Below are 288,358 nucleotides of genomic sequence, written 5' to 3' on the forward strand. Positions count from 1 at the left end.
GATTTGAGAATGGTTTGACAACTTACCTGGAGTTTGCAGTGCGCTGGTTGTGAGTTGTAGTGGTCATGGTTGTTGGAGTGTTCCCTTCCCTGGATATATGTTGGATGTGAAATAGCAAAACTAAATAAATAATTGACTTAGCAATTTTTTTCTAAATTAGCAATTTTGGCATCAGTTGTGAAAGTCCCATTTCAGTGAACAACGTACCAAATCTACAATTTTTCCTTCCAGTGTAGAGAAGGTTTTAGAATTTCTTATGTTTCAAATTTAATATAGATGGAGATAAAGTGTGAGTGTGAACAGTCCAATGCTATGTACAAAGCCCAGCTGGCTATTTAGAGAAAGAGCAGATGGGGTGAGTAATTGTGTTTCGATCCTTCATAAATACCTCTGGTTTTGTAATACAAGACTGAGTTGAAGGCATCTATGTGGGTTACTTACTGCTATTTGAAAATATAAAATTAACCTGAGTGGGTGGAGGGTGTGTACAATTGTCATCTCCTACATATCATTTTCTCATAACTAGAGACCACTCCACCACCCACAGTATCGTCTGATTTTATGGTCCTCCCCACCCTGAATGCTATCTTTCTTTTCTAATTTTCACCCCCTTTCTGGAGCAGACTTTTGTATTAAATTTCAAACACAATCGGTGTTAATCTGTAAAAGTAGTGTCAATGCAATGCAAACTAAGGCATGAATTCTGTTTTTAGAAAGGTGGAGGATCTAATGAAATGCTTGATACATTTTGGTTTTGAAAAAACATTTGCTCAGTGAAGTCTGCGAAAATTAATTCTAGGCTGGAAACAACCCTCATTTGAATGCGTTGTATAGATAATGCAACTAAAAGTACGTATTTCAACGTTCCTGTTGCCGTTTGCCTTTTGCCTTTGTGTTGTGATGCCCCTTCCAAGAGTGTCATAGGCTTTCTTGTAGTCAATCCAGGCCATACACAGATTGGTCTGTCTGGTCTTAGAATCCCTTGTGAGTGCTTGGTCTACCAGTAGTTGGTGTTGTGACCCTCTGGTGTTGTTTCCAATCCCCTGAGTATTGCTCATATATTGACTCATATGCCCTTGGATCTCAGAGGCTATGATGCCTGATCGGAGTTTCCATGTTGTGGGGAGGCAGGTTATTGGTCGGTAGTTGGATGGTGCTGTTCCCTTGTGAGGGTCCTTCATGACCAGTATTGTTCTGCCTTGTGTTAGCTAGTCAGGGTGGGAGCCTGTTGCTAGTAGCTGGTTCATTTGTGCTGCTAGGCGTTCATGCAGTGCTGTTAACTTCTTTATCCAGTTGTTGTAAATCATGTCAGGTCCTGGGGCTCACCAGCTCTTCATGTGTGCTGCTCTCTGTTGGATATCTTCGACTGTGATGATGACTGGTTCCTGTTCTGGCAGCATGCAGTGGTCTGCCTTCAGGTCTAGTAGCCAGTAGCAGCTAGACCTGAATATATATATATATATATATCGAATGGACAAAAAGTGGTTGGATCAGCGCTTAGTGGCGAGTTTAGAAGCTTAAAATAAATTAAGGGTAGACCGCAACCTAAGAGTATGATGTTCCCTCACAGACCATCAAAGAGAATAGAGTACAAAAAATAAAAGATCAAAGGTATACTTAGATATAAAAAGTTATAAATGGGAAATAGAATAGTCCTGGGTAAAATACATATAGTTAAAAAGTCCAACTTGACTGAGGAACTTGGGTGGGATATGGATCTAATTGTCGTGAAGATACTGAGGTAGTCAGATATTCAGGTTCCGTTGGAACATGCAAATGAGAAGAAAATCCAATAGTGTAATCTGTATCAAGTAGTAAAACGGAGGAGCTTAACAACAGTGGTGATAATCCTACTCACATTTTAGAGAGCTAGTACAAGCTCAGGTGTAATTGGCAATCAGTGGCGTTGATCCCTCACTGGTGGGATATAGGTAGTGGTGGGTGGTTTGGAGTGAAGGTCCTCGGTATGGGAAGAGAAATAAAACAGAATAGTGCTCTCTGTATATAGTGATAAAAGATTTGTATATAAAAGGTATAGTACTCACATTTAAGTGAGCAGGATATACTGCTCACTATGATAGCGTGGGTGGTATAATCCCCACCTAGAATTCTTGGGTGAGTAAGTACGCCAATGTTCTTGATAACCAGGTTAATAAAATTAAATAAATAAATAAAATAATATGTAAAAAAAGGTAAATGGCACATACAAGATTAAGGGGCCAACACTCCTTTAAGTGTACATATAAAAAAAGTATTAAAAACAGCCAAAACGCGATTCGCCAACACAGGGCTTCATCAACTGGCAATAAAAACATTAACCTGGTGAATGAGAGTTTATATAGAATAGATTCAATCAATTATTAAAATTTTGGCACCAAAATGACATCATAGTTATCGGGCATATAAAATACAAAACAAGTTCATAGTGATGCTAAAATAACAAGTAGGTTATACAAAGTTTGAAAATGTGTTTTATTAAAGGGAATCTCCAGTGCCAGGAAAACGATCCGTTTTCCTGGCACTGGAGGGTCCCTCTCCCTCCCACCCCTCAATCACCGGTTACTGAAGGGGTGAAAACCCCTTCAGTCACTTACCTGAGGCAGCGGCGATGTCCCTCGCCGCTATCTCCTCCTCCGCGCCGCTCCTCCTCTGCATTGCGTTGGCCGGTGGGCGAGACTGACCCGCCCACCGGCCGAGGAGACCTAATGCGCATTACGTCTCCCCGTAGGAAAGCATCTTGTGTTTCTCTTAACTTCCATATGCCTTTTTTTGTTTCTGATGTTACTTTGTGTTACTTTGATTTTTTTTTACCTTGTTTAGTGTATCTTGTTTACAATTTTCTCCTTTTTGTCTCTTACCGCCACCCTTGTAATTCTCTTTTAGCTCCCATTGTGTATTTTTTTACTTCATCCCAGCCCCTGTGTGTCTTTTTTTTTTTTTTTAAATTCTTTATTTTTGAATGCAGAATTAGTTACAGGCGTAAGCAGTGATATGTTCAGAGTTACATAGCATTTTAAACATTGGGTACATGTAAGCAATAGGTACTGCACTTTTTTTTTTAAAAAACAAAACAAGACAAGACCAGTAGTTAGGTAGTTTATGGCTAGATGTCGGTGTACGTATTTCAAACAGTTAACTTTCATTCTATGCTGGTTTATTCAGGTTCTAACCGCTGTATTTGCACTATGCTATAAGAAGCTGTCTATTACAGAAAGTCCTGCTGTGGCTGACTAGTTGTCTTCAGTATTAACGCTTAAATGGTTTCTGCTGCTTATAACAAAGAAGGATTTATTGCTATAATGGTTCACCAGCTTGTCAGGTGTATTGGATCTTTTTGTTAAATAACATATAAAAGCATAACATGAGGTATAGGGGGTTTATGTGGTGGTAGTGCATGGTACATTTCAGGTGATATAAGTTTCCAAGGGTGGTCATGCTGCTCCGTGGAGCAGATGGCTGTTCAGTACCTATGCAATACATGCCTTTTCCCACCTCGTCTATGTCTTTAGTGATTCGGTCATTTGAGCATTTAGTGTCACTGTTTTTAGGGCTCACTTTTGTGTGGCCTCTGTTCCCTAAGATGGGTCGTTTATTGCATGCTTGATCGGTCACTAGGTTTGGGGGGGAAGGGAGAGGGGGGTTAAAACGAAAAATAGTAGTAGGTCAAGTGGGGTGGGGGGGGGAGGTAGGAAGGGCCAGGGAGGGATCGACACCGTTCCATGGGGGTTTGCCGCAGGTAGGTAGAGTGTTTGACTGTGTGTGTCCTATCCGGTAAAGCTCGAGCCCCTATGTGGTGTTCATGGGTCTCAGCGGTTCGTGTAGTCTTCCCATGGCTCCCATGTTTTTATGAATAGCGGGTAGGTGTCCCTGACTTGTGCCGTGAGCCTATCCATGAGATGGGCTTCCTTTATGTTCTGTGTTACTCTGTCTATGTGGGGCATATCTGTGTGCAGCCATGTCTGTGCCATGGCTCTCCTGGCTGCTAGGGTGATTTTATTGAGGAGTTTTTGTTCTCTGTGTGTGAGTTCGTCTAATGGTTTTGCTATGAGGAATGTCCCTGGCTCAGCGTGTATAGGTTTGTGTAGCACTGCTGCTAGTAGTGTGGCGATGTTTTCCCAGAAGCTTTTCGCTTTAGGGCAGTCCCACCACATGTGGAAGTAGGTTCCCTTCCCCCCACACCCCCTCCAGCATGTGTCTGTTGTTGTTTTCCCCATTCTGTATTGTTTGACTGGCGTGGTGTACCACCTCATGAGTGTTTTATAGCATTGCTCCTGGTGTAGGACGCAGATGGAAGACTTCGCCGCCGCCTCCCATATGTCTTGCCAGTCCCCGCTTTCCGGTGGGTTTTGCAGTTCAGCTTCCCACTGTGCCACGTATGTGGGTGTCTGTGTGTCGGCTGTTGGTGCACTGAGTTGGGTGTACAATTGCGTTATGAGGCCGGCCCGTGGTGCTTCCCTGGCGCACAATGTTTCGAAGAAGGTCATCTTGGCCATAGCTGCCTTGCGGATGTGTGGTTTTCTTGCGAAGTCTCTAAGTTGGATGTACCTAAAATAGTCTCTGGTGCCTAAGGGGGCCAGCGTTTTTAGGTTGTCAAAGGATCGGAGTGTGCCCTCTTGGTATAGCTGATGGTACCTCTGAATACCCGTATCCTCTATGTTTCGGAAGTCCCTAGCCGTGAGGCCGGGTGGAAAAGCTTTGTTTCTGAGGTATGGGGTGAGGGGTGATGTTGGGTGGGATAGATCATATTTATGTGTCGTGGCATCCCATATCCTGGTGGAGTTCAGGATAGCTGGGCAGGTTGTGCTTAGTGCAGGTCTGTCTGTACGGGGCACCCATATCCAGTATTGTGGGAGGTCGGTATTCATGAGCCCGGTTTCTAGGTCTACCCATCTGTGTGTGTCAGGCGGTGAGTGCCATTCTATGACTTGCGCTAACTGGGCGGAGAGGTGATAAAGATAGAGGTTGGGCAGGCCTAGGCCGCCCTTGCTTTTGGGGGTGTATAGCGTCTGTCTTGCTATTCTGTGCCGTTTGCGTGCCCAGATGAAGTCGTCTATCGCCGTTTGCAACGGTTTTAGGTCCCCCTTAGTTACCTTGATCGGGAGTGCTTGGAAGATGAATAGTAGTCGGGGGAGGAGGTTCATTTTGACACAGTGTAATCTGCCAATCCACGAGATGGGTTTTTCGTGCCATCTATCGAGATCTCTCATGAGGGTGTTTATGAGTCTTTGGTGGTTCTCTTTATATAGGTCATTGGGGTTGGCGGTTAGTGTAACCCCTAGGTATTTAACTGGTTTGGGGCATATGTTTAGGTTCGTCACTTGTTGGAGTCTTGTAATATCCGTCGCTGTCATCCCTACCGGCATGCCGACCGATTTGTCGAGGTTTATCTTATATCCCGATACCTGGCTGAAGTCGTCCAGTAGTGTGAGGAGGTGTGCGGTCGAGCTGGCTGGGTTAGTGAGGGTGAGGAGTACGTCATCCGCGTACGCAGATACCTTGAACTCCTCCGTGGCTATTTTGATGCCCGTTATCTGCTGGTTTGACCTTATGAGGTGTAGCAAAGGTTCCAGGGCCAGTATGAAGAGGAGCGGGGAGAGGGGGCATCCCTGACGTGTGCCATTTGTAAGCTTGAATAGTCTCGGTGTTGCGTTTGGTATCATGGTCTGTGCCCTCGGGTTAGTGTATAGGGCTTTTACAGCTGTTATATAGAATTCAGGCATCTGCAACCTTCGCAGGAGCGCAAACATGTAGTGCCATTGGATTCGATCGAACGCCTTCTCCGTGTCCAGGGAAAGGACCAGAGAAGGCGTCCGATTCTCCCCCGCCCACCAGATAAGATCCGTAGCTCGTCTCGTGTTTTCGTATAGCTGCCTAGTGGGTACAAAGCCCACTTGGTCTGCGTGAATACATTTGGTTAGTATGGGATTTAGTCTGTTTGCAAGTATTTTAGCATAGACCTTTATGTCGAAATTGATGAGTGAAATTGGACGGTAGTTGGCTACCTGTGTGTCGTCTCTGCCCGGTTTGGGGATTAGTACGATATTTGCCGTTGCTAAGTCTTGGTTGGGCGCGTCTCCCTCCGTCCACCGCGTGTACATATTGGCTAGATGGGGTACTAAGTCTTCCTTGTATGTTTTGTAGTACGCCCCATCATAGCCGTTGGGACCTGGGGCCTTGTTTCCCTTCAGGCCTGTGATCGCTCTTTCAATTTCCTCTTCGTGGATGGGGTCCTGTAGCGGTGCTGTTATGTCTGCCGATAGGCGTGGGAGCTGGGCTCGGTCTAGGAATGTGTCTACAATGGTAGTGTAGTGTTCGTTATGCGCTGTCAGCGTGGGAGAGTGGTTATATACCGCCGTGAAGAAGTTCGTGAATTCGTCGTTTATGTCTTTGGGGGTAGTGAGTAGTTTGCCCTGTTTGTCTTTCAGAGCGGTGATCATGGTGGTTGCAGTCTTAGGCCTGAGGGCTCGAGCTAGGAGTGTGTCCATTTTGTTGGACTTTTCGTAGAAAAGTCGTTTGGTTTTGGTGAGTTCTTTACTGACATCGTCAAGCATCAGTTCCCTAATCAGGTGTCTAGTGTCTTTCAGTTCTTTGGTTGTGGCGTGGGTGACTGTCTGTTTGTGACGCAGTTCTATTTTGCGCAATTGTGTTTGGAGGTCTGCTAGTCGTTTACTTCGTTCCCTTTTTAGTCGGGTGGCGATTTTTATGAGGAGTCCGCGGATTACGGTCTTGTGAGCTGCCCATAGAGTCGTCGGGGAGACGTCTGGGGTAGCGTTGGTCTGAAAGTATTGTGTAATTTCTTTTTGGATTTCGTCCTTGACCTGTGGGTTTCTGAGTAGAGATGCATTCAGTCTCCATCTCCACGGCGTGTGGGTGCCTGGGGTTTTGAGTGTAAGAGCTATATCTGCGTGGTCTGACCACGATATGGGGTTGATCGTCGTCGATTGAGTCCAATGCATGCCTGTTTGGTTTGTGAGGAAGAAATCTATTCTGGAGTAGGTGGTGTGTGCCGCCGAGTAGAATGTATAGTCCTGTTCCCCTGGGTGCTGGAGCCTCCAGGGGTCCAGCAGCCCGTTGTGTCGTATGAAGTTATGTAGGAGTTTGTCCTGTCCCCCCCTGTTCTGTGATCTTGGGAGGCGGGGTCCTCCGCTTCTGTCGGAGGCTGGGCAGGGTGTGGCGTTCCAGTCCCCCCCCAGGATGAGTATCCCCCTCGGGAGCTTCCTAATCAGTGTTTCGAGATCTGTCCAGAACTGCGGGGAAGGGGTGTTCGGAGCGTATATATTTATGAGGTGGTAGACATTAGCGTGCATTGTTCCTGAAAGCACCACGTACCGGCCCTCCACGTCCGTTTGTACCTCATGGATTTGCATGGGACAGCGTTTGTGTATGAGTGTTTCGACCCCGTTTTTTTTGTATGGTGCCCTGGATGCGTAGGCCTTAGTATATATGTGATTTGTTAGTTGTATCTTCGAAGCGCGTGGTATGTGCGTTTCTTGGATGAAGGTGATGTCAGCGCGTTGCCTGTTAATTTCTCTTAAAAGGAGCCTGCGCTTGTTAGGGGCGTTCAGCCCGTTAACATTCAAGGATGTTAGTTTGAGTTCCATGTTTGGTTAGTGTGGGGTGCGATGTGCGGCTTACTCGTCTCTTGGTGAGGCAGTTGTGGTTCAGTGGCGTGTGTTTTATAGTTCCGCCAACTGTCTGTCCCCAGCGAGTGTCGATCCCTCCGCTGGCTGGCGGGGAAGGGAGGGGGTGGGGGGGATTGGGTACGGAAGGTGTCCGAGATATGCAGGGACGGCAGTGGCCTGCAGTCAGTCCACTATCCGATAAAGGAAAAGAGAAGAAAAAATAACTATATACAAAGTAGTACTCTGCAGGTACTTAGTACTGCAAATTTATCAAAAATTTGATAATGCTAGATAGCAAGTCCGGGTCTTACCTATCGCCAGGAGCCAGTGGGGTGTGCTCCCACCGCGCTGAGGTGTGTTCCTCTCGCGGGGTGGAGGCTCAGCTGCCTAGCACCCTGGCGAGACCCATATGTATATGTTACAACCAATGCTGTTCTATCCGATCGGTCAGCCTCCTGGCGGGGGTGGGGGTGGTGGGGTGTCATAGTCTCTTCTTTGTGTGTCATGCCTCATCGTCCCGGGGTAGGGTGTCAGCCTGTGCAAGGGGGGTCTAGTGGTGGGACGTTAATTCATAGAGCGGGTCAGCCTCCTTACTGTCCCCTGTCTTCGTCCCCAGCTGAGCTCTTGCCCATCTGCCCCACATGTCAGCGGGGCCCCAACCTCCCGGGCATGTCCCTTTTATATTATTTTTATCGTCTTTTGTTTGTTTGTTTGTATTATTTTTGTGTCTTTTTTTTTTTTTATTTATTTATTTTTTCCCTCCCTGGGGGGGTTGGTTTGTGTCCTGTCTGCCTTTCTTTCTGACAGTGTTTTCTCATGGGGTGTTTATGTTTCAGTGTCCGGTATGCTCCCTGTCTGTCCAGTCCTCTGCAGGGAGCCCAGAAGCCTGTGTGGTAGTTACATCGCGCGGTTTGAGCGCTGGGTCGCCCCCGCTGTATATGGGAGTCTACATAGCTTGTGTGGATGTCTGGTGTAGCCTGATATCAGGGTTGTGGGCCAGTTAAGAGCCTCAGAGGTGTGCCAGCTACCTGGTCTATTGCCGCCTCAGTTCGTGTGCTCCCCTACGTGGTCGTGCCCTCCCGCCTTTTCCCCCCTTCAAACGGCCCATGGCGGGTTTCGCTATCTGCTTGCTGGGTGTTTTAGCCATATTTCTGGTGCTCTGTGTCAGCTCACCAGTGTCTCCAGTAACAACATGTCCCCCGAGCCTCCTCCCCCCTCCCCCATCGTGTCCCTCTCCCCTGTGAGGCAAATTCGGTCTCCGCTCCCATTCACAGTAGTAATTAATTATTTTCTATGCTAGCTGAAACAGGTATAACATGCAAACTGTGCACTTAAGAGATTTGAGATAAACAACAACAGAAAAAAAGAAAACACGTTAAAAATCAATATGGTTAGCTTGCGTGCATATGAGTCCCCTGGAGTGTCCATCTCCCGCCGCCACGGGATCAATTGGAACTGTTGCTCTGCTCTTCCCAGGATGCGGGCAGTAGGGCTATGTCGTCTGCGCCATGTATGGGCATCTGCAGGTCATCTGGAGCTTCAATGTTAAGGTCTCTTAAGAATGCCCTCGCGTCTGCTGTCGGCAGTAGGACCGTCGGTCTGGGGCCGTTGAACGCGATGATCTTGAAGGGGTAGCCCCAGGCGAAGCGAACCCCTTTCTCTCTCAGCAAGTCGGTGATCGGCTTCCATTCCTTCCGGCGCTGCAGCGTGGACGGGGCGACATCCTGATACAGTTGGAGTGTCGTACCTTCCCACGTGTAAGGCTGTTGCCTGCTCTGTTTCAGGATCGCCTCTTTCGTTTTGAAATGGTGCCACTTCATTATGACGTCCCTGGGTGGGCTGTTGCTGGGTCCCTTGGCTCTCAGGGCACGATGTGTTCTTTCTACTTGCCAGAGCTGGTCAGGGATGTTGGGCAGTCCCTGGCGGAGGCATGCCACCAAGATGGTTTCCAGGTCTGCATCCTCCACCGTTTCAGGCAGGCCCTTGATCCGTAGGTTGTTGCGCCTGGCCCTGTTTGAAAGGTCTTCCAGCTCCAGTTCTAGGTCTGCAATCCGGTGCTGCATGGCGTTGGTAAGTTTCGTTGCTCCATTGTAGGCAGTGGTTACTTGGGCCATGCGCTTCTCCATGGCCGAGGTGCGGGCCCCAATGGCGGCAATCTCCGCTTTCACTTCCGCCGTGGAGCGGGCTATTTCTGCCGCCAAAAACCCCTTGGTTTCTGCCAGCGATTTCAGTATCGCTGTGCCGGAGGCATCTCCGACAGTATTGGGCATTGTTGCAGGGCTGTCCGCCTCCGTGGGAAGTGTGCTGGCTTGCGAGCCGCGTGCAGCAGGCCTGTGAGTGGATAGCATGTCCGCTATAGATATTGCCTCCTTCTGGCCCTTCTTTGTCGATTTGCGGTTGGACATCCGTGTATTGGGAACGGGTCCGGTTCTGCCGTGTGCGGAGTCGCTGTTTTGGGTCACCAGCCTTGGTTGTAGCGGGTTGCAGTGCGTTTTTATGGGTCTCGGGTGCGGAGCTCTGAGTCTAGGCGGCCATCTCGGTCGGCAGTCAAAACCACGCCCCCCCCCTGTGTGTCTTTTTACCCTTCTCCAGTCTCTGTATGTCTCTTTCCCCCAGCCCCTTTTGTGTATGACTTAGCCCCAGCCACTTTGTCTCTTTCTCCCCTTTCAAATCCCCTGTGTGTGTATTTTTCTAACTTCAGACTCTGTGTGCCTCTTTCTCTTCTCCCAGCCACTCATTGTCTCTTTTCCCCCAGCTTTGCCCCCCACAAACCTTGTGTGTCACTTTGTTCTCCTTACCTTCTGTATCACTCTCTCTGTCCCCCCAACAAACCTCCCCTCCCCCTGTGTCTCTCTCTTCCCCCTCTTTCTCCCCCTCCCCCTGTGTCTCTCACTTCCCCCTCTGTCTCTTTCTCCCCCAGCCCCTGTGTCTCTCTCTTACCCCTCTGTCTCTTTGTCCCCCTTCCCCCTGTTTCTCTCTCTTCCCCCTCTGTCTCTTTGTCCCCCTCCCCCAGTGTCTCTCTCTTACCCCTCTGTCTCTTTGTCCCGTTTCCCCCTGTGTCTAGGTCTACCCTTCACCACCCCCTGATGCTGACCTTGTCATCTGACAGTCTGTCAGAAAGCACAGGAGGACTGAGGGAGGGGGCAGAGCTCACTATCATGCTCCCTTAGCGGTTCCCATAATTCCCAGCACAGCCACATCACTACTCTATGATGTGGCTGTGCTGGGAATTGTGGGAACCACGAGGGAGCATGATAGTCTGCTCTGCCCCCTCCCTCAGTCCTCCTGTGCTGTCTGACAGACTGCTGTCCGTATCAGTGAGTTCTGCCGGACCAGCTAAGCAGCCACCCGCCCGGCGTCACCACCACCATACACTACATGAGATGGGGCTGCCGGCTGTAAGGTAACTATCTAACGTGGCCAGCCTCCAGCTCACTCAGAAGTGTGCCATCCGGCAGCACCTACATGCGGCCGGTGGCCACGATATTATGGAAAACGGCTGCAGGGCTCCCTCTTAGAGTTGCACAGCCCCCAGGTGCAGCAGCCCACCGGGAAATTTCCCGATATTCTGGTGTGCCAGTTCGGCCCTGGGAGGGGGCAGTGTATTAGAGTGGAGGGGGGGGGGGGCAGTGTATCAGATTTGTGGGCAGTGTATTAGAATGGGGAGGGGGCAGTGTATTGGATTTGTGGGCAGTGTATTAGAATAAGGGGAGAGGGCAGTGTATTGGATTTGTGGGCAGTGTATTAGAATGGGGGAGGAGGCAGTTTATTAGATTGGGTCTGCATGGAGACGATGAACGCTGGCCCTGGGATGGGGCAGTGTATTAGAGTGGAGGGAGGGGGGGCAGTGTATCAGATTTGTGAGCAATGTATTGGATTTGTGGGCCGTGTATTAGAATAGGGGAGGGGGCAGTGTATTGGATTTGTGGGCAGTGTATTAGAATGGGGGAGGGGGCAGTGTATTGGATTTGTGGGCAGTGTATTAGAATAAGGGGAGAGGGCAGTGTATTAGATTGGGTCTGCATGGAGACGATGAACGCTCCCCATCGAGATGCTGATTGGCCACGCAGCTTTTTTCCACACATGTACAATAGCCTCCCAATGCTTTCCTATGGCAAGTTTGATGATCTCAGCCAAAGTGAAGAACACAATAAATTTGCTCTTTTGTTTACTTTGAAGCTCTACAAGCGTGAGGATGTCCAGCAGGGCCGGACTGGGAAAAGAATTTGGCCTGGGCATTTTTTAATCACAGTGGCCCACTAAGATGGGGGCTGGGCAGAGAGGGTGTGTTTTGTCATCACCAATGACAAGCACTCCCCCTCTCAAAGTGAGCATGTTGGTTCAATGCTCTTCCAGGGCAGACCATGCACAGAGCTCTGCTGAAGAGCTCTAGCATGAGAAAAAGGCCCTGTATTTGTTCTTCACAGTGCAAGCAAATTTAATAACATGCTTGCGCTGTGTTTCCTTGCAACTTGTCTCTGGTGTCTCTATAAATGGATACCAGGAGACAAAATGCCAGGAAAGAGTATTGTGCATGTGTTTGGAGTCTGCTTGTGGGGTTGTGTGTGTGTAGAGTGAGCTGATTGTGGTGTGGTATTGTGTAATAAGGTCGGTTTTAGTCGTGTTGTGTTTGTGGTGTAATGAAATGCATGTGTGACTAGGGGCTGTAGAGTGTGTGTGTATAGGGGATGTAGTATTTGTGTGAGGGGTGCAGTGTTTGTGTGAGGGGTACTGTAGTATATATATATATATATATATATATGTTTGGGCTCTGTGTTTATGTGTGAGGGGTGCAGTATGTGTGTATGTGAGGAGTGCAGTGTGTGTGTGTGTGAGGGGTGCAGTATGTGTGTGAGGGGTAAAGTGTGTGTGAGAGAGAGGGGTGCCATGTGTGTGTGTGGGGGGGGGGGTGCTGTGAGTGTGATGGGTAAAGTGTGTATGTGTGAGGGTGCTGTGTGTGTGTAGGTAATATGTGTATATGAGAGGGAGCTGTGTGTATGTAAGGGTAATGTGTCTGTGTGTGTGTGTGAGGGAGCTATGTGTGTGAGAGGGAGCTATGTGTGTGAGAGAGAGCTGTGTGTGTGTATGAGGGTGATGTATGTGAGAGTGTTGTGTGTGAGGGTGATGTGTGTGAGGGTGATGTGTGTGAGGCACTTTATCCCCCCTCCCTTCTTACCTTTAGCCTGGGAGGGGGACCATGCTGCAACACTCGCGAGAGGAAGCCGGAGGAGCTGCAAGATAGATCTCCGCCGGGTCCTCCTCTCCCTCCCCAGCCGCATGTCTGTGCAAGTGGGCTGGTGGGGGAGATCTTTGATGAAATGGAATACTACAGGGCCTGTGCTCAGATAGCGCAGGCCCTGCATGGACCAGCCGGGAGGTGACCACCCCTGCCGGCCTCGGCCCATGGCCATCTCGGCCCACCGGGGTGCCCGATGGCCAGTCCGGGCCTGAGGTTCAGTGTCAGTTAGGCAACTTTTTTATATTGTACTTTTCTAAATAAACCTATGTTTACTAAAGTTTTTGTTTTTTTGCGACCCACATCAATTTAAACCTAGTTTGTTTGGCCCGTGTTAGCCTTTGTGTTTGACATGCTTGCTTTACAGCACCCTTGCACAGAGCAGATTACACATCATAGTGAGTTTGCATAAGACTGTAGTTATAGACTGTACTGTATACAGTTTGTGCTATTGAAAGAATAGAGTGTGTGCATTTTTAAAGCCTGTAATTTTAACATATTTATACAGTGCTTAGTGGGAAGGCCAGCAAGTTAAGTAGAAGTTATTTATAGCTACATTACCTGTCTATTAGCATCTGGAGTCGATATTCATACTCCTTTATGTCAGCAGAAGTTTAAACATAATATACAAAATTAAGTCCTGCGCTCAAACTCCCACTACTCCTGGACGGCAGCAATGACTATAGAACACATCAGCCGCAATACATACACACTATCCAAAATCCCTATGCATATTTAAATGACTGGTGACTTTTTAGTATCACTGTAATGGCAATTAATGTGTAAGCCCACCTGCCACGTCAAGGCAACCCTCCTAGGTGGGTCCTACACTAACAAATAACTTGGCTTCTTCCAGCTTCAGGTAAAAAAATCTCTAATGAGACAGAGAGGGGTATTTTTCAAAACCCCTACATTCTTATTAACCCTTATTAGGGAACACATGGGGTGGGCGGCAGCATTGTAAAGTCCAGGGCCGGATTAACATAGGGGCTGATGGAGCTGCAGCTCCAGGCCCAGGCCCATGGAATAGGCCCATTGGTTTTAAAAAAAAAAAAAAAAAAAAAATTTTACTTTTTTTTTTTTTACACACTACTCTTAGGGTTGCCAGGTATTTCTCATGTATTTCTTAGGGTTGCCAGGTATTTCTCAGAAGTATTTCTCAGAATTTGATAGGTATTTGAGGCTGCCTAGCCGGTGCCGGTATTGCAGTAATACCAGCAATACAAATGTCTGTCTCAGTATAAACATAGATTATTCTGCAATACCAGCGCCGGCCAGTAGGGGTCGCTGTTTGTGTGGAGAGAGGCAGTGATAAGAAGTTATGGCATCTCCCTCCCTGCCTCTCTCTACTCACTGATCCGCAGGGGAGCAGCTCTGCACAGAGAGTCCAGACAGCAGCTCCGAGACATGGGGACGCTGAGACATTGGGACACTGGGGAACATGGGGACCTTGAGCATGGACGTCCGCAGGATTTTTTCCGGGGGGGGGGGGGGGGGCATAATTGTAATGACATCCATGCTTGGCCCCTTTTTGACAGTGTCATGAAAGGGAAGGAGCATAGTCATTTTCACATAAAGCAAGGATGAATAGCGTTTTCACAACTATGGTGTCAGGAATATATGTTTGTATTCCTGACACTATAGTGTTCCTTTCATCAAATTACAGGAACATTCTGGTCACCATAACAACTTTATCTAAATGAAAATGCTGTGATGCAAGGAGGCCCCTGGGTGCTCTTTCTTTGAAGGGGTGAAACCGCTCTCAAATGGTTTACCCCCAAAGGCTTCCTTCAGCTCCAGATCTCCAGGTCACTCAGTGGTATTCGACTTCTGAAACAGAGTGTCAGGAAGTGCAGATTGACGTTGGGCATGGGTGCCGCTGATTGGCTAGAGTGGTCAGCTGACACTCTAAGCCAATCGCTAGTTCCCGATTCATAAAAATGTTTTACGTTTTTAAGAACGGGGAGCTACTGATTGGCTTAGAGTGCTAGCTGACCCATCTAGCCAATCATCGGCACCCCTACCCAGCAGCCCTCTGTGTTTCCTGACACTCAGTAAATAAAAGTGAACACATTAACACTGATATTGTTTGTTTTTACCTGGGGAGATGAGAAGGTCCAAAGTTTCCCTTCTGATTCTTCCTGCCCCTTCCTGCTCCTTGCTGCCCCTTCCTGCTCCTTGCAGACCCTTCCTGCTCCTTGCAGACCCTTCCTGCTTTTTACAGACCCTTCCTACTCCTTTCTGCCCCTTCTTTCTCCTTGCTGCCCCTTCTTTCTCCTTGCTGCCCCTTCCTACTCCTAGCAGACCCTTACTACTCCTTGCTGACCCCTCCTTCCCCTTGCAGACCCTTTCTACTCCTTGCTGACCCCTCCTGCCCCTTGCAGACCCTTTCTACTCCTTGCTGACCCCTCCTGCTCCTTGCTGCCTCTTCCTACTCCATGCTGCCCCTTCCTACTCCTTGCAGACCCTTCCTGCTCCTTGCAGAACCTTCCTGCTCCCTCTTCCTACTCCTTGCTGCCTCTTCCTACTCCTTGCTGCCTCTTCCTACTCCTTGCTGCCTCGTCCTACTCCTTGCTGCCTCGTCCTACTCCTTGCTGCCCCTTCCTGCTCCTTGCTGCCCCTTCCTGCTCCATTCTGCCTCTTCCTACTCCTTGCTGCCTCTTCCTACTCCTTGCTGACCCATCTTGCTCCTTGCAGACCCTTCCTACTCCTTGGTGACCCCTCCTGCTCCTTGCAGACCGTCCCTACCCCTTCCTGCTGCCCATTCCTATTCCTTGCTGACCCCTCCTGCCTCTTGCAGACCCTTTCTACTCCATGCTGACCCCTCCTGCTTCTTGCTGACCCCTCCTGCTCCTTGCTGCTCCTTCTACTTTACCTCCCCATCCCTCACTTACCTGCTGCCTCTGTGCTGCTCCCCTGCGGTTTCAGTCATGAGAGAGAGGCAGGGATAAGCTGTAGCTTCCTGCCTTTCTCCATTCACAGCGCCACCTACTGGCCAGCGCTGGTATTGCACTGTATTCTCACACTAAAATGAAAAAAAGCAGCACAAGCTGAAAAATCGGGGGGGGGGGGGAGGGGGAGGGGAAGGGGGGAGGAAGTACCCCCCGTTACCCCCCTTGACCCCTCCCATTCGGACGCCCATGACCCTGAGACACTAGGGACACAGTGGCCCCATGTCTCCCAGTGGCCCCTAATCTGTGTCCCCATGTCTCCCAGCCACTGTCCCTAGTGTCTCAGTGGCCCCATGTCTCCCAGTGTCCCCATGTCTCTAAGTGTCCCCTAGTGTCCTAGTGACATCAGGACACTGGGAGACATGATGACACAGACTCCAAGGGACACTGGGAGACATGGGGATACAAACACTAGGGGACACTGGGCGACATGGGGACACTGAGAGGCATGGAGACACAGGGAGACATGGGGACACTGGGCGACTTTGAGACATAGGAGACATAGCAGTGTCCCCATGTCTCCCAGCCAGTGTCCCTAGTATCTCAGTATCCCCATGTGTCCCTGGTGTCTCTCAGTGTCTGTAGTGTGCCAGTGTCCCTAGTGTCTCAGTGTTCCTTAGACTCCCAAAGTCCCCTAGTCTCCCAATGTCTCTGTGTCCCCATGTCCCCTAGTGTCTCAGTGTCCCCTAGTATAAAAGAAAAAACCTCAGGCACTCACTGTGATAGATTTAGGCAGGTTTATTGGACACCGCAACGTTTCGACCTGTACCCAGGTCTTTATCAAGTCTCCAATGTCCCCTATATATCAGTGTCCCCTATGTATCAGTGTCTCAGTGCCCCATGTCTCTCAGTGCCCATAATGTCTCTGTGCCTGTAGTGTCTCTGTGCCCGTAGTGTCTCAGTGTCCCCTAGCATAAAAGAATAAAATCTCAGGCACTCACTGTGATAGCTTTAAGCAGGTTTATTGGACACCGCAACATTTTGACCTGTACCCAGGTTTTTATCAAGTCTCCAGTGTCCCCTATATATCACAGTATCTCAGTGCCCCATGTCTCCCCGTGTCCCCTCGTGTCTGTCACCCAGTGTCCCCAAGAGTCTCAGATTTCCTAGGTCTCCCAGTGTTCCCTAGTATCTGTGTCCCCATGTCTCCCAGTGTCCCAATGTCTCTCAATGTCCCAATGTCTCCCAATGTCCCCTAGTGACATGGGGACACTGGGAGACATGAGGACACAAACACTAAGGGACTAGGAGACATAGGGACACAGACATTCCCCCTTTTTGTGTATGTTCGCCCTTTCGGCCGTTCTGGTTATGAGATTTGTGTCAGTAGCCCACCCTTTTACCGCATCCATAGACTTCCTGCTTTACTGGACACTGCTGTTAGGGGGTATGGGTTTACTTGAAAGATGAAAGCATGAGATTAGCAAAGGGTATGTGTTTTCTCATAGTTGCATCCTATGAGTTTCCCTACAGCATCATCTCCATCAGATACATGACGCTTAGGAGGTAGGACTGTTTTAGTGTTTTTGGTCAATAAGATTTTGTAATTAGGCCCATCATAATTATCAGCACCAGGCCCACTGGGCTCTTAATCCGGCCCTGCCTGTGGTTACTTTAACCCCTTAAGGACACATGACGTGTGACATGTCATGATTCCCTTTTATTCCAGAAGTTTGGTCCTTATTAAAGGTATTCAGGAAACCCGCCCAGAATAGGTATCAGCACTGTAGGCCGAGGAATGATTGAAGTGATATCCTTTGATGCTGATATCTTTACAGATCTATATTTCTGAGTACAATTCTGATAGCACAATTTCTAGATGAGCTGCAATTCTCTCCAATTCAGCACCAAGCTGTTTTACATGTGACAGCTGAACCGCTGCCCTATAAATGGAGGAGCGGACGTACATCCATTGCAGAAAGGGGGGTTTCATTTCCAGGATTTCATGGTATTATAGGTTGGTATTGATATTTGTAATAAACTAACCCAGAGAAACAACAGAAAAAGAAATGTTTGGTTTTCTTTACATTAAAAATGACGGGCAAATAATGTGCGATACACTCTTGCATGCATTAGCTGGTTTTCAGCCTTCCTATTGGTGAGTGACGTTAATATTACTTTTATTTTATTGAATTTGTAATAGTTTACTACTACTCTGTATTCTGCTGCTTTAGATTTAGTCCACATGTAACATTGGCCTTTGATATTGGAGGAAGAGGATAATTGAAAGTATACTGTAGGTATTTTTCACTGTACACATGGGCTAAGTGCTTTGTCTGCGCCCCTTTTTTGTGTGTTTTTAGTTTACGCTTTAATCTTTTGGGAGAAATACTGCGGTCGCTACTTTTTTTCACTACAGTATTTAGTTTTTTTCTCGATATTCTGTCCCAATCATTGCATTGAGAGCTATCTATCTATCTATATATCTATCTATCTGTCTATCTATCTGTCTATCTAATCTATCTATCTAATCTATCTAATCTATCCATCTAATCTATCTATCTATCTAATCTATCTATCTATCTATCTAACTGTCTATCTATCTGTCTATCTAATCTATCTATCTAATCTATCTAATCTATCCATCTAATCTATCTATCTATCTATCTATCTAATCTATCTATCTGTCTATCTATCTGTCTATCTAATCTATCAATGTATCTATCTAATCTATCTAATCTATCTATCTATCTATCTAATCTATCTATCTATCTATCTATCTAATCTATCTATCTATCTAACTGTCTATCTATCTGTCTATCTAATCTATCTATCTAATCTATCTAATCTATCTATCTATCTATCTATCTAATCTATCTATCTGTCTATCTATCTGTCTATCTAATCTATCAATGTATCTATCTAATCTATCTATCTATCTATTCTATCTATCTATCTATCTATCTATCTATCTATCTATCTATCTATCTAATCTATCTATCTATCTATCTATCTATCTATCTATCTATCTATCTATCTATCTAATCTATCTATCTATCTATCTAATCTATCTATCTATCTATCTATCTATTCTATCTGTCTATTCTATCTATCTAATCTATCTATATATCTATCTATCTAATCTATCTATCTATCTATCTAATCTATCTATCTATCTATCTATCTATTCTATCTGTCTATTCTATCTATCTAATCTATCTATATATCTATCTATCTAATCTATCTAATCTATCTATCTAATCTATCTATCTAATCTATATATCTATCTAACTGTCTGTCTGTCTGTCTGATCTATCTTGCCTATCTATCATGAACTGTAGCAATATCCCTTTATATTACTAGCGACTGCATGCACATGCACATAAATATTACAAATTTCAATAAACTAAATAGAAAATGGTTTCCAGATTGCAACTTACTGTATCGATTTAAGAGAAATGTAATTTTCCCCCAGCTGTATTTTGTTATACTGAATACTGAGCCCTGTTCAAGTGCCAAACACGTGGATAGTTTTCTGCTATACATGCAAATGTTTCTGGATTAACAACATTTGCCTGTGTTGCTTGTTTATAGGTGATACTGTCTCCGAGCCGTGACTTACAATCTACAAGTTTGACAGAACTCCCAATTCTGCAAATGAAAATGGAAAAGAGCCTGAAAGCCACCTTAAGTAACCAGCGCGCAGGACAATCGGGCTATTGTACTTAGTTTCCATTGTCATCTAACCCTTCTGAACTGCGTGTGATTTATGTGACAGAAACGTTAAAACTGCCAACAAAACTTCACAAAAGTGTTTTTCATTTTTTTTCCCCGCAACTCCTATGAATTTGGCAGGAAGAGCTGATGAAAATATTGCTTTAGATGAGAATGTGTGAACAATAGAACATATAACAGCGTAATATGTGGTTTGGGGCCAATGGGAGGTTAAAGGTTCACCAATCCTGGATTACATCCATCCATGCATAATATTTCTTAACTGTTTTAACATAAATATAAAGACCAGATACAAGTAAAGATCACGGTGCTTGTTGAAAAAGGACATGCTGCTTATTGATAAATGATGTGAGTACGGGCCAAAACTTTTAGGGTAACTCTCCACACAGGTCTAGTTACATTAATCACAAACTCGTTTTTAATACTTGCATGTTGTTCTATATTTGTGCACAATGAAAATAAATAGGTTTGTCAGAATAAAGGATATGGAATTCTCTGCCTGAAGAGGTGGTTTTGTCAGATTCTATACAGATGTTTAAACAGCAATTGGATAAATACTTCCAAAAACATAACATACAGGGATATCATTTCTAATTAGTGGGGTAATAGCTGCTTGATCTAAGGAGACATCTGACTGCCATTTTGGGGTCAAGAAGGATTTTTTTCCTAGTTTTTTGCAAAATTGGAAACGCTTCAGACTGGGTTTTTTGCCTTCTTTTGGAACAACAGCAAAAATATATGTGAGGCAGTGGCGGATCCAGAGCCTGATCTCGGGAGGGGCACTTGTAGATTATTTAAAAAAAATAATCCTAGCACAATAACCACTACAGCTCAGTGTAGTAGTTATGGTGCCAGTAGTGCCAGGATCCCACCCCGGAGTAAGTAGTCATACCGTTTAAGAACAGTTTGACAACTTACCTGGGGTCTGCTGGGATATAGGGCATAGGAGAAGTGGTGTGTGTTAGGGGTGAAGTGTGTGTGAAAGGTGCAGTGTGTGTGTGAGCGGTGAAGTGAGTGTGAGTGCGTAAGGGTGGCAGTGTGTGTGTTAGGGGGCAGTGTGTGTATGGGGGCACTGTATGTCTGTGTGGGGCAGTGTGTGTATGGGGGGCACTGTATGTATGTGTGGGGCAGTGTGTGTATGGGGGGCACTGTGTGTATGGGGGGGTCGTGTGTGTGTGTTTGGGGCAATGTGTGTATGGGGGCAGCAGGGTGTGTAGGGCACTGTGTGTGTATAGGTGTGCAGTGTGTGCGGGGCAGTATGTGTGTGGGGCAGTGTGTATGGGGACAGTGTTTGTGGGACAGTGTTGTATGGGGACAGTGTTTGTGGGACAGTGTTGTATGGGGACAGTGTTTGTGGGGCAGTGTGTGTATGGAGGCAGTGTTTGTGGGGCAGTGTGTGTATGGGGGCAGTGTGTGTATGGGGTAAGTGTGTGTAGTGTTTGTATGTGGGGCAGTGTTTGTGGGTCAGTGTGTGTAAGGGGGAAGTGTGTGTATGGGGCAGTGTTTGTGGGGCAGTGTGTGTGTGGGGCAGTGTGTGTATGGGGACAGTGTGTGTATGGGGACAGTGTGTATATGGGGACAGTGTGTATATGGGGCAGTGTTTGTGTGTATGGGGGCAGTGTTTGTGTGTATGGGGGCAGTGTTTGTGTGTATGGGGGCAGTGTGTGTGTGTGTGTGGGGTCAGTGTGTGTAGTGTGTGTATGGGGTCAGTGTGTGTATGGGGTCAGTGTGTGTAGTGTGTGTATGGGGTCAGTGTGTGTATGGGGTCAGTGTGTGTAGTGTGTGTATGGGGTCAGTGTGTGTATGGGGTCAGTGTGTGTAGTGTGTGTATGGGGTCAGTGTGTGTATGGGGTCAGTGTGTGTAGTGTGTGTATGGGGTCAGTGTGTGCATGGGGTCAGTGTGTGCATGGGGTCAGTGTGTGTAGTGTGTGTATGGGGTCAGTGTGTGTATGGGGTCAGTGTGTGTAGTGTGTGTATGGGGTCAGTGTGTGTATGGGGTCAGTGTGTGTAGTGTGTGTATGGGGTCAGTGTGTGCATGGGGTCAGTGTGTGTATGGGGTCAGTGTGTGTAGTGTGTGTATGGGGTCAGTGTGTGTAGTGTGTGTATGGGGTCAGTGTGTGTATGGGGGCAGTGTATGTTGGGCAGTGTGTATGGGGGCAGTGTGTATGTGGGGCAGTGTATGTGGGGCAGTGTGTATGGGGCCAGTGTGTATGGGGGGAGGGGAGGAGGGAAGGGAGGCTTTTTAATTAAAAAAAAATAAAAAAAAAATGTATTTAATAAAATATATTTATGTCCCCCCTCCCTTCTTACCTTTATTGAGGAGGAGGGGGGACATTTCTGGATACCTGGTGGTCCCAGTGGGGAATCCCTGGTGGTCCAGTGGTTCCAGTGAACTCTAGCCCGCGCTCCAGGGCTAGAGTTCACTCTCGCGAGATTTGGAGCGTTGCCGTGGTAACCGCGGCAACGCTCCAAATCTCGCGAGAGGAGGACCCGGAGGAGCTGCTGGTAACAGCTCCCGGGTCCTCTCTCCCTCCCCTTCCGGTCGGCTGTCAGTAATGTGCCTGCGGACCGGGGAGGGAGATCACTGATCACTGATCTCCCTCCCGGTCCGCAGGCACATTGCAGGGCTGGCGCTTGGGCAATGCCAGCCCTGCACTAGCCGGCAGGGGAGAATCTCGGGGGGGGCAATTGCCCCGTTGCCCCCCCCCCTGGATCCGCCAATGATGTGAGGAAGGCTGAACTTGATGGATGCAAGTCTCTTTTCAGCTATGTAACTATGTAACTACACTGAACAAAATATAGAGTGGCCTTTTATTGTGGCCAGCCTAAGGCACACCTGTGCAATAATCATGCTGTCTAATCAGCATCTTGATATGCCACACCTGTGAGGTGGATGGATTATCTAGGCAAAGGAGCAGTGCTCACTAACACAGATTTAGACAGATTTGTGAAAAATATTTGAGAGGCCTTTTGTGTACATAGAAAAAGTCTTAGATCTTAGATTGAGTCCAGCTCATGAAAAATGGGGGCAAAAACAAAAGTGTTGCGTTTAGAATTAAAAACTCATCTGGGGGGAAAAAACATTTCAGGTGATTCGGGTTTCATCCATGTTGCGTTACAGTTTGTATGGATTTCATCCATATGGTAGTTTTAGGAAAAAATGATTGCAAAAATGGCGCAAAAATTGGCTAATTAGTGCACATGATATATATATAATATAATATCTATTTTTTTAGAACATTTTTTGCTGCTCCTTCTTTTTGGCCTCTTTTGGTCACTTTTCACTTGATCTGTGAATAGAATCAAAAAAATTTCCATCAATCATCATTTTTTATTTTTTGCCACCATTGACGGAACTCTGAATTACAAAACAAACAAAACGGTTAGTTTGTTTCATGATATGTCCATTAATCGTTTCAGAGTTTGTGATTTTAGACAAATAGCAGATCACACAAAATCTGGACAAATCACGATTTGTTTGAAGCTGAATGCACAAGGCTACTATTTGTTTGTGATTTGTTTGTATTCTTAAAGGACCACTCTAGGCACCCAGACCACTTCAGCTTAATGAAGTGATCTGGGTGCCTGGTCCCTCTAGGATTAACCCTTTTTTTTTTTATAAACATAGCATTTTCAGAGAAACAGCCATGTTTATACTGAGGGTTAATCCAGCCTCCAGAGCCTCTAGTGGCTGTCTCATTGACAGCCGCTAGAGGCGCTTGCGTGATTCTCACTGTGAAAATCACAGTGAGAAGACGCCAGCATCCATAGGAAAGCATTGTAAATGCTTTCCTATGCGACCGGCTGAATGCGCGCGCGGCTCCTGCCGCGCATGTGCATTCAGCCGATGACGTCGTGAGGAAGGAGGAAAGGAGGAGGAAAGCTCCCTACCCGGCGCTGGAGAAAGGTAAGTGTTTAACCCCTTCCTCTCTCCAGAGCCCGGCGGGTGGGGGTCCCTGAGGGTGGGAGCACCCTCAGGGCACTCTAGTGCCAGGAAAACGAGTTTGTTTTCCTGGCACTATAGTGGTCCTTTAATGCTTTAGCTTTGATACATTTTAATTGGTTATAAATTACAGACACGTTTCTGAATTGTAGGGGGTGTTTTTAGTTTTTTTTTTTTTTACTTTGAATATGTTACACTTTGCTGACTTGTCCTGTGGTGGTTACATGTTTATTAGTATGAATGTTCGTCATCATATTATATCAAAGACTGTGGAATGTTATGTACTGTAGATGGTAATTTTATTGTCTGCTCTATATAATAATGGAATATGCATTTTAGTGGAGTTCATAAAGATTAATAGGAAACCGCTTTGAATCAGCTGATTGCTGCGTAAAGTAGTCAAGAGGCCAATGAACCCACATTTAAAGTGCATTTAGCGGTGGAAGCAATTAAGTGACTTTAATAAAAAATTATATTTATTTCTATTGTGGTGAGGAGTACTGCTGTAATGTCACAAGAGGGACTCTTTCCATATTATATATATTCAAATAGAAAAGTTTCATTTTGGATTGATACATAGAGCACAATTGCTAGACTATGTTTGGTCCAAGTATGTGTTTAAATTGCTGTGAAAAAAATGTCGTAAGGGGACAATCCAAACCCCTAAATGACTTTAGCTTGCTTGAAGTGCTTTATGTGTGAACAGTGTGTCCTTTTTTCATTTTATAAAAAGTGCAGATATCAATAGAAATTGGTACTTTTCTAAACTTATTACACCCTTAAGTCTCTTATGTAACAACAGGTAATGTTACTTCCTGGTTTCTTTAGCTCAGTGGACCTAAACTTAAGAGGCAGCAATTGGCCAGAGCACCTGCCTTGCAAACACTTCTCGTTGAGCTGCATTGGGAAGCATATGTGATTGGACAGACACAGACAGTCTGGGAGGGGCTAGAAGGGGAGGATGTGCAAAGCCTGCAGACAAAATATCGGCAGCATTGCAAGCTGTTTTTAGGTATACCCACATTGAAAAGAACGCATAACTAAATACATACATGTTTTCATTTTAGGTGTATCTACTAAATATTTACTTTGTAATATTTATGTATTTGAGCAGACGAGTGTCCTTCATCGGTTAAAGGATGATCCTTTTTAAGAGATGTAATTAGTGGGAAAACAGGGGTTTACCCAAAATGTTTATGTGACTTCATGACCTACTAATAGCGATACATTTAACTGTGAGGGGTAGTAAGTTAAATACGTAGAGGAGGTGAATATCAAAGCTTACCCTCTTCAGCCCAAACACTATGCATAACATATAAAGCAGGTGACTGTAGTATTATGTTGGGAAACTATGTAAGTAGATGCCCAATCCCATTACATTAATTAGTGCCAATGCCCTCCCACTGCCAATAGTGCTAGGGGCGCTGTTTATAATGTACCAGCCTTCCTCTTATATGCCCTATATCTATGTAGATGAAATGCAGGAAGCGAGTACACATTTTTGTATTCACAATGCAGTTTATTTTGAGGGCAGTATGCAATAACAAGCTTTTATTTTGTTAGTTTATTTGTTATGCTCAATGTTTGGAGTTATGTGGTATTTTTTTTACCATCCACTCAATATATTTCATGAATGCATACAATTGTAGGCTCTTTTAGTTTCCATTTTCTTCTTCTTATAAAGGTGATACTCGAAAAATTAGAATATCGTGCAAGAGTTCATTTATTTCAGTAATGCAACGTAAAAGGGGAAACTAATATATGAGATAGACGCATTGCATGCAAAGCAACATAGTTCAAGCCGTGATTTGTCATAAGTGCGATGATTATGGCTTACAGCTCATTAAAACCCCATATCACGATATTCTAATTTTTCAAGTATCACCTGTAGTTCTATGACCACAAGTAGTGTTTGGTGTTCTCTGCCTACAACAATGGCAAATGGTAATGTTTGAAATTATGTCCTGTGATACATTTAATTTATTTCATAGACTCCTCTACAGTTGCAACTACTACGCCTTTTGAAATAATTGAAAAATAAATAAAAATCAAATCTTTAAACCATTATTGCCTCCATAATAAATTAGATGAAACAATCACTAAAAAATGAATTTGCGTAACAATACAGGAATTGTAAAAGAGCATAATATAACACTATAACTAACCGTGCTTGTGGATGTCAGTATATGGATTAACGTGTGAATTTATGTGTAGTTGTTAGCTGGTCAGTAAAAAGTAAATAAAAAATAAAACAACAATATAATAAATCACACATTTGTTTGCAAGATGGCTAACAAAACATAGAAATGAACTAATGCCTTTACAAAGTGTTACAGTGGGATCTTTTTATCACAGACATCCATCATCTGTGACTGTAATGGTTAAACCCCATGGCCAGTCTAGAATTGCATAATATATAATCACCGACGTATTGTATGTAAATAGTACTTGGTTTATTCATTGAAGCTCAGAGTCCTATTAGTTTCCCAGCAACTGAAAACGACAAACTGCTCTGCTCTGCTTGTGTTTGGCTTATTGTTGCTGGGGAGTGGCAAAGGCAAAGTGGCCGGTAAAAGGCTTTAACTGTGTCTAACTTACTACAAAACTTTGTCAGTGGGATCTCTTACACAGTAACACGAAGCTGAACGTGGAGGAGATGAGCAATCAAGAGGTAGTCACAGTAAATGTTGGAGGTACGAAGTTCACCACATTTCCCTCAACGTTGATGAGATTTCCAGAGTCCAGGCTGGCGCACATGTTGGATGGCAGTGATCGTGAGTTTAGGATAGTGAATGGTCAAGTCTTTGTAGACAGAGATGGGACTTTGTTTAGCTATATTCTTGATTTCTTGAGGACGTCCCAGCTCTCCCTACCTCCTGACTTCTCAGATTACGAGAGACTGCAAAGAGAAGCAGAATTTTACCAACTTCAAAACCTGGCAGATTTGCTTGGCCATGAAAGCTTTTATCGGCCTAGACTGGAGATCCTGGAAGTGCGATTTCTTGTCCAGGAAACACACTCTTATTTCCGCATCTTTTGCTCATGTAGTAGCACTATTGAAATGCTGGCAGACCGGGTTATAATGTATGTGGAGCAACCGATCGGAGGACAGAGCTGGACCTTTCCATTCTCGGCACAAAAACCACTGGCACCGGCGCCTCTACAAAGACCCTCACACCATGACCTCATATTCCAGTGTGGAACAGACTATGCCACTGGAGATCAGTTTGGAGCCAGGTGATTACCATCCATAATATGTCATTAAGCAGAGTTGTGAGTGATTTAATAGTGTTTAACGGGGTGAATAAAGGAAAAGAGGAATCCTCACCAACAAACAGGTCCCTGAATTTTATTGAAATCTTTTTAATGGATAATATTTATTTGTGTATAGTTCATATGTTACACGAGTAGAAAAATACCACCAGATCTCCAACTGTAACTCCCCCAAAAATATTACCAGCCACTTATAATTTTGGCAGTGAGTGGAATATGAGAGCATATGTTACCATAGGACTGGTAACAACTGAAAGCCCGACATTTTATTAAGGAATAGATTTATATATATATATATATATATATATTTTAGTAATGGATGTAGGCATACTGTAAGACACTTGATAATTGAATCTATCTATCTATCCATCTAGCTTTACAAAAGTAAAATATGTTGTTTTATAGTCGGTGCAGAAATTGTTTAAAAAATTAATTTATTTAGAAGTATGGATACTAATTGCAATGCAGAGGTAGGACGAAATACCAATATATTTAAGAGGAACTGCCACTTACTCTGTTTTTTTTTTTAATACGACGTTTGCTCATCCGTATATTTGTACTTATATGTATTTGTGAGGTGTAAAAAATGTAATAAAATGTAGGAACCACACCTCTTTATCCTACAATTACGTGCCTCCATCTTAGCTCCCTGTCAATCATTGTTGCAAGCTCTGCTGGAAGTCAGCATAGAGAAATCATACAGGTAACAGATGAAATAACACTATTTCTAATTCTACTCCTCTTATTTGTCATGGTTTTGCCTTGTCTAGACTGGATTATAAATGTGAATGAAAACAGTGCATCTTATGAAGAAAAATGGTTAACATGAGTAATGGAGTAACTCTTATTGTTCACTAGTGTAAATTTGAAAGGAAAAAAATAAATAAAAAAAACAGTTGCCCTTTAATATGAATATTAAAGAAACCTAATCATCTAAAAATAAAGGTTTCATTCAAATTAAATTAGAGGCTTTACTGCAAAATACAAAGATTGGTAAATTCTGAGAATAATGTCTGGATTGTTCAGTCCAATGCCACCCGTAACGGTATTTAATATGGGTTATTAGAAGGGGCAACATAATCAGTTCATTTCAAATATTCTCAAGTATGTTCACCAACCCTCTTATACTCTGTTACACTAACTCTGTGTGGCTTCCTGAATAAGAATATCAAACTCCCCCAGCAGAATCTAGCTCATAGAATAGATTACACTTACCTTCCTCTTCTAGAGATGTAGGACTATATTCACTACACAGGGCATTGTGGGGATTCTGAATAATTAAAGGTACGTTCCAAACACCTAAAGCCCTTCTTTTTTTTATTTTACAACAGGTGCTATCAGACAACTGGTCCTATCACTTTGTGATTGTTTAGCTCAGTGGAGTTAAAGGACCACTCCAAACGAATTATTAATTTTAAAATAAAATTAATTATTTAGTAGATATACTGATCTGTGGTCTGTGAAGGAGCTGAAGTGAGGTGTGAAGATGCTGCTGTGAGATCTGTGCGTCTGTCTAGGGGAGCTAATGCAAGGAGGCCATAAACCTACCTGGCTGTTTGATTGACAGTCAGACTGGTGTTTCATGATTTATTTCTAAAAGTGCAGATTTCTCATAGAAAAGGGCACTTTTATAAAATGGGGTTAAAATAGGTACCCCCTTAACTGAAGCACTTTATCGGTGGGGACTGGTCCTTTAAACTTAAGAGGCAGACGATTACTTAGAGCGCCTGCATTGCAAAGACTTCTTACTGAGCTGCATTGAGGACAGCCACAGAAAGTCTGAGCTGGGTTAGAAGGGGTAAGAGTTTGCACAGGCAGCAGACCAGCGGTTTGTAAGGTATACCACAATGAAAACGCAATGCATATTTAATTCTTATTTTATTTATTTGGGCAGTTAAGTGTCCCTTTTGGGAATTGAGATGTTTTGCCCAAAATGGCTGTTCTAGAAATAAATAATCTTTTATTATTTTCCAACATTGGCTATATTAGGCGTGTATCTTCCTATCAGCTATTGTGACCTGCATGTTGCAATTATCTTGTTAATTGCCTGGTAAATATTTTCTATGACATATGGCAAGAGCTTCACTAATTGTGCATTTCTCGTTGGATAGGTATATCTCCATAAAACCTGATCAAAGGAAACTGTTAAATGGGACCAATGTCCTCGGACTCTTGCTGGATATTTTACTAAAGGAGGGCTTCAGTCTGATTAGCACTAGGTCTGTAGCATCTGAAGAGAAGGTGGAGTGCTATACATTTCAGAGGAAGAAAAGAGCAGAAGTGTTCACAGTTAATGAAACTCCTAAACCGGAAAACAATGTACATATACAAGGGAAGCAAGGCAAGTCGAACAAAAAGAGATGAAGCTTGCCCGGTCATGAACATATAAAGAAGTCTTGTTATCCAGCAACCATTTCATCAATACCATTTTACCATTCTATCACATCATTTTAGGTATACTGATGAGGTGTTACTTTATAGACAATGCAATGTCATCCAAGGGTGACCTTGTATGGACATGTTATGTCCGGACTATAATACTGCTAATACAGTTAGTTGATAGCTATGATGGACTTTGCACAAGGAAGCAGGTTATCAGCTCTTTGCCCCAACATGATTTCGTCTACACTATGCTAGCAAAACTATAGATTGATTTTTAGAATATTATTTGCTATCGTGCCATTATCATAGAGTTTAGAATTTTAGTTACGCTGATCAGAAATGTGTGCACCTGCAGCAAATCCCACAATGCACATGTCCAGAATGCTATATGAGCAGCTGAAATCAGGAACTGAGTCGTGTGCCATGTGGGATCCACCCTTTGTCAGTCAGTGATGGTGGAAGCCACCTCCTTTAACCCCTTAAGGACACATGACATGTGTGACATGTCATGATTCCCTTTTATTCCAGAAGTTTGGTCCTTAAGGGGTTAATCTGCACATCTTACTGAACAGAGCAAGTGCCAAGCTTTGAGTATGTAAACTATTATATTTGTTGCAGATTTCAATAGCACACTGTAAACATGATAATATTTGTAATAATAATTATTATTATTACTGGTATTTATATAGCGCCAGCATATTCCGTAGCGCTTTACAATATTATCAAAGGGAGAGATTTAACAATAAGTGAGACTTACAGGAACAATAGGTTGAAGAGGGCCCTGCTCAAACGAGCTTACAGTCAATCACTTGAAGTGCTTACTTACGTACAGGAAAATATTTAATAATGAAAGATTCTTTACCTTAGAGACAAAATATGTTACACGAATTCACACAAATGGTTCATAAGATTTTAATAAAAGTATTTTTCTATATTTCAAGTTTAGATGATATTTAAAGGGAAGGACAATATAATGGAAACGGTGAATAATATACCAATACAAAACGTTAATTAAGTAAAGCTTCGATCCTTCTAGGGATGTGGTAAACGGAGTCCCAATCTGTATGTAATGTGATATGTCACCATTTTTACAATCATTGCCATTAACATTTTTGGACAAAGCAAATTGGTGCCTGAACAAATTGCAAATGATCTAAACTATAAAATAATGAAATCTGATCAAATTATTTGGACAAACTAAATTTTTATCCTGTTTTCGAGTCTACATTAAAGGGACACTATAGTCACCAGAACAACTACAGCTTATTGAATTTGTTCTGGTGAGTAGAATCATTACCTTAAAGGAAAACTCCAGTGCCAGGAAAACAATCCATTTTCCTGGCACTGGAGGTACCCTCTCCCTCCCAACCCCTTCAGTCATTTACCTGAGGCAGCGACCATGTCCCTCGTCGCTGTCTCCTCCTCCGCGCTGCTCCTCCTACTGTCTCCGTCGGACGGTGGGCGAGACTGATCCCGTCCACCGGCCTAGGAGACCTAATGCGCATGCGCGGCAATGCCGCACATGCGCATTAGCGCTCCCCATAGGAAAGCATTGAGAAAGATTTTCAATGCTTTCTTATGAGGAAATGAGCGACGCTGGAGGTCCTCACACAGCGTGAGGACGTCCAGCGACGCTCTAGCAAACAAAATCTTTGCTATAAATCAGGAAGTAGACAGCCACTGGAGGTGGAGTTAACCCTGCAATGTAATTATTGCAGTTTATAAAAAAAACTGCAATAATTACACTTGCAGGGTTAAGAGTAGTGGGAGCATTGAATTAAACAGTCATTCTGGAGGAGCCAAGGAGGTGATCTCGGGAGCACCGGGGGAGATTCGACTCTGGAGAGCAGCTAAATAACTCAGGGATTGCCTGAACCAAGTAGGCACATTAATACAGATTATGTACTGCCAACGCTAGTGTTCCTTAAAAGTGATTCTATACACAGTATTTCGATATTGAATCCATAATTTGCACAAAGCCTACATGCAACATTGTTTTTCAATGTCCAACAGTAAAGATTTTTGTTACTTTGCAAATTAAGTCACCTTCCCTTTCCATATTTTCTTGGTTGTACATCACTGAATGAAAGTTTTGTTTTTAACAAACACTTTGAAGGTGCAATATATTTTGTGACACAAATGTCTATGGTGTAAGTGCTGTTACCAAGTAGCCTAAAAACCCTAAGAAAATATAACTCACAGATCATACTTTTCTATTTGTGTGCCTTCAGTAAGTTTCATTCTATTCCTAATTATGTGTTATTCATTGCTGCATCAATCTGGTACATGTGATCATAAATGCTTTTTTATCTGTCCTTCTGATAAGTGTACACTACAGTGAGATCAAGGTAATAAGATGGGGAGGAATTTGCTACTAAATATATTTTTAGGTTTATTAAAATATATAATGTAGACAAGTGATTCTCAGCCCAGTTCCTGAATGATACTAATAACCCAGATATAGTTAATTCCCGGCTCTGTGTATATCAGTAAATTTTGGGGGCCAAGGATCAGTTTCACGCCGGGGCCCCATGGATTGTGTGTGCGGCTGCATGGTACTAATATATATAAATATACACACACACACACACACACTTTTTCCCCTCAAGGTTTCTGGTAAGTGTCATAAAACACCATTCATTTAGAAGATTTACATTAAATAGCAAATACATCTCATCATAAAACCAGAGGTAAATGGATCATATTTCTCAGGAACATTTCTGTAGAGTGCCTTTAATGCTTCACTGTATAATAAATAAAAAACTTCACACGCCCTTCCTTATTAAAGAAATCTAGTTTACAAACGGAAGATTAAAGGATTACTCCTAAAAACTAAAAAGCAATAAACTGGATGGGGTAAGCCTTGCTGGCATGCTCCATCATCAGTGGTGTATCCTGGTTTTGTGCTGCCCTAAGCACTGGGCATTTGGGGGCGGCTTTATTTGCCACCCCCTGGAAAACGCTGCCCAAGGCAAATGCCTTGTTTGCCTTGCGGCTAAAACGTCCCTGTCCATCATGTTTTCCACACTCTGCAGGTTTCCAGTGCCAGAGGATGCAAAGCAGCCCCAGAGCATCACAAGACACCAACATGCTTAAAGGGACTCTCCAATGCCAGGAAAGCACTGCAAATTACTGCAGTGCCCCCTTCCCTCCCACCCCATGTTGCTGAATGGGTTAAAACCCCTCCAGTGACTTCCCTAAATCCATCACCGATGTCCATTGGCACTGGGTCAGGCTCCACCCACAGCCGCACGTGCAAGCATTAAACCTCCCCATAGGAAAGCATTATTCAATGCTTTCCTATGGGGATTCCGGCAACGCTGGAGGTCCTCATGCATAGTGTGAGGACATCCAGCTTAGTTTAAAACACTTTTCTAGACAGCCACTAGAGGAGGACTTAACTCTGCAAGGTAATTATTGCAGTCTATAAAAACTGCAATAATTACACTTGCAGGGTTAAGGGTGATGGGAGTTGGACCTCAGACCACCCCAATGGGTAGAAGTGGTCGGGGTCCCTCTAACTGTAGGCAGGGTGTTCTTTTCAGCAAATGCTTCATTCTTCTTCATCCAGACATACCGCTGATCCATTGGGCTGAAAAGTTAATTGGTTTTATCGCTCCACAAAACACCTGTGGCTTATTTATAAGATTTTGAGCATGTCGGAGCAAACTTTTCTTGTTCTTTTTGGTCAGTAGTGGTTTACATCTTCAGTTCTGGCTTGGAAATCTTCTGCGTTTAATATGTGTCTTACTGTGCTAACAAACATCCGTGCCTGTTGCCACCAAGTCTTGCTGCAGGTCTATTGCAGTCACTAGAAGGTTTTTCACAATATGCCTTCTTCGAAATCTGGTTCCAACCATCCATAGCTTCCTTTATCTGCCCCATCCAGGTAGTCTGACCACTTTTCCTTTAACTTTGAAGTTGCAAAATAGGCTTCCAATTATGGCTCTAGGAACATTTAGTGCCTTCGATGGAGGGGGAAACATACAGACTCCAAGCACCAGGACTACTTCAAAACACTGAAGTGGTCATGTCACTCATAGTAACCCTTTAAGAGCTGAAAGATTTCACTTGAGTGTTTCGAGATGATCATGTGGATCAGATTTGTCAGCCTAGACGACTGAAGATTAAGACACAAACTCAGCCACACAGAACCCATTATAGCATCAAAAGTCAAGTGTCCCCCAACTAAATTTAGGCTGCACTAACACAATGTTTTACAGTAAACATATAAAGCATTTATCCGTTCCACCCTGCCCAATAATTTATACATTTCATACCCAGTGAGCTTTCAAGTATAGAGTCATTTTCCATTTATGACTAGTCCAAAGCATACAATTGTTGGCACACAACCTTTACCTTACATAACTGGATACAAATTGGAAATGGAGTTCGTGTGAAAGCCTGAATACTTCCAATGGAGCTTGTGGGGAAAAATGCCACCTAGCTGCAATTCAGGCTGATTTGCCCAATAACCACTTCCTGTGCCAGCATAAAGAATCTTTCCCAGAGATCAGGCATTTGACTAGTCAACTGGAGGATGCCAGCTGTTACGCGTGACCCCATGTCCAATATATTCATCACTCTCCCCTGGCTCGTAATCTTTGCCTGTCCCGACCCACTGCATCTAACTGCCAAATCGACTTCACTTGGCCATGCAGAGTCCTAATAGAGCCCAGCTACTCTGCAAAGACCATTCAAAAGGACAGATCGGATAATCAGAGGAATGCTAGTAAGTGCTTTATTCACACCACCTTCACTGCAGTGTTTCAGCTCTAAAGATCGTGATGAAGGCTCAGCAGAGCTGGATGCTGTGACAGTGGTGTGAAAATATACAGAATTTAAATTTGCAGCCAAGGTACTCAACTCATTCTTCCATTCTCTCGCTGAAATGTGTTTGCCATGCTCAAAATGGACACTTTCATAAAATAAGCAACTGCTTTGGTGAAATGGGTATGAATATATATCCAGCTCTCGTGTGTTGTGCCAACAAAGCCAATGTTAAATATTTCACATTTCCGGTTGACCCTCGCTATACTGTCTGATAAAGCTTCATCAATGTATTATACCTGACAAATTTTAGTTATGTTTTACCTGTGGTTCATTGTTATATAGAGAGGAAAACAAATAAAAATGAATGCTTCATGTACACTCCTGATACTGTATCTAGCACATATACCTATGCTGTATTTAACATTGACAATAAAAATGTTTTTTTTAAATTTACATTTTAAATATTTGTATTGTCTAAGTTTTCATGTACATCATTTTCCTTTTCTCCACACAGATGTTCTAACCTGAAATATCTTTAGCAAAAGAGTGGGGATCATTTAGGAAAGTGTTTCAAAAAGTAGGACAAAGTTGTTAAAGTGACCCCTGCCCACCCCAACATGCCATGGTGTTTCTATTAGGGAATTAAATTTGACTAGACCAACATCCTGCAGGGGGCAGCAAGATCCTTGGTTTAAAAATGTACAATAGTTTAATTTGTGAATAATGATACAGTTACCCTAAGCAACAGTTTAAGCAACGCTATTTCTTAAAGGAGCAATGCATTTGCACCACTCAATGTGCAGCAAAGGTGAATTTGTGCCAGAATCATATAATTCAGGGGTATGTAAGCTTCGGCACTCCAGATTTTGTGGAGTGCGACTCCCATAATGCTATTACAGCAAAACTGGCAGAGCATCCCCATTGCTGCCCATTCTGCGTTAAGTCAAATTATTGCCATGAAGGGGTTTAGCAAGTCCAACTTGGTGTCCCTAGGGGCAGTGTTTGCATTAAAATGCCTGAAGACAATTACTCACCAGAACTAGGTTAAGCTATAGTTCTGGCGACTACAATGTCCCTTTAAGCTTTACATTTTCTTGCTTTTGAAAAAGAAAGTGAAATGACTAAAATTTGAATTGTAAAATGCCTCTTTAAGAAGGGCTCTGCTCAAGGTTCATTACATTTTTTACTGTATGGTTGCATTTTTTGCCCAATAGAATCCAGTTTGTCTTTTTTTGTGGTCTTAAGTTAGTTGAAACATCACCAATGCTTCAAAATACTCTATGCAAGTCACATGCACCACTTTGGTTTGACACATTTATGTATCTGAAAGAAAATACAGATCTGTTCAAACACACTTGGGCCATGAATGCCATTGCAACTCTTCCATTAGTGAAATTATATCCATTTCTTTTACAGTGGAAAGAGACCCCCACGTTCAAGATATCCGCTATCTAGTGCAGTAATAATAGGAGACCTGGACAAATCTAAAGTTAAAATAAGTTTATTGGGGAAATATCCACAAACCTTTAATATTACTTTTTCTACAACTGCATAAGGCAATCTCATTATTAGTAAAAAGAAGTTACAAATGGTAAAGTCTAGTACACTATTTAAAAAGTTCATTTTATAACTAGGTTCGATTACAGGCCAACTTTGCTCTAGCAGCACGGTTAATATTGGAAAGATTTGATAGTAAACTCCAATATTTACGTGCTGCTAAAACACGGCTGACAATATCACAGGAATCCAGAGAGTTTGTATTTTGGTAGGTAGAATGCCTTGTGTTTTGGCGGCAGCACAATATGGCCTGCACCTCTGTGTATCCCACAAACCATTATGTGCTGCTACTGCACTCCAAGGGAATCATGTATTCACTGAAAACCTTAAAAAGAAGAAAAGTGTTAGTTAAAATGAGATTTTATGTACAATCACAAGAATGGCAAATGTTGAACAAATGGATGCTTTAGAGTTTGTTCGTTCAAAGTTTATCATTCTTATTTAGGTTTGTTTGTAAATGAAGTGGATTTTGAGTATTTGCTCAACAATGGCTAGGAATCTTGAAATCAATTTTAACAAAAAACTATTTTTTTTATTTTTTTTTAAATTTCAGCATGTCTAAAGATTGTTACATTTCAAAAACCAAGAAGCAAGAGCAGCACATTATTGAGAGGTCCTTGCAAGTCAGCAGTGTGGTGGTGATTTGGGAAGGAAAGACATACTTTACCTGAGGCTCTACCTCCTGAAAGCCTTCATGGTGCCTTTCAGTTTCTGTTCAATTAAACAGGCAGGAAAGCTGTCATCGCTATGGATTTATACTTTGAGGGCAAGCTTTGTAGGTAATCTGTAATTTTATGTATTAGAAGTTAGTAGTCATCACACCTGCTGATTCACAGCCAGATCAGTTTTGGGAACGGACCAGTCCGTGATAGTCTCAGGTCATTCATGTATGCAACAGTGGTTTGTGTTCTCCAGAGAAAATTAAAGTCAGCTCTGTCATCTATCAAAAAAGTGACTACTTATCATCCAGATTAGTGGCTAGGGGTAACCAGGAAAGGTAGTTTTTAAACTTGCCTGAACTGGTTGTGCTCTGCCCCCATCTTACCAAATGTCATCTTATGCTCCTGGCACTTTGTCTGCCAGGAGCAGACGTTTGCTCTGTCACAACACTGACTATGGAGAATCTAAGCCACATTTTCCCATTCGCCATCACTACTAGTACCCATTTTGTCTCATCTTTGACTGGTTTGGAATTTCCCAGAAATACCAACACATTCTTTATCATTTCATGAAGATACAAGATTTTAAAAGCTGCATGTTCAATCCATTACACAGGCACAGCGAGTGGAGGGTTGACAAAGGGCAATATAAAATTCTAGCTTTGACATCAGACAACCAAGGGTTAGTCAAAGCACCAGTGCATTGGTTGTAAGCCTTTCATGTATGGGTTTGTTGCCCTTTTGCTGGGCATGCGTTTCTGTAAACAAAAAAATTTAGTTAAGTGTACATCTGAAAATATGCATTGAAAAGCTAGGAAGAAAACACATGTTTGTGGACAGTGGTCTTGTTCTGAAGTGGTTTTAGTTCCAAGACTATCCTAATGTACCATCGTAAGCTATCAAACTTCTTACCAGGCATCTGCTGGGTGCAGCTCCATGCTCAATACTTGTGACAGGTAGCCAAGGGGAAGTGCTGAGCCAAGCCCTGCACGACTTCGCTTATTGGCCAAGACTGTCAGCTACTTAGATGCTTTGGCTCAGTCGGCAGTAGTAAGAGGAGAGTGGTGCCCGGCAGACCCCAGGTATGCAATCAAACTGTTCTAAAATGGTTTAACTACTCATACTTGCAGGCCATAGTGTGCTGTAGTGGTATACCATTTAGAATGTTCCTTACAGGAATTAAGAAATTCCACCTGCACAAAGACACTCCACAAAAACTCTTGGGACATCTTTACATTTTGGTTTTACATTCACACTACCTTCTGTGGTTGAAGTTTAAAATGGACTTTTTTTGAAAACCACTGAAAAAATAAATAAATAGCAGGACTTTAAAAAAAAAAAAAAAAAAAAAAAAAGAAACAAACCTATAATGTTTTCTTCAGATAATTTTCTAGTTCAAACAAGGCATGACCGAGCAAACCCTGAAAAAAACAAAAAATATAGAAGTTATGTATGCATTCTCTAGGTTGACTTTCAGCTGCAAACCGTTTATAGTGATGATTGACAGGATGTCAAGATGGAGGTGTCCGGTTACATAAGAAAGCACAGATTAAGATACACATTTATTTTTTTTTCACTCCCTGCGAAGAGAGTTTTCCTTTAAAAACTGTCACTTTACAGCACATTATGTAAAACTTGTGAATTAAACAAGATAAGGTATGTTTCACAATGCATTATGGAAGGAGTCTGGGTTCCATGGATGTACAACAAGAGCAATGCAAAAATGTGGCCTTATTGCTAAAACACTGCTACAAGCTTTACTTTTATTCTTGACACTTTTTTTTTTAAACTGAAGCAACATCTCAAACAGTAAGCAAACTAAATACAGGAAAGACAATAAAAGAATTGCAAAAGGAGGCTAGGTCCCCACAACCACCTTCAAACTTGAAAGGATTTTGTTTACATAATGCAAGAATTTCTTAATCTAGGCAGCATTAGGTAGGGTAGGAACCAACCATTTCTAAAATACATAAAGACCCAAACATCTTAGCCCTCATAGTTACACAGGTTGAAAAAACAAACAAAAACAAACAAAAAAAAACAAAAAAAAAAAACGACATGTCCATCAAGTTCAGCCTTCCTCGCATTTGTTTTTTGCCGTTGATCAAACCCCCCCCCCCCCCCCCAAAAAAAAAAGTTTAACCCATTAAAGACAACTTCTGGAATAAAATGGAATCATGGGAATATTTCCATCATGTGTCCTTAAGGGGTTAAAGCACTTCCAATTTAGGGTAAAAAACAAAAACCCACACACTGGGGAAAAAAATTCCCTCTTGACCCCAGAATGGCAGTCAGGTTTATCCTTGGATCAAGAAGCCATTATCCTATAGTTAAAATTATATAATTCAATATTCTGTTTTTACAAGTATGCATCTAGTCTGAACATCTGTACGGCCTGATAAAGCCACTTCAGGCAGAGAATTCCACATCCTTATTCTATTCTTATGGTAAATGAAAAGTCAATTTGTATTAACGGAAAAATTAAAGCACATCTAACTCTGAAGTCAAAGGAGGAATTCGTAGTCTTACATTATACAGTTTACATAATTAAAGTTTCTAAAAATGTACAAAACAAAAACACAGCTAGAAGTTTCAGGATTGCTACCTAAACACCCAAAATAGGCTGCAGTTGATTACGCTCTAAATAATTAATATGCAATGTGCTAGCCCCCTCACTCCCAACTAGATTTAAATGTAAGAACCCGTAAGTATTCTATTAATATATAGATCTTACATCAGAAAATAACATTTCTAACAAGAGAAAAAAAAAAATTCAAACACACTAGCTGCATAAAAAGCTAGTCAGAACTCAATATTTATACTAATAATTAAGTGTGCATGCAGGGGTGGTGTCGTGAAAGATCAGAAGGCATGCAGGCCAACAGTACCATTTCAAGTAACTGATTAATTGCTTGCATACCAAAATAAGGCAATTCTTCTACCCCCAGCAGTGAAAAGATTACCAACGGCAACAAACGCAGTGCATCCACATGATGCTGTATATTTCCAGGGAAAACACAGCTCTATTACTTGAGTGACCCATCTTTAAACAGAACTTAAGTTTGCTTCTTTCTCAAGACCATTGTTTAGTGAAACTTAATTCTGAGTCAGAGTGAGCAATTTGTAAAACATTGAACAACTACATCTAAATATATGACAGTTTTATTAACCAGTCTTCACACAAGATACATATAAAAAAAAATAAAAAAAATTGAGTGATTTATTAACTTTTCACCAAGTGTTTCAAAGAGTTAAATTGCTCCAGTAGGAATTGGGAACAGACACCATTTGCTTCTGTACAGCTTGCCATTTACTGAAATGACACCGTGTAACAACCCTATTCTCTGGTTAGAAAGGGGTTAACAGACTGCTCAAATATCCATCTTAAGAGCGTTTCCTGCTTCACCACAAACTACACATTTTCTAAGGTTAGTTTTCCCTAAGTCACATGCAAAGGAGTCCAAGTACCACCAAAATAAACAAACAATAAAGCACGTGACTGCAGTGTTTATTGATTTCTGCAGGCAGATGAAATGGCTTATATAGGTCATAAGGGGGGGCAGGCAGTAGACTAAATGCAAGGAGGAGTAAAGATTTACATTGCATCACAAATGTAAGCATCTGCATTAATTGAAACAGATTCAAAGTTACATTTAAAGAGTATCAGGTCCCAGGTTTATGGTAATGTTTGTATTCCTATATTTGACAAAGGTGAAGTGAAAAAATAGTTAAAACACACCGAGCACTATTTATAATGCAGTGACTCCCTCCGGATACTGTAAAAGATGCAGTAAAGGGCATAGCTCACTGGTCGAGAGCTCTCTGCTGACTCAATGAGCCAGCCCTACACACTGCAGGATGTAGCTCAGATGAGCCAATGAAAGCACTCCTGTTAGACTACTTGCCCTGTGATGACACCAGGAAACACGACAGCCAGTAAAGCATATTGCAGTAGTTATGGTACTTGGAGCATTTCTTGAAAATTAAAAATTCCCCACTTTAACCTGAAACTAGGCACCTCATGTGTATGGGTCACCATTATTTTGCCTTGTCTGAACTGGATTACAATGTAATTTTCTAACCAAATCTGTCCGATTGGCTTTAGAAAACCACATACAATACATCTACCAAGTACACGTCAGCACGTAAGGTCTACAATACAACCCCCCCCCCCACCCCTATCCTGGGCATGTACCATAGTGGGAGGTGGACAACACAAAAATAAAAAAACAGAAGAAAAAAAACAAAAAAAACACATACATGAGGGAGCACAAGCATTAGCAATAGGTCAGGAAAACCTTTATTTTTCCAGTGTTTCTACAGACCTAAATGAAAGCACTGCTTTAACTTACAAATACATCAAATGGAAAAAGACTGCTCAGCAATGTGAAGTTAAAATTCGTTTAGATTTACTTATTTCATAGAGAGATTAAAAAGCTATGTGCAAAACTTTACAAAAGAAACAAATGTAAAAGATTAAGTGGCCTTCCCGGTCAAAGTGCATCAGATTTTATGGATTGCTTTTTGGTATTACATTTCTGTTTTACCTCCAAACTTTGATTCCTACATTATCTTACACGCTGAGAGAGGGGAACAGGAAGAACTCCCAGAATGATAAACATATGCCTAAAGAGTCAGCCTACTATATGTGGCTCTGAAGATAGCAAGTTGACAATATATTATATGCACTCACAGTATTATGCAATGGAATCAGTTTTATCTTTTTAGGTTCATTTAATATTTAGGTTCATTTAATATATATCAAGGATCAAGAGTTACACAAAAAATTGTATGTGGCTGCGAGGACCCTGTGTTTTCTATTCAAGTTGGTAACTAATTAGCACAATGGTTTTGATGAGTATTATCCAAAGCATAAAGTATTCTCTTACCATATACACGGAATGCAAGATGTTAAGATGCTTGTTTTCCTTCCCAGCACAATTAAGGATTAACTAATCCCTCCATTCCACATCCAAGGACATGAATATATCCTGAAAATGCATGCCAGCTCACCATTATTAAAAACAAGGTCAAAATTTCTCCTGCCTCTCACCCCCCCCCCGCCCCACTTAACTTACCAGTGTGTAGAGGCAAATGAGCCAAGATTTACAAAACACCCCATATACAAATCTGTCTGCTAGCTACTTATACTACCAACAAGGAGTTTTAAGTTAATGCAGTTTTACAGAAAATGCAAAAATAAAAAAGGCAGTAGTCACAGGCCAAATTTAAAAAAAAAATTGTATATATATATATATATATATATATATATATATATATATATATATATATATATATATATATATATCTCTATCTTGATAGGAATACAAGTCAGTCCCAAGTTATATGTAGCGTACCACCCCCCTTAATGCTAAAACAAAAGTTCTACTTGCCTCGCCTCCTGCACCACCCATCAAGGAGGCATGGCCTCCAGCAATTGTACAAGGAGCAGCACTGGGGACCTGAGTGTCATCTACACATTCATCATGTGATCTAGTTTAGCTCTGCCAGCAGAAGCACCTCTAGTGGCTGAAAAGTTGGATTTAACCCCAAACCATATCCCAAAATGATAGTTTGATACACAGGATACAGGGCAAGGTCTACATAAGAAGGAAGGGGAGTGGTTTAAAAAAAATAAAAATATCCAGAAGGGTGCTTTAAGTCATATACGTATAAACACACACAGTGCTGGTGATATGTGTGCCTAATTAGAGCATCTTAAAGGGATTCTCCAGTGCTGGGCAAACAAACCTGTTTTTCCTGGCGTCTCCCATCCTTCATGCCCCGCACGTCGCTGAAGGGGTTAAGACACTTACCTGAATTTAGCGCTGGGTCAGCCTCCACCCACGCTCCTCACCCGCCAGCTGGGGAGAACTAATTCACGGCAATGGCTGCACGCATTAGACCTCCCCATAGGAAAGCATTATTCAATGCAGTCCTTTGGGATTCCATCAACACTGGAGGTCTTCATGCATAGTGTGATGATGTTGAGCGTCGCTTAGATGAAAGTCGTCCAAGAAGCCGGAAGTCCCTCTGTCTGGTAGACAGCCACTAGAGGCTGTAACACTGCAAGGTAATTATTGCAGTTTATAAAAACTGCAATAATTACACTTGCAGGGTTAAGGGTGATCGGAGTTGGACACCAGACCACTTCAATGGGCTGAAGTGGTCTGGATGCCTACAGTATGCATTTAAGAAAGGCAATTCAAAATAAATTTTTTACAGAATACATAATATACTTATATTTATCAATACAGCAGTAGACATAAGAGACCTTACCATTTCAGTTTTTACTGTTCGATTTTTTAATATATAGATTTAATTGGCCTATACTGCATTTTGGGGCATTACAGCGGTTTGATAGTTTAAATCACCTCATACACACATTTTCAAATTTTATGACTTTTCCCTTTTTTACATGCAAGTTGGAATTTAGCAGTTCATTATAGTAACAGGTCAGGTTTACAAAGTAAACACTAAATTGTGCTCCGCTATATCTCCCAATTACAAGGGTATCCAAAGAAGGTCATTCTGTAAAGTTTTTCTGAAAATACAGATTAATTTATAACCTTCCCATTGCAAGAGGGGGTGGGATGAAGTTAGTTTTTTTAAAGTCTGATGCATTTTATTAGCTCACTCCATAAATACATACCACTTGCAAAAGTTGCTACAATGGGACTCAAGATCCCCAAAAAACACTTTTCCAAACATTGTGGTATTTATGCTGTATAATCTCGTATCCCATTATTATAAAGTTATTTTAACCCCTTAAGGACTGAGCCAGATGTACACGTTGTGATCAAAACAAAACCTGAAATTTGACTGTCTGTTCAACCACCTCTTTCATATTAAGTGCACCCACACTTATATATCATTTTATTCAGGGGAAACAGGGCTTTCATTTAACAAATATTTACCTATGAAACAAATTTAATATGACTACAAAAAAAAAAAAAAGGAAAATAAGAGTTATTTTTTTTAGTTCTACATGACATTTTAGCTGTGAAGGTCATAATACAGTTTGCTTTTACTGCAATAAAATACAGTTGTATTCAGTGATTTCTCACGTGTAAACAGTGAAGTTACAGGGTCAAATATAGCATGTTAAATTTTTCAGTTTTCACACTGAAATTCGCCAGACCGTATGTAGCCCAGGAATGTGAATTATCCCCATGATGGCATACCATTTGCAATAGACAACCCAAGGTATTGTCCAGTCTTTTTTAGTAGCCACTTCGTCAAACACACTGGCCAAAGTAAGTGTTAATATTGGTTTGTGAGGGAAAAATTCAAAAAACAAACCAAAAAAACCCCACACAAGTTGAACGCAAATTTTGGCCAGTGTTTGTGACTGCCTTCTAAAAAAGACTGAACATACCCCATTTGCAATACCTTGGGTTGTCTACTATTGCAAATGGTATGCCATCATGGGTAATTCTTATTCCTGGCCTACCATACGGTCTCAAAGGCAACGTAACCAATCTGGCAAATTTCAATGTGAAAAAACTGAAACGCAAGTCTTATATTCGACTAACTTTTGAAAACCCCATATAACCTGTACATGAGGGGTACTGTTACTCAGAAGACTTTGCTGAACACAAATATTAATTTTTCAAAACAGTAAAATGCATCAATTATATAGTCAGTGTGAGAAAAATAATTTTTACTGTTTTGAAACACTAATATTGGTGTTAAATCCAAGTCTTTATATCTTACATTAAAATGCCATTGGGGCATAGAGGTAGACCATCCAGGGTCTGTTCAGAGCATGGGGTCTCCGTCACCAGATCCATTGAGCTGCATGCCTCTTGCCTGTCTGAGTATAGTGGAGCCCCAGGTATCTATTGACATCTGTGTTTCTGATGTGAGCTGGGACTTAACCCAGTGCTCACTTTGAACTTTGCAAACAGAGCATTGTTTAGTCTGGAGCCACTAAATATTGCCCCAACTGAAGGTTATTACCTTCGCTGGTACTTTTACTGCATGACTGTTCATGCAATCACTGGGCATTAAAAGCCTGCACGACGGCATACTATCATGTAGCGTATAAGTGGTTAAGTCACTTATTTTGGTTCATGTAGCTACACCGTTCCTGGCTTTGTTTGACACAGCATGCATTTAAAAAGATAATTCAGTCAGATGTTAACCTGCTTTAGAAGTTTATCTCCAGTTCTGTAAACTGAACTTTAATCATGCACAGGAAACGCTCCTGCGGGGTCTAGACTACTATTCGACCAGGAGATTAATTCTTAGACAAAGCAGAGGAAGTTTAAACATTAGATCTCTTTATAGGAAGTGTTAAGGAAGGCTGTGTAACATGAATATGTTGCTAGGGCTATATAAACAAGAGTGATTTAGAGGAACAAACTTTTATTCCATGCAGAGCATGGAGATGCTGAACATCAGTGCTGCAAATTGTGCAGCACCGCTAGTGGTCATCTTAGTGACCACCAAAACACGTGTTCCTAGGCAGGAAACACTGCAGTTTCAGACAAAAGGCAGTGTATTTGAAAGTCTGCAGGAGCATACTGTAAACACTAGGACAACTACATTATTTTCCCCCTGGTTGGGTTCCGCCAACTGATTCTCCTAGTGCTTACAGAGGGCTCCAAGCACTCCACTAGACACCATACCCCCACGAACCGGCGCAGCTTGGTTATGGTCTTCCCACCCACTCTGGACCCAAGACCAGGATCCAGTAGGAAGACCTCTCAAATCCAGAGGGCAGGAACAAGCTCTTACAAGAGCTTAGGGATTATACTCTGGGAAGTATAGTGATTATATCAATCCCCAGAAGGGTAGAACAAGTCTGAGGTTTTATTGGTACAGGTTTGCGCATACACACCCACCCCTCAAGCCAGAGGCACACCCCCTGGACCTGATGGAACACAGGCAGACAGAGGACACAAACCAATCAGAATACAACAATGTCCGACACTCCCACATACAGCACACAACAACTCCTCTGCCTGTGAGGCAATTAAGACAATGGGCTAACAATTCACTCTAAACAAAAAAATAAATGAATACAACACATCCCCTGATAGACCGGATCTGGGTGAACAACATATCCAAAAATCAGATCGGTTCAGGAATTTCCTGGAAGTCTTATATTTGCCCCACCGTGCACATGGTCCCATGCCCAAAACAGTTCCATACACACAACAAAACCCTGCTGTACAATTTAAGATGGCCGCCACATGTTTTAATCTTTTCCAGTTAAAAGTCCAAGGGGCAGAAATAGTACTTTTGAACATGGATTATCACGGGGCCCATAGTCCCAGGGTAAAAGGCTGGCAAAAGGGTAAAAAGGTAAAAGGCTGGCAAACAGACTCCTCCAAAAAAACAGTGGCGAAGTGGATTTCGTCACAGCAGGTAAATCTAGTCTAATGCACAGAATTCATTCAAGCATTGACAGACTTCGATTTATGAAGATCACAATTTACACTTCCTAACTGCAGAAGATTGATATCAGAACTTGGTGACAATCTGCAAGTAAGAACAAACATTAACACTAACCTTCATATTTAAGCGAGAACCAGAGTTAAAAAAAAAAAAAAAAAAATTATATATTTAAACTGCTTTGGAAAGCCAACAGTGCAACTGCACAAATATAGCTTGGGAGAAAACCCCCCCCCAAAAAAATTTTGCCAAAAAATAAAAATTATTGTTTATGGTTGTTACAACAATATGTTTATCTGCATATCGCTAGACTTTTAAGTACCTTCAGACATAGATACAGCAAAAATATTCTGATCTAGGAGTCAAGCCCAAAACCGTTGCAAGGTTAATTACTACAGTGAAAAATAAATTCTGAATGTCAAAGTTAAGGACAAAAAGGCAAAAAAATAAAATAAAAAAATAAAAGCATATCTGCGAATTTTCCAATTTAGCCATGTTGGCGATTTGTCAGAAAACAGTCTCTGCATCAGTGTGGAAAAACTTATTTGCCTTCAATGTTTACAAGTTGGATCAGATAGCCCCATACTGGATGCCTATTGTTACACAGTGCTGCAACAGTATACTATGCAAAATGTCCAGTCATACAAACAGTGGGCAGAAAGATTCTCTAATGTACAGTAAACCAGAGGCCCCCCTTAACAAAAAAGCATTCCAGAAATTTTCACTTCTAGGCAGGTCCTAATAAGAGTAGTATAGTCTCCACATGGGAACCTATTTCTCTCCAAATAGGAAATTATGCACTTCATGCTCCAAACATAGTTTATGTAAGTAGGCGGTGTATATTCTGAAGTATCGTTTGAGGTAGCAGTGGGGATGCATTTATTCACCAAAACATCCTGCTTACCAGGATTTTTCATAAAAAAAAAAATATATATATATATATATATAAAAAAAAAAATCACATTCTATGGCAGCTAAATTTAAAGTAAGCTAGTCAAGTCATGTGTACAATGTGCTAAACATGTAATTAGAAAAAAAAAAAAAAAATTTAAAAAACAAAGCACAATCTAAAATACAAGCATACGAATCAGTAGAGTGTCTCAGCGAAGTGCAAATTGCCAGAAACCAAAAGACTCAAATTCAAGGCCAAAATAGTCAAACTAAAAACCAAACTGAATGAACGAATATTTTCTAGTATGGCCATTTTGGTTTCAAAATTCACTGCAATTGTCACTGTAGTGAATAAGCCCCAAAGTAGTGTTAAATATTACATTGTAGTGGCTTCAGCCAAAATTTTATAATTCCAGGTATATATATTTTACAGGTCTTATGCCAAGAGAGACACATCCAATGAAGAAAAAAAATAGTTGAAAATTCTATTAATGGTTGCTTCTTGGTGTACATGTTGCCTACCACACCAGGACTAATAAGTTCTATGCTACTAGACATGCCTTAACCCCTTAAGGACACATGACATGTGTGACACGTCATGATAACCTTTTATTCCAGAAGTTTGGTCCTTAAGGGGTTAAAGGTTACTTGCCACTGCAAGTCTGAAAGGTCCATGGCACACTTGTTCACTCCAGGTGAATTGTACGGTCAGGGTTATTCAATAATGCGACAATTCAAAGTGAAAGCACAGCTGACTTTCCAGTTTGGTTATTTAACCCTTAAATTTTTAACTTCAGTTTGGCTACTCTGGGCTTAAATTCTCACTACGATAAATAAGTACTTTTGTACAAACAAAAGGCAATAATTCCCCCCACAGAGTAGCTAAAACTCTGAACATTAAGGTGAATGTTTATTATAACATTAGGAAGGCGAAAAGGAGAAAAGAAAACCAAACAACCCACAAAAGCAGGCAAAGAGGCAAGAATGGGTATCTTTAATCTATTAAGAGGCATATTTTGGTGTGATGGCCAAGGAACATGAGAACAAACTTGCAAAAGACATCCACAACATGTTCACTCAAAAGTCTGGATGAAGTGACTCTTGTACAAGTAAGCTTCTGATTTGGCAATTTTGGTGGAAACAGAAAAAAAAAAAAAAACCCTCATTCTTAGGATGTAACAGGCATTTGGCAAACATTTCATGCTTAGTTTTGGGTCTGTAGTTCACACTATCAGACTGAAATAAACCTGAAAAAGTATTTTACCAACTGGATATGGGCACATTAAAATATCAGCAAGTCAGGATTACAAAAAAAACCCACCATATGTGGCATACTACTGCAAAATTACCAGTTGCAAATCTACAGACAAAGCCAATCATGGCATTTTATAGGTGATGCATGTTGGAGAAAAAAAAATTAAACAAAAATAAAAAACAAAACAAAAAAAAACCATTCATCTACTGCTTGCACAGGGCTGTTTTAGTCAAGAAAATAAGCAAGTAAATGAACATGCATCCAACAGCATAAACTCACTTGTTAACCACCATGTGGCAGAAATATCTTTGTAAATCCCATAATGCATGTCCCACACGACTTGCCACTAGGAAAATAAAAATAAAAAAATTGGCAAATATTAGTCTTAATATAGTAAATGCATACATATTGGAGATCTGTCAGTAACACCAACGTATACACTAACAGGGTATGCATGTAGCTTGAGCACTGAACATCAGCTCAGCACTGCAAGAGCCTTTTTAACCACAGCAGTAAGCTCCCCCTCCTCAAACCCAACCTGCTTTAGATATTCAAAGGTCAAATCATGCAATAAAAGTGCCATGTAGAATTGCATGATGTCACTTTTTGAAAAGCAGTCTCTCTTTAACACATGTCATATGCACATTATGCATATAGTAGAAAATGTAAAGTGTGCTTACCAACTGCTACACTTTGGTTATCATACTCCAGAAATTAACATGAAAAAAAAACCACACTATACATATAGTTTTTATACAATGTAGCGAGTCACTGACCAAAGGAATGGTTATGGAGCCATGAAATGCATCCCATGTTCCTATAAAAAAAGGGTTTTCTTCTTTACTTTATTAAATTAGAATAGTCATAAAACTAAAATACAGCTGTAAACATGTACTACTTGCAATTGCATAATCTTCGAGAGATAATATAGAAAAAATTAAATAAGTGTGTAATCAATTCTTAGCTTAATATAGTTAACAAAATAAGCATTCCATGAGTATAAGAAAAAATAAAACCTTTATATATCGTTTGGAAATAAGTCACAATAGAAAGTTGCAGATAAAGGGGGATTTAACAAAAAAAAAAAAAAAAATTTATATATACACCCCACAGTATATAAATATTATACACACACACTAGTGGGTGCAAGTCCACTTTGTTGCCCTTGAACGGTTTCACAAAGCCAACTTGAAAGCAATCAGGATAAGGCTGGGACATGGAGACATTAACAGGCCGAACAAAGGTTAAAAGTAGAAGTTTTTATGTAGTGGACTAAAGGATCACCATGCTAGGAGATTTATGCCAGTCATAAGGCTTAAAAAAAAAAATAAAAAAATTTATATATATATATATATAATTTTTTTTTTAATAAACCTACATACCACTTAATATTTTTTTTTTTAACAGCTGTTTTTTTTTTTTTTTTTTTTAATTATGACAATGAAATAAGCATCCAGAGACTTCACCACTTTACACAAAATCCTGTACTTAAAGTAATTTAACTGGACTAAAATGTATTGCTGAGACAAAACCAAAGTTACCAACGGACTAAAATGTATTGCTGAGACAAAACCAAAGTTACCAATCATAAATCAGATACCATTTAGAATTTTATTACATAAATATCCACATCTAATCAATGAATGGTACAAAAAAAAAAAAAACCGTTAGATGTACTCTTTAAATTACTGTTTTGTTATACAAGTTATAAATTGTATGCACTGTGTACAATAATTGTATTGTACAAGTGTCAGTTATTATACTACACACAAAACTATTGCGGACTAATTACATCAAAACCAGGTTTTCAATTTTTGTGTACAAATTAAAAGAGAAAATAAAGTATACACCCTATACAAACTTTTGAGAAGGTCCCTCTTCACCTAGCACCTTCACCTTCACCTAGCACTTCCTATGTTAATAAACAGGAAAAATAAAATTAAAAAAAATTGTAAATTGCTGCATCATATGTGGGCACTAATTGTTTTAAGAATATACATTTAGAGCAGGTTTTTTTTGTGTTTTTTTTTTTTAAATATGGACACACGTTAATTGCACAAACTTTGCATTTTATTGTAAGCACTTGCTCCTCATGAGAAGATAAGTGTTTGTTCTTAAAGTGGGGGAAAATACACACCACACTGCCAGTCGCAATGATATAGATATACGAGCCAACTATTGTAGAAGTTGTAGGTTAACCCACCTAGAATATACATTTGTAATAACTGAATAAGATTGTTATTTATGTTGAGAGAATACTCACAAACTACTTGTACTTTAGAAAAGAAGTCTCAAATGAGTGGAATAATACAGTAAATAGGACAACTGCTACAAAGATTTCCTATAGGCATTTTGAGGCGTAGTTACAAATAGAGATGTAAATATATACACATAATATGTGTATTACTACTCACAATTAAAGTTTAAATAGCCTACCAAATTGCATTTGTGTGCAAACAACTACATTTGGACAGGCTGCGGCTGACAGCCAACCTATGATGAACTATATGGGGCCTATGCCATCAGAAATATTAGCAAGTCATCACTCCTTGCTTTCTACATCTTCCCTGTCCCTCAGTGTCCCCATACAATACTACCAACAGAAATGGCAAAATAACCATTTAACACCCAAATACGGTGCGTAATAAAGAGGAAGGAGTTACACACACGCACTCAAATAGTTCATTAAAACTGTTATATTTACTTTGGCAGTCGAGATATGCTAAAGTGTGTGGGAGAAGGGTGTCAATTGGAACAGTAAGATAGGAAAAAAAAAAATCCAAAATGCTACGCTGGCTTAAATTTGGATGTCCCTTTAGTGAATACGAGTCACTAGGCACTGCACAGGTTAAACATCCAAATTAATTCTGAATCTGGTTCACATGTAATAAAAAAATAAAATAAAAAAATAATAGACAAGACAGGCAGTGGGATTTGAAAAGCAAAGGAAAAAAAAAAAAACCTAGCAAGAAAGGCACTCCAAGTCTCCAAGGTTTAGGCACAAAATAAGAATACACAGATTGATTAAAAAAATAAATTATATAGCTACATTTTACAATACAAAGATAAAAACGCCAGAGACCATCTTGCATGAAAACTAAGAAGTTTCATAAGTGTAGAATTGTTGGACGGAGGCAACGTGACACTGAACATACTAACTTTAAATTGCTTTTTTTCCCCACTACATTGTGAAACTACAAGGAGCTGCCTGATTAATACAATTCGAATAAAGTAAAAATAATTAGTTCTGTCTAAACATGTATCAGTTACCATGCAAGACATCCAAAGCCAATAAATACATGGCATTACAACTGCCTGGACAGGTGTAAATAGGTACAGACTCGATATATATTAAAATATGCATTGCTAGATAAGGTATAGATAAAATGTGAATAAAAACAAAAACAGGGTTAAGAAGATCAGCTGTGTTTAACATACTAAAACAACGGGTATATTAATCCCTTGCAGTGAGTTTCCTTGTCCAGAGAGAATATATACACTTTTTAAGCACAGCTTGCCGTTAATATGGTGCGTGCTCTAAAATATACACACACACAAATAATAGATAGATTACTGTAAAAATGAAACTACATCGCAAAAAAAGCCAAGAGCCCCTATACCATTTGCCCATCACACAAACCTAGATCGATGTCTAGATTTATATATAATATGTGCCTACAGAAACCACCACCTCCGCCCCTTCCAGTCAATAATAAAAATAATAATCTGACAGATTGCAGGATACAAGGCTGGAGTGCCAAATACACATTAATTGCACCCCCTACTCACAAAATAAAGATTCTTTCACCCAGAGAGAAATAAAAAAAATGACCCTGTAGTGTCTGAATTGAGGGGAGCCCAAAAAGTAACCCCCTGTCGTTTAAAAACAAAGACTAATGGCTGAGAGAGCTTCATGGGTGTTGTAGTCCTACAGAGGGGTGGGGGGATATAACTACCCTCTGGACACCCCAGGCCTAAAGCATAAAACTCACAGATAGTCCCCGAAAGACTGGAAATAAAATACAAGTTTTTGGTGACCGTTTTAATAAATCTATGAATTAAAAACCTAGTGACCTGAACGGGTTAACCGGCCCCCTCCCCCCAGGAGGGTCAGGGATGGGGTTTTAGATATTGGGGTCCCCCTGGTAGCCCCATTCCCTGGTTGCTAGCCCCCCAGTCCTGTCTATTCCATCAGATGGCAGTGACAGATCCCCTCCCCCTCCATAACCTCGGGTCCCGCTCAAATCGCCAGATTCAAACCCTGACCCCCCCACACCCCGGCCGGCACCCCGGGGGGCTCAGGGGGGTTCCTGGGATTTTTTAATAATTTTTTGTGATTTTTCGCTCCTTCCCTGACAGGTGTGGAGGCAGCGCCCCCCTATCCCCCCCAGCTGGAGATACGTCATCCCACCCATGTGCACAGTGTGTACACACAGCCCTCCCAGACACTGCCAGCGGCGGACTGCCACTCCCACACACTCACAGCCAGCCAGGACCCCCCCCGGCGGGAAGAGCAGCGACCTAACTCCGGGCTGAGCGAGCTGCCATGTCCGAGCCGCCCTCCTGCCATCCGCTCACCTCCAGTCACCGCACTGACAGCCGGCTCCGCTCAAACAGCTCCCCGGGAAACACACGGCGCCCGCCCGCCCTAACTCCGGCAGCCCCGCACTCCCCTCCTCCTTCCTCTCTCGCCGCTATCCAGTCAGGACTCGAAAATGGCGCCGAAAGCGCAAAACTCCTCATTCAAATTCGCTGAGCCGCGGGGCACGCCGGGAACGGCTCTGGCTGTCAAGAGGACCCGCCTTTAACCGCCCCGCCGAGCCACACCCACTTCGAACGTTATGGCAGTGGGCACGCCTCCTTTCCCTCAGCCTAGCTGTCCGGCTGCCCTTAACGTCATTCCCCGAGCTGGCGGGCACGCAGCGCACACTGTATACATACACTATCTGCATACACTGTATACAGCCTGTCAGCTCCCTCAGGCACAGCCAGAGACTGGCACAGGGGCTGCCAATGCCGCTCTGCACGTAGACCATTCCCTCCACCTCCCTGCTGTGGGCATGTTGTCAGAGCCACCATGTTTTCATGGCTACATAATAAGAATATGAACATATATATATATAGGGTTATTCACTAACGTGAGAATTCAAAGTGAATTTCGAATTTAAGGCCAAAATAGCTGAATTTTTAAAATTCTCTAAGTCAGATATGCTTTCATTTTGGCTACTTTGGCCTTAAACTTGAAATTCACCTTGAATTCTCACTTTAGAGAATGACCTTACTCCGATAATTGTGTAAATTAATTGAAGGTCAAAGGGGAATTTCCATTTTTAACCCAAAAATACACGAACTGGAAACACCTCGCTAGTCAACTGTTTTTAGTTTGGTCTAAATTATAAATTCACTTAGAATGCCTGGTAACGCATACTTTATAACACAACCCTATGTACTGAGCATATCGCTTGTCCCTGCAATATATAAAAACTGTCCTGCATTATGTATATTTGATACAATCACATTCCTCAGGGAACCCTTTAATAACACTATAATCACTACACCTTATTGTAGTGGTTATGGTGCTAGGACACGCTTAAGTGTATATAATCCTTATAACTTTGTTTAGGTCCTGTAGTCGGCACCCAAAGCTCATCCCTTCTGCTTGGGATGTGGTAATAAGTGAATTCTACAGTAGCCATAATCCACAAGTTCATTTAAAGAAATCAATACATTAATCACTATTGAAATTATTTTCATCTGTGATTAGTTAATTGATTTTCTTCTGCAAGTAATACATACAGTACTGATAAGCTTTACTTTACACGTGCAATATCCAATTGTACATTTGACTATGTTGCCAGAACTACCTAGATATTCATGCAAATATAACAGCGTTTTGACTATTAGTGTATAGAAAGTATTTTGAAAATTTTTAAGTTAGGAATGCTGGAACATCTAGAGGCACAGTACCGTTGGTAATTGAAATTCTCAACACTAAGCATTTTGCACCAAAATTGGTCCAGTGTGGCCTTAATAAATATGGCTATTTTTTTTTTTTTTTACAAATCTACAATTTTATATACACAAATAAAATCTGCAAACATTTAAACCAATGAATCGTACTTTTCTGATCAATATTTGCACTTCGGCTTTAAATTTGCAACAGTTCTCCTGTCTTTGACTAGAACCACGTGTGACACAAATCAAAAGATATATTTACTAAGGAGTTTCATTATGAATTTCTGTTTAAGTTAGCAACTATATTTCATTGTGACACACACTTTCTCTTTTTCTCATCTGATGGATTTAAAGGGACACTATAGTCACCAAAACAATGACAGCTTAATGCAGTTGTTCTGGTGAGTATTATAGTTCCCTTCAGGCTTTTTTCATGCAAACAATGCCTATTCAGAAAAAAAAAAAGTGTTTACATTGCCTCTAGGGACACCTCCAAGTGGCCACTCCTTAGATGGCCACTGGAGGTGCTTCCTGGGTCAGTGCTGCCGAAAAAGCAGCCCTGACGATCAGCGTCCCCACGCTCTGCATGGAGACGCTGAACTTTCCTCATAGAGATGCATTGATTCAATGCATCTCTATGAGGAGGTCCTGATTGGCCAAAACTGCATTTAGCCCCACCCTGTGCCAATGGGAAAGCATTGGATTGTCTAAAAATTGGCCATTTGATGATGTCACAGAGGGGGCAGAGCCAGCGCACCCGCGTGGTGCTGGAAATAAGGTGAGGTTTAAACTTTTATAGGAATGCTAAGGGGGGGCAAGCCACCTAAATGGTGGGTTAAACACTATAGGGTCAGGAATACATGTTTGTGTTCCTGACCCTACAGTGTTCCTTTAACAGACCTTATGCTATTTAAACTGTAAAGATCCCAGATTGTCATTTTTCTTTAAATTCAAATGAGAGGTATGTCATTATTTTGATCTCAGCTTGCTTTCCAGTTACATGCTGTAAGAAGTGACACTGTCTGAGTCAACATGCTGACCAGTTTCAAACATTGGTTTAGTGCCAGTTTTTATCATTATACATCTTAAAGGACCATTATAGCGTCAGGAATACAAACATGTATTCCTGACACAATAGTGCTAGTGTGGCTGTTTGGATTTAGGTATTCACCAGTGTTAATTCTTTTAGTTTTAGACATAGTCTTTTGACTAAAAAGCCATTTTAGTTTTAGTTGTATTTTAGCCACCTGCATTGTTTCAGTTTTATTTGACTAAATCTCCAGTAGATTTTAGTTGACACAACTAGAATCTAACAGGTTTAGTTAAAGCCTCTATCTGTCTCTTTTGCCCCCTTTCCCAGCCCCTCTTTGTGTTCTCCCAGCACCTCTAGCAGTCTTTCTCCCAAGCCCTGGTCTGTCTCCTTTGCCCCTTCCACAGCCCCTCTGTGCAGTGTTAATTTTGGCTGCAAATTTCCAGTTTTAGTTATATTTTAGTCATCTGAATGGTTTTAGTTTTAGTTAAGTTTTAGTCGACTAAATCTCAAAACTTTGAGTCGACTAAAATAGACTAAAATTGTTAGTCGACAAAATTAACACTGATGTTCATGCTGAAAAAGTGATTTGACTCACCTTTTTGTGCTCACCGCGCCAGTCTCCCCACGGCTGGCCCCGATTGACTCCGCCTCCATAGCTCTACTTATCAGTCTTGATTATCTCAGCCAATCCAATGCTTTTCCACAGGAAAGCATTTGTACACTATTGTACATGTGCTGCAAAACCCCATGCTGTGCCAATCAGCATCACCTTATAGAGATACAAAGAATAAATGTAACTCTATGGGGAAAAGGCAGTGTTTACATTGTAAAGCCTACAGGGACAGGCTATACACACCAGAACCACTATGTTAAGCTGTAGCTGTTCTGGTTACTATAGTGTCTCTTTAATTTACATCATAGCTCATCTAAATTAAACAAGCACTCCACACATAAAGCACTTGAGCATACAAGTGCTTTAGGTGTGTGAACGGTGTGTCCTCTTTTTCATTTTAGAAAAAGCTTAGATTTCAATAGAAATTGGTACTTTTATAAATAAACATTGTAACACCCCACTTGGCTGTCAATCTGACAACTGATCATGTTACTTCCTGCTTTTTTTTAGCTCAATGGAACTAAACTCCAGAGGCAGGTAATTGCTCAGAGCTCCTGTCTTGTTAATACTTTTCATTGGGCTGCATTGTAGTCTGTGATTGGACAGCCACAGCAAGTCTGGGCACGGTTAGAAGGGAAGGGCTTGCAAAGACTGCAGACAAGAGATTTTCAGTGGGGGTATGTCTATTACATAGTACTTTTTATTATTTGAGCAGTGGAGAGTTCTTTTAATTTGCTATGTTAATATTTCTCTTCACAATTTAATATTACTGAATAAACCCACCTAAAAGCTAAAGGTTAGCCATCAATGAATAGCATACACAGGCAGAAAGATTATACATTCAAAGACTCAGACACTCACATTTACAGGAAGAACACTTTCTGGGTTTTCACCAACTCAGGAATTGTTTTTTTAAGGCCAAAATAGATGATTTGACAATTAGCTGAGTTTGAGATTTTGTTTCCAGCTCAGCTACTTTGGCCTAAACTTGGATTCCTAAAAATTCACAGTTTACTAAGTAACCATTGTGACCTTATTCTTTCTTAACTATGTTTTATAAATGATGAAGCACTACAAACCCCACAACTTTTACCCACACACACACACGAATCTGTCAATATCTTATATAACAGTTGTTCATTTTTAGTCATTTTTAACTCTCTAGAGGACCCCTAAAGTCACCGAGGACACTTCATCTTAATGAAGTGGTCTGGGTTAGGTGGTCCTGTTCTATTAACCTGCAATGTAAAACAAACCTGTTTTCCCAAAGCTATTGTGCCCTAATCCCTATTTAGATTCTATAATTAGTTTAAAAAAATGTAACCTAAAGGAACATGTTTGTATTCCTGACCCTATAGTGTTAAAAACATTATTTAGGCCCACTTAGATATGTAGTACTTTGCTTTCCTTCATTCCAGCACAGCGTGGGTCTTCCAGCACTGGCTTTGCCCCTGATCCGCCTCCTTGGTCGACATAATTAGAATTTATGTCAGCCAAACCAATGCTTTCTCTCATAGGAAAACATTGGCTTGGCTGAGATTGTCAATTCTGATGATCTCAGCCAAGGAGGTTGAGCAGGGGCGAAACCAAACATCACCCTGGCCAATCAGACGCTCCTCATAGAGATGCATTAAATCAATGCATCTCCATGGGGAAAGTTCAGTGTCTCCATGCAGACTGTTGTGCAGCACTGACCCAGGAAGCAACTCTAGTGGATGCCTGAGGGATGTCCACTGGATGTGTCCCCCAAAAAAGGCCTGCAGGAACTGACTATACTCACCAGAACAAATAAAATAAGCTATAGTTGTTCTGGTGACTATAGCATCCCTTTACCTTTTTTTGCAGACTCCCCTGGTGCTCTCACCTGCACCGACTCTCACAAAGTCATTGTGGAGGCGGCACTTCCGCGATGGATGTCCAGTCCAATTCTCCTCATAGAGGAGCACTGGGGACTGGGCACAGGGAGCACTGCACATCCAATTAAATGTTTTTCATTGGGAAGCTTTTAATTCAATGCTTTCCTACAACCTGCATTTGGTCACATGACAGCGTTTCATTTGGTTGCTGCCACTGAAATGCCTGCAGTGGCTGTTTGGAAGACAGTCAGTAAATGGGTGTTTTACACCCTGCATTATAAACATTGTAGATCTACAAAAGTGGTCTGGGTGCATTTAGTGGTCTTTTAAATACTGTTCTTCTGCGAAAAGCTGCCTGATCATGGCAGTTTCTAAAAAACTTTTTAAATGGCTATAGTTATGGAGGACAGCACTCACTCCTAAGTGCATTTAGAGGTGGAGGATAGGTGGACCATATCTTGGTCCATTGACTTAAAGAGGAGAGTTCCACGCGATAAAAACTATTCTGTTTTAATGATAAATGTTGGGAGCACTGTGGACTACCTCACTCCTGGTACCCTTATGTTTTTTCAGACAAGCATATGAATGCATGGGTATTTGAGATTTCACATTAATTTATCAGGGCTCCCAATAGTTCCCCTTTCGGCTGGACAGTCCATACTTTGGGGTACAGTGTTGATTTAGTACACTGTTGTCTAAATCCCAAATGTGTAAAGAAATGGTTTAATGAAACATAGAGCTAATGGCAAACACCAAGCGCTGTTATTTATATTACCTCCCAAAGTATTAATATTTTCTCTCAGTTTACTCCTAGCATGCATTTAGCCTGATTTTACACAGGGATTAGTCTGAGCACAGAGTAAGTGAATCCTTCATAGAATACAGTGACTGAGTCTTGGTGTTAGTTTTAATTGCCCACAGTAAATTCACCCCCTATCTCTAATAACAAATCTGATGTTTTAACGGCTTTAAAAAACGGTTTATCAAAAATTGATCTGCAGTCTATATTCCTGTAAAATATCTTAAAGCTGCAATTCCAACTTTGAATATGTTTGGTTTAAGCTTTTGTTAAAACCTCGTTGGAAAAAATCCAGAATTTTTGGAACTGTAAGCTTTCGAGGATTTTTTTTTTTTTGGCAAGTCAAGTTCAAGCAATTTTCCAGATTGTATCAGATATTTCTGATGTTAAAGCTGTTTAATGTTTCTTCCAGCATACTTTACACAGTACCATTTGGCAACAGGAAAATTAAAAAAAAAAAAATGTAAAGAACTACCCAAAAAGAACCGCATTTCCCACTCTCTCTGTTGATAACGTAAAACATTTCGAGTTTTAAGACAAAAATAAATTGTACAAATATGTAAAAGAATTTTTACCTAAGATTACTTATTATTTCTTACTTCTTCCTTTACTCCTTTCTTCCAGAAGTTCTAGATCACTGGGATTACCAGTGACCAGCATGGCTGACAGACGTGTGTGATGAGCTCCTCACACAAACTAAGCTAAGACGGGCACAAACCGAGATGCTACCCCTAAAACAGCGACAAACGAGATTGCACACTGTAAATAACCGCTGGGAAGCACTATTAACTGACTCCGGAGACTCGCCCGCCGTTCTGAAGCCAAACTCCACATTTGAGGCCTACTCACATGGAGGGAACCACGGGGGGGGAGGAAAGGGCCGTTCCTCCAACCTGGGACCACGGGGCAAACGCAAGCGAGCCGTTCCACCCACCCTCTGGACCGGTGGGGGTAATCCCGGTCCCTGCTGGGGAAAAGACAACCGAGAGCTTCCCATCAACGTATGCCGCCGCTTCCCGCTCATGGGCCGCAACCAACATGGCCGACGGAGTAGGGGAGTACATTGAACCGACATGGGAAACCAAGTTTAATGCTGCCTTTGACGAGATATGTGCAACGTTCTGGAGCCGGATTGCAGCCCAGGCAGAGCAAACGCAGCCACTTATCACCCACACCGCACAACTCCAGACGGAAGCTTTATCAGCGACCAGCTCCACTGAACTCACAAGCCCAGCTATGCACATGGACAACACTGCAGTCTCCGCCACATGCCCTTCTTCTGGGCTGGGTACTCACATGGAGGTACCTCTCCAACGCCAGCCATACACCCGGGGAGACACCGGAGAACCGGAAGCACCCTGGGCCCACGACCCACAAAACGGGATCGATGGCACGACGGCGCGAGTTCCCTTCAAGGCTTCAGGCCGAAGACAGGTGGCACGCAGACTCCGCAAGCCCATGGGCAGCTGGATACAACCCACGCCCTGGCCTGCCAAAAGACCTCCTGCCAAGGAAGAGCTAGTTAGAGAAGCACGGCTGAACCCTACTCGTGAGTGGAATGGACAGGGCCCCCAACCACAGCCTGATGACCTGGCCTGCCAAGACCACCACGCTATCCCACCATGCGGAGTGGGTTGAAGACACTCACCAACGCTCTCGTCTAGACCTGCACAGAGACACGCACTGTACCCAACAACCTGCTCAGACCTGGTGACTTTACTCGCAGCATGTATCTTAACATAGCACTGTAAAGCCTTTAATTCATACCCTAAAAGCGCCTTCACTACTACCCAGGCACTATAGTCATAGAGAAACTAGATAAGCTTTGCATGTATGAGATACCCATCCATCGCGCTATTTAATCCACTGTTTTCCCTTACCCATCAGTCTGCCCGATGGCTCTTAAATGTAAAAGCGAAGCGGTATGCACCAAAGCCTAATCTCTAAACCCAGCAGATCTTTCACTCTGCATATATATGTATCACAATCTAAGTCATGTTTAAGCCTGATAACCACTAAATACTGTATATGTTTACCATCTAGCACACAGGGTAGAATAGAATCTTATGATAAGCCTGATTTATATCTTGACATGTTAACCTTGTTAACTACCTTACTCAACATACTTACCTACCTAACCTGTGACCTATTTCTCTAGCCTGTAATTTTTCAAGATTTCCAGTTTCTTTAACCCATAAAAAAGTGCAATTATACCTCATGTCATGACACTGTATGCAAATGTTTGACCACATTAAGCTTGTTGATGCTGTCGTGGCTATGCAAGCCTGTATGTTATTCCTTTGTTGCACACCAAAATGAAGATTTAAAAAAAAAAAAAAATTCCACAGGGGACTGTGAAAGTTACCAGTTTGGGCACCTTTTTAGGCCTTCACATAATGACGGTGAATTGTGCCAAGAATATTCATGATTCTGGGTACCCCCAATTAAACCCTGAGCCCTAGTGAACCACCTACGGTGCCCTTATGGTTAATCTTGTTTTGATAAAAATTAAAACAAATTGGAACTGCTCATACAAATCAATGAGATCCACTGTCAACATAACATCAGGAGTGGACTGGCCTTCAAGTGTCAAGACAGATTCACTTTAAAATAAGTTAGCCACAAATGCATTGAGTACATCACATATCACAGAGATACATGATGTATTCAATGTGAAATTGTGAGATAAACTCACCTCCGATCCAGCGCCACCACGTCCTCAACTTCGTGGTTGCTACTTTTCTGTAACATCCACCTCTGGTCCACTTTAGCCCCTCCTGTCGTCTTCGATTGGCCCTCAAGACACTTCCTCAAGCAGGGAAAAGCTCCTCTGTGACACCGACACATTGGCTTTGACATCAGCGATTCCATTCCTATACTCCCTAGTCAGCGTTAGCAGCGTAAGCTAGGGAGTTACCATAGCAACCACAGTGCATGCTCTGAGGGTGGTATGTGTGGACCTACTGTTGGAAGTCTCTTTTTTCTTTCTCTAATCAGTCCATTCTTCAGCATAGAGTCTATACCGAAAAATGGACTCCTAGGTGAGAGAAGACCTCTTTTCAAATAGACTTTTCTTGTGATCTATACATTTGCTAGCAAATCTGCTAACACAACATATACATAAAATGTTATGCTCTCTCAAAAGCACATAAGTTGTAGGTACCATGACAGGTGCCATTTTGCACAGTAAGACAAACACATTTGATATCCACTGCGTAATAATATCAAGGCACACTAGAACTCAAAAGAAGATCTAAAGCCCATAGCTGGAGCATATTAAAGAAAAAAAAAGGAAATACTACTTTAAATGTAACAACTCCCTGGGGTTTGGAATTGCAAATATTAACATGCCTTAGAAAGGGGCATTCTCCCCAATTGCCAACCCATATGTGCCTAACAGTGAATGGTGGTAAAGTTAGAAACAAACAAAATAAAAAGTATTGCTGGAGGAAAAGTGAGCACAGAGACTTTTTTGGACTCTATTGGACTTTTAGCCAAATAAGTGTCTAGCTATATATACTTTTTAATATATTTTTTTATTGTTGAATAAATTTTAAATATAGTCAATAAATGATATATTTTGATACACTTATGGCTTTTTTTCCTGCTAATATAAAGAAGGAATGTGGTCCTTAACCACATATGCGCATTGAAGTGAGCCTGTATATCGGCTCTGGGTTTGTGAGTACCGAATTCATTATTTTACATATATTATTTATAGTACAGACTATACTGCACTATATACCCCCTTCTGTACCTATATAGGATTGGACTGCAGAAATAAGAAGAAGGTAGAGGGTCGCCTACACTGACCCTAAGGCGCTTAAATCTGAGCTAGATTCTATAGCTCAGAAAAGTGTGAGTTGCCGATTGGCATTTATTTACAAATGTATTTACTTTAAATATACAGTTTGCACTATGTTGTGTATCTCTTTTTGTTTTATTTGAAGGTAACAAGAACCCATTGACAACGTAAAAAAAAGGAAAATTGTGGGGTAAAAGGTTTACATTCCCTCATATTTATTCCATTTTATATATAAGTGCTTCACCGGCACTCCTTTCTAAAATAAAAAGTATGCTTGCAGTTAATGATGGAGGTGGGCCCTGTGGCTAGCTGAAATGCTGGTAGACATGGCATTAATTGTCACCCAACGATTTTACATTTTGGGCCACTGAGTAAAATTCTAAACCAGAAGCCGGAGGGCAAGCATGTTCAGCCAGAGAAGCATCTCTGAGATTTCCTGAGTATTTTGACTTTCGTTCTTGTAGGGCCTTTCTGCAGTGTCTGTCCTTTTTTAGCCAGTGTTGCTATGAGAGTATGAAATTGGAAACTTGTTTCTGATAAAAGTGCCAACATGCAATGATAATGAAAAAAACACACATACATGGAGCGATAAAGTGATAATTTAAAATCTAGAGCAGCTGCAATACACATATATATTCCCGGTCACTTCATCATTCTATGTTAAGATTTGATTTCTTATTCACTTATTGGCGCAATTATAGTTTATCTGAAAATCTATCTCCCACAACCAGCTGAGCATGTACGAGCAGAGTTTATTCTGTGAATAAAAAATATACAAATAGCAAGATTGTCCAACAAAGGACTAAAAGTTCACAATATATAATTTATCTTCTATATGTAGGCAGATTAGGTGGCATCTCTTATCTACCTATAACTTGTAATAAATGGAAATATTACAATGAATCCCAGTAATATTCTACCCCTGTTCCTGTACTGGTCCTTACTTGGCTGAAAAATACGTTTTTCAACAAGAGCTTTAGTCAGTACATATGCTTTATACTGAGGAAAAATAGTTGATGTAACTACTTCATTGATATGGTGGTCAGTATGTCCAGGGTCCTGAACAGCTTCTAGTGGGGAGAGAAGTTATAGTGGTGTCTTGGCACATACTATATGCAGGGGTGTTGCTAGGTTCCAAAAGTACCTGAAGACTGATAATAACAATCTCCCCTTTGACTGGTGTCATGGATATTTATGACCAAAAATGCATACATTAATTAAAACAAACAAATCTAAACAGAAAAAAAAAGCCTTAGAGTGGCCACACTAAACGCTAATCAAAATAGTACAAGACTAGCTGAGATCAGGATAACAGAAATCCGAACAAACAAGAGAATAGCCAAAGGCCAAGGACAATAACATGTAGAATAGTTGAGGTTAAGCCAAGGTCATATAAGCCAGAGATAATCAAAGAAGAAACATGCTCTCGGATTAACCAAAGAATTGGAAACCATGAGAGGGCACAATCCAAATTCAACTTTCAGTTTAAATAGCCCTAGGAGGACAAGGATTGGTCAAAATTGACCTTCTGATGCTGTGACTCTTGTGTCACTAGCTTCCTGCTCAGGGGTGTGTTTCTTTAAATGAGGCACAATGTAGCGGCCAGCGCCCTTCCGAACGCCATACTGGTCGGGAGGTGTGAAGAGAGCAGACAGGATAGAAATCCGCTGCGAGGTAAGTAATTTAGGAGGGCTTCTCCTAGCGTAACCTCGCCGATCAGACACAGTGATGTGGCCGTGCCTAACCGGCACCGCAAAAACTGGACATTTGGTTTTCCAAATAGAAGACTATCATTTTATATCTCAAGCTTGATCTTGAATCTGGCCTGTCACTTGGGGGTTACTATAAAGATCCCTCCAGGTAGCATATCTATGGCACCAGGAGGGATCTTTTTAGAGATCCTACAATAGTGAGAGAGAAGGGGTAGACCTCATTTGATAGCACCATCTGAGGAAGGAGGGATAAACTACTCACCTGAAATTCTCCCTCCTCAACATTGGGGCCTTCTGGTTTCAATTCGTGGTAAATGAGGTTTTCAGGAGCATTGTATATTCGTGTGGTTGTACAGATAATCCCACTAGACTGTAAGATCCTACACAAATCATCTTTCACAAGTGCAACAAGATTTTATAGGCAGATACATTTAAAGGATCACTCTCAGCACCCTACAGCCTTTTATATTAAGAAATGTCTCATTCCAGAGATATGCATACATCTTTTTGTGTGCAGTGTGCAGCGCCACCTTCCTAAACTGTCAATTAGCCAGCTGGAATAATCTTTTCCTGATTAGCAATATCAGTTTTGTGCAACTTTTGCATCTGGTGTTAGCAAACAAAGCAGGCTAAAATAGCCATCCTGTGACTAGTCTTTTTTTTTCAGAAAAAGATCCTTAAGAGTCTGCACCAACAGCACCTGAGATGTGTCACTTCCAACATCTTACACACCATCTGTGTTAAAAAAAAATGATTGTGCACAATTCTGGAATAGTTTGTGCACAGTTCTGGAATAGTTTGCCAGAAGATATCAAACCTCAGAGTCTATATTTACTTAAAAAGATCCTCCCTTCTCCAATCTTAGTAAATCAATAAAAACCGCTAATAGGCATCTAATTCGATATGCTAAACACTTAACCTTGTCATAAGAATGCTGTGCTAACCGTCCCAGGTCATACTTGAAAGACTTATTCACCAGTGTGAATCAGTATTGGGAATTCACAGTGAATTTCATATTTTAAACAAACAGCCGAACTGAAAACATAGTTGACTAGAACATTTTTTTCCACTTTGGCTACTTCGGACAAAAATAAAATAAAATACTGTCATGGTTATTTAGAAAACTATAAAGCAGGGTTGCCCAAAAGGTAGATCCCCACATGTTGTAAAACTACAACTCACATGATGCTTTGCATGCCTTTGCATGCATTTGACAATGCATCATGGGAGTTGTAGTTTTAAAACAACTGGGGATCTACCTTTTGGGCACACCTGCAATAAAGTTTACAAATTCTAATCCAGATAGAAATATTAACCCATTAAGGACCAAACTTCTGGAATAAAAGGGAATCATGACATGTCACACATGTCATGTGTCCTTAAGGGGTTAAGGCAAAAATGGTTGTTTTGGGAGTGCAATTCCATCTTTACTATAGTCACGTGATTTTGAAATTTTAGCATTCATGTTGGAAATATTTTCTGTATGATTTGGAGTTTAGTGAATAATCCTGTTTAAAATTGCAACAATTCATGCTTTAATTAATAATCATGTGTAAAAAAAATATTAAAGGACCACTATTGGCACCCAGACCACTTCAGCTCTATGAAGTGGTCTGGGTGCCAGGTCCCCCTAGTTTTAATCCTGCAGCTGAAAACATAGCAGCTTCAGAGAAACTTCTATGTTTACACTGCAGGGTTAATCCAGCCTCTAGTGGCTGTCTCACTGACAGCCACTAGAGGCGCTTTTGCGATTTACACAGAGTAAATCACACCTATTTGACACTGGACGTCCTCACAGAGTCCAGCGTCAAAAAGATCCCCATAGGAAAGCATTGAGTAATGATTTCCTATGGGCGGGTTTTTCGCTGCGCATGAGCATTCGGCTCCACTGGGGAGCTGACGTCGATGGAGGAGGAGTGGTCACCAGTGCAGAGGGAGCCCGGCGCTGGATTAAAGGGACACTATAGTCACCAGAACAACTACAGCTTAATGTAGATGTTCTGGTGAGTATAATCATTGCCTTCAGAAATTTAAATGCAAACACTGCCATTTCAGAGAAAAGGCAGTGTTTACATTGTCCCCTAGGGACATCTCCAAAAGGCCACTCCTCAGATGGCCACTGGAGGTGCTTCCTGGGGCAGTGCTGCACAGTAGGCAGCACTGCCGTTCAGCGTCTCCACGCTCTGCATGGGGACGCTGAATTTTCCTGATAGAGATGCATTAATTCAATTAATCTCTATGATGAGATGCTGATTGGCTAAAATGTCGCCTGGCCCGCCCCATCCCGCCTCCTTGACGATTTCAGCCAATCCAATGCTCTCCCTATGGGAAAGTATTGGATTGGCTAAAAATCATCACTTCTGAGGATGTCACCAAGGAGCTGGATCTGGGGCGGGGCCAGCGTCGGCGGACCCGTGCAGCGCTGGAAGTAAGGTGAGTTTTCATCTTTTCTAAGGGATATAAGGGGGAGGGGGGCAAAGTCACCTAAATTGTGGGTTTAACACTATAGGATCAGGAATACATGTTTGTGTTCCTGACTCTATAGTGTTCCTTTAAAGTAAGCAAATAAATGGTTAATTAACCATTTATTCGCTGCGGAACATGCCCCTAATCACGTAAACGGTAACTAAGGCTCTATATTTGTATTGCTAACACTATAGTGTTCCTTTAATGATTATATTTCTAAATAATAAGGATTTCTTAAAAAATTATTCACTGCAAAAGTTGCCTGACAGCAAATCAGCAGGTAACTAGCTGCTTTAAATTTCTCTATTAGAAAACATACTATCTAACTTTGAATTCTAAATGTATCAATACTGCAATTTAATACATGGCTTACTGTCCCTTTCAATTAGCAAACAGGAAATCCACTTCTTAATTAATGCTAATTGTCTCTATGAACATTATGTTCTTTGTTGACAACAATAAACATTAAATGGAAACAAAATTCACCAATGAGATCCTTCCACTGGATACACACTGTTCTACTAACGTGTCTAGCTTCTGCCTCTCCAAAATACATTTTGTCACTCACTTCTATGTTTGTACATTCCCTTTCAAATCCAAAGCTATAGTACACGATTGCTGCTGTTGTGACTGTAAAAAGATAAAACAAATCATAAAATGGTATTAATTGCAGACTGTTTGCTAGAAAGGTATTGTCTCTCACTAATAATACTGTTTATTACATGACAATTAAACTATTAAAGTGACACTGCAGGTTTGTGTATTACTCAAAAGAAATTTATTTTTCCAGTGAATGAGATGCTTGTTGTGATTGTGATGCAAATACACAAGCTGCCATTTAACCCCTTAAGGACAGACACAATTGTACAAGTTCTGACCAAAACAAAACCTAGAATTTAAACTACATGTCTGATGAAGCATAATTTACTTATTTCATATTAAGTGCACCCACACATACATATATATATATATATATACATATGTATATATATACATACATATATTTTATTTCACATCAAATATTTATAAACGGAACATAAATTAATATGAATCAACCCCTTAAGGATGGTGGGTGTTCTATGCCGTCCTTGGGGACCCGGCTCTAAATGCCGGTGGGTGGCATAGAACACCCAAGCCATCTTATGTACTTACCCGGTCGCCGGCGATCCCACGCCGGCGATCATGGTGTGGGGACTCCCTTAGCAGCCCAGGGAGTCCCCTTCCTACCTTTTCGGCCACCCCTTGCGAGGACCTCGCGATCACATGTACGGCATAGCCGTCCATAGCAATGCCAGCAGGGGGAGTGCCTGGGACAGGTACTCCCCCTGCTGTCTGTAAATAGTAAAATAAATGTTAAAGTTACAGTTTAAAATAAAATATATACTTAGATCATAAATATATTTATTATTATTTATTATATATATGATCTAAGTATATATTATATATATATATATATATACATATATATACATACATACACTGTCTAAGTGTATTTTAATATTAATATATATATATATATATATACACATATATATATATATATATTAATATCAAAATACATGTAGAATTATATTGATTAAATATATATATAATCATGATTATATATATTTATATATATATAATAAATATGTAAATACGTTAAAAAATTAAATAAAATAAATAATAATCAAAAAATATATATGTGTAAATTTGTTCTAACTGTATTTTAAGATTAATATATATATTGATATCAAAATACATGTAGAATGAAATAATATATATATATATATATATATATATACATACCTATATATAAATAAAAAAAATTAAAAAAATTATATACATGTATATATATATATATAATAATAATTCTACGTTTATATTTATGTAATAATTTTACATAATTAGGTCATTTTATTAATTACAATTTGCGGGACCTGCCTGGCAACCCAGACCAAAAGTCCAGGGAATTTAATTTTCTAGCACTATATTTAACCCTATAACTTTCCAAGACACAATAAAACCTGTACATGGGGGGTATTGTTTTACTCGGAAGACTCAGAAGACTTCGCTGAACACTGTTTCAAAACAGTAAAATGTATTACAACGATGATATCATCAGTGAAAGTGACTTTTTTGCATTTTTCACACACAAATGGCACTTACACGGACGATATAATTGTTGTGATACATTTTACTTTTTTGAAACACTAATATTTGTGTTCAGCGAAGTCTCCCGAGTATAACAGTACCCCTCATGTACAGGTTTTATGTTGTTTTCAAAAGTTACAGAGTCAAATATAAGGCTTGCGTTTAATTTTTTTCACATTAAAATTCGCAAGATTGGTTACGTTGCCTTTGAGACCCTATGGTAGCCCAAGAATGAAAATTACCTCTATGATGATATACCATTTGCAATAGTAGACAATGTTGTACTCGGGAGACTTCGCTGAACACAAATATTTGTGTTTCAATATTAATAGTTTTATTTATATATAGGTATATATATATATATATATAGTGATATATACGTATATATTTATGTATATAGATATATATATTATTTCGTTCTACGTGTATTTTGATATAAATATATATATATATTAATATCACAATACAGTTAGAACGAAATAACACACATCTATATGTTTTTTAATTATTTTTTTAAATTATTTTTTTAATTTTTTTATTTTACGTATTTACATATGTTTTTATATTATATATAAATATATATATATATATATATAACAATAATTATATATATATTTAATCAGTATCCGTCTACGTGTAATTTGATATCAATATATATATATATATATATATATATATATATAATTATATATATATTAATAGTAAAATACACCTAGACAGTGTATGTGTGTGTATATATATATATATATATATATATATATATATATATATATATATACTTAGATCATAAGTATATGATTTACACTTATTTCATTTATTTGATTTTATTTCCAGCCAGCAGGGGGACTAACTGTCATTACAGGCAGTCCCCCTGCTGGCAATGCAGCAGGCAGCTAACCTGGCCATGTGATTGTGAGGTCCTCGCAAGGACCTCACTCTCACATGGCCGGGGGGGGGGGGCTTTAGGATGTCGGATGTGCCGCGGGGGGCTCTGCCGGGTAAGTTAAAAAAAACGGAGGGCGTACTATTACGCCCTGCGGCGTTTAGAGCCGCTTAGAATAGGGCGTAATAGTACTCGCTCCGGTTTTAAGGGATTAAGGGGTTAAATCTAAAAAAGTGCGTGGAATTAAGAAACGCTGTTTTCCAAGTTCGCCATGGGATTTTAACTGTGAATGCCATATTACTGTTATTTTGTACTGCAATAAAATACACATATTTGTGTACATTGATGCACTTGATGGGCCTATGTTGCCTTTGAGACCATATGGCAGTATAGGAATGAAAATAAACCCCATCACGGCATACCATTTGCAAAACTAGGCAACCATGGTTATTCAAAACAGGGTATGTCCAGTCTTTTTTAGAAGCCACCCTGACCCATGTTAGTGCCTGTACCCCAAATGTACAGGTTTTATGGGGTTTGGAAAGTTACACGGTCAAATAAATTGACCCAAATTAAATTCTCTGGACTTTCTACCTGGGTTGTCAGGCAGGTCCCCAATATATAATTCACATAATTATGTAAAAATTACATCATAAAATCACATATTTATGTAACAATATTACATGTATGTATATATATATATATATATATATATATATATATATATATATATATATATTTAAAAACACTGTTAGAGTGCATGATAGAGTGCACTCACTGGACTTGTATTTGTTTCAATCACTGTTGCTTTATTTGTGCAGTATATACAAAAATCTAAGTCAGCATTTCAGTCCTGACCGGATTTTCTCAATTAGAATTTCATTCTCAGTGTATTTTGATATTAAAATATATTATTTAATTCTAAGTGTATATTTATGTTTTATTTTATTAATTTCATGTTGGGGGACCTGCCTGACAACCCAGGCAGTTCCCCTGCAGCCAATCATGCCGATCCGAGTCATGTGATTGAGGTATCATCGCAATCACATGACTCGGCTGAGTGGATTTGGCCCCTGTGGGGAGGGCCAGATCATTAGGGCGTGCTATGCCGCACTAACAGCATTAAAGCCCTCCTTTTGTAGGACGGCAAAGTGCGCCCTAACATCAGGAAAGAGTTAAGCTAATAAATATAACGAATGGCCAAACAGAGACTAGTCTGGGTCTACTGCTCTTGTGAAATAAAGAAAACAAATAAAATAGGATGGAGGCCAGACATCCATAAAGTATGTTTCTATCTAGTACAGATAGCAAGACTTCCAGTTTCATAATGTCACAAATCCTTTCAGTCCCTTATCTGTGCAAATACAGACAGAAGATAAACAATTATTAACTTACAATTACAGTTGTACCATGTATGCAATGAAAATAGCAATGAAAGGCCTCAAACAACTGGTTTAAAAGCGGATTATTTTTAGGAAGTACCCTTATATTTAACTCCTTAATGACAAGGCACGTACAGTATATAGTGCTGTGAAAAAGTCAGTCTCACTGATCTCAGAAGTGAGAGGGTAAAAAAACAGCAGGTGGGAGGTTTCTACAGGCATGAGATTACCAGGATAGCCTGCCCCATCGCATGCCTCTGACTGGCAGTCATGGCAAGCATCCACTGCAACTGTCTCAATCGCAACATGTAATTGTCTGCTGATACTCGACGGCAGTAGTGCATGGCATGCCAAGATCACATGTTAGCAGTGATGCCGACCAGTATTAATGATTGCCCTCTAGGCTGTCTGATCAGCCTAGGAGACAAGCGCAGTGGGGACAAACCTTCACTGTCAATGCCTTTCACAGAAATCACTGAGCCTGGGGGGTGGGAAGGGGAATCTATTAAACAGTGCATTATTAGGGATTGTTAGCATTAGGGCTAGGGAGAGTTGGGTTATATTTGCTTATGGTTAGTTCGTTTAGAATTAGCTATGGTTAGAAAAAGGAAATATAACCAACAAATTTGTCAGAGGTTGATGATGGTTAAATGGTTAAATAAAAAGTGTCAAACTGCTCCTAGTTAAATACTCAGGGAGTGCATGCTTTTAAATATATGCAGTTTTGGATTATATGACTTATTGAAGTTATAGTCTTGGTAAACCAAATTTTGCAAAGGTTTAGTTTGAAAACTGCAATTTAATTAATGCAATTAATGCAATATTATAACTACCAAGAATGAATTTAAGGGACACTATAGTCACCAGAACAACTACAGCTTTTTGGATTTGTTCTGGTGAGTAGAATCAGTACCGTCAGGCTTTTTGCTGTAAACACTGTCTTTTCAGAGAAAATGCAGTGTTTACATTACAGCCTACCCTAGTGATAACGGCACTCCTCAGATAGCTGTTAGAGATCCTTCCTGGGTCATGGCTGCCTAAAATGCATCCAAACATTCAGTGTCTCCTCCCTCTGTATGCAGACACTGAACTTTCCTCATATAGATTCATTAATTCAATTCATCTTTCTGAGCAAATGCTGATTGGCCAGGGCTGTGTTTGAATCATGCTGGCTCTGCCCCTGATCTGCCTCCTTGTCAGTCTCAGCCAATCCTATGGGGAAGCATTGTGATTGGATTAGGCTACCACTTCTGCTGATGTCAGCAGGCAGTGGGCAGGTCTAAAGGAAACAGAGCCAGAGCTAGCAGCTCCAAACTTGAAAACAAGTAAGATTTTGCTATTTTTAGGGAGGCAAGAGGGGCCAGGGGGGGCTAGATGGTGATTTTAACCCTATAGGGTCAGGAATACATGTTTCTGGGGCCCAGGGGTCTTTCTTCGCCATGGCATGTTTTAGCTAGTATTACTTCTATTCCTACTGTCTTGAGATTTTTGACATGCTGTTTTTCTGTTCAACGTGGTTTTAAATTATTTTTAAAAATGTGCAGCATTAATGACACACTGCTGATTTCTGATGTCAATGTTACTGAAAATAATGTGATTTTACCACCTTGTATTCTGATATTTTTGAACCTTTGACCCTAAATTAGAGGGGCAAAGGTTTAAAAATAATATCAGGAAGTATTACTTTGCTGAGAGGGTAGTGGATGCATGGAATAGCCTTACAGCTGAAGTGGTAGATGTTAACACAGTAAAAGGATTTTAAGCATGCATGGGATAGGCATAAGCTATCCTAACTATAAGATAAGGCCGGGGACTAATGAAAGTATTTAGAAAATTGGGCAGACTAGATGGGCCGAATGGTTCGTATCTGCCGTCACATTATATGTTTCTTTGTTTCATGCCTGCACTACAAAAATAAAGAATTTAATTTAAAAAAAAAATGTGTTTGGGTCATATGCCATAGAAAGTTTGCAGATCTCATCTGACATAATGCAACTGTATTTTGGCATATACTCTAACATGGGTATTTTATTGGGGTATTTATTTAATTTAAAAAATGACCAATTTAAGAAAACCACTAACTTATATTTTTATGGGGGAGAGAACATTGGTTTGGTAGCTCTAGGCTGAGGGCTCTAGGCTGAGGGCACACCGTCTGTACTTTCAAACATGATGTTTTTATCATATAATATGTCAAATTATTATTAAAGTCCAATTTATTTTTTCGATTCAAAAGTCAAGAAAGGAAAACATTTTATATTGATGTGCTAGCAGACATTCATACAGTTCATACAGGCATGTGAGAGTTTTATTCACATATTTTCCCTGCCCGACAATAAAATCCTGTAGATATTTCAAAAGTGGGGTTGTAACATGAAATATATCAATATAAGAGTACAATGCTTTTCATGGCACAATGGGTGCAGTCCAGTTTAGTTATGCTTAATAAGTGTAACTTGATCACTTGCTTTATTTGCCAATTGTAAAAGTTAGTTGGAACCTTTTAGGTGTTTTGACATGAATATTTGGAAATTGTGTTCTCTACTGGAACAGCCACCGGTAACAATAACAAAAAGTTAACGTCTCATGGGGTCCAAGTGTTGAATGATTAGAAAGGGTTAGGTGCAAGGGTAGCCAATCAAAAGCTCTTTCCAGCTTTTATTGAACTACAACGATCTGGCCAAACATTGATAGTTGCAACAACAGCTGAAGTTCTACAAGTCAGCTACCGTGGGTAAAATTAACTTTCCAGAGTTTGTTTAATGTAGCATAAATGGTCTTAGATAGTGAATATCACATTGGAGTACACACTACAAAACAATGTAAAAAAACACTAAAGGGACACTATAGTCACCAAAACATAATTAGCTTAGTGAAGCAGTTTTACTATAGACCAAGCTCCTGCAGTCTCTCTGCCATTTAGGAGTTAAATCGCTTTGTTTATCCAACCCTAAGCACACCTCCCTGCATGTTAATTACACAGCCTTCCTAAAAACTTCCTGTAAAGAGTCATCTAATGTTTACACCACCTCTATTGCAAATGCTGTTTAATGTAGAACCATGTATCTCCAGCTCCGTTAATAGCTCGCTAGACCCTGCAGGAGCCTAGGTAATTAAAGTTCTAGTTACAGAGCAGGAGATACAAGCTTTTAAAGTTAGTTACATGTGATTAAAAATGAAACCATGTTGTTTTCATGCAAGCTGTGTCAGTCACAGCCAGGGGAACAAAAACAAAACTGATTTAACTCCTAAATAGCAGTGGATTGAACAGTGAGACTGAATGGGCATGATCTATACACCAATACTGCTTAATTAAGCTAAAGTTGTGTTGGTGACTGTAGTGTCCCTTTAAATTAAAACTTGTCGGATGCCTTGGTTACATTGATAAGGACTCTATAGACACCCAGACCACTTGATCTCAAGGAAGTGGTCTGGGTGTCATGTTCCCCTCGTTTTAACCCTGCAAAGTAAAAAGTTTTTATGTATGAACATACAGTGATAAGGAGGAATTAAACCACGTTTCTATTTCTCCTCCTCATTGGCAGTGTCTGCTCTGGCTGTGACTAGACTGTGCCTAGTTTGTGATATAATCTGTACATACACACAATTTATATATACTAATATATATATATACACACACACAACATACGCATACACAATGTCATATACTACATGATTTGCTCAATATTACAACAGTCAGACCACGTACTGCATAGTGTCTCACATCATCATTACAGTGCAGGGATCTCTAATTTCTAGGCAGCGTTGGAACATGCATGTCCCTGTGTGCCCAATATTAGTGGAGGTTACACTCCCAGGCAGCAGCGGATATTTGCAGGTGTTATAATTGAAATTTAGTCCTCTCCCATTAGTTAAATGTAGGTACAGAGAGAAGATGAGGAGACAGAGACAGAGTTAATCATGACATATCATTATCAGGAGAGGGTGTGAATAATAGTGGAAGCTTCAAATAGCCACTGCTGCCTAGAAGTGTAACTCCCACCAATCTAGAACATACCGAAGTGTTACTCCTACCAGTTTAGTACATACTAAAGTGTAACTCCCACCAATCTAGAACAGATCAAGACATCTATCTGTCTATCTATCTAGCCATCTGCCAGTTTGTTGGACTGGCTATCCATCCATCCATCCATCCATCCAAATATCTATAGATAGATTTTCTATCTATCTATCTATCTATCTATCTATCTATCTATCTATCTATAGATATTTGGATGGATGGATGGATGGATGGATAGCCAATCCAACAAACTGGCAGATGGATAGATAGATAGATAGATAGATAGATAGATAGATAGATGGATAGATTGAAAATCTATCTATATATATTTGGATGGATGGATGGATAGCCAGTCCAACAAACTGGCAGATGGATAGATAGATAGATAGATAGATAGAAAATCAATCTATCTATCCTTAACAGAATAACATGTTTTAATTATGCTGAGTGTGAGAGGGATGTGCAATCCACTACCAATCAATAAAGGGTTTATTGTATGGTTGTGTTTTGTAGCCAAGTGTTACAATGACATTTATTGGCTTTGTGAATGTTTTATGGAGTGTAGGAAGGAGTGTTACAAATATGGCTTTTCAACCATATACAGATGACACATCCATGTACTATATAGCTGCATTTAGTGTTCTATGAGTCAGAAGACCATAAGTTCCACAGACTGATGTCATTATACCCATTAGAATCGTAAATTAATTCCAGAGACACGGACTTGTCAGTGACAGCACCTCATACTATTTATTTTTTTCATAGCAATTCTGCTGTGAGTTTATCACAATAAATAAGAATATAATTTGCATTAAACTAAAACTACAGTTATTTTAACTGTAACCACTTTAAGAACTGAAAGTGTTTCAGTATGGAGGTGGCCATCTTGAAACTGTGTAACAAGTTTCAAACACCCAATGAAGGCTGTAGGGAGCTGGGCTGTCATCAGTTATTCAGAGATTTGGATGGGCTCTTGTGGAAATTCATGCCTGTATCAGATGAGCAGCATGAGAGGGGCATTGTAAGGGCAATGAGAGCCCTCATGTTTTTGAAACAATTTTAAAATGGTTTAAAACAAACTGGCCCAAAATAGTTATTTTGGGACAGAAGAGGATTGACAGACAAAATAAAGTCAGTATAATAATTGGGGGTTTATTCCTCTCAATAGCCCCAGATATGGCAGGACATTGCCAAATTGATTCATCATCTTGGTTTGCCCTCTTGGGTCCTGCTTTTAGGGACAGTAATCGCTGTTCCATGCTTTTGGGGACCCCCATTAACCCAAGCAACAGGGCATCATCAGACATGCTTGCACTGTGTAAACTAGATTCAGGGATTTTGGCTCAAAGGAGAGCATTTCACAAATTAAAATCAATAGAGGGCTGCTCTGGCAATTAAAGAATCAGGTCAAATCAGGAACAGGTAGTTTAATATAGAAACATGAATTCTCAGCATTGTTAGATGACCTGACTGCAGGTGGATCTCCAGAGAGGGAAACACCACCTTCTGACCAGAGACATGATTCATCTAATGAGAAACCCAGAGGTAAGATGTCAGAGGTACACTAAAGCTGTCAAGAAGACCGTAGATTTCCTCCAAACGATACAGGCATCTGAAAATGTGTGGCAGGATTATATATCCACTCATATAAGTTTGACCCTCTATGTAGTAAAGCTAAGCTTTCAAAAGAGCCATCCAAAGATGTGTTAAAATATATACAATAAATAGATTCAATCACATCTGGAAATCTAAAGATTATTGTATTGTTTATACACTATAATGTCCACAGCAGCAAACAGTTAAAGGGGCAGTATAAACACCATAACCACTACAGAATGTAGGCTATTAGCCCTGTCAAGTGTTTGAGTAAAATTGCGGGTCCTCCAGGAACCCAGAGACCATTCCCTTCACCTGCCGAATTGCTAAAGTGGAATTTACCCTGTTTTATTACCAATATAAATGTTGTACCTGTCTAGATAGAAGTGACAGTCAGAGCATATCGGTTGATGCTCACAGTTATCAGTACCCTCCAAATATGGTTAAAAAAAAAAAAAAAAAGAAATTGTTAAAACAGAAGTGTATTACTATATTAAGCAAGATTCTTTTTAAGAGTTTTTTTTTTTGTACAACATTTGAATAAAGAAGGAACTGTTTGTAATTTTGGTTTTGTGAGAAATTGCATACTTTAATCAAGTTTTACATTTTAAAATCCTAAATATAAAATAATCAAGAAAGACTTCAACCCTGGCACACGAACACAACCAAGCACCACTCAAAGAATCAGGCTGACTCAGACTGCCAATCAAGCAGACCGGCCCACCAAGGATGGATAAAATAAATATTTACCCTCGTATCGGTGTTAATTTTGTCGACTAACAATTTTAGTCGACAAAAGTTTTTGAGATTTAGTTGCCTAAAACTAGCCTAAAACTAAAACAATTCAGATGACTAAAATATGACTAAAATGGCTTTTTAGTAAAAAAAAAAAAAATTATGACAAACTAAATGACAAACGGGGGAAAGAGGAGAAGAATTGAGACACAAAGGGGGACTAAGAGAATAAGACACATGGAGGGATGGGGGCAAAAGAGACTCAGAGGGGCTGGGGAAGGGGCAAAAGAGACACAGAGGGACCGGGGAAGGGGCAAAAGAGACAGATAGAGGCTTTAATCAAACCCATTAGATTTTAGTCATGTCAACTAAAATCTACTGGAGCTTTAGTCGACTAAAACTAAGCTAAAATGAAAACAATTCAGATGACTAAAATACGACTAAAACTGAAATGGCTTTTTAGTCAAAGGACTATGACTAAAACCAAATTGAAATTTTCTGCCAAAATTAACACTGCCTCTTGTGTCTTCTACAGCCCAATCAGACTCCCATGATAGTTGAACTGCAGTAGTATGCATTACAATGCCGCCCTTGCTTATCCTGCAAGGTATTTCCTGTGTGAGAGGCTGTTAGCCCTCAAGGTAATCCTGCAAGGTATTTCCTGTGTGAGAGGCTGTTAGTGGGCAGATAGGAAGTGATTGATCCCTTCCACTTTCTGTCCAGCCTCACACACAGACACTGGAGGAGCTTGACAGCACTAAGTCTTACGCCCTCAATAACTGTTCCTGCAGCTCTGTTATTAAACATAGGAGACTGATTGGACTACAGAGGACACTGGCCAAGGTTCCTGGCACTTATCTCTTTCCACCAGCCCACCTCAGCTCCAAAATTGTACGTTTAAGTGCTGCAAACAGGTGCCCTCTACAGAACATGCACCGATAGGCAGGTACCTAATCTGTCCCATGGGAAAGTCTGGACTTCAGCTTTCATTAGTAGCATGTAAAGCACTAAAAGTGGAGCAATTGCCATGGAAACAAGTGGAACCACAGGCACATTCCATTGGTAACTGCACCCCTTTTAGATGACCAATTGCTATGACCAACATATTTCATAACAAGATGGACACATTGGGTGTAGATTTGCTAGAAGTTCTTCAAAGGATGTAGAGCAAAAACTGCAAATTTACTCTGCACTTCTATGTAGTAAATACTTACTAGGGATCTGGCTAATCTTGAGCATTTACTACTTTATGTCCATGTGCCATTTTTAATAACGGTTTAGCTAGATCCTTCGTATGTGCAATGCAAGACGCAATGTGAAAGCAGCTGAGGTCCTGTAGATATTGAACATGACCAGACTCCTGCTCAGTGCACAGAAAAATCAGCTGTTGTTTTGAGACCAGATTAAAAGTAATGGGAGGCTTAACTCGGTTCGGCTTTTGACAAACTAAACATATAATACATCCATAAATTCTAGATCTCAAGTGCAGCCCAAGTAGATCTGATTTCCACACAGTTTAAATTTTTTTTTAATTATTCGACTATAACTTGTTGATGGCGGCTAGAATTGGCACCTTACTCAACAAATCCTTTTTAAATTAAGTAAACTTCATATTGCCCACGTGCTTGTGAAGGACTTAGGGCAAACATAGTAAATATTGCCATAATATATATACATTGTACTCATTTTTTACCCTTGTGCATTGGTCATCAACCTGTGTTTGAATCTAGCACAGTTAATCTAACACTACAATGATTATAGTGATAAATATCCCAGAAAATATACAACTGCCAAACAACTTAATCTTTAGTAATTTTTTTTCACTTCATGTTAATTGCAAACATTTAAAGAGTTTTTTTTTTTTAATTTTCTTGACAGGAGGTAAACTGAGCATCTAACGTACGTATAAAAAGATTAAGGATGGCATGGAGCTCCATACTCAGTTAATATCCCTGGAACAGTCTGTTATTCCATGACATTCCGATCAGGAAGACAAATATCGAGATCTTATGTTCTCCGTTGTCATGATGACATAGGATGTTGGCAGTACTTTAAGTCAAGGTAGTTAAAATTAAAAAAAAAAAAAAATTTTTAAATGAGTAAAGAATATCTGAATAATACCATCTAGATCTACCAGGTTTGTGAAAAAATACAATTATAAAGCTCTTTTTTTCATTTGAATTTTATTACATGTCCTCACTAACGCTTTGTACTAGTATCAGTTTTGAAATCAGAACAGAATAAATAGCTAAATAGTACAAACTTTCTTTTTTTTTTAGTAAAGCACTGCTTTACTGATGTGGAAAAAGATTTATAAAGTAAAAACTATTGTAGCTAATTATTGAAAAATTATACATGTGTCTTCAAGAACCAGCAAGAAGAGGTATTTTAGAATGAGGGAGGTGGGACAGAGTGCTGAAATATATATAAATATGAAAAACCTAGATAAAATTAAGTTGGCAAAATATACAGGTAATTATTGATGCCAAAAAAACTGTAAAATATATAATTTTGTGTGGTATCTGGAGCTTCCTTCCTACAAGTTTTTAAAGGGTCGCTGTAAGGTCATCCAAGTATAGGTTTACCCACTGATGTTTGAAAATGAAGAAGAGTCAGATAGACCTTAACCCAGAAGATTGTCTACGATGTGACTAGTTCTGAGACTATCCAATTCTAGCTGCCACCCCAGCTATTCTTGATATTTCTTTAAATTGTAAGGACATGCTCTTTTATTGTAAATATGTTTGGATTTTTGGCTGTAGATTCATTATAAAGACATTTATACTCAAATTCACCATACACCCCGCTCTCAAGTGAGAGGGGAACAGCACTTGGCTATTGTGGATGATAGGCTGTCTGTAGAAGGGGATTGAGTATTGGAATTCATGAATCCACTTTTGCATGTGTTTATCAGTGTGCACAATAACAGTATCCTTCTGCAATATGAGAACATCACGAGGGAAGTGTTTGAACCGCACAGTGCACCTGGTCCTATAAATGCCATAATTCCTTGGCCATTATATGACCACATAGACCAATCGTCAAACTTAATGACTCCCACGAGATAGCTGACCATATCATTACAGACACCCCACCACGTTTAACAGTCGTCAATGGACATTTTGCATTGAATGCATCTGTTGGTTTTCTCCAAACATAAATCTGTCCATATGTAGAAAATAGAGTGAACGATGACTCATGAGACCATATAACTTTTTTTCCAGGGCAAAGGAATCCATTTTTTGTACTTCTTTCATTAGGTTTTGTGTTGTCATGAGCTGGCCTTGGGTATGAGCTGTTCCCAAGCTGCAGCTTAGCCATGAATTGTAGCTTCACGAAGCTCCCTATGTGTTTTTTTGAGAATGAGTCATATGGATGGTGATTTAATTATGTGTTAATACTAGAGGCTGTAATTTTGGGGCACTTGTCCTTGTATCCCAGTGAGCCTCAACTTGCACTCCCTTGTCCTCTTTAATGTAGTACGTCAATGTATACTGTAGGCTGACATAGGTTATTAGAATGTTCCTCTTGACAATTATAAAAGAAATATTTTGTAGGATTGCAGCCAGTTGACCAGGAATTGAAGCAATGAGAGTGTGGTGCTCTTTGGGCATATATATATATATATACACATACATACACATGTAAACATATTTGCCCTACTATCACACTAATACCATTTCAAAAATAGATTTGGATTTACGTTACACTGCAGAGGACACATTGCATGCAAAAACCTGATCTACAGCCAATAATCCAAACATATTTAAAATAAAAGAGCATGTAAGGTCCTTACAGTTTAAAGAAATTTCAAGAATTAATATGTTATCCTTTAAACATTTGCAGTACATCAACTCATTCATCCACAAGCACATTTTAAAATTGCTGCCTTTTGGCAAAACCTATTATTTCTGTCTCTGCACAAGTACACATACACACTATACACGTATTCTAAATCATAAATCTCTTCTTTATGCCTTTGGCCATATTCATATTTTTTTCCACCAAGTATTCTTTAGATAAATATTGCTAATTTTACCTGCACTGTATACTGAAGTTGCCAGTACTCAATAGCTTCACTCAATAGTGGCTGGTAATGGTGGGCCAAGAGGTAGAGTACAGTCAACATCTTAACAGGAGTTAAAGGAGAATTTATATTACAATGATCTAAATTGACTTTTGAGTTTACTTTATCTGTTCAGAGCTTCTAGGACAATAAGATTAAACTGTACATTTTGGTTAGGGGCCTCAGCTGTCAGAATGTTTTAGAATCCCAACACGCACATACAGAACAATACAAAGGACAGTATGGTCATTTGAGATGGCCGGGGTTAACATAATATAAAGAAATAGAAATATCATGGAACAGGCTGAAGTCGAAGGAGTACAGAATAGTGGTAATACGGGTAAGCAAGCTAAGGTCAAGATTGGCGAGATCAAAATAGTCAAAAGCAAGTCAATGTCAATATCCGAGCAATCAGAGGCCAGTACAGAACGCACTCTCAGGATATGAAAGATCTTGATAAGGCACACGTCTCCTGGTGGACTGAGGTAATATAGGGCTACTGTCTGGTGTCATCTGGTGAACAATGCCAGAGCACCATAGAAGTGTAAAGCGAGAGACACTGTCCTGGCATATAATAAATTATACGTACAGTGTTCCACATAATTCATGACACTGGAACAACGTTCTCGGTGCTCGTTCTCTCATTAATACTATGTTGGTTGGTTTGAGGACAACTTGTGTTATTTTCATTGCCAGGACGGCGCACTGTGTCATGTTTGTTGGGGCCACAGATGTCATGTAAGTGTCAAATTTTGCTAACCTTGTGATGATGGATGGAGCATCCTGCATCAAAATTGATCCTAGAATGATGCACTGTGTCACATTGAGTAGGTGAATAACACTGGCTAGAGGTGGGTACCCTGACATCAAACAACTGATTGGAAAATATAATAAAGTAGTTTTTTTCTCAATGGAATATACAAAAAAATCTTACAGAAAAGTCTTAATTATATTGTACAATGTACATGGAATTTTGGATGTGGATAAAAAAATTATGAGGTATAGGTCCCTCAAAATCAGTATCAACTAACTTTAAGGCAAATCATCTCCTTTGGACTATCATACTTAGCCAGCGAGAAACACATTTGGAGTGTCACCATTTAGTGTTGCAGCTCTTTTCTTATGTCTAAATAATTATAATAATAACAACACAAATTTTGCATTCACATTTTTGGATCTATAAGTACAAATCACAGTGAAACGTTTTACATGAGATGGGTTTTTAACTTATCAGTTTCGGAGGGATATCTTTTTTAACATATCGAACTTAAGATTTCCTTGGCTAATCAAAATAGCTTCCTCCTTTCCTTCCCATAAACTCAAACTCATCCAATTCACTGTCCTCTGTATCATTCATGACCACTTTTATCAATGACAAAATCATTTTCTGAAGAATTGTTGCTTTTTTAAAGGACAGAAAGTATTAGGCTCCTTTATTTTGTGACTATTCTCACATTCTTTCCTTTCCCACTATGTGTGAATCTCTTTCGCCCCGCATCTGGATAAGTGTTTAAATGCAACAAATCATTACGTTTTCATTTTTAGTGAATGGACAATTTTGCATCACCTTCTCAAATTTTGAGAAAACGCTTCCAGTTTCTCCTTATCTGATACTGGCCTTGATTTAATATTTTTGGATAAGCTTTTCAAATAATATAATATTTTTGGATCCATTTTGAACATTCTAATTTTTTTTCAATATATTAAGATATCACAAGATATCATATAAAAAATATTAACATAATAAAACATTTTTCAAAATATTTAATCATTTTTAGAAGTTTATAAAAAAAAAAAAACAATAATTAAATCATTTGAAAGCTTAATAAAAAATATTAAATTTAAGCCATTCTATGGATGGATATTTACACTGATCACCCACTTCGCAGGGAAAATAAGGTCGCCACTCAACACTTGGATCTAGTCCTTTTTAATAGTCTCCAAATTGGAGTCAGTGGTATGACCTATTTGTCAAGGGTTGTAAGTTATTTCTGGCTCTTACTTGCCATAATAAATCAATAATATTTAAGTGAAACTAATAATTGAGTGAAACTTATTAGTTGTAATGTAGATGCCAAATATAATTAAATCACTTGTTAACAGAAAACTGCAAAGTAAACTTGCGGGGAATAGAATTCTCCTCAAAGAAAAAAAATTGCGTACACCGTGGAAAGCCAGGAAAGCTGGCTTGAAGATTTCTGACTGGGGCAGCTTTCCCAGTTCTTACACAGCTGATAAATTCACTTCAGAGACAAAAACGCGCAATAATAAATGGGAAACTATCACTCATGCCCAGATGTTAACGGTTGGCAAATCTTGCCAACCAATATGGCCGCCTCAAGCACAAGTTGCTCTGATGACAGAACTGTAACTAACAGCTGTCTACGGAAGTCCACTTTCTCCCAACACTATATAAACTTCTAAAATGGAAAAACCGTTAGCTATAAAATAAGAAAATATATAAAGAAATGTCACTAAAATAAGCCTGAGACTAGAATAGTAAAAAGCCTAAATGTAGTGCTTACAATTCAATCTAAAGAAAAAGATCAGCACAGTTCTAAAGCAATAATAATAAATATTAAATAGCCGATATATTAAATGGAAATCAGTGTACATCTAAACCACATTAATTATAGCCTAGATTAAAACTGCTTTCAATATATAGTATAAGTATTTATGAGATAAGAAAAAGCGTATAATGCAATAATGTATAAAAATTCATGGGAGCAGTAAAAATATATTTGTTAGTTGGCTGATCTGAAATGGAATATGCTCTTATGTGATTGATTATGCTACAGTTTAATGCTTAGCATTTAATATGTACATTTTATTCCATTCAAGTTTAAATAGACTGTAAATAAAGTTACATTTGAATGAAATGAACACTCCAAGAACCAAAACCGGTACTATATGCTGTAGTGGTTATGATGTCAGGAGTGCCTTGGAACACCCCCAAATGTATGTAGCCAAACAATTTTTTTTAACAGTTAAACTTCTTAACTGGGGTCTGGTGGGAGCCTGCCCCTGTCCTTTTCCTCTGTCAGGATCGGGACAGGGATCCAACACGCAGAGTACAAACAGTAGCCAGATACGTATACCGGACCTTAGAATGGCCGGACTAACGTAAGTAGTACAGTATAGAATGGTCAAAGACAAGCCGAGGTCGAGGGTAACAGAAGACAGGTAAGCGAGAGACAAGCCGAATCAAGGGTAACAGAGATAAGCAGAGTAAGGTAAACAAGCCGGGTCAAAACCAAAAGGGATAATAGAATACACAAGCACTGAGTGACTAGAACAAGCTAGAACCACGACAGGGCAATGAGCTAATGAAAGAAGCTCTGTTAAATACCCTGTTCAGAGCAGTAACCACGCCTCCGAGGCGTCCTGATTGGTCCTGCAGCAATTGAGTGACAGGTCATTCCGGAGGAGTGTCCTGATGACAACTTCCTGCCTAGATGCTGTAAATGGCAGTCACTCCCTCGCGGCCGGCCTTGCATGACCGGATAGACCGTGGGGAAGGGAGCCATCAGGCCGTCTGGATGGAGGAACAGCTAAGTCTCTACCTCTTTCGGAGGTAGAGACCGCAGGTACCCTGACATCCTCCCGCCCAGACTTTCTGTGGCTGTCCAATCACAGACTTCCCAGTTCAATGAGAAGTCTTTGCAAAGCAGATGCTCTGGGCAATTACTGCCTCTTGAGTTTAACTTCACTGAACTACACAACCAGGAAGTAACAGGACTAGTTGTCTGATTGACAGCCAGTGGGGTGTAACAAGGTTAATTTATAAAAGTGCCAATTTCTATTGAAATCTGCCCTTTTAGTAAAATGAAAAAAAGACATCACATTCTTCGCACATAGAGCTCTCCAGCAAGCTAATGTGTATTAGATGTGTGGAATGTTCCTTTAACTTAGGCAGACAGCTTCTGGCCCTCATTGAGGTAGGCAGCAGCATCACTAAACACCAAGTAAGAAGTCAAACCATTAGAAAACAGTTTGACTACTTACATGCGGGATGCCAGGACATACCTGGCTCAGTAACCAGTGGTTTTGATGATTGGAATGTTCCTTTTAAGTTAACTATCTCTTTACAATCCTATCCTGTTATGCTGTGTGGATTCCTTGGATTCTATTTAGACAGTCTACAACCTACTCTCTGTCTATAAGGCTTCTGCCGCCAACATACACACATGCACATACACGCACACACACGCACACACACGCACACACACGCACACACACGCACATACACGCACGCACATACACGCACACACACGCACATACACGCACACACACGCACATACACGCACACACACGCACACACACGCACATACACGCACACACACGCACATACACGCACATACACGCACATACACGCACACACTATCATTATCGACTCGATGATCGATAAATAAAGCTCTTTATATTTTTTAAAAGTACTTATTTAACCATGATATGTATACTGCTTGAGACTTGTTTTGTATTGAGGCCTGCTGAAAGTAAAGAATTATAGAAAGACTTTGTTACATGTTAATTGTTACATGTTTACTACTGAAACATTTGGGAGGAATGTTGTAGAAATTCAGAATTTATGGTCAATATTTTAATTCTGCAATTTTAAATGTCGACCAAACGAAAATCACACTGTGAATTATTAAAAGCTGGCAGGTTTGCTGAGGCATGTTGAGACTTGATATTATTGCCAAATTGTAATTGGTAGGCAGGCTGCTTATACTATCAATACAAAACAAAACACTTTGCTGCTCAGTATAGTAAGAATTTCCTTTTATTTTACAAGAAATAGTAAAAAAAAAAACATAGCATTCATTTAAATATGGGTTTCCTATTTACCATTTTAAGTTGGAACTAAAAGACCATTTTCTATGATGATAAAATACAGGGATACTTAAACATAGAACTTTCACACTTACATTTACACTTTCTAACATTTCAATTTAGTGGTGGGGTAGTATTGGAAGTTTTACAAGGTAAGTTATATTGTGAAATCAGCAATATTGAATAAAACTGAGGTCAGGGTACCTAAAAAATTAATTTGTGTAAATTTATAGAATTTGTATTTTTTAAAAATGTATTTATTGTTTAGACTTTACAAAAACTAAGGCCCAGGTTGTTTATAAAAGTGAAGACGTTCTCCATTGAGCAATGTCCAAACTTTGTATGTATTAGTATGCTATAATTATTATTATTATTATTATTATTATTATTTACATAACGCCATCAGATTCAGTAGCGCAGTACAATGGGTGGACTAACAGACATGTAATTGTAACCAGACAACTGGACGTATAGGAACAGAGCGGTGGAGGGCCCTGCTCAATGAGCTTACATTCTAGAGGGAGTGGGGTATAGTGACACAAAGGGTAAAAGTAGGGGTACAAAGTAGGTTGTTAGAAAAATATTCACTGAGGACTTAGTAGGTAATTTTTGACAGTTGCAGGAGATGAGTCATGGAGGGTGGGGGATAAAAACCTGCTAACAGTTTAATTGATATGCTTTCTTGAAGAAGTGAGTTTTCAATGATTTTTTGAATGAGTGGAGACTGGGTGAAAGTCTTACAGAGAAGGGAAGGGAGTTCCACAGAAGAGGTGCAGCCCTGGAGAAATCTTGGAGTTGAGCATTAGAGGTGGAAATACTGAGAGAGGATATACGTAGGTCTTTGGCAGAGCGTAGGGGCCTCGACGGGACATAGTTGTGTATTAGGGAGGATAGGTAGGTTGGAGCAGCATTATGTAGGGACTTGTAAGCAACTTTGCTGCAAGCCTCTTCAATTCTATGTATACCTATGAACTTTGGCATTACTGTGCTGACCAGAAGCACAATGAGCATCCGATGGATACAGATAAGTGTCAAATCATTTGAAAAGAGTTTTCCTGGGATGACACCACAGAGCTCCTGGCACCATAATCACTACAGTCAACTATGCTTCCAGGTCAGCTACTTTGGACTTCTGATTGAAATTTATTTTGAATTCACTCTCCTATTGATTTGAATTGAATGTAGTTCCGGTCAGTTCACACTTTAGTGAATAATGCTATTTGATGTGATGGGGTTTAAAAATGCTTAAATGAAGCACACATTTCTGTTCCTTTATGTCTTGCGGCAACTACTTGGTTGTTATTCCATTTATTGTACAGTAAAGAGGAATAAATTGTCACTATATATAATAATAATAATAATAATAATAACATACCAGGGCACGTCTTATATGCATATGTGTTTGTTACCAGGACATTTTTTTACCCTGTATCTGATCCAACTGATTGAGAATATATGGAAGGCAATGTCTTATTTCTCAACCTGTGTCAATCACAAGGATGCTTGTGACCTGTGTCAATCCTTACAAGTACAGCCTCTTTCCATTCATCTTAAGTATGGCCGCACTGGGAGGAAGTGATGTCCGTACACTTCTTCCCAATGCTCAAAGGAAGTCATGCAGGATGCACAGCCCTCTAAGCACAGCTCGGAGGCAGATCAATTTTGGACCACAGGAAAGCAACACTGCTGACAAATGGTAGGCAAAGTGGAGGGAGGCTAAAACTTCTTAAATTTGGGTGCAATTTTTGTGCATATGTGTCTGTCGGTGTGTGTGTGCTAACCAATATGTGTGTATCTCAGGCATTTGTGAATATTTTTGTCTGTGCATGGCTGTCAGCATGTGCATGTCAGTGTGTTTGTCTGTCTGGTAGTTTGTATTGGTATCTGTGGGTGTCTGGCATTGAGTGTCCATGTGTGTATCTCTGTTTGGCAGTTCGTATCTGGGTATGTGTGTGTATCTGGTTGTCTGTAATGTATATGTGTGTATGTATGAGTGGTGTCTATGCGTCAGGGCATGTATGTGAGAATCTGCGCATGGGTGAGTGGAAGCCTAGACCCTAGGTTTGTAAGGGGCTCTAAAGGTTCTGATGGCAGAGGGGTTGACACACTCTTTCCGAAAACCCTTTTTCTCACACCCTGCCTTCACTGGGATTTGTTTCTTTTCCTCTCTCTCCCATCTTCCCCATGCACTATCTCCCTCATTCATTCACATCTCTCTCCCCTCTTCCCACCCTAAGCAAACATTACAAATTCCCATTTCTCTATTAACAGCTAGGCTAACTGTGACTCAATTCTACCCACGATACGAGATATACAAATATACTGATCATAGAATTACTAGTGCTGCCCCTTGGGACCTTTCTGAATCACATTCTCCAAAAGGGTTCGACAGTTACATTTATAGCAAACCTCCCCTGCAGCCACAGTCAAGATTTTGGTTGACAATTATTGTTATTATTGTGTTATACTTTACAGCTTCTTGTATGCATTCTTGACTTTATGCTGTACATTTTGTATTTTCATTAAATCTCTGTAGAACAATCGTAGAAGATGTTTTTATCTAGAAAAACATGGTGGATCTCACAACTCTAAACAAAACTAGACTTTATGAAAAGAGCAAAATTTATCAAAACATTTCTATGATACATTTATCATTCATCATTTATCAAATGTGCCTTATATTAAACATGTAACTTACATTTAATTAATTAATTAATACGGTACATATTTTTATCTGTGAATGAGAGCCCACATTTGCCATGACAACATTATCTGACCAACATTAATTAATCAGTGAAATCATTTTAAGTTAAGTCACCACTTAAATAAATCCAGGTACATATAATCTAGAAGCAATCTAGCAGTAGAGGCAGATCCATTTAATCTATTGCATTGTTCAGGGAAATTAGTTTAATTTGTCTAAGGGTGGTGAACATTTAAACACATTTAGGAAAATTACTATCAGGCAATTCGCAAAACATATAAAATTTGCTTGCTTGGTTGCCAAATTAACCAATGGAAAATCTCAAAAGAACTAGATAAACTATTAACTTTTTGTTGTATGGCAACAAGCATGCAGGGGTATTGTAGATGGAAACACACTGTGGATTGAAACAGGAGGCTTATGTTTTAAAACAGCATTTGGAAAATTCATTAATGAGAGTAGCATGCAGAATGTTACAGATAAAACACTTGAAAATATGTAGGACAAAATGGCTTTATCCAGATGTCTCTGTATAAAGGTGTGCTAAATGTTTAAAGGGAAACATCACTTCAATAAGAAATAAAACAGTGAAATTATATATATAATAATGTGATATCATGCTTAATTTTCTTATAAATGTATATTAAAGATTTAGCATTTATAAAGAATAAACTTACTTTCAATCCAGCACCAGGAATGGTTCTTCCACGCCCTGTCTGACATCACCCTTTCATTCTCTGTGGACCAATCAAATGCTTCTCATAGAGAAGCATTTGATTTGATAACTGATCTCAAGGCTTAGAGCGCATGCGCATGCTCTGAGCCAGGGAGGGGAGGGAGTGTGATGAGGAAAAGGGAGGGAGAAAGATATTTAAAAACAAAAAATAACTGTAAATCCATGGAGTTGGGGAGGGACTGCAGACGTAATTTTTGCACAATTAACATCATGCAACGGGCTGCCTACGTCACGTTTGCTGGGGGTGTAACAAGATAAAATGCTGCACATACAGATTGCTTCTTCCATGACCACATCTACATACAAACGTGGTCATGTAGGTTGGAGTAACCCTTTCAATATTTCCATAAATTAATGAGAACAATTTTGGAGTTGTTTTACCTAAATTCATGGTGCCCAAGGCACCTGCAGCCCAGATACATACAGCTCCAACTTTTTAGAACTGCTTAACCAATAAATTATATTAATATATGCTAATGCAAAGGTTCCGTGGCCACATTAGCAATTCTGGTGAGAATGGGAAGTGTCTCTGTGACCCTCACTTTTAGTCAAACCGCTGCAAAATGGTATGACCAAGAACCACGATACTGTGCTTTCAACCTAAAAGCACCATAACTATTTAATGAAAGATGCAGTTTTGAGTGTTGAGCTCTTGTCGATTCAAGTATGCAAACAGATCTTCCTGTTTTAAATTTGGGCTTTAATTGTAAATGGGCTTTAACAGTAAGAAGCTGTTATTGGATCATTGCACAGCAAGATTGTACATCACTGTATCCTTGAGCAGTCAATGGGTTAAGTAGACATCTGTTGTCTCTTTATTTTTAGATCAGTACAGAATGGTTTTACTACAATATAGTTAGAAACATATGTTAAATCCAGGCAGCCTTGTCCCTGCGACTGTAACAAATAAATAAATAAAAATAAAATAATAAAAAACATTTTTGCCGGTGACAATCCAGCCATTTCTACAAACAAGAATTAAAATACATTTTGAGAGGAATAAAAAAGGGATTTCACCAAGCTTACGTTGACTCATTCTAAGTGTATTGCAGATAAGGTATATATGCAAAAACAAATAAAAAATAATATAAAACAATATTCTGATTTCATGTTTCTACATTTGCTGCAAACCCTAAATTGTACAACTTCTGCAGTGAGCTCTTCCCAGGCCAGGAAGTGATCCAGCCAATCATGATGCCTCAGTTAATTGTCTATGGTACTGCTGCTGAACACATAAAAAATGATTTTTGGTTTCAGGGAGTTGTCATTAAATTGTCATCTTTCTTCTACAGAAAGCCTACAGCTGGACTGCAACCCTCAAGAACCTGTACAAATATTAATAAAACAACTAACTATAACCAACACAAAGCACCTAACTCATATGGACATACAGTACAACATCTATGCCAAATAAATACATATAGATTGAATGTGTTGTGTGTTTTATGTTTATTTAAACATGTGTATAAGTTGGTATACTGTGATTGCATTGACCCACAATGACAATAAAATAACAGGAACCAAATGTAAACATAATTTACCCTTACACAATGCAGCAATATTTAGTAATGTATAGAAATCTTAATGCGACCATCTAACCAGAAAAATTCTTCTCTTTAGTGTGGCCCTCAGATTTAGTGGGGAAGGAGCGTCTACATTTTTACAAAGACCTAATCAGCAATATGACTGTTGCAGAGAGCTTGGGCCTATCTTCTTATTGTATTCTAGTTATTAATATTAATTAATAACTAGTATTATTAATATTCTAGTATTGCATCCCCCTAAAGGCATATATAAATAAAACAACTTTCCTATATACGTCTTGTTATTATGTTACATCATACGAGCTGTTTTGGCATGAAGATTCCATCTTAATTTTTTTTTTAAAAAGAACTTCTGTTTTGGAGATATCTGTTGACCCATAGTATAGCTAATGCCAGGTGAAATTAGTTGCTTTGGTCAATAAGTGATTAAATAACGCTGCATCCTAACTTACAGTCATGTGGCAGTTTGTTATTTGGATCATGGTTGACTGATGGGTATAGCTATGTGTCTGTCAAACCTTCTGTCTATCTAGCCCTATCCAGTCAAGTCCTTGGGATTTGCATTTTCGTAATATATCTTCTGAAGCCGCTAGAACATATGATAAACTTTCAAGAATTCTTCTCAGTCTCTGTACTCTACTCTGATGACTATGATTTTGTCAAAATGACAATAATTGTTGTACCGGATGAAATTTAAAAAAATAACACTGATAGTAATGTGCCTTTAAAGGGAAACTCCAGTGCCAGGAAAACAATCCGTTTTCCTGGCACTGGAGGTACCCTCTCCCTCAAACCCCTTCAGTCACTTACTTTAGGCAGCGGCGATGTCCCTCGTCGCTGTCTCCTCCTCCGCGCCGCTCCTCCTTCTGATTCTGTCGGCCGGTGGGCGAGACTGATCCCGCCCACCGGCTGAGGAGACCTAATGCGCATGCGCGGCAATGCCGCGCATGTGCATTAGCGCTCCCCATAGGAAAGCATTAAAAAAGATTTTCAATGCTTTCCTATGGGGAAATGAGCGACGCTGGAGGTCCTCACACAGCGTGAGGACGTCCAGCGATGCTCTAGCAAAGAAAATCTTTGCTAGAAATCAGGAAGTTCCCTCTAGTGGCTGTCTAGTAGACAGCCACTAGAGGTGGAGTTAACCCTGCAAGGTAATTATTGCAGTTTATAAAAAAACTGTAATAATTACAGTTGCAGGGTTAGGAGTAGTGGGAGTTGGCACCCAGACCACTCCAATGGGCAGAAGTGGTCTGGGTGCCTGGAGTGTCCCTTTAAACTACAGTAAACACACTGATATATTAGTTTGTGTCAATAAAATACTTTGGTCTAAATTATTTTCTCAATGACATAACTGGCAAATAATATTTATTATTGACACAAATCCCAACACTGGACATTAGGAATGATATACATTGTTCCATACACACAAAGACAACCCACCCCTCTTCCCTAAAAAATAAAAGAATTGAGAAACTATTATAACTACCTTTTTTGTGACTTGGGAAATCCACGAAGAATAGGGCAAGTACAGCTAATCCAATTGCATTGGACACTGGTCGCCAACGTTTAGGTTTGATGCAGAATCTTCGTGGAACATATTGAAAGAGGTAGATGAGGTGATTTTGGAAATTTCAACGTTGAACCCGGTTCTGCAAAACATGAGATAAGGTTTAATGCACACCCTGTACGCTATATTTGAACCACACCCAATTTTGTTTGTTTCTTCCTGCAATTTTCATTTTCTACAGAATTCTAGTTATCAACATTTCTTGTAATAGAGGAAAAAATATAATAATATCTAAATAGGCATCTTTTCGCACGGCTATCTTGTTTACATTTCCATTTATATCCTATTTCACTTGTGAGTTTTGTTAATATCATTCAATCTTATTTTTGTACAATATTAGTAGATTACTAGGAATAATATATAAAATTATACAAATCAATATTTTTTTCCCTTTAGCATTTAAAGCCATTGAGAGTTTAGTTCGAAAGAAGCAATAAATAACAGAAATTCAAGATCAACATTTACAGATTATCTTCATTAGATTAAAAATGTGCAATTTCTGCAATTATTATGTTACTGAAAAAATCGCACATTTTATTGTGAATTTTTATTACTTTTTAAATGTGTAATGTTTATCTATGTGAAAATACAGCTAAACGGCATTCTTCTGAACATATGTGGCACAGAAATGTATTTGGTTTTAATAACTAGTTTATTTGCGATTATCAGATTAGTTACAGGAAATAAAAAATTCATTGGAAAAGTGCTGATAAAGACTTTTTATCTTAATTTAACATGTGCAGATGACTCGAGTCACTATTGACTTTGACAGGGTACATAGTCACTACTTATAGCATTGTGGAGCTTTCCCATCTGGGGCACTGTGTTTCCTTGTTTCAAGACTTACTATTAATCAAAGTCTTCTGTTTCCAAAGCAGGATAAAAGGAAGCTCTAATTAAAAAAATAGTTTTTGTGTATTTAATATTTTGTAGTGTCATGCTCGTCAGGGATATTAATAATTTAACTGCCAGATTTGTCCCTTGAAATAGTTTAGTGATGTGGAAGCATGGCGTGCATGGGTCTGCATCTGAGTAACAGCACTTTCCAAATATTTCAGAGGTCAGTTTACGACACATTGCTACCAATATGTTTAAAGCCTGGTAATTTAGCAGACCTGGCTTACAAATACAGATTTGCACTAATTGCAACTTGCACTGGCCAATGAGCATCAAGTTGAGTATTCTTATGGGTACACTCTGAGCACCAAAACAACTTTAGCTTAATGAAGCAGTTTTGATGTATAGATCATGCCCATGCAGTCTCACTGCTCAGTTCTCTGCCATTAGGAGTTAATGTTTGTTTATGTTTATGCAGAACTGGACATTTTATTTTTCCATTTGTTTTTTTGCTAAAGCCCAATCCTTAGAAAAAAACAAAACAGTTTAATTTCCAATGAGATCTTACAGCACAGTGTGTTTACTTCAGAAGTTATTTTCTCCTGCTCAGCCAATTGAACTTTAATCACACACAGGAGTATGATGAAGGCTCCAACAGGCCATTAACAGAACATGAGATAAGACGTTCTATATTAAACACACTGTACAACAAGGGAAGCTAAAAATTGTAGACTCTTTTTCAGGAAGAGTGTAGGAGGATGTGTAAGTCACAGTCAGAGAAGGTGTGACTAAGAATGCATAAACAAAGTGATTTAACAACAAAACACAGGAGAAAAAACACCAACAGTCAGATGTAGCGTTATATAGGCATATATTCCCAGTGACCAGAAAACTCTAAATTTAGAAGACTTGGGAACATTGCAGCAAATACATTGGGTTTGCTGCTAGAAAAGTAATACACAAGAAAACACTGACAAATGTTTACATAAAAGTATTTGTTTTCAGCAGATAGAGAACATAACAGTCAGTACTTGAAATGGTTCTGCAGTAGCTTGCAATCTATACCAGGCTGAGCAGAAGTCATTTCACATTTTAAAGTAGGTCAGTCCACTCTAAACAATGCAGTGGTGCCACAACCGATGTAAACAGACTGCTGTCTCTCCTGCTGAATGACCATCTACCAACAGATGGTTTTATTTCAGCTGTAAAGTAGAAAGTTTAGTGTTTTCAGATAATTGTAAAATCAGATACTGGTAAAATGCCTAAAAAGCAGAATCAGATAACTGATAACTTGTAGATTAGGAGGCATTGCCAAGATTCAAGTCTTTATACCAGTGCCCACAGGAGGACAGCAATTAATATACTCGTGTAATACAGTAAGCTTGACAAGAAGAACATACTTCTGGGGTAATATATTTTGTTGACCGTATACTTGAGCTTAAACTTTTACTAAACTATAACTACTTGATCCAAGGAGACATCTGACTGCTATTTTGGGGTCAAGAAATAATTTTTTCCTAGTTTGTTGCAAAATTGGAAGTGCTTTAGACTGGGTTTTTTTTTGCCTTCTTTTGGATCAACAGCAAAAACAAATGTGAGGAATGCTGAACTTGATGGGCGCAAGTCTCTTTTCAGCTATGTAACTATGTAAACTCCACCTATATCCACTGAAATATATATAGCACAGTCCAATAATGAGTACCATTTTAATTGGACAGTTTTCTTTAAAGAGGCTAGAGCCACAGGTTGTTAGGATTGACATAATCACTTTCCATCGTGTTTTAGGAGTCTTTTATTTGTTTTTTGTTTTTTTTAGTATTTTTTGTAGTGTTTTTATTAGATTTTATTTGAATTAGCAGTGGCTCTTTCGAGTAACAAAGTCACTGCCTCTGACAGATCACGGGAGCAGGATACTATAAGTCATATATATTTAAATATACATAACCATTGGCAATGAAAACATCTAAAAACCCATATACATTCTTCTAAACTTCCATAACCCAAGTTATTTTTCAAACAGCAGCATAGCATGTGATATATCCCGAATGAATGGTAATAACATAAATATGGTATAGAACAGGAGATTCGAGTATAGACTGCTTTTCAGGAAAATATACAACTTTCACATTTGGTAAATATAATCAGTTTTTCACAACTTACATTTATTCTTAAATCCTCTAAAGACAGGTTAAAAGGTTGTGTCATGTGAAACTTTTTTTAAGTTTTTCCAGAAATACATATAAACATTCATGACAAGGCCAACTTTTGAGTTTTTCTAAGGAAACTGATGGGTATTTTGTGAATGGTACATCCTATAAATACCATAATAATAAACTTTCTTTGAGCATAATGCCTTACGGTTAGTACAATTACATAAAGAATATGATTATGCCTAATCTATCTATCTGTCAGTCTGTCTGACTAAACATAATTTCATTATTTTAGCATAATGCCTTATGTTAAGTACAATTACACCAAGAATTCATATTATGACGGCTAATTAAAAGAACACTATAGGACCAGGAACACAAAAATGTATTCCTGTCCCTACAGTGTTAAAACCATTATCTAGCACTACCTCCCCCCTTGTATATAAGTCTGCGGCTGCTGCCTCTGCCCCTGCTATGCCTGCTTACAGCAGACATCATTAGAAGTGATTCTGTGAGCCAATCAATGCTTCCCCATGGGATTGGCTGAGACTGTTAAGGAGGCAGTTCAGGGGCAGAGGCAGCACAAGTCAAACACAGCTCTGGCTAATCAGCATCTCCTCATGAATCAATGCATCTCTATGAGAAAAGTTCAGGGTCTACATGCAGAGGGTGGAGACACTGTATGGCAGTACTGCACACTGTGCAGCACTGCCCCAGGAAGCACCTCTAGTAGCCTTTTGATGAGTGGCCAGTGGGGTTATCACTAAGCTGTAATGTAAACACTGCATTTTCTCTGAAAAGACAGTGTTTACTGCAAAAAGCCTGAAGGGAATGATTCTACTCACCAGAACAAATACAATAAGCTGAAGTTGCTCTGGTGACTATGGTGTCCCTTTAATCTGTCTGTGTACTATATGGTCAACTATAACATCCTGAAAACTTTTTAAAAGAGAAAGACTATGATACAAGGTACAAAACAATCCACAAGACCTTATCAGTGTTTTGGTGAATCAGTAAACTGATGGACAACCTAATCTAACAATCTCATCTGCCCAGTCACCCTGACCACAATACAACTAGTATAGTAGGAATTTTCAGAGACAAGTTCTAATGTGGTTGACAAGAGGCATTCATGCCCCTAAACAATGAAGGAGAGTCTAGCTAGTTATACGTTTGAAGGAATGGTATGCCTGAAAGTTTACTACGATAGCCTTATCCAACCTAATGTCTGTCTAATGTGATGAGTAAAAATACCTTGCATAGTGGTAAAATAACTATTTAAGTCATAGTTACATAGTTACATAGTTACATAGTTAGATAGCTGAAAAGAGACTTGCGTCCATCAAGTTCAGCCTTCCTCACACCTGTTTTTTGCTGTTGATCCAAAAGAGAAGAAAAAAAAAAAAAAAAAAACCCAGTTTGAAGCACAATTTTGCAACAAGCTAGGACAAAAAATTCCTTATTGACCCCAGAATGGCAGTCAGATTTATCCTTGAATCAAGCAGTTATTACCCTACATTGAAAGATTATATCCTTGAATATTCTGTCTTTGCAAGTATGCATCTAGTAGCTGTTTGAACATCTGTATGGACTCTGATAAAACCACTTCTTCGGGCAGAGAATTCCACATCCTGATTGTTCTTACAGTAAAAAAACCTTTCCTTTGCCTTAGACGAAATCTTCTTTCTTCCAGTCTAAACGCATGGCCTCGTGTCCTATGTAAAGTCCGGTTTGTGAATAGATTTCCACACAATGGTTTGTATTGGCCCCGAATATATTTGTATAATGTTATCATATCCCCTCTCAGGCGACGTTTTTCTAAACTGTCCCTGTCCCTGTACTCTTTACAGTAAAAACTTGATTTTACTCCCCTTTTTTCCAAGCTGCGCCGGTTTCACCGGGACTGGGCCCGCCTTACTCCACCTTTGTGGTTGAGATCATCAAACTTGGTGATCTCAGCCAATGCAATGCTTTCCCAAAGGAAAGCATTCGGAGGCTATTGCACATGCTTAGCAAAACACAGCTCTGGCCAATCAGCATTTCCTCATAGAGATGCACTGAACCAATGCATCTCTATGGGGAGTGTTTAGCATCTGGAAGCACCTCTAGTGGCCGTCTGAGTGACTGTCACGAGAGGTGTTCCTAGGCACCAATGTAAACACTGCCTTTCCTCTAAAAAGGCCATGTTTACATTAATAAGCCTACAGGAACATGCTTTAGACACCAGAAACACTACATTATGCTGTAGATGTTCTTGTGACTTTAGTATCCCTTTAATGCCTGGAGAAAATTAACTGGCATAAATTATTATGGTCATAACAAGTAATAAGATTCAAAAGTTATTGTATCATGATACATTTTGATCACCAAGTTATACGTAAGTGAAATCTTGTATCTGTGAGGAATTTATTGTGACTAAATTGGTATCGGCAAGCCGCTATATAAGTGAATGCACTTAGAACAGACCTCATCCATTGATAAAGCCGCAGGAGCGGAGAAACGCGTCTGGAGAGGTCTGACTCCCATCACTACAAGCCTTAACTCGGATTACAAAAGGACTTTTATTCAATACTTTTTCAACATCATATATTCTGACTCGGGACGCCGAGCATCTGAATAAGGTCTGGACTCTTTTTATGGCTTTTATTCAAATAGTTCGTACAGGACATTTTTCTGCATAAGCGATTGCTTTATTTTATATTGTGTTTGAAAGTGGTTGCTTTCTGTGTCCGGGCAGGACATTTTTTATGCATAAGTGATTTCTTTTATATTGAATTTTTAAAATAAATTGTGTTTTACTTTACTCTGAGTGCGCTAGTAAGGTCATTTTCTGATCAATTACTATAGAAGGGGTTATATATTTATGTTTCTGTACTGTATTTTATAGGTAGTTAGGTACCCTATTTAGTTAACCCTTTGCACATTCATTTAATCAGCACTCCACTTATTATATATTTTTCTGTATTTTTCTCAATAGCCTATTGAGTATTGATAATGCATCCCTGTCTTCTGAAATTAATCTAGCATGTCTATCACAACCACAGCCATTCACGGAAAACTTTGCTAAAACTTCAACCTGTGTTAGCTGTAAATGTGTAATAAAATTAGTCACAAGAGTCATGGCTCTTTTAATTTGTACCTTTCATACATTTTGAGCCTAATTAGGCACAGATGTATCCAACGTATGATTCAGAAGCCTGGAATATGCACTGGGATTTTAATAGCTCTCTATATATCTCAGTTACTCTGAGAATGGGTAAATATTGCAAGTAATTCTTATCTATTCAAGCTAATTGAGGACCACCACGATCACTCAATACATGACGCATGAAAGAACATGTGCTGGGGGTAGACGCTTTAACATCTCCAGCAAATATGGCAATTACAGAACACTATAACTGATATTTTTAAATCCAAAGTGCAAACAATACACATATTGCACATTTTCAAACCACCATCTGCAAATAGTTACACATTTATTATGCACAGCAATCTTTATGAAGCCGTTCAGACAATATTATGTAAGCCAGTGGAGTACATTGGCCTGTAGTCAGAAGAACTGGGTAGCATACTGCTAGACTGTCACCCAGATTTTACATACAGGCCGTTTATATGGGAAACTGGAAGGATTTTGTGTCTAGTAGCTTTTGAGGAAAACAGACAATTTCACCACTACAAAACTGTGGTGTCTCCCATGTTGAAATTAGGGAGCAGAACTCTATCAGTGAAGATTACGGAAGATAGAAGCCTCACTACTCTCCTTGTAAAACATTATCTGATTATAGTTCTCATATTTGAATTGCCCATAACAGAACCAAGTGGGGATAGACACAAGAAGAAACAAAGCGTTTGGCTTATTCTAAAGGTAGAAGAATCTCCCGTCTACCAGAGAAAAATAAACCATTCGAGCCCAGAATTTTAACAAAGCAGTCAGACATTCGTACTCATCTACTAAAAGATGGATTGAAAGTACCAAAATGACACTATGTATCTATTTAGATTCAATCACACCTTTACAATGTCGCCAATAAGTGTGCTTCAATGATTATTCTAGAAATCTGTGTTAGGACTGAAATACTATAGCGATGGCTGGCATTATTTAGACATTGCCATATATTTGTTGCATTGTCTCTGAGTACAGCTTTTTTGTTTTATCTTTTACTATATGATGTGGCACTTCATTATTGTAATAAATGTCGGCCAAGGTAAGTATAACAACCCTCGGTGCTGAGCCTAAACCTACACTATCCAAGAGTGATTGTAAAGGATAGCAGTGTATTATCGGACCTTAGAGTGGCCAGGCTTTGCCATGTCTGTAATAGGAGAAAATGGCAAGAATTAATGAAAACTAAAAGCCATGTCAAAAAGCCATGTGCAGAGATCAGGTTAGTCAGACAAGCCACAATTAGATAGCTAGAGTATCACAGAACACAAGGAATACACTATTGGGATCAAAAGGAAACCACAATGGGGGAAAAGTATTAAAGGATCACTATAGTGCCAGGAAAACACACTTGTTTTCCTGACACTATATAACCCTTAGGTTCCCCCCACCCTCATCGTCCCCCTCCCGCTGGGCTGAAGGGGTTAAAGCCCCTTCAGCCACTTACCTTTATCCAGCGCCGGGCTCCCTCAGCACTGGTGACCTCTCCTCCCCCTCCGCCGTTGGCTCACATACATACACAGACACACACTGTCACATACAGAGGCACATACCAATATACACAGTCACATACATACACAGACACACACTGTTACATACAGAGGTACATACCAATATACACAGTCACATACATGAATACCGAATTATTAACAAAAATGAGAATTGTCAGGAATTCATAGTGGATTTGAAAGTAGATGACAGAATAGTCAAACTGGAAGCATTGCATTCCCGCCAATTGTTTTAGTGAATAACCTTGTCAGGCATGAATTAACACACAACATCACAATCAGAGACACACATCATCATGGACACAGACACACCAAAACACAGTCACAGACATACACGCATTAACACAATTACTAACATTCATAAAAAAACACAGAGGCACATACATTAAAAGATGCACAATGTCCCATACATAGACACACAACACACTCAGTCACATAGTTAATTGAATAGGTGTTCAGGTGTGTTATATGACAGGGTAGGTAGGTAGTTACTCAGCAGAGTATTGCTGGTGTAACACCACCTACACTCAGCAGCTCCTTTACCAGCTACATACAGGGGGGTTTCTAGGGTTGGGAGGTTTTCAAGGCTGCATTCTAAAGCAGCCACTCACTCTCCTGAGTCCTACCGTGTTACAAGCTGTGACACTCTTCATTGCAGCGCCCCGTCATTCTAGTGCTTGGTCACAAATGCCCCCTCAAATGACACTGGTGGTTCAGTGGTATCCTATATCTGTTCCTTGGTAGTCCGGTGGTGAATTGCACTAAGCGCACATCCTGTTGGTTCAGATCATAATACCCACTCTTTCGCAGCTCTGGCTTTCAATGTCGTCAGAGCGCAGGCTGAAAATCTCTGAGCCACATAAACACTGACACACACAAACCCTGACAGACACACGCTTACTGACAGACAACCACTTACTTGACAGACGTACTCGCTGGCACACACACAAACACTGACAGACACATACACTTACACACACTTACTGACAGACACACACACACTGGCAGACACACTTACTGACACACACACACTGAAACACACACACTCGCTGACAGATACATTTACTGACAAAAACACACACTCACTGACAGACACACTCGCTGACACACACACAAACACTAACAGACACATACACACACACTCACTGACAGATACATTTACTGACAAACACACACTTACTGACAGACACACAGTGATAGACACACACACTCACTGATAGACACATACACACTTACTGATAGACACACACACACACACACACACACACTCACTGACAGACACACACACTCACTGACAGACACATACACACTTACTTTCAGACACATACACACTTACACAAATGGCCACCTTTTGGGCTCCCTGTGACAGGCCATCGCCCCCACCTCCTGGCACCTGGAGCACATAACAGTGGTTATAGTACACGCGACAGTGAGGTTCCTAGCGCTTATAAGATCCGGGTGTGGCAGCTGGTACTTTCAAAACCAGAATCTCTTCTATCTGGCAGTGACTAGGTAAAGGTCAGGAAAGGGTACAGGGAATCAGGGGCGCTGCTTCCCTGTACCCTTTTGTAACAGTGGGTATAGTGTTGACAGACATTTTTCCATATACAAATGATGTTGAATCTACTTTGTATCTTATATGAGCCTGACATGCAATGAAAAATGAAGCAAATGAACATGAAAATGTGCCATTTGTAGTAGTAAGCATTAACTGTTGGTGCATTATCCTTCTTAATTCTGAACTTTTACATACATCATACGTGAGAGTATTCTTAGTTGCCACATTTCTGTTGTGGTAAATCTGTTACGTTGATGCTTTTTTTTCTTGGTGATTGCATTGCTTATAATGCCACATGCTAACTGTGTCAAATTTACTCCATTTTTTACAGTAACAGTAGTTGCTTTAATACGCCTCCTGCACAGTATCTTTTTATAACTAACTGATTCTAAAACCCATTTCTTCAGGAAGCGAAAGAATATATTAGTTTACTTAATCTGAAGACAGCTATGCGTTGATGTATTTTCTTTTGCCTTGCCAGCAATTTTAACGGTAAAACAAAAATACAAATATGATATTCACAAGCCTGTTTGGCTACCAGAGGTAAGGATAGTGGGAAAAAAACAGTCACAAATATATGTCAAAAGTCCAATTTCACTAACAGAAAGCCAAAAAATTAAGACAGGGTAGAAATAGTATACATTTACAATAAAAATCACAAAAGCTACACTTGGCATCAAGTGTTATAAGTGTGCAAATCAATTCCTCATCTACTGAAAAAATATAACATATATGATCAGCCTCAACATTAGAACCACTTGCCTAATATTGTGTAGGTCCCCCTCGTCCTGCCAAAACAGCGCTCATGCATTGAGGCATGGATCTGTGAATGTGTCCTATGGTATCTGGCAATAAGCCATTAGCAGCAGATCCTTTAAGTTCTGCAGTTCAGATTGGAGGAATTTGGAGGCCAAGACTACACTCTTTGCATGTTCCTCGAACCATTCCTTAACAAGTTTTGGAGTGTGGCAGGGTGCATTATCCTGCTGAAAGCGTATTTCTATGGGGAACGTTCATCAGAGAAAACACCACTGCAATGAAGGCAATGAAAGTGTACATGGTCTGCAACAATCTCTGGCTAGGTGGAACATGTCAATGTAACATCCACATAAATGCCTTGACCCAAGGTTTCAGAGCAGAACATTGCCCAGAGCATAAAACTGCCTCTGCTGGCCTGCCTTATTCCCATAGTGCATCCTGCTGCCATCTATTCCCCAGGTAAATGAAGGCACACGTATCCACCCATAGACCTGATCTAAAAGACAATGCGATTCATCAGACTAGGCAACCTTCTTCAATTGCTCCATGGTCCAGTTCTGACTTTCACATTCCCATTGAAGACACTTTTGGTGGTGGACAGGGGTCATCATGTGCACTCTGACCTATCTGCACCTTTCTATCATGGGCAGTATAACATTTTTCTGTAATTGGAGCTAGAGTAGCTCTCCTGTGTGATCGGATCAGATGGGCTAGCCTTCACTCCCCATGTGCATTAATGAGTCTTAGGTGCTCATGACCATGATACCGGTTCACCGGTTGTCCTTCCTTGCACCACTTTTAGTAGGTACTAAGCACTGCATACCGGGTACACTTTTTTCGTTGGTCCATTTGTCCTGCTTCCAACACATGAAATTAAAGACCTGACTTTTCACTTGCTGCCTAATGTAACCTACCCCTTGGCAGGTGCCACTGTAACAATATTATCAATGTTATTAACGTTTCAGTGGTTTTAATGTTGTGGCTGATCAGTGTATACACAAACAATAAAAACGTAAGTCATTGCGACTGTTCAGGTTGCGGCTGCCTTGTAGGTGGCTGCAGGGACAAAAGGGGTAACCTTCTCCATGTCCCAGGTATGTGTTAGCGCTGAAGTGCCGCGTGAGCCGGGCCTGGATAAAGAGTCCCACGGGAGGCCTAGGACCTCTAGTAGAGCGGCTGCCTCCATCAGATCTCGAACCACATGGGTAACATTGCCCTGCAGGACCTGTAGCATTCGTGGGGAGCGCCATTGATATCGAGTGTCTCTGTTGCGGAGCAATGTTGTGAAGGGTTGCAGGGATTTTCTCCATTTAAGTGTGTCTCCAGAAAGGTCGGCATAGAAGGTAAGCACCATGCCTTTAAACTCATATGGTGATGTTCCCTTCAGTGCCGCCATGACAGCCGCCTTATCCCCGTTGCAGGAAAAACGTATCACGATGTTGCTTGTGGCAGATTCAGGTGCTCTCTGAGGTTTTGGGATTCGGAAGGTCCCATCGATGTTGATGCCTCTGGCCCTCTTGGGGGTCAGCAAGGCCCCGATCAGTCGCCGTGCCAGGTGTGGGAGTTCTGCCATTGGCAGGTCTTCTGGGACGCCACGGACCTTGATGTTATTGCGGCGCTGGGCATCTTCCAGGAGCACAAAGCGTTGCTCAAAAGGTAAGTTGGTGTTTTTTAAGGCATCGCATTTCGTCTTCCAGGGATGCGAGCCGTTGGGATTGTTGCGTGGATGTTGTTTCCACGATCTCTATACAGGGCCAGACTGGCCCACCGGGATACCGGGAAATTTCCCAGTGGGCCGTCGGCACCTGGGGCCGGGGAGACATTTTGACCTGCGGCCGCAGGGAGAGCTTGGATGGCGGCCGCAAGGGAAGCTCTTCTGGCGGCCGCTGGGGGAGCAGGCTGTTCTGTCTCTGCTCCCCCTCCCTCGCGTGCTAGAAAGAGACCGGGGCCGGAATATGACGTCATATTCCGGCCCCGGTCTCATTAAGCTGCGCGCAAGGGAGGGGGAGCAGAGACAGAACAGCCTGCTCCCCCAGCGGCCGCCAGAAGAGCTTCCCCTGCGGCCGCCATCCAAGCTCACCCTGCGGCCGCCAGCACACCTATCAGTCTGCCCACCCACACAGGTAGCAACAAGTATGTATGTCAGTGGGAGTGTGTGTATGTGTGTCTGTGTCATGCTGTGTGGGTGTGTGTCTGTGTCATGCTGTGTGTGTGTCTGTGTCATGCTGTGTGTGTGTCTGTCTGTGTCATGCTGCATGTCTGTGTCATGCTGTGTGTGTGTGTGTCATGCTGTGTGTGTGTGTGTCATGCTGTGTGTGTGTCTGTGTCATGCTGTGTGTGTGTGTCTGTGTCATGCTGTGTGTGTGTGTGTCATGCTGTGTGTGTGTCTGTGTCATGCTGTGTGTGTCTGTCATGCTGTGTGTGTGTGTGTGTCATGCTGTGTGTGTGTGTGTTTCTGTGTCATGCTGTGTGTGTGTGTCTGTGTCATGCTGTGTGTGTGTGTGTGTGTGTCTGTGTCATGCTGTGTGTGCGCGTCTGTGTCATGCTGTGTGTGTCTGTCTGTCATGCTGTGTGTGTGTGTCTGTCTGTGTCATGGTGTGTGTGTGTCTGTGTCATGCTGTGTGTGTGTCTGTCTGTGTCATGGTGTGTGTCTGTCATGTGTGTGTGTCTGTGTCATGTGTGTGTGTGCGTCTGTGTCACAGTGTGTCAGTATCATGGGGTGTGTGTGTGTCTGTGTCATGGTGTGTGTCTGTCTGTGTCATGGTGTGTCTGTCATGGTGTGTGTATGTCTGTCATGGTGTGTGTGTGTGTGTGTGTGTGTGTGTCAGTCGTGGTGTCTGTGTGTGTTTTTAAAAATAGTGTTTTACTCACATTTTTTTTTTCCAACATCGTGCTGGTCTCTGCCTCTATGACTGAGATCATCAAGCTTGATGATCTCAGCCAATCCGCACAGGAAGTGCATCTAGTGACCGTCTGAGTGTCTGTCACTAGAGGTGTCACTAGGAAGCAATGTAAACACTGCCTTTCCTCTGAAATGTCAGTGTTTACATTCAAAAGCCTGCAGGGACAGGCTATACACACCAGAAACACTACATTATGCTGTAGATGTTCTTGTGACTTTAGTATCCCTTTAATGCCTGGAGAAAATTAACTGGCATAAATTATTTTTCTCAATAGCCTATTGAGTATTGATAATGCATCCCTATCTTCTGAAAATAATCTAGCATGACTATCACAACCAGAACCACTACATTAAGCTGTGTGTGTGAGTGAGCTTGCTTGCATGTGTGTGTGTGCCTGCTAGTGAGTGAGCTTGTGTTTTTATGTCAATGAGCTTATGTATATTAGTGAAATTGTTTGTCTATGTGGCTGTGTATCAATAAGCTTGTGTGTCAGTGAGATTGTCTGTGTCTGCATGTGAGTATGCTTACTGTATAATTAAATGTTTTACTCTGAAAGGACCAATATTTTATATTAGAAAAAGCAATATATATATTATATATATATATATTACTCAATAATCTGGGGTGGCAAAACATAGCCTTACATATTACATGCGACAATATATAGCGCAATGACTTATGGGGCTGGCATAGATTTTTTTCCAGGGCTGCTTTGTATCCCCAGTCTGGCCCTGTCTGTATACGACCCACAAGGCCTGTGAGGTCTGAGCGGAGGGAGGCCACATCGGCCTGAATGGTTTTCTGAAGGCTGGCTAGCAGGTCCTTCAGGACAGCCGTTGTCGCTGGTTGGGAGTCATCTCCTCGAGGGGCTGCCGGAGGTGGAGGTAAAGGTAGTATAGTAGATCCCCTATCTGGCAGCATTTCCTCAGAGGAATCTGAAAAGTCGTCGTATTCGGCGGCCATCTTGGGCCCACTCACTGCGTGCGCTTGTCTCAGGAGGTCCCCGATATTCATGCTCATCCTGGGCTTGTCGGGTTTCTGCTTTTTTGTTTTGCGACCCATTATAAGTGTGGGTGCTTGTTTTTCCTGGGTTCGGGTCACTGGAGGTATTTGGAAGCTGTAAATATCGCTGTGTATAACGGAGCTCATGAAATGTGCGTCCGTCTAGCTCGGCTGCTTGGCTCCCAGCCTATTACATATTTTTTAATTTCATATAAGAAAAGTCGTTTCTTTTAAATCACTTTTAGTTCTTAAATCAAAATATTCACCTGAGTTTGTGTCTTGTCACTCGTCTGTTTACACAGTAAATACATGTCAGTGAGTACAAAACACTGTGCAGTTACATAACTTGTACATTTTGAAGGGTGTACATAGACTGATTACTGCGCTGCCTTTATTTCTTGTCAACAACTAAATTAAGACCACGCCAACCCTCTGACATACTTGTAATTAAATTATAACATTGACATTTTACCACACATGGTAAAAACAGTTATGAGTTCAGGATTTCGTTTTTTGAGCTATGGGATTTATCAAGTGAAGAGGAGTGAATTTACATTTTTATTGTAGAATTTAGGTTAGGAAAATCAGGCCAGAGTTATTAAAATTCCAATCATGTCTTCGTTGACTCTTATCCTTTTTTTCTGCACAACATGTCTGGTTCTTGGTGCTAGTTTTTTTCACCCTCCCATAGAAGCAAATGCCCAATGGCTAGTAATTTTAGCTTGTATGAAGCTTCACGCAAGGTATTCAAGCCTTGGGTTCTGGACCAATAATTAACTTTCCTGTGAAAGGTATTGCAACATTGGTGGAGAGGGAACAATCATGAATGGTGAGATACAGATGGGAATCCGAAGTGTGTTTAGATAGTACCACTCCTACTTTAGAGAGACCCATAGTTTGTTACTAATAGCACCATATTGATGAAGGGCTGTCTAATTTTTAAATGGATGAAAAAATGTAAAAGACACTCCCTAATAAATACTATATACAAATAAAATATGGGTTCTACCTCTATTTCGCACGTCTCAAAACACAGAGAAAACAAACAGATAGTAGTACAGAGAGATGTCCAACATGAACCATGAGATGTCCAACTACAAACCATCATATTTTATAATAACTAGGCATAAACAATGAGAAAATATGCTCCAAAGTAGAAATAAAAAGAAAATGGCATCAAAAGAAAAATAAAATATGCAAAAGTATATTATATACAGTACTGAAAAATAGTGAGAGGCGAACTCACCACAAAAGAGACCAACACAACGTTTTGGAGACACCAGATGCCTTCATCATATGACAAGTAGCAATGTAGCAGCACAGGGCTTGTTTTTCATTTTTTCTCACTTACAGACAGATGTAATAATAATAATAATCAATTGTGTTGTATTGTGCATTGAAACGGTTTAATAAAACACTGTTTTTGGTTGGAGTAATCCTTACCTTCGTTCCAAAACTGAATAGACTCTCAATATGCAGAGAATTTACATTAGTTGGCCTGTAACTCTCGTTCCGGGCTGGCTAATGACATCTCCAAAAGGCTTTAACCATTTATGTGAATGTATATAATATAGACTACAATGAGCTGTATCCATGCAACAGGGAATAACCCTCTCCATTATCTCATTGGATTAACATTCCAGGCTTTTAAAGACCCAGTAAACCTCCTAAAGCCTCTATCATCATACCAACGTGTCCTTTAAATATCTTTGACCAGGGCTATTGGGCTGCATAAAGCTGCCTAAGCTATTTGGCCCTTATAATATTAATGTATTGGTTGACATAACCTAATACCCTTACATATAATTAAATAGACTCCAATACTATACACAGGTTTCACAACTGGTCAATAACGCTGAGTACATTTAAAATGTAAAAGCCCAAAAATACCATCAATGTCAGTTTTATTTTATTTTTTGTGTCAAAATGTTCACAATGTGTTGCGTAAAGTTAAACAGAATATAACCATAATGAAACAAATCAGCAGAAGGTCACAACCTGCATTGTTTCTATGGGACTAGAAGTTATAGTATGGTACTTTCTGATGTGAAGTCCATTAGCCACAGTGGTGGATTTTGTGTTTGAACTGCAGCCAGGAAACATAATTTTAATTGTTCCCAATTTTAAAGTCAACCTGATGTCTACAAATCATGACAAGTTGTTATTTTGGTGGGTATCAAAATAAAGATATAGGCTATACACTGGAGGAGGGAAATCACCAGAAAATGTATACGTTTAAATTTATACTATAACATTGCATTAGGGACTGGATGAAGTGATGCACCTTCAACTGTTGGCATACAGGCTTAGCAGTTGGCACAAATGGGATTAACATAGTCAAGTCCAAGGGCAGAAGGGAGGGGGGAAGGAATTCCTCTTTTTTCGTTTTGTCTCCAGAGAGAGACCCGGTGGTTACAGGAACATCTGATAAGTCAGTCAACTGCTGGCTGTTGTCTTCTTCTTATGCTGTGCCACAAGTTTCTTGGGCCACGGTTGGTTAACAAATAGGTTTGTCCTGCAAGAACTGGGTCATGGTATACAGCGACTGATGACATGTCACAGTGTGCCTGGACAAGTCATGATAAAGAGCCATCCGAGTATCGTCAAACAAAAGTACAAGGATGCTCCTCAGTGCTACCAGCATGGTAGCAATATCAGAGTCCGTCTTAAAGGGACACTCCAGTGCCAGAAAAACAAACCGTTTTCCTGGCACTGCAGGTACCCTCTCCCTCCCATCCCCCATCCCATGTTGCTGAAGGGGTGAAAACCCCTTCAGTGACTTACCCGAGACCCCCGCCAATGTCCCTCGGCAGTGGTTTCGGATCCGCCCACGCTCCTCCCCCGCCAACGTCATCCGGCGGGGGAGACTGATCGCGCATGCGCGGCCGCCGGCGGGGAACACCTAATGCGCATAAACGGCAAAAATATTTACAGCTGCAGGGTTAAGGGTAGTGGGAGTTGGCACTCAGACCACTCCAATGGGCAGAAGTGGTCTGGGTGCCTGGAGTGTCCCTTTAAATTTGAGCAAAACATTTTAGATGGCATTTTAGCAAGCCTGAACAAACCAATTTGCAGCATTAGTTTAGCCTTTTTTGGGGGGGGAAAGGAAGAGAGAATTCTAATACAATGTAGCAAGAGTTGATCCTCTACACCATGGGTCGTCAACCTGGTCCCTACCGCGCACAAGTGGGCGTTTCAGGATTCCAGGTGGGCGGTAGGGATTTTCAATTTTTTTTTTACAGATTGGGTGATTGATTGATTGGGCAGGCGGGCGGGCGCGAGGGTACCGCCATCACCACTTGCGGCCCCGGCGCCGCATATGGAGGGGTCCATAGGGTGGCCCATGCTGTCAGGGCCACCCGATGGATGTGGATTGTGAGGGGGCCTGGTCAGCGCTGGGCGCTTTAACAGCGTGACCGGGCCCCCTGTGATGACATCATCTCTGCTGGGAGGAAGTGATTCCCTGGTCACTCCTCCCAGCATACTGAGAGCCGCGCGGGAGGAAGGAGGAGGAGGGAGTCAGAGTGGGAACTCTGACTCCCATCCACCTGAGCCACCACTGGACCCCAGGGAAAGTCACCCTCCTGCACTTTAAAAGGTAGGAAACAGGAGGGTGACTTAAATATAATGTGTGTTTGTTTGTGTATGTGTCTTTGTATGTATGTCTTGTGTGTGTCTGTATGTATGTCTTGTGTGTGTCTGTATGTGTGTCTTATGTATGTGTCTTGTGTGTGTATGTATGTATACATGTGTGTCTTGTCTCTGTATGTATGTCTTGTGTGTGTCTGTTGTATGTGTCTTGTGTGTATGTCTGTATACATGTGTGTCTTGTCTTTGTATGTATGTCTTGTGTGTGTCTGTATGTGTGTCTTATGTATGTGTCTTGTGTGTGTGTATGTCTGTATATATGTGTGTCTTGTCTTTGTATGTATGTCTTGTGTGTGTCTGTATGTGTGTCTTATGTATGTGTCTTGTGTGTATGTCTGTATATATGTGTGTCTTCTCTTTGTATGTATGTCTTGTGTGTGTCTGTATGTGTGTCTTATGTATGTGTCTTGTGTGTATGTCTGTATATATGTGTGTCTTGTCTTTGTATGTATGTCTTGTGTGTGTCTGTATGTATGTCTTGTGTGTGTCTGTATGTGTGTCTTATGTATGTGTCTTGTGTGTGTATGTCTGCATATATGTGTGTCTTGTCTTTGTATGCATGTCTTGTGTGTGTCTGTATGTGTGTCTTATGTATGTGTCTTGTGTGTATGTCTGTATACATGTGTGTCTTGTCTTTGTATGTATGTCTTGTGTGTGTCTGTATGTGTGTCTTATGTATGTGTCCTGTGTGTATGTCTGTATACATGTGTGTCTTGTCTTTGTATGTATGTCTTGTGTGTGTCTGTATGTGTGTCTTATGTATGTGTCTTGTGTGTCTTGTCTTTGTATGTCTTGTGTGTGTGTCTTTGTATGTATGTCTTGTGTGTGTCTGTATGTATGTCTTTGTATGTGTCGTGTGTGTGTCTGTCTGTATATATGTGTGTATGTATGTGTGTCTGTTTCTTGTGTCTGTCTGTATGTGTGTATGTGTCTTTGTATGTATGTCTTGTGTGTGTGTGTGCCTGTCTGTCTGTATGTATGTATGTGTGTGTATCTTGTGTGTCTGTATGTATGTGTGCCAGTCTGTTATGGTGGCATACCTAGATCAGCCTTCCTACTGGGCATTGCGATAAGGAAGGTTAAAAAAAAGGGGGAAAAAAAGGTGGGGAGGGGAATTGAGGAGGGAGAAGAGGGGAGCTGACGCACAGATGAGAAATCATATTATGCGCAAACAGAGAAGTCGTCTGAATATCACCGAAAGAGGAGACCTTCGTTTGTTCCTTAAGAAAATCGAACCAGATATCAAATATTTAGCCTTGCAGCATCAACCTCAAGGATCTCATTAATCACTAGTAAAGGTAATTTCAATTTACTTTATTGTTTTCTCATTAAACTTTATAAAGTTAAAAACATTATAAACATGCATTAATTGGAAATAAAAAGATAAATGTACGTACATTTATTTTTTTTAAAACACCCTCCTTTCGAAAAAAAATATTCTGCACTTGTGCGAAAACTGGTGGGCGGTAAGGAAATTTTTTCAACCAAAAAGATGCATTAGTGGGCGGTAGTTAGAAAAAGGTTGACTACCACAGCTCTACACAGTTGATCCTCGTAAGACAGAGAGGAGTAGATCAGTGTAGGCACATTCATTGAAGGTAGGGTCTCTTGGTTTGGCGTATTAAAATTTAGAGTATCCTAGAAGCCATGACCAGTATCATCATTATGTTTCTTAAAGCACCTTTCTATGATGGTCCATTAAGGGTTGGATGCCAAAAATCTCCAAACTGCAGCCTTTACATGTGATTTTCATTCACAAGGACCTGCTTCCCATGCTATCTACTGTTAATTTATTTGAATAGGACACAAACAAGCATGTACTTCAAGTAGGACATCATTGCTACATTGTTTTTTATTCCCTTACTAATTATTACCCAAAGTGTGTAAGAGTTAGTTATAACTAGTATTTATGAAGAAATATTTTTTGTATCTTTTGGGAACCTTCACTTTAGTGGAAGAATATTAGTCAAAAAGAGAACATTTGCACAATGTAAAAGATACTAATCTTGGCCCCTGTCAAGAGTATTTGACAGCTTAGCGTAAAATACATTCAAATGAGGAAGTTGCATTATCTAAGCAGAGACTTTGACCTTAGAATGATTGCTGGTGCCATAAGTTGTGTTTTTAGTATTTGAAAACAACCGATCTCCTATAATTTGCATGCGCTACATCCTCTAGAATTTAATATTGATATGTACAACACCCAGTGCACAGTAGTTTTGTGGTTTAGGAATGGGCAGACTACTGTAACTCAAAAAGTTACTATTTATGAAAACAAAGAATGACTACAAACTGATCACTGGACCTTAGTTGCAGAAGAAAACACTAGGTTCCAGTCTGATTTCCAAACCTGGATATGTGAAGACTGAAAAATTGTCCCCAAAATAATCTAGATGTTTGCAAAATGCAGAGAGTAGTATGAGAACCACTTGAATCCATTGATCAATACCTTAACGGTGCGGTGTTGCTGTAAGACTGCTCCTTGGCCATAAAAGTGTGAGTCCAGTGTAAAACAGTATAAACATTAAGGAGATTAGAGTTACTCATATTCTGATTTTTTAACAAAATATATGTTCTCTTACACAGCATCAATACTTATCACTCCCATCATCTCTAGCTACCAGCTAAGTAGTCTCTTCTCGGTGCATAAAGTTCTGTAGCCCGACAATTGTTACTTTCCTTTTTCCTTTGGACTTCTAATTCCAGACACAAAAGTGAATTGTGAGGTTCTTTTTTTCATAAATGTATTCCTTGTAGACCCTGAGCAGGTATTTAGTATGAAATAAATCAGGCTATTATGAGGAGCTCTTATGCAATTTAAAATGAATCCATGACAGGCTTAAACGTAAATGTCTCTTAGACACTAATAGCATTTTTTATAATTGATTTGATGGAGAGCTGATTTTTTTTTATTTTCTTTTGTGCTGTGCAAATGACTTGTACCACTTTCATTTCTGACTAGCGTACTCACAGTGCAGTCGTCATTACATATTTAGCTGACTGGTGGCAGACTTTATATGCAAGGAACAAAGACTGCATCTTTTACTCCCCATACTCACTCTAGAACAGAATATCATAGATTGGATCGGTTCTAGAAGTCATGTAGAGACTCAGAGACTTGGTCGCATCATACTCCAGTCATCTGAGGCACTCCTCTATAAAAACTGATGGAAAGGGGTACTGAACAATTCCATGTTACTATGACTGTGTCTTAAGATAGTGCTACTTTCTTCAGTTGGTATTTCAACATATCATTTCTGAGTTCAAAGTCCTGACCATGTAGGATCACACAGGAGCAACTGTGGGCCAATCTCTAAACCATTGCCTATTTAATAGACAAATCAGATTAGTGTCTATTACCCAACTTGTATCTTTTATCTAAAATTACAGTACTTGGGAAAGTACACAAACACATTATGTCTGATTACATCTAGCATTTAGCTATATTTTATGATGGTAATTGTCCTGATAAAAAAAAAAAAACTTTTTTTTTTAAATCTTTATTTTCGGTTTTGGTGCAATAATTTTACAGACAGTCGTGCACATATGTGCACTAGTGAGATCGAAGTTCTGTGTCGTTTGTGGTTTGCACCTTTTGGGTTGAGCTATAAAATTTTTAGTATAACAGTAACATGTTAAAACAAAACGTAGTTATCCATACTTAGGTGTTATATTGTTTTGTGCGTCTTTGTGTTTAAGATAGGGTATGGTGCAGTGTAGCAGGTCCCGTCAAGTATGAGTCTGGTGGTGGTGGTTCTCTATGTGGGGTTTTAGTTTTAACTTGAGTTGTGGGGCTGCGGGTTTGTGTCAGTTCCATGTGTCAGTTCCATGTGTCATGGCTAGGCTCCCTGTGTTGTGCCTGATGTTGTTGTCTGGCTGCGTTAGTGGAGGTGAGCCGTTAGTTGTTGGTGGCTTATTGGGGTTGTTACCCCTAACCGATGGGGCCGCGGGGGGAGGTAGATTTTTAGTTGCCCTGTGGTTGGTTGTGTATTGTGTTGTCTCTCCTTGTTTTGGAGCTTATGTTTCCTCTACCAGGGTCAGTGCGTCGGTGGTCCGTAGTGTTTAGGTATTTATACCGTGGAAAATAAACTTTTTAAAATGGATTTATTTTCAACTTAAACTTACAAGGTGATATAAACCATGTAATCCATATTTATAAATAACACATAAGAGCTAACATGTGGCATATTATATTTTCTTGGAATAAATCTATACGTAAAGGAGAACTGTGGCTTCCCAAAATGTTTAATAATACGTTTACTTATCCCTACAGTTAACAACAATGAATTTGTGAGGTGCTAAAAAAAGGAATTACATATAGAAATCTGCAAGTCTTTTATCCTGCAACTGGGAGCCTCCATCTTAGTCCTCTGACAGTCATTACTATAAAATGCAACTGGCAGGCAGCATGTAAAAAGCGTACTGTCACATCCTGCTCTGTTCTGCTGAGATGTCTGGCCTTGGCTTCTGGTATCCAGTACTCTTTTTACAATTCTTGTTTAGTTTTTCTTGGTTTTTCTGGTTTTCTATTCCATGTCTGGTTTTCTTTATGCTGGGTTTTCTGGGTTCATTCCTTTTTTCCGTTCCTGGAATTCACAGTCTCCTGGATTCGTTTGTTTTATGTTGTCACACCCTTTCCTTTTCCATTAATCCTTTTTTTCAGTTGGTTCCTGCAGGCAGTTGTTCCAAGTCCTCTGCCCCTTTCTTGCAGGAATAATTTTTAGTCATGCATATCTAGGCAGTCTAGGACCCACCGTAATTGGAGTACTTTGGCGCAGTGGTGGGCTGCATACATCTTGGCCATTTATGTATGTCTAAATCTCCAGTGTTTTACATATATAGTTCTTCGTTATATCTCCTCTTGTTTTGCTTTGTATCTCTTGTCTTGTTTTATTTTGTCTTGTATTCCCATGTACAGTCCTGTCCTGTCCTGTTATTGTTTTCCTCATGTCTTGTGTACATGTTCTGGGTTCTGCTTTCTGTCCTGCTCAAGTTCTGGGTTCTCCTAGTTTTGTCTTGTTTTCTTGTTTGGTGTCTATTCTAGTCTTACCTTGTTTCTGTACTGGATACACATCTGCTGCAGAGCCTCCCTATTCAGATCCTGGGAGGTCTGCTAATTGTCATCTGGCACCTAGGATCCGCAGAAGCTGCATCAGGGCCCTGGTATGTGGCCGCACAAACACTGGTGCTCAAAACCAGGGGGCGTGCGGTTACCCTGCATCAGGCACTGATAATCCATTTCCACACAGTGACTCCTACTATGAAGATCAGGCATACTGGGTCCCGGTCACCGGACCGCCACCCCTGACACGTACATAGAAAAAGAGAAATGGAATAAGGGGATTATTCTTCCTCCTTGCTATGCCCTAGCTATACTGGACGAGATTGTGAAATCATTTGCTAAATCTTTACTATAAATGAAAAAAATTAGAAAATGGAGCATCAAATAAAATGTTTTTCTAACACAAGCTATAGGTGGTTTTAAATGTTTTATTCAGTAGTAAAACTTCCTGAGAATTAACATTTTCCATTCAAAGCTGCCCTGTCACCTTCTTGGCAAAAGTAAGTTTTACCAGTAGTTGTCCTTTGCAGCTGCTTCAATGTTCATCCAGTGGGTCCTCTTCAGCTACTGGTGCTTCGTCTGTCAGGATCACATGTCAGTGTTGTACTCTTGTGCATGTGTAAGAGTCAGGCCCGGACTGGCCATCGGGCATACCGGGCAAATGCCCGGTGGGCCGCGATGGCCGTGGGGCCGAGGCCGGCAGGGGAGATCTGCCCAAGCGCCGGCCCTGCTGTGTGCCTCCATGGGCCGGTGGGAGATCAAAGATCTCCCTCACCGGCCCACAGGCAATTTGAAGCGGCCGCCAGCTGGGGAGTGAGGGAGGGAGGAGAGGACCGGCGGAGCTCTAGCCAGCAGCTCCGCCGGGTCCTCTCGCGGGATTCTGAGCGTTGCCACGGTTACCGCGGCAACACTCAGATCTCACGAGAGTGAACTCTAGCCCTGCAGGCTAGAGTTCACTCTCACCACTGGACCACCAGGGAAGGCAGCACCCTCCATGGCACCACGGCACCCCCATGGAAACCCGTCTTCCCACCCCCTCCCAGGCTAAAGGTAAGAAGGGAGGGGGGGATATAACCTTTTTTTTTTATTATTATTATTAATAAAAAAATATACATTTAGATAAAAAATAAATTCACACTCACACTAACAGCCCCCTCACACACAGCACCCCCAGACGCACACAGCACCCTCAGACGCACACAGCTCCCTCAGACGCACACAGCTCCCTCAGACGCACACAGCTCCCTCGGACAGACAGCACACACCCACACATATACAGCACACACACACACACACACACATATATATATATATATATATATATACACATACACTACAACACCCCTCACACTGCACCACTACACACATTACGCTCCAGATACACACTAGATCCCTTACCCTATATGCACTCTTAATCCTCTACACACACACACACAATCTTCTATACACACTCTGGGTCCTTTACACACTAGATCTCCTACACACACACTGCAACACCTACACACACACACTACATTCCTTGTAAGCAAACACATACAATATTCTCTAAACACACCCTCTCTACAACCCCTACACACACTACGTCACCTATACACACACACTACAGACCGTATGCACACACTCGCTACATCCCCTATAACACTATGCCCCTATACACACACTCTCTACAGCCCCTAGCCACACATATTACACCACAAACACAAATGAAATTGACCTATACACAATACCACACCACACTCTACACACTCGCAATCCCACAAGCAGGCTCCAAATACATGCACCATACACTTTCCTGGCCCTTTTGTCCTCTGGTATCCCACTTGTGGAGACACCAGAGACAATTTAAAAGCAAACACAGCGCAAGCATGTTATTAAATTTGCTTGCGCTGCGCGGAACAAATACAGGACCTTTTTTTAATGCTTGAGCTCTTCAGTGGGGCTCTGCGCATTGAACCAACATGCTCACTTTGAGAGGGGGCGTGCTTGTCATTAGTGATGACAAAACACACCCTCTCTGGCCCCGCCCCCTTCTTAAGGGGTCGCTCTGTTTGAAAAATGCCTGGGCCGAATTTTTTTCCCAGTCCGGCCCTGGTAGGAGTACACCACTGCTGTGTATAGAGGAACCCGTGAGACGGTCGTGAGTCTCCAGAGACAGAGCCTCTTTCCTCACAGCCATCGCAAATGATGGCTGGGGGAAATTACAAAGGTTGACAGTGTTAGCAACGTTTTTTGTCAAGTTTTGTCAGGCAATGAAAAGATACATAAGGCAAAGTAGTCCCTACTTTGTCTCTGTATGTCTTTTGACTGTGTTGGATTTTCAGTGAAATTCTAACACAGTCAATGTAAGTAGTTCATAAAGATTTACCTTAACAAAATATTCTTTTTTTTATTTTTTATTTTTTTGGGAGAGAGTGACAGTATCGCTTTAAATTTGGGTTGTTTGGTCATCTGGCTTTTCTGTGTTCTTATCACCAAAATCCTTTTAATTACAATCAACATTGGCTGAATAGGGGCACTTGTAATTGCGAAATGAATAGTGTAGTCACAGATACTGTAATACATTCTACAATAGGTGAATTTAATATCTACCAAATTACATACTGCTGATTATTTACACATAATGTAATGTTTTGTGCTAGATTGCAGACTATTGCACAAGATTTCGAGACAATAGAATTTTAAATTTTCCATTGCAAAGATTTTAATAAGAGTTTATAGTAGATTTACTGAAAAAGACAATGTAAAAGGCCACAAAATAAAACTAAATTTTAAACATCATATTACAAAAAAAAAAAATTTCAAATCAATGTACTAGGGCACTCTAGCTCTAGGGCACTGAGCTTTGTTTGGAAAGAAAAATTGATGACGAAGAACATCTTGTCCTGGAACTATGTGTGCTAAAAGGATCTTGACTACAGATGTTATAAAAGTCCAGCAGAAGCCATATATAGAACAGTGGCTCCTAGTACTCATGCCCCCCACTGGTCCAGGTTATATTAATTTATCTGTTGGATCAGAATTGAGAAATCCTGGAGGCGGGGCCGGATCGCCGAGCTGAGCGGTCACAAGCTTGACTAGCATGGAAACTAAGAAAATCGACCTAAATACTGACCGACAGCGAAGGGCCTCAGTGTTGTGGGGACACTGGATCCAGGGCGAGGCTGGCTCCTCGAGCTTCAGTCCCCTTGGGGGGAAGCCTTTGACAACCCGGTTGGGGCCTACTCTGGCAGTGAGGGGGGCGGACGGCCGCTGCCCCACTATCCTGCCTAACGGTGCACGGCCAGGGGCCCGGACCCAGGGGGATACGGCCCCGTTCCCCCCCCATGGACCGGCGGGGGTGATCCCGGTCCTCACCCGGAGGCTCTGCATCCAAAGCCCAGAGACACTACCATCCCGCCCGAGTGCCCGGACGCAGCACACAAAATGGCGGTAGCCATGTGCGCCGGAGCAGGTGAAAAAAACAGCCCTCTCACTGAGATTTCAGCAACCAGCGAGGTGTATAGCCAAGAGCCCAGGACCGTGGCCTACCCAACCCATACCGCAGCCCAACCGGCGATTTCATACCTGCCTAACACACGAGCTATGCCGACGGCGAACAGCGACGGAGTCCTAGCCGGACTGATTATGGCAGAAGTTATGGAGGAATGGGAGGCCGCACAGCTAGCACCCCCGCCAGCAACCATTTACTTTGCCGCCGAGCACAGCTCACTTACAGCGGAGCCGACCCTACACGCACATCCTGCAGTGCGGCGACCCACGAAGATGGAATAAAAGGCAACAAGCCATAAAGAGCGACGTACAACTACCTCTCCCGGCAGACAACAACCTCCAGAGGCACAGATGTGGCAGGCCTACCCCGACAGGGCTGCAGCACAAGGGACACCAACAAGAGGCGCAGAGACAGGCAAGGATTTACTTCGCCCGACACACGGCACTGATGGACACTCGAGCCAGACCACACCGACACTGCAGATTGGGCATTGGGTGACCCTGAGTACAACCCACCACGCGAGGCCCCGGGCCCGCCGGGCCGATGACCCCAGGAGCTTGTGGCAGATCATGAACTCTAGTTCAGCCAGGGTGATAAATTGCATGATGCTTACTGCTTAGACACAGCATGTTTTGATATTAAGCCTTATAACACAGCATAACAAAATATCCTTGTATCACACACTCTAGGCATGCACTCAGACACCTAACTTAAAATTGACGGCATAATGACACCCCTGCCTGCTTGCTAACTTACTAATCGTATTTTCACTACTTATATATATCGCTAATGTTATATCTCTCATGTGCCTTGCCTGCTTAACTCATATAATACTCTTGTAATATATTCTTCAGTTATATGCATAATTAACGTTCTCTTGGTACATCACATGTTACGTAAAGCTTAAACACATAATTATAAAAAATGTGCAACTTCTCATGCCACTGTCAATCCTATCACCATATATGCACGCTGTTGTGGCGTTTGATGCTAAACTGTAACTACCTGCACAACATAAATAAAGAATTAAAAAAAAAAAAGAATTGGGAAATCCTAAATCTTGTAGTATTAGTAGTAAATGGAGGAGACCACTGTTCTAGGAAACTAAAAGTGGCCGCTCTAAAAAGGACACGTTAAACACCAAAAATACTTCATTTTAATAATGTTATTTAGGTGCATAGACCCCGTCCCTGCATTCTGACTATGTAAAATGTGGCCATTTGAGAGAAATAGCATTGTTTATGTTTAACCGTAAACACACCTGTACTGAGAGTCAGACTACGAACCACTGGAAGCGCTTCCTCATTTAAGACCTTCACCTTTTTATGGATTTTCATGTACAGCGTCATGACATACAGCACGATGACACTAAATGCTGTGACTTCTTCCCATAGAGAAGCACTGGACTCAATGCTTCTCTAGGAGAAGCATCCGTGCCGGTAGAATGCAGTGTTTGCCATGAATTGTCCATAAGTCCCCAAAACGTCTTTATAAGAAGAACTGGATTGGATTGGCACAGTGCTTTAGGATGATTTTAGAAGACCTGGACTGGCTGCCGGGTAAAGTCTGCCCAGGCACTGGACTCCAGGTGGATTAAAAAGCTTTTTTGTTGTTTCTATTTTTAAAGGGGCGCTTGTAACTAAACTACCAGGAGAACACAATAAAAATATATTTATTTTTAACCTACCTATAAACAAACTGCATGGTTTACACAGTCAGCTGCAGGTATTCCATTACACCTATACACTTTACTACTGACATGGATAGGAAATATATACATCAAGTCTTAAGCATACTTTGTAAGTTGCACATGCTCTTTTGATGCTGAGCACATAGAGGTATGCACATCATTCGCAGCTACAAAGCAGGTTGTACAAGTGCATATCTTGTTGGAATACTGGATATTAATACATGCTAAAAATTAAACATGTCATATCAATATGTTAGGCATGTTATACTGATTAATTAGTTTCTTTCGTATAGCATTACCAGGTCATGTCTCTATGTCAGGAACAGCAGTGCAGGGTTAATTGCTTCAAGGAAGCTTGGAGCTGCACATTTGATGGGCCTAATGAGAGACGTTGAATTTATGTTTCAATCATCGTGGTAACTGCTATGTTACACATATAGCAAATCTATGTGGATGCTGCATTCCCTCTACTGTGTGACTGCAATATTATATATTTAGCTTTAAGGGTGTGCACACAACAGTACCCTCAGCCACCATGCACAGTGCAGACAGAGCACATTGCACTAACTGAGAAGCAATCAATAAACAAAACAAAAATAAAAATAAAGAGAATTCCAATACACGAGTGGTGAAAGTAACAAAAAAAAAAAAAAAAAACATACCAAAAAAAATAGCATTTCCATTATGGCTGCTTTGGGCCTCTTTCAAAGTATGGGCCTGGAGCTGCAGCTCCAATAGCCCCTTTGTTATTCTGCTCCTGGACACCAGAATAACACTACCACCCCTATATCCTGTTTAAAAGTGTTGATTACCCTGCCATCCAAAATTAAAGGGACACTATGGGCACTGTAAATGCTTCATCTCATTGTAGTGGTTATTGTGTCCCTGGGCCCCACTGTTCCATTCAGTGTTAAACCGTTTTTAATGTTTTAATGCTAAACAAGATGCTTCAGCAGCCCTCCCCCCTCAGTGTTGCTCAGCTATTGAGGAAACATTGTGGCAGAGGGCTGCTGTACTTGGCTGAGATTGTCAGCTGACTGTTTTCAGCCTATCAGTCACCCATTGCTGGGATAAATTGATATGGATAATGAATTCTATCTCTGCCTTAGCTATATCTACAGTGGGTCCGGTGCTGTGGGTGCCCAGGGACCTTCATCCAGTGTTATACTGCTTAAAAATGGTTTAACATTGAATGGAGGCTCAGCGCCAGGGTACTCCAAGAAACTATAAGAAATTCAATGAGAGGGGTGACCAAAAGGTAGATCCCCAAATGTTGCAGAACTACAACTCCCATGATGCTTTACATTCCATTAGAAAGCCTTTCGAATGACAAAGCGTTGTGGGAGCTGTAGTTTTAAAACATCTGGGGGATCTACCTTTTGGGCACCCCTAGCCTACAGTGTCCCTTTAATATCACTTGTGAATTAAACATAAGTATTGCAGTATTATTCTATCATTTTTGCTAGCATAGGCCTAGAGCGAGCTATTTCATTTCTGCCGTTTTTCACATCAGACACACTTACAGATTTGACCATGTGCCCTATTTAATAAATAAACCAAAACATATTCAAATATATTCATATAATAGGAACAAGTCTGATAATATGATCTTTTTATTGATACAGCTTGGAACTAGTTATGTATGTTTATTCTATGTTTAACTCTGTAGATGATATGCTTCGATGAGTGACCACTGCTGGAAAAGTTTTGATGGTTCACAAACCATGCTCCAAATATTGTGTGAATGCCTCAGACCTTACTAACAAAGAATAATCCCCCTTCACTTTAAAAAAAAACATCATACTCCCTCTATGTTCCAACAATAGTGGGACAAAGTGGAGGACATCGGAGTCTAGGAGGATTGGCCCATATTGCCTTTGACCTTTATGCCAATATGAGAAAACAAAGTTCTATTGGACATTTACCCCCTTACTCCAGTGGGTCAGCCATATGTACAATAATTTATTTTCATTACCTTCACACTAACCCGAACTACTCAATGTGTGATTATCAGAAATATACAGAGTGACATGCTTTTCACGCCATGCATACACCCTTTCCCTTGCCCTTTGACCTTAGTTATCCCCCCTCCCCCAGGTCTTTTTGTAAACTGTTGCAATTGTAATATCTTTCTGTATTCCGTAGAATTTTAAATTATTTACAACAAAAAATAAAATGCTATTTCCTTATCTGTTCTTATCTTCACACATCCTGGTTTAATGAACAACCCCATCTATATATGACTCTGGCTGTAAATTCACGGCACACTACTCGACAAGCAGCCATAAATGTTGAAGGACGTCAGGAACCAAAGTGAAACAAAAAATATTGGTCGGATTAAAGGTTTTAAAATTTGTTTGGACTCTAATATTTAGAATTTTTCAGACATGGTCTGAAATATCAGCACAGAAGCAGAATTACTAAATATTAGGAAAGTGTGAAAAGCCATATGATTTTATGGGTATTTCTTGGGAACTTGATGGTATTTTTGGAAAAGCACTTTACTGTGCATTGAGAAACCTGCAAAATTAGTATCGGATACATTGGTATTATATGGTCTATCCTGGCCTATAATGTTGGGAATAGGGGTAGATGAGGATAGGAGCCAATAATCTTGTTCCATAATTAGTAAATCCCTGTAGAACATTAGGCCACAACTCTTTGGCTTTACCAGGTTACCTACAAGTAAAGCAACATGATCTCCAATCAGTGTGCTAACTAACCTGTCTGAAATGAATGGCGATACCTACCCAGCCTGCCCAAGAATATGGATTTTCTTCTGGAAGTAACATATTTGAACACCAAAGTCTAGCATACACTGTCAAGGGGTCTCATGGAACAGGCAGATGAGAAGGCACAAGGAGAATTCCTGATTTGGTGTAACGGGAGAAAAGAGTGTTGTAAACGAATTACGTTTGTAAAAAGAAGCAATAATAAAATTCTTTGTATATAGTATGAAGGATACGTAACAAACAAACAAAAAATATCAGATATATTTATGGAAATAATGGGCCAAAAAATTGGGTACATTGGCGTTGTGGCAAACGTATGGAATGTATAATCATATACGGTCATTAAATCACCATTATTTTCCGCCAAGTGTTTTAAAAAAAAAAATCTATAACACAACATTTGTGGGCTTTGAGGTTGGTGGTTAGTGAGTGAGCGACTGCGCTAGATCTTGTAATCTTGTATGTTTTATATATATATATATATATATATATATATATATATATATATATATATGTATATGATACACTGACTGTGATGCGGGATTTCAGAATGAGTCGACGCACAATTGCCATTACTCATCCTGAATAAAAATCTCTGAGAAAGACACAAGAGAAAGCACAGCCTGGGAACACTTTCACCATATGTCTCGCTATGAGTGTAACAATTTATGACATATAGATAATGTGCAGTGTTTAGAGAAGGGCTTGATGGTCTCCCACGAGACTCAAGAAACAGCCTTTTTTTTGTGTGGAATAATTTCAAAATAATGGAAAAAGGTAACTCCATATGCTATGTGTACGTGATCAATGTTACAAGCACAAAATCAAGCCTCATGTAATGGGGAGTAATGGATTAAAAACAGCAATTTCTGAATAAAAAACAAACACACACACTAAAAAAAAAAAGCAACAAAAATGCAGATACCGGTACTTAATTTAACTTATTTGCTGCAAATGTGTAGCCTCTTGTTGTTAGATTGCAAAGTAGCTTTTAAAAGAATTTTTTTTTGCATAAATGAAGCTACATCCAGTTCTAATCTGCTGCTCTAATCAAAGACAAAAATAAATAAATAACACAAATACTAAGGCTACCATTGAGAACCAAAAATATTCAGTGTCTTTCAAATTACATAGAAGTCCATGTGCATGCAGATATATTTATGTATATACTATCAACACTACCCATGTTCCGGGACTCTTGATCATCAGAGCTCAGTGTCTTGTGACATAACGCGCTATAATTTGGGGGATAAACTACTAAGCCCATGAACTTCATCTGGGCTCCGGACTGGAGGGATCTTGATCATTAAGGAGGGGAATGGGAGTCTGCAGGATAATGTCACGGTATATTTATTATATTTTTTAATACACCTAAAACAGGTGTTGTTTTGACCATACTGTATACTTTTGAATGTCTACAAAGCCTTAATTAGGTTTACTAGTTTAGGGCCACTTTCAGATTCCTTCTTTTTTACACTTGAAATGTTGATAAGATCTCAGATATTTTTTTTCCTAGATGAACAACACATTCAGTTCTGAGTAACCAAAAGTTTACCACACAAACCCATGCTTACTTAAATCTGACTGAGATGAGTAAATTGTGTAATTCACAGTCACGTAAAAAAAAAAAAAAAATTGTATGAAAAGCCATCACAGCTGGTGGCGACTTTCATTAATTTGTGTGATTGGTTCTCATTTTTCTTGTTCTTTGTTGTTGAATGAGTGGTTCTCGTTCGTGGTTTAGAGATGCTGAGCTGACTTGCACATGCCTGCTACCTTGAATCAGAAACAAAAAAAGCTGCACAGATGTTTTTGAGAAAAGTACAACTGTATGTATCCTCCTAGGTTACTCTGCTCTCCTTCTGGAAATGAGTAATGAGAGTGTAGGCGGAGCTATGGTGCAAAGTTTTTTTTTAAATTCGTTCTTTTACTTTTGCAAAAATCTTCCAGTAATAATATTTAGCAAGATGCATTATTAGCTCTCTTGTCTGAAATGTCAGCTTAAAGGGGTATTTGCATATTTAACAACGTTTCCCAATGGTGACATCGCTGCTCGAGGTGAGGTGGCCTAGAGGACCAGCATGGTAAGTTATATTTACCTGATGCTGCCCACCAGGGGTGCTGTCATCTTCACTCTTCACCTCATGGAGCTTCATCCACCAGGAGCCCATGCCTATGCTGTACTCTGTTTACATGTGTGAGAGTACAGCAATGCATGTCCAGTAAGAATCCCACATGACCATGAGAGCCCTCGTAGATAAAACCTCATGATGAGCAAGTCAATGCCTTAATCCCACAGGTGTCACTTGAGACAGCTAGGAGTTATTGACAGACCATGATGGCAAAACCTCGCCTTTTGTCAAGTGAGGCTTTACCATAACACAAAGCAGTCCCTAATTTGTCTTATGAAATCATTAGGCTGTGTTGGAATTTCAATGATTGTATCATTAGGAGAAGCTCAAAAGTTGTTGTTTTTTTAGGGGGGGGAGGGTGAGGGGAGTGACAGAGTTGCTTTACAGTAGAATGTGTTTTGTTTTCTTTTTACAAAGGCCACAGAAGGTACTATGCTTATTAAAATGCTTATTAAAATGGTGGCACCCAGGAAGCGAGAAGATTGGAGAAAAACATTTATCTAAATCTTCCTGCCCAAGAATGAAAGGGCCAATTGGAACACAGGATCGTACATATATATATATATATATATATATATATATATATATACACTGATCCGTCACAATACAACACAACACAAAAACTGACAGGTGAAGTGAATAACACTGATTATATCATTATAATGGCACCTGTCAAGGGGTGGGATATATTAGGCAGCACGTGAACAAGTCAGGTCTTGAATTCCATTTGTTGGAAGGAAAATTGAGTAAGCAAAAAGATCTGAGTGACTTTGACAAGCACAAATATTGATAGCTAGATGACTGAGTTAGAGAAACTCCAAAATGGCAAGTCTTGTGGTGTGTTCCTAGTATGCAATGGTTAGTACCTACCATAAGAAGTGCAAGAAAGGGTGTATGGCTTATTGATGCATGTAGGAGCAAATGTAACTCAAATTGCAGAAAACTTTAATGCTGACCATGATAGAAAGGTGTCAGTGCACAGCACAGCACAGTTTGCTGCATATGGGGCTGCATATCCGCAGACTGGTTAGAGTGCCCATGATGACCTCTGTCAACTGCTGAGAGTGACTTCAATGAGGCTGTGAACATCAGAACTTGACCCTGAAGCACTGCAAGAAGGTTGCCTGGTCTGATGAATCGATTTTTGTGTTAGATCAAGTGATGGCCGGGTGTGTGTGCATTGTTTACCTGGGGAAAAGGTGGTAGCAGGATGCACTGTGGGAAAAATGCAGGCTGGTGGAGGCAGTGTTATGTTGGTCCTGGCATTCATGTTGATGTTACTTTGACACGTACCACCTACCTAGAGATTGTTGTAAACCACGTATGTCCCTTTATGGAAATGATGTTCCCTGGTGGAAGTGGCATCTTTTAGTAGGATAATGCACATTGCCACATTGCAAACATTGATCATAAATTATTTGAAGGAACATGACAAAAAGTCAATGTGTTGCCTTGGCCTCCAAACTCCCCAGATCTCAATCCGATTGAGTATACGTGAAATCAGAGGCATAATTAGAAATCACTGGGCCCAGGTGCGAAAATAACCCTGGCCACCCCCTCCATGCATCTCATATCCCCCCAGCTCCCCCATGCATCTCATACCCCCCAAACCCTTCAATGCATCTCATACCCCCCAGCCCCTCCATCCATCTCATCCCCCCAGCCCCTCCATGCATCTCATCCCCCAGCCCCTCCATGCATCTCAGCCCCCCAAGCCCCTCCAAGTGTGTCATTGCCTCTGGCCCAGTTCCCCCATGTCTGTCATTCCCTCTGCCCCTGTCCCCCCATGTGTGTCGTTCCCTCCATCACAGCCCCGTCCATGTGTCATTCTCTCCCCATTACTATAAAGTAAGTAGTGTCTGTTTCTGTGTGTGTAAGGGATGCATTGTGTGTGTAGGGATGCAATGTGTGTGTGTGTAGGGATGCACTGTCTGTGTGTGTAGGGATGAACACTGTGTGTGTAAGAGTGTTTGGTGGGGGCTGAAAAGGGAGCATCTTTTGTTTACATTTTGTTAATGTAATTTTTTTTTTTAAAACTGTATTAAATATATCTTCCCCTCCCTGTGTCCTACCAGCATCCAGGGAGGGGGCAGCATATTCTGTGGTCCGGTGCTGCCTAGGCTCTCTGCCTTCACCTCTGCCGGGTGAAGGCTCTTGTGTGCTCGGGAAGCCGGGACTCAGCAAAAACCCAGGAGGGAGATCAAAAGAAGTGGCTGTACCTCCCGACTGGCCCACGGTCGCAGGGATGCCACTGGAGTGACGGGCCCTGTTGCAGCTGCGACCCCTACGACCATGGTGGGTACGCCACTGTGTGGGATGTGCTTGAAAAACAAATCCGATCCATGGAGGCCCCACTTTGCAATTTGCAGGACTTTAAGCATCTGCTGCTTATGTTTTGATGCCAGATACTGTAGGACACATTCAGAGGTCATATGGAGTCCATGCTTTCACGCATCAGAGCTGTTTTGGCAGCACGAGGGGGCACCTACACAATATTAGGCAGGCGATTTCAATGTTGTGGCTGATTAGTGTATAAAAAGAGAGGTTACATACCTCTCAATGTTTCACAAGGAAAAGGAGAAATTTTAGATGACTAGTGCAATTTAGAACAAAAACAATGCATTCTATTGACACATACTGATATCTAAACACATTTATTGGGGATTAAAGACACATTACTGTGAGCTTTGTTGTTGTGGAGCTCTATTATACACTCTGACACAAAACCAAAATACTAGAAAAAATGGGCATTAGGATACAAAAGAGGTACAGAGGGATTTGGGGCAGAGGGGTAGGGAGAGTCCCTCCTAAATGGAGACACTTGGGTGGTTTGAGGATATATAACGTTGAACCACATGTTATTAAAAAAATGATGCCATCAAGGGGCTCTGGGAACCTTTAATACATTACGAGACAAAGATCTTGAGGTTTATATATGTCTACAGAACCTCGATATGACATTATTTTCCTCTAATACACACTATTCCATAACATATTTTTTTATATTGCCCAATATTTATATCTGTACATTATTAGTTATTCATTACGGGTAATAATCACACAGATGATGTCACCATCCATGCAATACGGGAATTTAAAACATGATCTGCCTGCTAAAAAAACAGAGAGCTATATACATATTGTATTCAAATGGTAAAAAAAAATGTAAACTCAATTGTCACTTCACCAGCCATATTGCAAATGTGCTCTAACAACTCATATGCTCTCCAGGAACCCTTCTGGTAAGGATTATTTTACATTGAAGGTGGTCTGCATGCACGGATGGGGAGGAAAATTTAGTATTAGGGGCTAGGGGCATGTTCTAGTAGTGCTTAGAAAATGTCCCACAAGACAATAAATATTCAGTGCTCCTCCTTTGTTAACCAAGGCAGGGATAACTATTAAAAAACTTTGCATTATGACCAAATTGATCGAGGAATTTAAGTGGCACCAGGCAAATAGGAAGGTTTTTTTTTTTTTTGCAGAAAAGGGACTTACTATTGTATTATAGTCTGAAGCGCAGTTAAAGGGATAGTCCACTGCTCCAATACGAAATAAATTTAACAAAACCACTTGTTCAATAGATATACCCCAAATGAAAACTTGCATGCATTTATTATGCATTTAAAAAAAAAAAAATTGGGGTAAATCTAATAACAGCTTGCAAAACCTGCATGTCTCTTGTCTGTTGCCTAGACATTCTGTGGCTGTCCAATCACTGACTTCCCAATACAGCTCAATGAGACATCTTTGTAAGTCAGGTGCTCTGAATAATTGCTGCCTCTTGAGTTTAGCTCCACTGAGCTAATGAAACCAGGAAGTAACATTACATGTTGCCTGCTTAAAAGCCAAGGGGGTGTAACTATGTTAATTCATAAAAGTGTTAATTTCTATTTACATCTGCACGTTTTGCAAAATGAGGACACACTATTCACACTTAAAGCTTTTCAGCAAGCTAAAGTGCTGTAAGGGTCTGCAGTGCCCCTTTAAGGGTTAGATATGGAAGGGTTAGATATGAGCTTTCCTCTAATATTTGAAAGTGAAAGTCTTTTAGTGACATATAAAAAAATGATATGATATATGTACATATAACTTCACCCAGTGGAACAGATGTTTGTTTATTTGTTGACAAATATTTTGTAACTGCTGTAAAAAAAGCTTTAAAATCCCCTACAGAACAGAGATGTTAATTGTTATTAATGCTTTTTTTTTTAAAGAGCCAATATTTCCATGGTGTAATGATCTTTTTCAAGAAGTCCCAGAGGCCGTTAGCTTACTTACGTCATATCTCCATGGATAAGTAACATAAAGCGTTTGTCCATTTCAGCCTGGAAATACAATGGCCCCATAGCATAACGCATAGAGGTTCGCTCAACCCCTAATTGGAACGCTGCCGTTGATGTACACAAATCCAAGTAAGACAAAATTTATACTTTCACTCTGATTAATGGAGAGCATTATTTTCCAGAACTCTGTGATGCACATGATGGAACACAAAAAAAGAAGACTAAATAGGGCAAAAATATTATAGCAGACGACCACGTTAAACAAAGAGGACTCTATTGACTCATTTCCAAAATGCTGACTAGGCAGCTCCTTGCGATTTTCTTTTTTTCTTTTAAATTTGGAGACAGTAGGACTCTCAAATCTGCCTTCCCCAGAATGCTTTGCACACCAGTTATAAAGTACTGACTAAAAATAAAAAGATCGTAAAAATGAAAAACGGAGGCTAAAGAGCCAGGATGCATTTCTGTTGCATATGTTAAAGTAACCCTCCTTATTTTTTCCTAATGTAGGTGTAAAATACAACAATATTAAATAGGTAAAATAGATGCATTAGAAAAAAATATCACTCTAAGAAAACTGGGTTACATAAATACAGTTAATATTGGCACCCTTGCCAAAGAAGGCTGTGACAAATTGTCTTTATTGTTTAACGGTTTCATCTTATGATCAATAATACACAAATACACGAAATACTTATGGATATCAAACAGTTGGAAACACAACATAGGTTTAAAAAATAATAATAATAATAATAATCTTTGTAAAATATATGTGTGACACAATTATTGGCACCCTTTTAGTCAATATTTTGCTAAGATAACAGCTCTGAGTCTTCGCCTGACGAGGTTGGAGAATACATGGCGAGGGATCCGAGGCCATTCTTCCATACAGAATTTCTCCAGATTCTTTAAATTTCAAGGTCAATGTTGGTGGACTCCCTTCTTCAGTTCACCCCATAGGTTTTCCATGGGGTTCAAGTCAGTTTACTAAACTGACCATGGCAGAACCTTGATTTGGTCATCAGTGAACCATTTTTGTGTTGATTTGGATTTATGTTTTGGATCATTGTCCTGCTGGAAGATTTAACTACGGCCCATTTTTCTGCTTTCTAACAGAAGCAGTCAGATGTTCATTTGATATTTGTTGATATTTGATATAGTCCATGATGCCATGTATCCTAACAAAATGTCCAGGTCCCAAAATGTCCAGGACCCAAAAGATTAAAAAGCCATCAGTAGAAGTGTCTGGAAAACTGAAGATGATTGAGTTTGTTTTTTTGGATAAGACTAGAATATTTTTTCTTGAAGCTTTTCCAAACAACTTGTGGTAATTTAGGTGATGTTGGATTGTAGTTTTGGACACTTTCTGACCCCAAGACGCAACTAAATTCTGCAATTCTCCAGCTGTGATCCTTGGAGATTTTGTTGGCTAATCGAACCATCCCCTTCACGATGCGATGAGACAATATAGACACAAATCCTATTCCAAGTTGATTAATAACATTTCCAGTTGTCAGGAACTTCTTAATTATTGCCCTGATGGTAGAAATTGGCATTTTCAATGCTTTTGCTATTTTCTCATAGCCACTTCCCAGTTTGTGAAGCTCAACAACCTTCTTCCTCATATCACTGCTATTTCCTTGGTCTTGCCCATTTTGATGAATGTGTTACCTCATATTTATACCCCTGAAGCAGGAATTTGTGATTGAACAATTTCCTGTTCCTACTAACTAATTTCCTACTAACAAATTGGGAATATTTTTCAAATATATTTTACTTATATGAATTCATAGGGATACAAAAATGAAGGAAATGAGGGAGAAGCATTCCTAAACAGAAAGCAAATCCCATCAAGACCAGTACCCCCAATATAGCACTATATATAAACCTTGTAAAAAGACTATCACAGACAAGGTGCAAACAACAACAAAAATAATAAAGTTTTAATGGTAATTAATTAAAAAATCAGCACCAAGTGTCTAAAATACACCAGACTGTTCGGCCAATCAATATGGAAGAAAACTAGGGAATATACCCCAGCTTAATTAAACATACACTGAGTTGTGATAAAGATTGATACTTTGCAAGTAAATCACTCAAAGTAGCAGAGTGGCTAAACAAATAGCAACATAAGTGGCAAAAATATCAATTTATCGTATGTAGGAGAATAGCTGAAATATATCCAGATTATTCCAGATAAATAGGATCATAAACATACAAGAACCCATAGATCTCCTATATAACAAAATTCTATAGTGTAAATCAAAGTCCTATTACCTAATAAACTCACTCGGACTAAACTAGCCCTATAAGTACATCGAAAGGACAGAGAGGAGTAGGTAAATGAAAAAAAGGTAAAAAATATAAGGGTTCTTATTGCTCTATATAGACTGTGTGGAGCAGAGAGCAGAGATTCAGCCGGCAAAAAAAGAGAATCCCTGCCTAAATGTAGCGTGTTAAGTAATAACAGGCTACATGGAAACAGTCTGCAAAAATGTGAAGAAACACCCCCATAGCCCAACGCGTTTCGGAGATAATATTCGCCTTTCTTAAGGGCACAGTACTCAGGGATGATCCACTTACATTTGAAATCTGAAGTGCTATGCAGTTTAACAATCTCCCCCTTGGGGGCGCCTGAGAGAACAAACTGATGATGTAGTCACACTGTCGGGTTGTAGGGTGTTGCGCGCATGCGTGGTGATATTCTTACACGCATGCGCGACCTCTTCTGTGATCTGGCTGTGTGCCGATCTTTGGGACCTCCCACTGCTGAACCGCATTGGCGGTTGAAACAATGTCTCAGTCCACTAATTGAAAGTGGTGTTTGGCGTCAGGTCTACACAAGGAGAAGGGGGGTAAGTGGATCATCCCTGTGTACTTGTGCCCTTGAGAAAGGCGAATATTATCGCAGAAACGCGCGTTGGGCTATGGGTGTGTTTCTTCACATTTTTGCAGACTGTTTCCATGTAGCCTGTTATTACTTATGATCAGGGCTGCCATCAGAAATTTTGGGGCCCCTGACAAAGCACAAGGTCTGGGCCCCCCCCCTCCTCCCCCCCCCGACCCCTCCCCCTCCCTCCTGGGCCCGCCCACGCCCTACCTAGTCCGCTGACAATGATGCGGGACTGAATGTGGTGTGTATAGTGGAAGTGAATTAGAATGTGTGTAATGGATGTAGTGTTTGTGTGCATTAGATACTGTTTGTGCAGTGAATGCAGAGTGTGTTAGTGTAGCGGATGCAGTGTGTATAGTGAACGCAGAGTGTGTTTGAGTAGTGGATGAAGTGTGTGTACAGTGATGTAGTGTGTGTTTGTGTAGTGGATGTAGTGTTTGTATGTACTAGATGAAATGTGTTTAGTGGATGCAGTGTCTGTAGTTGATGTAGTGTGTGTATTAGACGCAGTGTCTGTGTATAGTGAATGCAGAGTGTTTCAATTTGTGGTGGATGTAGTGTGTGTACTGTGAATACAGGATGTTTGTGTAGTGGATGCTGTGTGTACAGTTAATGCAGAGTGTGTGTCAGTATAGTGAATCCAGAGTGTGTGCATAGTTTAGTGAATGCAGAGTGTGTGTTAGTGTGTAATGAATGCAGAGTGTGTGTTAGTGTGTAATGAATGCAGAGTGTGTGTTAGTGTGTAGTGAATGCAGAGTTTGTCAGTGTAATGAATGTAGTGTGTGTGTTAGTGCAGTGAATGCAGAGTGTTTGTAAATGTGTAGTGAATGCAGAGTGTGTGTTAATGTGTAGTGAATGTAGAGGGTGTTTTAGTGTGTAGCGGATGCAGAGTGTGTGTTAGTGTAGTGAATGCAGAGTGTGGTAATGTGTAGCGAATGCAGAGTGTGTGTCAGTATAGTGGATGCAGTGAGTGTGTTAGTGTGTAGTGTATGCAGAGTGCATGTTGTATTAGTGAATGCAGTGTGTGTATTGTATTAGTGTATGCACTGTGTGTGTTAGTGTATGCAGTGTGTGTTGTATTAGTGTATGCAGTGTGTGTTGTGTCAGTGTATGCAGAGTGTGTTGTGTCAGTGTATGCAGAGTGTGTTGTGTTAGTGTATGCAGAGTGTGTGTTGTGTTAGTGTATGCAGTGTGTGTTGTGTTAGTGTATGCAGTGTGTGTTGTGTTGGTATATGCAGTGTGTGTGTTGTGTTGGTATATGCAGTGTGTGTGTTGTGTCAGTGTATGTCGTGTGTGTGTTGTGTTAGTGTGTATGTAGTGTGTGTGTGTGTTGTAGTAGTGGATGTAGTGTGTGTACAGTGATGTAGTGTGTGTTTGTGTAGTGGATGTAGTGTTTGTATGTACTAGATGAAATGTGTTTAGTGGATGCAGTGTCTGTAGTGGATGAAGTGTGTGTATTAGACACTGTCTGTGTATAGTGAATGCAGAATGTTTCAATTTGTGGTGGATGTAGTGTGTGTACTGTGAATACAGGATGTTTGTGTAGTGGATGCTGTGTGTACAGTTGATGCAGAGTGTACTTTAGTGTAGTGAATGCAGAGTGTTTGTCAGTATAGTGAATCCAGAGTGTGTGCATAGTTTAGTGAATGCAGAGTGTGTGTTAGTGTGTAATAAATGCAGAGTGTGTGTTAGGGTGTAGTGAATGCAGAGTGTGTCAGTGTAATGAATGTAGTGTGTGTGTAAATTTGTAGTGAATGCAGAGTGTGTGTTAATGTGTAGTGAATGCAGAGAGTGTGTTAATGTGTAGTGAATGCAGAGAGTGTGTTAGTGTAGTGAATGCAGATAGTGTGTTAGTGTAGTGAATGCAGAGAGTGTGTTAGTGTAGTGAATGCAGAGAGTGTGTTAATGTGTAGTGAATGCAGAGAGTGTGTTAGTGTGTAGCGGATGCAGAGTCTGTGTTAGTGTAGTGAATGCAGAGTGTTAATGTGTAGTGAATGCAGAGAGTGTGTTAGTGTGTAGCGGATGCAGAGTGTGTGTTAGTGTAGTGAATGCAGAGTGTGTTAGTGTGTAGCGGATGCAGAGTGTGTGTTAGTGTAGTGAATGCAGAGTGTGGTAATGTGTAGCGAATGCAGAGTGTGTGTCAGTATAGTGGATGCAGTGAGTGTGTTAGTGTGTAGTGTATGCAGAGTGCATGTTGTATTAGTGAATGCAGTGTGTGTATTGTATTAGTGTATGCACTGTGTGTGTTAGTGTATGCAGTGTGTGTTGTATTAGTGTATGCAGTGTGTGTTGTGTCAGTGTAAGCAGAGTGTGTTGTGTCAGTGTATGCAGAGTGTGTTGTGTTAGTGTATGCAGAGTGTGTGTTGTGTTAGTGTATGCAGTGTGTGTTGTGTTAGTGTATGCAGTGTGTGTTGTGTTGGTATATGCAGTGTGTGTGTTGTGTTGGTATATGCAGTGTGTGTGTTGTGTCAGTGTATGTCGTGTGTGTGTTGTGTTAGTGTGTATGTAGTGTGTGTGTGTGTTGTGTCAGTGTATGTAGTGTGTGTGTTGTGTCAGTGTGTGCAGTGTGTGTGTGTGTGTGTTGTGTCAGTGTATGTGTTGTGTCAGTGTATGTAGTGTGTGTGTGTGTGTGTTGTGTCAGTGTATGCAGTGTGTGTGTTTTGTCAGTGTATGTAGTTTGTGTGGGTTGTGTCAGTGTATGCAGTGTGTGTGTGTTGTGTTAGTGTATGTAGTGTGTGTGTGTGTTGTGTCAGTGTATGTAGTGTCAGTGTATGTAGTGTGTGTGTGTTGTGTCAGTGTATGCAGTGTGTGTGTGTGTTGTGTCAGTGTATGTAGTGTGTGTTGTGTCAGTGTATGTAGTGTGTGTTGTGTCAGTGTATGTAGTGTGTGTGTTGTGTCAGTGTATGTAGTGTGTGTGTGTTGTGTCAGTGTATGTAGTGTGTGTGTGTTGTGTCAGTGTATGTAGTGTCAGTGTATGTAGTGTGTGTGTGTTGTGTCAGTGTATGCAGTGTGTGTGTGTTGTGGCAGTGCATGTAGTGTGTGTTGTGTCAGTGTATGCAGTGTGTGTGTTTTGTCAGTGTATGTAGTGTGTGTGTGTGTGTGTGTTGTGTTAGTGTATATAGTGTGTGTGTTGTGTCAGTGTATGTAGTGTGTGTGTGTGTGTGTGTGTTGTGTCAATGTATGTAGTGTGTGTGTGTTGTGTCAGTGTATGTAGTGTGTAAATGTCCAATAAGGAGGGGGAGGGGGGGCATTTTAACATTATTTAAAAAAAATTTTTTTTTCATTAATTAAATTGTTTCTCCCCCCTCCCTGCTTACCTGTGTCTAGGGAGGGGGGAGATTCCATCCCCGGTGGTCCGGCGGCATGGTGGGGCCCCCCGGGTTCCCTGTTACCGCAGAGGGGGACCAGGCAGCACACTGCTTCTCCTCTTCTCTCCTCCAATAACTCTTGCGAGACCCGTGGAGCGTTGCCATGGCAACCGGGTCTCGCGAGAGTTATTAGCAGGGAGGAGAAGAGAAGAGGCTGTGTGCTGCCTGGGCCCCCTCTGCGGTAACAGGAAGCCGGGGGGCCCGCGGCTGCACACATAGATAGCGATATTCGCTATCTATGTGTGCAGGGAGGGAAAGTGGGGCCCGGGACTGCCAGAGCAGTCCGGGCCCCCCAGGGCCGCCGGGCCCGTGACAACTGTCACGGTTGTCACCCCCTGATGGCGGCCCTGCTTATGATATACAAATAGGTTTGGGGACCTATCCTACCTGCCAGAAGATTTCAAAACACAGGAGCAGACTGATAACTAGGACAATGCACAGAGCATTTCAGCAACACTCTGTGCATGCTTGAGGGAGCAGATTGTCTGTCAACCAGGCCACCCTCTTAAGCCTCCTTACAGGGCAGACTAATCTGTTACACGTGCAACTTGCTCTCCTCCCTGCCCATATCTCAGATGGTGGACAAGGAACATTGACAGGTATTCTTCTATTATTTAACCGCTTAAGGACGTCGGGCTTTCTATGCCGTCCCTCTTGGGGTGGCTCTAAACGCCGGAGGGTGGCATAAAACGTCCCCACCGTCCTTCATACTCACCGGGTCCCTGCCGATCGCCCGACGGCGGTCGCGATCCTGGGGTCTGCCTGGGAGCTCAGGCAGACCCCCTCTGCCTGATCCGGTCCTACCGGGCCATGTGATTGCAGGGTCGTCGTGATCACATGGCCAGAATAGCCGGCTTATGCAGTGCCTGCAGGAGGACTGCCTGAGCTCTCAGGCTGTCCCCCTAAAGCCTGTAAAACACTTTTAAAAGTTAAAATAAAGTTTTAAAACACTTTATAAAAGTAATAAAAGTACTAAGATCATATATATATATATATATGATCTAAGTACTTTCATATGCACATGCATATACATAAACTATTATTCTAAGTGTATTCTAATATTAATATCTATGTAATTACATATATATTAATATTAACCTCTTAGTGGCCAGAATGTTTTTCAATATTTTTACCGTTAAGGACCAGCGCTGTTTTTACATTTCTGCGGGGTTTGTGTTTAGCTGTAATTTTCTTCTTATTCATCTACTGTACCCACACATATTATATACAGTTTTTCTCGGTCTTTCTAAAGATAACATTATTTTCATCATATCATATAATTTATTACCAATTATAAAATATGATTGAAAACATTTTTTTAAAACACTTTTTCTAACTTTGACCCCCAAAATCTCTTACGCATCTACAACCGCCAAAAAACACCCGTGCTAAATAGTTTTCTCAATTTTGTCCTGAGTTTAGAAATACCCAATGTTAACATGATTTTAAGCTTTTGTTTTTTTGCAAATTATAGGGCTACAAGTACAAGTAGGACATTGCTGTTTCAAAGTATATATTTTTAAAATTTATCAATAGTGACATTGTAACACTGTTATCTGTCATAAATCCCCGAAACACACCTAACATGTACATATTTTTTTAAAGTAGACAACCCAGTGTATTCAATATTGGGTATGCCCAGTCTTTTTTAGTAGTCACTTAGTCACAAACTCTGACCAAAGTTAGCATTTATATTTGTTTGTGTGTTAAAAAAGCAAAAAACTATTATGAACGCTAACTTTGGCCAGTGTTTGTGACTAAGTGGCTACTAAAAAAGACTGGACATACCCAATATGAAAAACAACCCAGGCCGAAAGTCCAGACCATTTGGTTTAGCCCTATATTTAACCCTGTAATTTTCCAAGACACTTTTAAACCGGTACATGGGGGGTACTGATTTATTCGGGATGCTTCTCTTAACACAAATATTAGTGTTTTAAAACAGTAAAACATATCACAACAATGATATCGTCATTGAAAGTGTCATTTTTTGCATTTTTCACACACAAATGGCACTTTCACTGACTATATAGTTTTTGTAATACATTTTTCCTGTTTTGAAACACTGATATTTGCATTCAGCAACGTCTCCCGAATATAACAGTAACCCCCATGTACAGGTTTTATGTTTTTTGAAATTTGCCAGATTGGTTATGTTGCCTTTGAGACTGTACGGTAGCCCCAGAATGAGAAGTACCCCCATGATGGCATAGCATTTGCAAAGGTACACAACCTACGGTATTGCAAATGGGGTATGATTAGTCTTTTTTAGTAGCCACTTCGTCACAAGCACTGGCCAAAATTAGAGTTCAATTTAGTTTTTGAAATTTTTCACATACAAACAAATATGAAGGCTAACTTTGGTCAGTGTTTGTGACTAAGTGGCTACTAAAAATGTCTGGTCATACCCCATTTGTAATACCTTGGGTTGTCTACTTTTGCAAATGGTATGCCATCATGGGGGTAATTCTCATTCCTGGGCTACCATACGCTCTCAAAGGCAACATAACCAATCTTTCAAATTTCAATGTGTATATACTGAAAAATGTAACATGCTATATTTGACCCAGTAACTTTCCAAAACACCATAAAAACTGTACATAGGGGGTACTGTTTTACTTGTAAGATATTGCTGAATACAAATGTGTGTATTTTATTGTTGTAACAGCTAACAGTAATATGACATTCACAATTAAAATGCCATGCAGAACTAAAAAAATAACATTTCTTAATTTTTCACATTTATTCCTATTTTACTCATATTAAATTATATTTCATATTTAAATATTGGATGTGACATGAAAGCCCTATATCTCCTGAACAACATGATATAAGTTAATTTAATATGAAAGAGGTGAATTACGGTTGGACAGACATATAGCGCAAATTCCAGGTTTTGTTTACATTTTGTTTTGATCACAACTTGTACAATTGGCTCAGTCTTTAAGGGGTTAATTAACTGCAATTTCACAAGACAAGATAAAATTATTTAATTTGCATAGATCGATTCTCAATTTTTTTCCCCCCAATTTATAAACGTTATTGGTTCTTCTTTTAGTCCACCCATTATACAGCGCTACGGAACTTGTTGGCGCTTTATAAATAATAATAATAATAATAACAATCCATACAGGTATGTACAAGCTTCATTAACCCCTTAAGGACCAAACTTCTGGAATAAAAGGGAATCATGACATGTCACACATGTCGTGTCCTTAAGTGGTTAATAAACATTACCTGGGACAGTTTTTCTGTAAAGCTCTATTACAGGGGTAGGCAACCTTTTAGGAGCACTGTGCCGATATAGGAGTGTGATGTCCCGTAGCGTGCGGTCCTATTTTTTTAAATTGAGGTGTGTATGCTGCCGTATTCTGCTTGTGTTATTTTTACTGCAGTTGCTTTGTATCATTGTATTTGTCCGTATATGAGCTATTATATTGTATATGTTCATTAATAGTTTATGGTATCGTGTATGATATGTGTATGAATGTGGGCTGTGTATGAGGGCTGCTTATGGAATTGTGTGTGGATGGATATGTCACATTGTGTGTTTGGTAGTGTGTGTATGTGTGGGCTGTTTGGGGTATTGCATGTGAGAGGCTGCATGTGGGGTTGTGTGTATGTGTCTGGATTGTTAGTGGTGTTGCGTTCGTGCAAATTGTGTGTATGTTTGTTTGTGGGCTGTTCGTATTATTTGTATGAGGGGAGGGTTATTGTGCATTTCTGTGTATATTTAGCAGTGTGGGTGGCTTCCCTGGGTTCCAGTGGGGACCATGCTGGCCAGGTACAGGTCAAGGACAGGAGCTGCAACAGCAGCTGTGGGCTGCTCTACTACAGTATGGTTTCCCATTTACAAGTGCTGGAATGAAGTGATCTGAGATCAGTTTCTCTACGTGCTGCAAAGTATAAATTGAGGATTGTCCTTCACCACCTCTTCGTATTAGCAGATATCTGAAGTTTTACTGGTACTCCTGATAGGCCAGAGCCTGTTTGGCTCTAGCAGCCTTGAGTGCCGTGCAAAGACACCTTGAGTGCCGTGCAAAGACACCTTGAGTGCCGTGCAAAGACACCTTGAGTGCCGTGCATGGCACTAGTGCTGTAGGTTGCCTACCCCTGCTCTATTATATACTTACGTGAACAAAGAAATGTAGAGCTCTAAGAAGAGAGAGACATTGAGAAAGAGAAAAGGGACAGAGGGATTGGAACACAAAATAGGGACTGTCCATCCTAAACAGAGACACTTTTGATGTATGCATTAGAATGTTTACATACATTAAGAATATTTTCTCAGTATTCTCTACTTAACTGAAGCTCCCTCTAGTTCCTCTGAGACATTCTGTGGAGTGATTTGTGCCTGATTCTTGTTGACAACCCTGAGGCATTTAAAATCTTTGCGCTTGAAAAACTCACGTTTGCTTCTAATGTCAGCAAGAGCATGTCACAGGTTTCATTACTGTAGTATTATCCATCCACTTAGGCTTGTTAAACAGGGGACATTAAACTTACAGTAACCTAATTCCAGCAAAAAAGGTAATTAAAATAAATAAAATAATAATAATTCATAAAAAAAACACACAAGTATATTCTGCAAGAAAATGTGTATAGATAAGTCTAAGAAACATTATACTGCTCAATTCTCTGCCATTTAGGAGTTAAATAACTTTCGTATCTTTTTATGCAGTCCTCCCCTGGCTGTGACTCACAAACCCAACATAAAACAAATTTGGTTTAACTTTCAATCAGCACAGAGTATTCCGTTTAGAGGTTTACCTGATCTGTTAATTAAACTTTAATTCAATTAAAATCTAGCAGGTTATAAACAGAGCAAGATATGTGAACTTATAAATTAAACAGCCTGCAAAGGAAGATTAAACATTAGCTCTCTCTTTACAGGAAGTGCTTAGGAAGACTGTGTAGATTGCATATGGGTAGGTGTGGCTAGGCCTGCATAAACTATTTGATTTAACTCAGAGAATTACGTAATTAGATGCAGGGGCATGGTCTATATACCAAAATTACTAAATTAAGCTTATTGTGTTCTAATTGTGTCCTCTTAAAATAAGTGATCATTCCTACTGTCTCTTCAGCTTGTTAAGAATTATAGAAGAATTGTTTCATACATAGGGTTATTCACTAAAGAGTGAATTGTCAGGAGTTCGAAGTGAATTCCAAATTTCCTGACAGCCATGGCTGTTTTCTGGTCACTGTTTTTTTTTTTAGATCATTACCTGTACTTTGTTTTTTTTTGTTTTTTAAATTCTACGTTTAAAACAGCATCCACTACTTGGGGTATCTGTAGAAATGCTGTATGAAGTCTGAAACACGATGCCTGTCTTTGCTAATTTGCATGTCAAGCTGTGAACTCTGGGAAACTTTCTGTACCCAAGGAAGACTTCTCAAAATATGCAACTGATGATATGCAAGTAATGCATTACTATGCATCCCAACTTCCGCAGTCCAGATAACAGGACGCCGGTGGGGAAGGGTGAAGAAGGCTGGCCAGTGGCACAATCACTTCCCTGGCTCAACCCAATAGGGATGCGGGTTTTACTTGCAGGTCAGCCTGGTGTGAATACATGACAGGCTGCCTGCCAATCTTGAGAGGCCAGCCCATTCAGGGCAGACTCGGCAAGGAGAACTGTGTCTAATCATGCGCTTGCGCTACAATTGATGAGGACAGTTCCCTGGTGTTCCCAAAAGCGGGACACCAAGGAAGGAAGGAAGTCAGGACGACAGAACAGGACTTGAAAATTCAATACTGTCTAGCCAAAATCAGGACTGTTGGGAGGTGTGCATTAACAGCAACTTTTCATATTTTAGAAAAAAGAAATGGAAAAATTCTCTATTTTTATAATTGTATAATTTATTTTGAATTCCAAAGAATTCACACTTTTGTGTATAACCCTAATAGGGTTTTCACACAAATCAATAGCTAACTAAAAGTTAGCTAGGGGTTAGGCTGTTTTTTTATTATTCATTTATGCATCTTATGCCAGCTTGTCAATTTAAAAGGTGGCTCCATGTGAAATATGTTTTTGAACAAAATGTATTGCTGGCAATATGGCAAAAAAAAACAATTTTATTACTTCTCCCATAGGCTTCAACGTGGAAAAAAAGTACAATACATTTTTATCACTTGAGAAATAGACTTGCAAACCATCCAAATTTTTATCACTTTTGTTGTTATATCACACACTAGAAGTAATAGAATTACACCCTTCCAGGACGTCATATAAAGCATTACTCCAAGTTTTAGTGTTTGCAAAGAAAAGGCCATATATTTTTACACTATACAGGGAACTATATCAAGGGCTGTGTACGTTTGTGTTTCAGAACTAAATAAAAACAGATGTAAAAACTACCATAAATGAACAATATTCTCATGGCATCTCATGGGGCTAAAATATAAAAAGGTCAATGCTTAGGCCAGACTCTTCGGCATTCATCAGTAAATAACATGATACTTATACAGTGTTATATTAAGGGAACTCTGTAATGCATCACATATTTTGTTATGATAAGATTATTACATCTATTTATCGTTATTTTCAATTGTTTTGGATATTTATACGCGCTCACACAGTTACAATTCTTTGAAAAAGTTTTAGGCTGCACAAGACAAATAAATTTAAAGGACCCCTCTGAGCACCATAACCACTGCAGCTCGAGCTCACTAAGCTCAGTCACGGTGCCCATAGGCTGATGGCAATCTCAGATGATGCTCTCAGTCAACGAGCTGGCTTAGCACAGGAGAGCTAACAGGAGCTTCAGGCTCCAGGAGAGCTAACAGGAGCTTCAGGCTCTCACTAAGCTGTAGTGGAGGCAGGGAACAGCACTTGGCAGATCACAGGTAAGAAGTCAAACTGTTCTAAAAAAAAAGGTTTGTCTCTTTACAATGGGGAGAGTGTGGTGCCAGGGCACTGGTTATAGTGCTTGGAATTTTTTTTTTTTTTTTTTAATCGAATAAGTGCTTACTATACTATAAAAATCTAATACAGGGGTCCTCAAACTGCGGCCCTCCAGATGTTGCTGAACTACAGCTCCCATGATTCTTTGAATTACACAGACAGCCAGAGAATCATGGGAGTTGTAGTTCAGCAACATCTGGGGGGCCGGAGTTTGAGGACCCCTGATCTAATAAAACTAAACAAAACTACATTATAGAATGCAAAAGGGTTTTTGCATTTTCAAAACACCTACTGTTATTTTGCAATATATAGCTTGATGAAGTACGCAAGTTATTTTCCCACAAGTTCTGTTTAGTGCAGAGGTAAGCAACCTTCGTTAATCTAGATGTTTTGGACTACACCTCCCATGATGCTTTGCCAGCCTTCTGGGTGTAAGAGCATTATGGGGGATGTAGTCCACAACATCTGGATGTCAGGATTACTGTTTGATCCAGCACGTAGAACTGTATAGCACGGATGACAAAAAAGTAACGTATTACCGGTCCTTAGAATGGCCGGATTTAACGTACATAGAATAGTCAAAAATACTAGCCGAGGTCAGGGAACACAGAAAGGGACGCAGCGATGAGGAAAGCCAGGAGTCAGGATACCAGAATATAGAGAAGTCAATAAACAAAGCCAGAGTAAAAAAAACAGGTAGAAAACTATAAACAGGAACGGGCTCTCAGACAACCACAAGGGAAACCACGACAGGGCACTGAGCAGGATGAGAACTGGGCCTAAATACCCCTCCTCTAGATCTGATAGGCTGTAACCGGCCTTTGACCCCAAAGTTAGTTACCAGGTTTCATTTGCATAATTGCTGCTCAGCATTAACCCTTCTGTGGATTAGGTTGCTGCTCGGCACAACTTTTCCTGTGTGACAGTAAATGTCATTAACCACATTTTTATAAGCAGATGAATACGTGACACTGGAGTGCCAAAGGTTGCCTATCCCTGCTCTAGATGTTGTGGAGGGTATCTCCACTAATGCTTTGCCAGCACTTTGGCTGTAAATAAAAACCAAAATTGGAGATGTAGTCCACATCTGGAGTGCCGAAAGTTGCCTACTAATTGAATGTATTCATCAAATTCCACCACCAGCACACCATATTCAGCTACTCAATTAATCGAAACAGGTGTTCTGGTGGTGACATTCAAAAAAGTGAAACTACTTGGCCAGGGCACCTCGAGGAGAGACTTGGAAATGGCTTACCTAACAACATATGGCAGACACAAAATCATACTTTCACATCAACAATGCAATTTCCAACAAGCAATAGCCCGTCTAACTGAATTTTCAAGATATGGTGTTGAAGCAGTTAAGAAGAAATTACAAGAAACTGACCAAGTTGAAGGCAGAAAACTCGGTGGAAGCACAAAAAAAAACCTGTCGTAATCTGATGAACTATACTTAAATATCACAGTTTTTTTTTTAACAAAGGGAGATTTAGCAAGGTGCTTGCATAGTCTAAGGGTGCCATGTTTCAACAAAGTAAATGCAACGACAATGAGGAGAGGTCTCACAAGATCCAATGTTACAGCTAGTGCTGGAGCTGTGAAAATATTGCCAGCATGCAATAGGGATTGCAGTAAGCAAAACAACAAAAAGATATGTCGCCCACACATTCTTTGCACAAAATATCAATGGCAAAATAGTGTTGGATAAAATGATCAATACCTGTTTGCATTCTCCTCTAATACTGTAGTTTTGGTACATTGCAGTGGTCTATTTTAGCCAATGTTCTATAGACTCTAGCAAGAATAAATGGAATTATTAGAGGACCATTAAAGTCACCCAGGCTTCTTCATGACAATGGAGTAGCCAGGGTAAAGTAGTCCTTTCAATTTAACCAATCAAAATATAACATTACGGTTTTGCAGGAATAGTAATGTTTATTTTAAAGGGTTAAACACAGCCACTGGAAGCCTTTTCGTTGCACTGACCAAATAAAACTCACATGATATGAAAGCCCAGATAGGACACAACTAACCCACAGCTATCCTATGGTGAAGCTTAGATGTCCTCACAGCCCTTGCCGCACATGTGCATCAGGTCTGCAATCCTCCGCTATGAGGAGCATCGGATTAGACAGTTCTGGGTGAAATCTTGCCTCTTCCATGATCTCGTGAGAGGTGAGCCGCATAGATCCGTGGTGGAAAATGGCAAGTAAAATTATTTTTTACAAATATTTTATGGGACACACTGAGGGGGGGAGATCTATATCAGTCGGGACAGGGACACTGAAGTATCAGGAATACAGGCTTGATTCATAAGTGTTCCTTTAAATAAATATGCAAAATAATCCTAAGCACCTAGAAAAACTTGTTTCAGTGCAACTTAGTGAGAAAGACTGTCGATAGTACACTGGCTGTATTAGATTGGACCACTAACCCACAAACTTCAATTTAACCAACTATGTTTTTAGAGTTTTAGCAAGTCTTGCAAGGTATGAGGAAGTGCTTACCAATGGACTACATGAAAAAAACTAATTGCAATAGTTAATCATATTGAATGGATTCTGTTTTGCTTTGTAAAGGAGAACGCACTAAATGCTGATTTAAAAAAATTAATGTTCAAACGTTAAGATGAAATTTGTTTGAAACTTTGAAGTTGAGCTATATCACAATTTTATTTAATTTAAGTGAAACCAATAAGTGCAACATACTTCAAGAAAGACTTTGGAGAAAACTCGTCATTGGGAACAGTAATTGCTAGAAATAATTTTTTCTACTATTCTCCCAGAATTCTCAGCTAGACATGTAAATGACCACAGCCAGGCATCATGTTTCAGACTTCATCCTGCATGCTCTCAAGAAAAAGACTCCAGTGTTCTAAACAAAGCTGTTTAAACCAAAGCATAGATTGAGATCCTAAAGGTCCAAATGCCAGAAACCAACCATGAAGTGTTTCACTCCTTTGGGACTTGTCAGCATGATGGTGTTTCTGGTTCTTGAAGTGTTTCCATCAGCATACAGCTGAGTATTAAATAAGTTGTGGTGAGAACAAATACTATAAAACTCCCCAATGGATTACGCAAATTTAAAATGAACTGTTGTGGATTATCTGCATATCTCAAGTAGGACCTTGGGAAAAGTCTGCATTGGGCACATTCATTTTAAGACGTTTTCACAATCCGCCCAAAATTTCCAGCTTGAAACTGTACGGTTCCTGATTGGTTTAGGACCACTGGTCCTTTTGGCTCACAAACCATGCTCTGGTTTAAAAAGCTGTGTTTAAAATAATGCTTCATTGCTATGAGAACCTTTAGAAATCCAGGATGAAGTGTGAATCGTGACACATGTCTGTGCTTATTTGCATGTCAAGTTGGGAATTGTGGGAGAACAGTGAAAACATGATTTCTCTGAATTACTGCACCCAATTCTGACAGTGAAAAATAATATTACTCTGTATATACCACAAGAGAAACATCGGTTTATACCTAACGTTCCATCTATTAAGTATATTTGTTGTATAACATTTTCTTGAGCAATCCTACATTACAACAGAATTTAGAATCTTAATGCACGAATGGTGCAAGGGATAAGTAGGATTCTACCTCAAATTGTCTTTTGCGGCGGCCACAGTCTTCATCTTCCAAGTCCTCTTTGGCACATGGCACCTCAGCTGTTAGAAGCTGTGTCAGTGATGTACCCCAGCACATGCACGAGAGTACAACACTGAGGTCTATGGAGGATCCCTTGAGACCACGGGAGCCTCCAAAGATCGATGCCTGAATGTCACAGCCGTCACCTGTAATGGCTGCTGGGGTTGAACATGTGTTGACGGCAGAGCTCTGCCTTTTGTCAAGCTCAAGCTTGTCCATTAGACAAAGTAGTCCCTACTTTGTATTACGTTATTTTTGGATCGCGTTGGAACTTCAGTGAATCTCCAACGTAGTCTTGATCACTATTTCATGAAGAATATATCTTTATTACATACTTAGAAATGACAGATCTGCTTAAGGATTCTGAAATGATCAATTTGAACTGTTTTTCCAAATTAGCTATTTATGCTTAAAGTTGGCAATTCACATTTGAATTCACCACAACTCACTGTTATCGGATGTCTGGTATTGCATTTATTAATGTGAGACTCCATTCCAGAGCCTGGTTATATAATATTTGTAAAAATTCATATAAACGTATGAGCAAATCTTAACTGTAAAAATATTTGGAGAATTATTCACCTAAACAGTTATTAGTGGTGTACCGACAAGCAAATGTAGGCCACTAATGATGCTTTTAAAAAAAAAAAAACCTCTCTGTTAATTCAGCAAAAACACGTTTGTAGTATACTGTAGCTGACAACTAATGTAAGTGGCTTAGGCACTGAGTGGAATTGTTGTAATAAAACAGTGACCGCAAAACAGAAAGCAATATCTTCAACAGTACAATACACATTTACAGTTACACAAGAAAACAAACAAACACACAAAGAAATAAAAAAAATAAAAAATCATAACAGCTGACAAAGAATTGATGATTTATATGTGCTATTTATTTTATTTGTGTCTGCCAGGGTGACTTTGTATGTCTCAGTTTTAAATGAGATAAGTAAATTTGTTGTGTTGCCATTGTCTACACATTTTTTTTTTTGTCTTCTATAACCCGATCAATTCGGTTTATATTTTTCCTGCAACGATGTTTAAAATGGATCTTTAACAGAGGATCCTTCCAATCTGCATTTGTGACTGTACGATTTAAACAGGTCAGTGAGACATTCCTGTTGCAGTATCCCTCGTATAACAGATGATCTCATGCAAGTGTATGATAAATGCTGCTATTTGTGGCATCCAGGCTTCTCTCTGGTACTGCATGATGTCATTACTCAGTACACACCATATTGCTAGATGATGGATCAGCCTGAGCTACAGTCTTGTAAGAAAGATGGGCATTAATAAAAAATGAGGAGACTGAAAAAAAAAAAAAAAAAGAAATCCAGGGAGCGATGTGGGTGTCGTGCATGGAGTGGTTGGTTTAATTTGCAGTGCGGAGGATCCTGTTCATGCTTTTCTGCAGAGGGACCATGATGTAATGATGAGTTCCTTTGCAATGAGTGTCTGATGCATGCTACATACGTATGCCCTGTGTTTTACCTTCATTGTAATCGTAGGGTCCCTCTTTTGCAGAATGTTTGTTGTATTTGATTATATTACAATGCTTAAAGGGACACTCTAGTCACCAGAACCACTGCAGCTTAATGTGATGTTTATGGTATCTATAGTCAGTCCCTGCAGGTATTCTCTTTTCAGAGAAAGGGCAGTGTTTACATTACTGTTTAGTAACCCCTCTAGTGGCAGCCACTCAGGCAGCCACTAGAGGTGCACTTAAGTTCAGCACCTATGTTCAGCGTCTCCACGCTCTGCATTAATTTAATGCATCTCTATGAGGAAATGGTGATTGTCGCAGTGCGGCATTTTGCCACGCATGCGCAGTTGCCTCTTAATGCTTTCCGATAGATTGATGATCTCAGTCATGAAGGCTTGGCCAGCCATGGTAAGACTGGTGAAGTAAGGGAGAAAAGTTAAGTATAATACCTTTTACTCCACTTTGAAGGAGGCCGGAGGCCTAAACAGCTAGGTTAATACATGTTTGTATTCCTGACACTATATATATATGTTCCTTTAAATTGGCATTCTAACGAACATAACAACTACAGTGTCAATGTATTTTTTATTAAAGTGTGATTATAGAGTGAGTTTCAAAAATTAGACCAAATTGCTGAACCAAAAACAGAGCTGATTAGGGAATATTTCCTATCTGGCTATTTGGCTTAAAATCTGAAACTCACTTTGAATTTAGTGTGAATTCCTGATAATTGACATTTTAGTGATATGTTCTATATTCATTGCTTAAGGCCACAATAACAGTTGAATCTAACCTGTTACGACAGGTTCTCGTTAAAGGATTATGCCACTAGGCCTGCTTAAACAGTGATTTCATGAAACAGTGATTTCATGAAAGAATTACGTTTTTCTGTTTGTAAAAACAAATTCTCTAACTATGCTATTTTTCCAAGTGAGTTATTTTGTGCTAAATTTTGTAACTTTGTAAAATCATAGTTTAGTGAATAAACTGTTTCTTTAATTTTTTTTTTTTAAATGTTATGTTGATCCCTTGAGTACATTAAGCCTCAACATTTCAGATTGCAAAAATTGGATAAAAAAAATAAAAAAATCACTCACACCATCACATTACGTCAAGCAAACCCCCTACCTAACAGATTAGAAAAACACTTCCAGGTGAAATTATTAGCCCTTTTATCTATTATGTCACACCAAAAACACCACTGCAATGAAGCCCCATGCTTTGATCCTTCCACAGTGAAAAGAAAAGGCTGAAATCGTGCAACAAATCCTGGCCTACTATAGATTTCGACTGGAGAATGACTCAACGTGCACGCACATTGCACACACCACTTTGCTCATTACGTTGTTATCCAAAAACAATCTTGACAAATATAGACGAGGAAAAAGAAAAAGTGATAATGATAAAGGTTAAAAAGTGGGCAGTGATAGCTAACCTTTCACATTCCAGCTGGACTATAGTCCAAAGTTTGCTAAAAAAAAATCATAGAAAACACAGCCACAGATAGAGTACAAAAGGAGAGAGGTAGGAAAGTAGAAAATAGAGAATTAAAAAATTAATTTACCAAAAACCCAGAATCCGCATTATAGAAGCTTTGCGGATGCCACAATGTTACAACAGGCAAAGTATCCGATTAGGCAGCCAGCATTAAGATAAAACTGTAATCCATTCTAAATGATAGCTTTACAGAAGAAAGAAAGAAAATATCTTAACTCATACCTGCAAACGTGGAGGGGGAGAGGGGAGATATGTTGTTGAGACAGGGGATTAACTGGCCTATTGGGGGGGTGCAAGTGATGTAGCGTGCCGAAAAAACGGAAACTCCCACTTGAAAAGGGACTATCCAATGCTAAACTGATTGGCTATCCCACTCAGGTTTTGATCACTATGTCCATGACATTTGCATGAAAAATGCATGGATTTTGCTCAAAGTTGAAATAGCACCCACTGAACAGCTTTGTATACCAGCATGGACAAAGAGGTCAGTATATTATCATTCAAAATGCGGTGATGGTTTCTACATAGCAAAATGTGCACCAATGGGAAAACACCATGCAAACACATAGTCCTTGAGTTTGATGACATCTATGTGCAAAAGGATTGAATGCATGTGGGATTCACACTACGTTTTTGTGGGCATCTGTGCTTTTGTGAGTTAAAGGGAAACTAAAGGCTAGGAATACAAAATTGTTTTCCTAGTCTATAGTGCCTCCCACGCTTGCGCACCCCACTCCGGAGTGCTGGCAGGGTTAAAAACCATTTTGTCCCTAACCTATTTCTAGTGCTGAGGAACATAGTCTCCGCCTTTGCTCCACCTCCCCTCTACATTGACCGACTTTGGGTACCTAATTCGCATGTGCAGCAATCACCACTATTGCATTAGTAGAATCAGTGCTTTTCCTTGGGGTTTTAGCTGATGATTGATGTTCTCATGCATAGCATGAAAACGTCCAGCAACAGTTAATCGACCAAAAGTCGCTGTACAGCCCTGGTACACAGCCAATAGAGGTGGAGTTAACCGTACATATAGGTACAGTTTTGTCCCCTTTATATAAGTTTTCTTTTTAGATAATTTTAATGTCACACCTATTTATAAGCTAGACTTTCAGTTTAACCATAACTATACCGAACTGCCCATGGCTGACCATGATATTGACTAAAAGAAGAAAACCATTGAGAATTTAAAAAAATTCGATAACACTTGTCATACACTTTATTCCATGCATTTTGGTAAAAATAAATAAATGCATGACACAAGATTAATACTGATGCAATAAACTATTACACATAAGGCTATAGCAGGTCTTTATGCTAAAATCACATCAGTAGCACAAACCACAGAAACCATATACACAGGACACAGTTGATTAATACTGTAGAGATCCCATGGGGGTACTTGTCAATGTTTACTAATGCAATGTTTGTTTAAAAAAAATGCCTGATTCAACAACATCTGAGAACAATCCAACTTCTTTGCTAGCTCAGCCTAGGTATTAACGCCCTATGTGCCAGAGGGGTAAACAGCAAATTTGTTACACTGAGTGGCTAAAAAAGGGAAATGTGACCATTATTCATATTGTTTGTTTAAATAGTGCAGGGATTAATATACAAAATACTGAATTATAGTGACACTACAGTGTTCCTCAGCATCCCCCCCCATGCACCTAAATCCGTGACCATTAAAAGTTTAAAACACTCAACTTATTCCAGTGGCGAAGTCCGTCGGCGCTGACTCAGTCTCCAACTCCTTCAACGCTATCGCTAGGGGGAACCTAAAAAGCACGCGTTCGGCCTTCCCCATGAATCCCTCCTTTCCTATCAGGGATTTGTATGCCAAGCGTGAGGACATCCAGCGTCATTTCACAGAGTTAATCGAAGAAGCACTTCTAGTGTCTATTTGGGAGACAGCCACTAGAGGCAGTCTTAACTCTGCAATATAAACATTTAGACTGCAGGGTTAATGGGACAGTGACGGTGCATCCAGACCACTGCAATGAGATTAAGTTGTCTGGGTGCCTATAGTGTCCTTTTAATAGAGCCGGTTCCTTTGGAATATCAACCTGATTAAAAGATTTTACCCCAGTAGCATATCCATTCCACATACTTTTCTTTTCACGCACTGACAGCAGAATATGCTATGTGTCCAGGAACATATGGCAGATTTGGACACCCTACTTCAATGTCCCCTTACATATTTTATGACTCACTAAATTTGTGCAGGTGCAATCAGCTTGCAGGGCTAGTGCATAATATGGGGTGGATGACTGCCCCAACTGTTAGCTCACTTCAATAAACACCCTAAAAGTTTACCGACAACCAATAACATTGCTGTCACCAACAAAAGGGTAACATTCACTCTTTAAGAGAAACCCCCAAATATCAGACCAAGAGTCATACTATTCCTCACACTACAGTGGCTCGTTCTGTATTACAGAGATAGCAGCATAATTTAATCTAATAACACTTTTTATATACTATATCTTTTTTTCACGCTCAAATCTTTGTAGATTTTGCAAATGATAAAATAAATGATTTGTTGAGTTCTGCTCCCTATGCCCGCCTTTGTAACTGTGCCTCACTCGGTCTTAAAGGGACACTATAGCGTTAGGAATGCAAATCTGTATTCCTAGTGCTATAGTCTCACTGTCCCTAACCAATTGCATGTGTCCCCCCTCCCCAGGTATGCTGAAAGAGAAATAATTTTACTCGCCTTGTCTCCAGTATCCCTTGACACTGCCGCCGGCTCTTCCTTGTGTGATGACATCCTTCTAACTAGTACAACAAAAGGTTTGTGGGGCAAATTTAAGGGGGAACTACTGTAGGCACTATAACTACTTCAATAAGATGACGTTGTCATAGTGAATACAATGTTCCTTTATAAAGAAACTTCCTTATCATGGTATGTAATTATGTACATAGCTCAACCAGTGACAGCACTAGGTAAACTGAACTGCTATACGCAAAGCAGTCATTTCATGAAGGCCTCCAGAAAGACACATAGTAAGTATATGCAGACATTTACTATGTCTGTACATTGTTCCATTGGCTGTCTGCAGCTTAGTTGTTAGTAAAATAAATACTTTTTTTGTATGTTACAAGTGAGCAGAGGAAAATCGCCACTTGGGCCAAACATGATACCCTCAAGGATGGCTAACAGAATGTAGCACAAGGTAGAAAGAATCCTAGGGAAACTGCTGTTTATCCTGCTCTCTGTGGGAAAGTTCTGATTATGAATAAGTCTGGCATTAAAAATATGTTATAAATACACAATTATCTTCTGATAATGCACCAAAGACACAGTGAAGTGCAGCTGTTTTGTTAAAAGTAAAAAAGTAAACTTTTACTTACAAAATATAAAAGTAGACAGAAAACAAAGTATTATACTTGCTCTCTTGTGATAACCTTGTATGAACATTTTCAGGATTTTTATCATTAAGCAGATGATGTGCTAACCCAAACTAACACAAAAGGTGCATTAAGGATGTACTGGAAGGGCAAAGGGCAGATGTTTGGTTACACATTGTGTTGCACATGGGTATATCTGGCACACCCCTTGGGCAAGCTTCATGTCCTCACCCCAGTTTCATTTTCGTACCTTATATTATTCTCTTCTAACTAATTTTGTTTAGTAATTACTGTATTTTCACTAATTTATGGAAAGCACCTTGAATAACGTCTCAACATAAGAAATGCTAAAAAAAAAAAAAATGTAAATGATAAGACTACACACACTAAATATTTAGTCACTAAGTTCACTCCTAACTTGCAGAGTTTGGAAGACATTATTTCAAACTCTGTTACTCTGTCCAAAATATTTTGCCAGTAAACTTGAAGTTAAAAGATTAGGTTTTAGGGAAGAGCTGTATTATGATTCTGATGATTCCAAACTTAATGCAAACATAATTAAGTCCTACAGTGAGCAGAAGTGTGTATCTGGAACTCAAGCAGTCCACTTCAGAGGCCTGACCTAGAAATCACTGAAGCTTTGTGGGATCACTTGGTCTGGGAAAAGAACAAAATAGCAACCAAACACATGCATAAAAAAAGTTATGGGCAATCCTACAAGAAAGAGGCTTAGAAGAAATTACCACAGGACATAAAAAAATTACACATGGTCTATCAAAACACATTGCTGCAGATTGTCATTCGTCATATGGCCACATCAACTATAGAGTCGTTTTTATAAACCCATATTATTTGTTACTTTTCATTTTAAATATTACTTTTCCTTCCCTTTAGTCTTAGTATGGGTTTTTTACAGGTTGTATAAAAATAAATTTGCTTTACTGTGTTTTTATTTTAACATAGTCCTGTAGATACCATAACCACCTCCCCCACCACCCCACCCCAAAGAAAAGAGGAAAACATTCTTAGGCTTCCTGTAATGGAGCCAGGAGTGCCCTGGCTCCTCTGCCCGTTGCAAATGTTTTTGAACGGTTTGATTATTTACCTGGGGTTCTGCAGCACCCCACTGTGTGTCTCCACTACTAACCAACGCCGGAGAGAGAGAACTTCCAAAGCAGGAACATCTGTTAGCTGTCCTGAGCCAAGTTCTGCAGTGCAAGGCCTGGCTCATTGGTAAGCTATAGTGGTTATGGTGCTTGGATTTTTCCTGCTAAAGAGCACACCAGACAGACGGTGCATGTTTACTTATCTATTTTTTTAAAATCACATTTTAATTAGTTTTACTCCATTAGCCCAACCTTTTTTCCAATTCTTCGCAATCTGCTTGGATTCCACTCTTTGCTCCAATAACAATGCTGTGCAAGCATGATGCCATTCCTATCTGATCAAAGCTCACGGCAGAAGATGCAAAGCCTAGTGATTTGCTGCAAATTCAGGAACTTCAAACATGATTATCATACAATATTTATTTATGTTTTTTGCTTGTTATTAATTTATTGTTTTTGCATATCAATGTTAACTTATTACCAGCACCATGTATTAAATTAAAAAAGTGTACTTTTAAAGCAAACAGATATTACAGCCCACGTCCAGGGGTATGTTTATGATCAACCATGCTGGGGGTTCTTAAATAGTCTTTGAACTATTTTACTGCATTGTATTACAAAATTCAGCCTTACATATATGTCATAATATTCACTAAACGTTGGCTTGTGGTAAGTTGAATGTAGATATGCTAAAATAAGGCCAACGTCAAAGTTTGGTGTAAAAAATTTTTATTTTTTTTAAAAGTCTTGGAATTTACATAATACAAGAAATTTTTCAGATCTGAAAGTCCTGTGTAAATTTAAGAATTTGGTATTTCGCTTGCCACAAATCACTGATCAATAAGTTACTTACCTTTTGAAATAAATTCATTTTATATTGAAATATATTTGTATATTACAAAGCAATTCACAAAAATGTGCAGGTAAAACATTATCCAGATAATCAGTGTTTATAGCAAAGAATAAAGAAGATAACATTACAAATATAATTACAAAAAATTACAAGAAAAACAATCTTTAAAAATTGGCTATTCATTAAATACCAAATTACACTGAACAGACATAACCAACACAATTAAATACTAAGGACCAGCCTGTTTCAACTAAGAATAAACAACTTAGCTACCAAAAAAAAAAAAGTTCATGTAAAAAAAAATGTAAATGTAAGGAAGGATTGTAACTTTGTAAGTCAATCTTTTTTTTTTTCCTCCTTCTATTTTACTTGTTTTTATTTTTTTAAAATTCACCTTAGTTTTTAAGTTATACATAGGCAAACATAGGGACTACTTTTTTGTTATGGGGATTTATGGCAGTGGGCGGAGCTTAAGGAAAATTGCATTTTAGTTGCAATGCTAATTTACCCACAATCCATCAGCCAAAAGTTTCGCACAGAAGGGCAAACTGCAGACATCATGGACAATGGAGAACAAAATGGAGGTGCCCAGGTATTGAGACCAGGTGCGTGGAAGAGAAGATAATAAATAAAAATAAAGGCAAGTGGCAATGGAGGGGAGTATAATTATTAAAATACGAGGGGCATACAGAAGGGAAAACTGAAAAAAAAAAAAAATGACAGGGTCACTTTAATACTTATATTTATTTAGTTTATGAAACTACACCCATGAGTAATCATGTTTAACACATACAAAAAAAGTCTCTTTTAAAATCTTAAAAGTGATACAATAATTAGGACATAGAATAGCAAAAAAAAAAAAAAGGCCACAAAAAATAAATAAATCCTAGTCACAGTTCATTAGTTGTAAAAAAAAAAAAAATGGTGCTTCATTATTGAGCCAATGTGACTAGCTGCCCCCCACCCCCAACCACCCCCTGCCAATTACAAGCCTCCATTTATTTTCCATTGCAATTAGATCTTTTTGGTAAGACCCCAAAATACCCATGTGGTTCATTCATTAACAGTGAACTGACAGACAAATAACTAAATTAAAGCCAAAATTGCTGAGGTAAAAAAAAAAAAAAAAAAAAAAAAGCAGCTTTGCTATTTTGGCATATAATTCAATGTTTAATATATTTATGCTAAAATCAGTCTCACTAGAAACATATAAAAAAAAAAAAACAACAACAACACAATAATGGCCACCATAGGTACTTATCACAGTTTAGATCCTACTGTGATGGGTGTACAGGTAGGCTAGATCAGCTTTATCTTAGCATTTCAGATGTTTTTGTTACGACATCACCCTTAATGCAAGCCTATGGAGCCATAGTTAGCGATCACAGATGTAAAACGAGTAGTGGAGTATTTAATTGGCTATAAATGAAATAAATATAAAAGTTAAATTAAAATACCCAGGTAATAATGAACACAAAAATAACAAAATACCTTTAAATGTAAAACATATATAGGGCGCACCAGGCCTGGAACCAAAAATAAGGACTCATCTCTCCCTATATTTTGTTTCAGGCCTGGTGTACACTATATATGTTTTATGTTTAGAAAGTATTTTGTCATTTTTGTAAAAATCTGAGAAAAAATTGCAAAAAAAGATCAGCAATAATCATGATGCACATGTGTTTTATATAATAGCCCCCAAAAGGCCAGACTGCAATAGTCTCTTTTTGTTTTATATGAAACAGTATTATTCACTAAAGTGAGACTTGTTTGTGAATTCAAAGTTAATTTAAAATTGAAGGTCAAAATAGTCAAATTAGAAAAATCCTTTAAGTCAGCTATGCTTTCAGCTTGACTATTATGGCCTTAAATTTGAAATTCACTTTGAATTCTCACATAGATAAAACCTGAAAAAGTGTAATGTGGTATGTGCATCAATTTGCAAAATAATATGCTGTACACCAACGGTGAAAGGGTTAATATGGGTATGCATCTCAGATTTGCACATAATTCTGGGGTTTATTTACTAAATCAGGAATTGTGAAAAATTAGCAAAGGTGATTTCAAATTTCAAGAAGAAATAACTGAGCTGAAAAAGTGCAGAACTGGAGAATTTTAGAAACTTGGCTAGTTTGGCGGGACTGTTTAGAGATCATATACTAAAATAGGTATTGTGATGAGCTGACAAGCAAATTATATAATTTCCACCTAAACAGACAAACTGAAGAAAATGTTCAACTGATTTGAAGTTGAGATTTTCTTTTACCCAACTTACAGCCATTCAGTTGTCAACTCACTACAACTCTATGGGGCTTTTCCACAAATAGTTAACACCGAACTGTTAATGTTGCAGTGAATTGAGATCGGAATTGCAAAATGTAGGCAAAAATAAAGATCTGAAAAAATTCAGTCACAGCTTTTTTGGGCTGTATTTTGCCGTTTGAATTAAATTCATTGGCTCCTCTTTGAAGTACATAACCTCAATATTCAACATATAGCCAAATTGCTACCAAATGTATAAAAAAAAGCAATTTGATTTTACTTTACATGTCTATGAGGATAACACTGATGACAAAGGTCTGTAAACTGCCACGGTGCTGGAGATTAATTACAACTGCACAAAGAAAATAACATTCACATTTCTATTATTTATTGAGGCGGTAAATCTATGAAATACAGATCCACTTTAAGAACATTTCATAAGTATATTTCCTCAAATTGTTATAATCTCACCCACAGTTGCACCAATGACCAGTCCGAAATAAATAAATACAATATATATATATATATATATATATATATATATATATATATATATATATATATATACATACATATATAAATTCTAAAGCCATAATTCTTAAAATGCTGATGCACAGTAAAACAAAATGTGCAAAACACAAAATCTCAAGAAAAATAGTGTGATAAACGTAAAAATTATTAAAAAAATATTTTTTCAAAAAATATTATGTATCTTTTTATTTTTATTTTAGTTAAGTGAACATTGTTTCATGACCAGTGTTACATGTTGGTGTATTTCATAATAGTACAGTAAGTATTTAGTGTATTTATATGATACCAAAAAATCCTAATGACTTTTTTTCAATGCCTCAGCAAAATAATTATTACATTTTTTTTAGACATACAAAATACACACACGCATACACACAAACTTTGCCAAACAGAGCCTTATATTCAAGAATATTTGTAAACAACAGTACTGAAAGAGTGTGTATTATAAAGGCCCAAACCAAATTACACTTCCATATTTTTAATAAATTCCTGCAGCCTAGAAAGGTTATGTTTATGTGTTAATGTATTATTTTTAAATTGATAAATTGGTTTGTATTGAGATACTGATAAAGTCCTTCGTCAGGTTGAAAAGTTTCATATTTTTGTAAACCGATGTTGATTTTTGCATGTGCTGCCAAGTTGCAGTGTGGATATGTAATGAAGTCCACATTGAAAAAAAATATCTTGAAACAATTTGAAGTGCACCTTTTCTCTGTCAAATATACATGGCTGCAGCAATGCAAGAATACTCTGCACACCAAGACAAGTATCAACATACCGCTCTGTAGTAATACAGATATACTCACATCTACACTAATTGCACTTACACACATAAAAATTTATATACACACACATATATATATATATTTATTTTTAAATTAATTTTATATTTTGATATCACATGTTACAGTGCTACTCCAAAACTACTGAATGCCTAGTTTGTTTATATTATTCAGCATTGTGGTAACAAGCACTTGAAATTAAAATATAAAAATACTTGGGAGATTTGTACTCACTTTTATTCAATCGTGCTGTATTTTGGGACTAACAGTAAACATAGAGGTGCAAAATCTAAAAACAATCTTTCATACACCGCTATATATACTACAATGCCTCTGGCCCACTAATAGAAAAATAAAAGTGTATTTGTTAGAATAACTAATATACAACAGTAGCCTTGCAGCTTGTGTGTGTATAATATTACATATGACACATTACATTAATTTACATTTTTTATACCTATGTAAAACAATTAAAAAAAGAAAAACCTATATGAGGTTATGGAAAGTACTGTACCTCATAAGAATCAAGACAAATACTTCTTGTGTGTTAGTGATTCCGTAGGTCCCTATCCCTTGCACAGAAGGTGTTTAACCATTAGATCCCTCTAACATGTAAGCTCATCGAGCAGGGCCCTCAACCCCCTCTGTTCCTGTATGTCCAGTGGTCTGATCTCAATTATGTATGTGTCTGTTAGTCCACCCATTGTACAGCGCTACAGAATTTGTTGGCGCTATATAAATAATAAAATAATAATAATAATAATAATTAGGGTAACATGCTTGTAAACTGTGTTTGCACGGATTTAGTAAATCCATATTTGCACTTTTATGCCACATCCATTCCTAATATTTTCAAGTGGTCTAAGGACAAAGATCTGCAAAACAGCCCAGAATGGTGCAAAATCTAGATAGAGTAGACAGATGTCTCCATTTTATTAATACTGGTTTGCCAATTCACAGATTATATACTGTAGCATCCACGCACAGGGTTATTCACTTAAGTGAGACTTGTCAAGAATTCAAAGAGAATTGCAAATGGTAGAAGAAAATGGCAAAAAGTCAGCTTTGAATCTAGTTTCGTTATTTTACTCTAAAATCTGAAATTCATTGTGAATTTACTTTGAATTCCTGATAATTCAATGAAGAATCTTGTTTGTGAAAATGACATTGGTGTTTGACAAAAACAAGCATGAACAAACAAGGAAACATTCTGTTTTGGAATGTGTCAGTTTCTGCGTTTTAACCTTGTTTGTCTCGCATTCTAGGCCTTAAATATGAGTGTTCTGCGATCTCAGTCAGACCAGTCCCTTCTAGGATAGGGAGAACGAGCAAGACAGAGGCAGAGAGAAAGAGTAGAGGGAGTATAGAGGAAAACAAGGAGACAGAGAGAGGAGAGGGGGCAGAGAGAAAGGTGGGGGTAGAGAGAGGGAGAGAGATAAAGAAAAAGGAGAGGGGGCAGAGAGAAAGACAGTGAAAAAGAAATAAAGAGGAGAGGGAGTCGAGGGAAAAATGAAGAGATAAAAAGAAAAGCAGAGGCAGAGAGAAAACAGCCAAAAAGAAAAGGCTAAGTAAGGTACAGTGGAAAGAGGGTTTTAAGGGCAGTTAGAGTAAAGGGGCAGAGAGAGAGAGTAGAAGGGGGGCAGAGAGAGTAGAAGGGGCAGAGAGAGAGAGAGTAGAAGGGGGCAGAGAGAGATAAACAAAGGAGAGGGCAGAGAGGGAGACAAGAGATGGGCTGAGAGAGAGAGTAGAACGAGCAGAGAGAGATAGAGTGGGGGTAGGGGTAGAAAGAGTAGAAGAGGGACAGAAAAAGAGGGGGCAGTGAGAGGGAGTACAAGGTGCAGATATAGAGAGAGGATAGGGGGCAGAGTTAGAAAGTAGAGGGGTCAGAGTGCAAAAGGAGAGGGAGTAAAGAGGGCAGAGAAAAATATAGGGAGTGGGAAAGAGGAGAGGGAAAGAAAGAAAGAAAGAGAGGGATAAGAAGAGGAGGGAGAGGGGAGGGAAGAGGGAGGGCAGTGCAGCCTCTACTGTTGTCAAGGAGGCGATGACGTCACCCCTTTCTTAAATTAGCCCGTTGTCAGCCGCTGGCAACTTTTCCCTCTGGCAGAGCGACCTGTCAATTACGTGACGTCACAATACGCCTGTTGTGACTGTAAACAGAGCTTCTCTCTCCTTCTCCCTCTCTCTCTCTCTCTTTCTCCTTGGCTCACACTCACCGGCCCTTCTGTCCTCTCCTTCACCGGCCACGGGCTCCCTTTCTCTGCACCCTACCTTTGCGAAAGCGGTTTTAATAAAGCACTCCACTGATTTTTTTTAATTTTTTTTTTTTTTTTTTTTAAAGGAGAGAGATTCATTGAGAATCACTGGACAGGTGACGTCATGTCCCCAGTAGCAGAGCCCCCTCCAATGGGCTTGCAAGCAGGGAGAGAGAGAGAAAGAGAGGGAGAGAAGACAAGTGGATGTTAACCCCATCCTTGCAAATTAATGCATTCGTTGCACCGACCTAAGCAGCAGAGGAAAGCTTCCCATAAATCGCATGACAAAGGAAGCATTATTATGAGTGCAGCCATCCCAACAGCCATAGCTGCACAGGCAGCTTTCCCAGCCCCACCAACTGCTGTCTGAGCCAATGAATGCACACAAACCCAATGCACATGAGAGGTAAACATCCCAGCCAAACAATGCATGCACTTTTATCATTAGATATCCTGCAAGCAAACTCTCTGTGCCTGTGGATGGTAGGAGTTAAAGTCTCAACAATAGCTACTGTAGGGCCCAAAACCGAGTGCTGTCAGCTATACATTAATAATAATAATAATAATAGTGTATAACCTTATTTAAGGCGCCCTCATGCATACAATAACAGAGATCAGCTTCACCACTAATCCCCCAATAGGAAGCTAGGTAGCTAGCTGCATGTGTCTCTTGGGACATGTCTCATTGCTACAGTGGGGTTCCACTGGCAGCAGGTATGGGGACCATCCATAAAATCCAAGCCAAAGAAGAGATTGAATGGCATTTACTGACCTGACAATGGATAGGAAGAAAGAGAAGCCCTTGTGTAGACAGTGATTGATCACAAAGCGGAGAAGCCCATTTGTCCTGTGTACACTCTGAAGATAGGAAGCCTGCTGCTTGCTCTCTGTGTACACTCTGAGTATAGGACGCCTGCTGCTGCTTGCACTCTGTGTACACTGGGGATAGGACGCCTGCTGCTTGCTCTGTGTGCACTCATGATAGGAAGCTTGCTGCTGCTCTCTGTGTGCACTCTGAGGGTATGAAGCCTGCTGCTGCTTGCTCTCTGTGTGCACTCTGAGGGTATGAAGCCTGCTTCTGCTTGCTCTATGTGTGCAGTGTTCTGCGAGCTTCTAGGAAGTTGTCCTTTTGTTCCACTATTTATACATTGCGTCAACATTGCGAAAAAGAATGGGAGGAGCCAAGGCACTGTGACAGAAAAGCCCAGCACACGACCTTAAGTACACAGCTCTAAAACCTCCACCCAGAGATCACATTCATCACGTGTCTGGGGATCGCCAGCCCTGCCTGCCAGCCAGCCCCAGGGGACACAGAGTCAGCATCATAAAGCGCTGCTTCCCTGCATGCCCGGCAGATGTGCTGCTGCTAGTTCTGACATGGGCAACTGTTGCCCTCTGTGCTATGGGTAAATTGCTACTCCCACTATCCGCAGCCCCAGTTTCCCGTTCCTATCCCAGGTTAAAAAAAAAAAAAAAAAGTATAGATCCTCTCCCATATAATTATTTATGTCAATCACATTGACGGTTATTTAGAAATAGAATTCTGGGGCAAAGTTCTAAGAGCGGACAATGAGCAGGAACGTTCGATTGGTTGCCATGGTAATTGCTCCACTTTTAGAACGTTGCCCTAGTATTGCTTTTCGTACATAACCCCATTGTCCGAAATGAGACTTTATTGCTCCTCCCAGATTGTTATAAGTCTTCCATGTAGTACGTGCTAATGAAGGTTAAGTCATTGCTTGGGACTAGATCATTTATTAATAATATATATTTAATATTTTAAGGGGTCACTTGTTAAATGACTTTGCAGCATTCTCTTTCTGAAGCTGTACTTGAGATAATATTACAATCAGAAAACAAGCTGATGTGATGGGGGTTGCTTGGGCATTGTACGTGCCGAAGCTTGTATTTACCATAAAGTTCAGCCAGTCATATGGTATGCTAAGCACCAGGGGGTTGTAGTTTTTCAGCCAGTCATATGGCATGCTAAGTACCATGGGGATTGTAGTTTGCACCACTTTTTTTTTTTAATCTACGGCATCCATCAATATTCTATAATAGAGAATGATGGGCAAACAACTGTTAGCATACAGGCCAATATATAAGGCACTGTGGTATATAATTAACGAGGCGGTCCCATCTCACTTTCTCAAAGGGACAGTTATGAATAATGTATAGGACATATTCAGGAAAATCATTTCAGCCCTGTGGGATGAATCTTTTATAACTGTAGGGTTTGTATGGTCGTGACTCTGAATTTAAATCGTGTAAATATAACCTATGCTCTCTCTACAGCACTATTTTTTTCATGTTATTCTGATACTTTTATCTCCATGCAATGTTATATTACACCTATCGCCATTGTATGTATTTTTTTTAATCATGTGCCATAAATGCCCTCATTTTAAACCTGTGTATATTTAAATACTTTTTGAATATAGCATAAAATAAAATCTGAAAGAATTGTGTTTTTAAGTTATATCATCCCATATAAACAAATTAGTTATAACACGTTTTAAATGTTCTATCTATCTATCTATCTATCTATTTATCTATCTATCTCATCTATCATCATCATCTTCAAAATATACATTTTATTCAGTTTCACTTTATTTGAATTGCAAGTGATTTAATATACATCCCTCAATCCAGGAAATATAAATAAATCCTTAATATTCGCAATAGACTTTTTTTTAAATAGAGCATTAATTAGATTAGATCTAAGTTTGTATTATATGTGAAGGCCGTAAATTACATTCTGATTTAAAATTCATGTTTTACATTAGATAACACACGATATGAGTCATAAATCAACATTCAGGAATCACATAGCAAAGCAACATTCAGAAATACAAGTGTATCTGTCTGATGCAACACCTCAACCTACTCTGTACATTTCCTCGTAGGCCCAAATGCTATTTAGTTAAAGTTTATTTTCCTATCGGAAGACAATCTCTGTTAATCTGTGAGAAGATGTATTTCAAAGTGTGTCTACAAATGTGTCAGTCCTCTGGTCTTGTGCAATACTGAAGCTTGGAGTTGATCCTTTTAGAATTGAAACTCTGCACTGTAACTGGCCTGAGGCCATTTTTGGCAAACTGGTTGCTGGATCTATTGCAAGCATTGCAGAATGAGCTGCACCACAAAGAAAGTTACCTCATCCCCACAGAGTCACCGCGCAACTAAAACCAATAGATTCATTCTAAATACTGTCAGAGTGGACAGAGGAGGAGAGGCCTTACATTCAATGGGCGCTCAGAAGAGCTAGAAACATCATTGCGGCCAGTCTATTCAGGCTAGTGAGGCCACTCTTGGCACTGCAGCTTATTGGGAACTACATGCATAGTTAATCGTTCTAATAATTTTTAAAACATAGATCTTAAATACGTTTAAAAAAAAATGTCATTGTGAGCAGAGGAACACAGTACACCTAAAAACAAAAAAATATTGGCTATATTCAAATAATCATACTGGGACCAGCATATTAGTTACTGTGATACCCTTTCTATTCTCCTGCATGATATAAGTACATTATATAGCACTCTGGTAATTAAACCGACCATTAGTGTCATGTCTATCAATCTATTATTTATGTGTATTTGCAAATGTTATGAGCGTAAGAAGCAGCTGGGATGTCTTGGTGTTCTTGAGCAGCAACACCCACTAACCACAGACAGCCAAGGCCTGGCTGAGCTTGATGGGAGTTGCAATCCAAGCACCAGCTTCTGTGGGAAAGTCAAAACTGAGGTTGATGGGAGTTATAGTACCTGCAACTAGCTAGATAGGGAAGTCTATAGAGCGTAGAATATTGTACTTTGCTTTTACAACGGCAGAGCGATTTAGATCTTTGAACACAGTGTTTGCCACATGTTCAAGTCTGTAGCTCACGCCAAGATTTAAATATTGTACTATTATAATTTATTGTATATATAATTTTCACAGCAGCTGGGGTAATATTGGATTTTCTCACAGTAAGGTATAAAGTTACAATGTGACACATAACATAATTGCTTCTAACCAGCTATGTAGCATTGAGAAATAATTCATGAATAATTAATGCTGTGTATGCTCTTCCAAGTATACTTTTGTTTTTCCACAAGGGGATTATTCAATAATTAGTGAACTAAATAGTTGCAAATTTGAAGCTAAGGTAACCATGCTGTGACTATAGCAAAGTTGGAACAAAATTAGCATGTTTTGCCAACATTTTTCAATCCTTTTCATAATTCAAAATGTGAATTAAGTGTTGAAACACGTCCTGTGTCAATGGAAGGACTTACCTGTTATTTTGATAAAAGTGATGTGAGCGATAGGTTTAAGTGATTTAAATAACTGACATATCACTACAGCTCTTTAGGTCAGTACCCCCCTACCGAGTAAAGCTTTGTACACAGCAGTCCTCAGCAAGATGATTTTAGTGTAGTTATTAATGTAGACAAATGTATGTTCAATCCACACAATATGTAATCCTACAGTGACATTTTGACATTGATCTAGCAATTAGAGTGCTGATTTAAAATCAGATTGATTTGATATTTAATATACATTATATTTCTTAAAGTGTATATAAAAATATACATGGATGTATATAAAAAAATATGTGTGTGTATATATGTGTGTCTAAAAATATACTGTTTTTTTCAGATACATTTTAATAAAACGTTGTATGTGTAACTATATAACTGTGTACAATCACTGAATAGCAAAACCGCAGAGATGATAAAGAAATACCCACTATGCAAGAAAATGTGTATGTGTATATTGACTGAACGAAACTTATTGGCCAGCATAAGGAAATGAATGAATGTAGGCATCAGGAAATATCTTAGCTATGATTAATGTATGGATATTCGATGCCCTCAGGGTAGACTTAGGGCGTCTGGACAATCTGTGCTGTGTCACATAAGCAGTTCACTTTTACTTTCCATTTTATCCAAAGTTCTACATCAGTGTTCCATCTCCAGCAATTTGTGTGTATGGCCAGGCAGTGACATAGTTAACATGGTAATCAACACCAAGCAGATTGGAAACTTTCCTGAAAGCACTGTGTAGTATACTGTTTTGTTGCTTGGGTACACTAAACAATGATCTTAGAGGGAACATTATCTTACATATTGTAAAACTGCCTATTTTAGCTACAACTACCAAATATATATATATATATATATATATATATATATATATATATATATATATATATATATGATTTTGAGAGCAAGTCTGTGCAAGGTCTATAGTTGTATTTGGTTTAAATAGAAGCTTCTCCAGTTTATATAGTAAACAGGAAACACTGAAAGTATTGCTTATGATGCTTACTGAGCCTGTACTACATTGTATTTACTTTACTGCTAAATTTTAAAAACTTATATCAGCATTCGAAACAAATCACATGCTTCATTTATATGGCTAAGTATATCACTTCCCCAGTCTGACAGCTACATACATCATAATGTATCAATTTCAGTATCTAAGGAGCAATTCATTAACAGACCCTCAGTCAGGTAAGGGTTAATTTTGAAAGCCGAAACGTAGAATGCTCCTCCTCAACACCATTACATTTAGAGATGTATACTGATTTATTGATAGCTTTACAAATGTACAAAACACCTCCATTTATTAAGGTCATTGCGAAAGGACTTCACTTCTGTTGTGTTTTGTTTTGGAAAGAAGCAGTTCATGTTGTTGTAGCAGTAACAGTTATTTTTTTTCTCCCCATTTCGCTCTCTGTCCTCAGCATTTCTCAGTGATCTGCTCCAGACAATAATACAGCATTGAGAGATCGTACAACTGCTTTCTTCTCCCATGGATAAAAGATCTCACTGTCCCACAAGTTTTTTGATTTCTCTCTCTCTCTCTCTCTCTCTCTCTCTCTCTCTCTCTCTCTGCTTGGCAAGAATATGGCATCTGCAATTTTAGACACTTACAATCCAGAAAAAAAAAGAGGAGATAGGGGGCAGTGATGTTCACAGCACAGTAGCTCACAGCACAGTTAGATCCTGTTTACACATCGCTGCCTGTAAACACCACAAATAAAGTATAATGAATAATCATTGCAACATAAATCCAAGACCTGCAGTGAAGCTTCATGCAAAGCAAACACACACCACCAAGCTTCCAATACAAGCTAGACACTTAGGATATGGGAGGAGAACACAAGTCTATCAGGCTTTACATTCTACACTTAACACTTTGCTTAGAGCTCTGTAATACCAAGTAGATCTTTAACACTCACACGTTTATATTTAATTCTTAAAGTTCCAGAGAGAGAATGAAAAACATTAGGACTTTCCTTTCAATTCATGTCCCTATATTGTAAATGCATACGTTTGCCAATTGTGACCTGCATGCAACATAAGCTCTGTTAAATCTCTAGTCAGTGTATGTAAAGATACCCTGGCTGTCTGTGGTTGAACTGACACCCTCATGACCCTCAAACAAAATCTCTTGCTGGCTAAGAGTCATAGCAGTGGTAGTTTAGGAGCATACCTTTTAATATATAATACTTTTTTTTTATGTATATATATATATATATATATATATATAATTTTAAAAATAAATCAATTTATAAATATAAATACTGTTAATAAAGCATTTCTTACCCTGTGTGGCTGTAGACCAGAGTCATTTCTGAGCAGGTCTAGATACATGTCTAGGCTTCCTTATTAACAATGCTGAGTGATAACACAGTCTGGAATCTATGCGTCATCCTTTGCTTTTGATTAAAATTTGGTCATCATGCAGCAATTGGCGATAGCCGTGTCAGGTATTTCTTCCTGTCTTTCCCACATCAGCAAGTTTAAAACACAATGCTTTTACTTACAGAATTATTTCATTTTAATGGTTCCATAGACGGCAGATACACCCAATCCTCTGTCTGTGCGTGGGGAAATTGCAATCAAACTATTCAATTACAGCATTTGAGTTGAGTTTTGGCGTCAGACATCCCAGTTTCTAGTATGACGATGTGACGTCACAGGCTAGACAGAACATGGAGTTATTGTACACCTTGCCCTTTTATGCAATGTGATCATCAGTTCTTTATCGATTAACCATACCTTTCAGCTCGTGTGATGCAGTTATACAATTATTTTATATGGTAGACAATAAGAATTAAAAAAATGTTGTGATCAATGTCTTTGGGTTTGCATAATTAAGAACAGACATACAATTGCCCAAAGTCTGATTATCTGAATTGCCTAAATTAAATAATGAACAATAAGTTTCATTATATAAGGGACCATTAAATAATGTATACTTAATACACAGTAAGGAAATGAACAGGGTATATTCTTGACTTTGAGATGACCCAAGTCCAAATACTTATTTTATTTGTTTTGTCCAGGAGTTCTGATAGCCATGTTCACTGATGTAAATTAAATTAGATTGTATTTTATACAGGGATATTTTAGAGCTGGTAAAAATATAGCAAGGAGATATGTAACCTTAATTAATCTAGGTTTCTGCATTTTTGGCATGACATTCTGGGAGTATTGTGGAAACACAGTCTTTCTTATTGGGATATTTTTAAAATAGGTTTAATGATGGATATTGCAAAGCAGTAGATTTGGTTTATGTTAAAAATACTTAGAGTGCACGCTTCGCAGACCATTTAGGCCTCTTCTAAAAGCAAGTTTTTTTTTTTTCAAAAATGGATGTCAATTATCATCAAATACACGCATTATACTCAATTCTAGCCGAACATTATTATTTTGAAAATCATACAGTATTAATTGATCGCAATATTGTTTATGACGTATTTTACTTAGACCTGTGACATCATCCAACTCTAGTTATTACATTGATAGATCATCGGTGAATATATTAATTCTCCTATTTACCATGCTGCGGCGTGCTTTACATGAGCTTCAGCACACTTGCAGAAATCAGTTTCAGCTGAATAAAAAAAATAAAAAAATATATATATATATATAATAATATTTGGCATCTTTGATGTAATTTGCTGTGAACTGTAATTCATACGAAGCTCAGCCAACGCAGGAATTGACATCACTTTATAATAATGGCTGTCCAGTGTATTTGGACCAGTCCATTGATCAGCAACTTTAGGGCAATTTAAGCAAACCGTTGGCTCTGCAGAATGTGTGGACCACAGTTTGGCTGATGCTCTGTCACTCAATGGCTACCTGTTTGAACTGATTTGAACTGATTCAGAGGTTACTCTATATTGATCGGTATAATACAGGCAGAGGCAGTGTCAGTATTGTGCAAGTCTTAGCTAATAGCATGTGGTGGTTTTAATCCGCCTGGCAAAACAGGAGTTAATAAGCCTAGGAAGTATATTAGAGAGTTAATTGTCCTTCTCTTGGACTAGGCAGCATGTTTCAGTACAAGAGCATTGTGTGAAGGAGGAGTCAGGACATTGCTGTCCCCTGCCAAGTCTGAGCACAGGACTTCAACAAGAGAGCATTGAATTCAGCACTGTGTGCCTAAAAATAAAATTCTATCAACTATAGAAACATCTCACCCAGCACAGAGGGCACAGCAGGGGGTACAGAGAGAGATCAAAATAGCTAGAACGCAGGGGAAAAGGGGTCAAGCAGAACTGTATGGATACATATTACTATAAACAAGCTTCATCTTAAAAATACACACACACACACACGTTTATATTGTATGCTATATATTGAATGATATACACTTCTATATAAGTGGACATGTATATATTTTAAAAGTATATATAAATGCACATACACAAATATACGTATTTACATACACACATACATCTATACACTGAATGTGTTTTTCAGATTCGGCTATTATAACATTAACACATTTGGAGTTTGAATTAAATCGTTTTAAAAATAAATAAATTATAATGTATAAAAGGAGCATCTGGTTGTGTATGTATAAGTAGTATATAATGTGTATATAATTGCAAATACGTACACACACATATACTACATACAGCTTAGGCATGTCCACATATTTAATTGCATGTTCAGAATCCAGTGATCTGTATAAATAAATGTATCTATCTATCTATCTATCTATCTATCTATCTATCTATCTATCTGTCTGTCTGTCTGTCTGTCTGTCTGTCTGTCTGTCTCCCTGTCTGTCTGTCTTTGTCTCATTCTTTCAATCCGTTTCTATAATGTCATAGGATGTTGTATGATGTAAATAATGTATTAGGGTATTTCTGAAATAAATGCTCACACTGAATCTAGGGAACTTTCCATAAAGCTGAGTAATAATAACATATTTCTAATGCAGGTCACAGATTCTGGGGCATTATCTAAACTCCATGAAATACACCTCCATTCTATAAAATAATACAAAACCAGAAACACTTCGCAGCCAACAAAGGGTTAACTGTTAAAGCATAAATCGCCTCTATTTATTTAATGTAAAATTTAAAAAATCCAATTGATAAAACAAGAATGAACGCTATACATATTATATAAGCCCCCTTACTCAGTTTGTACCGATTTATCAGCTGACAGTTCATTATAGGAGATATAACTGTATCTATGGATCGAAACGTTGTATATCTATTTAATCTATTTTGAGATATTTAATAAACACAGCAGCTGAAATGAATCATATTTGCAGATTCTGATCCTACAGATTCTAGTATTTTTCTTGCTTTATGTTTAATCATTGTTTCATTTTTAGCTGTAAATGCAAAGATACAAAAGCTCTAATTTATAGTGGTTATAAAACACAGATTTATTTTAAGATTGCAAACTTTAATATGAAAAACTTTAGGTGCTATTAAAATAATCATTTAGATTTGGGAGGGATTTATTCTATCAGTTTATATAAAAAAACCAATATATAAATATGTTTAATCTCTGTATTAGGTACACTGAAGTTGTGAGTATTACTATGTCCGTTACACATGTTCAGCTTCTAACAAGCAGTGAGTTTTATAAACACTACAAGACACAAACAATCAAACATTTTATGCAACATTCGCACAGTTATATTTTATGCTTCACCACACAAGGGTGGTTTCACTTTTACAAAAAAAAAAACATTTTAAAGAATGCACGCAGAAGTTGGCTCGAATAATCTCAGTTGATGTAATAATAGTAAAATAATAATAATACTAATAATAATGATAATCTGTTAGAAATATGTTTACTGTTTTGTCTCTCTAATATATATATATATATATATATATATATATATTAAAGAATTTATTTTCCATTCAGAACTGAAAACAAGGTGAAAATCGTATTATACGACATTGCAACATACTGAACATATTTTATACTCCAAACCAGTGTTAACCTATATTATAAATCACAATACAATGACTTAGAATGTTTATATTACACCAGTATTATAAATGTTATACCTATTAATTATCTGTATATTTAACATTACATGTTTTTTACATTTACACATATATTTACATTTACTTTTGTATTTACAATATACAAGTGATTATATATATATATATATACATATACACTAAGAAAAACAAACTTATAGTTTCACTTAAAAAAAAAAAAAATCCAGATAATGTTTTGCTGATCGCTCTAAAAACTGTTTGAAGCTAGATCTGCAATATTTATTCCTTATTAGTTTTTTTTTTTTTTTTAATGATAATTTATCTCCACCAAGAACCCGGAGAATACACAAATTAAAGAATAAAGAATCCCCATTGTTCCTAAGGAATTTGTATTCCACAAAGTTCTGTTAGGAGATGATAAACAGTACAAACGAAATCTGTTAGTTTCAACGCTGTGTTTAATGTAATAGTGTTTCTGATCTCTGTATTCATACATCCGCCATGAGATAATCAGGGGATATTATAAACCACGTGAATCACGGTGATTTCCATTTTGCTTTCGGTAGTTTACATTGTTTTCCCCTAAATAACCCGTGATCAGACTTATGATGGTGACAAATGTCTGACAATGTGTAAAAATGATCTGGGGCACACCTTGCTCAGTACAGCAATCCCTTTCATTTTGCATCCACAATCGGCAGCGTTTCGACATTGCTTGATCAAGACAGTCGAAAAGTTGCCTGGTTTAATAGCACAATGAAACACATGGGGAGTAATTTAAATTAATTGCTGGGTTTTGCACACTTTGATTTTTGTGATTACTTGCATTACATATGACGTCACTGCTAGCGAGAAGCACAAATGCACAGGGTTAAAAAAATACATACTCAAACACAATAGTACATAGTTGTATGAATCGGATGGCTAATTGCTGGGCTGATGCAAATTATGAATATTGCATTGATTATTGACCAGCAAGCCACCTGGCTACCTGCATAGCATGGAAAGGTATTGCTAAACAGCTGGAGTTCCAGCACATTAGCCAACAGTCCACTGTTACAGATACAAGACTTCCAGGGGTCGTTCGAGGACTACCACTCCCACAAACAGTTGACAGCTAAAAGCACAGTAAGTACCTGGCAAAGGTTCACGGGAGTTGTAGTGCACTGAGAGGTGGAGGTCCTGGATTTGGTCAGCCCTATAATTATCGTGTGATGCATTTTGTTTATTTCCAGTGATTCATAAAGTCATTTTCCAATTACATTAGGAGATACTTGCTAGTCATTGTGTTGATATAAATGTGAGAGGTATATAGTTAACCTTTTAGTGAATTAAAAATCAATTTACAAAAGATATATACACACACACACACACACACACACACAACAAAAACTGTACCAACAGGACACAAACATCTCAGAAACATTTATAATAGTTATATATTAATGATATACTGCCATTTAAAACGAAACCACATCTATCTATCTATCTATCTATCTATCTATCTATCTATCTATGTTCATCCACTCTTCAGCTTAGCTGCAGTTACATCTTAGTTATTTCACCTGAATGTTGTCATTAGATTTTCATTTTATTACAATTCTCTCTTTAGTGAGCTTGTGGGTGATGACAAAACCTGATGCTGTGGGGACCATATAGTGAGGAGCAGTTAGTAATATTAGAATAACATACACATAAACCACAGACATGAGCTAACTCATATAGTAATGGGCATTTTTAGTGATCAAACCACAAAACCACTGCATATATCTGAGTTTCAAGTCTTATTTTCCAATCTTAATTTATTTTAACCCTTTGGATATCATATCTGTTAATATAATGTGTTGTTTGCAAGTCTTAGTCCTCAAGGGAGTTAAGATTTTTTTTCTTGAAAACCATTTATGCCAGCGATTTAAATGTTTTTGACAGTGATGTATTTTTTATGTATAGACTAACGGTGGGAATAATGAGACCTCATCTGTAATAGAACTAGATATAAATCCCACAAAGTTTTATTGGATATCTACATTTTGGCCACATCTGTTATGAACAATTCTTAAATCAGGTTTGTCAAATCTCTAAAACAACTAAAAGGACCTAGAACTAATCACCTATAACTTTTATTTCTTGTGATGCACTTTTTTTTGTTTAAAATGTAAAGATTTAGCAAGTGACATCAAAACCCATTTTAATTGTCACCCATCACGGGCACAAAGTGTAAATGAGGAGCAGAACAGAAACATTATTTAGTTTTTTTCCTCTTCCACTATGTTCAAAGACTCAGAAATCATTTATAGTGTTGATTGGCGGGCATCTAAGATAGAGGCACAGAGTTCCACGATAGATTCATTGATTTCTATGTTTAAAGGAACACTATACCTGTATTCCTAATGCGACGGCCCCTGTCACCAGCAATATACAGGTTTGTGTAATAAAATAAAATAAAAGTTTTGCTTATTATTTATTAGCGACGAGGCTCCCTCGGCGCTTCTTACGTCTCCGCCTCCCACAATGTCATTGTGAAGATATGACCTTCACAGTCGATGATCCAATCCAATGCTCCTCGTAAAGGAACATTGGAGACCACACGTGCATGCTCGGCAAGTGCCGCACGGTCATCTAAGCTTCCCTACAGGAAAGCATTTTATTCAGTACTTTCCTATGAGCTTCCGTGTCACGTGACTGAGTTTTACTCGGTCAGTGCAGTGCAAGCGCGAGTATTGGCTGTTGGAAAGACACCCACTACAGGTGGATTTAACCGTGCAATGTAAACATTGCAGCTGCTAAAACATTGCATGATTAAAATGACATGACCACTGTCTGGGTGACTTTTAACATCTTGTTCATTTTTTCCCCCAGACCTTATAAAAACATATTTGCTAAATATAGGGAATAAGTAAACCTAATAGCAAAAATCCTGAGATGTGACCATTTCCTTCTAAAGGAACACTATAGTGTCAAGAATGCAAACGTGTGTTCCTGACACTATAGCTTAAAAATACAGTTTGGGCTCCCTGCTCCCTCATAGTCTCCTACTTATACCCTTTGAGTCACTATACCCCACTCCCTCTAGCATGTAAGCTCACTGAGCAGGGCCCTCAAACCCTCTCTTTTTGTGCATCCATTTGTCAGGTTACAATTATGTGTCAGTTAGTCCACCCATTGTACAGCACTATGGAATTTGCTGGCGCTATATAAATAATAATAAAATAATAATAATAGCCCCCCCCCCCATTAAAAAGGTGTTTACCTACTTTATTGCCAGTGCTGCGCAGATCCCCTCAAGGCTAGCCCCACCTCACTCCGCCTTCTTGGCTATATCATCAAATCTGATAATCTCAGTCAATCCAGGAAAGCATTGAGAGGCTATTGTGCATGCGCAGCAAAACGCTACACTGCGCCAATCAGCATCTCCTTGTAGAGATGTATTGAATCAATGCATCTCTATGAGGAGTGTTCAGCAGAGCATGGAGATGTTGAATGGCAGTGCTGCACAGTATGCAGCACTGACCCAGGAAGCACCTCTAGTGGCTGTCTCAATGACTGCCACTAGAGGTGTTACTAGGCAGCAGAGAAAAGGCAGTGTTTACATTAAAATGTCTGCAGGGACTGACAATACCAACCAGAACAACTACATTAAGTGGAAGTTGTTATGGTCACTATAGTGACCCCTTTAAATATATGCATTAAAAGTTCCCAGTAAGCATAGAACCATCTGTGTTTTAACCTTACAGTCTTTGTTAGATCTGGATTCCATAACAGAGCAAATCCACCAGCAAACTAGGTGATGAGATCAATTCATTACAAATGCATGAGTCATTCTTTACTATTGATGCCATTATTAATGTTCTCAAATAGTACAAATAGCAAGCCTTACAGATATTAGTGGACATATTATTTGGGATGGACACTCAGACTTTGCATCCGGATTCAGTGTTAGACGTGAGTGCTGGAGTTTGTACTACTTATTTTTATAAACTGTGACTCTCGCTGGCTTGGAGATTATTTTCCAGAACAGTTATGTTGGCATACATTTTACACATGGATTTTAATCTAGTGCAATTTGAAGTTTAGTGAATAACCCGGAGAGTTTTCAGCCGGTAAATTGTGACTTGACTCTGTAATTCCAAGGGGGCTTGGCAACTCTGCATTCCTTAACCTAAATCTTCTCCATCTATGTTTGTTGCGAGAGCAGCCTCCACTCTTGTGTCTTTCTGTAAAGTGTTGGAACAAACCTTAGCCACAAGTCCAGTAAGGAAGGGGTGGGGGGTTGGGGGCGGGGGGAGGAGTTGAGGGCTTTTTAATAGTAATGTTGGATGGGGAGATTACTTCCATCAATACCAGACAGCCATTACACATACATATACGTTGTTGCACACATCTACAATATGAAACAGTAATTGCATTTCTAATTTACATGATCTATTACGGGCATATTTGTTTAAATGCATTGTGTTAAGTCTAAAACATTATTTTTTTATATTCTTGCAGTTGTTAGACTAAGAATCTCAACTATGACAAGCACCATGCATCCATCTGACCGTCGTCCCGGCCATCCATTCATTCATTTGCCTACCTGTCCGTCCATCCATCCATCCATCCCATCTAACATATTATTGAGTGAAGTGTACATATTATATAGACACCAGAACCACTACATTAAGTTGCAGTGGTTCTGGGGAGTATAGTGTCCCTTTAATATGAGGTAAATTAGAGATTGGTGCCACGAATAATATACTAGATTGCCTACTTACAACCAGATGAGGATGATGATGGGTTCTGGCTGCAGTCTGGCTCGACTGGTCTGGTGTAGGACAGGCTCTCTGGAGGCTGTTTGTAACTGTGGTCACAAAATTCAATGGGAAGCAGCTCCATTTTTTTGTGGCCCCTTATACAGCTCAAGGTCTGGGCCCCTGACGGTGAGCATGCCCATAAGGCCCACCCATAAGTCCACCTACATGTTCCACCCATGAGTTCACTCACAGGGAGTGGAGTGTGTAGGGGGATGGGTTACATGTTAGTGTAGAGGATCTAAAGTGTGTGCTTATGGAATGTAGTGTATAGGGATACCAGTTTGTGTAGGTGATGCAGTGTGTGTTTGCGTATGGGATAGAAAGCAGTGTGTGTTTGTGTGTAAGGGATGTATTGTGTGTTTCTGTGTATGTGTGCAAAGGATGCATTGTCTTTGTGTGTAAGGGTTGCATTGTGTGTGTGTGTAATAGATGCATTGTGTGTTTCTCTGTGTGTAAGGCAAGCATGTTGTGTTTCTATGTGTGTAAGGATGCATTGTGTGTGTGCGTAGTATGAAAGAGGGTGTTTTTGGGGTAGGATAGGGGCTGAGTCCTACCAGCCCCTTTGTGCTTCTCTTCCCCCCCTTCCCCAGCCTCTCTCCCCTCCTGCCCCTTAGTGCTCTACCCTTCCCCACTCTACCTTAGTGATCTCCCCTGTCCCTTAGTGATCTCCCTTCCCCCTTCCCCGGCTGCCTAGATCGTCTTATAGGAAGTGCCAGCCCTGACTACCCTTCTTGGAGGGAGTCTGAGTGATCCAAAACTTTGCATCAGTGCAATACATTAGCCTCAACCCTTTACCTTTGTGGCTGCTGAAGATGCCAGCGTTTTATCAGCGGTAACAGGGGAGGCTGTCACAACACTACCCTTTACACTAGCACTTGGTTGACTAATGCTAATGGTAAGAGTGGTGGTGGTGTTGTTGTTGTTGGTGGAGTTAATAATAACACTGAGTGAGCTGCTTATGGCCTAAGAGCAGATGATGCTCCAACTGTTTCCCCTGAATGAAGCAATTCATAGTCAACTAGAGATGCACAGAGACAAGGTGGCCAAGTTGCAGGTGGTGAGTGCACACAAGCTTTAGAAAATAGTGGAATGTTGCTTCCCTTCTTCGGATTCTTCTTTTGTAATTCCTCTGGCTCATAGTCAAGTTCCTTTTATTAGTAAATAGGTGCATACACGTCAATAGTATAGACCTCTTGAAAAATTGTTAAGGGTGCGGCAACCCCCCTCCCCACAAAACTCGCTAACAGTTTAAATGATATGCTTTCCTGAAGAAGTGTGTTTTCAAAGATTTTTGAAGGAGTGGAGACTGGGTGAAAGTCTAACGAAGAAGGGAAGGGAGTTCCACAGAAAAGGTGCAGCCCTGGAGAAGTCTTAGAGGTGAGCATCAGATGTGGGAGTACGGACAGAGGATAGGCGTAGGTCTTGGGCAGAGCGCAGGGGCCTGGACGGGACATACTTGTGTATTAGGGAGGATAGAGAGGTTGGAGCAGCATTATGTAGGGACTTGTAGGGACACCAGAATCTTATATTGAGCCCCATACCTAACTGGAAGCCAATGTAGGGACTGATAGAGGGGGAGGCGTGGGAGGTGCGGGCGGACAGGAAAATGCGCTTAGCCAACGCACTCATTATAGATTGCAGCGGTGCAATCTGGGAACACGTCAGACCACTGAGCAGGGGATTGCAGTAGTCAAGGCGAGAAAGAACAATGGCATGGACCAGCACTTAGCTGCGTCTGGTGTTAAATAAGGGCGGATGCGAGCTATGTTTTTGAGATGGAAGCTTCAGGATTTGGTGATTGACTGGACATGAGGGGTGAAGGAGAGGTCGGAGTCAAAGAGAACTGGAGGGAGACAAACACTGGAGAAGCAACACTTGAGGGTGTAAAGACCAGAAGTTCTGTTTTGGACAGGTTGAGTTTAAGGAAATGGGCAGCCATCCAGTTGGAAATTGCGGGAGTTTATCAAGGGAGGCAGTATCAGGGCCGCCATCAGGGGGTGACAACCACGTGTTGCACAGTTGCACCGGGGTTCGCACGCTGGTGGGGCCTATCGGGTGGCCCACGCACTTAGGGCCTCCCGATGGGCCCTATATCTTCAGGGGCCCGGTCAGCGCTGTGGCCGTGGTAGGAGGAGGGGGAGGTGGTAGGAGGAGGTAGGAGGAGGGTGAGCAACAGGGCAAAGGAGAGCATTAAAAGTGTGAAATAGTCATTTGGATTCATGGGAGAGTGAGGATATTGAAGTAATTTACTTTTGCAGAGGAAAGAACCAGAGTGTAGGAATGCAGCATACATTTATAGTGGAGGAAGTCAGGTGCAGAGTGAGACTTTCTCCAACCGCGCTCAGCAGTTCTTGAACATTTTTGGAGATATCGGGTCAGCTTGGTGTGCCAGGGTTGTAATCGGGAATGCTTGCTGCGTTTAAATGTAGGAGGTGCCATGATGTCTAGGAGAGAGTGGAGTTGTAGTGTGAGGTTGCAGAGTTAGGGCAAGTAAGATTTGAGATGGGTAAATGGAGAGTTTGGTGGAGAAATGCTGGAGATCAAGGCAGTGGAGGTTTCTGCGAGATTGGAGAGTTGAAGATGGGGAAATTTGGGTATGGGGTATGCTGATGTTAAAGGTAAGCAGATGGTGGTCAGATAAAGGAAATAAAACAGTGGAGAGATTGGAGGTGGTACAGAGATTGGTGAAGATGAGGTCAAGAGTATTTCCTGCTGTATGAGTTGCTGAAGTAGACCACTGTGTGAGGCCAAAGGAGGTTACGGAGAGCACACGGAAGGCATCAGGGCAGTTGAGGTTGTTATATAAGATAACAGAGAAGTTTGGGATACGGCTGCAAATCTACAACATATGGACACAGGGAGTAGCCCTATATATTTGGGACTGAGGGGATGGGGAATTAGGCTGCTTTTTATGTTTGTCACTATTCTGTGCTGATTATTTTACTTTATGGTCCCTGAGGAAGTTCACATATAGTGCATTGTGTATCCATCGGTGAACTACAGAAGGGATAACTTGGCCCCCCATTGCTATCCGGGGAGGCACCCTAGAGCTTAATTTTTCACGAAATCCTGTGAGTGCATTACATTTATGCGATTTGTTTTTTTTTAAATGTATCACACTATGTATGTGTTTTGTTTGTTGTAGATTTGCAGCCGTATCCCAAACTTCTCTGTTATCTTATATTTCTGCTGTGTAAAGGTCATCTTTTCTGGGTAGTGACTTGGGAGGCTGCTGCATTGTATCTTTTGAGATAAGTATCAATTTATATTGTTTTTCCAGTTGAGGTTGTTGATTGGGATGTTAAGGTCCCCAAGTATAAGTGAAGGAATGTTAGAGGAGAAGAAGTAGGGTAGCCAGGAAGAATAGTGTTCAATGAATAAGATGGGGGGGGGGATTATATGATGGCAATTCTTAAAGGAGTGGGCTTAAATATGAGGACAGTGTGAACTTCAAAGGAAGCAAAGGATAGTGCAGGGGCAGGGAGGATAGGTTGAAAAGTACATTGAGGGGAAAGGATACCTACACCGCTGCCTTTACAGTTGAGTCTGGGAGTGTGGGAGAATTGTAGCCCACCGAAACATAAAGAAGCTGGAGTAGCGGTATCAGAGGGGGATAGCCAAATAATCAAACAGTTTTTGTATATAGATCATGCCTCTGCAGTCTCACTGCTCAATTCTCTGCCGTTTAGGAATTAAATTACTTTTCTTTCTGTATATGCATCTCTAACCATACTTCCCAGGCTGTGACTGACACAGCATGCATGCAAAATATGGTTTCACGTTCAATCAGATGGTAACTTGCTTTAGAAGTTTTTGCTCTGTAAAGTTTTGCTCTGTAAAGTCCTGCTCTGTAAAGTTTAATCACACACAGGTTCTAGCAAGCTTTTAGTAGAGCAGAAGATAAGAAATTCTAAATTAAACAGAATATGCCATAAAAGAAGTTTAACAGCAATGCTGTTGAAGCTCAGTGCGCCGGCAATTGCTAAACCCGTCGCAACTCTAATTAATGAATCCTTGGTGTCTGGATACATACCCAAACTTTGGAAGACTGCGAGAGTAGTGCCTATCCATAAAAGTGGTGACACTACTTTGGTTTCTAACTATCGCCCTATATCATTGCTCCCGGTATTGTCAAAAACCTTAGAAAAATGTGTCCATACGCAACTATGTGAGTACTACCAACAATCAAACTATCTGACCCCTGATCAATCGGGCTTTCGCCAGAATCACTCCACTACAACTGCCCTCTTAAAAGTTTGCAATGACATCCAAACTGGCATGGAACAAGGAGACCTAACTGGAGCTATTTTCCTTGATTTTGCTAAGACCTTTGACACAGTAGACCACAACATTCTACTGCACAAACTCAAAAACTCAGATATTTGTTATTGTTCGCTAACCTGGTTTCGATTATATGTATCGGATCACTCACAATATGTGTCCATTTCTGACAGCGACTCCCTCCCTCTCCCAGTCACATGTGGTGTTTCCCAAGGTTCCATTCTCGGCCCCCTACTATTTACATTATTTATAAATGATCTGCCTAATGTCTGCAAATCCTCTAATGTACACATGTACGCAGATGACACGGTAATCTATGCGAGCAATTCCAATACCACAGCTGTGACCAGTTTACAGAGGTAGAAAAGTGGATCGCAAAAAACAAACTCTTCCTGAACACTGACAAAACTGTCACAATGATCTTTGGAACAGTACCTAAATTACACAAATTACACAATTCCCACCTATCCATCAAAACAAATTCAAATGGCACACTGACCGCAGTCCACTCTTTCAAATACTTGGGTATGATGTTAGACCTCAATCTATCTTTTGGCCTGCACATAGAAAAGCTTGCATCTAAACTTTATCCAAAACTAGGTGCCCTGTACAGAAACAAATCCTGCCTAAGCCCTACAGTAAAGGAAAAGATTGTACAGCAAATGCCGATGCCAATAATTGATTATGGGGATGTAGTATATGCATCTGCATCGCAATCCCATATTAATAAACTCAACACATTGCATAACTCGTTCTGCCGATTTTTGCTACAATGTAATTACAGGACCCACCATTGTGACATGCTGAAAGAACTAAACTGGCTGTCGCTGGAATCCAGACGCACCCTTCATCTTTCCAGCCTTGTGTTTAAGAGCTTTTCTCCCACCCTACCTGAACACAATGCTTTCCCTGGCTGTTCCCACTTCCTATAACCTCCGATTGTCAGGGTACCTGTGGTCTCTACCTCCAAAAGAGGTAGAGACTTAGCTGTTCCACCATCCAAACGGTCTGATGACTCCCTTCCCCGCGGTCTATCCGGTCATGCAAGGCCGGCCGCGAGGGAGTGACTGCCTTTTACACCATCTAGGCAGGAAGTCATCATCAGGACACTCCCCCGGATCGACCTGTCAGTCAATTGCTGCAGGACCAATCAGGACGTCTCGGAGGTGTGGTACTGCTCTGAACAGGGTATTTAACAGAGCTTCTTTCATTAGCTCATTGCCCTGTCGTGGTTCTAGCTTGTTCTAGTCACTCAGTGCTTGTGTATTCTATTATCCCTTTTGGTTTTGACCCGGCTTGTTTACCTTACTCTGCTTATCTCTGTTACCCTTGATTCGGCTTGTCTCTCGCTTACCTGTCTTCTGTTACCCTCGACCTCGGCTTGTCTTTGACCATTCTATACTGTACTACTTACGTTAGTCCGGCCATTCTAAGGTCCGGTATACGTATCTGGCTACTGTTTGTACTCTGCGTGTTGGATCCCTGTCCCGATCCTGACATTACGACAGGGCCAATGGATCCTGCAAGTACAAACAGTCAGCTGGCTTCTCCTGATCCTAGGTTTGAAGCCATGGATCACAGAATGGATCAGATGGCGCTTGCGCTACAGGCTCTATTATCTCATGCCAATAACCCACCAGAGGAGATACGTAATACCCCTGTTTCTCCTGTCAGTTTAGGTCTAGAGGTAGCCACAGTGGGTGCTTCTTCTCGCATTACCCCCCCAGTACGCTATGGTGGGGCTCCTGAGAAGTGTCGTGGTTTTTTAAACCAAATTAGTATCCACTTTGAATTGCAACCCCGCTCTTATCCTACAGATAGGGCAAAGGTAGGATTTATTATCACCCTACTTATTGAGAAAGCTCTGAGATGGGCCAACCCACTATGGGAGAACGATAACCCATTAGTGTATAACTATAACGCATTTGTAGCTGCTTTTAGAAGAACATTTGATCCTCCAGGTAGAAAGGTTAATGCAGCCAGATTACTGTTGCGCCTGAGACAGGAGAACCGAACACTGGTGGATTATGCACTAGAGTTCAGGTCTCTGGCGTCAGAAGTCAAGTGGAATGAGCAGGCGTATAAGGATGTATTTTTGAATGGCCTATCTGAAGTAATCCTTGATGAGGTTGCTACCAGAGAACTCCCTGAGAATTTAGAAGATTTAATTTCGTTCATCTCTCGTATAGATGAACGTTTAAGAGAGAGACAGAACACTCGAGAGAGGAACCGGAGACCTTCTTTTAGGTTAGCCCCCGCTTTTCCAAGTCCTGACTCCACGGTATCTTTGCTTCCTGAACCTATGCAGATAGGTTATACCCGCCTCTCTGAGGAGGAAAGACAGTACAGGAGAAGAGAGGGTTTGTGTATGTATTGTGGAGCCAAGGGTCATTTACTCTCGAACTGTCCTAACCGTCCGGGAAACGCTCGCACCTAAGTCTCTCTAGAGGACAAGCCTTGGGTGTTTCTATTTTGTCCTCTACTCCTAATTATAAAGATCACAGGCTTCTGCTACCAGTTTCCTTAACTTGGGAGAAGGAAGTAGTAAGGGCTATGGCATTGATAGATTCCGGTGCTGCTGAGAATTTTATCGACCAAGCCTTTGCTATTAAGAACAATTTCCCATCCCAGCTAAGGGAGACACCCTTGGCCGTTGAGGCCATAGATGGTAGACCACTACTAGACCCTGTTATCTTTCGTGAAACCATACCCATTAGTTTAAATGTTGGTATCCTACACGTGGAGAATTTATCTCTTTTGCTCATTTCATCCCAAAATTCATCTCCTCGCTCCGTTCAGGTGGAGGGTCAGGAGGAGTATGAGGTCAACTCTATTATTGATTCTCGAATCTCCCGGGGGAGAGTACAATATCTGGTTGATTGGAAGGGATATGGTCCTGAGGAGAGGAGTTGGGTACCTCAGGAGGATGTTCATGCTCCCCGTCTCCGCAGGGCGTATCACTCTCGCTTCCCATCTCGTCCCGGTTCATTCCGCCCGGTGGGCGTATCTGAGAGGGGGGGTACTGTCAGGGTACCTGTGGTCTCTACCTCCAAAAGAGGTAGAGACTTAGCTGTTCCACCATCCAAACGGTCTGATGACTCCCTTCCCCGCGGTCTATCCGGTCATGCAAGGCCGGCCGCGAGGGAGTGACTGCCTTTTACACCATCTAGGCAGGAAGTCATCATCAGGACACTCCCCCGGATCGACCTGTCAGTCAATTGCTGCAGGACCAATCAGGACGTCTCGGAGGTGTGGTTACTGCTCTGAACAGGGTATTTAACAGAGCTTCTTTCATTAGCTCATTGCCCTGTCGTGGTTCTAGCTTGTTCTAGTCACTCAGTGCTTGTGTATTCTATTATCCCTTTTGGTTTTGACCCGGCTTGTTTACCTTACTCTGCTTATCTCTGTTACCCTTGATTCGGCTTGTCTCTCGCTTACCTGTCTTCTGTTACCCTCGACCTCGGCTTGTCTTTGACCATTCTATACTGTACCACTTACGTTAGTCCGGCCATTCTAAGGTCCGGTATACGTATCTGGCTACTGTTTGTACTCTGCGTGTTGGATCCCTGTCCCGATCCTGACACCGATCCAGTACCAACACTTTACTTAGTCTACCTCAATACAAAAAGAAAGCAGCCCGATCCTCCTTCTCCTACAGAGCGCCGCAATTGTGGAACGACCTCCCGCACAATTTAAAATCTTCCCTAAAGTCCTTTAAGAGACTCCTCTCTACATACCTCAAAACAGAATGCACCTGTCATGGTTGATTATATATTTCCTACCTGTTCTATGTTAAATTTTGTATTTATTGTGTATTGTTTTTGTATTTTATTGTACCCTAATTGTAACCATGCAATGATTTGTGGACCCAGGACAAACTTGAAAACGAGAGAAATCTCAATGTATCTTTCCTGGTAAAGTATTTTATAAATAAATAATAAGTGTAAACATTAGATCACTATTTACAGAAATTGTCTAATAAAGCCGTGTAAGTCACATACAGAGAGGTGTGGCTAGGGCTAAATAAACAAAGTGGTTTAACTCCTAAATAGTAGAGAATTGAGCAGTGAGACTGCAGGAACATGATCTATACTCCAAAACTGCTTCACTAAGGTAAAGTTGTTTTGGTACCTATAGTTTTCCTTTAAGTGTATTATGAAGTACATTTAAATTCCATTTTCCATAAACATTAGTTACAATAAGGATAAAGAAGACAACGCATGTATGTATACCAGAAAAAAATAAAGAATAAATTATAAAAAGTAAGAAAATAAAGAATATGAAAACAATCCATACATTAATAATAATGCCTAATGCAGGGGTGGGCAATCTGCGGTCCTCCAGATGTTTTGGACTACATCTGTCATAATGCTCTTAGGGCCATAATGCTAGAAAAGCATCAAGGAAGATGTAGTCCAAAACATCTGGAGGGCCGCAGATTGCCCACCCCTGGCCTAATGTATTTAGTGTTGTTCATGCATTGAAAGTTCCCAAAGATTTCTACGCTCATATGACATATTAAGATCAGAATAATCTGTTCAAAAAACAAAACAAGAAATATTTTAAAAATAAAAAATACAAAATGATGCGGAACACTATAACTTTAACTATAATTATGGAAAAAATTACGCAGGCACAGAGTCATTTGGACTTTGATGTTCTATGATGTTTTGGCACCATAGTGATGATAACAGACGCTAGCCCTATATAAAACAGCTCCTTATGAATCTCAGTTCTCTGTCGTGGTCTTTAGATACCTGAGAGTGCATTCCTGTGTGTTCTTGGTTGATTTGTTTTTTGACTTTGGCTTGTACCTTGATTTTACTTATCTCTCAAGTACCTCAGCTTGTTACTTGACCATTCTGTAATTGTCTATATTTTAAAACCGGCCACCTCTAATGACCAACAATACATGCCACATGCCTTTTACCTTTGCTGTCATAGATTTGCATGTTGGGGCTCTGTACATTTCCTGACACACTGCCAGTGTCTGCTCGTCTGTCTCCCTCAATAGCTGAAGTCAAAGGGTCTAGAAGAATCCTGCCTGGGAAGATAGTTGTTTCCGTTCTACAGAACAGAACCCAAATCACGATTAAAACGAACATGCTTGTCCAAGACAAGACAAGACATTTGGTAATGTCGCCATATGGCGCTTTGGAGTTATGGAATTCAGACAAAACACCAATTTGCCAAATTCTGACATATTGTAGTATCCGCCTCTATTTAACACCAGACGCGGCTGAGGTGCTGGTCAATGTCATTACGCTCTCTCGCCTTGACTACTGCAATTTACTTCTCAGTGGTCTCACCTGTTCCAAGCTTGCACCGCTGCAATCTATAATGAAAAATGAGGCTCAATTTCCTGTCCGCCTGCACCAACCATGCCTCCACCCACTCTGTCAATCCCTACATTGGCTTCCAGTTAGATATATGGCTCAATTTAAGATTCTGGTGCTTGCTTTCAAGTCCCTCCTTAATGCTGCTCCAACCTACCTATCCTCCACAAATATGTCCCGTCAAGGCCCCTGCGCTCTGCCCAAGACCTATGCCTAGCCTCTGTCAGTACTCCCACATCTGATGCTTGCCTTCAAGACTTCTCCAGGGCTACTCCTTTTCTGTGAAACTCCCTTCCCTTCTCCGTTAGACTTTCATCCAGTCTCCACTCCTTCAAAAAATCTTTGAAAACACACTTCTTCAGTAAAGCAAATCGTTTAAACTATTAGCAGGTTTTCACTGGCCCCCATGACACTTCTCCTGCAACTGTCAAAAATAACCTACTAAGCCCTCAGTGATTACTTTTCTAGCAACCTACTTCGTACCCCTACTTATACCCTTTGTGTCACTATACCCCACTCCCTCTAGCCATAGGCGTGCGCAGCCTATTGTATAAGGGTGTGCACCCTAAAGCACAAAAACACACGCCGCGCATATATATATATATATATATAGAAAATTGTAAAGATGATAGCACTCTCAGGACTCCAATATAAGATATAACTTTTAATGATTCACAGGATAAATATATATATATATATATATATATACACTGCTGTGTGTGTGTGTGTAGACGCTGTGTGTGTAAGGGCGCTGTGTGTGTGAGGGTGATGTGTGTAAGGGTGCTGTGTGTTTAAGGAGCGCTGTGTGTGTAAGAGCGCTGTGTGTGTAAGGGTGCTGTGTGTGTGTGTGAGGGCGCTGTGTGTGTGTGAAGGCGCTGTGTGTGTGTGTGTAAGGGCGCTTTTAGTGTGTATATGTGAGGGTGATGTGTGTGTGAGGGCGCTGTGTGTGTGTGTAAGGGTGCTGTGTGTGTGTGTGTAAGGGTGCTGTGTGTGTGTGTGTTTAAGGGTGCTGTTAGTGTGTATATGTGAGGGTGATGTGTGTGTGTGTGTGTGTGTGTAAGGGTGATGTGTGTGTGTGAGGGTGATGTGTGTGTGTGAGGGCACTGTATGTGTGTGTGAGGGCGCTGTATGTGTGTGTAAGGGCGCTGTATGTGTGTGTAAGGGCGCTGTATGTGTGTGTAAGGGTGCTGTGTGTGTGTAAGGGTGCTGTGTGTGTGTGTAAGGGTGCTGTTAGTGTGTATATGTAAGGGTGCTGTTAGTGTGTGTGTAAGGGTGATGTGTGTGTAAGGGTGCTGTTAGTGTGTATGTGTAAGGGTGATGTGTGTGTGAGGGTGCAGTTTGTGTGCTGTATGTGGGTGCTGTGTGTGTGTGCGCTGTATGTTTGGGGTATTGTGTGTATTGTGTGGGGGCCGTTTGGTAAATATCCCCCCTCCCTTCTTACCTTATGTAGGGAGGGTGGACCTTGCTGCTGCTGCCTTCCCTGGTGGTCCAGTGGAGAGTGAACTTTAGCCTTGCAGGCTAGAGTTCACTCTTGCGAGATCTGAGCGTTGCCGCGGTAACCGTGGCAACGCTCAGAATCCCGCGAGAGGACCCGGCGGAGCTGCTGGCAAGAGCTCCCCGGGTCCTCTCCTGCCTCCCTCCCTGCCTGTGGGTCGGTGGGGAGGGAGGCTTAGAGCAGAGCCGGCGCTCGGATAGCGCCGGCTCAGCATGAGCCGACAGGGGAGATCCTGAGATCTCCCCTGCCGGTCTCAATACATAGGCGTGCTGCGGGGATTAGGGTGTGCCCAGGCACACCCGGCACACCCCGTGCGCACGCCTATGCCTCTAGCATGTAAGCTCATTGAGCAGGGCCCTCAACCTCTCTGTTCCTGTGCGTCCATATGTCTGGTTACAATTACGTGTCTGTTAGTCCACCCATTGTACAGCGCTACGGAATTTGCTGGCGCTATATAAATAATAAAATAATAATAATAATAATAATACACAAGTCTACTGGTTACTCCTACAAGTCACAGTGTCCTGTCATACTTTCAATTACGGTTAGCTCTTTATGGCACTGTGCAATGTTCCAATCTTTAAAACCATGATATAGCCTAAATAAATATTACTCACACATTAAAAGTAAATAAATGTTAGTCACACATTTCATTACAGATGTTCCTTCTATAGGCCCCATTAATTTCAGCCGCCCTCTGCTTTTTTTCTTACCAACATTCAATCTCTTTCCATATCGCTTTATCAAATCTCACATTTCTCTCATTGTTCATCCCCTCTCTTCCCATTATGAGTTTCCACTCATACTCATTATCTCCATCTCTTCACTATGACTTCCCCCACGGTCTCACTTTACCACTAACCTCCTTCGTCATGCCAGCTACCTTACGTTCCTATGACACTTGTCCTCTCCCTTTCTACTCGTGTCACTATTCGATTTTTGTTCCCATATAATAAGCTCCATCCTCATGTCACTTAGGCCTAAAAGCTGAATATTAAACATACCCTTTATACTTTATATTCTATTCTGTGTGCAACAGAACTGAAAATCAAGTTTATTAGCGACATTTCATTCGTTTTTATATGGACGAATGTAATGCTGGCATTTTTGGGATGCACAGCAAAATAAAATTCAGCCCTGCCATAAATATAATTTACAATTTCAGTTTTAAATCACTCTAGTGAGTCTATTCAGTCACAAACTGCATTTACTAAACATCTAATAAAACTCGTTTAAACCTTGCCCCATGCTGTACATTTTCAAAAGAGTGATTTACCAAATGTGGCTTGCCTATTCTGCACTGGCTACCTGTAAACAGAGCAGGCAGTGTATAACACTATAATATACTTTTCTAAATGACACACATTCATTGTATACATTGCATGCCAAGGTCCGAAAGAACAGAACAAAGTATTGTGCTCAATAACTAAAGAGGGCAAGTGAAAGGAGAGACCCGCAGTCAATGAGATCTTGTGTGCTTCTTTTCAGATAACAAGTTTGCAAATAGTCTTCACATAATGTTTGAAGCAACAACCACTGTTCAGAAAACATCTGAATATGTGAAGTATACACAGCAGAGACTCTTTTAAAATCTAAATTTAGAGGGAAAATAAAAATGACACAAATTTGACAGCTATAGTGTATTTATATACTATTTAATATATACAGCTCATCAAAACATAGAATTATTATGACATTATTGGCAAAAACAATCTTATAGTAGAATGGGATCTGGATGTAATTATTTTATTACACTTAAAAATTTTTTACAAAAAATTTAAATCATGCAGGACATACTTGAAAACGAGAGAAATATCACTGTTTCCTTCCTGGTAAAATATTTTATAAATAAATAAATATATATATTTCTTACTCTATCGCATGTCTTACCCTTGCAATGTTGGGGCAGTCATCTTTAAGTCTTTTCGGGTAGAGGCACCACTGCTGTGACATAATGAATAGCTAAGACCAGCAAAGAGCATTTTATTGAGATGCTCACCATGTCAGGATTTGTGAACACTCCATGGTCTTTGGTCCGAAGCCCTGCTTATCTGACCAAAGATTAGTTAAATATGCCCCTCCCCTATATAGAGCAAGTGTAAGCAAGAAGATGCTATAAAACAAGCTATTTACATATATATATATATATATATATATATCTATATTACAAAATAATACACAGTGAGGCTATGGTAAATGTAGTATTTTCTTTTAAATATTATAAATGATAATAGTTTGCCTTTAGCTACAGTTAAAATAAACACATGTAAACCACTCTTTTCTGAGCAGCAGAAAATATTATCAACAGAAGTAATGATTAATTAATGTCTGTACTAATTAGTGATATCACAAATGACGGACCCATTTTAAAGGACATTTTAAAGGACATATAACGAGTTTGGAGCTTTTCTTTTAACTAATCTCCATTGATTATTTAATTGTTTTTCTTTTTGTAGCATATGAAATCGTTACACAGCTAAGGTGGCACTTTAACCATACTTCCATCAGATATATATCTTGAAATAGTAGATGAAGTGCTAAAATTGTCTGTAGGAGAGAAAAATCAATATACGATCTGTACTTACACAACAGCTAGAGCGCCACTTGTTAGTTATTCCATATCTTATTGGTAAGGTTTTTTTAATTTTTTTTTGTAAAGGTGAACCCCAATTACAGTAAATCATTTTATCACGAGGGAATATTGAAAGTCTAAAGAAACAGGATACTTTATAGGTTTACATTATTATTATTTTATTATTTATATAGCGCCATCAGATTCCGTAGCGCTGTACAATAGGGTAGATGACGTAGTGAGAAACCTAGTCTCAGGCAATAAAAGAGAGAAACAAGTCTTTAACTCGTCTATTGTGACCGCTTGACAATTTGAACGTAAATATAGCAATCAGATTTTTTAATTCACTACAATTTGGCATTTAGTAAAATAAACCATGAGTATTCCTTTTTTTCAAAACTGGAGTAGAATTGCTAGCATTGACATGCAGTGAGTTTATATTGAATGACTGTGTGATCGGTAGGGGGTTGCGGAACATTAAGCTTCCCTAGTGAGGCACTCATTAGAAATTGTAAAAGCTTAAATGGAAACAATGGCCCTTTGTAAGATCCTAGGTTAATTATCTTAAATCTCTGTGTTTTTTCTTTTAATAGGAATCACTTGCTTTCACAATTTTTTGTAGAACACAACCCCCTTAGACTATGGGGGCGTGCTGATAATTTGTAGCCAAGCTTACTCACTTGACAAGACTCTGCATGATTGCACAACTACAATTTTAGTTGACTCACTGGAGTGCATCCAAATTGATATGCTGATTGGCTAGATCCTAGTAAACTGATGATGTCATATGATAAAGTCTCTGGACTTCCTGGTAGCTGGAAATTTCCTAGACACTAGAAACCACAGTACTCTATCGTGGGCGTTATCCTGCCCATGGACCTCCAGATGGAGATCCCTCTATTTGTGTATGTGAATCACGCTAAGGTCTTCAGAGGATCCAGACTAGACAAACATATGGGGCACAGTTGAAGTGGCAAGTACAGGAAATGGATATACAATACGTATCTTTTAATACCAAAAAAAGGTCAAAAATTCAATGGCTTAAGAAAAATTGAAAACAGTACAACTTAGTGTATCTCTGTGTAAAATCGTGAATAAAGTATTTTAGAATGTGCTAGAATTATACACTTAAATGTAGGCAATAGCCAGGCTCTGCATATTGAATGCAAGAGTGCCCACACTGCCCCAGAGCTTACAGTCCATCAATGAGAAGATCCATATTTGGATGGATTTGTGTAGGAAACTAACATGTAACATTTCTTTGTTATATCAGAGGTAGCAGAGAGGTCCTGCACCTAAAAACTTGTGGCGAACGGAGAGATTCATCAGGCAAAACCACATAGTATTCTGGAGCAAAGTGAAGGTCTTTGAACATTTGAACATTTAGCACTTGGCACCCAAGATAGCACCTGTTTAACCTTGATTAATCTCCCCTGTTGCACTTAATTATTGCAATCCGCTGTTGTGATTGTGGTGTTTAGAGTGCCTTTCTGATGATCTGGCCATTAAACAGTTTGTCTGTCTCGTTAAATGCATTACTGTTTTGCAAACTGTTTCATATGTTACCGGAGGGAAATTAGTCACAATCTTTATCATATACACATGTACCTTTAAATACATATACATTTAAATTATTGCAATTAAAACATTCATACAAACTCATTGATATCAATGGTGTTGTCTATAACATCTACTTTTCTCAGCCAGATGGGAGTTATAGGAGTTACAGTTCGCATCTTTAACTCAGGTACGCCTAATTCTATGTCCGCAATAACACTAAGCCTATATAACTCTATTTCCCCATTAATTCTAAACATCTCATAACTCCTCCTAACCCTGACTAATTCTACAACTGTACTGTGTCAGGGTGGTAGTCCGGTGCCCGGAACCCAGACACAGTGTCCAGGTGGCGGGGCATGGACCGGGACCCATAATGCCTGATGAAGTGGGAGTCTTCAGCGTGGAGGTGGATTAGCAGGGTCTGGTGCAGGGTAACCGCACGCCCCCTGGTGTTGAGCACCAGCGTTTGTGCAGCCACAACCAGAACCCTGATTCAGCTTTTGCGGATCCAAGGAACTAGGAGCTAGGAAATAAGCAGACCTCCCAGGAGCTGTATAGGGAGGCTCTGCAGCAAGGGTGTATCCAGTACTAGAAACAAGACAAAGCTAGAACAGGCACCAAACATGAAAACAAGACATAACTAGTAGAACCCAGAACCAGAGAAGGATAGGAAGCTAAACCCAGAACATGACACAATACATAAGGGAACATTAACTAAACATGGGCATGACTGGACATGACTAAACATGGACAGGTATATACAAACTAAGACACGACAAGAAAACATAGGCAAAACAAGAGGAGAAATAACTAAGTACTACATATGGAAATCATGGGGGTTTAGTCACACTATATGATCATACATTGCATAAGCCTGCCAACAACGCCAATGTACCCCATATCTGGCAGGTCCTACACTGCCTAATGTATGCTAAAACAACCACAGATTAAGAACACATATATAGCACTTACCTGCAAGAAAAGACAGAAGCTTTGAGCCGCTGCCTGCAGGAACTCCAACACATAATGAAAGCTGGAAACATAAGGGTGTGGCACATAAAACAAACATTTAAAGGAAACCTGGAGACTGGGAAATCCAGGGACGAACTATAGGAATGAACCCAGAAATCCCAGCATAAAGAAAACCAGACACAGAATAGAAAACCAAAAACCAAGAAATATTAAACAAGAATAGCAAAAGGAGTACTGGATACCAGAAGCCATTACCAGAATGATCCGCAACCAGGAACAGAACGTGACATAACTCCCCTCTTAAGGAGCGAACTCCGGACGCTCCAAACAGCTCCCAGGCAGAGACCAAGAACAAAAGCGGATCCTGCAACGAAGTCCTCTTGACTTCCACGAAGGCAAGGATCCCCCAACCAAAAGGTCTCCTGCATAGGAACCACCAGAAAGGAATGTCCGGATGCTCCCAACAGCTCTCAGGCAGAGACCAGGAATGGTGAGCGGATACTGCAACGAAGTCCTCTTGACTTCCACGGAGGCAAGCATCCCCCACCGGAAAGGCCTCCTGCAAAAGAGCCTCCAGCAATGAATGAAGATCACCACCAGAAAAGGAGTATGTCAGCAAACAGGAACGAGGCATCACAAGAGAACACCAGAATCGACCAACGAACAGCTTAGCAGATCGACCCCCTCCAAAACAGAAAACAGGAATGAGGAAGTCATCTCCAGCAGACTGGTCCAGATACAGAATCTCTTGCATGCCGGAAAAACAGGAACAAAAGCAGAACAAGATGAAACCTGCAGATACAGGTACCCTTGAATGCTGCATAATCCAGACTGAACAGGATACAGTCAGGCCAGGCCAGGAAAGCAGGGCAAGACAACCACTGCGGATACAGGTACTCTTGATGCTGCGAAATCCAGGCAAGACATGACACAGATAGAACAGATCAGGAAAGCTGCAGGGTCCACTCCACGAACTCCATTGTACTTACGGCCATATGTCAGGGTGGTAGTCCGGTGCCCGGAACCCAGACACAGTGTCCAGGTGGCGGGGCATGGACCGGGACCCATAATGCCTGATGAAGTGGGAGTCTTCAGCGTGGAGGTGGATTAGCAGGGTCTGGTGCAGGGTAACCGCACGCCCCCTGGTGTTGAGCACCAGCGTTTGTGCAGCCACAACCAGAACCCTGATTCAGCTTTTGCGGATCCAAGGAACTAGGAGCTAGGAAATAAGCAGACCTCCCAGGAGCTGTATAGGGAGGCTCTGCAGCAAGGGTGTATCCAGTACTAGAAACAAGACAAAGCTAGAACAGGCACCAAACATGAAAACAAGACATAACTAGTAGAACCCAGAACCAGAGAAGGATAGGAAGCTAAACCCAGAACATGACACAATACATAAGGGAACATTAACTAAACATGGGCATGACTGGACATGACTAAACATGGACAGGTATATACAAACTAAGACACGACAAGAAAACATAGGCAAAACAAGAGGAGAAATAACTAAGTACTACATATGGAAATCATGGGGGTTTAGTCACACTATATGATCATACATTGCATAAGCCTGCCAACAACGCCAATGTACCCCATATCTGGCAGGTCCTACACTGCCTAATGTATGCTAAAACAACCACAGATTAAGAACACATATATAGCACTTACCTGCAAGAAAAGACAGAAGCTTTGAGCCGCTGCCTGCAGGAACTCCAACACATAATGAAAGCTGGAAACATAAGGGTGTGGCACATAAAACAAACATTTAAAGGAAACCTGGAGACTGGGAAATCCAGGGACGAACTATAGGAATGAACCCAGAAATCCCAGCATAAAGAAAACCAGACACAGAATAGAAAACCAAAAACCAAGAAATATTAAACAAGAATAGCAAAAGGAGTACTGGATACCAGAAGCCATTACCAGAATGATCCGCAACCAGGAACAGAACGTGACATACTGTTGTACCCATGTCGTTTTAGCACCAGGTATGACAGTGTAACTAGTTGTATATTGATGTGATCATTATAAGAATTAATTTAGCAGGATGTCTGTTTTTTTTTTTTTATGATTTGTGAATATCTTTTTATTTGAGTTTATCACAGTTTTCTTGAGGTAAACTAACAGTGTGGACGCGCAGGTCCAATTGTGCATAAAAGAAAAAAGTATTATAATAGTATACAAGACAACTTTGCATTTTCATGGTTTCGGCTGCGGTGAACCTGTAGGTCCTGACATATATATATTGGGTTAAGCAAGACTTGGGGTTCCCATTGGGTACATCATCTGGGACTAGCATTCAGCATTAGAGTCATGTTTGGCGTCTCAGGTGCCTAAGGTAGACGTCGTTTACCGAACTAGGGGTCGGGAGTGGTAGTGTGTAGCCTCTCTTGGGGTCTGTGGACTGTGATGACTATATGGGCTGGTCTGGAAGTCGTGGTCCCTTGTCATCATCTATCTACCCCTCGTGAGTGACCCCCTGATATGCAGTCCCGGGTTATCCATCGGGTGTTTCCCACCCTACTGATGTCGATGTGTTAAGTTTCCCTTTTTGTCCGTTCGTCCGCAACCTTGTACATGTTGTATTCTAGGTTCTGTGCTCGAACCTGCCTATCTGTGTTGTCATATCCAGCGCTCCACGCTATTGCGTGCCATCGCCCTCTGGCCCATGGGGGAGGGGGGGGAGGAAAGGGGGGGTGTTGCTCCCTGTCCAGTCCGTCAGTAGTCTGGTCCGTGCCACTACGGCCATTGTAGCATGTCTTGGAAGTCCGGTCGTATAGTTGTCAAGATCCAGTGTGTCCATATTGTCTGGTAAGTCTGCGCTTTCCCTTCTGCCATCAGGGATAGCTCCTCTAGTGCTCTGAGTTCCTCCATGCGTTGGAACCATGTTCCCATGGATGGTGCGGATTGTTTTTTCCAGTAGATGGGAATGAGACTTTTAGCTATATTGAGTATTCTAATTGTGAGAGATTTCTTATATATTGATGCCTTTGTCGTGGTGTGGTGTATGAGGAATGTTGCAGGGTCCTTTGGTGGGGGAGTGTCAGTGAATCTCTTGATGATTTGATGTATGGTTTCCCAGTATGGTTGGATAAGTGGGCATTCCCACCATATGTGGAGGTAGGTACCTGTGTGTCTTGTGCATCTCCAGCACGTGTCGTCTGTCGTGGGGTCATATATGTGTGTTTGATACGGGGTGCGGTACCAGAGTGCTAGAATTTTGTAGGCCGTTTCCTGTGTCCCGCTGGACAGCGCGCAGTGTAGTGTAAGGGTACATATCTTATCCCATTGGTTAGGTGTGAAGGTAGTGCCTAATGCTACTTCCCATTTCCCCATGAAGCTTGGGGGTGGTTGTCTCCCCAGCCGCATGAGCATGCTGTAGAGTGCGGAGAGGCCTTTTGCTAGGGGGTCGGGGTCCATGCAGATTTCTTCAAATGGTGTCAGTGGTCTGGTGGTGTTGTGTGTCTGGAGCATCAGTTGTGCGAACATTTTCAGTTGTCGGTATCTGAATTGTAGCATGAATGGGTGGTTTGAGTTCCCTGTCATGTCTTCTAGAGTCTTGAATTGGCCATTGGTGATCGTGTGGCATATTCTCGGGACCTCGTGTCCTAGGAGGCGGACTAGTGTTTTCGGTTCCTTCCCTGGGGGGAAAGTTTCGTTGTGGGTCAGCGGGAGTAATGGGGAAGGTGTGGTGGTGAGTGACAGTCGGGTGGCCAGCTTTTGCCATACCTGCATGGTTGCTTTGATAAGTGGGTGTGGGGCCGCTAACTGCCTGCCTTGTTGGTGGTCTAGCCAGGGGAGGATTGCGATAGGTCTGCCCACCTGTGCTGCCTCAATGTCCTTCCACGGTTTGGCTACTCCTGGTTTAGTCCATTCCATTATCCGTTGGAGATGTGTGGCTCTATAATACCCATTAAAGTCGGGGAGGGCCAGCCCTCCCTTTTCTTTAGGCAATGTGAGTACGTTGTGTTTTATCCTCGCTTTCAGTTTCTGCCAGGTAAACCTCAGGGCCATGGCTCTGAGGGAGGCGAAGAAGGCCTCCGGGATGGCGCTGGGGATGGCCTGGAACAGGTACAACACCCGCGGCAAGATATTCATCTTGAGAACTCCCACCCTTCCGAACCACGAGAGCCGTACCCGTTCCCAGTCTTTTAGGTCTTTCTGGATGGTGTTCAGCAGCGGTTGAAAGTTGGCCTCGTATAGCTGGGTGAGATCTTTGGTGATCATCGCCCCAAGATATCTCAGGGAGGTGTCTGACCATTGGAATGGGAGGTCCCTTCTCAGTGTTGTAGCCCTGCGCTTCGGGATTTATATGTTTTGAAGAAGTTTCTCTTGAAGTTAGATAGTTATCCATATGCGTCAAATTCCTTCAGTATTGCCAGCATAGCGGTTTCGGGTTTGGTGACGAAGAACATTAAATCGTCCGCGTATGCTGCTACGGAATGTTTCCTCTTCCCTACCTCTATCCCTGGGATAAGAGGGTTGTTTTGGATTGAGTTCAGAAACGGTTCCAGGGCTAGCACAAATAGGAGGGGTGAGAGGGGGCAACCCTCTCTGGTCCCGTTTTAGGATGTCTGTTTTTGTATCATTGTGTTTCATGTACAATATAAGTGGTGCTAATCTCAACAGTCTCTATGACATTGACATAAAAGACGAAGAATTATTCTACCTAAAATGCAGTTGTGGAAACTATATAGTAAGGGCCCCTTCCACTACAAGGGTAGCCGAAAGGTAGATCCCCATCTGTTGTACAACTCCAACAATGCTTTGCCAGGTAATGTGCCCATCCTTGCAAAGGTGTATTTGTGAGCAGTGTTTGTGTGTGAGTCAAGGCATGTTTTTGTATAGAGTATGTGTGTGTGTGCATGCGTGTATGTATTTTTGTGTAGTGTAGACATTTGAATGCCCTTGTATGTTTGTATGTACTATTGCTATTTGAAAGCAGTGGTGTAGTGTTTGTGTTTGAATGTGTTTCTACGTAGAATTGGAGTTTGATTGCTGGGATGTAAGCACATATACACTTGCACAATCACACAAAAATAAATTCAGCGCGGAAGCAAAGTGATAATAGTCCAAAAGCAGCTGGAACACCTATACGGAGGTGCAGCGCTTCAGTAATCCTTGAAAAGGTATATGTGAAGAGAACCAGAGAAGGAATAATAGTGTAGTAGTTAAAACTGTAGTGGTGATAAATAAAATAAAAGATGTGCACTCACACTTTCCTGGAGCTTCAATACAGCTCCAGTGTATGCGCCTGGGCGGAATAATCCCCGCCTATGGATCAAGTGCAGAGGCAATTCTTCAAGTTATAGATGTGGTAGGGGATATCCTCATAAAAAACAAACAAATAAAAATCGTATATGGTGAAGTATGTAGAGCTATGAAGCAAGGGTAGGTAAAAACTATAAAATGTGCACTCACGTGTAATGGAGCCGTAAAACATGGCTCCTCTGATAGCGCTTGAAGTGGTATGATCCCCACTCAAGGATACAGGTGTTTGCACCTGATAAGTATATGATACATTGTATGTCACTGTGCTATAACCCAGCACCTTGTATAAAGAAAGAGAAAACTGACTGGTGTTTGCAAAAAGTAAAGTTATATACTGCCATACCGCAGCTAATAAATGCATGCAGTCCAAATCAGGGGCTCCCTTGGTCACGACTGGACAGTCTCATCTATTGGACTCAAGTGCCAACACTTGGATCTGTGTGACGGAGCAATATGGGGCTGCTATAGGGGTAATAATACATGTTTGGGGAAACAAAATGTATGTCAAAATAACCCATTTGGAAAGATTCTCACACTCTAGATATATTATAGCCTAAATTTTACAATTTGGTTTTCTGTGTTTTACCATTTTCTGTTCAGTGAATAAATCTTATTTAAAGAAATGATGTTTATTCATTAAATCAGGAAATGACAAGGGGATTTAAAATCTTAGGCCAAAATTAATTTTACTATTTTTGCAATTCCCTTCTCAGGTCACCACAATTCCAACTTTAGTGAACAACTACCAATATATTTTATTTTGTGTGATTTGTGTCTGCAAACGCACTTTTGTCAAGTATGGTATTTTACAATTTTAATATGAACCCATTTTACAATTTACATATGTTGAACCATGAAATACCTGCCCGTTGCCACAATTTTCTAAATGTGAAATCCCCAGCCAGTAATGTGAACTGCATAAACAAAATTTGTTAAAAAATAAAGAGAAGGAACATCAATGATTTAAGACCCACCAGCACTGGGGACAGTAAAATATTTATTAGCTTTCCCCAATTATATGGTTACTCTAACCATGTTCCTAACCTATGCTAATTTTCATCTATTTCTAATTATCTAATAAGACACTTCTGCCCCCTCTCCCTTATTTAAAACAAAACAAAACATAATATAAGCCAAAAACTTACTTTGAATCCAGCGCCAGACCAAGTTGCCTGTGTGGTGATCTCCACCTACTTTTTTTGTCACACTGCGTAATCTTGCCAGGGTCCTAGGTCAAACCAAATGCATTGACAGAAAGCTGCACAGGGAGGGAGGGCTGCATGGAGGCAGGGCTGAACCTAACTGAATAAGCAGCCTGCGCTCTGATGTCATCACAGAGAGTCGGACTGGAAGGCCTGTGGGTGCTCTAGAGTCCACCGGACCACTAGGGAATGTACCCTTCCTGTCCAAGAGGTAAGCAGGAGTAGGGCAAATGTTTTATTAAAAAAGGGAAACACAGCCATGTCCCCCCCCACATTAGCCCCGATAAATTGTCACCCACTCAGTCACCCTGCCATAGTCACCCCCTCACCATGTCGCACTCACCCCCAAAAGCTGTCCCTCCCTCCCATGCATGAAACACAGTTTGACCATAAAGACAACATACAAAAACAAATGCTGCTCCCTTTAAAAACAACACAGTGCAAGCAGCTATCCCACACACACACGCTTCTAGATACAGACATGCACACTGAAACAGAGACACACATTCACACACAAGGATGTTCAGGCACCTACAGAGATACACTGTGCCAGAGACACTCATTCACACACAAGGATGTTTAGGCACTTACAGAGATACACTGTGTCAGAGACACACATTCACACACAAGGATGTTCAGGCACCTACATAGATACACTGTGTCAGAGACACAGACACGCTCACTCCTCCCATACAACACTCAGCCACTACACACACTCTCACACTCTCACACAATCCACAGACTCAGAACCCAGAGCCCAGGACTCGTGGCAGGGGCCCCAATCTTGCCACCTGCCAACTATTGACAAGATTCTGGCATCACTGAGCAGTGGCCAGGTAGGCAGTTTGATTTATTCTATTAGATCTTATACAGTAAGTGGCTGGGCTGCCTTGGTGAGGGGGATCAGAGCTGGCAATGTTAGGTTTGTACCTCTGGCAGGCGCAGACCTCAGTAATGGCTTTCTTGCGATCTGGTGCTATCTAATGAGTTAGAGCACAGCTGCTGGTTGTTCCCAGTTTGTCAAGCTTAACAAAGGCCTCTGTGCAACCCTGGGTCTAGAGCACCTGGATTGTATGTGAGGAGTCACAGCAGCGCTAAGGGACACTTGAGAGAGGGGAGAAAAGGTGAGTAATTAGTTTTTTCATTTTGTACAGATGGGAGTGGGGCAAAATGATAAGGACACCAGGACTGTAGCGTTAGGAAAAAATATATTTATAATTCTACAGTGTTCCTTTAATCTGGCTCTGGGAAGACAGACTGAATAACTGGATGCAGATTCCCATAGAGTTTGACTCCTAATAATTATGGCCCTTGGAACACAACAGAATATCCCATGAATCCCTACTGACACACGACTGGGAATGTTTTATAGTAATTTTGAGAAAAAATTGTGAAACAGCAAATAAACTTGCTTCTATTCTAGTCTGCAACTAGTACTCAAGAAGATGAAAGAATTGTTTTAGATTGTAATTTTGGCTTCATCATTACAGTCTGATCCTGGAATCAGATTCATTTGTACAAACATGAAAACGCAGATGCTGTAGCTAAAGCAGTGCTACAAATGTTCACGTGACACGCAAATGCAAATCCAGTGGTATCAAACAGGTTTATTTTCAGTCTCTTTCTAAACTCAAACCAGTTCTGCTTTAATCACTTGAGCAACCACAAAATGTCATTACTAGATCACACTAATTTCAGAAGTAAGAACTATCCACATGCAGGTTGATCCTTCCTCTTAATTATAAACATATTTATAATTATATGGTCCCAGAAGTAATAAACGCCTTCCCCACACCAATTATAGTAACACTGTAACATTCACTCAATATTTAGCTAGATTTAACATTATTTCAAAGTAAAATTTCTGTTTTGGATTCATTGGTAGAACTAAGGATTAAGATCCTATTTCCGTTTTGGAAGTGTCAATCAATTCACCATAGTAGATACATACAATTTTACACTTACCACTGCTAGACGACTAACCAGGCTGGGGACAGGAAAAGACAGAATCACTGTGTCCAATCTATAAGGGCGATCGACAAAGTTATGGTTGCACACTAAGGCTCTCTTACTGCTACAAAGAGTTTCGATTACAGTGCTACAAGAACCATGATCTCTTTAAAGTCCATGTAAAAAACATGGACTTTGCAGTGAGTGAGTGTATATGATCATCTGATGTCTTGTTAGGTCATGGATTGAATGGCACAAATATTAAACATTTTATGCCATTTATTCTCTTACTTCGTGGATTTTTTTTTCACGTTGACTTCTAGTAAGAAAACCAATGTTAGAAGAAATTTTGTGTTTTTTTTTATGCCGACTGGACAGCGTGGTCAATACAATCGTAGTGACAAGCATACAAGCATAGCTACACATGAGCAATTATTAAAGAGACAGTTTGGCCATAGATACAAAGGAACCATTTTTTTTAAGAAGTGTCACACTGGTGGAAGATGTGATATTTTCTAGAATGCCATTGCTTGTAATTTTTTAATGCAACATTCTAAGCAACATAATCAACAAGTGACATTCTAAGCAACATAACCAGTACAGATCAGTGGTTGAATTGGCAAAACTCTGTACTCAATCCTTCATTTTTTGGCTACCAGTAAAAAGTTTTTTTTGACAAAAACCAGGGCTCTCTCCACACCCAGGGACTATCCAACCTTATTGGATTTATTGAATTTGCACTTCCGCCTTATCAATTTAAATTGTACCCAAGTTGGATCACGTTGATAGACTAAGGGCAGTGTGATCACTGATCTTCAGGTTTGCATGCGCTATATCCCCATTGTCTGTAACCAGCATTAATAATTATTCACCTCAGTAAACATTACTGAAGAGGTAATACAGGTGAAAAGTGCTGCAAAAATGACAAAAAATAATTACTTCCTCCTGCACAAACCATATTATGATAGCCATACATTTTTTTTTCAAGACTGAAACTGTAGCTGTAACTGTGTGCTCAAGGAATCATGGGAATTTGGAGAAATTGCATAAAACTGTATCAAAAGTCTGTCTATGCATTCACAATAGGCATTTTATCACTTTTAAAACCATAAAGCATTTTACATTTTTGAAAAAAAACATTTATACATTGTAACAAAGGAATCCAACTCCAAATAGAGATAGCCAAATATGTGAAATATTGAATGAAAATATCCACTTAAAAATAACTTTTTCTCTGTTATAAACAGCTTAAAGATGTTTTGTCAATTAGGAACAGTTTGTTATTTAGGAATGGTTTGTTTCTTTGAACCTTTGAAAAGTGCTGTTGTAATAGTCTCGAGTTTTGATATGTTTGGATTTTCAGAGTAAATTATGCCGTCGCCTGCCTGCATGCGCCCAGTTGACTAAGCTTTGGGAAATTTAAAGGCAAAGTTATGTCCTGATAATTGTTCTTTACGACTGAAAGTATGAAAAACACAGAAAGAATGTCAACAATGTTTACAGAATAGCCAGACACATCTAAAGTTGTCAAAATCAATTGTACCAAAATTAGTCATCTGTGGTTACATGTATCCACATATTTAGCTTTCAGCTAAGCAATAATAATAATGACTGAACACTGAATACTATTACATAAAGGGAAAACTCAAGATGGGTTAGCTGTTCACTTTTTCTAGAATTCTATAGAGATTATAAAAAAACACGATATAGCTCATTCAAAAGATGCTCAATTCAGAATGTTCTTTTATTCGGCAAATCACCAGTCTCTTTCCCTGGTTTGCCAAGCCCTAGTTTACCATTTAAACTAATTGGAAAATAAGTTAGTGTGAATGTATGAGAGTACAATGTGATACATTCTCACTATTTCCTTTAACAGATCCTCCACCGCTCTAGAAATTACACCATTACATAAAACACTGACAACCACGTGTAACTTGTGTTAACGTTTGCATTGGAGGAGGAGAATCTGTTTCAGTGACAATACAAGAAAAAGAAAAAAGGTCAAGGACTGAGTTGATTAAAATATAACTTTTAATATAGTTACTGTATGCATCACAATGTAATATGACCAAAAAAAATAACTATTGCATCTAAAGGACAATATGTTGTTTGCCTGGTTGACCCTAATTATATGTGTAAAGGCCAAAGGCCTGTATTTGTTGGAGGAGTTAGCGTTCCTATTTAAACCCACATCCCCATCTTACCTTTGCCGTACCGTTCAGTTCATCCCACCCACCTCCCCCTTCTTCTTCAAATTCATTTACTAGGGGTGCCCTCTATTATGTACAGGCCTACCCTTATGTCCGTTTTGGCACACGACAACCGATTTGTTCCATCAGCAATGTTATTATACGGCTTTTATGTTACCGACCACAAATAAAATAACATCAAACAAACACACATATAAATATCTATAGAATAAAGGTGGCTAAGAAAGAGGGAGAACCTTTATTTCAGAGATATTGATATGTGTGTTTCATTGATTTTTTTTTTTTTTACCATTTCTTCATTTAATTGCTTTCTAGACATTTCTTCATTTCACTCCTTGCCTAGAACTTTAGAATTACCGCAAAACAGAGGAGGGACCACACTCCATTCCCAGGAACCACAGGGTGCTAACCCGAAACAGGAACAGCAAATTTTAGGTATATAGCAGAGTAGAAAAGCTTCAGGCACTCACAAGTTATTGGAGCAAAAAAATACTATAGGACAACGTTTTGACCTTCAGCAAGGTCTTTGTCAAGCAAAGACTACACAACACACAATGCATATAAATACACAAATTAATTAGTGCAAAGTAAAGTACATTTATCAATATCAATTTTGCACTAATTGGTTGTTTTGACACTAATTGTATTTTATTTGGCACTAATTCATTTTTTTGTGTATTTATATGCATTGTGCATCTTGTGGTGTTAGCTCGATAAAGAAGGTTGAAATGTTGCCCTATAGTATTTTATTTTTTGCCTTATTCGAACTGCTAGAACTTTAAGATTAGTCATAAAGAGACATATTTGTTGAGCAATAATACTGTGTTAAAGACAGAGTAAGAGATACTCTGATTCCTGATGGTGCTAAAATGTATCCATTTGTCAGTGACTAGCTTTCTACATGATAGGCTTGATCACATGCTAATGCCAGATCTATATAATGGGCTTGTGGAAACAATGATACAATCCTACTTACTATATTATCATTTATAACATGAACAGTGAGAATATCCACTCAGTTTCCTCTCCTTGTCTATCAATATCCTTCTAAACTGTTTATGAATAGTTTAACCCTAAATAAGAGTGTTGGCAGATGACACCCAAACCCCTCAGGCTACTGAGGAACTATTGGCTCAAGCAGTAATGGGCAGCAGTGATTGGCTGAGTGCGAATTCAATGCACCACCTTAGGAAAGCATTGGGGGCTAGTGCATATGCACAGCAATCGGCAGTCAGCATCTAGCCATAGAGATTCATTGTCTTAATGCATATCAATGGGGAATGTTCGGCATTTTCATTCAGTGCTTGAAGACACCAAACATTATATGGTTCCAACAGATTCTGTAGCACTTTACAATATTAGAGCTTAGAGTGTCTGTTTAAGGTCTTAATCTATAATGGAATAGCCAACAAAGTATTGACTGTTGTGCTGAATGGGGCAGAACATTCTTTATTGGCATAAGGCTATCAAGAACCAGGTTGTGACAATGGTAGAGTATTCCATTTTGTGTTTAAGAGATTAAGCATGCATTGTTTACAATCCATACAATGATTTAATTGTGTCCACTTTGCTCTGATTCATTGCGCAGTAATTTTACAATGGTTGTTGCTGCACCAGAAACTCACAACAGATAATGGCATAATCTGAGAAAAAGTCTATGGCTCAGTGATCTCATGCTATCGGCGTCTGTTTTAACAGCTCTGGAATTTAAAAACCTTAAATGCACTCTCTGGTTTATATATATATGAAAGATTAGCGGGAAATGCAAACCTCAAAAACATTATGTGACAAAATTATGCAAGTCATATATCAAGTAGCTGAAAACTATCAAACGGAAGAAATGCTGCATGAAGATTACTGTGGACAGTGAAATAAAGCACATATTTTGTATATTTAGAATACAAGGTTGGAAAACTATTAGAAAAATTATATTTTTCTGAAAAGTAGGTTCTATAAACCTTCAATTACGTTTGAATTAATCCAACATAAACTCTACACAGCAAGTAGACAAATGACATTGAATGTAGAACCGAGTATTCCAAAATAGAAACAAACACACTTCAGTTTACATTTTTTATTTTTTTTATTTTTACATATCAAGTTGTACAATGTTGACACGTAAGCAGAGACCAAAATGAGAAAAAAGTACAAACTAGTTCAATACATAGAAAACATATTATTGCTATCTTTAGCCTCTAAACACCCCGATATGAGTAGATTAAATGGAAAACCTTTGATTTTGCAGTTCATTATTATGTCTCACAACTCCTCAAATGTCATATTTTCCAATAAAACCAACATCACAGTTATATATCATGTACTGTGATCAGCCACAACTTTAAGACCACTGACAAGTGTTGTGAATAACATTGATTATACCGTTACAATTGTGTAATATTGAGTTGGTATGAACCATATCTAAACAGTTGTTATGTGCACAATTATATAGGACAGGAAGAGGCCCTTGCATTGTGTGTGTCAGCCATTCTAAATAAAGTTTACAGTTATGATGACATGTGCCTGATCTCCTGATATACAAGATAAAACAACAATGGCACCTGTCAAGGGGTGGGATATATTAGGCAACAAATGAACGGTCAGTTCTTGAATTTCATGTGCTGGATGCAGGAAAAATGGGCAAGTGAAAATGTCTGAGTGACTTTGACAAGGGCCAAGTAGAGCTGGCTAGACAGCTGAGTCAGAGCATCTCCAAAACTGCAAGTCTTGAGGGGTGTTTCCGGTATGCAGTGGCTAAAACCTACCAAAAGTAGTGCAATGAAGGACAACCAGGATGATGGGCACCCAAAGCTCATTGATGCACATTGGGAGAGTTAACCTGTCTGATCATACAGAAGAGCTACTGTGGTTCAAATTGAGAAACAAAATGAATGCTGGCCATGATAGAAAGGTGTCAGGACACACAGGACATCACAGTTTGCTGCATATGGGGTTGCATAGTCGCAGAGTGATCAGAGTGCCTATGATGACCCCTGCCCACCACCAAAGGCACATTCAATGGGGACATGAGCATCATAACTGGACCTTGCAGCAGTGGAGGAAGGATGTCTCGTCTGATGATTCACGTTTTCTTTTAGATCAGTGGAATGGCCAGATGCAAGTGCATAGTTTACCATTGTTTAGCAAGTCCTATCCCCATGGTTTTTAACCTTCATTTATAGTAATGTGGGAATCCTATTATTGGAAAATTACACATTTATTACGAAAGATTACAAAAAAAATTAGTTGAATAATTAGAAGATTTGTTAAATTAGAACCTTAGATCGTGTTCACAGTTGGAGACCCAGCTATCAGTAAATACCTTGAGGCTCCCATCTGTCATTGTGGACATTTTTAGCAGCCCCAGACTGACAGATGTTCTGCTTGCAGTGCTAAAATGAGTGCTATTACAGCCACTTAGTTTTAAGTGGCTATTGCTGCAACATGGAGTGTGCAGCGTTAAATCCCTGTTCACACCAGCGAGTTCCATGTATCAATTGACAGACGGAGCTCGTCTCTGTCAGTTGACTCAAAGCAAGCGCTGCATATAGCCCTTTAAATGCATTGAGAACTGGACTGGCATGTAGTCAAGGGAAACCCACAGGATCTGTAAAGACGCTGTCAGGGTCTCTCACCGTGGCCCTAAGCTGATTTTGATCAGTGCTTGACTTTGCAAGCTGCCCTGCACCGATTAAAGGTATTATCAGCATGCCTGATTTTCAGCATTCCAGGGATATTCATGTAATGCTGAAAACAGCCAGTAGATGTCAGAAACATACGGCTCACATCTGTTTTGGCTAGGAGACCTATCTGATGATATCTGTACTGATATTAACAGAGGGTTTCCTTAGGGTTAGGGATAAAGTTAGGGTTAGAGTTAATTTTAAGTTAGGGTTAGTTGCAGGGCAGATTTCAACTTTGTGTATGGTTAGTGTTTAGATAAGGTTAATTCTTGGTTAAGGTTAATGCTGTCTTAGTGTTAAAGATAGTGTAGGGGTAAGGTTAGCGGCTTGGTCAAGGCAGGTATATGGTTAGAGTTAGACTTAATACTGTCAAAACTACTTGACTTAGAGCAGAAAAACTAGCTGCAAAAGTTGCTTTATCTATATGTTGGACAATTGCAAAACTTTGGGCCGATAGCAAAATTCCTGAGATAAACACCGTCACGTACAAAGTAATAGTCTTCTGGCAAATTGCTAGGTTAATAGCTCATTTTTGGACATTTGCCTTACTATTCACATTATCTTTCTCTCTGTATGAATATATTTGATCTCCTAGACTTTAACTCATACTCCACCCCATCACCACGCTCTCCCCCTCCCTGACCCCATACTGCAGCACTGTTTCCATATCTGTTTTGGTGGAGGTATCACCCAGAGTCATCATTAACAGATTACACCAAATATACGGTCCTACCAGGGCCGTCTTTGTATAGATCGGACCCTGGGCAAGCATTTACTTGTACCCCTGCCCTCCTAACCCCTAACATGCAATTACACCCTCCACCCCAACATACAAAAAAAAATAAAATAACATTAAACATCAGTGCTCCTCAACCTTTTCTCACCCAAGACACACCAAAACTCTTCCCAGAAGTAAGGGGCACACCACAAGCAAAAATATATGGCCACAGGGTCACAATGCACCAGCCCACTTGCCAAAAGGTCACACTGCATTTGACATTTTTAACAACACACAAAACTAACCTGTTGCCAGTGTCTTTTTTCCCCCCACAGAAAACACCACAGTCAGTTTTCCCATAAAAAATATACCACAGTAAGCTTGCCCATTAAACATATGCCAAGCCAGATGCTGTCAGGGTTTCTTTGCTGTTTTAAACAGCAACCCTTTCTGTTTCAGTGAATGAGTTTTCAGCTGCAATAACTATCAGCTCCTTCTGCTTGTTGCCACGGTTACTCACCTGAGAGTAGTAATCAACCCTGCTGCTAATCAGTTCTGCCTATTTAAGCAGCAAATCCCAGAACCTCCTTGCCCTTGCGTGGTTTCCTGTTTCCCAGAAGTCTCCTTGTTCCTGTGTTTCCTGTTTGTTCCTGTTTCCTGACTCTGTCCTTGTTCCTGACTCCGCTGCTCTCTGTGCTCCTGATCCCTGGCTTGTCTGACTACCCGCTCTGGTGACTGACCCCTGCTTGATTCCTGGACTTTGCTTTTGTTATTTATTTGTTATTTATTAATAAAGGTGTGTTTGCATCTAGTTCCGTCTCTGTCTGGTTCCTGGTCCCTGACAGATGCGCATTAAAAAATACCACAGCGAGTGTGCCCATTAATAAATACCACAGTCCGTTTTCCAATTCATAAACATCACTTCAGGTTTGGGCATAACTAAATATCACAGTCAGTGTGTCTGAGAGTGAGTCTGACAGTCAGTATCTTTGTGTTCGAATGTACGTCTCTGTGACCATGTGTATGCTTGTGTCCGGAGCCATGTGTGTGGGGTAACTGTTTGCAATGTGTTGTGTGTATGGGGGACTGCCTGTGGCCTTTGTGCATTGTGTTTATAGCGCAGCTATATTTCATGACTGTGTGTGCATAATGACTGTCTTCAGGTGGTGACTCTGACATGGTGGGTAAAGAGTTAATTGTGAAAAGGTGAGTGTGACATGGCCAGAGGGGTGAATGAGACAAGGTTGGGCAGTAAGTGTGACAGAGGGAGTGTAAAAGGGTTGGGGGGTGGTCGTGACATGGTTGGAGGAGGGAGTGTGACAGGGCGAGAGAAGGAAAGAATGTCAGAATTAGGGTGCTTAATGTGACAGACTGAACATGGCATGGTTGGGTGAGTGTTACTGAGTTGGAATGAACGTGGCATGGTTGGAGGAGGGAGTGTGACAGGGTGAAGGGTGGTGCGCATGACACAATTAGGGAAGTTTTATGTGATAGGTTGAGTGTGGTATGGCTTGGGGGATGCGTATGACAGAATTGGAGAGGTTAATGTGATAGGGGGAGTGTGGCAGAGCGATGGGATGTGAGTGTGGCATGGGTAAGTGTGACAGGATTGGAGGAGTTAATGTGAGTATGGCAGAGTGAAGGGGTGTGAGTGTGCGTGGGAGTGTAGCAGTATGTGTGTTGAGGGGGCAGTGTGTAAGGGTTGACAGTGTGTGTGAGGGGAGTGACTGTGTGTGTGTGTTCATATACACAGACATAGGTTCATGTACACAGACAAAAAGGTACACAAACACAGACACACAAGTAAACATGCACACAGGTACATACACACAGACACACAGGTACACATACACACAGGTGCAAATTAACACACAAGTACACAGACACACAAGTACACATTGACACACAAGTACACATAAACACAGGTAAATATACAATCTGACACACAGGTACACATCGATACAAAAGTACACAGACACAGACATACAGGTACACATACACTCTGATACACAAGTACACATACACAAAAATACACATTAACACACAAGTACACATACACAAACAGTTACACATACACACAGGTACATATGCACTCTGACATATAGGTAAACATTGATACAAAAGTACACATACACAGACACACAGGTGCACAAACACAGACACACAGGTGAACATACACTCTGACACACAAGTATACATACACAGACACACAGGTACACATTGACTTGCAAGTACACATACACAGACATATAGGAATACAAACATAGACACACAGGTGCCTGACACACACACACACACACACACACACACAGATATGCACAAACTCACCCTACAGTTTACTTACTTTTGATGTAGAAGTGTTGTTCCCCTAGGGCAGGGATAGGCAACTTTTGGCCAGATGTTGTGGACTACATCTCACATAATGCTTTTACACCCATAATGTTGGCAAAGCATCATGTGGGGTGTAGTCCAAAACATATGGAGTGCCGAAGGTTGCCTATGCCTGCCTAGGGTCCAGTGAGAGCTGGCTGACCTAGGCTGATGGGAGTCTGAGTCACCAGGCTTCCTCATTTCCTCTCCTCCTATGCATGTGGTGCCTTCTCCTACCCGCGCGGCACTCTTTTAGCTGGGAGGAAGTGACCTGTCCTGAACTCAATTCCTCCCAGCAGGCCAGGAGAACAAAGTGAAAGGCGCCCAGTCCGGGGGAATTTTGAAGGGCCCCTGATTAAATTGTTGCAGGTTTAAGGGGCAGCTGCTTTGGGCGCTCTAGGAATGACTGGGCCTGGGGCAGCTGCCCCTTTTGCACCCTTGTTAAAGACGGCCCCGGGTCCTAGCACCCAACCAACCACCCTAAGCACCATAACCTAGTCACATAGACGTTCCTCCTCAAGATTTTCTTTGGTTTTCATCCCTCCTGTACTCTCTATTATACTTTGGTAAATTTGATGTTTAATGTTATAATTGAGTCAAATTCTGAAATGATCTCTATTCTGCATAAACATCAGAGTCATTCAGCATTAATCTACTGTAATATGTGTTGTGAACCTTTCCACACCTAATTCTACCTTTCATTGTTTTTCTTTTTTTATCTTTTATTTTTGTTGTGCATAGAAATATAACAAAAAAGATTAACTTGCAATGCCCCAACAGCACGTTCAAGTACTAGATAAAACAAAGCATAACAGTTGGTCAGCATTTCGAGGATACTGTACTGTACATTGTTTATTAATACTTGTAGCCAACACAATTCTGAAATTAAAGAATCATACCCTTCAATGTTCCACAGAAAGATACTACTTTGTATCTGATCTGTGCCCTGATTTACAATGGAAAGAGCTAAATGGGCACTAGACTCATTGTATATGGAAGTTTACTATCTTGTTGTCAGGATTATATTGATCCAGCACGCAGAATAGTATCACACCCTAGAACTAAGGGAAACGTCTTACTTGGCCTTAGAATGGCTGGACTCAACATACCCGAGAATAGTCAGAAAACTAGCCGAGGTCAGGGACACAGAACGATACACAGAGATAAGGAGATGCCAAAAGTCAAGGGTAACAGAAATCAGGGAAGTCAAAACGAAGCTGTGACGAACCCTGCTGCATAGACCTGTATCGCTGGGTCGTCTGTTTTCATTGGATTCGTGGATTTCCTGTCCGTACGCTGTTGTTCGTACGTTTCCTAAAGTACCGATTGGAACTACCGAACATCGGCCACCCAGGAGAGGAGTGTGCGGCTCATTAACACCTTGACCACAAATTAGAACGTTGTGGTTAACCGCAAACACCTCTCCATTCCATTCCGTACGGGTGGTCGTCGTTCGTATGCCGAACACGAGGCGGCGGCCATTTTGGACACGAGGCGAATCAGCGGTGTTCGGTGCAAAACCCATGGATCTAAAATCGGACTCTTTATCTACCGAACACCGCTGGAGACGGCCGTCTCCCCTTCTATTCCCTTGGAGGCATACGAACACTGTTCCGTTCGGGAGTTTCTTTCATCCGTATGAACTTACCCAGATAGCCGTCCCATGGAGTCATTCGTATACCGAAGGACTTATGAGAGACTTTGACTCCATGGCGATTGGACTGTGTACATCGGACCTGAGCGCTATTCGGTAGGAATATGCCCTCAGATCCAGGCTATCTGGGGATACGTGACACGAACACTTTATATTCGGTACTTCTGATTTTATGTATTTTATTGCATTTTTTTGTGTTCGAGTTTAAGATGGCGATGGTTCCTATCCTCGGAGTTAATTAGGTTTCTCCCTAATTATCTCCAGGATAGGAAGAGATGTATTGTGGGTAAAATGGGAAGGGCTTGTGTTATAGCCACTGTGATTGGCTACCGTTTAATATATTTTTCAGTCTTCCACCAGGTCCCCTAGGGGAGTGTCTACCTGGTGGAGACCTGCATAAATACTGGGCAGGTAGCCCCCATTAAACACATTCTGCTTGACCTTCAAAACGGAGCTTTGTCTCGTTTGTGGAGGGATTGACTATTGGGACAGCGCTTTCGTTTATTTCTAGCTGTGGAAGGATTTCGGATGGATTGCTGATCGGGAGTTGCCGCATTCGTATGCTCCGTTCGGGAGCTTTATGATCGGTTATACTGGAATTGCATTTCTGGAGAAAGGGGATTATCGACTAAACGGCGGCTTCACTCTCCAGGCGGTGAGTGTCGTAACAATTGGTGGCAAGCGACGGGATGAATCCCACCGCCCTGAAGGCCAGCTACACACCCCGGATTGGAAATGCAATATGAGGAATTAAGGCGTGCTACCCTTAAAGACATTTTGGAGCGCAGAGGACGATCAGCGAGCAATCTCAAGAAAAGAGAGATTATTGCTATATTGGTAGAGATGGATACAGCACAGGGAAGGGAGATAGCTAATGTGCCTGGCCTACTGGATTTAACACCCGAGGAGATAGCGTTTAACCGGGCAGTTCAGATAAGGCTGGCACACTTTGGCCCCAACCCTGCAGCGGATATTGTGGTGCAAGTACAAGCCGCAGTGGCAGCACAACAGGCGCTCCAGAGAAGCGGAGCTGCAGCAGCAGAGGTACCCCATAATAACAATGGGAAGAAAAAGGTACCATTTGCTGCTTTTAAAAACTTTATTGAGACTGAAGGAGAGATAGACGGGTTCCTGGCGGACTTTGAACGACAGTGTGCTTTACACCAGGTGCCCGCAGAAGAATGGGTTCCTATCCTCTCTGGGAAATTATCCGGCCGGGCCAGTGAAGCTTTTCGGGCCATCCCAGAGGAGGAACTCACTAGCTACCGGGCAGTAAAAGATGCCCTTTTGACCCGGTACGCTGTTACCCCTGAGGCGTACCGGAGGCGATTCCGGGACAATAATAAACAGGCTGGTGATTCCTATGTGGAATGGGCATGCCGGGTACACCGCACGGCAACCCACTGGATGACAGGGTGTCGAGCGGTAACTGGGGAAGAGGTGCTGCAAGTGTTCCTGCTAGAACACTGCTTTGACAAGTTACCTGCAGGGGTTCGAGAGTGGGTCAGGGACTGTAAACCCGCTACCTTCCATGAAGCTGCTCGTATGGCTGACAAATACACCGATGCCCGTAAGCTTGATCAGACAGCAGCCAAGGTCCCTGCCCGAGTGGAATACAAACCGGCAGCACCTCCAACCACCAACATATATCACCCCCCAGCACAACGTACACCCGCTATGCCGCCAGCACCCAACCATGGGCAGTCAGCCCGATTCAACAAACGGGGTTACTCGAACCAGGTCCAGTGCTATGGATGTAAGCAGATGGGACATAAAAGACCAGAATGTCCTTTAAACCATGCCAACCAAGCACCGTCCTGGAGAAACTCAGCCGGCGGAGCCCAGCAGCCACCTCAGCCGTCTGCTCACTGCCTTGAGCAGGAGGAGTTTTGGGGTTTTCTTCACGAAGCAGACCCAGTCCAAGCAGCTCAGCAGGACAACCGCCAACACCACAGACAGACCGTTAAGTTGAATGGGAAAGAGGTCACTGGTCTGAGAGACACCGGAGCTACTATGACCTTGCTCCAAAAGAACCTGGTTTCGGAACACCAACACACCGGGAATACTGTGGCAGTAAGGGTGGCAGGAGGCGCCGTGTTCCGCCTGCCTGTTGCCCGGGTTCATTTGGACTGGGGAGTGAGAGCTGGACATGTGAATGTGGGGGTTATGAAGGACTTGCCGGCCGATGTTTTGCTGGGAAATGATTTGGCCCCTCTGATTTCTGCCTATGCTACTATGGGACCTGGCGAAGCCAACCCAGTGACTACCCGTGCTCAGACCCGTGCCGCTGGAACCAGCCCACCTGCTGCTGAGACCCAGGTAAGAACCGATTCCCCGACTGACACCCCAGGGCAGACGTTAGCTAGTTGGGATTCCCCAGAGGAGTTCGGGAGGGAAACCCAGACAGACCCATCTCTCCAGAGGTATAGGAGCAGAGCAGACACTGGAGAAGAAGGAGCAGAGGGGGAGCGGTATGAGTGGGTGGGGGACAGGTTATATCGGATCCCTAAGCCGTCCCAGAAAAGTGTTGCCCCTCTGCCGAATCGACAGCTGGTAGTGCCCGCGAAATACCGGCGGGAGATTCTGCGGATAGGGCATGATGTCCCGCTAGCCGGACATCTAGGGTCCCGCCGCACAGGCCATAGGATTATGCAGAATTTTTTTTGGCCAGGGATTAACCAGGCTGTGCGGATATATTGTAGCACGTGTGACACTTGTCAATGGGTAGGGAAGCGGGGGGACCACCCAAAAGGTAGGCTTATGTCGATGCCTATTATTGGGGAGCCCTTTGCCCGCATAGCCGTTGATATTGTGGGTCCACTGGCCAGGGCTAGTCCATCGGGTAAGAAATACATTCTCACCGTGGTGGACTATGCCACTCGCTATCCAGAGGCAGTAGCGCTGTCTAATATAGAGGCAGAGACAGTTGCTGATGCCCTGGTTAGGATTTTTACCAGAGTCGGGTTCCCGCAAGAGATTCTCTCTGACCAAGGAACCCAATTTACCGCTGTGCTTACCCAGCAGCTGTGGAGGGTATGCGGCATTAAACCGATACTTAGTTCCCCATACCATCCACAGACTAACGGTCTCTGCGAGCGATTTAATGGCACCCTCAAACAAATGCTGAGGACCTTTTCTGACACTTGCCGGGACTGGGAGCGATTCCTGCCTCATCTGTTGTTTGCCTACAGAGAGGTGCCCCAGGAATCTACTGGGTTCTCCCCCTTTGAGCTGCTTTATGGGAGAAGGGTCCGCGGACCTCTAGATCTCATTAGAGGCCACTGGGAGGGGGAGACAGAGCAAGAAGGGACCCCCATAGTGCCATATGTTCTGGAGCTCCGGGACCGCATGGAGAAACTGTCTCTGATGGTAAGAGAGAACCTCCAAGTGGCCCAGGGGAGACAGAAGGAATGGTACGATCGGGGTGCCCGACAGCGAGTCTTCCAGGTTGGGCAGAAGGTACTAGTGCTCAAACCTGTGAAGGCGAATAAGATGCAGGCATCTTGGCAGGGCCCGTATAAAGTGATAGCTCAGGTGTGTGATACTACCTACCTTATAGCCAGCTGTTCAGATGACAGGATCCAGCGATCCTTTCATGTGAACATGCTAAAGGAGTATCAGGAACGACCTGAGGATGTAGCTGCAGTATGTGCCCCCGCTGCAGACGATACCGAAAGCTTACCCTTACCCGACCTATTAGCAAGAGGTGCCCAGACGGATCTGACTGACCTCGTACAGCTAGGGGACAGGTTAAGCCCCGCAGAGAAGGAACAGGCGAAACAGCTTCTGTGGGAGAAGCAGGCTACGTTCTCCCAAGAACCCGGCTACACTACCCTAGCTGTACATAAGGTAGAGACCCCTGGACAGAACCCCTTAAGACAGCCCCCTTACCGTATCCCTGAAGCAGTCCGAGAAGGAATGCGGAAGGAGATAGAGGAGATGACCCAGCTTGGGGTCATCGAGCACTCAGATAGCCCTTGGGCCTCCCCTGTAGTCTTGGTGCCTAAGAAAGATGGGACCACCCGGTTCTGTGTGGACTACAGGAGGCTCAACGAGCGGACCACCACTGACGCCTACCCGATGCCACGGGTAGACGAATTATTAGACTGCATTGCCAGGGGACGCTATCTGACCACCATAGACCTGTGTAAGGGCTACTGGCAGATTCCCCTGGCCAAGGACGCTATCCCCAAGTCGGCCTTCGTCACCCCATTTGGCTTATACCAATTTAAGGTTATGCCATTTGGGATGAAGAATGCCCCAGCTACCTTCCAACGGATGGTGGACAGGCTCCTTGATGGCTTCCAGGAATTTGCTTGTGCATACCTGGATGATATTGCGATCTACAGTGAGTCCTGGGAGGAACACCTGGTGCACGTAGGGGTAGTACTGGATAGAATTCGGGCCGCTGGCCTGACATTGAAGCCAGAAAAGTGTCATCTAGGCATGGCTGAGGTACAATACTTGGGTCACAGGGTGGGGTGTGGGAGCCAGAGACCAGAGCCGGCCAAGATAGAGGCAGTAGCGAACTGGCCCACACCTATCACTAAGACCCAGGTATTGGCCTTCCTAGGGACAGCAGGGTATTACAGACGCTTTGTCCCCGACTACAGCTCTATAGCTAAACCCCTGACAGACCTGACTAAGAAGAACCTCCCTAAGCAGGTCCTGTGGTCTCCAGCTTGTGAAGCTGCGTTTCAAGCACTTAAGCAGGCTCTCGTGAATGCCCCTGTCCTGGCTGCCCCACTTCCTAACAAACGTTTTCTCGTCCATACAGATGCTTCCATGTATGGACTGGGGGCTGTGCTAAGCCAGGTTGGGGAGGATGGAGGAGAACACCCTGTCGCATATCTCAGTCGAAAGCTGTTACCCCGGGAAGTGAGTTATGCGGCAGTGGAGAAAGAATGTTTGGCCCTGGTCTGGGCATTGAAAAAATTGAGTCCCTATTTGTATGGACAGGAATTTTCACTTATCAAGGACCACAATCCCCTTGTTTGGCTTAACCGGGTCTCAGGAGACAATGGTAGACTGTTGCGGTGGAGTTTAGCACTACAACCATATAACTTCACCATCAGCTACCGACCCGGTAAGCAGAATGGGAATGCAGATGGGTTATCACGGCAAACCGACGTCCTTACTACTTCCTAGTCCGGTCATCCCCAAGTTGACCCGCTAAAGGGCCAAGCCGGGTCTGCCGGAGTGTTCCACAAGGGGGGAGCCGTGTGACGAACCCTGCTGCATAGACCTGTATCGCTGGGTCGTCTGTTTTCATTGGATTCGTGGATTTCCTGTCCGTACGCTGTTGTTCGTACGTTTCCTAAAGTACCGATTGGAACTACCGAACATCGGCCACCCAGGAGAGGAGTGTGCGGCTCATTAACACCTTGACCACAAATTAGAACGTTGTGGTTAACCGCAAACACCTCTCCATTCCATTCCGTACGGGTGGTCGTCGTTCGTATGCCGAACACGAGGCGGCGGCCATTTTGGACACGAGGCGAATCAGCGGTGTTCGGTGCAAAACCCATGGATCTAAAATCGGACTCTTTATCTACCGAACACCGCTGGAGACGGCCGTCTCCCCTTCTATTCCCTTGGAGGCATACGAACACTGTTCCGTTCGGGAGTTTCTTTCATCCGTATGAACTTACCCAGATAGCCGTCCCATGGAGTCATTCGTATACCGAAGGACTTATGAGAGACTTTGACTCCATGGCGATTGGACTGTGTACATCGGACCTGAGCGCTATTCGGTAGGAATATGCCCTCAGATCCAGGCTATCTGGGGATACGTGACACGAACACTTTATATTCGGTACTTCTGATTTTATGTATTTTATTGCATTTTTTTGTGTTCGAGTTTAAGATGGCGATGGTTCCTATCCTCGGAGTTAATTAGGTTTCTCCCTAATTATCTCCAGGATAGGAAGAGATGTATTGTGGGTAAAATGGGAAGGGCTTGTGTTATAGCCACTGTGATTGGCTACCGTTTAATATATTTTTCAGTCTTCCACCAGGTCCCCTAGGGGAGTGTCTACCTGGTGGAGACCTGCATAAATACTGGGCAGGTAGCCCCCATTAAACACATTCTGCTTGACCTTCAAAACGGAGCTTTGTCTCGTTTGTGGAGGGATTGACTATTGGGACAGCGCTTTCGTTTATTTCTAGCTGTGGAAGGATTTCGGATGGATTGCTGATCGGGAGTTGCCGCATTCGTATGCTCCGTTCGGGAGCTTTATGATCGGTTATACTGGAATTGCATTTCTGGAGAAAGGGGATTATCGACTAAACGGCGGCTTCACTCTCCAGGCGGTGAGTGTCGTAACAGAAGCCAAAGTCAAAAAACAGAAAAACATGATCAGTAACACACTCTCGGATAACCATGGAGCGGAAATCACTACAGGGCAATGAGCTAAGGGAATATAAGAGTTTAAATAACCCTTTTGCAGATCCGATTGACTGTACCTAGCCCTTGACCCCAAAACGTGCGTGTTCGTCATTTGCGTGACGTCACCCGCACGTCGACATCGTCTTTACCGTGAATGGACATGGGGCTATATAATTGCATGGGTCCACAGCGGCCGGCGTGCACCGACGTGACGCCAAAGCCAGGCATGATAGCAGAAGACCGCCAAGCGGCACTCCCCTCTATCTTCGGAAGGTAATTATCTCCATTTTTGTCACATGGAGATGAAGAATACATGACACTTATCTGTAAGCTCATTGCACACAGACCTTGTGTGTCACATAACCCATAAGAAAGATCCTGTATGCCCACGACCCATAGTACCATATGTGACCTCTTATTCTCAATACTTTACCAGCAAATTTCATAAGTCTGCTTATGAAGATTGATTTTTTTCCCATTATCTATGACATTTACCCAACCAATGTTCAACCCACTTCTAGAAAGTTGTATATAAAATCAGCTAAGAATGGGATGACACAGCTGTTTAATGAATTAACTTTATTTGTATTTTGCTTGAGACCATGGACCTTGGTTTGCGGTTTTGTACCAAAATGAATAAATTTAATGTTAATACCATTATTGACACTGGTTTATTAAATGGGCTTCAAAGTTTCCACATATCTCTATGGATAACATAACAAATGAGTATCTCAAATTAATTTAAAGTAATCTCACTGACAATTTATCAAGACATGACATAAGCATGGCTGCACGTAGCTTATTTATATCCCAAGATTAGTCACACGTCTTCAACTACAGATGGGTGATAAATGGGAAATAGGTTCTGTAACTCCCACTTCACACAAAATAAATATTAAAAAAAAATTAAAATTTTTTGAATTATAAAATATACTTTTTTTTTTTTAACGGACCTTATTATTATTAATTCAAAGGGGGCGCAAACATTTTAACTAAATTTGTGAGGCCTTGCATGTTCATATAAAATAGTCTATACATATATATATATATATATATATATATATATAAGTGAAAATGTATTACAAATAGTGGATTGTTATTAACCCCTCATCTACTGTATGGTTTTTCTACATTTCACACTCTTTTGACTAATAAGCGATGAGGCAACGTATTTTGGAATATTCTGTTGAAACATTATCCAGAGAAGTGACACAGAGATTTCTGTCTTGACAAGACTTTAATTTGTGGAATTGTTATCAGTTAGAATAGTTAGGTTTCACCGTCTAGGTAAAAAATGAGCACTATTGAACAATGACTGTACATATACAAGTGTAACCACTGAACCTAAACAGAGCTGAATTGTGAAGAAAAAATTAAATAAATAACTTTCTACAATCTTCTCCTGATAGAATCCAGGAGGCCGGTGTTATCCCAAATAGTTTCACTGTTTAGTGTGCTGCGTGCGCAAAATAAAGGCAACTAAATCCTCTCCCAAGGTTAAAATCACCAGGTCCTTCAAAAAATTTAATCTTGAAGCCTTTCTTAATGACATAAAGAACCTCCCATGGCACAGATTAAACATTATCCCAGATCTAGACTGTGCTGTTGAATTCTTTCAGTCTGAACTCCTACAAATTTGGAATTTGCATGCCCCGCTGCGTAAGGTGAGCGTAAAAGGAGCACATATGAACTGGATCACAGCTGACCTCATCCAAATGTACCAGTTTCGGGATTCTTTGTGGTCCAAGTTCAAGCGTACTGGCTCTATGAATGATCACTGTGCATATAGACAATGGCGAAATATATGCACAAAACAAACAAAATTGGCCAAGGCCCAATATTTCTGTGAAAATCTGAACAATAACATCTCAAACCCTAGAAGCTTTTGGAAAGTCATAAATAAATTACAAACTCCCCCAATCCACTCCCAACTCTCCACTGTCAAGGTGGATAACCAAACCCTGCAACTTCCCTTAAATGTAGCAAATTCCTTTAACAATTATTTTGTCGGATGCACCACTACGCTGATTGCCAAGCTAATAAATGACACGCATCCTGAAACTACAAATGTGGACCAGGTCACACTAAATTTGCAAAGGCCCAATAGACAAGTTAATTTTTAGACCTGTACCTATTAGTGTAATTAAAAAACACCTTAATAATGTAAAAATGAAAAACCAGTCTGGACCTGATCAAATCACAGCAATGTTGTTGAAGCTCAGTGCGCCGGCAATTGCTAAACCCATCGCAACCCTTATTAACAAATCCTTGATTCCTTGATTTTCCTTGATTTTGCAAAGGCCTTTGACACAGTAGACCACGGCATTCTACTGCACAAACTGAAAAACCCAGGTATTTGTTAATGTTCGCTAACCTGGTTTCGATTATATGTATCGGATCACTCACAATATGTGTCCATTTCTGACAGCGACCTCCTCCCTCTCCCAGTCACGTGTGGTGTTCCCCAAGGTTCCATTCTCGGCCCCCTACTATTTACATTATTTATAAATGATCTGCCTAATGTCTGCAAATCCTCAAATGTACACATGTACGCTGACGACACAGTAATCTATGCGAGCAAATCCGATCTACCGCAGCTTGAGGCTGTACTCCAAGACCAGTTTACAGAGGTAGGAAAGTGGATGGCAAAAAACAAACTCTTCCTAAACACTGACAAAACTGTTGCAATGATCTTTGAAACAGTACCTAAATTACACAAATTATACATTTCCCACCTATCCATCAAAACAAATTCAAATAGCACACTGACCGCAGTCCACTCTTTCAAATACTTGGGTATATTGTTAGACCCCAATCTATCTTTTGTCCTCCACATAGAAAAACTTGCATCTAAACTTTATCCAAAACTGGGTGCAAACAAATCCTACCTAAGCCCTACAGAAAAGGAAAAGATTGTACAGCAAATGCTGATGATTACAGGACCCACCGTTGTAACATGCTAAAAGAACTAAACTGGCTGTTGCTGGAATAAAGACGCACCCTTCATCTTTCCAGCCTTGTGTTTAAGAGCTTTTCGGGGAAACTCCCACCCTACCTGAGCAGAATGCTCTCCTCGGCTGTTCCCACCTTCTATAACCTCCGATCCAGTACCAGCACTTTATTTAGTCTACCTCAATACAAAAATAAAGCAACCTGATCCTCCTTCTCCTACAGAGATCCACAATTGTGAAACAACCTCTCGCACACTCTCAAATCTTCCCCAAGCCTAAAGTCCTTTAAGAGATCCCTCTCTACATACCTCAAAACAGAATGCATCTGTCATGGTTGATTATATATTTCCTATTGTGTATTAATATTGTTTTTGTATTTTATTGTACCATAATGTATCAATGCAATGTTTTGTGGACCCAGGACATACTTGAGAACGAGATAAATCTCAATGTATCTTTCCTGGTAAAATATTTTATAAATAAATAAATAAACCTAGCGTTACTGGCTGATCCATAGTGTATTCTGACTTTAATCTGGTGTAAAGGTTAGCAAAGTGAGCACATTTCCTGAAATATTTTACCTTTGAAAATGCCATCCAAGTAAGAAAATGTTATCATATTAAAATGAGCCTGACTACTGATTTAGGCCCTTCTGGAAACATGAAATGAGATAGCCAAATGTAAAGCCTATTACGCTTATAATATCTACAAAGAGACACTTTCAAAGATCCAGGCAAACAGATTAAATTAGTGTTACCGTTATAAATCCAACATCGCTGAGGTTGCTGGGATGAGAATGGAGGTGGTGGAATGACTGCAGCTATAATATAGACAACTCATCTGGAAAATTATATAGTGCATTGAAATGAGAGTTGTCCAAAGACGTCTTATAAGCCAGACGTTCATACATAGTTATTGTTAGATGTTAATAGCGCTATAATTGTAATTTCCTCTACAGTATCTATAAATGCAGGCACTTTGTTCCTAATAACAAAATTCATCAGTTGCAATAGAAGCATATAATACAATCTACAAGATATCAATTCTGGTTCAGTATAAGTATTTGTGGGCTATGTTGTTAGTAGCTGGTAACCTACTAGTAAGCTAGTAGCAGCCTACTAATTATCAACTGGTTTCCTAACTTATCTCTTACCGGACGATCACCAATGTCTACTCACCAAGATACGTACTACTTGTAGATTAGCCACTTGCTGGTAAAGCACAGATACACTGACAGATGATTGCAGAAAACTCCAAGTGAATTCAAAGCGAATGTCAAATTTAAGGTCAAAGAAGCCAAACTGAAAACAGTATGAGCTTGGAGAGTTATTCTAATTTGGCTACCTTGGCCTAAAATTTGAATAAGTCTAAATTTCCACTTTAGTGAGGAACCTTAAAACTGGGTAAGTTTTCACCATAGCGTCCACACCTTGCTGGTTGAAAAGACTCATCTCAAGCATGCGTTCCTAACTCTGTGAATTGCCTAAGGATTAGATAGCGACTAATACTATATATTAAACTGTGATGTTTCAGTAGTAGACTGGATCAGAAGTGTGAAGCATTTTAGCGAGTAGCAGATGGCCTATTAAAAGTAGCAACAAGATTAGAAAAGAGTCCTTAAAAGGTCCATAAGATGGTAAGAGAGAATCAAGAATAATGTCTTGCAAATAAACAAGTATCTTTTTAAATGTCAGACTAAATAGGGCAATTATTATTTATCTGTCATCACAGACTTAAAATTGGGATGACAAAAATACAGTAAAATGGATCATTTTCTCAAGATGGACATGAGGTAGAGAAGCCAAGAAACCAAGAAAGGCAGGGTTTGGGGTATATATCAATATGAGATTAACAGTTCAGAGGCTTCTGCTATACACTGGCTTCGCTATTATCATGGGGAAGGAGAATGACTGGAGGATGAGAGTCTGATGGTTTGTGTAGGTGGCTTGTTTAAATGTCACGCATGATAGTATACTTTACTTGAGAGATACTTGATGTGGGAGGTAGAGTATATGGGGAAAATAAGGGTGTTTAAAGTAGCAAGTAAGCATTGAGAATAAGAAAAATTGAATAAATAAGAAGAGACAAGAGGTTTCTGTATTTCATCTTGGAGAGTTGAGTACTTTAACAGGAAATGCAATAAGTACATTCTACTTGTTACGTAGCTACTACACAAAAGATGTAATAAGATAGTGTTACTTAAAAATGGCTTATTTGATTAAATTTGAGTTGACTAAAACTGTGTATGTTCCCAGATGAACGATCAATTTAGACATTTAATAAAGTTTTTCTAAGTTCTCTGAAACTCTTTTCTAGTTTCTAGTGGACCTTGTTTCCTGCAGTGTAAAGTTCAGCACCTAAGCACCGTCCTCATTAAAGACAATGGTAACTTTGGTGAGCTAAAGGCAAGTTAGCCGTGCTTGGTAAATAGCAACATACAGATCACAAACTCAACCCTGTTATAGCCGAGATGCATTCTACAGCTGGTACATTTTAGAAACATAAGTATTACAAATGTTTCTTCATTATCCTCCATCCTAAAGTGGAGAAAGTGGTTGGATAGTCTTTGGTCTCTTCTCATGTATTATCACCCTTCAATTGACTGACCGTGAGGTGGAGGAACTTGTTGGGTCTCCCTTGGTAAATTACCATAATTGGGATCTTCATTTACTCCTCAGTGCTCTCAATATTGTTATGGGATACTGGTTATGATAAAGCCCATTGTGGATCGTTTAGGTCAGGCCTGTCCAATCTGCACCCCCCCAGATGTTGCTGAACTATAACTCCCATGATTAATTCAATAAAACAGATAGCCAGGGAATCATTGGAGTTATAGTTCAGCAACATCTGGGGGGACGCAGGCTGGACAGCCCTGGTTTAGGTTATGTAGGGATCCCCAAATTTCTATTTTGTTGGTTTGTGAGAGGGATTTGGTCACTGATAATAGATAGGATCTGTTTTAATTTGTTTTTCCTATAATATTGTTTTTAATGCTGCTTTTGTTCTAGAAACATTGTTGGCCGAAAATGTTGTTTCACAAGAAGATTTATTTATTCTGAGCAACAATTTCTCAATAACCCCACTGGTGGTAATGAAATTAAATAGCTTGTTAACAAAATGGCGACAAGAAAAAAAGTTATTGTTGGTTTTAGCAAGGGATGGCCATTCAATGCTCTGGAAATATACCAATATACTTGCTATTGCAACCCCTTTTCTAGAATTGATGTACTGTCTAGGATTATATACTTTAACTTATCAATACATTTTTATTAGTGTACACAATATCAGACGTCTTGTTTCTCATCTTTAGGAATTCAAATGGTTTCACGATTTGAACAAAAATCTGCATTCGACTACTTAACAATATTTCAGAGTCTCAACAGAATTTCACAAATTGGATAATTATCAGATCTATCCACAAGAGAAATCAATGACTACTTTTTAAAATGCCTGAAGGGAAAAAAATCAATCCAATGATTTTCTAATAAAAGGGTGAGCAAGTAAGAAGCTGGATTTCCAGTTTGGCAAGATAATTACAATAGATAAAGATAAAACACATATTATATTTATAGCAGTTAAATGAACAGTTACCGTATATGCAATAAAATGTTTACTAGAGTCTAATATAACGCATTTTGAGATCCCAATAGTGTAGTTGTAGGGATAATTGGTCTGATATGTGAAATCATAGCAAATTGGGGGAATATCCCCTAGAGGATTTTTGCCTCATAGCTATAAAAAAAAGCCGACTGAAAGCAGGAATAAACTTGTCATTATTCCATTGAATTTGCAGACATTTCATGTTAAAACAGCACCTTCACAACTGCTACTCAACGACCATCAATTTTCCTTTCTCCCTTTAGAATAATTTACTTTGCTGCATAAATTTCAAATCAACTTTCAAAATGTTATTTGCGTTGATAAAGCTCATGCACATCTTGGAGATGGTATGTGGGAGGATTAAATGTTAGTGGTACCGGTGTGGCAGTTTAAGCGCGAAAAATCTACAGTGTTAGTCACTAAAGTGAGAATTCAAAGTGAATTTCAAATTTAAAGGGGCATGCATCATTTTGAGGCAATTGTCTAATTCAAAAGCTTTTGTTGCCTCACTCTGCCTCACTCTGCAGGCTGAATAAATGCATATGATTTGTTTGTTCATATTTACCTGCTTCTTCTTTCTTATGCTTTCCCCACCCACTCCAAGGGGAGCATTGCTCTAACCAACCAGTGTCCTTTTCCTAGGGATGCTAGAAAAGTGTATTGGGCATGCTAGACAGACATACACATGTACATTAGGAAGATCTCTTCACATTGCAACAGCCTGACAGGGGGAGAAAAAAGGAAATATGATCAGTGTGATCATACAGAGCAGGTTCTGGTGTCATGTTTCTCTTTCCTGCTGCTGCAAATGATGCCCTGGTTCTGTCATTAGTGGTCTTAAACAGGGAAAGAGGGTGGGTGAGGCTGAAAAAAACTCCCAAAGCTGAGAGGTGTGCTCAACAAGGCAGTCTAGCCACATTTCTTGTAAGTTTATAAATGCTGATTACATACCTTTCCAAGTTTTTCTTGCTTTATTTTGGTATGTATATTTATTTAAATTGTTTGCTGGTGTAAAAAAAAAAAATGTTAAGTTCTGCTACTTCGGCCTTAAAGTTTACATTTACTTTCGCACTTTAGGGAATAGACCTCTGAATATGCTTCTGTCTGGCTTTCTTCCTGCTTAAACACTTTATTTTGTTTTCTGACATATTACAAAGACTAAAATGTTATGAGTTCCATGTTTATTTAAATTTACAATTTCCTTATTAACAAACTATTCCCAATTTAGTATATGGCCCTGTATACGTTAAGCAGTGATAATATTTCAAATGTATTCCTCTATCATTTTGTCTACTGGTTGAGCAGTTCCCTCCACAAATCCCAATTCACATGTACACACTGGGAAATTACATATCATATATATGTAGTGTATTACATAGTAAATAATATATTGTTGCTATGGGATGTTATGAGTTACTTTAGTTTACACGTCGAACGTAGGAATTTGAACAGATTTTCGATGTACTGAATTCTCTCAAATGCAAAAACTTACATATAATTTTAACATATAAAAACAAACAAACATGAAAACAGTACAGGAACCCCACAACAATCATATTCCCAAATAGCCCCGATCTGTGCCCAGAACATATCCAAAAAGCACTCAGATCGGTTTAGTAAAAGGAAAGTTACATTCGAAACAATGTTTTGACCGGGGGCTTCTTGTGAAAACACAGACGAACGCTCCCCCTTTGGCTGTTATGGAGCGAGTGCTCCCCCTGTTCGGTAGATAATGTCTCCCGAACATCATTCATCTAGATGGTCGGGATGTTGAATGGGCAGCGGTACTATCTTTGCCTGGGTTCGCGGAGACGAGAGGCCGAGAAGAGTTCCAGACGTTCGATGACCAAGTACCGCTGCCTGTGTTCGGGAGACAAAATGGCCACCATGCACTGGACCACGTACGTTCTGTTATATGAATAGTGGCCACCCAGGGAAAGCAATCAAGCCAAAGTGTGAAGTCGTTAATTTGTGGTTAACAGCCAGGGGAGGTCGGTGTTCACTGGGGCATAACAAGGGACCACACAGAGGTCTTTTGGGAGATAAACAAAGGGGTACGGACAACCAAACATAGGGGAATCGAGTCTGCTACAGATGTACTTTAAAAATCGGGACTTTTAAAAAGTCACCATCAGCATTGTCTACATTAACAATTTTTATTATAATACTGGGTACACTATTGTATCTGACACTGTTGTAGAGTGGAGTGCATCAGTGTTCCCTTTAATACAGGTTGAAGGGTAGTTAGGATTGGGTGGTGCTTTTTGGGATCACAGGGCTAAAGGTATCTGCGACTGTGGCCTGTATCTAATGCTACAATACCCCAAGCTTTACCTAATGTCCCTTTAATTCTAACTTAAAGGACCACTCTAGGCACCCAGACCACTTCAGCTTAATGAAGTGGTCTGGGTGCCAGGTCCAGCTAGGGTTAACCCATTTTTTTTAATAAACATAGCAGTTTCAGAGAAACTGCTATGTTTATAAATGGGTTAATCCAGCCTCCAAATCCTCTAGTGGCTGTCTCACTGACAGCCGCTAGAGGCGCTTGCATGATTCTCACTGTGAAAATCACAGTGAGAGCACGCAAGCGTCCATAGGAAAGCATTGTAAATGCTTTACTATGCGACCGGCTGAATGCGCGCGCAGCTCTTGCCGCGCATGCGCATTCAGCCGTATGGGAGGAGAGGATCAGAGGAGGAGAGCTCCCCGCCCGGCGCTTGAATAAAGGTAAGTTTTAACCCTTTCCTCATCCCAGAGCCCGGCGGGAGGGGGTCCCTGAGGGTGGGGGCACCCTCAGGGCACTATAGTGCCAGGAAAACGAGTATGTTTTCCTGGCACTATAGTGGTCCTTTAACCTTAAAGTCCCCATTAATGTGTTATATAAACAACAAGCTAAATATACCCTTCTTGTTTAAATAATGCATTACTATACATTTGTTACTCTTCTTACTATATTTTTTTAGATTCATTTTATTGTTTCTTGATTGCTAATTTTCTGTTTAATCTTTGTTTAATCTTTGTTTATTTCATCTTTAATGCATATACACACATTAGGTTATCAGCATACAAACACCAGCTGCATTCCAAATAATTTTGGGTGACAGAATGGTAAATTTCTAATGTACAACATAAAATTTTGAATACGGTATTTTACTGTATAGACAATTAACATATATTTGGTCACCAAGTTCTTAGTTTAGACTATAAACTTGTAGGTGAAACTTTAATTCATCTTCGTAAGGTGTGCTGTAATTTTAGTGATGGCTTTGAGTTATTGCGTGGATATAATTTTTCATCCGTCGACTGACAATTGTTCCACTTGTATGTTGCCCTATGATACGGCGATGAAAGAAAAGATGGATGGGTTTATTAAAGAGATGTACTCTGAAATTGAAATGACTTCATCTGCATTAATGAATGCTTAATCACAGAATTCCAAAACAGAATTAATTCACTAACACATGGATTGGTCATATCACATAAAAATAGCTGTCCCCAGCAATCCATATGGTCAAAAACAGAGAGATCAAATCACTATACTTTGAATTCAGACAGATAATATAAATTATGTAGAAAAAAAAAATCCACAGATTTTGTGAAATGTTTGTGGTTCATACTCATAATAACCCCTTCAAAATTCAATGTTTTTTGGTAAAAAAAAGAATTGTTTTGAATTGGTTTGGTAGGATTTTATAACCCCTCTGCCTAATGCAAAGAGACAGAAAATATATAATTTGTTTCTCCACCTGGTGAAAACTTATATTTGAACAGTAAGTGAGGGTTTATATTTATTCAAATTTACATTGATCAGTCACAACATTAAAACCATTAATGAAGTGAATAACATTAATTATATTGCTACAATGGCACTTGGTGAAGTGTGAGTAATGTTAGCCAAGTGAACAATCTGTTCTTGAATATCATGGTTGGAAGCAAGAAAAATGGGCAAGTCAAAAGATCTGAGTGACTTTGACAAGGGCCAAATAGTGATGGCTAGACAACTGGGTCTGAGCTGGGAAGACAGAAAATGGATGAGGGGAAAAGGATACACACTCGAAGGGTAACTGGGATATGGGAAGGCATAAAAGGAGGCAAAGAATGAAAGAACGGGGCGGGGCCAAGCCAGTAAGCTGAGAAGTCGCATGGAAGCTGGGCTCCTGCTGTAAATGCCACCATTCCATGAAAACTCACAAAAATTGAGATATAACGGTACCAGGAAGAGTCACCTATACCAGGGGAGACCTGGTGACAAATCTGACACCCTCACTGAGTGGTCGGAAAATCGGAAGCCCATAATGGAAAGCCGAGGCCTACAGGGGATGGAAGTGGGGAGAGGCGGCCGCTCTCCTCGCCCAGACACTGGGGGTACTGCTTCACAGATGTCCTGCTCCCCCCCCAGGACCGGCGGGGGTTATCCCGGTCCATCTCGGAAAAGCAACCTTCCAACAATAGCCCCGGCGGAGGAGCCTTGTGAACAGCGCGGAGAAGCTAAGCGAAGCAACATGGCCGCCGCCACATGTGCCAGGTCCACAGAGACAAAGGATTTAGAGACTAGGCTGGACGAACTGTTCACCAAGTTCTGGATGAAGCTGGCGTCCAGAGAGCAACAGGCAGGCACAAATACACCAGCCGCAAAGCAGCCGACACATACCCGAACGGAGCCGGTTCAACCGCAAATCCCCGGGACACACGGGGTGAGCCGCAGACGGCAGTTACATAGAGCCTGCGGGCCAAAGCGACAGCAATTACTGATAGCAGTGGCAGGACACAGAACCCGCCCGACAAACCCTAACCAGAGACTGAAGCACTCGAGGGCGACTCTGTGGAGGCCACACAATATTACAGGCGGGAAGAAGCCTGCACAGGCCTCACCAAACCATGTAGGCAGACACGGAGCAGAGGCAGGACCCGACCCAGGCAAACTCCTGAGCACATCCCGGACAAACCGCTAGGCGCACCTAGCCACCCAAGGGGCCAACCACACTCTTCTTCCGAGCTGGGGGTTCACCAGGAGGTAACCCTCCCACACAACCCATATACCCGAGGAGACGGTCGAGCACCGGAAAATCCTTGGGCCCCCAACCCTGTTGATGGGGTCAATGGACATGTGGCAAGGGCCCCTACTAAGGCCTCGGGCCGAAGACACACAGTTCCCGGACACCAAACACCCAGGAAGAGCAGAAGGAGAGCCGCAATGCGAAGAGCTGGGAATCAGGAGAATCCGGGCAGACACGATGCTGAGAGCACCACGCCGGGCCACGGGGTGGTCTGCCTCCGGAAGCACACTAGTGGCATCGAGTGAAGTGACCCAACAGCCCACACCCCAGCTACCAGCCTAGACACCGAGCAGGACTGGGGACACTCTAACACTGCTGTAACTATATGACCGCCTAAAGTCACCAACGTTTCCTTTAACCTGATTTGGTTTAATCACTTATTTTGTTTTGCTAACTGTAATGCATATATGATACTATACTGTCTGACCCAGCAATTAGCCTAACCTGTTTATGCAATTTTAACATGTAATCTGGAGGCACAGTGTATCCACTTGCCTCCCCGTATATATGCGACCTAACAACATGGAATATCATGCCTCAGGCACTGTAGCGCAGATTACACAGGCCGTTCCAGCACGTGACAGTAAGCTTCGCGCCAGACTGCTCATAATGTAAAAATGTACTGCATTTTGACCATACAACCAATGTTAGAACTAGGCATAATGCTGTTAGGCTTGCTTAATTTGATCCTGTTTGGTCCTCACATGTCACCCTTAGTCTGTAACGCTTAACCTGTGTGCTCCTGCATCATCATATATTCTGGAAGGGTCGCACATGCCATATAGCTTGCTCACGCAACCTGTCACAACAAGTTTATGTAAAGCGACTTCTAAAATATAAAAAAATGAGGCATTAACTGGATAGCAGTCTATGTACCCTATATATACATTACCACTAACCAATCTATCCGCACTAGCCTGTTTAATTGACTAGTATAATGTACTCATACTACCTATACTGTTACTAGAGCAACTTAAGTATTACCTTGACAAATGTACCTTACAGTTATAGGTGTGTTAACAATCTACTTATTCTTTACAAAAAAAAAAAAAGAGGCAGACGCTTCGTGGAGATGATATTAACTGTACTGTTATGCACCTGTTTGGAATGTATTTTAATTGTCTCCCCTTCTTTCTTCTGTTCCCATGCAACTCTATGCCTCAATAAAAGAAAGATTGACAAAAAAAAAAGGAGGCAAAGAGAGACACACACGTGGATGACAGGGTTATGGAAAGACATACAAGGGGGTGAAGGATGGCAAGCAAAAACACAAGAAATGGTGGGTGGAAGTGAGAGACACGAAAAAAGGAGAGGGTGAGGGAGTAAGGAGAGATACAAAACTGATTGAGGGTATACAGAGAGTCACAGGGCGTGGAGGGACTTTTTTTTATAATCCAAGTAGACGCCAACAGATTGTTCTCTTCCAGGTTCTAGATACACTACGTGCACTTTTGCCCCACCTTATAGAAAATCATAGACTGGGTTCACTTTATTGGCAGGTCTAAAATGAGAAAATGGAAGTACTGCATAAAATCTGAATTCATGCCATTTGAGATCAATTTTTTAACTGACTACTTTCTGAAGTGTCCAAGTTGTACATCACAAACATGTCACAGGGTTTGTCCTTAAAAGGGTCACTTATATAAAAATATATAGAAATATAGCAAGGGCAATACATTATCTATGGTATTTGTTAGAGCATGTTAGATCTATCTGTTTTGTGCAAATTTCTGGCTGTGGTGAGAAAAATGCTTGGTTTTTAAACAGAACATTATTAAGCAAATTTTTGTCAAATTGACCTATGAGGATGTGGTAAATGACATAATGCTTGTTTCCAGTGGTTACGATAATTCCTACTACTATGTTAAAAAGGAACCATTGCTTTACTGTAACTTACCCCATTGAGTGTAACATGAAAATCACCAATAATTTGTGTTAACAGTTTTTCATCTGACACTTTGTTTTCTTAAAAGGCTTGGTTTTCATAAAAGGGTATATTCTCTTATAATCACACACATAGTAATAGGTATAGTTACCAACACGTGAAAACGAGAACGCAATTTTATGTAAATTAATGTTTATTTGTTTACTAAATTAGGAATTCAGACCTATTTGTATTTATCAACTGTAAACAGTCGGTGTAATATTTTGGCCTAATGCACAATAATGTTTCAAAAACAAACTCACTAAACATGTGCACGGCACAAACATTCACAGGGTTATTTACCGAACGGCCCTGTACCGAATGGGACAAAACCAGACTACACAATGCAGACATTGTTCATAAAATTTAACAATGCCTGGATTTTGCAATTCAGGGACTGATCGGACCTGGATTTGGTCCAGATTCCAGTCAGCCCGAATGCTGCCGAATGTCTAAAACACGGACAGAATTAATTAAATCAGGCCCACGTAGGCTTCAATTCCTCTTTCACTTTTAGTATAGGGAGGGTGTATAGAACCAAGCTTGGCTAAGTATCTTCATAACATCACCCATTGTACAGCAATACAAAGTTTACTGGTCCTATATAAACAATAAAATAATAATAATAATAATAATAATAATAATAACATCTGGGCTCTGCCTAAGCCTTGGGTCTTAGGGAGTAGCCTTAGGTTACCTAAGGGTTGATTCGTCTTTTTTTTAAGCCACAATTTCGTAACTAGGTTCTCAGCTTGTACCTTTTGGTTAAATTCTTAATGTTGTCTAAAGTACAGATTCCCTACTTTTTTTTCCCTACTTTTTTTTGGGCTGAAATCAGTGTTGTTATCTGCATTGTAATATTCAGGTGGGCTGACTTTGATTCCTCTTTGTTCTGTAATTTATGTTGTATAGTACATGGGATGGCTTTCAACATCAAGAGCTACAGCTGTGCAGTTTTTGAATGTTAGTGTTTTAAAGCGTCTGTGTTAATGTTTTGAAGTTTTTTTTTCCCATTTGCTGTTTTGGTGCAGATTTTTTTGGTTCTTTATTGCATTAATTTATCAACACATACACCACCCATTTCACAGTGCTCGAGTCATTTTCAGAAGTATGAGAATATACGTAACACTAAGAAATTTCAAAGTGATGGGGTAAAAATGTTGCATTTCATCTAAAATTTCTACTTTAACAATGTACAATTGCTACTTTTTCTTAAATTTATTATAGCCATGTCACCTTTAATACACTTGAGATAATCTTTTCTACTGTGCTGAATCATCATGTGGCCTTATCTATTGCAAATCATTGTTTTTATTTTTACTTAAAAGAGTCAATTTACATACTACAATATAATATAGCAATAATAAACCTAAAGTCTAATTTAGAACTGATAGCTAGAGATGTTGCGAACATAAAATTTTCCGTTCGCGAATGGCGAACGCGAACTTCCGCAAATGTTTGCGAACGGGCGAACCGGGCGAACCGCCATAGACTTCAATAGGCAGGCGAATTTTAAAACCCACAGGGACTCTTTCTGGCCACAATAGTGATGGAAAAGTTGTTTCAAGGGGACTAACACCTGGACTGTGGCATGCCGGAGGGGGATCCATGGCAAAACTCCCATGGAAAATAACATAGTTGATGCAGAGTCTGGTTTTAATCCATAAAGGGCATACATCACCTAACATTCCTAAATTGTTTGGAATAACGTGCTTTAAAACATCAGGTATGATGTTGTATCGATCAGGTAGTGTAAGGGTTACGCCCGCTTCACAGTGACAGACCAAACTCCCCGTTTTAACGCACCGCAAACAACCGCAAACAGTCCATTTGCACAACCGCAAACTCCCCATTTGCACAAGGTTGGATACCAAGCTAGCCATGTCCCGTTCCTTGTCCTCACTGATGACAACATCATCATCATCACACCGTACGTCCATGTGTGTAATGCTGCCTGACTGAGACATATCCCTGTTATCTACATCCTCTGGCAATAATGGTTGCGCATCACTCATTTCTTCCAACTGATGTGTAAATAACTCCTCTGACAGATCAAGTGAAGCGGCTGTGGTGCTAGTGTTGGTGGTGGCGGCAGGCGGGCGAGTGGTAACTTGAGAGGTGCCCGAAGCTACAAGGTTCAAGGGTCAACAAGGGTCAAGGTTCCGAGCGGAACCTGTAGAAGATTGGGTGTCCTGTGTTAGCCAGTCAACTATGTCCTCAGAACATTTCGAGTTCAGGGAACGTGGCCTCTGAACACTGGGCATTATTCTAGGGCCAAAGGGAATCACAGCACCACGACCACAACGGCCCCTGCGGGGTGGCCTGCATCTGCCGTCATTTTTTTTTCGATTAGTGGTACTATGCGTGCAAGCTACTGTGACAACAGATATGAGTGGCACTGTGCACTGGCAGAAGTTGGCAGAGTAGACGCTGTAGGCCTGACACACACGCTTGCAGACAACTAACTGCTATTCAATCTATTACAGTCAAAATTGTATTTTTTTTTAAATGTACACTACTGTTACACCAGATATGAGTTGCACTGGTGTGACACTGTGCCCTGGCAGGCCCTGAAACGCACACGTGTGAAGGAAACTGACTGCTATTATATTACAGTCAAAAAAGTTTTTTGTTTTTTTTTAAATGCAAGCTATTGTGACACCAGATATGAGTGGTGGCACTGGGCAAGTGGGCACAGTTTACGCTGTGAGTCTGACACACACACTGGCAGGCAGGCAACTGCAATTAGGTTACACAGAAAAAAAAAAAAAGCAGATTGATGTTCTAGCCCTAAAAAGGGCTTTTTGGGGTGCTGTTCTTACAGCAGAGATCAGATGAGTCATTCAGGACTGTAGTGGACACTGAATACACTAGCCTAGCTATCGATTTCCCTATTAAATCAGCAGCAGCTACACTGTCCCTCCTCTCACTAAGAATGCAGCTTCCGGGGGGCGGGGCCTAGCTGTCATGGAGGAAAGACGCACTTCGTGTGAGCTACCTCAATATCTCACTTTAAGCAGCTATCAACAAGCGAATTTCATCCCAGAAGGGGATGACCCAGCAATGTTGCTCCTACCTGACCGACCCGACATGCTTAATAGCGGTCAGCAACTCGACAGTCTTACTTACCTCTGCCTGCCAAGTGTGGCCTGGTGCTCACCGGGCGGGAGAGGCGGGCGATCTCCCGATCCTGGGATGCCCAGGAGCAGCTACTTCCCGGCAGGAGCTCTGTTACCCCCCCTCGGACCGGTGGGGGTTATCCCGGTCCACCCCTGAGAGGCTGTCTGGAGCTAATGGACGCACAGAGCACAGCCGCCCAGGCTGAAATACTCATCTTCGACTCTCCCAATATGGTGGCAGCTGCGTGTCCTCCTGGTACCAGCAAAGCATGGCAGAATATTAAGTCTAAGCTGGACAATTTTGGAAGAAAATAACAAGCAGGAAGCCCCAACAAGCTCCACCACAGCCCCAACAAGCTCCACCACAGCTTAGCGAAGCAGTCCCCATTAAAATCCACCAACGCAAAAGGCATCGAAGACGGGACCGGAGGCACACACAGAAATGCAGAGCCTGCCCCACGTCAAGCACTCGCCTCCACCTTAAGCCACCACAATCCCGCACCGGACGTGAAGCACCACCGGGACAGATCCGACCACCCGACAAAACAAGCTTCCACCACCTCAAGCCGCGAACCCGGCACTCAGCCAGAGACTTGCCTTTGTTGATCCAGGTATCAGGGACTCCCAGGGTCTGCACCTGGCGCCCAGAAGGGATCGGATGAGCATAAGCAGTAAACAGCAGCCTGCCAAGCATGTCCCACTATAGCCGATCCTCCACACCATGCCTTTGATCACATGAACTGCTCTCTGCACATTAACTAATTGTAAAGTAGCAAGCGTTTAAACATGTCATTATTTCACCTCCTAAAGAGTTTATTGTCGTAGTTCCTTACATGCCTTTACCTTAACTGTTCATGTATTATGTTATTCACTAGTCTCATCTCATTGGGCGACTCACACTTGATTTATAACTAGTGATGTCGCGAACATAAAATATATAGGGGAATATTCACTAAATGCCAAACATTGTTATATTCCCCTATATAACAATGTTTGGCATTTAGTGAATATTCCCCTATACAACAATGTTTGGCATTTAGTGAATATTCCCCTATATAACAATGTTTGGCATTTATTGAATATTCCCCTATATAACAATGTTTGGCATTTAGTGAATATTCCCCTATATAACAATGTTTGGCATTTAGTGAATATTCCCCTATATAACAATGTTTGGCATTTAGTGAATATTCCCTTATATAACAATGTTTTGCATTTAGAATAAAATAAATAAATAATAATTAAAAAAAAAGAAAAAAATGATTGCAGCTTCCGAATGAATCTAAATTGTATGCTGTCCAGTAGGTGGGAGGGTCTGCTAGGGAGGGTCTGCTGCTGATTGGCTGTAATGTGTCTGCTGACTGTGAGGTACAGGGTCAAAGTTTACTCAATGATGACGAATAGGGGGCGGTCAGAACATCGCATATGTTCGCCGTCCGTGGCGAACGCGAACAAGCTATGTTCGCTAGGAACTATTCGCCAGCGAACTATTCGGGACATCTCTACTGATAGCTTAAAGCTCAAACTTTATTTTTGTCTGCTTTTTTATACTATGTAGTTGTTGCACTGCCTTTACATGTTATTTAGGTTTGATAATAACTTTCTCAAAAATTACATGCATTTTATTTATTTATCTTTTGTTTTTTTTCTATGCTGTGCATTCTGTGGGCTATAATCATGACTTTACTGTGGGAAATCTGTGGACTTTAGGTTTGTCTGTGATTTTTCCATGAAAAATACATGAAATTTGCTCACTGCAGAATTGTAGCACTTTTGCTACACATTGTAAGACTGGGCTCAGTGGTATAAGAATTGGGCTCCTGTCAAGCTAAGAGCAAGGCTGCAAGTGTGTATCTGTCAATTCGGTGAGGATCATGTTACTATGAACTCCAAAGCTTAGCATAATGTATATAAAGATTGCAATAAGTGAGTTCTCTGATACAATATTTTCAACTTTCCAAGCAACAGTGAGTTCTAGCAAATTTCCTGTTGGATTTCGACTGGATTTCTCAGAGATGTTTGCGGAGGGCATCCTTGCTCCTGGGCTGTGTTTTGTGTAAAATATATGAGGAAGAGGAGAGTGAGGTAGCAAGGTTGTATTGTACACTACTGTTGTGCCACATTGGAAAAAATTACTTATTCTATTTTTTTATTACAAAAAAGGACATACCTTATTTTTAACAAATCCATGCTTTTTAGAGCAGGTCTAAACTAGGCTGAAAAATTCTTCAAGCTATACTGTCTACCTTTCTGCCTGTTTTTCTATCTATCTCTGGCCTATACACTTATCATCTTTCTTCTATGTGCTAGGAATCTGCAAGAAAAGGGAATATAGGTAAACAGGGGTAAAAATATAATATGTTATGGAAGATGCGGTCAAAATCAGTTTTCTTCCTAATGCTGGATGGTCTTTTGTTGTTTTAGTTTCTATGACCACTTGGAGGCTTCAGTGGGAGTCTTGATGCCGCAGCCACTGTTGTGTTGTGGTTCAGTCGCCAATCCAGGCGTTTGAAAAGTGCGCTTGGCCACCACCGAATTGGAGACACCTGCGGCATTCCTCTGCTATATGTGCAGGCAACGTTATGCACATTGGTGGTCTCGCGAGGTTGTAGGATCACCATGGCAACCTCGCACTGCCTACAGGAGTACTTAAGTTTACAGTACCCTTAAGTAAAACAAATTTATTTTATAATAACGTTTTCCATAGGTCATTATTGTGGAAAACATCATCTACCATTCTCAGGACACATCTCTTTGTGTGATTTGGTGCAGAGTGACGATGCTGTCCAATAGCATTAAGGTTATTCTTATAAATACTTCCCTCTTTCTTTGAATCATTGCCCTGTCATGGTTTATTATTGCCCAAGAGTGTGTACTGATTACTTGGTGTTTCTTGTTACTGACCCAGCTTTATGTTGTCACACTGCCGATCCGGTATTGGGACAATGGGTGGAGTGTCCTGGAGCGGTCTCACTTTTTTTGAAAAATCTTTTTTTTTTTTTGCGTTCATATCGAACACCAAATACTTGAAAAGATGAGACATCGTAGACTTTGTGTTTCTTTACCACCATGATTCATTTTACAATTATGCAGAATCAGGAAAATTCAAGAGACAAAGAGGCTTGTTTTTTTTTTTTTAACTAAAGAATGTAACTAAAGAATGTATGTATTTGTGATTGTGAAATTTACAAAACAAGGACTATTTTATAGCACAAGTGCCAAATTGTACAGATGCATTTCTAAAATGTGGATGGTAGATGTGAGTGAGTTCATATTGTCTCGACAACATAATCCTCTAATCACTGGATATATTTCCTCTCAAATATTTCACAGATATTGAATCATTTTACGATTATCATTATTAGCCTCTCACCCAGTCTCCATTCCTTAAAAAAAAAAAAAAAAATCACTGAAAACTAATTTCTTCAAGAAGGCATATCAATTAAACTGTTAACAGCTTTCCCACCCCAAACTTCATTAACCCATCTTCTCTGCTGCAACTGCGTCATCTAAAAAAACAAGCCTTCATTGTAAATTATTCTATCAACATACTTTTCCTTTACATGAAATACATCTTAACCTTCCTCTTGTCATTTCCCCCCACTCCCCTTAGAATTTAAACTTGTTTGAGCAGAGCCCTCAGCACCTTCTGTTCCTGTATGCCCAACTTGTCTTGTTGCAACTACTTCTTTGTTAGGCCACCTATTTAAGTCTTTGTGGAATTTGTTCATAAATAATAATAATAATAATAAGACACAAATAAGGTAAAGGAATCTGCCTAACAAAAGTAGAAACCCTTCTTACTGAAATTACCTCCTAAGTAGAGTTAGAGGTAATGGCAAAGCAACAACAAATAATAATAAACTTTATTTAAACAAGATCCTAAAGTTAAAATACGATAGATAGAGTAAAGTGGAAAAAAAGGAGAGCAGGAGAAAGTGTCTTGTATTGAAAAATCCCTATAAGGGTATAAAAAATCCCAATATAAAACCAAAGTGTGCTGCATGCACAAAACAATATGTATAGTATAGTCTGAGAAGAGCAAAACATCCAAGGTGCTCAGGATATCAGTTACACATCAGTTACACAGCAGGCAGCAAATGGGACATGTAGCCTGTGTAGGACAGTAGGTAAAAAGATAGTCAGCAATCGGTAATAACCAGTGGGATTCTATGAATAAGACTCCTCAGATAGAGTAGTGGGAGTAGACGTGCATCTAGTTGAATGGAGGCATAACTCCACAATAAAACCAATGGCAGTCAAACCCCACTCCCAAAACTGCTGTGCTAATAACCCTCCGTAACTAGGAGGGTATCTAGAGAAATGGCTACAGTCATCCAACCTAATCACCTAGGCTATCTGCTGCTTCATGGCAGCTAATAGATTCTATGTAGCTTGCCCTGCATGTTTAGCTGCAACTAACACAAATGGATAGACAAACTATTCTCCCCTCAATAGAAACGTGAACTAAAAGAATAAGTGCATCGGCACACTAAGTAGCTCGATGCGCGTTTCGGCAGTAAATCCTGCCTGTGTCAAGAGCAAATGTGTCCAGGATTAGATTCTGTTATATAGGAGGGTTCGGCCCTGTGACGAACCCTGCTGCATAGACCTGTATTGCTGGTTCGTCTGTTTTCATTGGATTCGTGGATTTCCTGTCCATACGCTGTTGTTCGTACGTTTTCTAAAGTACCGATTGAAACTACCGAACATCGGCCACCCAGGAGAGGAGTGTGCGGCTCATTAACACCTTGACCACAAATTAGAACGTTGTGGTTAACCGCAAACACCTCTCCATTCCATTTCGTACGGGTGGTCGTCGTTCGTATGCCGAACACGAGGCGGCGGCCATTTTGGACACGAGGCGAATCAGCGGTGTTCGGTGCAAAATCCATGGATCTAAAAACGGACTCTTTATCTACCGAACACCGCTGGAGACGGCCGTCTCTCCTTCTATTCCCTTGGAGGCATACGAACACTGTTCCGTTCGGGAGTTTCTTTCATCCGTATGAACTTACCCAGATAGCCGTCCCATGGAGTCATTCGTATGCCGAAGGACTTATGAGAGACTTTGACTCCATGGCGATTGGACTGTGTACATCGGACCTGAGCGCTATTCGGTAGGAATATGCCCTCAGATCCAGGCTATCTGGGGATACGTTGCACGAACACTATATATTCGGTACTTCTGATTTTATGTATTTTATTGCATTTTTTGTGTTTGGGTTTAAAATGGCGATGGTTCCTATCCTCGGAGTTAATTAGGTTTCTCCCTAATTATCTCCAGGATAGGAAGAGATGTATTATGGGTAAAATGGGAAGGGCTTGTGTTATAGCCACTGTGATTGGCTACTGTTTAATATATTTTACAGTCTTCCACCAGGTCCCCTAGGGGAGTGTCTACCTGGTGGAGACCTGCATAAATACTGGGCAGGTAGCCCCCATTAAACACATTCTGCTTGACCTTCAAAACGGAGCTTTGTCTCGTTTGTGGAGGGATTGACTATTGGGACAGCGCTTTCATTTATTTCTAGCTGTGGAAGGATTTCGGATGGATTGCTGATCGGGAGTTACCGCATTCGTATGCTCCGTTCGGGAGTTTTATGATCGGTTATGCTGGAATTGCATTTCTGGAGAAAGGGGATTATCGACTAAACGGCGGCTTCACTCTCCAGGCGGTGAGTGTCGTAACAATTGGTGGCAAGCGACGGGATGAATCCCACCGCCCTGAAGGCCAGCTACACACCCCGGATTGGAAATGCAATATGAGGAATTAAGGCGTGCTACCCTTAAAGACATTTTGGAGCGCAGAGGACGATCAGCGAGCAATCTCAAGAAAAGAGAGATTATTGCTATATTGGTAGAGATGGATACAGCACAGGGAAGGGAGATAGCTAATGTGCCTGGCCTGCTGGATTTAACACCCGAGGAGATAGCGTTTAACCGGGCAGTTCAGATAAGGCTGGCACACTTTGGCCCCAACCCTGCAGCGGATATTGTGGTGCAAGTACAAGCCGCAGTGGCAGCACAACAGGCGCTCCAGAGAAGCGGAGCTGCAGCAGCAGAGGTACCCCATAATAACAATGGGAAGAAAAAGGTACCATTTGCTGCTTTTAAAAATTTTATTGAGACTGAAGGAGAGATAGACGGGTTCCTGGCGGACTTTGAACGACAGTGTGCTTTACACCAGGTGCCCGCAGAAGAATGGGTTCCTATCCTCTCTGGGAAATTATCCGGCCGGGCCAGGGAAGCTTTTCGGGCCATCCCAGAGGAGGAACTCACTAGCTACCGGGCAGTAAAAGATGCCCTTTTGACCCGGTACGCTGTTACCCCTGAGGCGTACCGGAGGCGATTCCGAGACAATAATAAACAGGCTGGTGATTCCTATGTGGAATGGGCATGCCGGGTACACCGCACGGCAACCCACTGGATGACAGGGTGTCGAGCGGTAACTGGGGAAGAGGTGCTGCAAGTGTTCCTGCTAGAACACTGCTTTGACAAGTTACCTGCAGGGGTTCGAGAGTGGGTCAGGGACCGTAAACCCGCTACCTTCCATGAAGCTGCTCGTCTGGCTGACGAATACACTGATGCCCGTAAGCTCGATCAGACAGCAGCCAAGGTCCCTGCCCGAGTGGAATACAAACCGGCAGCACCTCCAACCACCAACCTATATCACCCCCCAGCACAACGTACCCCCGCTATGCCGCCAGCAACCAACCATGGGCAGTCAGCCCGATTCAACAAACGGGGTTACTCCAACCAGGTCCAGTGCTATGGATGCAAGCAGATGGGACATAAAAGACCAGAATGCCCTTTAAACCATGCCAACCAAGCACCGTCCTGGAGAAACCCAGCCGGCGGAGCCCAGCAGCCACCTCAGCCGTCTGCTCACTGCCTTGAGCAGGAGGAGTTTTGGGGTTTCCTTCACGAAGCAGACCCAGTCCAAGCAGCTCAGCAGGACAACCGCCAACACCACAGGCAGACCGTTAAGTTGAATGGGAAAGAGGTCACTGGTCTAAGAGACACCGGAGCTACTATGACCTTGCTCCAAAAGAACCTGGTTTCGGAACACCAACACACCGGGAATACTGTGGCAGTAAGGGTGGCAGGAGGCGCCGTGTTCCGCCTGCCTGTTGCCCGGGTTCATTTGGACTGGGGAGTGGGAGCTGGACATGTGAATGTGGGGGTTATGAAGGACTTGCCTGCCGATGTTTTGCTGGGAAATGATTTGGCCCCTCTGATTTCTGCCTATGCTACTATGGGACCTGGCGAAGCCAATCCAGTGACTACCCGTGCTCAGACCCGTGCTGCTGGAACCGGCCCACCTGCTGCTGAGACCCAGGTAAGAACCGATTCCTCGACTGACACCCCAGGGCAGACGTTAGCTAGTTGGGATTCCCCAGAGGAGTTCGGGAGGGAAACCCAGACAGACCCATCTCTCCAGAGGTATAGGGGCAGAGCAGACACTGGAGAAGAAGGAACAGAGGGGGAGCGGTATGAGTGGGTGGGGGACAGGTTATATCGGATCCCTAAGCCGTCTCAGAAAAGTGTTGCCCCTCCGCCGAATCGACAGCTGGTAGTGCCCGCGAAATACCGGCGGGAGATTCTGCGGATAGGGCATGATGTCCCGCTAGCCGGACATCTAGGGTCCCGCCGCACAGGCCATAGGATTATGCAGAATTTTTTTTGGCCAGGAATTAACCAGGCTGTGCGGATATATTGTAGCACGTGTGACACTTGTCAATGGGTAGGGAAGCGGGGGGACCACCCAAAAGGTAGGCTTATGTCGATGCCTATTATTGGGGAGCCCTTTGCCCGCATAGCCGTTGATATTGTGGGTCCACTGGCCAGGGCTAGTCCATCTGGTAAGAAATACATTCTCACCGTGGTGGACTATGCCACTCGCTATCCAGAGGCAGTAGCGCTGTCTAATATAGAGGCAGAGACAGTTGCTGATGCCCTGGTTAGGATTTTTACCAGGGTCGGGTTCCCTCAAGAGATTCTCTCTGACCAGGGAACCCAATTTACCGCTGTGCTCACCCAGCAGCTGTGGAGGGTATGCGGCATTAAACCGATACTTGGTTCCCCATACCATCCACAGACTAACGGTCTCTGCGAGCGATTTAATGGCACCCTCAAACAGATGCTGAGGACCTTTTCTGACACTTGCCGGGACTGGGAGCGATTCCTGCCTCATCTGTTGTTTGCCTACAGAGAGGTGCCCCAGGAATCTACTGGGTTCTCCCCCTTTGAGCTGCTTTATGGGAGAAGGGTCCGCGGACCTCTAGATCTCATTAGAGGCCACTGGGAGGGGGAGACAGAGCAGGAAGGGACCCCCATAGTGCCATATGTTCTGGAACTTCGGGACCGCATGGAGAAACTGTCTCTGATGGTAAGAGAGAACCTCCAGGTGGCCCAGGGGAGACAGAAAGAATGGTACGATCGGGGTGCCCGACAGCGAGTATTCCAGGTTGGGCAGAAGGTACTAGTGCTCAAACCTGTGAAGGCGAACAAGATGCAAGCATCTTGGCAGGGCCCGTATAAAGTATTAGCTCAGGTGTGTGATACTACTTACCTTATATATATATAGGATATAGAATGCACACCATAACAATCTCAAAAAAATATTTAAATTTTATTATGTACAAAAAAGTACCAGAATGTAAACATATAAGAAAAAATAAATATAAACAAAGTAACAGAAGTAAAGGCAGATACAATAAAATAATAGTAATAAATTACCACAAAAATCCTTACAAGCCTCAGACAGAAACACGAGTCACCAAACCCCCCCAACGTTTCGGCACCAACTTCTGTTACTTTGTTTATATTTATTTTTTCTTATATGTTTACATTCTGGTACTTTTTTGTACATAATAAAATGTAAATATTTTTTTGAGATTGTTATGGTGTGCATTCTATATCCTATATACATTTGAATATTTAAAGCACTTGAGGGAGTGCTTATATGGTTTGCACCTGGCTGTTTTTATATTGTTTTGTCTCTCCATGTGCTGTTGATTTGAGAACTACTTACCTTATAGCCAGCTGTTCAGATGACAGGATCCAGCGATCCTTTCATGTGAACATGCTAAAGGAGTATCAGGAACGACCTGAGGATGTAGCTGCAGTATGTGCCCCCGCTGCAGACGATACCGAAAGCTTACCCTTACCCGACATATTAGCAAGAGGTGCCCAGACGGATCTGACTGATCTCGTACAGCTAGGGGACAGGTTAAGCCCCGCAGAGAAGGAACAGGCGAAACAGCTTCTGTGGGAGAAGCAGGCGACGTTCTCCCAAGAACCCGGCTACACTACCCTAGCTGTACATAAGGTAGAGACCCCTGGACAGAACCCCTTAAGACAGCCCCCTTACCGTATCCCTGAAGCAGTCCGAGAAGGAATGCGGAAGGAGATAGAGGAGATGACCCAGCTTGGGGTCATCGAGCACTCCGATAGCCCTTGGGCCTCCCCTGTAGTCCTGGTGCCTAAGAAAGATGGGACCACCCGGTTCTGTGTGGACTACAGGAGGCTCAATGAGCGGACCACCACTGACGCCTACCCGATGCCACGGGTAGACGAATTATTAGACCGCATTGCCAGGTGACGCTATCTGACCACCATAGACCTGTGTAAGGGCTACTGGCAGATTCCCCTGGCCAAGGACGCTATCCCCAAGTCGGCCTTCGTCACCCCCTTTGGCTTATACCAATTTAAGGTTATGCCATTTGGGATGAAGAATGCCCCAGCTACCTTCCAACGGATGGTGGACAGGCTCCTTGATGGCTTCCAGGAATTTGCTTGTGCATACCTGGATGATATTGCGATCTACAGTGAGTCCTGGGAGGAACACCTGGTGCACGTAGGGGTAGTACTGGATAAAATTCGGGCCGCTGGCCTGACGTTGAAGCCAGAAAAGTGTCATCTAGGCATGGCTGAGGTACAATACTTGGGTCACAGGGTGGGGTGTGGGAGCCAGAGACCAGAGCCGGCCAAGATAGAGGCAGTAGCGAACTGGCCCACACCTATCACTAAGACCCAGGTATTGGCCTTCCTAGGGACAGCAGGGTATTACAGACGCTTTGTCCCCGACTACAGCTCTATAGCTAAACCCCTGACAGACCTGACTAAGAAGAACCTCCCTAAGCAGGTCCTGTGGTCTCCAGCTTGTGAAGCTGCGTTTCAAGCACTTAAGCAGGCTCTCGTGAATGCCCCTGTCCTGGCTGCCCCACTTCCTAACAAACGTTTTCTCGTTCATACAGATGCTTCCATGTATGGACTGGGGGCTGTGCTAAGCCAGGTCGGGGAGGATGGAGGAGAACACCCTGTCGCATATCTCAGTCGAAAGCTGTTACCCCGGGAAGTGAGTTATGCGGCAGTGGAGAAAGAATGTTTGGCCCTGGTCTGGGCATTGAAAAAATTGAGTCCCTATTTGTATGGACAGGAATTTTCCCTTATCACGGACCACAATCCCCTTGTTTGGCTTAACCGGGTCTCAGGAGACAATGGTAGACTGCTGCGGTGGAGTTTAGCATTACAACCATATAACTTCACCATCAGCTACCGACCCGGTAAGCAGAATGGGAATGCAGATGGGTTATCACGGCAAACCGACGTCCTTGCTACTTCCTAGTCCGGTCATCCCCAAGTTGACCCGCTAAAGGGCCAAGCCGGGTCTGCCGGAGTGTTCCACAAGGGGGGAGCCGTGTGACGAACCCTGCTGCATAGACCTGTATTGCTGGTTCGTCTGTTTTCATTGGATTCGTGGATTTCCTGTCCGTACGCTGTTGTTCGTACGTTTTCTAAAGTACCGATTGAAACTACCGAACATCGGCCACCCAGGAGAGGAGTGTGCGGCTCATTAACACCTTGATCACAAATTAGAACGTTGTGGTTAACCGCAAACACCTCTCCATTCCATTTCGTACGGGTGGTCGTCGTTCGTATGCCGAACACGAGGCGGCGGCCATTTTGGACACGAGGCGAATCAGCGGTGTTCGGTGCAAAACCCATGGATCTAAAAACGGACTCTTTATCTACCAAACACCGCTGGAGATGGCCGTCTCTCCTTCTATTCCCTTGGAGGCATACGAACACTGTTCCGTTCGGGAGTTTCTTTCATCCGTATGAACTTACCCAGATAGCCGTCCCATGGAGTCATTCGTATACCGAAGGACTTATGAGAGACTTTGACTCCATGGCGATTGGACTGTGTACATCGGACCTGAGCGCTATTCGGTAGGAATATGCCCTCAGATCCAGGCTATCTGGGGATACATTGCACGAACACTATATATTCGGTACTTCTGATTTTATGTATTTTATTGCATTTTTTGTGTTTGGGTTTAAAATGGCGATGGTTCCTATCCTCGGAGTTAATTAGGTTTCTCCCTAATTATCTCCAGGATAGGAAGAGATGTATTATGGGTAAAATGGGAAGGGCTTGTGTTATAGCCACTGTGATTGGCTACTGTTTAATATATTTTACAGTCTTCCACCAGGTCCCCTAGGGGAGTGTCTACCTGGTGGAGACCTGCATAAATACTGGGCAGGTAGCCCCCATTAAACACATTCTGCTTGACCTTCAAAACGGAGCTTTGTCTCGTTTGTGGAGGGATTGACTATTGGGACAGCGCTTTCGTTTATTTCTAGCTGTGGAAGGATTTCGGATGGATTGCTGATCGGGAGTTACCGCATTCGTATGCTCCGTTCGGGAGTTTTATGATCGGTTATGCTGGAATTGCATTTCTGGAGAAAGGGGATTATCGACTAAACGGCGGCTTCACTCTCCAGGCGGTGAGTGTCGTAACAGGCCCTCCTCCTTGAATAAATTAGCCAATGGGAAACTTCAGAAGTCTGGGGAACACCTCCATGGGTAAACACTCTCCTTCGTTTTTAATTCTGACAGCTGGGTGTTCTGAATAATCAAAGGGGAGGGGTAAGTAGGTGTGCATAATAGCTAAAGACTTTAGAGTACACTCCTATTTAGGGACGGATCTGAAAACACATAAACAGTCTGTATCATAGAAACATAGAATGTGACGGCAGATAAGAACCATTCGGCCCATCTAGTCTGCTTAATTTTCTAAATACTTTCATTAGTCCCTAGCCTTATCTTATAGTTAGGATAGCCTTATGCCTATCCCACGCATGCTTAAACTCCTTCACTGTGTTAACCTCTACCACTTCAGCTGGAAGGCTATTCCATGCATCCACTACCCTCTCAGTAAAGTAATACTTCCTGATATTATTTTTAAACCTTTGTCCCTCTTTTATAATTAACAGTACTTACTTTCTCAGTTTTATTTTTTTTATATTTACAGTTTTATATATAGCTGATTTTATGTTTATTTTATCATTCTGTATATCCTATAATGGTCTACAGTCTTAAGTGTATATATTTTTATGTATATATATTCCTGTCCAATGTATTCTCAGCCGTTGTTAACCCCATCCACAATATGACCGCCACAATGCCTATCCTTATTCCAATTGTATTGCTTGGAGGGATGGGGGGATTTGAACTTGCAGCCCTCAAGGTTTGGGCATATTCTGCTGGTGGTACACAGGCCCACTGAGCTGTTTCTCACAGTAGAAATTATCAGTGTACATATTCTAACTGTATCAACTGGGTTTAAACTTCAAATGTAACAATTTTGTAAACCTACAGTACAGGGAGCCGTCGCTCGGATCCTCTTGGTGTAACCATGTCGGCAAGAGAGATACAGCACTCTCTCTGCACGAGAGATACAGCAACCTTAGACGATAATTCTGGCCTTCTTTTGGCCTCATCTGTGAGGTGTAGCTGATACCCCTCACTGTGATACGCACAGTGAGCATGAGGTCCATGTCTAGATTAGTCTTTTAACTTGGTGAGAGCCAGGTTAATGCATTGCAACAACAATTTTCTTAAACAGACTGATCCCACCCATAGGGGCAGTCAAGATGTGTGCATTTCTACATTTAATTTTAAACCACAAACATATATATGTTACCTATAGTGATAAATAAAAATAATATAAAAAATCCTGGGAAGTGAGTTTCCCTTTTTATAATACATTGCCAAAAATTGTATCTGGTTTAGTAAATGCAATGCATTAATTATTAATTGCTTAATCTATAGACAGCAATTCTACGAAATAAAAATCTTTGAAGAAAATATTTGTGTATATATTTTCACTACTTAAGAGTCATATGAAGCATTTTTTAAATAAAGTGTAACAATAAACACAGTAATTTTACAAAACAGTGAGTGGAGTCAATGTAAGAGAGAAGTCATGTTGGAAACTACTTAAGGGGTCTATATACTTAACACCATCATGACTTAACAATGAAATTCTTCTTTGAGTTTGATGTAGTGCAGATTTTATGTGACAACTAATTTGATCAAATTATCACAAGTTGACTAATGTAGTAGAGTTTCCATGTATTATGCAGATAGTTCATTCTTTATTAAGTAGCATTACTCAGCATGGAAACAGACTGACCATGATTGACAGACCAAATTACAGAGGAGAGAAAGTTATGAATTCATTCTTTCCTAAAAGACATGGGGATTCCCTGAAAACGTTTTGTCTGATTCAATTAGGTTTTTGTAAAATTTGTTATATTGCAACAGCTCTCTGAAAGTCAACCGTTTGCTGGCATGTTTAGATTTTAAAGTCCACGTTTCATTAATAATAGCACATGGTGTTGGGAAACAAGAAATAAAATGTATTCTATACATTGGGCTAGTCAAACTGCTATTAAATAAATAGATAACATTTTATTCAGCTATACATTATTTTGATCTTTTTGGGCTTTTATATTAAAGTGTTATTCCAAATACCATAACTACTTCAGTGATTTGAAATGGTCATGATTGTTTCAGTTTGAAACGCTGCAGCGAGGCTTCCTTGGGCTGAGGTTGCTCGCAATAACGCTGCTCATGAATCCTCTGGCTTCAGCCCTATTTACGTAGTCTATGGCCGGGATCCTGTTGTTCTTCCGACTGCATTCTCCTCACATGGAATACCAACTCTGGATAAACACATGGCTGGCTTGCGTAGTACTTGGAAGCAGGTTCAACAACTATTGGCTAAGGCTGCTCAGAGACAGAAGGTACAGGCAGATAGGCATTGTCGTGCAGCTTCTTCCTATGTGGTGGGGGGGATAGGGTTTTGCTTTCTACCCGAAATTTCCATCTCCGTGTGCCCTCCATGAAGTTCACTCCTTGTTTTATTGGTCCTTTCAGCATCCTGCGCAAAGTGAACCCTGTATCGTATGCTCTAGAATTGCCTCATTCTATGCGTATGCCTAATGTGTTCCATACCTCCCTGTTAAAGCCTTTGATTTGTAATAGATTCAGTGGACCTCGCACTTCTCCACCTCCTGAATCGGTTGAGGGGAAAGAGGAATATGAGGTTGCTGCTGTCCTTGGCTCTAGGTTCTTGAGGGGTAATCTCCAGCATCTGGTCCATTGGAAGGAGTAAGATCCCTCGGGCTGATATGCATGCTCTTTGGTTGGTGCGTTCCTTACATCGCCGTCAATCAGACAAGACTGGTCCTTCACACCCGTTGGGTGTATCCTCTGGGGGGGGGGGGGAAGAAGTAATTCTCCAATGAACCGTGCAGACCCCTTCTGATGCGCGGTCCAACTGCTCCACGTGGCCGCGTGGGACACTGATGTGGACTCACCTCCCTCAAAGTTTTTTTTTTGTTTTTTTTTATAATTCTTTATTTTAGGAGTGCAGAGTTAATTTCAGGCATGAACAAAGACTTGTACAGTACAATATTTCACAGTAAACAGTATAAGTAGAGGAAGGCAAGAGATGCTGCACTTTTTTTTTTTGTTATAGCAAGATAGGTACATTAGTAATACAAGATGCTGCAATAGTGATATTCAGTGTATGTAACAGTTGATTGTCATACTAAGCTGTGATATGTAGCGTTTAATTAAACATGCTTAAACAAAGGAACTGGCACTTTGTAGGTTTGAACTTTGTGGCTTAACCTATCCCCGTCAGCGGTGGGTTTGATGCCCGGAACAACAAGCGTTGGGGGTCCCCCCAGTCAGTGCCTCTCCAGTTCCCAGCCGGGATACATTCCGTGGGTTTGGTAGCAGAAGTTCCCGGTACTTGTAGGTAGCGGTTCCGTGTGGAGTCGTGCCGGGAATTCTGAGGCCCGTCGGCGTGATGCCGTCGCTCAGGTAGGGTTGTGATTTCCACGAGGAGGAGGGGGATTTGAGTGGGTAGGCCTGGGGTTTGCCGCTGTTTAGTTAGTCGGCTCACCGGTGGTCTGATGCTGACCTGCTGGGGCTTGCATCGGACCGCTCGCCTCCTCCTCCCAGCCTTCCAAGTTGCAATTTGGGCCCCTCCTGGAACTGCAGGCTGTGGCGTGGTGACCCGTGGTGTTGTAGCCGGTCGGACCTCTTCTGGAGCGCTCTTGTGGGCTGAGAGCCTGGCCCAAAAGTCGGCCAGCAGGCGGTCAAGCCGTTCCGAGAGTGGTGGTAGTTGGGATCCATGATCAGGCTGGCGCATGGCATCCGCCATGTTATGCAGTGCTGTTAGGCAGAGAGTGGTGCTGTGTTGCTGAGATATGGACTGCTTGCCGGGATATCCCTCACCGGCAGGGGGGGGGAGAGTATACCAGGGAGACCTCCTGGTGAGAAGGCTGCAATCGGCGGGGGATCGGCCGCCTCCCCCGTACCGTCTGAGTAGGCCCCCTGTAGGCCTCAGGTCGATCCCTTGGGTGTTGTTGCCGTTTTCGCTACGGACTCGCTCATGCCCTGTCGCTGTGGTAAACCCTTGTCTCAGGGGTCGAAATGCAGGTACTTTTAGGGCTTAGAGTGGTATTTTGAGTCGGATTCAGGCTTTTTTGGCATGGAGCTCATCCGATTTGCGGCCATGCGGCTCGGCTGCTAGGCTCCGCCCCCACCTCCCTCAAAGTTTCCTGTGTTTGACCTCAGCTTTGTATCTGACTACTGATTTCTGGTATCCTGACCCCGGCTTTGTCTCGACTGGTATCCTGACCTTAATTTATCTTGACCCTGTTTCTTGCTGTATTAATACGTTAAGCCCGGCCATTCTAAGACTCGGTAATACTTCTTTCGGATCCGCCTCTTTACTGCAATTTGGGGTACGACTCTGTGACACTGAGATATTTTAAATTGCTGCTGGAGATGTAACTCCACCTCCAGCAGTGTCATCAGCCAGCCAGGAAGGATAATTCTTTTATGGCTAATGCCAGTTTTGTGCACACTTTGCACATGAGGCCATTCATTGGTTGAGAGTTATCAGATGATGCTCTGCAGAAACCGGATACAAGTCACACAGCCTCAGAGGAAAGTTGGCACTTTGTGAGATCCAGGTAAGAAGGCAAACTGTTGTAAGTAGTTTGCCTTATTATTGGGGGATGGTACCAATATACACCTTCTATCATATAAGCAAAAATACATTAACAGCTGCACATTAGCATAAGAAATCAACTTTGCCATGCTGAACATTGTGCACCGTGAGGTCTTCGGTAGAACCACTGAGCTGCAGAGAGAGTACACTGATCTCTCAACAATGCCCAAGGCGGGATAGTTCCAGCTTTCACCAGTTTCAGCCACTCCAATGGGGCCTCTCTGCCGAACCCAAGTCTCCAGGCTAACCTGCCTGATCTTTTCTAAGATGTCCTTGTGGTCTCCGGTCAGAACTGGCAACTGCGGTCCCATCGCGACGGCCTCCTATGCCTCCCCCTTTACAGCGCCACTTTAAATACTTGCTGGGATTACCTCCACAAACGGGTCTGGCCCACTGGACGGTTCAGGGATGCCACTACTCGGCCCGCAGAATTTCACACTTATGTGGTCAAAAGTTAATAGTAGTGAGTCCACGCAGGTGGGTGTCCATGAAAAAGTGCACATGGCTGAAGGTTCTGGAGGGGCAGCCTTCTTGACAGGCCCCAACTCTCCGGGATCACTGGTAAGCTGTATATGCTATCGAGATAGCCATGCAAATATTCCAGTAGGGACCAGGATATCCCCCACCGGTCCAAAGGGAACTGGTCTCGAAGCCAGCAATCTTCAGTTCAAGGTTGGGGATCGGCCACCTCCCCCGCCTTGAGTGTGGTCACAAGCCACAGTGTGGCCTACCACAGGCTGTGTTGACTAGGGTCAGGCCCTATGTGTCAAGCATTCGACAAGGAGTCCTCAGGGTTATATTATCACAATGTTGAAAGAAAAAAAGGAGCATTTAAGTCCAAGTTTTGGCTGTTTAGCAAGATTTCCCTGAGGAGCTTCAGCACCATGCTACCATTTCAGTTGGCTGTCAGGCCCTGCTCCCAGTGAGTTCATCTTTTTTTATTATTTCAGTATATATACATACTTCAACATTTACATAGACAAAAACCAAGAAAATAAATACAGAAATAAATACATTAAAATAAAAAACAAAAAAAACACAAAGGACAAAACAAAACATAAAATCATATCACATCACTAACCAACATTATTTGGTGGTGTATAAACCTAATAAACCTAATCTATATTATATCCATAAACCATACTTGCAAACTTGAAAAAAACAAACAAAAAAAACTGCTATCCTATTTTACATTTTTTACACTTATCTAGTACTCTGATACTCTAATGTATACTTTTATCAATTGCATAAACCAATATATAAAGCTTATTTGAGAGCATAAGTCCCTTTTATATCGCCTCTAACTAATAAATTATTTTATTTAAATTAAATTAATTTAATTTCTCTACCAACTTCTTAACCATAACCTAACTCCTATATATACATATTTCTAACATTAAACCATTTTTGCCAAATTGTTTTACATTTTCCTTCCACTCCTGCCAAATGACTTGCCATTCTCTCATAGCAACTTGAAGAATCTAAGCGTACCATAACCTATTTGAACAAAGGTGGCTGAGTTTGTTTCCACCTATAAGCTATAGCTATTTTAGTTGCTAATAAACAATGTATCATTATTGTTAATACTTCCTCCTGAGGTGTTGTCTGGAACATGTGAAACAGATAGCTTTCTGGTTGCCACTTAATATCTACCTTTAATCCCATTTTAAAAAAAAGGATTCCACTTCCTGCCAAAGTGGTATGATCAATGGGCACTCCCAAAAAATATGCAACAAGTTGCCTATACTCTTGTGGCATTTCCAACAAGCTGTAGATGTTCCTGGATATAGTTGAGCTAATTTGGAGGGTACCATATACCATCTTATATTTAATTTGCTGAATGCCTCCCAATGTGATAAGCTTCTAGAAGCTTGTTTCGTAATTTTTAAGGCCTTATACCAACTTTCCTGTGGTATTTGATTATCTAAATCTCTTTCCCATTTTTGCTTGTAACCTATAGTATCCACATCCGTAGATACTAAAAAGTTATAGCAAAATGAAAGAGCTTTTTTGTTTGGAATTTTCCCTGCGCATTTACATAAAAAAGGGGAGCTATTTATCCTATCTTTTAAAGTACATCTTATTTTATTCCAAATATGTTTAATGCGTAAATAAGTAAATAATTCATGTGACGGCAGAACATATTGCTTCTGAAGCTCCGGGAATGGTTTTATTCCACTTGCATTATATAAATCACCTATCTGTCTTACCCCTCGCTCCGTCCATATATCTAAAAATAGATCAGGGCTCAAGAATGACATCATTTTGAAAGGAGCTTCCAATGTCAACACCTTAGATATTCTTAGCTTTGAAATAGCTGTCCCCAAATTTTTGTCAATGCTTTCGTAGAAGGCAACATATTGCATAATTTTTCTTGTTTCCCTGGACCAAGCCAGATAAACTGTTCCACTGTGCCCTCCTGAATACAAGCATTCTCGAACCCCAACCAAATTGGGGCTATACCCTGCTCAAGAATAGACATGCCCTGTGCAAGAAAAACTGCTTTATAATAAAAGGAAATATTTGGTATGTTTAGACCACCTTTCATATATGGTTTCCAAAGCCAATTCTGTGCAATACGCGGTGGTTTCCTTTTCCAAATGTGTGCATTAATAGTTGTTTGGAACTTTTTTAGAAGAGCATTTGTTAACACAATTTATTTCTAAATAAATATAAAATAAGAGGCAGTATCATCATTTTTATCATGTTAATACGACCAAGCCAGGATATCTCTCTCCCCTCCCATATTTTAAGTTGTTTATTCAGTTTATATATCAATGGAATGTGATTATCTTTTATTAACTGGGCTGAATTGCTGGATAATTTAACCCCTAAGTAGTTTATTGATGAAAAGCGCCAGTCAAATGGGTATAGTTCTTGCAGTTCTTTTACTAACTGTTTTGGGAGATGTATTGGCATAGCTTGGGATTTTTGGGGATTATTCTTATAATAAGACCCTTGTCCATAACTATTCAATAATTGCATCAGGTTTAAAAGTGATGTTGACGGATCTGTTAAGAATAATAAAACATCATCCACAAACAGCTCTATTTTCAATTCTCCTGCAGGCGTGCAAATGCCCCGAATATTGTTTTGTTTTTTAATGTGTCTTATTAGTGGTTCTAAACTTAATATAAATAACAAGGGGGAGAGAGGACACCCCTGCCTTGTACCATTTGTAATCTGAAATGTCGTTGATAAAAACCCTGTATTATGTATTCTTGCTGATGGATAAGTATAAAGGGCAAAAATGCTCTCTAAAAAAAATGAGGGGAAGGCCATCTTTACCAAAACTTCTTTCATGTATTGCCAATTTAGGCGATCAAAGGCCTTCTTGGCATCTAAAGCTAGAATTAGTAATTGTTGCTTATTGATATTGACCCAATTCAATATATTCAAAGAATGACGGGTATTATCGTCTAATTGCCTTGAAGGAACGAAACCTGCTTGTTCGTGAGAAACCAACTTAATCAAAAATGGTTTTATTCTTAATGCTAATAGTTTTGCATAAATTTTTGTGTCAACATTTAAAAGTGAAATTGGTCTTAAATTTACACATTCAGTAGATGACTTCCCTGGTTTGGGCAAAGTAATTACATGGGCCAATTGCATTTCAGACGGCATAGTCCCTGAATTAAAAAAAAAATTAAATACGCCTGTAAGATGAGAAATAAATAAATTTGCAAATTTGCAATTTGCACTTATGTAAAAAAGATTTGAAAACCCATCCGGGCCTGGGGCCTTTTTTTTCTGAAGGTCATTAATCACTTTCAATACTTCCTCCTCCTCAAAAGGTTTTAATAATGACTGGCTTTGTAATTCTGATAGGGAAGGCAGATCTATGTCTGCTAACAAAGACCTAATTTCTTCTTTTGTGGGCTGATATGTATCATGTTCATTTTTTAAATTATATAGCTTTTTATAATAAACAGAGAGTTCTTCCACAATATCTTGAGGGTTAAACAGTTTTGCTTCATTTGCCACTAACAGAAATTGTATTTTTGATTGTTGGACTTTATTTTTTAATATTTTGGCTAGCTTTTTCCCAACTTTATTGCTCTGCGTATACTGAGTCAATTTTAGTTTTCTCACGTGGCTTTCCAAAAGTTTCAAATTCAATTCCTGAATTTTAGTTTCAACCTTACTGAGTTGAGAAGATTTTATTTTTGATGGGTTCCGTTTATTTTCTTCCTCCAACACCTTAAGCTCTTCTAAAAGTCGTTCTTTATCTCCATACTCTTGCTTCTTTTTTTTTTAACCCACCTATATAAACAATCCCCTCATTACTGCCTTAAAAGCCAGCCACTTAACCCCTTAAGGACTGCTGACGGTTCAGGACCGTCAGCGGTAAAACGTGCGTTTGGACCGCTGACGGTCCTGAACCGTCATAACGGTTTTGGGCAACTTACCTGATCGCCGTCGGTCCCACGGCGGCGATCAGCTCTCCTCCCGGTCCAGGGGGACTGCCTGTCTGCCCGGGCAGTCCCCCTCAGCAGATCAGGACCCCACGGCCATGTGATCACTCGATCACATGACCGCAATAGGGGTCTGTGTATCTGCCTGCAGGGGGACTGTCTGTGCTGACAGGCAGTCTCCCTGCAAGTAAAAAATCATAAAATAAAGTGTAAAAAAAAAAGAAATCAGTGTAAAAAAAATAAATAATATGTGTATATATATATGATATATATACATGTATTATATCTATATATACCTATATATAATATATGTATATATATAATGTATATAATGTCACACTAAGTGTATTTTTATATTTATATATACGTATATTAATATAAAAATACACTTATATTTAAATTACACACGAATATATACAATATATATAATAACTATATATATGGTATATATATATTATTATAAAATACAAATAATATGTTAATAAAAATAAATAACAAAAAATAAAAATAATTTTTAATAAATAAAAAAAAATTATATATATATATATTCAATTTTATTCTAACAGTATTTTGATATTGATATATATATATTTATATCAAAATACACTTAGAATGTAATGATATATATATCTATGTATAAATAAATAAAAATAATACAAAATATACATATGTCCACATACATAATTACATAAATAATTTCATAAATATACACGTAGACGTCAAATACATAAATATGTATATATATTAAAATTCTACGTGCATATTTATGTAATATTTTTACCTAATTAAGTAATTTTAATGATTGCAATTTGAGGGACCTGCCTGCCAACCCAGGCCAAAAGTCCAGATAATTTAATTTGCTAGCACTGTGTTTAACCCTGTAACTTTCTATGACACCCTAAATCCTGTACATGGGGGTACTGTTTTACTCGGGAGACTTCGCTGAACACAAATATTAGTGTTTCAAAACAGTAAAACATATCACAGCGATGATATTGTCAGTGAAAGTGAAGTTTTTTGCATTTTTCACACACAAACAGCTCTTTCACTGAGGATATTATTGCTGTGATATATTTTACTGTTCTGATACACTAATATTTGTGTTCAGCGAAGTCTCCTGAGTATAACAGTACCCCACATGTAGAGGTTTTATAGTGTTTGTGAAAGTTACAGGGTCAAATATAAGGCTTGAGTTTACTTTTTTTTTTTATTGAAATTTGTCAGATTGGTTAGGTTGCCTTTGAGAGCGTATGGTAGCCAATGAATGAGAATTAGCCCCATGATGGCATACCATTTGCAAAAGAAGACAACCCTAGGTATTGCAAATGGGGTATGTTCAGCCTTTTTTAGTAGCCACTTAGTCACAAACACCGGCCAAAGTTAGCGTTTTTTGCATTTTTAACACACAAACAAATATAAATGCTAACTTTGGCCAGTGTTTGTGACTAGGTGGCTACTAAAAAAGACTGGATATACCCCATTTTGAATACCCTGGGTTGTCTACTTTAAAAAATATGTACATGTTAGGTGTGTTTCAGGGATTTATGACAGATAACGGTGTAACAATGTCACTATTGATACATTTAAAATATATATATATTGAAACAGCAATTTCCTACTTGTATTTATAGGCCTATAACTTGCAAAAAAAAGCAATAAAGCATGTAAACACTGGGTGTTTTTAAACTCGGGACAAAATTTTGAATCTATTTAGCAGTTTTTTTCATTAGCTTTTGTAGATAAGTAAAAGATTTTTCAAGTAAAAGTCCAAAAACATGTTTTTTTTTATTTTTTTACCATATTTTATTATTTTTTTTAAATACAATATATGACATAATATAAATACTGGTATGTAAAGAAAGCCCTTCTTGTCGTGAAAAAAACAATATATAACTTGTATGGGGACCGTAAATGAGAGAGCGGAAAATTACAGCTAAACACAAACACCACAAAAGTGTTAAAACTGCTCTGGTCCTTAACGTACAAACATCGCAAAAACAGGCCGGTCCTTAAGGGGTTAATAGTGAAATGGGATTTATCCCGAGTTCATCTTTTAATCTGTATGTTTGCTGGTGATTTCTCCGGTCCCATTTATAGATTTTATATACAGGGAGTGCAGAATTATTAGGCAAGTTGTATTTTTGAGGATTCATTTTATTATTGAACAACAACCATGTTCTCAATGAACCCCAAAAACTCATTAATATCAAAGCTGAATATTTTTGGAAGTAGTTTTTAGTTTGTTTTTAGTTTTAGCTATTTTAGGAGGATATCTGTGTGTGCAGGTGACTATTACTGTGCATAATTATTAGGCAACTTAACAAAAAACAATATATACCCATTTCAATTATTTATTTATTTATTTATTTATTTTTACCAGTGAAACCAATATAACATCTCAACATTCACAAATATACATTTCTGACATTCAAAAACAAAACAAAAACAAATCAGTGACCAATATAGCCACCTTTCTTTGCAAGGACACTCAAAAGCCTGCCATACATGGATTCTGTCAGTGTTTTGATCTGTTCACCATCAACATTGCGTGCAGAAGCAACCACAGCCTCCCAGACACTGTTCAGAGAGGTGTACTGTTTTCCCTCCTTGTAAATCTCACATTTGATGATGGACCACAGGTTCTCAATGGGGTTCAGATCAGGTGAACAAGGAGGCCATGTCATTAGATTTTCTTCTTTTATACCCTTTCTTGCCAGCCACGCTGTGGAGTACTTGGACGCGTGTGATGGAGCATTGTCCTGCATGAAAATCATGTTTTTCTTGAAGAATGCAGACTTCTTCCTGTACCACTGCTTGAAGAAGGTGTCTTCCAGAAACTGGCAGTAGGACTGGGAGTTGAGCTTGACTCCATCCTCAACCCGAAAAGGCCCCACAAGCTCATCTTTGATGATACCAGCCCAAACCAGTACTCCACCTCCACCTTGCTGGCGTCTGAGTCGGACTGGAGCTCTCTGCCCTTTACCAATCCAGCCACGGGCCCATCCATCTGGCCCATCAAGACTCACTCTCATTTCATCAGTCCATAAAACCTTAGAAAAATCAGTCTTGAGATATTTCTTGGCCCAGTCTTGACGTTTCAGCTTGTGTGTCTTGTTCAGTGGTGGTCGTCTTTCAGCCTTTCTTACCTTGGCCATGTCTCTGAGTATTGCACACCTTGTGCTTTTGGGCACTCCAGTGATGTTGCAGCTCTGAAATATGACCAAACTGGTGGCAAGTGGCATCTTGGCAGCTGCACGCTTGACTTTTCTCAGTTCATGGGCAGTTATTTTGCGCCTTGGTTTTTCCACACGCTTCTTGCGACCCTGTTGACTATTTTGAATGAAACGCTTGATTGTTCGATGATCACGCTTCAGAAGCTTTGCAATTTTAAGAGTGCTGCATCCCTCTGCAAGATATCTCACTATTTTTGACTTTTCTGAGCCTGTCAAGTCCTTCTTTTGACCCATTTTGCCAAAGGAAAGGAAGTTGCCTAATAATTATGCACACCTGGTATAGGGTGTTGATGTCATTAGACCACACCCCTTCTCATTACAGAGATGCACATCACCTAATATGCTTAATTGGTAGTAGGATTTCGAGCCTATACAGCTTGGAGTAAGACAACATGCATAAAGAGGATGATGTGGTCAAAATACTAATTTGCCTAATAATTCTGCACTCCCTGTATACCAACCCAAATGTGTATGGCAAGCCAATGTTTCAACATAAGTTGTCTTTTTGTAAGCCACAAAGGGGAATTGATGGCTGAATAAACCATTATTGCACTAATTTGCTGTGTGCTGGTGATTTTGTCAGTTTTCCTATATTTTTACTACCATGTCTTTTCACCTTCGTAGATCCACTTCACCCGAAAGCACAAACACACACTGCTGTGTGTGTGTGTGAGTGTGCTGTGTGTGGGTGCTGTGTGTGTGTGTGGGCGCTGTGTGTGTGTGTGTGAGGGCACTGTGTGAGTGTAAGAGCTCTGTGTGTGTGAGGGTGCTGTGTGTGTGTTTTTGTGAGGGTGCATTGTGTGTGTCAGGGTGCTGTTAGTGTGTGTGTGTGTAAGGGTGCTGTGTGTGTGAGGGCACTGCGTGTGTGAGGGTGCTGTTATGGTGTGTGTGTGTGTGTATGAGTAAGGGTGCTGTGTGTGAGGGGGCTGTGTGTGTGAGGGTGCTGTGTGTGTGTGTTTGTGAGGGTGGTGGGTGCTTTGTGTGAGGGTGCTGTTAGTGTGTGTAAGGGTGCTGTGTGTGAGGGTGCTGTGTGTGTAAGGGTGCTGTTAATGTGTGGTGTGTGTATGTGTATGTGCAAGGGTGCGGTGTGTGAGGGTGCTGTGTGTGTAAGGGTGCTGTATGTGTAAGGGTGCTGTATGTGTGAGGGTGCTGTTAGTGTGTGTGTGCTGTTAGTGTGTGTGCTGTGTATGGATGCTGTGTATGGGTGCTGTGTGTTTGCTGTGTAGGGGTGCTGTGTGTGTGTGTGAGGGTGCTGTTAGTGTGTGTGTGATGTGTGTGTGTAAGGCTGCTGTGTGTGTGTAGGGGTGATGTATGTGTGTGGGTGCTGTTAGTGTGTGCTGTGTGTGTGTGTGCTGTTAGTGAGTGTAGTGTGGGTGGGGGGACTGTTTGGTTAATAGCCACCCTCCCTTCTTACCTTTTGTAGGGAATGGGGACCGTGCTGCTGCCATCCATAGTGGTCCAGTGGTGAGTGAACTCTAGCCTGCGGTGCTAGATTTCACTCTCGCAAGATCTGAGCATTGCCGCAGCAATGCTCCGACCTCGCGAGAGGAACTAAGCGAAGCTGCTGTCTAGAGCTCCCCGGGTCCTCTCCTGCCTCCCTTACTGTCTGTGGGCCGGTGAGGGAGATCACCTCACCGGCCCTTGGAGTCACATAGCGCGGGCCGTGGGGGGATTAGCACGCCTATGCTCTATGGTATGTCCTGCCTCACGGGATACACAGAGAGGTGATGTTATCACTCATCACCTGTCAGAGGGGACGGTGAGAGTGTATGTTCAAGACATTGGTTAATTGCACAGGGCAATGAGTGATGATATACCTCAAGCAGTTATTGATTAATAATTTCAAATAAAGGTCTTTCACTGCAGTAAACAGAACAGTCATCAAGAGGAGTACTCCACTGCTGCAATTTCAATAAAACTCTTCATCTTTATTTTTCATCATGTTAAAATCTTAGGCCAACAGACAGTGTAACAGGCTCGCAATATAACAGACCACCAGTAATCGCAGCAGTCAACGCGTTTCATGCATGGTTGTACTTAGTCTTATCAAAGTTCAACTGTGCATTAAACGCGTTGACTGCTGAGATTGCTGATGGTCTGTTATATTGTGAGCCTGTTACACTGTCTGTTGGCCTAAGATTTTAACATGATGAAAAATAAAGATGAAGAGTTTTATTAAAATTGCAGCAGTACTCCTCTTGATCACTTGATCTATTTTGTTGGATTCCACGTGGATTGCCCATCTTTTCAGTAACTGTGAGGTTTGAACTTTTTGGAATTTGTATAAATATTTATACACTGGAATAATGACTTTTGTGGTTGTTTTTTTTTGCTTGAAGGCTGCAGGATAGTGGTGTCCTGGTCTGGTGTTTTCTCATTTAGTACTTTCACCACCAGTGCAGCAAAGTTAATTAAGGAATTAGCTTCCATGATTCATATTGTAATACACAGGTTCCAGGCTGGTGCAAAATAGTATGTTGCTGTGAACGAAAGGCATCTAAAAGTAAAACAAACTTGAAAGCTAATATAAATGACACATTCAAATTGGAAACGTATTGAATCTAGAAACTGCAAATTGTGTGACAGATTCATGTTCTGGTAGAATCAACAGATGATATATATATATATATATATATATATATATATATATATATATACTTTTCTCTAAACATTACATTTGCAACAGAAGAAGTGGATGCTCATGCAAATACACCTCCAAATTATTCAATCCCACAAGTCCCACAAAGTTGTAGCATGCCTATATGTCATTTGGGTGTGGGGTTGCTGCACAAGCTGCTCCAGACCTACAAAAAAAAGGATCAATTCCGGGTTGGATCACCTCTTTTAAGTACATCTCTTGCCGTGAAAGTTAATTTATAGCTCAGGTCAAGCTTAACATTATGTTCTATTCAATAGACACAAAATCGTTTAGACATAAAGACAACCGGGTTTGCCCCAGATAATTGTGTCATTAGGAAATATCTTGGGGGACCAGTCCAGGACTCAAAAACATTGAGATTGTGGGTCACCAAATCACAGCTCTGAGCTAGCAAAGACCGGCAAACAAGGGGCATTACAATGTACATTCCACTACTTTCTTTCACTAAAGATTGGCTTTGTGAAGCTGCAACCTACAAACTCTATTTGCGAGATACCTGGGAGATTTGCCCCTGCCTCCTTACCAGCTCTACTATTGAAAACATAGGTCAAAATATATAATAGCTGTAAAAAATATCCAACTGGACTAAATATGAGCTTTGTGCAACCTCACTATTTCAGTATTTTGACAGTATCCCCAGAATTGGGAAATGCATTTGTGTGCCTTGATGACTACGTGGGAAACATTGCTAGATGACGAAAGCAAACGGAACAGATTTTGAAAAGAGCAAACGAACACCTAAAATATAATACGATCAACATTTTTTATAAATTGCATTATTATGCAAAACCTGTAAAGGCCCACTTTAAGAATTCATAGACTTTCTAAAATGTATTTAATAAAATTATTTCAGACCATAACGGTAATACATTACACTGTTGACATCCAATTAACTGATACGAAAGCAATTTTCAGAATTTTTTCCCCCTCCCATATAAGGTTCAATGAACTTAAAAGGTTATTTTGAATTTATATAACTTGACCTTGGATTAAAGGATTACTGTTTCTTTAACAAGCTTTTCAACTTAACTGTTGAGAAGTTAATATTGCCTAACTCGTTGGTACTCATTCTACTGATACAAGAAAAAGTATATATAACACACGTGCACCTCAGTGGGTAAACAAATATAAAATAAAATTTACCCCAAATAAGATTGTAAGAAGATCCCTTCAGTCTTCTAATTCAGTATATAAACAACCTCATGGATGAGCAGATTGGATGCAGCAATCAAAATAAATTCAAATAAAAATTATAATAAAAAACATTCAAATAAACAAATAATAACAATAAACAATAAAATAATAATTAAAGCCTTGGTCTCTCCGCCCGACGCGTTTCGTCCTGAATAAGGACTTCCTCAGGGGCAAAATAAAGTGTACTGTATCCTCTCCTCCGTCTGCTTTTTAAATGAGGAGATGGTAGATTCCCGCCATAACGGACGCCAATCGTGTCGGATCTCCAACATCTGTGTTCACTCATGAGCAATTTCCAAGTTCCAAGCCTCGTTTTCAAGTTTGCGTTCCAGCGGTGAAAAAGTTCCGGTATTATATGGAACGCACGTTTGCGTTCCACAGGCATAAAAGATCGAAAGTCCCAATCCATAAGGAAAAAAACAATAAAACAAAAAAAATACAAGATAAGAAATGATTAGAAAAAATGAAACCCCACAACAAGCTAGTCATAATAGCTATAAAAGGCTATGGTAATACAACAATACTAATAAAATATATAAAATTGCAAAAAAGAAAAGAACCCATCGGACTCTCATGAATAATCTTAAACCACCTTAGTGAACAAACAATAAAGAGACAGCAATAAATAAGCCCCAGAGGACAAAAAGTTGATATAAATATAAGGTGTGTAAAATTTATATATATATATATATATATATATATATATGTATATATATATATATATATATATATATATATATAAAATTAAAAAAATAAAAATCTATAAAATAGATAAATAATATACAAAAAAATATATATAAAATTAAATTAAAAACCTACAAAAAACACACCATATCAAAATCAATATTTAGTCCAGATGGGCTAAACGTTTTTAAATTAAAAATCCAAAAACCTTCCCTTTGTCTAAGTTTCTTGATCACATCACCACCTCTATCATCTAGAGTGACTTTCTCTAGGCCCGTACATAAAAAAGTTTGAAAGCTAAAATGTGGACAGTTATTGCAGTGAATCGGCACAGAATGGGTGGTTAAATTTTTCTTTATATTGTTGCAGTGTTCCATAAATCTAGTTTTTAACGCTCTGCTTGTCCTCCCCACATATTGTATTCCACAGCCACAGGTTAAAAGATAGACTACATTAGTTGTATTACAACCAATCTAATCCTTAATTTTAAATGATTCGCCTGTTTTATAACTTGTAAAATGCTGTGTTTTTTTTGGTAAAAAACTACAACCTTTACATCTCCCACATTTATAAAATCCTTTGAAAATTGAAAAATCGTTTTTTTCATCTTTAGTCCTAAAAGTACTAGGAGCAAGATGATTTTTCAGGTTCTTACTTTAAAAAAAAAAAATCATTTTAGGTACTGGTGGGATTTGTTTTTTTTAAAAATTCATCTGCAAGTAAAAGGGGCCAATGTTTCTTTACATTTTTTTGAATTTTAAAAGCATGAGCATTGTATTGTGTTACAAAGGAAAGAGTAAAATCATCATTTATATTGTTTTTATTTTTGTTAATAAGAAGGTCATTTCTATTTATATTCTTACACCTGAAGATTTCTTGATCTAAAAGTTCAGGTGAATACCCCTTTTCCATAAATTTATTTTTTAAAATTTTCGATTGATCAAGAAAACTTTTTTCTTTTGTGCAATTTCTTCTTATTCTTGTAAATTGGCTTCTGGGAACCCCCCCGAAGCCAATTTGGATGATGTGCACTGTTAGTATTAATGAAAGAATTAGAATCAGTGGGCTTAAAAAAAGTCTTTGTCTTTATTGTTGAATTTTCAATGTAAATTGTTAGATCTAAAAAGGTGATGCTTGAAGAATCAAACTGAGGAGTAAAAGCTAATGATTTATTATTCCTATTTACAAATTTAAAAAAATTCTTGTAATAAGCTCGAAGGGCCTTTCCAAATTATTAAAATATCATCTACGTACCTCCGCCATAGTACCAAATTCGCGCCGAAAGGATTATTGTTCCAAATGTTGGAAGTTTCCCAACTGTCCATAAATATATTCGCATAACTCGGCGCGAACTTGGTCCCCATGGTGGTGCCCTTAACTTGCAAATAAAAATTACCATTAAAACTGAAAAAATTGTGAGTTAAGATAAAATGAATGCTTTCCAAAATAAATTGTCTATATAGGGAAGATACTTCAGTATCCATGTCTCTTTATTGTTTGTTCACTAAGGTGGCTTAAGATTATTCATGAGAGTCCGATGGGTTCTTTTCTTTTTTCCAATTTTATATATTTTATTAGTATTGTTGTATTACCATAGCCTTTTATAGCTATTATGACTAGCTTTTTGTGGGGTTTCGTTTTTTCTAATCATTTGTTATCTTGTATTTTTTTTGTTTCATTGTTTTTTTCCTTATGGATTGGGACTTTCGATCTTTTATGCCTGTGGAACGCAAATATGCATTCCATATAATACCAGAACTTTTTCACCGCTGGAACGCAAACTTGAAAACGAGGCTTGGAACTCGGAAATTGCTCATGAGTGAACACAGATGTCGGAGATCGGACACGATTGGCGTCCGTTATGGCGGGAATCTACCATCTCATCATTTAAAAAGCAGATGGAGGAGAGGATACAGTACACTTTATTTTGCCCCTGAGGAAGTCCTTATTCAGGACAAAACGCGTCGGGCGGAGAGACCAAGGCTTTAATTATTATTTTATTGTTTATTGTTATTATTTGTTTATTTGAATGTTTTTTATTATAATTTTTATTTGAATTTATTTTGATTGCTGCATCCAATCTGCTCATCCAGGAGGTTGCCTTTGGAGCTGAACTTCTCTGAGATTTGTGATATGCTGGCATTTTACTTCGTATCTTGTTTGAAAAGAAGATATTGACCTTCATTGAATTCTAAAGAAACCTTTTTCTGTCTGCAATTTAATCCCATCCTGTGAGTGCATTATATATTTGCGCACTTTATGGTGTTTCAAACATCCTACACCATCTTTTTGTTATATTGTTTTGTAGATTGTATTTGTTTATATACTCATTCTACTGACCTTTTATTGGAGTCTACTAAGTTGGATATAGAGCTTATGGCCTTCAGTTTCAAACACGTTCTATGATTGATGGAACATTCTACAGAACTATCTTGTAATTAAACATCTTAAACCATGCTGAAGACTCCTCAAAAAATGTGGGCACATATCATAGTATAGTGAAATGTATACAAACATAAACTAAACATAATTTTTAGGAGTGTTCACTCCCAATAATTCCCATGATTAATTTAAGTAATATTACTATATTTTTTTTTTTACCATTTGAATATTTTATTGCTTTATGAGAACATAAACAAAGGGGGGTACAGAAATAAAGAAGGGGGGATCATCTATCTCACATACATTGAGCAAGATGTTTAATAAGCGATAAGAACAATATTACTATAAATTTTAATTATAACATTGCTGTTTTAATAGAGATTTAAAAAATAACGTATAATTTATTCTTGCAAAATAAGTGATTTTTAAAAGCTGGAGAATATATACTATATATCCTTCAGCTTATTTTGTGTGGGTAACATGTAAAAGGTCAAAACTCGCAGGAGTGCTTTCGTTATGACTCAGCTGTGATCAAAGATAGACTTATCACTGTAGCCAATTTCCTTAACCTTTTAACATAAACTTTGTTTGTTTCAGACTCAAGAATAGTTTCATATTTTTTGATGAGAAACATTACTGTCACAGGAAGAAATTGAATTACTCTCACAATCATTTTATCTGGTAAATTATATGTGCTGGATGACATACATTAGACAATGAAAAGATAACACGCATATTATATTTTATAATCACACGGGATCAGTGTTACTAAGAGAACACATTTGTTATAGTCAGTTTGTCCTTTTACATACACGTCCCAGCAGGACTGTGGTTTAAAAATGTTTTGAAGTCTTCTGAAGAGGGGAAAGAAGGTGTGGTGGTGTGTTTTTCTTTTTCTTTTTTGCACTTTGGTCTCTTTGCCAACTAAATTGCCAGCAAAATCTGTAAAAAATATTGCATGTTACACCTTTAAAAAAGTTCAAAGACTTCGTTATGCGCAGAAGAGTGTAACCCTGGGTTGGGTGACTGCAAAATTGTCGGATGTGGGATATTTTTATATTTTGTTTAATAAAAAAAACAGTAATATTGTAATTAAACATTGAATTAAAAAAATCTTTCTTAGATTATCAGAAATTACATTTTGGTGTTCACCTGTGACCCAACAATTTTCTACCATCTCTGTTCTGATTCCTGTATGTGCAACCTTTTGTTTATACCATAACTGGAGTGTAAGAGCCCACAAACAGTCAGATGCTTTAATTAGGGACTTATTATTAAAGCTGATTCTGCACCAGTCGTGGGATTTTATGTTTTTTCTATCATGTACTGTATTTTTAAATATTTGTACAGAACGGAAAATCGTAATAAGATCAGCAATGCATGGTTGCATTTGCATATAATATAAGTGATCTATAAAACTTATATGAGAGTTTTCTAAGCAGAACTGAAATGTTGATTATTTTATTTTGACAACCTGGAATAAAAGTTAAGTTTTGTTTTATTTTTCAAGATCCCAGAGTGCTATAAATCTGTATTCAAATGCAATTTGCTGACAAGCACAGATGTGTGTATGTGTGTATATATACACAAACACACACATATATGTATATATATATATATTAATACAGGTAGGCCTGAAAAAAGGGCAAATAATATATAAAAACTACATAAATGTGTATCTACATAATTAAGAAAGCCCCTTATGATTAGGCTTACTTGTAACTTGAGTGATACAATAACGGTTTCATACCGTCGAAACGTCATAGCTTGTTAGGAAGATAAACATCAAGGACTTAAACATGTAATTAATTGACAAAATTGGGCACAATGATACTGTAACCCAGTGCAGAATGTAGAAAACATGAAATTAGGCTGCCTGTAACAATGTATTGGATTTTAGGGTGCTCCGTACTAGCCGCTGTAAGAAAATACTGATTCTCCCAAGGCTCGTGTCTCAGTACATCTTCCAAAACTGGATCTTAAAACAATTATCTAGAATGCTTGTTGACCCCTAACACCCTGTTCTTTGTCTCCTCTTCTCTGTCATACTATGTATTGTAATGGCAGTTATAACCATACCTGGAACAGAAAAATCGTAATGGGAGCAACTGGCTGACCTATGTTATACCAAGCGGTGAAACAATTAAGCTAAAATTGGTAACTTTGGAACCTAACTAGTTGCCAAGTGGCCAGTGGCCATGAGAGGCTCGACCTATGAGTTGGGCCATTGGGTATGTATGCCACCGAGCATTGTGGCGAGATGTTGGCCTCTCGGTGACGATCTTAATAGATTTAAGAAAGGTTGGCAGTGACCGGTGAGACCCTAACTGCTTTGTCAAGAAGGAGCAGATACTACCTCCGTAGTTGAGGATGGGAGTTGCCTCGCAGGACAGCAATGTAATGTCATGAAAAGCCCAAAAAATACTACCTATGGCCACCTAGGGTATCCTAACAACCAGACCAGGCTCAATGTAACATTTAAATGGTTGTCATAAAGAGGGAGGTAGATGACTTGAAAAACGTGAATGCGAAACAATGAAAATGTGATATGACTAAATAGACATACACCTGGCAGATTGAGCTATAATGCTAGAAATCAACAATAAGAATAAGTGAATAGAAAAGTGGAGGGCAAAAGTTGTACAGTCGTTCAATACCCTAAACCCAAAACTGGAAAGTAATACTAGAGAACTTAGTGTTCCCAATTGAGAACTTTGTTACTAACATCATGAAAAGGCAGCAGAGTGATTGCTGGTAAGGTAGGTAAAATAAGTAAGATGAGCCCAGAAAACGAAAATACTGTAGTGATAACTGTTACCAAAGCAAACCAAAGGAAATTGAACAACGTAATATTGACCCAGTTGACCATCTATGCTAAAAATAGCCCTAGATATTTAAAGGCCGGTATGAAGCAAACATGGCGAGACTTGACGTACTGATATGTTCACATAATGTGTATAGATACAATCTAAAGGAGGTGGCTAGTATAAAAGAATAACATGACCCCTGTAAGTTATATACCAAGATCAAAAAATATCGACTTGTGGATAACCAGACGCAAGTTGGAGCAACTGGGCATTGTGACAGAAAGGCAAAGTATAAAGTATATAGTATTGTTAGTGTAGGACTCACCTACAAGGTTTTGCCATGATGTGGCTGGTGAGCTCACACTTTAATGGCCATTGGAGTAATAAAAAAAGAAAACCCTCCAGTTATTTCAATGTGCTTAGGGATTTGGGATAGTGCGCTAGGAGTAGTGGGAATTTAGAATATAGGGCTTAATTTTTTATATTTGTATTTGCTTTTGTATTACACAGCCATGTTACAGTGCTGCTATCCACCCCATGTGTTCCCTATTATGGATTAATAAGTGTGTAGGGGTTTGGAACAATACCCCTCTGCCTTATTATAGATTCTCCCTTTTGGGTGAGAACAATACATATTGGAGCCTGTAGTCTGCATGAAAAAAAATGTTTCTTTCTGACAATTTGTCTTGTCTTACTGCAACACCATCCTGTACAGTGCAGGAAGCCCCAATGAGCCACGAGGTCCACAACGACAAGACACCCTTTCGTGCAGATAAATACCACAATGAAGCAACTGATAAAATGTGCCATATGCATGGGAGTATGAAGTTGCTTACAGGACTTAAAAACATACAGTAGAAGCATTCTTACAGTCCTGGAATTAAGTAATGACTGTAATGACCAACAGAAATGGTATGCAAATGGCTAAACGAGGCTGTACGTAAGGTAATGAAAGCTTGGTCGAATATAGCAGATTGTACTGACCCAAATTGAAAATGTACCGCAGTAAAATGTAGGTTGAATGAAGTGAACTACAGTGACTATGTAGTATAGTCAAATGTAGGCCGAATGTACTGAACCAAAGTGACTATATAGTGCAGCTAAATATACTGAATAAATTGAAAATGTAACAAAGCCAAACTTTAGCTGACTGTACTAAACCAAGTTGACTATGTAGAGTGGCCAAATGTCTACTGAATGTACTTAAATCAAGGTGAAAATGCAAAATGTAACTTGGCACAACATATGCCGAATGTACTGGAACAAGTAAATATGTAGCATGGCCGAAGGTGACTATGTAGGTGGTGAAATGTCGATTGAATGTACTTAAATCAAGATGAAAATGTAACATGTTCAAATGTGAGCCAAATGTACTGAACCAAATTGCAAAAAAAAATAAAAAGTTGCACGGTCAAATGTAGGCTAAATGTACTGAGACAAAATGTAAAAATTAGGGTGGCTGAACATAGGCCTAGAGTACTTTATCAAAGTGAAATTTTAGTTTGACTAAATGTAGGGTAAATGTACTGAAGCTAAAATGACTATGTATTGTAGCTGGAAGTAGGCTGAATGTACTAAACAGAAAATTGTGACTGAACGTGTTACAGAACCAACACAAAATATCATGGCCGAATGTAATAAACCAAAGTGACTATGTAGTAAGACTGAACATAGGTCAAATGTACTGAACCCAAATGAAAATGTAGCACGGGCAAACGTGGATCTAATATATGTAGCGTGGCTGAACGTAGGCCAAATGTATGTAGCATGGCTGAAACGTAGTGCCAAATATACAAAGCCACAGTGAATAGGAACTTGGCCGAATGTATTGAACCATAATAATATAGGGTTTGGCCGAAGTAGGCCAAATGTACTGAAACCAAATGTGGCATGGCTAAACTTAAACCGAATATATATGGAGGCTAATTGTACTGAACAACAGTGAATAAGTAGCGTGGCCGAATGTAGACCAAATCTACTTAAACTACTATGAATATATAACATGGCTGAATGTAGGCCAAATGTATTGAAGCATATTGAATATGCAGCATGGCCAAATGTAGGTTGCATGTATTGAAACACATTGAATATGTAGCATGGCAGAACATAGGTCAAATGTATTGAACCTCAGAGAATATGTAACGTGACCAAATGTAGGCTGAAATTACTGAAACACAGCAAGTGGGAATTAGCAGTAAAGTGCGAGTAGCGGACAGGAGAAGATCACCGGCAAAGCGGAGAGACTGAAAAAGGGCATACCTAGGAATATGCATATTAGCAGGAGATGAGGTGTCTGAGACACTGACATCCAACGGACAAAGGCTAATACAGCTTGAATCCTGAGCAGTTTCTTGAGGTCTCTGGAGGTCTCAGATATGTATTAGCTTACTGACTTATAACACAGACAAGTTAGAATGAAAAGGGAAGTTGTGGACCCCACACAGTTCTTCAGCATTATGATATAGGTGTACATTGAAAGTCATGGTACTTAGTATATAGTCAATACATTTTTCTTTATCTCTTTTTAAGAATTTTTTCTTCTGCACTGATTTTATTTATTTGTACAAGATTATGTACTCTAGGACATGTGTAGAATACAGTGATAAATACAATAGATGTGGTGTACAAGCGCTGTATTGTGGAAGTATATAAAGTCAAAACAAGTGTATAAATCAACCCATATTCAATTCTAAGCTACCACACTGTGATGTACAATTACCCACAACACACAAAAAAGATAAACACAAACAAAAAATATACAGTGGAGTGGAAGAAAAATCAACTGTAAAAGCCAAATACTTATTTGTATGAAGTTTGTGACAAACTGAGGCTTGTCACGTGTTCTTGGAGGGGCCTGTTGGCCAGCCTCTTACCTCAGGACTATGGGCCACATCAGCGACTATAAAGACTCATATTTTATTCCCCCTGATTCCACTGGTTCAGTTCTTTTCAAAGAACCAAACGCAAGCTCACTAGCGGCTGTTCGTATGGTCCAAAACCACGAATAGACTTCAGGGGGACTTAGCCTCGAATGCCCTAGAACTATTTTCGGCATGAAAACTTTGCGGTTCACGGTTGGTCCCCAGCGGCACTTAGCCGCGATTCAAAACTATGACATCCAGGAAATTCCTGAACCCCTGAACTGTTCTGGGTGATTTTGGGATATGTTGGTCACCTAGATCAGGACTATCAGGGGATGTAACTGGGAGTTTTGTGTGTTTTAAGGTATTTTGGGGAGTTTGTAAAAATGTGTGTTTTTTGTGTTTTGAAATAATTGAGTTTAGTATAGTGCTTGACTCAATTATCTCCCAGGCATAGGGGAGGGATTGACCTATTTTGTATGGGAGTATCCTGGACCTGAGAGCCAATGTGATTGTGTATTTGTTTCTATCTACTGTGGTTTACTCTCAGGTCCAGGGGAGAATGCCCCTTGCTTGGGGACTGTCATTAAAGGCCAGTTGTGGCTACCGTTAAACAAGATTCATTTTACCCTCAATGAAGTCCAGGCTCATGTTTGGGTGATTGGAGAGCGATATTCACACTCTAGGGATTGCTATAATCACTATACTTAGTTACTAAGTTGTAACTATCGGTCTAGATGAAGTTATTGGTCTCCCTGATTGCCAGTAACTCCATCTAGACCGATAGTTACAACTTAGGCTGCTTTATGCAAGTGTTTATAGGATTCAGTCCTTATTTGTTGGAGTATATCTACAGCATTACCATATTGAGCAAGCTAACCATATGGTTCTCAGTAACAACATAGGATTAGTGGTCAGCAGTGGTTGTGGTGTCCTATTATGTTAGTGGAACTATGTCTCCAGCGAGTTTCACAGTATTCATAAGGGCCTATCCCTCCACATTATTTAGGTTCAGTTTTTTAATCTTTATTTTTTCTTTTTGCCTTAGTTTAATTAAGTTTTGGTTACCTTCTATTATTTTGTAAATTATCCCAAATAAAAGTAATATTTTAATCCATACAGATACCATAGGGACCTCCTTGTCCTTTGTCCTCTGGGTTTTTCCCTGGAGGATATTCGTTTTTTTCTATGTGTAAATATACCAGCGACCCTTAAGATGCTACAAAACATTTTTAAACTCGGTAGATTCTGAGTCAGAATATGATGGAAAAATAACATATGATGGTAATGACAAGCATACTACATTTAATTTAAACCATTTTTCTTACTTCCTATTTAATTTGCAACTGTGGTTTATTTGACACACGAAACTTGGAGAGCCCAAATATATACATCTGTATCAAGTAACGTGTTTAAAATCCCCTTTGTAATTGCGTAGCCTCAAGATATATTGTTTTTTCAATTTTTTAAAATTGTATTACCTACATTAATTTTATATTACTACTAATACATATTTTCACCGCAAGTAGGACTTCTCCGTGATGTGCATTTCAATCTATGGGAGCTGCAATCGCATCACAAGTTGTTATAATAACGATATAAACAAATGTATTATTATATCCTTTATCAAAACATAACTAAATACATGGAATGTCATGTCATGTAATGTTAAGTTAGAAACATGGGTTCATCTAAAATTAGGGAAACACAATACATTTCTGTACAGATTGTTTTTCACTGGTAATTAAAACAAAATATATTGTTTTAATTTACATAATCAGATTTTTTATTATGTTCATTCATTCTTTTTCAGAAAAGTGGGTAAAGTTAAGTTCTTAAAATAAATAGAATATGAAAGTGTTGCTGAGTGTAACTAACGTATGCTGTCATTGAAGAGATCAGGTTCATGCCAAGAGGCCTTGTCTTCTGTCATTACCAGTATTGTTCACAATGAAGTAGACAATATCACTATGAGTTGTGACATGGACAAGGACTTTTTATCAAATCTCAACAATACTTTCTGTGCTCTCTATTGTATGCCTAATTTACATTCCGCTTGTCTTTATTTAATTTATATTTTAATATAAAAATATATGTTTATTTTATATTTTAATATAAAAAATATATTTATTTTATATTTTAATATAAAAAATACATTTATTTTATATTTTAAAAGCCCTGAAGCCCTGATGACCCGATGACACTTTATTAAAATGATCTAGTTCTCCAAGCTGTTTTCTCCTTTGCATATGCTGTCTTCTCTTCAAAAACATTTTAATATTCCAGTGGAAAGCCAAAGCACCATAACCTCTACAGCATGCTATAGTGGTCCCCTTGTTGCATCAACTGATACTTGCATCCAATAAATTTGAGCCAAATAGGAATCAAATTGATGTAGGAAGTAGCAATGTCAACTTTTGTTATATGTGAAGAGGGGCTGGACGGCAGGTGCCCAGGCAAGCCAGATAAGTGTCAGTCTTTAGACTCTTTAGAATATTTAGACTGACACAGGGTGTAGCACTTGTGGACTCCTGACACCATAAATAGTGCACTGTAGTAGTTATGGTGCTTAAGGGAGCACTTCAAACACTGTAATTACTACAGCATGCTGTAGTGATTATGGTGCCATGAGTGACCTAGTGTACCTCGATAGTAAGTAACCAAACTGTTTTGGAATAGTCTGACTTCTTACCTAAGCAGAGCTGGAGACTCCTGCTTAGAAGCTTCCATTAGCTTTTGGGAGCTAAGCCCTACTGTGCAGACCTTGCTCATTGACTGAGATTATCGACTGATTGCTCTCATCCAGTGCGCTAACCCTGCACCACTGGACTTAGCTCAGACATAGAGCTTCCGACTTTCAGTAGGCTGTAACACAGCGCAAATGATAGAGGTTTCCTGGCTGCCACTTTATTCGAAATTATTTTCAAAACCCTCTATAGAGCATATTGAGACAGTAAATGCTAATCTTCTGTAGTGTATATCCTTGCGGCCAACCACCAATCCAGGATTTATGAATTTCACTTTTTTTTAATGGAGATATTGACAAAACCTGGATTGTTGGTGGGCCATAAGGACTGGTTTGGGAACCAGTGACCTATTGCACATAACCTACAATCATCTTAAAACTACACTCAATGTAGAACCAATACACTAAAATATACTGAAAAACTAAAAAAACAGCTTGACCTATAGTAAAAGGCACATACAAATGAAAAGTGAATAATATTAATAACAGTAATAATATTACTAACACAATTTTAAAAACACATTAAAATGACAGTGATCTGTTCTTCTTCTTAGGATAGGATATTTCTATTACTGCATAGAAAAAATAAAAATAAATAAAAATATTAGACTGTAAGTTAGTTATTTAGTTTGTAACATCCTCACATCCTGTATGAAACTGAACCATACTTCCAAAAACACGCCCACGTTTTTGTGGTTAAGAATCAGCCTACATACTTTCTGTGCTCTCTATTGTATGTGCCTCACTTAATACATTCTGTACATCTTTATTTATTCATTTGAGCTTAATTAAGAATTACAGTTACAGATTTGTCATTTCAGCTGTATTCTACCTATTTTATCCATTAAAAACCATTTGATGCTTTTTATCCTTCCGACACTTAATGAGTTAATGTTAAAATTCAAATGCAGACCTAGTACACCAAGGAAATATATATTTATAGAAAGTGCAAGAAAAACAAAATGTAACAAAAAATAATAAATGTAATGTAAATGTAATAAAAAATACTTTAAAAAGCTTGCTTTTATGGCAGTGAGATACATTTAGTAAGTGTGATATAGCATTTGCTTGTCCAAATATGGCTGTTTTATCTGTTCTTTACTATATCAAAAAGTTGTCTATTTAAAAAAAAAAAAATCTGTTAAATATCTATATACTTTGCTAGTGCCACTATTCACAAATAGCTGTAATGGAACTAAATCCCATTAATTTTATCTACTTTCCCTGTAATGCCCCAAGAGAATTACACCCATAATTTTACACCCCTATATTCCGTAAGTCACCCTAATGTCACCCTTAATCAAATTTAGCCCTTGATGAATAGACCCCAGAGAGCAATACGCATTGAGAAAAATGTATAGAATCAGGTGTATTTTATTTTAAGGTTTTTGGTTTACATCTATGTCAAATAGGTATCATGGTGTAACTTCCTGTCAGATCAACTTAAAAATCAATATACGAACAAAGACTAGCATTAAAAGGGAAATTCAGGTTTCCAACATCTTAGAAAGCCAAAACTCTCCAGGTTAATTATTTGCTAAAGCCTAGTCAGCTTCAGAGTCATCTTTGCAACATTACTGGGGATTATTGAAGGTCTGACAAAATAGTTGAATAGATAGCTATTAGAAGTATTGCGAGTATTTTCCAAGTATGTTTTTTTTAACTTCTGAAAACAAGCTAGTCAGTTTGTTCAGTTTGTTCAATTGTAGGTCATGACTTAATAACCATAATATTGTAAAATGTTGGGGAATAAGTTGCCGCTATATAAATAGTAATAATAATAAAGGCAGCAGTCATTTACTTCCCCATAACCTTGCCATGGCTTCTATGCTTCTTTCATCATGAGCAGCTTCTACCAAAAAATCACCTATGCTGACCAGTATTAATACAAAAATAAACGTCCCCCTCAATCATCCAAGATGCTCTCAATTTATGATATCCACCAGGGGTGTTGAATGGTTCCAGAAATACCTGGGGCTTGAGCCCAAAGGAATATATGATGACCCCTACACTAACAGATAGGTGGGGATATGTAATTTGACCATCCACCTTTTTATGCTAGGTTCCTCCCTCTCTGCATGTGAACAGTTGCTGTTAAAACTCAATTAAAACACAGTCAGGTTTTCAATACTAATAGAGTGGTGTTCAACAAAGTTCTGTTATCCAGGACCTTCTCCGAACAGTCATTGGGGGGCACTAAGTAACCTGGAGAGCATTAGAATACTAGTTTTTATTTTTATAATTTCTGGCTGAAGAAGCACCTGTCTGATGTAAAATTTTAGAACAGTAATATCACCTTGCCACTTCCACCGTCTGTAGAGATCCGAAGCTAGAGAGCCCTACATCAGGGGCATCTTCCCCTAAAGCCACCCTAGCAACATCGATGATACCCACTAACTTGAATCTTATTTCAATAAACATCAAAGAAGTTTGTTCTCAACTTAAAAGTATGTTAGAATTTTTACTTTTCAGTCTAAGGAAATTATTGTTTAATTATATATTAAATTAAATCTCCCTACTCATCAATGCCTCTGTTTTCTGAATATTATATGTCATATTAAAAAAAATATACTTTCAATTATTTTACTCTAGAGTAAGTAAAATCTTTAATTAAAAATTTAAATTCCACAATAAAACATACAACACACCCGTGTAAGTCTATCTAAACAGAAACAATAGAGAACTAAAACTCAGTCCATCAAATAAGCTTATTTTTAGAATTTCTGCAGCTGTCAGTTTATTCACTGTAATCTACCAGCTAAAATATAAAAGCTTTTGGTGGAGAAAAATCCCAAATTTCTTCCAAGTTGGAATTGTTGTATATATGTAGTCTACAGATTGCAAATATGACTACAAATAATTTTCATATTTTCCCTTTTAACTTAATCAGTAGAGGAGGCAGAACAAAAATACAAATTAAAGGAGAGAGGTTTGTTTTTACTTTTACTTGTATTACTAATTCCATTCCTATTACTTGTTTGTTGTGCTCATATTGCTGGTTTATAATTTCAAATATTGACTTCTTTAAAAACAGAGAAAGTAAATTGAAAAAAAATATATTTAAAGTGCTACCAAAACAGTGCCCAAAGCTCAAAGGTCCGATGTGAGGTTCTAACTTTTGGCCACCTTATCTTTGGCAAAAGATACTTGCCGAAACAGTGATTACTGCAGAAAAAGAACCTGTCCAACTGCAATCATGCCTTGTCCAATTAAAACGTTTATTCTAAACAGTAACACGATGAATAGAGAAACAATTTAACAAAATGTTTTGTCTACATTTTTCAATTTTGTTATTGAAAAGATCTTTGATATGTAGATGTTTCTACATATAGAGCTCAGGATCCATCTATTAATCAGTATACTATAGATTTAGCAGATAATTAAATTAACAGTGGAGAGTGAGAGAGTAAGCAGGCAAGAGAGAGAGAGGTAGAATCAATTTTTGATCCTGAGTTTAATTTTGTGTTTCTTTTCACAACAACCGGAGGGCACACTTCGTACATTTATGCGGGATTGATTGAAGCAACTACCATGACGTTTGTAGAAGAAAAATATTTAATTTGGGCTACATTAAGATTAATGTGAAAAATAAGCATATGGAACCATTAAAATTAAACCATTAAATACAATTAAATACAGGCAGTATGACTGGCACAAAGAAAACTCTCCTTCAGGTAAATTACTACCTAGTGCTGGCAATGTCACCTTTCGTGTTTGTTGGAAGACCCACAATGTTTCTAAACTTACTGCATACATTTTTGGATCTATCAACAGGAATAAACCATTTTGTTGCAACTTTTCCTAATTTTCATATATTCGTCGCTTTCAGTGAAGATATAGTAAGGAATCAAGGTGAAGTCATTTTAGAAAGGAGAGACAGTAAGATGTATAAATGACAGTAATGCAAGTATTAAAGCAGAATTCAATGCAAATGACACTTGTAGAACTTAAAATGCAAATCTTTACTTGACTGTTGTGGTGGTTGAGTTTCACAGTTATAGCATTCTACAAATATAGTGTACAGATATGTTTTGACATTTAAAAGTCTCCCACTACTGAAACTAATGTTATTGACTTTACATCTGGATAGCTACAATCCACAAGTCTATTGAAACTGAGATAGTATAGCGCCCACACATAGCCCAAAATGATAGGCATCAATGTTTTCAACATTTCTACATCTTTAAATGCCCTATTGGGTGTTGTTTATAGAAAAGATAACAAAACACATAAACACCTTATCAAAAACATTTATGGTCCTTGGTGAATTGGAATATGTATGTGCAATAAATAATCTTTTTAATTTTGAATCTACCTTAATCTAAAAAAAATATTCAAATAAAAACACATTTAATGGGGGGGTGGAGCTTAGCAGCCGAGCCGAACAGACGCGTGCCGTGAGAGCTCCCACGGTGTCAGCCACAAAATCGGAGCTAACCCCAGACCTTAAGCCTGAAATCACCCCAACATGCACTCATTGCGGTGGGGGAATAAACCGATGACTCTGGGGATACCTTACTCGACGCTACTGGATACGGGGAGCCGGCACCACAACATGCGGCCTAAGGACATAGGAGCCAGTGAGAGGCGGCCGCTCTCCTTGCTCCATGAGCAATGGAGCTGATCTGTCGGGCTCCTACCCTCCCCCCCACTTGGATCGGGGCGGGTTATCCCGATCCCCACAGGGGTGCGGACATACTCATATGTCCTGGAGCCGGCTGAAACTGTGTAGCTGTCGACTTGCAAACTGCACGACAAGATGGCCACCACTGGAAAGCCTGCTGCCATTCCTGCGTCCAATCTATGGGACACAATGCCTACACTGACACCAAGCAAATGCCCACTGGGCACAGTGCTAACGCAACACTGAAAATGGCAGCAAAGAGGCTGGTGCCCCGACAGACACAGCGGCAATGGAGGCTTGGTCCTGCTATGGGCTGCTACCTTCCCTGGCCGCAGTTCAATAGGGGACACCTCCCGAAGCGCAACCCACACCCTCAGAAGATCTCTACTGTCCACAAAGGGAAAACACCTTGGCAAAGGCCCTCAAAACAAAGTCCTGGACGCTCCCTGTAGTAAGACTCATGGGTATGGCACTATGAACTGTATTGAAACCTGGGGATGGCGGAATTCAGTTGTGCGGGACTTGTCCCATTGCTACTTCAGGGGCAGTGCCCACTATATGAGAAGAATTGGCTGACTGTTATGCTTTGTTTTGTTGCCTCAGGGGCCACAACGCTCCACCTCCTCGTGGACTGTCCCCAGATGATGTTGGCGCCCAGTGGCACCACCTGTATTTTTGTTAAAGTAGATTTCTCATAAGGCAGCGCATATCTATCACTACAGCATTTCTTGCACCTACTCTCCACATCACTCGATTAGCTTGTTAGAAAGTATAAAATGTTGTATGCTTAGATGTGTAATGCTTAACCTGTTTGAATACAATATTTTTATGCTACCAACCTAAATGTCTAGAAAGTCTCGCAACATTGTTATTTTCATTTAGTTGAACCTACTCACTCTAGATGTATGAACCCAGCCTGATTGTATTAATAGCGTTCCATTTGCATGTACAATTTAATCCTACCTTTAATACTACTATTCTGTTTGGCTTGCACAAGGTATACTGTAGGCATGTTAAGCGCCCATGGGTAATCCATGCTAATTACACAAAACCTACGCCTAACCTACCGATATGGATAGCAGTAACTTCTTGTTTAAATGCCTAACTAACTTAGAACATAAAGACGTACTTACATGCCGCAAGTATGTTCGTAACAAAAAAAACATGCTGTCTCATCGAATACTGATATTATGCTAATGTTATTATACTTTAAAATGTGCCGATTTTCCTAATGCTCTCACTGCTATGCTTGAAAGGTGCTCGAGGACTGCTGTTGGGGCACCCCGAGTTTGTATGTTATTATCACTATGCACAACAACAACAAAAAACACATTCAACGGTATTCTTTCTTTTGGTATTAATGCTCTTTCACGCAAAATCTGCTATTTTTCGCAAATAAAAGAATATGGATGAAGAAGGTTTTCACCTCATTTAACACAGTTGTCAAGAGTAGGAGATGGATTGTTGTAACATGTTACACACAATGGGTTCTTGATTATGATGTCATAGCCTAGCTGACCGATTGGTGCAGTTGTAACCCATTATCAGAACTGATAATCTTTTAAGTAAGCAATGTTGTGATGGAGCTTGGATTTAGTGTTTAAATATATTTGACTTATTCCAATACTCACTTTCAGTGCATGGTTACTACTTGACACTAACCTGTAATTTCTTGCAATGTTGCCCCATCTACGTTCTACTGTTTTTACTTTCCAGGTGTTTCCACTTTCACTTCTATAGCACCAAGTTTCGTGAAGAATTTAAAAGATAAAATGAATCTAGACTAGCACAGTTGTGGATATCCAAATAATCAGAACTACAAGTCAATTTTTTCACTAAAAGGGGCTTATCATTCAAACAGAAAGCTGAATGCCTAATCATGAAAGTGTATCATTTTAAAATGATTCGCTGACTTTCATTTTCTCTTGGTTGTGTTATGACCGTCTTAAAAGCAAGATGTGATTCACTGGCTGTATCAGGCAAGAGAATTTGTTTCAATAATATATCTTAAAGGACCACTCTAGTGCCAGGAAAGCATACTCGTTTTCCTGGCACTAGAGTGCCCTGAGGGTGCCCCCACCCTCAGGGACCCACTCCCGCCCGGCTCTGGAAAGGGGAAAGGGGTAAAAACTTACCTTTTTCCAGCGCTGGGCGGGGAGCTCTCCTCTCCGCCTCCGTTCCTCCCCGTCGGCTGAATGCGCACGCGCGGCAAGAGCTGCGCACGCATTCAGCCGGTCACATAGGAAAGCATTCATGCTTTCCTATGGACACTTGCGTGCTCTCACTGTGATTTTCACAGTGAGAATCACGCAAGCGCCTCTAGCGGCTGTCAATGAGACAGCCACTAGAGAATTAGGGGGAAGGCTTAACTAATTGATAAACATAGCAGTTTCTCTGAAACTGCTATGTTTATAAAACAATTAGTTAACCCTAGCTGGACCTGGCACCCAGACCACTTCATTAAGCTGAAGTGGTCTGGGTGCCTAGAGTGGTCCTTTAAGTCTGCAGCATTATCTTGGATAACGTTTGCTTGTGTCATGTGACCAGGGCTGGTGCAAGGATTCTTGCCACCCCAGGCAACAATGCATTTTTGCAGCCCCCTCATGAAGGCAACTACATTCTCTCACAGTTTTATTCCCTAAATTCTGAATTACAATGAAGAGACATTTAGGGAAGTAAACACACTGCCTAGAAACACTCACCCAGTATATGCATCCATATACACACACTGCCTAATACATCCATCCACAGAGACTGCCTATTACATACAATCAAGCACAAGCACACAGCCCAATACATAAATTCCCACACCACCTAATACATTCGTACACTCATACTGCCTAATGCATACATCAATACACACGTACTGCCTAAGGCATAAATCAATAGACACATACTGCCATAAGATATATCTTTAGACACTCTTTTTCAAGGCATTTGGTGGTATTTAATTTACAATAATGTTGGGATTTAATTTGTTACAGTGAATTTAAGCAAAATTTGTTTTGGGTTTAATGTAGAATTATATTAATATATATTATAAATACATATATATATAGGCGTGCACACAGGGTGTGCCGGGTGTGCTTGGGCACACCCTAATCCCCACGGCATGCCTATGGATTGAGACCAGCAGGGGAGATCTCAGGATTTCCCCTGTAGGCACATGTAGAGACGGCGCTATCCGAGTGCCGGCTCTGCTCTAAGCCTCCATGGGCCAGTGGGGAGATCAAAGATCTACCTCACCGGCCCACAGCAGCAGGGAGCGAGGCAGAAGATATACTTGGATTATCCCTGGATATAATTGGATTATTTTCCCCATTGTCTCCAGGATAGAGGGCTCTGTAAAACCGGTTTGGGACAGATAGCCATGCTGCCAGCCAGGCCCCAAAAGATACTTTACTAACTTCTGAACCCCTGGTCTGATTCATGAAATTTTTTTATATGTTGTTCCCCTGAATGGATTGATTGTGAATTATGTGAATGTGATGTATATTTTAGAAGTTATGAATATGCTGTAAAAACTGTATTTTTCCTGCCTGTGATAATTGCATCTTCTATTGTATAAGATAATTGAATCACAGGCAGAGGGGAGGATTTTGTGTGGGCTGTAACCTCTGTTTTATTGGCTACTGTAGATAACCTGTGTGTCCCTCCCCTGCATGGGAGCAGGGCATAAAAGAAACTGTAGCTTGAATACCTGTTGTTGTTACTTCCAGGAAAGTCTTGTTCCAGCATTAAGCCTTGGCTCATGTGTGGATTATTTTGTGTTACCAGAGCTATTCATTCCTGTGGATTATTGAGGATATTCTTTTATGGTGAAAAAGGGAATACTGGACGGTGATATAAACTACTACTGTCACACATGCATACATACATACATACACATACACGCAGCGTGTGTTTGTGCTTTAGGGTGCACACGCTAATGCAATAGGCTGTGCACGCCTATGAATATATATAAGTACTGACATACACAGTGTCGCTTACACACTTCTTAACACACACTCTCACTGACATGCAGTGTCACTTATACACTCACTAACACACACACTCTTACTGACATACACAGTGTCACTTACAAACTCTCACTATTACACACCCTCTTACTGACATACAGTGTCACTTACAAACTCTCACTATTACACACCCTCTTACTGACATACAGTGTCACTTATACACTCTCACTAACACACACACTCTCACTAACATACACTGTCACTTACACACTTTCACTAACACACACACTCGCATAATGGCACTCATTACATCCAAGGGATAAAGAATACTCATAATATTCCAGTGTCCATAAAACGCACTCTCGCATAGATTATATTTTTACAACCAGTGCAGGGCTCGCCCAAGCGCATCAATGTGCCATTGGAGACCTGCTCTGGTCAGATCACTCACCCTCACAGACAGGGCCGGCCTTAGGGGTGTGCGAGCTGTGCGGCCGCACAGGGCGCCATGGAGCAGGGGGCGCCGTGGATTTTTTTTTTTTTTTTTTTTAAATATTTTTTTTTTTAAATTTGCAGCGGGGGCGGAGCTTACCGTGCGGCGGGGGCGGAGCTAAAAGCGCCGGGAAACTGCTGCAGGGGAAGCAGGAAGGAGTCCCTGCTTCCCCACCAAACAGTCACCAGGAGCTGCACTGCCTCCACTATGAACTCCACAGGTAACTGTGGGATTGTCAGGTGAGTGTGACTCTCTGCCTGTGTTTATTACTGTCTGTGTGTGTATGACTGGCTGCCTGTGTGTGTCTGTGTGTATGACTGTCTGCCTGTGTGTGTGTGTCTGTGTATGACTGTCTGCCTGTGTGTGTCTGTATGACTGTCTGCCTCTGTGTGTGTCTGTGTGTATGACTGTCTGCCTCTGTGTGTGTCTGTGTGTATTACTGTCTGTCTCTGTGTGTGTCTGTGTGTATTACTGTCTGTGTCTGTGTGTATGACTGACTGTCTGCCTGTGTGTGTCTGTGTGTGTGTGTGAGACTGTCTGCCTTTGTGTGTCTGTGTGTGTGTGTATGACTGTCTGCCTGTGTGTGTGTGTGTGTATATGACTGTCTGCCACTGTGTGTCTGTGTGTATTACTGTCTGCCTCTGTGTGTGTGTCTGTGTGTATGACTGTCTGCCTCTGTGTGTATGACTGTCTGCCTCTGTGTGTATGACTGTCTACCTCTGTGTGTGTGATTGTGTGTATGACTGCCTCTGTGTGTATGGCTGTCTGCCTCTGTGTGTATGGCTGTCTGCCTCTGTGTGTCTGTGTGTATGGCTGTCTGCCTGTGTGTGTCTGTGTGTATGACTGTCTGCGTGTTTGTCTGTGTGTATGACTGTCTGCGTGTGTGTGTGTGTGTATGACTGTGTGTGTATGACTGTGTGTGTCTGTGTGTATTACTGTCTGCCTCTGTGTGTGTCTGTGTGTATTACTGTCTGTGTCTGTGTGTATGACTGACTGTCTGCCTGTGTGTGTCTGTGTGTGTGTGTGAGACTGTCTGCCTTTGTGTGTCTGTGTGTGTGTGTATGACTGTCTGCCTGTGTGTGTGTGTGTGGATGTCTTCCTGTGTGTGTGTATGGCCGTCTGACTCTGTGTGTGTGTGTGTGTGTCACATACAACCAATACACGCATATCACACACTGTTAATACACCCATTACAAATATCACACATAGCATACATATCACACACAGTCATCACACCTACTATCACATACACAGACAACACAAACATTACAGCATACATGGATGACGGGGGGGGAGGGGGGGGCGCTGTGAAGATTTTTCGCACAGGGCGTCAAAATGCCTAAGGCCGGCCCTGCTCACAGACACCTATGTCTACAGAGGAAATTGGCCCTGGCAATTAAATAACTCACTCCTCAATGATCCAGAATTCACATCCTACATTTACTAAGAGCTACAGCATTATTTTGATGCTAATGAAACCCCCCCATATCACGCCGGTGTCCTTGTGGCAGGAACATAAACTGGTTATACGTGGCCTATTTATTAGCAAGGCTACCCATCTCCAAAAACAACACTGGGCTAAACTTATGTCACTTCTCAAAGACCTAAGGGACAAAACACAAACTTACTTACTTATCAAAACAAACAACAAACTCAATTGGCAGAAATCCAGCTCTTAACCAATCAAATTAATGATTTACAACTCCAAAAAACTGCCTGCACATTACAAAAATTGAAAATGAAACACTACAGCCAGGGGAGCAAAGCTGTCAAATTGTTAGCAAATATGCTACATAAAAAACAAGCACAATCCAAAATCCCATACATGCTCTCACAGGGAAATCATAAAATATGAAATCCAGACATAAACGACGAACTAGCCTCATTCTATAGTTCCCTATATAACTTGCAAAACAACCCCTCATTACACCAACCCAGTAAGTCGGAGATTGATGCATATCTGCAACCCATCCCATTAGCTAGCTTCACAACTGACCAAAAACAACTTCTCTCCCAACAGATAACTGCAGACTAAAAACGATTTGTAATCTCGCATCTCCCCACAGGGAAATCCCCAGGGCCAGATGAACTTACGAATCACGAATATAAAACTTTCTCAACCACACTCATACCACACCTACAACGTGCACTCGCACACACTATTGAAAAAAGGAACCATACCACCTGAGATGCTTCTAGCCCACGTTGCTACACTCCCCAAACCGGGAAAAATACCAAACAAAGGACAAAACCTATGAGCGATCTCACTTTTAAATACAGATATTAAATTAGTTGCAAAGATTTACGCAAATAGACTTACCACCATACTCCCTACTATTGTACACGAAGATCAGGTAGGCTTCATTGAAGGCAGACAAGGTACAGATGGCACAAGGAAGGTCCTGGATTTAATATATAGTATTCAAAAACAAAACACTGGTAGCCTTTTCTTATCATTAGACGCAGAAAAGACTTTTGATCGCCTAAACTGGACCTTCCTTGAAGCAGCCCTCCATAAATTCGATTTCCCCAAAGAATTTCTGAACACATTACATGCCCTCTACAGCACACCAATGGCTAAAGTTTCAAGTGCTGGATTTTTATCAAAGCCGTTCCATATCACCAATGGCATCCTTCAGGGATGCCCCCTTTTGCCCCTCCGATATGTGCTAGCACTAGAGCCCCTAAAGTCCCTCATACAAAACCATCCATCCATCTCAGGCATCAGAACACAACAATATAAACTGAGATTATTTGCGGATGACAAATGTGCGGATGCGGATGTCTAACTAGCCCAGACACATCACTACCCCACTTCCACTCCATACTGGAGACATACAGCAAATTTTCATATTACAAACTGAATGTCGCTAAGACACAGGCTTTACACAAGGGACTCCCTGCAGATACACTGCAGAGACTGAAAAATACCTACACATATGACTGGAGAAATGACCATACTACCTTCCTAGGCATAGTCTTTACGAAATCACTAACAAACCTGTTCCAGGCTAATTACGGCAGACTATTGACGGAACTAAAACAACAACTACAATAATGGAAACCTCTTTTATATCCTGGACAGGGCGTATAGCGGCAATTAAAATGATAGTACTCCCTAAGATACAATACTTATTCCGATCCTTACCCATATGAATACCACAAGCATAATTTAGCACTTTACAGCGTGGGGTCTCTAACTTCGTGTGGAATGGGAAGAGAGCACGTACAGCACTGAAAACCATGCATAGACCTCTCATTGAAGGAGGCATGAGCCTACCTAATTTTAAAAGGTACTACCACGCAGCCATGTTGAGTAGTGTTCAATATGCAAGACCGCACACACAAGACCCCCAATAAAAACATGTAGAGTCCAGCTGGACAAACCAAATGACCATAGATACCATGACACCGATTCCAGCGAACAAAAGACCACAAACCCGGAAAGGCTGCATGCAGTGTGGGCTCTGTACAAAAGTTGACAATTATTGCCTAAAAACAGTATTTTGAAAGCAAACAAACGGCTAAATTTGCGCTGATACCTACCTGCAAGCTACTCTGCTACAGCACAAGGTTTTCCAGGCGTCCGACAAGCAGATTGAGCCCACACCGCCACTGAGGCCTACCTCAAGGTGAGAGCCTGGAAGAAGCGGCCGATCGCCCTACTGCCTCTTCGACCGGACAAGCTGACGTTATACGGGTCCCCGCTCCCCCCCTGCCAGTGGGGGTTATCCCAACACCATCACCACAGCCAAGCTTCATCCCTGACAAGCACATCGTCTTAAAGCAAAGACATAGAGGGGCGCAATCTGCCTCAAAATGGCGTCTACTGCACCAGCTGCAGACACACTGAACCGACTGCAGACACTCGAGCAGCACCTGTACGACCTCCTCGAAAACTTGTGGCATAGAATGCAGAACAAAGGGGCACAGACCCAGAGAGAGCCGCGACACCCTACACGACACCCTATCCTTCTTATGTGTTGTTATGCCTAATTAACTAACATTTAGGGTGTAAGTTCCTGTGCATTCTTTTCCCTGAAGTGCATAACTTTGCATTTTTCTACATTAAATTTTATTTGCCATTTGAGTGCCCAGTCCCCTGGTCTATCTAAATGACTCTTCAGCAAAGCAATTCTCACTTTGTATTACTTTACAGAGTTTAGTGTAATCTGCGAACACGGAAACATATAAATATGCTAAATAGAAGTAGACCCAGAACAGAACCCTGAGGGACCACTTTTGTCCAGCTTAAACATTTACCATTGGTGCGGGGCCTGGCAACTAATCAAGTCAGTTGCATATGGCTGGAGCTTCTTGGATTAAGTCTAAATTCTTGCCCATTAATCAGCAAAATAGCACTGATTGTGCCTGATAATTCTTCTTCTTGTGGAGCACGGTGTTGAGTGCTTGGTCTGTGCTTTGCTGGCTCTGTTGGGTACGGACCCTACCGGGGTGGAGGAGGTGGCTGATCTTCAGCCTTGGTTTGGAACCCGACTGGCCTGGGACCTGTCCGCCGCTTTGGACCATCGTGGTTTATCCCAGTCCCCACTGGTGAACCTCCCAACTTACCCTCCTGAACTAGTAGAAAGAGGCCTACTCAGGATGATATGCATCATCCTATATCTGGTGGGAATGCCAAAAAATGTCTTGGGTGTGGAAAAAATTATATGATCTTATTGAATCTAATCTTCAGGTCTGCATTTGCTTTCTTTAGAGGTAGCATTGTTAAATAATTATCCGATAACAATTCCCTTACAAACTAAAAGATTGATATCCTTTTTTTTTATGACTATTACGACTTTTATTGCTAAAAACTGGAAGAGCACTGAAGTTCCTTCAATGCAAGGTTTACTAAAAATGCTTTATAATATATGTCACATGACATATATGGCATATTCGGCTACTAATTCTTTGTTCAGGTTCTGTAAAATCTGGGGTTCTATATTAGAGGAAAGGGTAAGAGAAGAGGATGGCTGGCTGAGAAAAAAAACTAAGAATAAACTTGGATAATGACATAGAAACAGGTATTAACATTAACAAATAGGGCATTTGGAAGTAAGATGGATTTGACTTATAATGTACCACAATCCGTTAAATCAGAAAGTCCCAGGTCTTTATCTCTAATCTTCATCTCTACTCTTAACATATAATAGAAATGATGTATAATATTTTTTCCTCTCTGTATTATTTTTCTGTATTGTTATTTTGATGTATTGTTATATTCTTTTTTTTTGTTTGTTATATACTCTAATAAAAATATTTGAAAAGATATCTATCATCCCAGGCAATGCACCAATGCATATCTATCTAGAAGAAACCTGGTCATGTGGACCCACTCATGAAGGTGATTGAACGGCTGTTCTCCCAGTTCTGGGCTAAGATTGTCAGAGGATGAGCAACTTTCTACCTACAGATCAGGGCATAAAGGTCCAGACTGAGACTTTTGGACACATGAAACTGACAAAGATACCACAGCTCATCCCATGCACAGCACGGAAAGTGATGAGATCGACATGGAAGCAACAGTCGCCACATGAATTTCAATACTGTGGTCTCGTCACCTCTTATCTTCAAAGTGCCCAGGTAGGGGGCAAATCTACACAAAGTGCGCTAAGTAAGGGTTCCCACTCAGCAAGGCCAGGCGTGTGTAGTGAGAAGACCCAGAGGCCCTTAGCTGGGTGCTGGACTTTTCCAGAATCCTAAAGGTGTAACACGGGAGCGAATCGGTGCTTGCGGCTGGTGGGGTCCTCAACCGCAGCTAGGTGGACTTTTGCATTTCTGTGCTAGCAGCCTTCCATCAATAGACATTGGTTAAACAGCCTCAGGAAATGGCCACAGATCTTTTGCAGCACTGATCGTTATACTTGCTTAGTAGCCAGGATTTAATACTACTAGCTGGGTACATATATCCTGAGATGCAGATGTGCAACTCAGTGGTTACTCTCTCTTGTTATATCTGTAGTCCATTTCCCAATTAATGTTTTCTTGATAATTGTCGTTGTACCACAGAGATGGGCTACAAACCTGCACTTAATATTACCTGTCTTAACCATGTCTTCTCTCTGAAATTTGACCCACATTATTAGTCCTGCTCTCAGACATGCATGTTTAGCTTGCAAAGTTTAATTCCTTTTAAAAAATGTTTTTAAATGCAGCATTCTCAACATGCCATGTTACCTATTCGTTATCCATCTTATATTATGCATTTTTGGTAGCATTTCATCACAAGCATGTATGCATCTATCTACATGACATAAATAAAGAATGTAATTTTTTTTACCATTAATGGCAACGTTCTGTACTCTATCTTTAAGCCAATGTTCTACCTAAGAACAAGAATTCTCATCTAGACCAAATTAGTTTACTTTGAACAGTAACCTGGTGTGAGAAACCATATCAAACGCCTTGGCAAAATCCAAGTAGATCACACCCACACCCCTGATCTATACTTTTACTTACTTATTTGTAGAAAGCAATTTGGTTAGTTTGCCATGACCTATGTTTTATAAAACCATGCTGATTATTGCTAATAACAATGTTCTTCACAATTAATTCCTGAAAATTATCCCTAAATAACCCTTCAAATACTTTTCCAGCCACAGTAGTTAACCAGGCTAGCGGTATTCCCGAGCGTGACTCAGGGT

General features: G+C 40.5%; 1 protein-coding gene and 1 long non-coding RNA gene across 2 annotated transcripts; one reads left to right on the forward strand and one right to left on the reverse strand.

The window, feature by feature from the left end:
- The first annotated feature begins 25,983 nt into the window (after positions 1-25,983).
- KCNRG (potassium channel regulator) lies at positions 25,984-29,537 on the forward strand. Its single transcript, XM_063444840.1, has 2 exons — positions 25,984-26,664; positions 28,812-29,537. Exons 1-2 carry the CDS (start codon positions 26,084-26,086, stop codon positions 29,062-29,064), a joined length of 834 nt encoding a protein of 277 aa, XP_063300910.1. The 5' UTR covers positions 25,984-26,083; the 3' UTR covers positions 29,065-29,537.
- An 18,364-nt stretch (positions 29,538-47,901) lies between these two features.
- On the reverse strand, positions 47,902-161,050 carry LOC134570828 (uncharacterized). The gene is made up of 3 exons (XR_010085166.1): positions 160,678-161,050; positions 91,975-92,137; positions 47,902-47,965 (listed from the first exon to the last, which is right to left on the reverse strand). It is a non-coding gene; the product is annotated as an uncharacterized LOC134570828 (long non-coding RNA).
- Between the last annotated feature and the right edge of the window lie 127,308 nt (positions 161,051-288,358).

Source organism: Pelobates fuscus, chromosome 1 (genome assembly GCF_036172605.1).
Source record: "Pelobates fuscus isolate aPelFus1 chromosome 1, aPelFus1.pri, whole genome shotgun sequence".
NCBI lineage: Eukaryota > Metazoa > Chordata > Amphibia > Anura > Pelobatidae > Pelobates > Pelobates fuscus.

What these genes read in the sequence shown, in the direction of transcription:
- KCNRG (XM_063444840.1), top strand. Translation starts at nt 26,084, where the DNA reads ATGAGCAATCAAGAGGTAGTCACAGTAAATGTTGGAGGTACGAAGTTC. An exon ending in GGAGATCAGTTTGGAGCCAG is followed by an intron (nt 26,665 to 28,811) that starts GTGATTACCATC and finishes CTCGTTGGATAG; the next exon opens with GTATATCTCCATAAAACCTG.